The 288,358-nt window shown below is 37.5% G+C and overlaps 6 protein-coding genes and 1 long non-coding RNA gene across 10 annotated transcripts in view; 4 read left to right on the forward strand and 3 right to left on the reverse strand.

Moving 5' to 3' along the window:
* Window positions 1–12,013, reverse strand: part of LOC134797958 (uncharacterized) — a 20,182-nt gene extending 8,169 nt beyond the window's left edge. Inside the window, exons 1-2 of the long non-coding RNA XR_010145145.1 lie at window positions 11,922–12,013; window positions 11,197–11,252 (exon numbers count right to left, since the gene is read on the reverse strand). This is a non-coding gene — a long non-coding RNA (uncharacterized LOC134797958). The remainder of the gene's footprint in view (window positions 1–11,196; window positions 11,253–11,921) is intronic.
* Window positions 12,014–56,580: 44,567 nt separating this feature from the next.
* Window positions 56,581–59,965, forward strand: LOC134798027 (BOS complex subunit TMEM147). The gene is made up of 5 exons (XM_063770385.1): window positions 56,581–56,765; window positions 56,847–56,988; window positions 58,339–58,461; window positions 59,092–59,297; window positions 59,776–59,965. The coding sequence occupies exons 1-5, from the start codon at window positions 56,689–56,691 to the stop codon at window positions 59,915–59,917; spliced, it is 690 nt and encodes a 229-aa protein (XP_063626455.1). The 5' UTR covers window positions 56,581–56,688; the 3' UTR covers window positions 59,918–59,965.
* Window positions 59,966–66,833: 6,868 nt separating this feature from the next.
* Window positions 66,834–84,527, forward strand: LOC134791047 (uncharacterized). Of its 2 annotated transcripts, XM_063762081.1 has the most exons (10): window positions 66,835–67,354; window positions 70,007–70,215; window positions 74,072–74,177; window positions 74,528–74,693; window positions 76,114–76,282; window positions 76,710–76,848; window positions 77,485–77,625; window positions 78,355–78,373; window positions 79,056–79,191; window positions 84,194–84,525. In XM_063762081.1, exons 1-10 carry the CDS (start codon window positions 67,043–67,045, stop codon window positions 84,408–84,410), a joined length of 1,614 nt encoding a protein of 537 aa, XP_063618151.1. In that variant the 5' UTR covers window positions 66,835–67,042; the 3' UTR covers window positions 84,411–84,525. The 2 variants fall into 2 exon arrangements, with proteins under 2 accessions (XP_063618158.1, XP_063618151.1); XM_063762088.1 differs by lacking the exon at window positions 78,355–78,373 and having other exon boundaries at window positions 66,834–67,354; window positions 77,485–77,644; window positions 84,194–84,527.
* An 8,159-nt stretch (window positions 84,528–92,686) lies between these two features.
* LOC134791065 (uncharacterized) lies at window positions 92,687–177,248 on the forward strand. Of its 2 annotated transcripts, XM_063762099.1 has the most exons (8): window positions 92,691–93,501; window positions 93,784–93,841; window positions 125,402–125,452; window positions 132,615–132,718; window positions 146,584–146,742; window positions 148,089–148,271; window positions 159,598–159,700; window positions 174,816–177,248. In XM_063762099.1, exons 1-7 carry the CDS (start codon window positions 93,436–93,438, stop codon window positions 159,688–159,690), a joined length of 714 nt encoding a protein of 237 aa, XP_063618169.1. In that variant the 5' UTR covers window positions 92,691–93,435; the 3' UTR covers window positions 159,691–159,700; window positions 174,816–177,248. The 2 variants fall into 2 exon arrangements, with proteins under 2 accessions (XP_063618175.1, XP_063618169.1); XM_063762105.1 differs by lacking the exon at window positions 125,402–125,452 and having other exon boundaries at window positions 92,687–93,501.
* Window positions 177,249–180,099: 2,851 nt separating this feature from the next.
* On the reverse strand, window positions 180,100–189,817 carry LOC134791083 (protein lethal(2)denticleless). 2 transcript variants are annotated; one of them, XM_063762114.1, is made up of 4 exons: window positions 189,658–189,817; window positions 189,382–189,587; window positions 188,134–188,245; window positions 180,100–184,426 (listed from the first exon to the last, which is right to left on the reverse strand). In XM_063762114.1, the coding sequence occupies exons 1-4, from the start codon at window positions 189,698–189,700 to the stop codon at window positions 182,754–182,756; spliced, it is 2,034 nt and encodes a 677-aa protein (XP_063618184.1). In that variant the 5' UTR covers window positions 189,701–189,817; the 3' UTR covers window positions 180,100–182,753. The 2 variants fall into 2 exon arrangements, with proteins under 2 accessions (XP_063618184.1, XP_063618192.1); XM_063762122.1 differs by lacking the exons at window positions 189,382–189,587; window positions 189,658–189,817 and adding an exon at window positions 188,337–188,357 and having other exon boundaries at window positions 188,134–188,298.
* Window positions 189,818–191,994: 2,177 nt separating this feature from the next.
* On the forward strand, window positions 191,995–195,282 carry LOC134791100 (uncharacterized). Its single transcript, XM_063762134.1, has 2 exons — window positions 191,995–192,306; window positions 192,390–195,282. The coding sequence occupies exon 2, from the start codon at window positions 192,394–192,396 to the stop codon at window positions 194,164–194,166; it is 1,773 nt and encodes a 590-aa protein (XP_063618204.1). The 5' UTR covers window positions 191,995–192,306; window positions 192,390–192,393; the 3' UTR covers window positions 194,167–195,282.
* Window positions 194,770–199,186, reverse strand: LOC134791110 (3-oxoacyl-[acyl-carrier-protein] reductase FabG-like). Its single transcript, XM_063762140.1, has 4 exons — window positions 198,832–199,186; window positions 196,954–197,179; window positions 196,626–196,712; window positions 194,770–196,358 (listed from the first exon to the last, which is right to left on the reverse strand). The coding sequence occupies exons 1-4, from the start codon at window positions 199,089–199,091 to the stop codon at window positions 196,110–196,112; spliced, it is 822 nt and encodes a 273-aa protein (XP_063618210.1). The 5' UTR covers window positions 199,092–199,186; the 3' UTR covers window positions 194,770–196,109.
* Window positions 199,187–288,358: the final 89,172 nt, after the last annotated feature.

Genomic DNA, 288,358 nt, shown 5'->3' on the forward strand with positions numbered 1-288,358 from the left:
GTTATTGCTGCGTTCTGCGTTATCTGCCGAATGCTATGGAAAATAAATCGATCACTATTTAAGCCAGCAAAACTCTAATATTTGTGATTAGGGAACATCAACGAGCGCGCGATCAATTTTTTGATACGTCAGTCACCGACGGTGAGTCATTTCTTGCGACAACATTTGATGTGAGCCCACAAATTGAATTTGTGGCACAATGCGACCGAAATGGAAAGCAAACGGGAACCCAAATAAATATTCGCTCTGGCAACAATCGCGTCACACAATTACGATGGAAAACCTTGGATAAACAAAATCGGAAGTGCCGGGGTTTTTTTCGCTGGAACAGAAAAAAGTGGACGCAAACACGATGTAGCGAATTTGGAAAGTCCATTCGGTTTATTGACACAGGGGGGGTCAGCCCCGCCTGCCGCGATTTACAATAAATTTCAAGCCGAGAATATGTTAGCAATATGTAGGGCCGAGGTAGGGCTGTCACCCATTCATATGCCCCTAAACGTCTTTATTTTAATTCCTTTCCGACACAGTTTCGCTAGTCACCAATTCATAGCTAATATAGCTTTTAATTTTTTTTTAACTCCTCTCAAATTGACATTATTTCTCCTCAAAGATGAAAGACTCAATAACTTGTCATTGCCAGCCCTGCAGTCTAATCACTCAACCCCCTAAGTTCACTTTAAGAACTGCCAGAAGGTCACACTTTATATCCCGGGGTGCATGTACGCATGCATGAGAAACTCACTCGGCCCCAAATGCCGCGCAATCTTGTAAAATTATCAAATTTGTGCCTTTACATTTCTTTACATTTATAGCTTGGGGTGGACTTGTTTAGGTAGAAAAATAGACTATACACGTTGGAGAGTGAGTAAGATGATAAGCGAGAATTATATACAAGCAATGTATGAGTTCACATAAAACAGTCGTCAGTGGATGAGGTGTTCAGAATAATCTGCTCTCATAATAAAATGTAATAAAAGCGTGTTCAAATCATGTTTAATTTAACACCGTTGGCTTTATTTACATAATTTAACTTTATCAATACCTAGACTTAAGTTTAACAGTTTAATCGTAAAGAGGAAACAGACAACAGGTTCCGTTATTTTCATAAAACACAGAGCTATGCTTAGCACCAATCCCTTGTATTTACTACAAAATGCCTCTATATTTAGTTATAACTTACAAAGATTGCAAATTTTTAAAACATAAGATATGAACCATGTTCCAATTACCTAATACCTTATAATTTTGTCAAAACATTACGTTTTTACACATAGTCGTAAACGTAATGCGGGTACAAAACACGGTTGTGATTCAAGAAAATATATCAATCCTTGCATACACAAGCAAACCAGTGGAATATGAAGTGTAACAACATTATTACAGGGGTGGTATACAGCTTTAATAAAAAAAGAGCTTAAGTGTGTTTGAAAGTTCAGTGAATTAGGCTGTTCTGGATTGAAACCGCGACATTTATGGCGGCTGCAGTGAGCTAGATTCGCCCCGCGAGACCGCCTGCGGGGCCATCGCTTATGCGTGGCTACTTTGTGTATTGGCATCTGGGTGTGTTGGTCAGGAATAAGTGTATTTGACTACTTGTGTTTTATGCCGCGCATGTCTAGTCAACAAAAACTATTTTTAGACATTGTTCAAAATTATGAGATGTGTGCTTCCCCCTATTGACCAGTACCTACAAATTATTGAACGAGCGAAACGAAGATCTCCGTTTAAGCTTGAGCAAATGCTTCCGTATGTCCAGATGTTCTCCTCTACAGATCACATTTCTCAACCCATTCCTATGAAATTTTGTAAGTACGGTCGATAATTGTATGTTTTTTTTGTCCGTTTATATTTTAGAATTTTCTCAAAATGGTGCAGGCATGGGGGTTCACGAGGTCTACAGCTAATAGTAGTTTTAAATACTTCGGTTGCTTAGTTACTAACTCTGCTGTTGACTCTAACTATCTCTAATATCTACTACAAAGTCCTTACCTACAACATTTTTATTCGTTTAAAAAACGTAAATATTTAATCCTCTTTTCTTACTGTTCTTTTGAGAACAGCAAACTAAATGACTCAAATAATGGGGACCCCTCTTATCAAGGGCCAACTTAACAACTGCAGTTGCAAATAAATATACTTAATCATTATTTCCCCCTTTCAGCTACCTATTTACTAATAAATAGGCAGGTAAGAATATAAATAACAAAGGCAAATTGCACACTGGATTTTATATTAAAAAAACGAGTCTTTAACAAGTTGTTCGTAAAGAAAAAGCACGAATAAGAACAAGAAATACAGAACAAAAGTTGCGGAGCTTACGTAGCCCGCTCATTACGCGAGCAGCAAAATTCCACTCTTTATTTATGAAATAAAAATGAAAACATTTCTACGGAGAGACGAATGGCCGCCGGCCCCGGGCCTCCCCGGGCCGCCGCCCAGCCCGCCGGGGGGCCCCCCAGGGCGGGCGGCAAAGTGACAGTGTTATATCATTTGAAAGTGCTAGATTGTGTGGGTTTAAATAATGGGATGGTTTGAGATGAATACTTACGGATGGAAAGCGTTTTGATCGACTTTTATTATAATATTAATAGTTTATATAACTGTGTTGCGTAGAACATAAACATTACATGTTACGATACGTTAGGATCTAACTGCACTTTGGGCGTAATCAGAAATAGAAATATGATACTAATTCGAACGCACTCGCGCAGTATCGCACAGTCAAATGTGCCATTCTAATTCTTAAATGGATGCATGGATCATGATACCTGGAGGCGCTTCTTCAACCAGAAACGACACTTTAGACACTGACAGATGACAAATCATATCCATAATAAATCCAGATTAAATTCTTATGAATTTAATCCCACACTGGCGTATTCTGATTGTAATAATAGGTAGTAGGATTGATAGTAGGTTGTAGGATTTTTATATCGTTGTTTAAGAAAAGTTTACCCACTTTGTAAACGCGCTCTAGATTGGACACTTGCGTACTTTTCTGTATGTGAGGCCAATACAATCGGCACTCGTGTAGAGTCGTAATTATAGTGTAGTTTAATTTCGCTACAGCCAAGGGTGGGGGGACGGGAAAGATTTTTCAATTACCAACTTTGTGCCGCTCGCTCCAATCTCGAGCTACAGAGTACAAAGAAGATATAGATGGTTTTGTTTTTACCAAAACAGTTGTTATTACCTATACTCGTATTTTGTTTTTGTATGATACGATTTTGCACGACTTGCAGCATCAATTAAGTGCGAACGAGATGCCTAATGATGGGTACGACTCCTGGTGCATTTCACTTTCTATCGATCGTCAGGGTCGCATCATAACTATAAGATCAAAATCTTAACAAATCGTTAAATCAGGATCAGCCTACAACTCAACGAAAAATATTCATTTAGGTAATTTAAAATTTATATTGGCTGGCAACACTGGCCTTAACTTAGAAGAAGATATATCACATAGATCTTAGTAGCTATTCTCTATTTATTGTATATTCTGAGTATACTACTGGTTGGCTTTTGCCCATCATCGGTCCGATCTAAACGAGGCAATACCGCATTCCGTAGCTACTCTGTGCGTCGTGGAATTCTTAATATCTGTGCGCTAACTACGGACGGTATAATATCGCTACCCCCACTCCCACCCCCGCAACACCCTTAGCTTAAGCTAAAACTGAGATTACAGGGGACACGGTTTAAGTTAGATTGAATTTTAAAGCTAAGAATTATTACTTAACGGGACTCATGTCGACTCATTTGTATGAATAGGTGCGTGTGGTTTCGATACGTTAATATTTTTATGGGTATTTATGTACTTTTTCTACTCGTCGACTGTAATTCTTGAATTAATATTTCTTATACCAAACTGCAATAGGGTATTTTTAATGTATGGGCTCCCAACTCAATTATAATATTCATTTCGATACAGTTTAGTCAATTATAATGAAATTGACCAACCACAGCTCGCCGCGGTCAAGAGGACGAAACAAAACCATAGCTCAAATTAATTATTTATTTTAGGTTGTATAGTAGAAACTATTGCTTCATAAGTCAGAAACGCGCATGTGACACCCTTAATATAGCAACATCCATAGAATACGAAAACCACTTAGTGTTGCTTGTTAGCCTCCATAGGCTACGGTGGCCAAAATCGAGAAAACAACTGTCTAAAAATTTAATTTAGCGCGGAGCAAGTACCAGGGCCTCATGAGTTACGAGATGTCGTTGACCAGCCCGCCGAGCTGCGGCGGCCGGGGCGCGTACCAGTATGAAGGCATCGCGGCTGCTCGCGTATCTTAGCTGTATACTTTTGGTTTGGTTTGTTTGTATGATTCTACTAGTTTTAAGTATTATTTTTGTTCACTCATAGAAAAAGTATTGTATACAATAGTGATATAATCAAGCTTTTCAATCTCGTACACGGTACTCGACTGAAAAGCTCTCTATTATATCACGAATAATCACGATTGTATAAAATACTATTGTCTATTTGAAATTATGATGATGTTTACCAGACTTTTACTAAGATTTAATCACACGGTTAGTTAGCTAGCTGATAGCATAATTCTTTATCTTGTTTTAAACAAAAAAAGACATTTTATTTCGGTGTAGACGCTGTCATTAAGAATTAACATGTATAATGTATTGTTATGCCTTTATTCCATTCCAATTTTTATATAAAAAAAAAATATTTTAAACGTTGACACATAAAAACCAATATAAATATGTACAAATAAAAATCAAATCATAAACACGAATGACGCAATCGGACTTTGATTTCAAAAGCCACTAAATGAATTCCCGCAAAAAAATCAAGAGCAGTAACAAGCGTCGTAAACGTCCCGCCCGCGAGCCACATGTACAGTCAAGGGTAAAAATAGCAAGGCCTCATTAGATTTGACAAGCATTTATGAATAACACCGATGATTAGGTAAAGCATATTTGTATGTCGTTTCATTTTAATTGTCAAAATCCTCCTCTTGCTTTATTTTTCACAATTCGATATGAAAAAAAAAACAATTAGGTATGTTTTTAACTACCTTGCGGAAGAGCGAGACTATTTCCAGTTTGCAACGGTTTCCGTTCTTTTGCCTTTTATCATGTACTTTGTAAGCAAAGGTAGGTTTAAACTTTATGTTAAGGTACGCAGTTAAAACCTGAAGCAATGTCCGATTTAGTTTTTAAATTGGATTGCGCGGAGCCCTCGAGCGTAAGTACGTTCAAAGGCGTTTGAAGAGCTTTACAGCTTTTACAAAGCGAGCTTTATTGCCGCACGCAGCGACACGTAACGAGTAACGAGCGAGCTTTGATCAAAGTCGAAGCAAGAGTCGAAATATACGATTTAGACAATCGGCTTTGTTTGTGTAAAAATTAGGTCAAACGGCGCGATTCTGGAAATGAATTAGAGATTAACTAGATACGATATAGTTACGACGGATATGTGACGTCCCACGGGTAAAGGTACCTTATGGCGGTTAGCGCTTACGCTATTATTAACGCCGCTCCAATTATCCAATATTATTGCGGCGCTATGCGACGTAAGCGCTAGCCGCCATAAGGTACCTTTTGCCGTGGAACGTCACATATCCTTACTATTTCATATCTAGTGAATCTCTAATTCATTTCCCGAATCGCGGCGCCAGCCGTCATAAGCTACCTTTTGTCGTGGAACGTCACATATCTTTACTATATCGTATCTAGTTAATCTCTAATTCATTTCCCGAATCGAGCCGAAACTATGCTTATTTGGTAGGTACCTATGTTTTATTGGTATTGCCTTAAAAATCTTCATTGCTTTCACATGTTAGGATAGAAGTTGTTTTCTTGATTGCTTTAGGTAAGTGGGATTTAGGAAAAATTAAAATACACTCTATAATAAATCAGCAATCTTTTGAATTCTTCAAATGAATTATTTATTGTTGTATAGCTTCTTTATTTTTATACCTCGCAGATAATCACACGCCTATCACGATCGTTCTTATATGAACGTAATTCCATAAGAGTATACTTAAGCGAACCAACAAGTTTGTAGCGGAAACAGCAAAACTGTTCACAGGGAGAAGTGTAAGTAGGTTTTATAATTTCCTATCTTTTTATAGCAAGTGATAGGTAATAGTGTCACGTCTAATAAAGTGTAGGTGGTCCGAAGGTGGAGGAAGGACGGGCGGGCCGAGTGCATGCTGTAAAATGCACTTAATTGAGTTAGTTTTATGAAGCGCCGTTACGTGGCCTTTATGGCTCCGGTTGATATTGCTCGTCCATAATAACTTTGTAAAGGACACAACAATTTTAATTATAAAGGGTATTAAGTATTAGTTGATGTAACGTTTATGTTTCATAAGAGTTCGTTCCGTATAAAATTTACCATCTTTCATTAACTAACATTACCTACGTACTACATAATCGTACAGCCCTTATCCTATATTATGCTCACGATTTCCTAAAATTCAAATCTATGTACCTACCTGATACCTGATTCTTGGGATTCGTTCTATTTACAGTTCGTCGTAAATGAATACAGGTATTATTTATTAATTTAATATTATATCAACATAATTATAATTATAAATCCACATTCAGAGTCCATTGCGCAGCCACGAGATCGTATCAGGTATTGTACGGATATTTCGTAGAGCCTGATAAATATCTGTTCGAATTATGCAAGATATTCAATCTTTGGATATTCCTTGCTTTTAGTTTGTTTAATTTAACTTTACAATAAACCTATTGGTTTCAATATCTAGTTGTCTATATGTACCTATAATTAATGCAGCATCCATGCATCCCCTATGCAAATAGCGGCTTAGCGCTCGAGGGGTGCATTATCGACCTGCGGTACATTAACGCGTTTATCTGCAGACATTTAACTACTGACGAATCAAAACAGGTCCTTATGTATAGGTGGGTACGGGTAGTAGTGGTGTGATTTGAAAGTAAATAGGTTTGTGAACATGCCTCGGCGTTGCATGCATAATGAATGTTCTCCCTAGTGGGCAGTAAGATTGCAATTGCAAGTGCAGTTTTGTTTTGGCCTGCTTCAGTAGAATGCATATAATATTACGTCCATTTATTTAGTTAGATTAGGATTAGGATGAATAAGTGCGATAAGCTAAATTAAATTTATGTGGTATGATTATAATTTCAAAGTCAATGAATAATATCGCAGTAATAAAGACAAATATACCTGCACTTACTTAAATTTCTTAAGCCAGCCAAAAAGACTCATTTCAATTTAATAACTCAACACTGGACTAGCTGTACCTAAAAAAAATGTGTATTTCCACGACCACAAAAGTCCCAAAAACTAGATGTTAAATTGGTTTGAGTAAATTACCACGCACAGCTGAGACTTTACGATACTTACTTAGTAATGCAGTGAAGATTACTCATTATCTGCATAATAGTGCATATACTTCATGCGCGTAAGCTGTAGATTAATCGTCCACTAGCACAAGCCAGTAATTTATAAGCGAAGATCTCTACTGAAATTTTCGGTTTAAAACTCGTGATTACAAATCACAGTCAACCAACGTTTGTAAGAGAAAAACAAGGGGCACTAAAGTCGGTTGCCTGCAGCACTTTCAAAGAATTATACCCAATTGGCAATACCTGTCTCGTTCATTACCTAAACTGCCTGCGCCCGCGCCGTAATCAGTGCGATTGTCTCAAAAACGGAAGCCCTCCAGTTTCAACTTAATTTGCGCTAGCTAATCCTCACCCTAATTATATCCCCCCACACCTAACCAAATCTTAATGACCTGCAAGTACAAGACTGTTTTGTAAGGGCAGAGCTCTTGGCGGTTGGCTCTTCGAGCTCAGTTGGTAAATTGATTCCGCCAGCCTCCCCGCTTAATAAATGTGATTTTTAAAAGTTAAAGTTTCTATTTGGGTTATTTCATTCGATTACCTATACTATACTATAAGGATCGACTGGACTAAGGAAACTTGTAATTGTTTATTCATAATAATATTATTTTATTGGTAGAATTAAACTCTAGTACAGTTCTTACGCTGCCTTCTGAATTAACCTATAATAAAATAATTCCAAGAATTAATTCTACGAACAAACGTTATTTCATCCGTTTTATTTTCATGGTTCAGTTGGTTTATTTGATTATTTGTTTTAAATACATACTATACTACAACTACCTACACTATAAACCACTAACTATTTGTATGTATAATACAAATGAACATAATATACTTATGTATACTATACTCGTACTCTGTGTGTAGAACAATATTACGTGCATAATCAAAAGCATATTTATTTACCCACTGACAATATACAGGTATATCAACCTAAAGCACATTTTGCCCAATCTCATACATAGTAAATTAACTCTAACAGTAACATGCCACCATTCACTATGCATATAAATATATGTAGAAAGCACCCCCAAGACTGGACCTACCGTAACGAGGAGCGAAGTGTCGCCAACCTTAATTACGATAAGGGGGTGTGAGAGGGAGATATGGGAGTGTGGAGGCTGGACCAACGAAGACAGACGCGTACTGGATACGTATAAGTTTATGACTTATTAGTAGGTATGCTAAACAATAGGCGACTATAAATACAGGTAGGTACCTTATACCTACGTTACAAATGACCTGTCGGGCAAAGAATCTACATAGGCATACTTTAAATTAAAATTATTCAGAACGAACTGGTTGAATCGATAGATTTATAGACCGAGCGATGCGAAAGTCTCCGTTTCACAGTGGCCAAAAATTAATTCGTATGACCGGATGGTCTCCTCTACAAGTCGCATTTTTCAACCGATTGTCGGCCCGATTCGAACTTTAAGATACGTCAATTAATAGATCTAGAAACGATATGGATTAGATATGTTAGTGTCAAATGTGACGTTTCTTCAAACAAAACGTCACTTTTGACACCGACACATTTAATCGTTTCTTGATCTATTACTTGACGTATCTTAAAGTTACAAACTTGCAGTGTGAAATTATGTGAGCACGTTCTAGAATTGTATATGTAAAAAAATATGTCGATACAGCTATTGATTTCTTTTTAACTGCTACAATGGGAGGTCGTAAGGGTTACTCTACATCTCACAGAGCCAATACTTCTAACAACGTTTATAATGATTATTCCAACCTCAAGCTGAATTTATCTGTAAAAATCAAGTGAGTGAATTTAATGAAATGGCCAGCCTTCGCTAACAGTTGTGAGGCACTTAATCGAATGAATATAAGCTTAAATATTGTATCAACACGTCTCCCTCACCGCCCGCGGACTCGGGGCTTCGGGGGCAACACGATGCATATCCGAACTACAACTTTTCTAATGTCGATTAGTAAGGTAATATATATTTAGTCCGACATTAAAGTATTGCAAATTATGTGCCGAATCGTATACCTATTCACAAACAAAATCTCAGATTCACTTCGAAGCATTTAGTCGTAGACTATCTGGCGTGGGTATGCCTAGCCTAGAGTAGTAATACGAGTATGCATATATTATTTATGGCGAAAAATATAAATAATCTAGTTTTCGTTCGAGATTCGTTCCTCCAGGCTACCAGTCGTTGTTTGATGTGTAAAAAAACGCACTATAAAATTACTAGTAATGAGTAACTAATAAACAATGCAGTTGAAAGGAAAACAATGATATATTTATCTTATATTATACGTGATTATGTCCAATTAAGTTGTAATGATACTTAATCGACTTATCCGTCTTTATACCTACTGAAATAGTACCGGCTACGGAACCCTGTACTGAGAATAATATCCTAATATACTCTAAACAAGTCTACAATAGGGTAGTTAGACATACTCGTAGATAAATTTGTAATTTTACAGTATTGATGACATCGTTATTAAGAAAATACCTAAAAAAACAACGTCAGACATCTTTGCGCTTTTGATGATTTATAATCAGGAGGTTTAAATACTTATTTTAATAAAGGTTACGAGATTGATTTGGACTTAATATGGATATGGTTTGCAGGTCTATCAGTGTCAAAAGTAACGTTTCTGGTTGAAAAAAATGACACTTTTTACTCTCACAGATCATATCCAGATCAAATTCATAAATTGTTATTACAATTAGAATAAGCCAAGAATAAATATGGAAATAAGGGTTTGGATTTTGGATTCATCACAACATTTTGTAACATCACGGTCACACAAGACGAGTACGTCATTATTACTATGAATAATACCTAGTAAAAATCGTTTTGACTATTCATAAAAAGTGACTCGTTATTAAGTTAGTCTATTATACTAACATCGTCGTATAGAAACCCAAGATTTCACAAGAAAATGAGGTCCATAAACAACAACGCATCTTAACTCACTCGAACGTCGAAACGTGTCCATGTGTACACACACTCATGACTTATGAGGGGGTGAGGCCGCCGACGCGGGCGCAGGGGGAGGGCCGGTGCAGTCGCCATAGCAACCGCCCCCGTCTAATCAATTGCAGAAATATGTATGGAACCAAACCACCCTAACTTGGGCTGTGTACCCCCGCCATAATGCGAGATTTAAGGACAGAAATGGGGGATTAGAATGTAGGTTGCGAGGGCAAGATAGGACGGTTTACCGTTACACACACTTGGATGCGACAAGAAGACGTATAGAGTTGGAGTTATTATTGTAATCGGTTATAAAGGAAAGGCTATTGAAATTGTTTGCAGTTTGCTTAAATGGTATACGTGTATAGGGATGACCTATTTTAATATTTATGTAAAGTTTAATACTAGATATTTGTCATATGTACTTTTAAGGATACGTGCAATTGGTGGTGGTATAGCTATTTTTCATGCTTATAAAGTACCTACGATATAATAGTTCAAAGCCCATTCGAAAAAAAAACTACTTTCTAACTTTACTTATCTAAAAAAAAAAATATTATTAAAATTCTTGTCAGCTATTATTTTTATCGGCTTGCTATGCCAAGGTCTGCTTAATTAACAATGCAGATAATATTTCTAAATATAACCACGTGGTCTCAATAATCTTATTTAACTCTTAAACCACTGAAACCTATCTTTAGCTAAAAATATTTGATCGTATTATAATCATAATATAAGTAGAATTGGGCAAGAAGTAAGTGTTGGTAAAATAAATGCACACTAAACAAAACTAAAATATAATATATTACACACAGTAAAGCCACACAATAAAATCAAACGCAAGCTTCTGAAATGGAGCCAATCCCACCTGCCTCGTAGCCGCGTAGCGCGTAGCGACGCTACGATGTAGCTGCTACGAACGAGCTGAAAAAGATTTACAAGGTCGTGAAGGTTTTACTATTTTGTATAAAATTTTTAAGTATTGTTACAACAATTTGGTAAACAAACAAATCTCGTCTTACACTTGACTACACTATGCTTTGAGCACACACTTGGAGGCGAACTTGGCGTATCGAAATAAACAAAAATAAAAAATCAAGGCAACCTCATCAAAATTGTAATAACATGTTAACATTTTTATCTGAATTTGTTAAGGATCTGATCTGTCAGTGTCAAAAGTAACACTTCTTAAACCAGAAACGTCACTATTGACACTGGCAAATCATATCCACAATAAATCCAGAACAAATTCATAACCTGTTATTACAATTTTGATGAGGTTGCCTTGATTTATTACAGAGTTTCTATGGCAACCTCAGTCTCCATCATCAGGCCAGCTTGACATTACGATAGCGTTGTCGCCGTAGTCACAAAGATGCTTGATTTCAACTTAATAAAATAGCAGGAAATGGTTCAATTCTTAACTTCCTAGATTTTATTGCAAACAACAAATAGAACTGAAAAAAATAATAATAATGTATTTATAACAAGATACCCTTTTAATTATATATAACTCGCTTAAAACTTTGCCATTGATTCAAAAGAATTGTCAATTGACAATCAAAAGAATTTTCGCGGTATATCTATACTTACATAGAAAACCGCAATTTTGTTTTATTCATCTCGCCATTGTGTGATAGCGAATCTGCACTCTCCACTCTCTTTTACAGCTCTCGTACAGATCTGTATTCAACAAATATAATTAGTAGATTATTACTTGTTTATACCATTATTTGCTAATATATTTTATATATTTCGTTTTTTTTAGCATTAGAAGAAAGGTAAACAATCTTGACGTGTCTTTTAAATGAAAAACACTTTTGAAAAATAAGTCACGGCAAATATGTAACAATTATGAATCATATACCTACGATTATTTACATTCTTTTGCTTTCATAAGTAATAGTTACTGATTTTTAAAAAGCGTTTTTCAATTAAAATTCTTTCTTCTTCTAAAGCTATAAAACGACTATATTTATGAGTAATTACACAACCATTTATAAAGACCTACCTCGATGAAAATCCGTAGGTTTAGAATGAATGATGACCTTCATCAGACAAAATATCTGTAACAAAAAAGGTATTTTATTCACATTTATACACAAAACCCCTCACACATTAGAATATGTAGCTACTCTTAGAATCATTAAGGCTCGCATCCGTACGCCTCGCTAGAGCATTAATATCACACATCTACATAACGGGAGTGCACATGACAACCACGGGAGGGGCAATTATTCCCCCCCTTTCCCCCAAGTCCTGCTGCAGTCTAATGATATTTGGGGGTTATTAATTGATAGCACCTGCGGCCGAAGGCTCGCATTATCGATGTTTATCGTGCCAGTAATAGGTTTGCTGAAGCAATGGCTTGTGAAATGCCGTAATTATGTTTCAGTAACATTCATAAGTTGAGAGAGATGGAAAGTTGGATGTAGAACTGCGTCAATGTGGCAATATGTGTACGATAGTCTATTTGTATAGCTATATTTTTATATTAAAAATACAAAAAAAAACAATAATATACCTAAGTATAATTATAATTGTTTTTAGGGTTCCGTACCCAAAGGGTAAAACGGGACCCTATTACTAAGACTTCGCTGTCCGTCCGTCCGTCCGTCTGTCACCAGGCTGTATCTCACGAACCGTGATAGCTAGACAGTTGAAATTTTCACAGATGATGTATTTCTGTTGCCGCTATAACAACAAATACTAAAAACAGAATAAAATAAAGATTTAAATGGGGCTCCCATACAACAAACGTGATTTTTGACCAAAGTTAAGCAACGTCGGGAGTGGTCAGTATTTGGATGGTTGACCGTTTTTTTTTGCTTTTTTTTTGTTTTTTTTTTTTGCATTATGGTACGGAACCCTTCGTGCGCGAGTCCGACTCGCACTTGCCCGGTTTTTTATATATACATGTTATAAACAACTTTATATGATAGCTAAAACAAACCCGCATCCGGCGTTACTTTTCGTAGTGTCCGTATGAAGGTGCATAACCAGCAATTATGCGTCGTCAGACACGTATTTACAGAAATATGCGTGGTGACCAACAGACATCGGCCCGATTCGAACTTACTTTAAGATACGTCAATTATTAGATCTAGAAACGATATGGATTAGATATGTCAGTGTCAAATGTGACGTTTCTTCAAACAAAAACGTCACTTTTGTCACTGATACATCTAGCTAATCCATATCGTTTCTACATCTATTAATTGACATATCTTAAAGTTCGAATCGGGCAGTAAAACACTTGCAGTGTTAGGTCAAAAAAATATTCAGATCCAGCTTGAGACAAGTTTACCGTAATTAAGTCGAACCAAAATCTTTTCGAAATATGAACATCGTAAAAAAGGATCATAAATTGCTTCATAATAATAAAAATATATTCACAAGGTTATGCGTAAATCATTTTATTGCTGGGGTGCTCTTCACTCCAATCACTCCATTACTCCTATTATGCGATTTAAAACCGATATTCAAACTCCCTCCCCAAGTTTCTGTAAAGTAATAACAATAAAAAAACTCTCTAGTTGGTCGCGTGCGAGAGACGTGCGGTCACGGTCTCGACACCCTCTCCCTTCTAGAATATAGTATGCATTATGCGAAATCCGTAACTCTTATAGCGCCTTCGGAATACCTTAAACTTTACCCCTGCACAATCAACCGTACACTTTATTCTTAACCGCTTAAGGTTTATTTTGATATGCGTTTGTTAGAATCGTAAGACGCTGGTAGGAAGGGAAAAGGGGGGTAGTTCCGAGCCTGCACGGTGCAGATAACGCTGGGTATTAATCATAGTATTATCGGCCGGTGGCGCGCCTTTGTTACATGTTATTGCAGTTTTTTCTACTACCCTCTCAAGAGTGAATTTTCCGGGACAGATGTTTTAGTAATCCTCGAGATATCGGTAATAAAACATTCTATTATTATGGTCGTTGAGATGATGAGAGGAAACCTGCATCCCAAATATTTTAGGTGGAAAATCCGACTGCAGATAAAACAGTGGGAAATTATTTGTGACAGGTTATTGAGTTTTATAATGTATGGTAGAATTAGGAATACTTAATACAGGTACCAAATATTATAAAACTAACTATGTACTTACATAAGTAATATTCCTTCAACAGCAATGAAGCCTTAACATTATCTTTAACATAATTATTTCTATGGAAATTTCTCCATTTATTTAAAAATAAGGTAAATCACTAAAATATATATAAAATCATAAATAAAATAACTTGTAGTAGCTAAAGTATACCTGAAACTCGTTTAGAGCTTGATTTACAAAAAAAAATTCAAATATGACCTCCTTAAATCTCATGATTCAGTAACATATTTTTTATAAATTTTCATTATTGAAATTTCAGCTTATCTTTTACGTGGAATTACCCTTTACCAGTGACTTGAGAACTGAAGGCCCAGTAGATTCTTGTTTTTCCCTCAATCTCACTGAGCGTAAGGATGTCCGTGATCGGGACCGCGGATATCATGTTTTTAAATTTTAATATTTTGTGTGTTATAACCATAAAAAAAGTTATCACTGAGTTCCCTCAAGCTTAATACTGCTCATTTTTAGAAATAGTTTTCACATTTTAGTTTTTGTCCGAAGTTTATTATAATTTTTTCAAGTGCATTTTAGACATATGTTCGTGAGTTATTTTTATTAAGCGAAAGTCAAAAATTCAGGACTCGTATTGCTAAAGTCCCTAGAGTAAGGCCTCAAGATTGCTAATTAAATTTTTGGCAACCATATTGTGATTAAAAAAGCACTACGACCAGCTCAAGATTTGTAACAAATCTATTTCCTGTAAAGTATCGAGTGACAAAACATTTTATTCCCAAGTGAAATGTCCAGCGGTAAGCCATCGCTAGTGGAAACGTTAGACAAGTCACAGTTAAAGTTAAACCTCCCTCCAGGATCATCAATCATCTTACACAAATTGATGCAGTTGGAGTCGCGGCCTTTGGGCTTCAGTTAGCTGGTATGAAAACCATGATGGATGGGTTTATTAAAAGACATACGCCGTTACAAAGTGGGTTCACTACATTAACTTTCTTAATAAATATTCTTATGGAAATATAAAAACCACGCCAAAAACGGAGCATAGCCACAGCCGTCTGTTTATGAAAACGAAATAGGCCGCGTAGACCGGTAACATGTCAATCGTCGTAACAATCAAAATATCGAAAAAAGTCGAACGCCGGGGCATAGCTATAAACATCTAATTTTATTAAAATATTTTTCATAATGTCAAAATCCACAGAGGAAAATGGGGATTACATTTATATGGAGGAAACCGACGTCTCCTTTCCTCTTTACTGGACATTTGTGTAATACTTACTCGTATTTACTTAATTGAATATACATATTATACAAATAAAGTATAGTAAAAATATACAAAACAGCGATGTTACACATCACCAGAACGCCCTTTCCACCGCTATATTATGCTATGGTTATAGTACCTATAGTATAGCGCGGCATGATAGTGTGAGTGCCCGCTCTGGGATCATTTTTCACGTTTCATGAACTGGGTGGATTAAAATACATTTGCGCGGTGATGGATGGTCCGGAGTGGAAAGGGTTTCCCCCTGTCCGGCAAAATGTACGCTATTTTTATTGTACATTATTATGTGATTAGTTTTGTATGTTGTTACAACATACTGTACGTACTGTAGATTACAAAACATGTTTTTATGGATATTTTAGGTAATTAGACACTATCTGGGTCTGGACTAACCTGCGTTTGAAGAGCGTTTAAAGCTGCAAATAATGTATGTAACCCTTATACACCTCCTTCAAGTCCTTAATAAGTTTTTCAATTAACGCAGTCAGTAGTTCCTAATTTACTAATTATTCAAGTACTTAAGCTGCGCGACACTACATTTACTACCCAAATATTGACTAACAATAAGCTGTATAGAAAAGGGTCTTACTGTTTTTACTTACTTAAATTTTTCCATGAGACAGAATTACGTGAACCGGTTTTTTTTATATTATAAATTCTGGAAGAGTACATTGGTCCCAATACGAGAATGCTGTTGTGGGTTGTTTTTTTGTGGAGCTAATATTGGTCGAAAGTGTCAAAACATACATAAAGTATCACTTTCGTGGTGTGTCTGGTTTACCAACAAGCGTAGGGTAGAGAGGTTGCAGAATCAGACACCAGAAAAAAGTAATACATATTATTCAAAACGTCTACCGAAAATTTCCATTATCCTCTTTAAAATATATTAGCAAAACCGAAATGCTTAGTACCTATAATACGTTTTCTAGAAATAGGAGCTTACAGGAACTACATAAAACTAGACAAAATGTACGGTTGTCTCCAAACATCCGAAACCCGAACTGAAAAAACAGACCAGAGTGAAAGCAAATATGGCAAAAAACGTTTACTCGACATGTTTGGCGAGCGATCATGTTTGGACATGTGGGGACTGTTTACGTTAATGCTACATGGTAACACAGGAATATGCCAGCTTTTGCTACAGCTATATTTGTTTGAAAACGTTGTTTCTAACCCAAACAGTCGCGCTCGCGTTGGAGCTTAGTTTGCCGACTATGTTTCAGAGCAAATACGAACTAAAAGACATAATCCAAACGGGTAGGTTTTTACGTATCTATACATTTATAATTACGTCATAACAATTACAATTAGGCCCAACACCTAAAAAAACACTTGTCGTGGAGGAGTACCATTCTGGACTCTGTTCTTCATAAGCAGTTCCATTTCACCAAATATAATCGTTTAAATGTTTTTAGATGAAAATATAAAAACGCTGTAAGATTGTAAGAATGTTTGATAAGATTTACGGGGATCCCTAAATACCTCATGGGATCCATCATCATAACTCGACTTTGATAAAATAACTTGCAGAACAAACTATCGAAGAAGAAGGGGTCTTCATTAGGAGTTCCATTTCGTCAATATGTCACTTTTCTAAATGTAAGCAAGAAGAAGTCATTTTAATTGTTGAAAAGAGGTGACATACTGACGTTCAGTTGAGTTAAGAGATATAGTCTGTCAAGCCATTTCCGTCAGTAGAAAAAAGCGACAAATTTAAAAAATGTAGGAGCGAAGGGTTATCGTCCCAAAGAAAATTTGAATTTCGCGCCTTATGCTACTGACGAAGTTGTTTGACAGAGTATATTTACTAGTACGACCTGATTAAGATTAGGGAAGAATTTCTACCTACATCACCATAATTAAAATCAAACATAGACAGTAGACATTACAAAACAAACGCACCTTCCCCACTTTTCCCAGGTACGCGACATTAGCTGATTGCCTGTGACAAGCGACGCGGCTATGAGCAAACCTGTCGCGTGGCTGTTTGCCTGCCGCGCCCTGGGTATGGCAGCCCTACACCACACTGAACCCAATTCAGATTTAGCATTTTGTTAAGGTTTTGAGTTGGTTTTGATACGACCTTAAAGATCGCTCACGCTGGTGGTGGAGGGTGGATATGATCTGTCAGTGCCAAGTGACATTTCCTTCACTAGAAACGTCATTTTTGACACCGACAGGTCATATCATATCATATCATATCATATCTACTAATCCAGATCAAACTCATAACCTGAGGTCCTACCGCGGAAAACTAAATTCATTCTAAAAATCTTTATCCTCTTCTCTATCGCTATATACTTACAGAATGATCAATCCAAATGGGTCAGTATGGAGAAGTCAGAAACTATATATAAGAGATAGCGAAATCTGTTCTTAGGAACCATGGCTTCGATTTTAGATTTAATAATAATGGCATTAATTTTTTTTTTAATCTATCATACATAACCGGGATTCGAACCTGGTCAATATTCTTTATGTAATCGCGTGTAGTATTTGTTTGTATGGCAACTTTTAAACGATGCGTGATAGGTGGGGGGTGCTCGACTAAATATCATAGAGGACCCCGAGACAAAACAAACTACTTACATTTAAAAAAAAATTACTGAAAAAGTTGGTCCGAGCGCGCTGAGATTTGGCATGCGGCGAGCCTGGGGGCCCAAGATTACCATGTCCATTTTTTTTTGAAAAATCCAAATTGGCGGCGGACACGGGCAAAGTCAAATTTCCAAGTAGCTTAAGCGAGCCCGAAGGGCGAGCTTCAGGCCGGGAGGCCGAAGGCGTCCGGCTTTGACGAAATTGTACGATGCAAAGTGTAGCGGTTCATATAGCATACTACCATGAAAACCAAAAAGTTTTATCTCCGTACGGGTCTCGTAGCAACATGTAACGTTTTTAATTTGGGACGGCAGTAACATCGCAGTTCCGGCGATAGCAATTAATGCCATTATTATTAAATCTAAAATCGAAGCCATGGTTCCTAAGAACAGATTTCGCTATCTCTCATAGTTTCTGACTTCTCCATACTGACCCATTTGGATTGATCACTCTGTATATAAAAGAACGATAAAGAGGAAGACCTATTTCAATTTTTCGATGTTGACGGTGGGCCATCTATTATTACAATACAATCGGAAAAACCACGAGGAACACAGTTTTCGCTGTAAAGAACTTTGGTTAGACAATTTTCATAAATAATCATAAACAGAGACTTGTTGTTAAAATGTTGTCTCCCGTAACACACGTATTAAAAGTATAATAATAATCGTACCTAGTTACCACCTGTGCTCTTAAAATTATCAGCATCCCAGACGTTTCATTGCCATTTTGCAGCCTAAAACTAATCGAACACAAGCACCTTTCACATTCACTTACAAAACAACTATGCCTATTCAACCATATTATAACATGACAGCATTCACCGCTGTTTAAAGCAGATGTTCGCTTTAAATATTGTTACTTCTATTACAATCAAAGGGTACAAAAAACACGTTCTAACGCAACGCGTGCTTAAAGTGTGACTAAAAAACTGCAAAAAGGGTTGAGCAAGGGTTGCAACCCTTGCAGTTCCCCGGTAGGGGACACGTGCTCAATAAAAAACCCTTTATGCAAAGCACCAATAAAAAAGCCCGGCGCGTGCATGCGCGCTCTGATTTTAAACTGATTTGAATATATCACATTTACATAGAGCGTTGAGCCTCGTGATTGGTCATCATTTGCGTACGAGCGTGCGCAATGGGACCCGAATACGTTTTTTAAAGTGTCATTTTTATACGGCTTTTGATTCGCTGCCAGGAGTGCCAGGTTGCTGGCTGTTGGTCGTTATGATATGGAAATGTATGTAGATATGCGTATAGTTTGCATTGTACGTTTAGTCTCCCCAGTTTAATTTAAACCGACCCTTCAGTGTAAAACGTAGTGTTAGCAAGATTGTAAATTTAAGGGACGTTCCTTGGAGGGTTACTTTACTATAAGTGGGGGATGTTTGACTGTGATTATAAAGCGTTTTTTTACGACACCAATAGATAGTAAAGTTGTATTCTAGACTTCTATTTGTAAAAGGAATAACAAATAACAATATGGTACCTATTGTTCTACTATTATTATTGATTTGTTAAATAAAATACGAGTACCTACCTGTAAGTAGTTAGGTTATACCACTACTCACCACTATATATTTTTCACATAGCTTGGGTACGGTGACAGCTGTCATCTCCATACAATGTTTAAAACGCAAAAAATATTGAGATTATAGCTGTCCACCACCACCGTCATGCGATGTGAATAATACTGTATTGAAATGAATGTTGTATGATAACAGTTGCAATGTCCTAGCTAATTTCACATCCATTCAACATTATTACATTAACATGAATATCATAGAGACTTCGTTATTTTCTACGAACTCCAAGCAGAGATATCCTGTCAATTTCAATTTATTTTCCTTGTGTCCCTTGGGCTGACACCAGAACCTCATAATGTCACGATAAAGGAACTCCTGAATACAACTTAGTCGTGCATACTTCTCTTTTCGCAAGCTTGAGTTGGCATGTCAAATAAGGCTCCTAATTGGCAAAGGCGAGTGGTCAGCCAGTTCCCGCCGCTGTTTGTTCTTCAAGTTTGTTCTACCCGCCTTCTGGCTACTAGGGGGGTCAATTTAATTACCAAATGGATAGTTTTTTGCCCCCGCGCAAACAACGGAAGGTATTACCGTCAGCGTCGTGTAAAATATTAGATACCTCTAAACTACCTAGATATTTCTGCAACCAAAAACGTCACTTTTGACACTGACAGATCAATATGATATCGGAAACAGATCGAATAGTGACTATAAAACTCGAATTGGCCTATTACTTTTATTTACAAACAAGATATATACAGAGGTATTACTATTTTAAAAGAAATTAATAACTGGCTTAGCTTAAATCTAAAATAGGCCCTTGAGGCATTGTACCAAGGATGCTGGCGGCATTTCCTCGCTGTATCGCAATATCTACGTAATCTAAGTATAACAGGGGTCAAATATTTTATCCCCATTTGTTTCAAATCGTGTACAAAATCCGAAACAAACCTAACGAGCTGCTGCATGCGCCCTCGTTATTTTAAACAATTCGATAATGACCCCCGCCTATCCCGGCGACCCTCCCTAATGAGGTACAGTTGGAGGCATGTTTGCTTGAGGCGACTTTGCTGAGCACATACCTACTCTCTAATTACGTACAAGACTTTTAATGGAATCCTGAAATTCGTTAGTCATCAAAATAGTCTTTACTAAACACAAACATTTAAACTTTGCATAGGTACTTAGGTACCATGTTGACTTTGCATCAATCGCATGGCATCTAAATATGTAGCAGCAATATATTTAAAAATAAGACAAAGACACTTGCGAGACGATAAATTGTGATTGTTTATGAGACGTAGGTATACACATAGGTAACACGTAACAAAGTACGATTGATTAAATTTCGGTCGATGTGTCAGTTTTTTACTATTTTGTTTATGGTAATAGATACCATAAATATAAGAAGCAAATAAGAGTATGTTGAAGAAAACAGCAGTTTAATAAAAGTTTTATTCAAAGACGGCCCTGGTCAGGGACGACGCTTAAGGAAGGGAAGTAAGTTTTGCGTCGCATGCATAGCCCCAACATCCGACGTGCAACAATCGATCGAGGGTCCCCCTCGGCGTCCGGCTTTGACGAAATTGTACGATGCAACATGTAGCGGTTCATATAGCATACCTACTACCATGAAAAGCCAAAAAGTTTTATCTCCGTACGGGTCTCGTAGCAACATGTAACGTTTAAAATTTTTTGGGACGGCAGCAACATCGCAGTTTCGGCGATAGCATCCAGTAAAATTTAAATCTGATATATTATAAATGAGCTGACTTATGACTTGATTAGAACAACACGGCGTGAAACGAAATCGGCGTTAACAGCGAGTAAACGAAATTGCATAGGTAAATTGCGAGCTCAGAAACATATGCACACCTAGTGCTGCTAGCAAAATGGACTTAAGAGATTACTCTTTATTTTTTTGGGGCATTAGCCCCTTTCATATCTATTCAAGATCAGATTCTTAATGATCATGCATGTGATGAAATCTACTGCGAGCTCTCATATATGATTCCATCCGGACCATAGAAGGTAAGGTATCGCAGTATGTTTTGTTTTCAACGCGATTCCAAAAGTACCATAACATATAAATATTTCCGCCCTTGAACTTCGAAATAGAGTCCCGTTGGACACGCACAACGCTAATTGCGCCTGCGCACCGTTACCCTTTGTTCCAAAGTAAAGGTCACAGATCCATAATTAATCGTTATTTTTACCTAGTCTTCTTGCCTGGTGATAGAGTACAATATCCTTTATGAGTCTTTGGAGAAAGTAGGGCGTGCCGCAAAAAAATAGCTCGTCTACCTACTGGAATAAATAATAATATCCCACGGGCACTGCACGGAAAGGGCAAGCCCTGCGAATTGTAACACTCTTTCACCGTGAATTATTCATAAGAATTAAGTTAGGCGACTGTGCAATTTGATACAGAAGAATGTATGGTTTAAAAAAAGCTAACTTTAGGCATTCGGTCAATTAATTTGGCTCTTGCTGCATAGTTGAAGCCGTACTTTCTCCCCTCCGCATACTATTAGGATAACCTTAAGGAAAGGTGAAAGTATAACAACTTACAAAGGTCGCTTGAACGCCGAAATAATTAGCGTAATGACGGCTATTGAAGCGAGTAAAGCAAGAATGCATTATACGTTAAAATGTGGCAAGTAAGCAGGTGTTGATGGATTATGCAAAGAGCGCGGCATGGAGTTCAATTGCCTTAAATGTTTTATTACTTCTTTGTAAACAAAGTAGAGTTAGAGTAAAAATACTTCATAATTTATGACAAGTTTTAATTCGACAATAAATAGACGTACCTACCTACTTAATTGCAAGTATGAGCTGCAATGACGTCAATATTTTTTTTTAAATAAATCCTATGTAGGTATGTTTGTTCCTTAGTCACATAATAACGTCTGAACAGACACTTGAGCATATAATAATTTTATTCTTCCTAACTGGATTAAATAGGGAAAGGGAGTACTAAAATGGGGGGGACTATACCTACTGTAAAACAACTTGTCCGCAGACAAAGTCACAGGCACAGTATAATAATAACTAAAGCATACATTGTAATTTGTAATCGACATGTGAAGTTGCATGAGTAATATATATTCGTAGAGCACTTGTTCTCATGGAATTACTAGTCCGTAGAACGTTCTGTTGCGGTATTTTTCATAATTATTTTTACGTCTCATAATCTACTTGAAGGAAACTCCTATTTAATGGGCGTATTTCTAAGTAATCGATACCTACTCAAGAGTGTGGAAATTCCATAAATACCTGTTATTACTACAGCAAGAATTCGCAATTAGCCAGCATAAAAACACAATTATACAAAACTAGAACGTTGGGTGATCAATTAAAGGAGTTAATGCAAAGCAGCATGCAAAATCATGCTTAAACATGCAAAAGATCATTAAATTATCAGGAAATCTGTGCCATGGCCATACGCCTCGTAATCGCTGTAGAATCTCTAATACCGAGTTTTTCCAGAGTTAATCACAAGTGTCTTCATTAAAACTGATGTTTTCCTGAACGAGAATTGTTTAAAATCCATCCGTTCATCGTATTGACGGCTGACACGTGTATAAATTATTAACTTGTTTATATAGATAGACGCTAACTAGCTGCACATATGTTTTTAAAAGGCACTGGAGGAACGAGATCAATCAGAACTGTTTTCAAGTGACATCATTAAGCCAAGTTGTTAACGAGACTTACAATATCATCATCTAATGCTGATTCCTAGAAATCTTCAACACATCAGCACTGTCTCACGGTCAGTATAATGTGCTTGAAAAATTTGCCTTCGCGATCAATTTGCGTCCATTACAACGGGTCAGAGTTCGGCGGCTGACAGTCATAAAATCTACACTTTTGTAAGCCAACTACGTTTCATTTAACGCCCTTAAATACAGCAGAACAGAGTCCTAATTTCTTTGGCAACGTTTAACGCCATCTTTATAGTGTGAAAAGGCAATAATGAGCTTTAAAGTCGGTTGTTTAGGTTACGTTTGGGTTGTGGGCGGTGTTTCGTTTGATGTAGCAGTACAAGCGAATTCGGCGGCGCCTGCGCTAAGTATGCTAATTCGGCAATTGGGCTGCGGTGCGGCGGCGCATACTGATGTCGCGGGTAGAACAGAGAACACGCGGAACGTAAATTACTGATCGGGTACATGACATCCAAAATAATAGCAATAAGTAATTTACAAAATAATATAGGGCATTTCCCACATTAATTGTATATTTATTGGTATATTAAGTAAATATTTATTCTTCGATAGGTACTAAGCACTTTACCATATCAAGGAAATACGATCATCAAATTGTCCGCATTGGCGGCATTGAATAAACCTACAGAAGCTAAATTCGACACACAGGCCAATTCGAGTTTTAGTTATTCGATCTGTTTCCAATATGATCAGGTATGATCAGGATAAGGTAAATGTCAAAAGTCACATTTCTTTAACCAAAAACGTCACTTTTGACGCTCTGACAGATCAGTAACACATCGGAAACAGATAGAATAACTAAAACTCAAATTGGCCTAACAATGATCACTTGTTTCATGACTTGTACGAAGTACGAAATGGCGATATCTACGGTGAAATTTTACATACTTGGGTACCCATACGAAATTTATTAATTCAAATATTGTTGTTATGTAAAGCCTGACAACAGTTTATTTAACCCTGAGATAGTGTCGCTGCAAACAGCTTACGTATGGCAATAATGTGCGTACGTCATGTATAGTCGGGGTAGTGGGCATTGGCTTCATGTTGATACTCGTATAATGTCAAAACATATTGCTTACAGAAAATTCGGTTCTTTCAACTTACCTATTCGTCAAAATCTGATTCTAAATATTCAATATTTATATATTCTTGTTGTGTCGCTTTCAGGACCACCAACCTCGAATAAAACGTTCAGTCTCCAATTCGATTATAGGATTTTTATCGTCGATCTACATAAACCTTAAATGAAATATTAAACTTTAAACCAAACAACTAACCAGTTCAATAAAACCGCACTATAAAATGTCAATACCGGTCATGTCAACAACCAACTTTAAAACATTGCTTATTGGAATGCTATGTAATCCTTCGTCTTTTTAAGCTGTAAGTATTTGATTGCATTCACTACAATTTTTTTCGCATCTTTGGTCATTTTTTTGGCATTTTTGTAATAAAACCGTTTATATTTGAATATATTCGTAGATATTTTCCGTTTGTTTACATCGGTGACATTCGATGACATCCAACGTTCGTTGTCAAAGAGTACTTGTTGCCAGTAAAAGAAATTAGTACCATTGAAAATCCGCAAAATGGCGGGGGTCAAATAAACTGTTGTCAGGCTTTAAAAAAAAATTCACAGATTTCGTGCCTCACACGACTATCGAGCACATTGGAAATGAATCTACGGAATTCGAAAAAATATTGTCGCTGAGCGACGAGAAAGTCTGGATAAGGAAAAAGTTACAAAATAAAACTACAACGTTGAATGATAATTATTTTATTCTTAGACTAACACAAGTATCCTGGACATAACGCATGTGAACAAACAAATTGCAAAATTTCCACACGCGTATCCAAGTTTGAATAATTGTCGCCGTGGCGCATAAGTATAGGTACATATTTAATATTTCGATTAATAAGCAGGATATATTAATGTTCAAAGTACAAGAAAATTATTACACGGCAAATCCGTAGTCAACTCGAGAAGTGGTGATCGGCAGCGGCCCATTTTTCTTTTTTATGTTTCTCTGTATAAGATTTTATTTTCTCCCTCTCCCTCTCCCTCTCCCTCTCCCTCTCCCTCTCCCTCTCCCTCTCCCTCTCCCTCTCCCTCTCCCTCTCCCTCTCCCTCTCCCTCTCCCTCTCCCTCTCCCTCTCCCTCTCCCTCTCCCTCTCCCTCTCCCTCTCCCTCTCCCTCTCCCTCTCCCTCTCCCTCTCCCTCTCCCTCTCCCTCTCCCTCTCCCTCTCCCTCTCCCTCTCCCTCTCCCTCTCCCTCTCCCTCTCCCTCTCCCTCTCCCTCTCCTCCCTCTCCCTCTCCCTCTCCCTCTCCCTCTCCCTCTCCCTCTCCCTCTCCCTCTCCCTCTCCCTCTCCCTCTCCCTCTCCCTCTCCCTCTCCCTCTCCCTCTCCCTCTCCCTCTCCCTCTCCCTCTCCCTCTCCCTCTCCCTCTCCCTCTCCCTCTCCCTCTCCCTCTCCCTCTCCCTCTCCCTCTCCCTCTCCCTCTCCCTCTCCCTCTCCCTCTCCCTCTCCCTCTCCCTCTCCCTCTCCCTCTCCCTCTCCCTCTCCCTCTCCCTCTCCCTCTCCCTCTCCCTCTCCCTCTCCCTCTCCCTCTCCCTCTCCCTCTCCCTCTCCCTCTCCCTCTCCCTCTCCCTCTCCCTCTCCCTCTCCCTCTCCCTCTCCCTCTCCCTCTCCCTCTCCCTCTCCCTCTCCCTCTCCCTCTCCCTCTCCCTCTCCCTCTCCCTCTCCCTCTCCCTCTCCCTCTCCCTCTCCCTCTCCCTCTCCCTCTCCCTCTCCCTCTCCCTCTCCCTCTCCCTCTCCCTCTCCCTCTCCCTCTCCCTCTCCCTCTCCCTCTCCCTCTCCCTCTCCCTCTCCCTCTCCCTCTCCCTCTCCCTCTCCCTCTCCCTCTCCCTCTCCCTCTCCCTCTCCCTCTCCCTCTCCCTCTCCCTCTCCCTCTCCCTCTCCCTCTCCCTCTCCCTCTCCCTCTCCCTCTCCCTCTCCCTCTCCCTCTCCCTCTCCCTCTATCTCTATTTCTATCTCTATTTCTATTTCCACCACCACAAGAATGCATAGATTGTCGAATAGTGCGTTATCTACGCCCGTCTCAAACAGGATAGATAGAGTTAGACCAAGAAAAATCTGCAGCGATTTTAAAAGCCCCCGCAGTGCAAGTGTTATTCTGCCGTCATAATCCCGATAATTCACAACAAACACCGATAACGAACTCTGCGAAACATGAAGTCATAAATGTCCTGTGAAAAATGTCGTTCTGACTTTTTGACTATTTTAAGGTTAGGCTACAGGGCAAACCCTTAACCCGATCGTCTTTATTTTAGGCTCAAATTGTAGCTGACTAAATTGTCCAGAGCCGTTTTTCTCAAATTTTTGATATCATTCTTCGTTTCCAAATTATCGAGCACCAAAATCAAAAATTCGGAAAAAATTGAATTTTATTTTCACTATTTCGACCATAACTTTTTTGTTTTTGACTCTCTCGAATAATTGTTTTTGCACCTTACAGCTCTCGTGATTATGCGTCTTTTGAGCCTATTTTTTAATATCATATCTTCACAACTTTCCGAGATATAAGGGGATCGCACTTTTTCGTGAAATCGGACCGTATACTGGAGCGAACGAAAAGACATTTCCAATGTCAAAATATCGGAAATAAATATTGCTTACGAACTATGTAGGTATAGGTAACATAGTTGGCAAAACATATTTATCTCGTGTAAACATAATATCACTATATTCACATTAGCTAAAATAAGTAGGGACCGGAGCAGGGATTATCGGTTAGTAGCAATTGTAATTATCGGATCGAGGAGAATTTAACACAGAGCGGATTATTTTACATGACTTCTCTTTACAGATTATAATACTTTTTTTTACTTTACATGTATACCTACATAGTGCCCGCCTTGAAAATATATTTTTAATTTTTTAATTCTAAACTAAGTAGCTTCTCACAAAATACACCTTCAAAATTGTACTGGGGTGTGGCTGTGACATACGGTTACGGACAGACAGACAGACAGACAGAGAGACGGACGGATATGAAGAAACTATTCCGTTCCTTTTTTACCATTTTGGCTACGGAACCCTAAATACGGAATCATGTTCCGTGGTTTGATGAATGATTGAAATGTGACTGGCCGGTTCTAGACGCATTTAAATTAAATCCGAACGGGACGTTTACGACCATGCAAAATAGACTGCCTTTCTTCTCCACCGAGGAATTTTAGATATTAATTCCGTAGCCGCTATCTCGTATAAGTGGACCATTATCAATAGCATGTTATTGTATGTCCGGCCCTTTTTTGTCGCGGTCGTCAATGGTCTGGAACAACCCGACCCGCGGAATGTCAGCCACGTCTTGTTGCATTCCGCTAACATTGTACCGTTAAATTTGAATTTGCTTATAGAGCATGTGTGCGTGCCCTTGTGTGTGGTGAGCATGCGCGTCGCCCGCGACTGATGGATGACAGCTGACGTCGGCGCCGCAAAGAGCCAGGGCCGCGCCCGCGCACCGAATAAATATCAACTAGAAACTGAAGAATGTTGCATTGCGTTTAATTATCCGCTTCAAAGACCTGCGCCTGATAATGAATGATCTGATATACGCGGATTGTGGACTAGAAGAGTTATTGAGGTGCGTGACCGATTAGAAGGTTTAACGTATTGCTAGACGAGCGGCAGCAGGAAGGCTGCTTGGGAAAGAAATCGAATCAGACCTATTTAAGTAATGCTTAATTGTCGTACTTACTTATTGATTGATTGTGTACCTAGTCAGAGACAAGATTACACTGTTAATTATGGATCTTTTAGTAATACTTGGTAATACCTACTAGAGGTTATTGTTAAGTACTTACATTGAAGAATGTTCTCACGTTTCAAAATATTTACTCAGCAGCTTAGTTAACACAATCATTGAAACACTAGGTATAATTAAGGTTGTTAGTTTCTAAAGTCAAGTTTAGTACCTTTTTTTTATATTGGGGACATCTTACACATCAACCTATATAGCCCCAAACTAAGCAAAGCTTGTACTATGGGTGCTAGGCGACGCTATACATAGTTACTTATATATAAATACCTACTTATAATATTTCGTAGTTTAGTTTTATCATATAATGTGAACTAGATATAAGTATACAATTGTTAATAAAATTGAAGGAAGTACTCGTACAGAACCGCGAATCTACCTTAATACAAGCACATTTTAGTTTACCTATATACCTATTTCGTTTCGCAGCCTCGGTCTATTTTACTGTATATTTTTATAACCTATGAAAATCTTCAGATACATTTATTACGTGCATACTTAAATGAGATAATGATGTAGAAATTTTCGCAAAATAAACCTTAAGAAAATAAATATTATGATAAATATTGCTCTGCCCTAACATATGTATATAATTGCAAATTGAGCATATCCAACTATACCTCGTGCCTTAATATTATTATTATAATGTATTAAATACCTACCATTTAAATTTAATTATTTCCGATATGGTCAAGTTGTACAAGCCCTAGCTCTCATTAGGTATTCGCATCTCCGTCTCCGCCACGGAAGGGCAAGGGGGGTAGTACAGATCTTGCGGACCTTGCGGTAGAGTCAAAGACGCCGCAACCACTGCCTAATGGGCAGCATTAGGTAGGACCACACCGTACCGAGTTCTTACTGGTCACTAAGATTTACATTTATTTCAGATATTTCAATGAAGATGCATACCTGCGAAGAAAGACATTCACTTGGGGCAGGTACGAGTATGTTTACAAGGCTACAAGGCAGAACGAAGCTGATACGAAGCTAGATATAGTACTTAGAATTACATAAAGAACGTTAACATTTTCGGGAGCGTAGAATATTTTGAAATTATCATGTTATGGTAGGTATAAATCAAATATATTTTCTTAAAGGTGACATTCGGTCGGATGATGATGATGATGCATTACTGCTGCGCCTTGACGCGGGTGTAATCATGTCACTGGGAGTTTCCGTGATAAAATGAATGGCGTTCGAAGCCGCATTACTGCTGCGATTAGAACATTCAACTCGTCAGTCATTTTATCAAGGAAATTGATAGTAACAGCGTTCGCGACAAATCATGAAAAAGTCAAATATAACCTAACCTTATGATGAAGTGATCTAAAACGGCATTTCATGAAATGGTCAAATTCAATGATCTGGCCACGACATATATCATCATTAGGGAATGCAATCTCGATATCGCGATTTCGAGATCTCGCGAGATCTCGCACGAATTTTCGAGATTCAATCTCGTTGACAGGAAATCTCGATTTTAGCAATCTCGGTCGAGATCTTGATTAATATTTTCGAGATCTCGAACGAGATTGAAAGATTGATCCGTGTGAATTACTTTGTTTTGAGTAATCTTTTTGACCTTATGTTCATGTTGTTCAGGCAGTGCTATTGTATGCGGCCGGCTTTAGCTGACGATAAAAGCACTGTGGCGCGCTCTGTGCGGAAAAATCGGACGAACTTATGATTTTTGCTCGCTTACCCTACATTTTTTGTAAGTTGCTGACTGCTTTTCAAAAATATCAACTGAGCATGTAGTTGCCTCTGCTTACAATTTTGTAAAATTAAAAATAATTAATACCACTTTTTCATAATTACATGCAAATTAGAGCAACATACATATTAGTTGTTTTTTTTTTAATAAAAGTAGTTTTTTTTATTATATGTTGATCTTCTTCAAATCTTCGTCAAATCTCGATCTCGTCGAGATTAATCTCGATCTCGAAAGTGTGACGGTCGAGATCTCGAAACACCCTATCTCGATTCAGATTTTTCGTGCGAGATCTCGAATCGCCAATCTTGGTGCGAGATTGCATTCCCTAATCATCATAATAGCAGTAGGTATTTATATATTTTTCATATATATGTATTTACGGAAATGTCATTATAATGATCACAAAATTTTTTTAGAACTTCGGTCAGTTAACTCTATGTATATACATACTAATTTTGTATAACATTTTAACCACACATAAGTACTTACATAGGTACAGAAGCAGATTAATCGATCTTTTTCAAGTCACGTAATATATGTAGTATATTTGTCTAACATAAAATTGATACCATTAATAGCATTAATACCATTATATAATTGTATAATAACAATCTATAGGATTCTCAAATCAATATGCGTTCCGGATGGTATTGATTGGAGTTGTCCTTTAGGTAGATTTATTACCGTTATCAAGCCTTTGGCATAATGGCAATCTTATAATTCTATCCATAATCAATTGATAATCAAATAAAATTAGCCCAAGGAATTTTCGCATAATGGATTCCCTTATTCCGACTTGATTGACGATTCTATAATTACAGGATGTCAGCTAATTAATTCTTGTGCGCGAATCAATTAAAATGCAAAAGCAATCAATTCTACTGTTACTGCAAAGAAGTCCTAAATACGTTTACAAACGGACCTAACTAATATTTAGTTAATTATAATTAAATACTAAATTACTTCATAGGTTTAGGTAGGTATTTATCTGATTTTTATGTACCTAATTGAATTTTTAGTAATATTTTTAATTTAAAACTCTAAACACGAATAAATTACATCCCTTTCATAAATTTCCCACCTCTCTCTAAGTGGCAATCGATGGTTCGAGTAACTCAATCGAAAGACGTCCATTTGAATGTTCAATAACGCATTCCACTTGCCGTTTTACCCACGGCATGCGTTTCACAACCACCCTTATTGCAACGCAATAAGAGAGCTTTCTAGGTTATTACTGGAACATGAGCCTAAAGGGTCTCTTGTAAATAACATGAGTGAAAAACAGTAACTCAATAAGTCGGGTGCGCTTTCGAATTACCCACTCCTGCGAATATTGGATCATGTTTGGTCCGATGCCTAATGGATGGAGCGAGCTCATTCAAAATGAAAGTGAAAGAAGATAATTACTCATAATCTTAGTAAAAATGTTGTTCAATTCTGTTTTAAACTTGTTTCATCAAATTAAAAATTGCGATTATATAATTAGTTCGTTTTATTTCGTAATATCAAGCAGGAAGAAGAAATACATTCATTTAAATACAAATAAAATCAATGGTTAGTTTGGATCGAATCAATCTTGGCACGAGTTTTGATGGCAAACGAATGTGCTGGGGTAAAAGAGACTTAAACCCGCACCTGTTAACGTGTTACCATTTCAATCACACGGCGTATCTATGAACCTAGTTGTCTATTAACAATAATATTTTTATTGCTCTTATCATAATCTTTGCATTTGTACAACTTGCAATCAAGTTTATGATTAAGTAATTTAAGAAAATATGTTGAACCTTCTCCAAGTTACCTACTTATGCGGTTATGTCAATTAGGTATGTGTTAACGTATCGACTTGATTTTTAACAATTATTAATTTTAATTATATTGCTTTTGCTGATAAAATTCACAAAAATGCAGTGCTTACCTAAATGTGTTCATTGATTCGGGAAATGTATTAAGTCCGGAACGAACTGTTGCTTCTAACCAAATACATATTCGTAGGAGTATGAGGTTGTCATTTCGTCAAGATTTCAAGTAGGTACCTATGATTCCCGATTTCTCGGAGACAGAGATTTGATTTTTTTTTTAGAAAGGCTACTCAGCTGTTCCATCTGGTGATGGGAAAGATATAACATATACATATTATAAAAATAAATGCTTAGTGAAATAATGCGTAAAATAAGTTTAATACTTTGAACATTATCCTTCGCAGATCTCACTAAGGTACACGGGACGTTAGTTTCCCATCAAACTAACTAGCGTAACTGCGTTAACTCGCAACCGCGATATCGAGCGGGGCAAGAGGAGAGGTTTCTAAGAAACGCGTGCGCACCTCGGGATAATAAATCGCAGCCAGGAATCTGAGGACACGGCGTCGCAGAATCCTGCAGATGTAATGAACGAATGGTGGTATAATTATCCTATTAGAGCGGTAAAAAGTCGCTTAATGCGAGACTGATTAAAAGAGAGCAAAGTCGCACGGGAATAGCTGATGGTAATGATCTAATTCCTCGAGGATGGAACATTGCACGTAATTATAAGAACATCCTGTTTAATATCATACAAGAAGTTTTTTTGCAGATTTCATATGTAATTAATGCAAAAGAAGGCTCGCATGTTTCTCATGAGATTAAAGTAAGTCATAGTGAGCGTCAGGATGGCTGGTGGACCAGGAATTTCAACGAATTATTTATAATCATAAACATATTGTTACATATAGTACCTACATACCTGCAATGTAAGTACCTTTTATAGGAATCAGTGTACCTCTCCCTATAACGAGCTACCTATTTAAAAACAATCGTTACTCACAATAAACCTATTTTCCTTTTCCTGCTAAATATAACGTTTAAAATTTGATTGCAATTTGAATTGTTGTCAAATTATTCATCGAATTCCTCCGGCAATGATTTAAATATATACTTATATGTGGAATATTACACCTTTATTTACTGTTTCTGTCAGAAAATTTATAGAGCTGATAATACCTTTAGCATATTTAAATTTATATTATACGTTAATAATATTCTAGACTAAAAAGACGACTTCTCTCGTGCGTGTTGGACTCGAAACTAAACCAAAAAGTAATTGTAATTTTCTATGCTCACGTCACGTCACGCTACGTCAGATGCTACCCGAAAATCGAATATTCTTAGAACTCACGGACTGTAGGGATACGAGTGATCCTATAAGGGTTCCGTACCCAAAGGGTAAAACGGGACCCTATTACTAAGACTCCGCTGTCCGTCCGTCCGTCCGTCTGTCACCAGGCTGTATCTCACGAACCGTGCTAGCTAGACAGTTGAAATTTTCACAGATGATGTATTTCTGTTGCCGCTATAACAACAAATACTAAAAAGTACGGAACCCTCGGTGGGCGAGTCCGACTCGCACTTGTCCGGTTTTTTATTTCCTTATGAGCTAATCAACAGTAACAGACAACAGTCTAACAGTCCTCTCGAGGTGAGACAGAAATCTTGCTGACGACAAATAAACTGTATACCTACGAAATATTAAGCCAAGTTTTATTTAATATCTAGGCATCCCAAAGGAGACACTAAAACACAAGTAATAATTTAGAGCGATGGGAACTTCTAATCGCAATCGTTCACTTTATCAAACTAAGGAACTCTATAGCATCGCAAAAACTTTCCGTGAATTGCCACCATTTAGACTTGCACCATGGTTAGCGGTCCAAGCAAGTGCGTGCTGCGTGCGCGGATACACAAAATACAATGTAACTGTACTTAGAATGAGCTATGAACACTTATTGAGATTAATTGTACGAATTACCAATAACGGTGAAGACATTAACTGTCAGATAGGGTGTGCTATGATCAAATCTTTCAAAGCAGAGTGCTACAGTTTACACCAAAAAAAAACATACTTCCAGTAATAGTAAATCTTACTACTTACTTACTTGGTTGGCGCGATGACCCAAAATGAGTCTTGACCTCCAACACAAGAGCACGCCACTTTGATCGGTCCAATAAAATTAATAAAAGTTAAAGTAATTAGTAAATGTTAAGTTTTAAGGTGACAGTCCATTTCCAACGACAGCTGCACTACTATGGAAATTGACAATAAAGGTGACAGTCCATTTCCAACGACAGCAGCACTACTGTTCATTTTACTATGGAAATTGAGAAGAACACCGACGCGTTCAGTACCAGTAGTGCAGCTGCGGTCAGAAATGGAATGTTACCCTAACACCGACGCGTTCAGTACCAGTAGTGCAGCTGCGGTCAGAATGGAATGGAATGTTACCATTATTGACACCGTTTCACGTTACGAACGACAGTCGATCCATATTCTTGTGTAAAACATAAAGATGACATTGGGATGACAACTGCAGTTGCAATTCCTTGATAAATACATATAGTGACGGATAGAACGTACTGGCGACAGTGATGCGGCCACTAACGTTACTTATTTTATCAAGAACTGATAGTGACAGCGCCCGCGATTAGGCCGCAGCAGCAATGTCGCAACAGTAATGCAGCTGTAGTTGCCATCCGAACGTCTTAACTTTCTAGTTTATTTTATTACCTACTTACTCTTTGGTAGGTTAAAATAATTTTTAGGGTCGGACCAAGCTGGCATATTCTATGCAAATATGTATGAGGCTTATAATGACACTGTATTAAACATTACCTGCTAAATCTACCATAACTATTAATCATAGTTAACGCTATATCTATATGAGAATTAGCCCAAAATAAAATATCCCACTTAAGAAAATAATAATAAAGAAGGTATGACGCTACCTATACATAATATGTACCTACATTGAAAAATATTACTCAGTTAAATGATACCCACTTTATCCAAAGCACCCCCTAAAATAAACCCATAAAGACATACAATCATCGTGATACATAATCCGAGCAGTTTTTTCTCAAACATGTTTATCTACCGACGGGGGGCCGCACGGCTCCCGTGGCGACTGGTCGCAATATGCTAATAATTGCCTCATAAAAAACAAGCTATGTTTCCAACTACCGCCGCGTTTTCATCACAGAGTAGGCTTTTCGTGTGAAAATATCCAAGTGTTAACAAATTGTGGCAATTTGTTCATACAATGTCTGGCTGAATTAATTAGATAGGCACTTAAACATTATCTACTTGATTCTGATCAAAGAGAATTTCTGTAAAGTCAAAATTAATGTCTGTGCTGTCACATTTTTTACTTAATAATGTGCTTTTATAATAAAGTAGGTATAAATCTCCAGAAAGTGTTGATAATAAATATTTAATACCTACCACACAGTCAGATTGTTAAACAGCGCAAAACAGGGCATAAAACCATATTTTATATACAGTACCTGGCGATAAATATTGCCCATCGGTTTTTGGAAAGAGACAATTGGCAGTTTACTACAATTTCTGAACACTGGCGACCATCCATCATCAACCATCGTATTTATTAAGTGTCGTTTCATATCGCATAAATGCTGCACTTTATGGACTTTATTAGTTTACGTCAAATCGATGACATACATATTAAATTTAAATGGTAGGTATGTAGAGTCTGTTTGGAAAGATAAGAGTTGTGGAATGTATTGGGCACCATACACTCTACGACTCTTCTCTTTCCGCACAGACTCTACATACAAGGACTGACAAACGTTACATAGATACCGTGTGACAACGCTCTACGAAGGCGAAATTAGCCAGGTCTCTTTCCAATTACCGATGTGCTTTTATCGCCAGGTACTGTAGTTATAACTATACGTAAGTAGGTATATTATGTATCACTATGTGTGTAAAATAACTGATAAATTAAAAATTTAAATTAAAAAACCCTACCTATGTGACTAAAAAATCATTTCATGCCAGAAATGCCGTACATCATATTGAAAAAAAGCTGATACTCTTTAAACTACTGGATCGATTTCTATCAAACATAGGTAGCTAGAAACCACCGCAAGGAAACTCCCTTTCACTTAAAAAAATTCACAGATTTCGTGCCTCACACGACTATCGAGCACATTGGAAATGAATCTACGGAATTCGAAAAAATATTATCGCTGAGCGACGAGAAAGTCTGGATAAGGAAAAAGTTACAAAATAAAACTACAACGTTGAATGATAATTATTTTTTCACCTCAGCAGCTCGAACAAGGGTACTTTGCTTCTTAAAAACAGTGAGCAAAATACGATTTTGCTCACTGAGTCATTTTGTCTCACTCAGTGAGCAAAATCGCATTTTGCTCACTGAGTGTGTCTCACTGAGTGAGCAAAATACGATTTTGCTCACTGAGTGAGACAAAATGACATTCAAGTGACCTTTATAGTCAAATGTCATTTCAACATGCGGGGTCTAATACAAGTTCGATATACTTGGGTTCTATTATCTCTGTCCCTCTAGGTATGTTCTCACTGCTTAGGGTGAAAAATTTTGTGTACTACACGAGATCAAAGTTATTTACATCTCGTGCGCTTTTGAATCCCTTACTACGCTCAAGATTCTAAATTAGATTCACTCGCTACGCTCGTGAATCTATCATAGAATCTTTCGCTTGCACGGGACTCAAAATAAGCACTCGAAGAAATATCAAACTTTGATCTCTTGTTGTACAAATAACTATATTCTTAGACTAACACAAGTATCCTGGACATAACGCATGTGAACAAACAAATTGCAAAATTTCCACACGCGTATCCAAGTTTGAATAATTGTCGCCGTGGCGCATAAGTATAGGTACATATTTCATTTTTCGATTAACAAGCAGGATATATTTAATGTTCAAAGTACAAGAAAATTATTACACGGCAAATCCGTAGTCAACTCGAGAAGTGGTGATCGGCAGCGGCCCATTTGCTGCAAATTATGAAATTTTCTTGACAGCAGTTTGACGCGACGAGAGATGACCATAACAGCGTTTGTCTATGTTGCACCAAACCTGAGTTCCAATAGGTACTACCAGGGTTCAGCATCAGCTATCTTGGGTAATGCTCATCATGACGAATCGGGTGTCCAAAACAGCGTGTGCCTATGTTGCACCAAACCTGAGTTCCGCTAGGTACAACCAGGGTTCAGCATCAGCTCTATCTTGGGTACTACTCTCCTAAGTGCTCATCAAGACGAGTCGGATGACCAAAGGGAGAGGGAGAGGGAGAGGGAGAGGGAGAGGGTCCCTCTCCCTCTCCCTCTCCCTCTCCCTCTCCCTCTCCCTCTCCCTCTCCCTCTCCCTCTCCCTCTCCCTCTCCCTCTCCCTCTCCCTCTCCCTCTCCCTCTCCCTCTCCCTCTCCCTCTCCCTCTCCCTCTCCCTCTCCCTCTCCCTCTCCCTCTCCCTCTCCCTCTCCCTCTCCCTCTCCCTCTCCCTCTCCCTCTCCCTCTCCCTCTCCCTCTCCCTCTCCCTCTCCCTCTCCCTCTCCCTCTCCCTCTCCCTCTCCCTCTCCCTCTCCCTCTCCCTCTCCCTCTCCCTCTCCCTCTCCCTCTCCCTCTCCCTCTCCCTCTCCCTCTCCCTCTCCCTCTCCCTCTCCCTCTCCCTCTCCCTCTCCCTCTCCCTCTCCCTCTCCCTCTCCCTCTCCCTCTCCCTCTCCCTCTCCCTCTCCCTCTCCCTCTCCCTCTCCCTCTCCCTCTCCCTCTCCCTCTCCCTCTCCCTCTCCCTCTCCCTCTCCCTCTCCCTCTCCCTCTCCCTCTCCCTCTCCCTCTCCCTCTCCCTCTCCCTAGATAGAGTTAGACCAAGAAAAATCTGCAGCGATTTTGAAAGCCCACGCAGTGCAAGTGTTATTCTGCCGTCATAATCCCGATAATTCACAACAAACACCGATAACGAACTCTGCGAAACATGAAGTCATAAATGTCCTGTGAAAAATGTCGTTCTGACGTTTTGACTATTTTAAGGTTAGGCTACAGGGCAAACCCTTAATCCGATCGTCTTTGTTTTAGGCTCAAATTGTAGCTGACTAAATTGTCCAGAGCCGTTTTTCTCAAATTTTTGATATTATTCTTCGTTTCCAAATTATCGAGCACCAAAATCAAAAATTCGGAAAAAAATTAATTTTATTTTCACTATTTCGACCATAACTTTTTTTATTTTTGACTTTTTCGAATAATTATTTTTGCACCTTACAGCTCTCATGATTATGCGTCTTTTGAGCCTATTTTTTAATATCATATCTTCACAACTTTCCGAGATATAAGGGGATCGCACTTTTTCGTGAAATCGGACCGTATACTGGAGCGAACGAAAAGACATTTCCAATGTCAAAACGCATCGAAATCGGTCCATCCGTTGGAGAGTTACGATGCCACAGACAGACAGACATTCGCGTCTTTGAGAACATACTCGTTAGAAAGAAAAAGTTTTTTATTCACTACACGAATTACATAAATATAACACATCATCATATTGCAGCAGCTCATGACTTAATTTTAAAAAAAATTGCCTATATATGTAATGTACGTCCCACTGCTGAGCACAGGCCTCCTCTCATGCGCGAGAGGGCTTGGGCTATAGTCCCCACGCTAGCCCAATGCGGATTGGGTACTTCACATACACCTTTGAATTTCTTCGCCTGCATACATTTGCAGGTTTCCTCACGATGTTTTCCTTCACCGAAAAGCTAGTGGTAAATATCAAATGATATTTCGTACATAAGTTCCGAAAAACTCATTGGTACGAGCCAGGATTTGGACCCGCGACCTGCGGATTGAAAGTCGGACGTCATATCCACTGGGCCACCATCGCATTTGACCAAATAACTAGTAATAAATAAACAGATAACAATGTTGCACCGGCAATATCTTACATAGCGCTATAAAGCGTGGTGCAGCGCCTTACAGCACATAAACGCGCCATTCATTACGCCAAACGACCTGAACGCCGTAAAGCTTCTGATATCGCTTATTTCCATACATATTGCTCGGAATGCCGAACTAGATATGCGTACTCATATTACATACAAATGTATCTTACCAACATGTAACTAATGCCTCTAAATCGAAATCATGGCTAGAAATTCACGTTCTGTGAATTTGTATATTTATAAAGTGACGTGACACATTTATACTTGTGCGATCGCTAAATATATCTATTTTACATGTACCTACATGTGTTTTACATGTGTCTTTAATTCCGTCTTGTCCGAGGGCATAACGCCTGAAACATGGAATAGAGGCGAGGTGGTGCTGTTCTTCAAAAAAGGTGATAACAACCTATTGAAGAACTACAGACCCATCACGCTTCTGAGCCATGTCTATAAGCTGTTTTCAAGGGTCATCACGAACCGTCTCGAACACAGACTTGATGACTTCCAGCCTCCCGAACAAGCCGGTTTCCGAAAAGGCTATAGTACCATAGACCACATCCATACGCTGCGGCAAGTTATACAGAAGACCGAAGAGTATAACTTGCCATTATGCTTAGCGTTTGTGGACTATGAGAAAGCCTTCGATTCGGTGGAAACATGGGCGGTGCTTGAGTCTCTTCAGCGATGCCATATTGACTATCGGTACATCGAAGTGTTGAAGTGTTTGTATAGTAACGCCACCATGTCGGTCCGAGTACAGGAGCAGAGCACGAGGGCGATTCCATTGCGAAGAGGCGTAAGGCAGGGAGACGTTATCTCTCCGAAACTGTTTACTGCCGTAATGGAAGACGCCTTCAAGCTCCTGGAATGGGAAGGACTTGGCATCAACATCAACGGCGAATACATCACTCACCTTCGGTTTGCCGACGATATCGTAGTCATGGCAAAGTCGATGGAGGAACTCAGCATGATGCTCGATGACCTCAACCGAGTTTCACAACGGGTGGGCTTGAAAATGAACATGGACAAGACGAAACTTATGTCAAATGCCAATGTTGTGCCCATCCCAGTCTCTGTTGGGAACTCGGTACTCGAAGTTGTTGACTCGTACATCTACCTAGGACAAGTAGTCCAATTAGGTAGGTCCAACTTCGAGAAAGAGGTCAACCGCCGAATCCAACTCGGTTGGGCAGCGTTCGGGAAACTACGTAATGTCTTTTCGTCCGACATACCTCAGTGCCTCAAGACGAAAGTCTTTAATCAATGTGTGTTACCAGTGATGACTTACGGCTCCGAAACGTGGTCTTTCACTATCGGCCTCATCTCAAAACTTAAAGTCGCTCAACGAGCTATGGAGAGGGCTATGCTCGGAGTTTCTCTACGTGATCGAATCAGAAATGAGGAGATCCGTAGACGAACTAAAGTCACCGACATAGCCCACCGGATTAGCAAGCTGAAGTGGCAATGGGCAGGCCACATTGCACGCAGAGAAGATGGCCGATGGGGTCGAAAAGTGCTCGAGTGGAGACCACGGACTAGCAAGCGCAGCGTAGGACGTCCACCCACAAGATGGACAGACGATCTTGTTAAGGTCGCCGGAAGACGCTGGATGCGGGTCGCTTCCAACCGGCACGTATGGAGGTCCAAGGGGGAGGCCTATGTTCAGCAGTGGACGTCTCATGGCTGAGATGATGATGATGATGACATGTACCTACGATTCTATTAGAGCTAATTTGAAAAAGTAGCTAAAGAACATCCATAAATCTCAATAATACCAGAGCTCAAAGTTTACAAGACTGTGTTTATTTGAAAACAAAAGAAGCGAACGTTCCTTCCCCTAAACATTCGTATTCAAACGTCGAAATTCACAACAATGTTAGGATATGCGTGAACGTCCATCTGTCCACCCCGGAGTAAGCGGTGCAACCCCAACGGCTTAGGGTCAAGGGGGATGACAGAATGCATAATACATTTCCAGTTTCAGTGTAACATGCCGAAATATACTTGAATATTCGAAGCGCAATAACTGATAAGTAGTTTACCTACGGTTAAACTCTAATATGATATGGTTTAAAGTTCAGCGGGCCCTTATGTAAGAACTGTAAGAAGCACATTTTTTCATAGCAAATTAAAATTAGATCAACAACATATTGTTTTTGATATTGCGCTCAGTTATTCGTGTTGTTTCGTCAATGTATAATATTAAGGTATGTTCATACCTCTAAGTATGTATGTATGTAAACACTTTATTGTACATAACTCATACATAAGACAGGTTAAATTACGATGAAAAAAATATATATATAATGTACAAAGGCAAACTTATGGGATCTCTTCCAGTCAACCTTTGAGCAATTGAGAGTAAATTAAATAAAACAACCTAAGTTACCTATTTGATTACCTATACTCTTATTAGTTTACCTATTTGATTTAAATTATCTTAATCTGCATGCAGAGTGCTCACCTGCAACCTGATTGCTGTGTAATTTATAGGATTCTTCAAGTGAGAATTGATTGAGTAATCAATGACAGGAGTATGTTTAATTTCGGGCGCCCTTACATTAAGCAAAGCTAAGCGTTAATTCAAGACGTTATTTTTACTCTTTTTGTGGGAAATCTACCGAAAACGTAGAGTCCCGGGGGCAGCGTTCCATCCATAATACATGCCCAGCTTAGCGGGTAAAAACGCGAGATAAGTCACGTCAATTTTTCTGCCGCTGTCGACGACGTAAGATATTCGCGGGTTTATGCGTGGAATAACAAGGCCGGTGGGAAACGACAGGAACATAGAAATTATTTTAAGCAAGTAAGCTGTCTTGGTTCTAGTAGAAATCTAAAATATATGTCGAGACCGCGGTCAGGGCAGAAAAATTGTAAACTAATTAACATGTAATATACGACTCTGAAAAAAAATCACTTAATAGTCTAAGTTATAGGGACAAAAAGGGAACAAGAGTATACTTATACCTACCTAATTGTGTTGTGGAATGCTTTATCGTATTTATTACTTTATGATGATGGCCAACCGTGAAAGTCGAAAAATCTAAAATCTCTCTATTGCGTATGCAAGTGAGGAGTTATTTGCTGTTGTAATGAAATGATTCGATTGGTGTAGACCAGGTATAGGTATGCATCACGTGTCTTTTCCAAACAGCCTTAATAATTGAATTATAATATATTTGGGCACTGTTATTGGGTTTTTATCTATGAATGCCCGTTAATCTAATATAAGTAGGTAACTGGTGCTACATTACAACACCAGGTGCTATAAGCACATTAGGTACGTAACTACGTCGAAAATTTAAAGAACCATATGGAATGTACCTACAACGTTGTACTCGTTGCGAATTTCTTATTTTCGCATTTGTATCGTAAATAACTATTGTGTATGTGTAGTAAGAGTTAAAGGTATTTAAGTACAATGTGTTGTGTACATACCTATTTGTTGCGCTGTCTACTTTTTGCTCATAACGCCAACTGTCAACTATTATACTTATTTACTTATTTTGAATCCATCAAAGCCTTTTAAGCAACTTTTAGTTCAAAACGTAACACGTTAAATAGTCAATATAAAGGCCCAAGTATTATATTTCGCAAAAAGTTCCCAAGCTACTCGCCGTTTATCTGTTAGTATAAAACAGCACAGCAAAAAGCGTCGCGCAGCAAAAAGCGCCGAGATGTATATTGCATGAGCCTGAATTTCAACCACTTTTTCAGACTTAATGGATTGTGTTGGACTCCTAAGCCGTGTCGAAAAACGTACTTTCGTGAAATTATACTTGTTCTTATGTAGACACTGACTTTTGTTTTATTGTAATATATTTTTGCATGTTTGGGTAAGAAAGGAATATACATACACGTTTCTAAAGGGTCGGCAACGCGCATGTTACAATATAGGGACCGCTTTCCATCAGGCGGACCATATGCTGCTTTTTTGCAAAAACATAAACATGAAAAATGTAGGTACAGTTCAATATAAATAATATGTAGATAAATCCGAATATCTAGGTATTATACATATACCTACGCAAGGTCGTGTCATCAAAAACAAAAAACAACATTAAGTAAGTGCAACTAGTATAATATGGGCACCGGGCACCCTTCCGGAGGGCACAGACCTGGGGCCAATTTTTTATTTGTAGGGTTTTTACTTTTTAGGTAGTTTTAATTATAGTATTTTTAGTTATTAGTTTAATTTATTTTCGTTTGTCTTTATTATTTAGTTTATATTTACATTTAAGTTTAGTTTTTAATTAGTGTTATGTCTGTTTACTTTTTTGTTAAAAATATGAACTAGTATAAGGAACTTATAAAAGTACCTACATTATCACTTCTAGATTATATTAAATATTGTCAGACAAGGCAATTTCACTTTATCTTGTGTTGCATTAATATATTCGAGAGGTATCATGTCGGTAATGTTTAAGAATTTTTTGAGAACTAAGTTAAGCAATCACCAATGACGCTCAATTTAAAGTAACATACTTAATTAATAGAGAGCTAGGTGTACCTGTACAGTATTTTGTGTAGCCAATATGCCTATGTCTAGTCACTGTGTCCTCATACAGATGAAGTCATATTGACGTTTAACTTACCCATTAGAAATCACGAGATACTTAACGTCTACATAACCTTACCAATACGGTCGTTAACGCGTAAAAAACTAGTAAAGAATCTATTAAACCAGCAGCGACATATTTAGGCTTGTCAGTGGCACGGCTCGCTTTTTATCGACATAGTCCCTGGCACTTTCTCTATTTGAGCAAATGAATGGCGCCGAGGAAAGAACTAGGCTGATCAGTAATGGGAAGCCAGGCCTGCTTCGATCGAACCTGTTGTAAGCTAAATCCACTCTTGAGAATTTAATTTAAAGAGTTCCGCTACAAGTCGGTACAAACTTCTAAGCTAAGAAAATAATTAAAAAATGCCTATACATATATAAACTAAAAATTATGGTAGGTCTAAATGAAATATGTCAATACTAGAGCCACATAATAGATACTCATTATATACTTACTTACATTATACTTAAGTAGTAACATACTACATACTACATTCTCACTATACCTATAACAAAACCGAATTATCTAGAGCATGGCGCGATTTTTGCTTACTAGACTGTACCTTAACGACTGCTTGGAGCAGTCATAAGCCGAGTGCTCAATTAAGTGATATATGTAGGTATGTACCTACCACTGTTAGGGCATAACTTTATAACTAACAGTTGAAACATAAGTAATTTATATGAAATCACACAAACCATTGCTCAAGACTTCTATTCTGAAATAACTTAGGCACGTGACCTAAATTTCGTGATGAATCATCATCAGTTTTAATTGGATTTTCATGCAATGAATACCAAAGCATTTAACGATTACGCAAGAAAACTTTATATATCCTCATAAATAAGGGGAAATAAAAAACAATAAACTGTTATAGCGCCATAACTTGAAGTGATTTCATGTCGGCTTATGAACTTAAACGGAAAAAGCGTGTTAGTAAAAAGCGCGTCACGATGACGTGAGCCTAAATGATTTATTGAGCACCGATCGTGTAGCAAGTCAACCTCCCGAATCTGCCAGGAAACGTTAACTGTCCTACGTGGCTCCACGTCGATAACGATACAAAGCATTATTTATGGTGTAGCTATAAGGGGTAAAAGGCGATATCATCGGAGGAACCTGTACTTATATACAGATTATAATTGAAAATCATCTAAAATCCAAATATGCTTAAAAAACTGTTGTCATCGTATTCTCTTAAGCTTGATTTTGTGTACTTATTACCTATCGCCGTGTAATTGCCAATGCGGCATGTCTAATATTTAAAAAAAAAACCCAAGTTTTTATCAATAGCTCATCCAAAGCACCTAAAATACGTTGGACATATATTAAGCAGATATATGGCGCGATAAGCGGTAGATACGTTCAGCCGATTAGCCAGCCAGTCACGGCTGCAATATTAATCTTTCCGTTTCATAAGGAAACTTTATGTTAATGGAATTGATTGATTACGGTCATGCCGCATCATGACGACGTAGCATCTTGTGACCGGGCGTAAATAGTTCACACATGTAAACTTGTAAATGTAAAGTAGGTGAACACATCTAGTAGGTTTGTCTACGTATCGAAGTAAATGTATAAATAAACATACAGTATTAGGTACTTAATATTGCGTCGTTAAAAATTATATTGTAATTTATCGAAATCCCATGTTAATTTGACCACAAAATCAGTTAAATTTACAAGCCATACACACGTTACTTCACACACAAAAAAGTTCATTATGCCTCGTAAAACGCAAAAGATGAACAGTTACGATTTTATTTCTTTTTAGTAGACACACACATACCTACATAGTTACTTCGCAAATAAATGAAGTTTAAAATCAGTTCTGTTAAATAGTCGATAGATACCCAACAAGAAACAAATGACAACGTAGGTACGTATAAAGCTACTGTCACAACAAAAACTATATACTTACTTAACATTCAATAAACCCAGCTTTAAGTCTAAAGACAAGGAAAGGATAAAACTATACTGAAACCAACCCTTTTCTAATCCTTCCTCATAATACCGTGATACTTGCCTAATTTATCTTGCGTTATTTAGTCAATTAGCTCCGATAATGGCAATATCGAGTCGCGAGGCGTCATCCGTCATTTACGTGATAATGCACCCGGAGACAACCCTTTCGGTGGGTCATCAATCATAACAACTGAACACTGTACTAAGATAACTCTGAAGAGTTTGTGAACACAATATCCATGACTTGAGCGTCATGACATGATATCCTTTTAAAAATAAATAAAATAGATCAGGAGGGGACAGTGCTCTTTAACTTAAAAAATTTGATACATACCTATTTACAATGTTAACCATTTGACCGTTAGGGACGTCAACTGACGAGCACTGTTACAGTTAATATAAACTTTCATCCATTAAGGGTTAAACACTTACGCTTACCCCATGATGCCCATTTCCCAGAAAAAGGACAAATGCTTTTCTATAATTACCATCGTGTGTCCCTATTCTTACGTTTCTTTCAATGATATATTTAAAAAGACAACATACTCATATTAGACAAAAATCATTACATGGCCATGTAGAACCGTGAAAAGAACAATAAAACATTTAACTACGACACGCCTCGCGGCCGTCTTTAATGGGCGAGGACACGCCGTTTATAATGTAGGTATCTTTTATTACCATAGGGCGAACGAATGGCCAGAATGATGCTTTTTATAATCCTGGGTTATAAAATATTTAGGCTCGGGATGGTATCATGTTTCGCATTTTTTTACACAAGGCTTTTATCAGTTAGTTTTCAGCATTCATTTTATATGCAAACTATAAGTTTTTGGAACACGAAGAAAGTTCGAGATGTAAACTCAATGTTAGATCGAGAACTGTTCTAATTTTAAAAATCTCAACTAGGTAGATTTATTTGACATTACTTACAGATCAGATTTTTACAGTTTAAATGAGCTCTCTACCTAACGAAGAACATTCTACCTAGATTGTTTCAATTTGTTTATTTCCATATGGGTAGGAATTGTGAAAAATATAAGTAATTTAATAATTCATTTCAAACGTTAAATGCCGGATATAATGTCTATATTCTATAGTTCCATATTTTAAGTTAGGTATACATTTATTCCTAGCCTAGCCTAGTCGGTAGTGATCCTGCCTACGAAGCAGGAGGTCCCGGGTTTAAATCCTGGTAAGAGCTTTTATTTGCTCATCACAAATATTTGTCCCTGAGTAATGGATGTTTTCTCTGCTTTATTTTTCTGTATAATAGCTTTTTAATAGTATGTATGTATTGTTCTAACGCTTTGTGAGTAGGTGTGAAGTATTGCCATCCTAAAGACGTTGAGAACCCGAATAATCCTCGTCGTTCCTTATCTTCGCTCTCCATTCTTGTCAAAAGTCCCCCAGCCATCACTACCTCGGTTATATTTCAGAGCATTCCGTATAATGACCGCTGTCATATTACTCCCCTTTATGTGTCCCCAGGATGTAGGCAGTCGTAATAGTAAAATCATCTTAATAACAGATAAACCCCACTTTCGGACACTTCCGGCGAGGTATTGCACTCGCATAATGTCTTTTGATATGTGGCCACATTAGTCTACTTTACACCGTCCCATTTAGTTTTTCTTACTGACGTTAATCTTTAATGCTTTGTACCGTGACCGGTTATACTTAAATTGCAAGGCGTTATTGTTAACACATGTCACGTTTCATGTATTTATTTTTGCTGTGCTCATAAGCGGTATTATAAAACTGAATTTAAAACCAAAATAAACAGGTTTTAGTTAAATTAGGTAGTAGGTAGTACTGATTTGTCTGACTCTACTGCTTAAATACAAATTTAAATATCTCTAGTTATCAATTGTATTGAAGTTATCATTAAAATACGTTAAATTTCTAATCATGTCAAGCTTTTATAGTATGGTTATGTAGTTAGGTTACACTGAGGCAAGTCGGCAACGATTTTGATAGCACACGCAGTGCAAGTGTTATTTTAAACGTCAAATTTCTATAAAATTATTACGTATAAATATGCCCCATTTTGCAGTGTAAGTACTTATCTAATTTAATAAGTTTTTGGCAAAAAAATAATTTTTGGTACAAGCTTTTATCGCTGACTGTACTTTTCTTACGACAGACAACTAATACTCATCGAATACTCATTCTAAAAACCCCTAACACAATTAGATTGCGTTGTTTCATCACAGAGTTCCTATGGCCACCTCCTGTCTCCATCATCAGATCAGCTCGATGGTACCATAATATTGCATTATCATCCGATTTATACATGCATGCAAAATTTCAGCTCAATCGGAAACCGGGAAGTGGATCAAATTGAACTTGCAAGATTTGATTACAGACCGACAGACAGACAGACAACGGTCAGGTGAAACTAAATAAAAGCTTGTAAAAATGGCCACCTGTCACATTCTACGGCTCAATAATGCACACGCCTTATAGACCCCGAAAGAAACTCAATTATTGTGGGTGGTTACAATTTAAAGCCGAGTGGGAACCCAGTAGCAAGTAGAAAAATATTTTTTCAATAAGTACTTCGCACCCTAGTGAATGATTTTAGGGGCAAACCAAGAGCTTGGGCATATTAGAAGGAATAGGTTATAAGATCATGATCAGTAGGTAATTGAGTAGGTAGCAAGTGTCATCAAAAATGTCATATCAATAGCTCTAAAAGCAAAGATCTTTAGTCTGCAATTTATATAAATTTATAAAATATACATAATACTGAAAAAACCTCACCATCAATATAAAAGTTGTTAGAGTAGAAACCTTATACTATTGTCACTGTGATAAGGTACAAAAAGGGTCGGAAATTAAATTATTTGACTGTACAAATGGGCATAAATAACCAGGTAGGAAGATTTCGATCACTTTATGACACACATTATAATTATAACTAATACACACATATTATAACTAATGGAAAAATCAAGTTTCCAGTCACTAGTATTTCATATAATTTGGAACCTACAAAAATTGTAGCATAGCTCTTGTACTATAACAACAAAGCCGGTCAAATTGCGCAGACGGCCGCGAGGGTGGAGGCGAATTTAAAAAATAAAGCCCCTTTCCAGTGCAAGGGATAATCATGTGCATTCCCAAGCAACGGCCTACACTACAACCAACCCATAGTAGCCCTTGTGGCAACGGCACAAAGGGCTTTACAATTAGGGGAGTACAATTACAATTTCGACTATTCTTACTCAGCGTATTGGCTTCTGCTATACACATACACACTGAGATCACGTGCGACGGCTATTATAGGCATGTTCAAATATTGTAAACTGCTCAATAGTGTTTTTCAACATTTTTATTCACAGTGGATTACAGTAATGGTGCGAATTAGTCTCCGAGTCGAAATTTCGTACATGTTCATCGTGTGATCATACGAGTGGGAAGCAAGCAAAACAATAATCAATAAAAGGAGGAAAACAAGAAATAGAAAGCCGGAAACGTATTTTGAAATAAAACCCCACTTGAAAACTCCTTAAAGAATTCTAAGCATGTTAAACACAAAACATTATTACACGGCTATCCCTTATTCCCAATACCGTCCGTACACCTCCGCAAATTGTAATCCTCTTAGAAAACATTTCCAATTTAAAAAGAATTCCAGCTCTTATCCCTCGGAGGGCTCGCGTAAAAAATAAAAGGAAAAACTGCGACACACGGCGGAGGCGTGGAGTGCGCCTCACTTCACCGGCCCCTCGATTCCTTACAGGTCGCTACGTACGTCGAGAAAGCATCTATTGAAACTCCACTCAGGTCATGTTAGCTATCTATTTAGTATAAAAAGGGTCGAGCATTTCTTGAGATCCTTTTTTTATCCGGAGGTGACCCCACCTCCGCCCGCTGGGCGTCGCGGGGTGACGTAACGATTTTCAATTTTTGCAAAGTATGCTTAACTGTAAGTTTCGTTAACAATACGTTTCTGTTTGCGAACGCCTCGTTGTGCTGACGAAGTATGGTATAACGAAAAGGACGCGAAGAATAAAACGTAACCTTTACTAACAAGTCCTGCAGTATCATCAAGAATAAACGGTTTATGTATTAAATCGGAAGCAAAGAATGAGGTCTATGAATAAAACCGAAGCAATCGTAATATTACGTCCTGTTATGGGCGAGCATGAGCGCCCTTTTTTACCTGAAAATAATAGTACGACGCATCCCCACGGCCCCCGCCCGCCAATCTAACATCAGTTCAAATATTTAAAGGGCGGCTGAATTTGATTTCATCCGTTTGAAGCGGCTCTCTCCCGCAATTGGATCACACGAGCGGTTACGACTCGCCTCGGGCGCGCCATCTCAGAGTTATTTCACTAAAATCAACTTATCCAAGCAAATTTGATTCCAATAGCCCCTAAGTAAACTTAAAGTAGATATTTGAGTGCCTTGCCTTGTCATTTTACAAGCGATACTTAAGTTTTGCTATACGATTATTGATTATTCAAACGATAAACTAAATATGGAATGGGCATTAGTATTTATGAGGCGTACCTAACGGTCTATAGATTATGTACGTAGGTCTGTGAGTAGATTACACTTACACATTACTTAGTACTATTTTGTACATAGGTAGGTAGATACGTACTTTTCAAAATAATTATGTACGCTTGTCTACTGTCGACTGTCGACCTATTTCAAACTTTCTAGCTATTGGAAAGGACGTACAAGGCATGATCTAACTTCAAAATAACTGGGGGCGGCTAAGCGATACCTACGTACCTACCTCGTCGGGAATGTTGCGATAGTGTGAAAATTGGGCAGCGACGCGGCACGTCTATCTCAGAATAAGAAATACAAAATATCGTAATCCACATAAGACGGTCGCGGCGCCAGGGGATCGGTTAACCCACGTTATGCGACGCTCCCATCGGACGATTCCGACTTTCCACAAAGAAAATACCAATCAAAATTTGATTTACCGCCACCCGCGGCCATACATCAGGCCGCTCTAATCCGCGGAAAGAAAGCCTAAAATCTAAGGGGATCCGGCGAAACTGTCGAATTGAAAATCCTAGTGGCACGAGCCGCGTTTAATATTTATGAGCGAGTAAAAAATACGCGCCGACCTATGAATAAATACGCCAGGAAAACAGGGAGCGTGAATAACAAGTCGTGGTTGCCAAAACACAGCAGCGCCCTCGCACAGAATTCACTTCAGCTATCGCATGTGGTAATGTTCACGCGAACGCCAATTATGCACTTTACTAGCCATACTTTTAATTGCCTTAGTACAAATTTTGCTGCGTATTGATTTAATTTACCAACATTTTCCAACAGCTTGTGGCAATAATTATTGCAGGTTTTTGACTTGTTCGTGTTGAGCATGTACATTATTTTTATCTCTTTCAAGACCGATTAATATACGTAAGCACTTAACTTATTAATTTTCAGCAACACATTCGTAGTTATATATCATATATATCTATATATCTATTTTTATTTTTATAGATTAAGTTTTTAAATATGCATGCACCATCTGAAAAATATGTGTATGCCTAATGGCTAAACATAGTGATACTCTTTTTAAGTGTACAATTATATCTGTAAAAACCTATGTTTACAAATAAATATATGATTTATGATTTATCACATCGTTAAGAAAATATCGTTACGTTTATGTGATATTTGTATAACTGCTTTAGAAATGAGTCTTAAGACACAATCGAATTAAGTAATAGTATTTGTTTCAAAGCCACACGTAGGCCAAATAGGTACTAGGTAGGTACCATCGCGCACACTGTTTACTGACAGTTCCACCTTATTACAAAAGTCATAAGGTCCACAGATGGGCACCGAGTGTTGCTGTTTGTACACTCATACGCTCCCATCTCACGCCCTCCACCGTACATCTCATTGCGGATATTATACGACAGTCGCTCAATATTCAGTGGCATATAAAACCGAATAGGACTTTTTGATCAGCCATCACGTAATGGAACCTTGGATATTACCCAGTAACTTCAGCCGAGATGGAATTTATAGGTGGCATTAGCATTTGGAACTCCGACATATTAGGTACCTATCGAACTGCCTACACGTGTAAACGTGTTATACAGTTCTCGATATTCCTGTTCGGTAGAGAGTAGATTACAGCGTTTATGAATCAAGTTTTTACTTTAATAGTGATAACTGTGTTCATTTCCACGCATCTAAATGATACTTTCATACAAGTATTACGATTACGCAGTAGGTAACTCATAGCTGTCTACTAACTTTGCAATAACAGTGTTTCTTGCGAAATCACGTTATACCTAAGTAATACAGATAGACATCTCAGCTATAGGTAACTACGACGGTCGAAAACTTCGGAAAAGCAATAAGAAAATTACGAGCATGAAACAATAGTGGAGGGTCCCCTACCGTGGGTATTTGCATTGAGATCGATCGGAGGGTCGGAGGAATGTCGCAGGGGGCCCAGGCCTGAGCCGGGGGTCACCGTAAGCCGTTTCCGATAAGCCCCGCCGCTATCAGCCGCCGCACTCGCCTGCAGCCCGCGTGACTGGAATAATGCAGCCACCCCAAATTGAAATTATTTTTCTATAACGCATTATTGATGACGAATTCGGGACGGAAGAGCTCTTCCTTGAAGATACATGTGTTCGGAGTTTACATTCCTTTTTGTAGTCAGTAGAGCCCCAGTTTGTTTTATTTAGATTTAAAGGTAGGTATTAAAAACTTTAGTGAAATATACTTGGTAAGTTGGTATATGCCTTATTTAAGCAAACGTATAACGCATAGGTAATACTTGACACTTCATGTTAGGCCAATAGAAGTGTGTGGGTGGAAGTGAATTGTAAGGATCTGAAGCAGACGATTATAACAGAATACCTAAAGAGTAAAAATAACGGTGATTTTTTTATAAGATTGGATTGAATAAGTACTTATCTTGTGTAGACACTTAAAAAAACCGTAGGTTAATTCGGTACTCGGCGGGAAGAAGTTGTTAACTCGAGATATATTATTGAAGAAATTTGAACTCTTAATTAAATTACATATAACGTTCAAATTTCTTCAATTTTTTTCCCGCCAGTTATCAACAACTTCTTCCCGCCGTGTACGGAATTGATAACAATGGCGATAGCTGAGGTAAAATTCGGCATTTCGTGGGCATTTTTATAGGTGTCATATATTTAGTAGGTATATGTACTTACAATATACATATACATATAATGTTCATGCTCGTCGGTAAAAATATGTTTTAAGTTCTCTATAACTCTGTATCTTTAGGTATTTAAATAAAAGTAAACAAAATCTACCCTCAAATGGTTCGTTAAGCCAGTTGAGGGTAGATGTATAGGTTAAAATCAGGTCGGTCAGTGACTGATCCATGCGGTTTTGTAATTAGTCGGTTAATCAATAATGTTATAACTAGGTACCCGAAAATGTACAAATTGTTTGTTTACTTTTATTTAAATACCTAAAGATACAGACTATAAGTTAAACACTGATCAGTCTGAAGCCCTGAACCACATTTTCAATATCACGCATCTTTAGTGCTGAAATGCTACTTGTTTTAACAAGGAGAGTAGGGAGGTACCATAGCAAAGCTCGCCCGACACCTGCACTCCAATCGATTACAGCAAAAACCCTCAAGCGTCGAGATCTCAATCTCAAGCTCTCCGGCCATGATAAATGCGCGTCCTTTTTACCGCTACCCTCGGGTGTCACGCAAAAAATGAATAAGGAAATTTACCTAATGGCCGCGATTCTTTATCCCGGCCCATTGTCGCAGGACAATGCTGTAATGGAGGGATGACGTGAGTGGACTCCGGCTGCCTTTTATTTTATTCCTTTTTACTTTTTAGTAATTTTCTCTTGAGGGTAGTTTTATGGTTGTATTTTCAGAATTAGGAGTTAATTTGTGTCTGAGGGTGTTATTCCACCTGACCAATTTCTTTATCCAATGTAGGTATGTGTATTTACGTCTCACATTTTGCTTAGTGAGAGAGTGACTGATCTTACTGTTTGTTGCGTTTTCGCATACCTACATTTTCCGTTTCTCAATATTGTTTTCAGTAATAGGTATCTATTATAGAGGTGTTTAGAAATTTAAGTACTTTTGGAAAGAACGATTTTGTATGAGGTTCGATAAAATAGGTAACCCATAAAAATTGTTTACCCACACATGACGCAATGAAATGCGATGAAAGTTCTACGTATAGTCACTACACGGAATTGTTATGCCATTTAGGGTTCTTGCTAAATTGGAAATTCTATAGCGTAAGTATTGACCAACCAATTTAGCCAGGACTCTAAATGGCGCAACAATCGCGGAGAGTGATAGTACATCCCTACAAAAAGAAATCTGAATTCAAATCTGTTAAAAGCTTTACAATACATGTAATTCACATATCAACCACACTATTTAAACACACATACAAAAAAAAGGTAATTTAGCATTACCTACAATTCAAAAGCCAATAAACAAATTTAAATAAAATATATTTGCCAATACAGTAGAGTCCGGTTAGTACGACTCCGCATATAACAACCAACCGCTTATAGCGACGAAAGTATAGGCACTTGTTTGGTTTTAGTACAAGCTACTATGAAAGCACAACCGCTTATTACGACTCCGCTTATAACGACCGATCGCTATTAACGACGGAAATTTACTCAAAATCAGTCCGTCAAGTCCGGTTACAACGACGAGCGACGTAGTTTTTACAAATAAATTGTTGGTAAGAAGCTTACTCCGTCCCGCGCATCCAACTCAACTCCCCCTTTTGCCTATACGGGGCAAGATAAATAGTGACTTTTCGTAATTTTGCAAACTAAATAAAACCCAATTCCCATTATTCAATTGAGCTTAAACTTCACATACATAATTATGTAAGTTGGGTGACAATGCAATACATATTTTGGTAGGTAAGTACCTTCGAGCTGATCTGATGATGGACACAGGAGGTGGCCATAGGAACGGTGTGATAAAACAACGTCATCTTGATTAGATCCCCAAGCATTACGACTTTATATTTTACGGGATTCGAGTAATTTGCGGATGACGAGTGAGTACGCGTACCTTGAAAAGTGGCTTCTTCTAAACACACAAGTCTCTCCATTTAAGACAAGGTGTCGTAATACTAACGTAAATAAATATTTTAAAAGAAATATTTTTTTTTCTTTGAGTATCGCATAAGTATGAATAAATACAAAATGATGTAATTATTTTGATTAAAAAAATATATTAAAATTGGCAGTTCGTTTTGTACGACGTCCGGTTAGTACGACGTAATATCAGCGGTCCCTTGGGCGTCGTTATAACCGAACTCTACTGTATTTGGTATTAAATGCAACTATTGATGGTATTTTTTCCCAGGCGTAAGAAAATTAAAGTCTGAATTCAGATTTATGGCACTTTTCTAGCTATGTGTTATATGACTTATATGTAGTTATATTATGTTTCCAAAAGTAGAATTTTGCAAAATTTAAAAATATACACTAAAACCAGTGTCCATCTTTACCGTAAATGCCTAGACCACCTAGCTCTATTGTGGTAAATCAAATCATAATTGTATTATCATGTTAAGCACTTTACATAAACAGTTTAATTTTTTTTATTTGTATAATTATATAAGTATATATAGGTTACCTAGCCTATGTATGTCATCACTTCTTATTTATTAAATTAACTATAATTGTTAGTATAGATATTAATTTATAAAAAAAACACAATACTTAACTGATCATTTGTAAACCTTACTGCAATCAATCATGCAGGGTCTAAACATGGAAACTGGAAACTTAATAGTGCTTTCACACAATACACACATCATTCTACATTTCAACTTTTGCAGTAACACATAAACAATCAAGTAAAAAAATATCCACTGGGCCATATTCGAATTTCAGTATTATCTAACACTCTAGGTACAGGAAGATCATGTTGGCTAACAAAAACTATATGACTGTTAATAAAACATAGACTAACTAAACCAAATAAACTCACCTATTGTCACAAATCAATCCAATTAGAAACCATCTGCCAAAGATCACAAAAAAGATTCACCAACTACATGTTTAGTATTACCCAACTATCCACAAATTTTCAAATTTAAAATTTAAAATTACATCTCTCAAGTTTAAAGTTATGTGTATACATGTACACAAAAATGGGAGCACCCTTGTTTGCATAATACAGACAGGTTGCTGCTAGCAGGTTTGAAAGGGTACTGATGAGTCCGTCCGGAGCAGCCACTGAGTGGTGGCTAAGTTTTCCTCCGGACAAATAAATTTCAAATTCTTCAAACCCAGCCCTGCCATTGGTTAACATACCCTTTACTCTTTTGCGCGTGTGCTAAAAAACGGAAGGGTTGAACAACTTACCCCTTTTTTATCAACCCCTGCACAATCTATCCTTTCTATATTGTTGGCACCCCATAAATTCAGTATTATCCTTTAAAAAAAATTCAAGCAATTGATATGATGCCTGATAGCTATTTCTAAGTTTTATATAAAATGCTTAATTAATTCTAAATATTTAAAAGCAAAATAATGTGTATTATAATACTTACTTACCACAAAGAAAAAAAACACAAAAACAACCTAAGTTACAAACAACAACAAATTACAAAAAGAAACATCTTTAGTAAGTCTCCGTCATTGTATTCCATTGAAAACACCCCTTCATATTAAAAAAAAGGGGTAAACATAATAAAAGTTATAAATTACTCGATCAATTGAAGCGACAAAAAATCTCCTCTCCCGCGATGATATCATTTCCATTATACGTGCGTGAGTTTGACATGACTTGAGAATCTGATATTATAGTTTATATTAAAACTAGCGTTTTAAAATTTGATACAAATAATAATTCTATATATAATATAACATAAATTGTAACAAACTTTACTATTTTATTACTTTCATCTTTTACATATTAAAAGAAAAATAATAATTCATTCTGCATCTTTACAACGTAAAAAGGAATCACTTAACATTTCGTATTACGCAGTATCAGCGCATGTAAATATAATAACAATTTTGTATTACTTTGTATTTAATAAGTATAACTATGAATATTTTAATATTACTTGTTTAATAAGTCTAGTAGTAACATAGTCATTGTATAATATAAATAGAATAAAATTTTATTCATGTACACTTCACTTCAGTGCTTAAACGTAAAACGGAATTTAAAGTAACCATGGCTGTCACGTCCATGTCTTGTCTACGTAACGTCAATGTCACTTTGACAAATGAATTGGAATGAAATTTTGGCTGTGATTTGTAGCATTATTGATTCTTGTCTTTATTGAGTTAATATTACTAATATTATAGTCAAAATAAGTTAAATAATTAATAAAAATGACGCTTTATCACTTTGGGAACTGTCTTGCGTTAGTTTACGCGCCATATCACATGGCCTACAAGTTTTCCGGAGTGTAAGTAAGAACTAAGATGTGTTTTTAGGTTAAGTTAATAATCTAATTTGGCCTATTAAAATAAGAATAACTATGTTACAGATCTGAATATGCAACGTTTTCCAAATGTGTATACGCCGGAGGTCTGTACATCTTTACTCAGTTGTGCAAAATGCTACTGCTTGCTACATTCTTCCCTGATTATGATTCTAACCAAGCAACGGGTGAATATGATGTGTTTTTGGTAAGTTGTTACGGATTTACTACAATAATATTACTTTTCAACTTCACAACTAATGATATAATCCAAAGAAGGCTGAACAAAAACATTTTTTTTTTACATATTTAATTACACAAACGGGTCTACCGCGATATAATTTCATTGTTTTTACCTTCATTTGTTTTTCGTGCCGTGGACAATAAACATTAAACTTTAACGGGTAGCTGCAATTTCTTTGTCTACCCCGAACATTTTTATAAACTAATTTCGGGTAGTTTAGTGGTGTTTTATTAATATCTCCGTTGACATTTGTTGCGACGTCAGTCTTTCCGTGACCACAGCTGGTGCAACTCAGCTGAAACGTCGGAATTAAAGGTAAAAACAATGAAATTATGTTGCGGTAGACCCGTTTGTGTAATTAAATATGTGTACAAAACGCGAGAGTTTAAAGTGTTATATTTTTTTTTAGTAAAAGTTTAAATAATAATAAAAACATTTTAAAGTTTCTTTATGTAAAATTTTTAAATTGGTATGCTGTAACCATACCATGAAATGTGAAACTGGATAGATGGTATCGACTGGATAGAAGAGAATACATGAAATAACCCCTTAAAAGTGTATTTGCGATTTCTGAGACAACTGCTGTTTGGTGTTTTTATCTTGCATAGTTGCATACCTTAACTCATATCATATAACACGAATACTATATTAATTTTTAATTGGAATGTAATAGTCTATTGAAAAAGAGTGGTAAATCTAGTGAGGTCCTACAATAACACCATCAGTCTTAAAGATAAAACAGATATACCATTTACCTGGTACACAACACAACTTTTACAAATACAAGACTTCATATCATGAAAAGAGCATAGCTGAAATGTTTCATCAATGAATAAAAGCAACCATATTATGTCTATTTAGAAGGCATGCACAGAACCAAACACATAGAGGCCCTTTTGACACTTTAATGAGACAAGGGGTGCTGCCATTCCTGTTCAGGTCGTCTGGCCATCTAGATTTATTTATTTACAATTTGTTTTCTCTTGGACAACGCTCAATTATATTTTCTATCCATTTATCTGTTTTCTCAAGGTCTGGATATGTCTTTTATGCTGTCATCTCACTCAGGTGAATTTGCCCACTATTGTGTGCATATGCACATTTACATATTATGTGTAGGAATATCCCATTTGACTGTTTTGGGTCTTTCTCAAAAAATATGTCTATGGTAGAATTGCTGCGACCCATACAAAATGTATGTAGAGACGTGGCAATTAGATGCAACCACAGACATTTTCTCAGAGAATGACCCTTTTAGGCTCTATGATTTATTTATATTTAAACAACTAAATTAATTAAGTAAACTTTTTCCAGGAAATCCTAAAGGCGACTGTAGACCTGGCTGATCTTCTTGGGCTCTATTTTGCCATTAACTCTGTGCCTGGAAAGGGTCATGCGAAAATCCTCACAGCTGCTATAGGCTGGGCTAGTGCAGAGGTATCATCAATTTTACAAGCTTTCATTTAACTTGCAATGTTTGTAGGGTAATTCGCCAGTAACTGGCCACTTTTTGTAACTGGCCACCCCAAACAAAAAATGAATTCTATTCACCTATAGATATATATTAATAGACTTCATTTTAGTATAAGGTGGCCAGTTATTAAAAGCTGGCCAGTTATTGAAACCTTATACTAAAATGAATTCTGTATATAGGTGAATATAATTCATTTTTAGTTTAGGGCGGCCAGTTACAAAAAGTGGCCAGTTACTGGCGAATTTCCCTATGTAAATTTAAAATTTGCAAGGTAAATTAGAACCACTTAACATTATTTGATTGAGCTGAAACTTCACACACCTATCACACACATATCTAAGTTGGTTGGCAATGGAATATTATATAAAATCCCATATTAATATTTGCTAACACAAAATAACTTTTTGACTATGGTCACACATGGATATTAAAAGTACAGCAGCATCTGGCGGCGTCTAAGTGGTAAAATAACACCACGCTATTGAACTTTTATCACGCTGTCACAAAGACGAATACGACCATCATACCCATACCATACAGTAAAGTAACAGTTGTCGAAAAAACATTAATTCGGTATTTGCATTCGGCTTCAGGTTGTCGTGACTCGTAGCGTGATGCTATGGGTGGGCGCGCGCGGCTCCGAGTTCGACTGGCGCTACGTGCGCGCCGCGGCCGAGTCCAACGTGGCGCTCCTGCAGCACGCCGCCTCCGCCGCGCTCGTGTGGCTGTGGACCCGCTCCGATCTGCCCCGCAAGCACGCGCCCGTCGTGGTCGCGCTGCTGGCCCTGTCTCCCTACAGGTAAGAAGTAAAAACAATGTGGCGCTGCCAAAAGATAGTGCATTTTAGAATTATGTTCGTGAGTTTTTTCTATCGAGTGAAGCTTGTTTAATCAGGTTTCAGAAAGACCTCAAGATTGTAAGGTAGGTAAGTACCAATACATTGAGAGTAATTTTAGGTCAATGTTAGATAACGTTGATAGAGTTAGACCAAGCTAAGTTGTCAGCGATTTTGATAGCCCAGACTGTGCAAGTGTTATTTTAAACGTCAAACTTCTATGAAATAATGAAGTTTAAATAAGTGTAGGCGCGCACGAGCAACTTTGTCTCTCAAGCGTCGAGTCAAGTGCGACAGAGACAAAAAAAAAGTTGCGGAGACACAGTTGCTCGTGCGCGCCTACTCTAACACTTGCAATTGCTGCCGACTTGGCTTGCTCTAGCTCAGATGTAAAAAGTCAAAATAAAAACAGTATTTATGACACCCTTCTATTTTTTCACAGAGCACTGCTTGAAGACGCCGTTGGCTCCCTCCTGTCTTTGAGCGCGTGGTCTCTGCTAGCCTTTCGAGCACTCAACGCTTCGGTCATTGGACTGACCGCTTTAGGCATGTACGCTGTATTGGCCCAACAGATTGGGATGTGATTACGTTTTGTATTTATTAATGTAGTTTAATTTATTATTTCATAAGTATGTGGTGTATTGAGAAAAGGTACCGTTGTTTTATTTACAACCCTTAATGACAAGCACAAGTAGGTAATATAAGTATAAGGTCATTAGGTCATGTTAAATATGAAGGTACTACCGAACCACTACCTTCAGCATGTTCAAGTGTGTGAGAGGCTATTTGCTGTACGTGTACGTCCCATAAGGACGCGGCTATGGGTTATAGCGAGATGGAGATATGATATGAATGTGATCAGCTAACCACCTTCCACACGATAGAACATGTCTCGAATTGAACCGTACCAAAGCCGTAGTTTGGACCAAAGAGTAGTATAATATGTTTGGACCTACGTACGAGGAGACTATTTTTTTTTTAATCGGGGCATAATGCAGTGCAGTATAGTCTGACAAAAAAAGAGTAGAAATTAAAAAGTGGCAATACTGTAGTGTCACCTTCACAATTTGATTTAATTGTGGTACAACCGCAAAAATTATATTCAAGGATATTGGCTCGCCGATGGACGATCCCACCTTTAAATTGTGTACATGTATACTGGGTCAAGCAAATCTTGTCAGTAGCAAACGGCGGCAAATTGGAAAAATCGCGGGTTAGCAACACTGTGTTCGAATAATTCGAAAATCGCGTGTCATCTGTGTTTTATCTGTGGAATGTGGATCGAGAATGACAGCCATCATCTTGTTTGTTTACATTCTGAATCATTTCTATTTCAAGAGATATTTCTGCTGTGTCACCATTAAATACCAATAGGTATATTAAATAAGATTGTGCATGACCTTAAGCAAAGCTAAGGTGCCTACAGCGCCAACTGAGAAATCTATTAAATAATTAAAATCCAGTAGGACATCTACATGCGGAAGCAATTATTTTATTCATACATTCTTGTTTAACGGCATAGTCCGCTTCTAATTTTATTTTAGGATCTTCAAATTTGTTGATTATTTTTAACAATTATCAATTTCGAACATTATAATACACAAATATTAATAACAATTTCAAACATTTTCAATAAACCGCGAGTGACAATTCGATTTGACGTAAGTAGGGCGCGCTCAGCGGAAAAAAAAAGTTTTGTTCGATGTACATTGCTGCTTTTCTTAGCGCAATACTACTCTTTGAGTGTTGCCCTACTTTAGTTTTAGTAGGAGATCCCCCATATAGCCGACCTTCACCAATCTGTCTGACGGATTAAAATATGAAAGAAAATATGTTCCAGAACATAAATAAATAGGGTTGCCTAAAGAAATATGGTCAAGGCTACTTTTAATAAATTTTTGAAAAAAATTTTTTTTCGGCAAATTTCACCGATTTGTCTGACGATCGAAATGAGTTTCAATGGAAAGTATACAACTTGTACAACATAAATCATCTAGGTTGCCTATCTTTTTCCGGTCACTGTTATGTGGTTGCCGTGTTTAAATAGGTGATTTTATATCGATAATTGCACTCATCTGTCTGACGCTTGAATTATACATCAAAATGATGGTAATTTTATTACAAATACAATGGTATAGGGTTGCCTGCGAAAATCCGGTCACAAAGGAGGGTTGCCAGGCTTTTAATTAAAATAAGAAGGGAAGACTTTTAGCAATAACTCATAAACGGCTGAACTGATCAAGTTTGTTTTAATTTTATTTGATTGAGTTTTTAAGCACTATTTTCATGATTTTTTTCATATATTTTGGACAGATATTTCAAAAGTTAGAAGGAAAAACTTGCTTTTTTTTTCTTTCTAAACGATTATTTCCGAAATGAATCACTTTATCAAGAAATGTTGTTTAAAGACCCCTATTCATTTTGAAAGCCCTATCCAACGACACCCCATAATATGAGGTTAAAATGATAAAAAAATAGTCACACACATTTTGTTTCTTTCTAAGCGATTATTTCCGAAAATATTCACTTTATCAAAAAATGTTCTTCTAAAACCCCTATTCATTTTGAAAGACCTTTCCAACAATATCCCACACCATAGGGTTGCCACGAAAAAAAAAATCCTTACGTACATTTTGTTTCTTTCGAGGCGATTATTTCCTAAAATATTCACTTCATCAAAAAATGTTTTCTAAAAAACCGTATTTATTTCAAAAGATCTATCCAACGACATATCACATTATAGGGCTGAAGCGAAAAAAATGGTCACATACATTTTTTATTTTTTTTTTCGTTTGATACCTATGTTGTAATATGTCATTTGATATGAATTTTAAAATAAATAGGGTTTTTCAAAAAAACATTTTTTGATAAAGTGAATATTTTAGGAAAAAGTCGCCTCGAAATAAATAAAATGTACGTGAGAATTTTTTTTTTCGTGTCAACCCTATGGTGTGGGATGTTGTTGGAAAGGTCTTTCAAAATGAATAGGGGTTTTAGGAGAACATTTTTTGATAAAGTAAATATTTTCGGAAATAATCGCTTTGAAAGAAACAAAATGTGTGTGACAATTTTTTTATCTTTTCAACTTCATAGTGTGTGGTGTCGTTGGATAGGCCTTTCAAAATGAATAGGGGTCTTTAAACAACATTTCTTGATAAAGTGAATCATTTCGGAAATAATCGTTTAGAAAGAAAAAAAAAAGTTTTTCCTTCCAACTTTTGAAACATCTGTCCAAAAAATATGAAAAAAATCACGAAAATAGTGCTTAAAAAACTCAATCAAATAAAATTAAAACAAACTTGATCAGTTCAGCCGTTTATGAGTTATCGCTAAAAGTCTTCCCTTCTTAGGGGCTGTCCATAAATTACGTCATCGATTTTTGACGATTTTGGACCCCCCCCCCCCCCCCTATAATCATCCAAAAATCATGCTTCAAATGACCCCATTTCCTCCTACTTCATGCTACCGTCATCCGATGTCCAGACCCCCCCCCCCTAATTTGAAATGACGTAATTTATGAATAGCCCCTTATTTTAATCAAAAGCCTGGCAACCCTCATTTGTGACCCGATTTTCGTAGGCAACCCTATGCCATTGTATTTGCAATAAAATTACCATCATTTTGATGTATAATTCAAGCGTCAGACATATGAGTACAATTATCGATATAAAATCACCTCTTTAAACACGGCAACCACATAATAGTGACCGGAAAAAGATAGGCAACCTAGATGATTTATGTTGTACAAGTTGTATACTTTCCATTGAAACTTATTTCGATCGTCAGACAAATCGGTGAAATTTGCCGAAAAAAATTTTTTTCCAAAAATTTATTAAAAGTAGCCTTGACCATATTTCTTTAGGCAACCCTATTAATTGATGTCCTGGAACATATTATCTTTCATATTTTCATAGTTTCAGCCGTCAGACAGATTGGTGAAGGTCGACCATATATGTGGGATCTTAGACCATTTGCTTTACATTGCTACTGACAAGATTTGCTTGACCCACTATAGTTGACATGTAGACGCAAATTACATTATTGATCAAATTGGCAATTTGATTGTCCGGTCTGGATTGGACATAACTTATATATAGTCTTACGGACGGCCGCACTAGACCGCGTCCTTGGTGGCGCACGTTCGATCGTGTGTAAGATGGTTCGCTGTACGTCCGCTAAGGACGCAGGTAGGTAGAGTCTGTGCGGAAAGAGAAGAGTCGTGGCAGAAACGGGAACTAACATTTTAAATTTTATATGGCAATCAAACCTTTGACACCTGTCTTGTAAAAAGTAAACAAACTTCTGTCATTGTATATTTTTATTAACAAAAACCCATAGACCTATATAATAGGGACAAGACATATTGTTCTATACGTACAATTGCTTATAGAAATAGCACCCATTTTGACGGCACACACATAAATATATATCTATCTCGTTTTTACTCAGCACTGTAACCCTTAGCAAAACAAGATGACAGTATTTCAGTACGTACATAAAGTGTTCCATGAAAATACGTAAATACCTAATGCGGCCGAAAATCCGCCATGTTTAGTCACCCAAATGTCATTGTCTGTCAGTTCAGCCGGTACTTGTCCTGTCAAAAAGTCGTGGTGAAAATTAAAATTATTAATTATCTTTCAATATTTTGCTTGTGATTGAAAATAATTGAAGCCAAATGTGAATAATTACGTCGCGAATATGCCAGTGTGTAGTGTATTAGGGTGCGGCATAAGAAAACCACCAAATCAGCCATCTTTAACCATACACAGGTACGCTATAATTTACATGAAAAATATTGGTTATTGTTAATGTTCCTGGGAAATTTAAGGATGTTTCACATTATAAATAGCAAGGTTCTTCTGTGCAGTTATAGATCATGAAGTGATTGGATTTATTTAACTATATTTTTACGCTTAAATAATGTAAACATTTCAGCTAGGGTTGTACTTTATTTATCGACTTTGATATCGATATATTATGATTGCCTATTTATATTTTCTTATTTTATTATGCTACCCCGCTTCAAACCAACTAAATTATCTTAATTTAATAATTAAATCATTTTTTATAGGTTACCAAGAAATGAACATAAAAAGAAAGACTGGCTGGAGATGGAGACCCTGACCGACTCTCGGGAGCACTCGGGTAACTCGGGTCCGTGGGGTCGTTACTCCACAAGCTGCCCTGCGGGCTTTTTTATATCATTATTATAGTTTTATAGTTATTCGACATTAAGAGACCATATACATATAGTTGTAATTTATAAAATGGTTAATGTATTGTTATTATTTTTGCTTGTATGTAAATTCAATGTTGACGTATAAAAATGCCCTTGTGGCCTATTTGCTGAATAAATGTTGAAGAAGTTGAAGAGCGGAAGTCATTCCTTATTTTTGTAATAAAAAAAATGTTCTGAAGGTGTTTTGTTTTTTTTCACCCGTCGCTTAATAAGCTTGAATTTTGTATCGCTCTCACTTATAGATATGGCGCACCAAGGTCGAGGTGCAGTGCGGTAGTGTGTTACAGACTTTAGGGTTAACAACACAACGAAATTGATTGTAATAGAGAGGTAAAGTCCAAGAAAAACACGTACACTTATTCTGACATCCAAAACAGATGGCGCTGTACTGCGCCATGTGTTTTGCGGTCACTAAGTTGTCAAACGTCAACTTTTGAAAATCAGAGTTACCGCAAAAATCGCAATATGTATTGAGTAGTACAGCGTCATCTGGTTTACCTGTCAAATTTGAAGCACGAAATTGTCCTAGACTCCACACATCTTACTCAATCAAAGTATCTTTTCACATAACAATATACTAATAAAGAATTTTTATTTATTTACTTACTTGCTATTAAAACATAAACTCCACAAATAATACATACTTAGTATTTTAAATAAAATGAGCCGAACACGTTAAAAAGTTATCGATGTATCGATAAAACCTAGTAGCAGTAAAAATCTTCTGGGCAGCACTAAAACCGCCATGTTTTGTTCCCGGATGACGTCACACTGGCACGCATTTTTCGTTGACGTTTCACTTCCATAGGTTTCATATTTCAGTGCAAAAACCGCAAGTTTTATGTATAAAATATTTTCAAGACACGATGAAACCGTACATAAAACCACAAGAAAAATTATATTTAACATTGTTCGGTTTTGTCAGCGGGAAGAAAACGGCTAAAAGCCGACTACCGACTTACAAAAAATCGCGGAACGTGTTTCCGCTATTCACGGGTATTGATGTTGTATTTAATATTAAATAATTACCTATTTAATAAGCCCCCTAAGTAACTTGTCTCCGGTACATAATCGGTAAGTATATTCATTCAAAATATATTAATTTTCATAAATGTGCAGGTCATTCATGATCTTTAAAATAACTGACAAATAGTCTTGATACTTCCCATTTTACGCATATTTATATGTAATTTTTTTTTCAGGATTGTGTAAAAGTACCTACGGTATCTCGAATAAAAGACCGCTAAGTAGGTGATATGCAAGAAATCGTAATCTACGTGCCGGATTCAAGCACATCCAGTTCCTCACATCAGTCCCTGGTTAATCTGAAGCTAGCTCAAACATAAGTGACATTGAATATTTTAATTCAGACTTCGATTACAAAGCATAAATCTTTTCTAATAAAATATTTCTTTATTTGTAAGTTCGTTTACTAGGTTCTGTTAGTTACGAAATTATATTTCATATTTAGCAGACTTTTCGGCGAAGTAAAATATCGTGAGATGAGAGAACCGGACATATCCCAATAAGGCCTACCTACTTATGCACTATTTTTATTCATATTTATTATTAATAATGTACACATACATTACAAGTCAAGTTTACAATGGGTGAAATATATCCCAGATAGTAAAATTACAGTTCTATTGCCCAATTTCTACCCGATCTACCCGGTTTTGTATTAAAATACCTGATGAACTGCACAGATTAGGCAGTACATAAATGAGACTCTATCTTGTTGGGTACTAAAATTACAGTTGTATTGGGCAGATTCTTAACTAGTTTTAGCAGTTTTGTCAATCGCACTGTCACTTTTTAGTATCTGAGACATAAAAACAAGAGTGTGTTTTAAAAAGAAAACTAGTGCCTGCGCTAAATCAGAGGATTAATTTGACGAACCGACACCACCACCAGGCTCCGTTTAGTAAGCCGTGGTAAAAAACCGGAACAAAAGGGATTCAAGTACCATGACCTTTAGTGTCGTACTATAATCACGTGACCAGTGTTGTCAGCATAGCAATAACCATAAAATAGCACTGGCGCGCCCTCAAATCCCACGACTCTTCTCTTTCCGCACAGACTCTAGTGAGAACGAAAAAGAAATATTTTGACCGCACCAAGGTCGCGGTACGGTCTAGTGAGCCCGTCTGTAAGGGCTTTTACGGGCTTCACGCACGCCTACGTTATCTGTGGTGTATGACGTCTAGCAGCTGTCAAAAATGAGAGAATAATTATGCTGTCAAGTCAAATGTAAATTAAGGCTAGCTGGTACATAATAGTTGTTTTCGCAACATTTTCCTTACCTTAATTTCCTTTTGCCATAGTTATTTTCTATACTTTAGTGTTTAAAACTTAATGACATTGACAGTACTGGTTTTCTTGTGGTTTTATCGAAACGTGAGGAATATAAACATGTTTATTGTTTGTTAGATCATATACGATCGCGGGGTTTTCGAGTATAAAAACGATGCTGAAGGCAGCGTCCTTTCTTTTTATGGTATCGACAGCAGTTGCAGAAATCACGACACGATGTGGATCCAAAATCGGTACCGCTTTAAACAAGACTGAAGACGGCGTAGAAGGACGCTACATCGTGGAATGGTGTACCCAAATACCCGAGAATGCAAAACTTTGGGAAGTTCAATTGGAACACACAACTGACAATAAATTTAATATTTGTAGAAATAATATCACTCTCAGGCAGAAGCATGGAATGAAAATGGCATTTCATTCTCGACCATTGATATTGGACATTACCAATAGACCTAAGTGTAACATTGTAAGTATCTGTTTTTTTATAATTATAACAAATTAGGTAAGTCCAGTTCACAAACATTCTCAAGCTAACATTCCATATATGTGGTATTCCACCTATCCAATTTCTTTGTCCAATGTGTATTCCATCTCACATTTTGCTTTAATGATTGAGTGAGTTGTACTGACATTGGACAGATGGAATACCACCTTAAGACGCGATGCTGATAGTAAGGTTGTTTAGTATATTTTTGGAATGTTGGCTTGTAAAGACTGTTTTGTGAACTCAGCCATACAACATTTTTGTCATAAGAGTAGTATGAAACTTATTTCTATTTTATACTATGCAATGAGCTGCAAAGGTTGTATTCAGCAGTCTAAGAACTCTATATGGTCATTTAGTAGGTGAATTTATAAGCCACACTATGCATTTGTATGTCTAAAGAGCATAACCAAAGGCACAGATGTGAAGAACTGGTGGTGTTTAGCAAAAATGAGTCAACCCACATCCATTTTGCAATAAAATGTCAACTTTAAGTGTCAATTTTTTGAGTTGACATCTTATTGCAAAATTTATGTGGGTTGACACATTATTGCTAAACACCATCCAACTTATAGTTTGTCAAAGGACTGTCTCATTTCAATCATAGACAGATAGAATCATATTATCTTCGTCTTACACTAGTACTAGCACCCAAAAGAAAAGGATTAGTATAGTTTTCCTGGTTCTTACGGACTGACAAATTGGTTTGACTAACTATATTTGTATCAATTGGTTTTTTTAATTCAGTCCAATCCAAACTAAATCTACTAACTTTAGTTGTTTGACAGATACTTATTAGGGTTTATATTGTTAAGAAGTAATTTTTGTATATGTTAGCAAAAGACGGGGGGAAGTCTATTTCGGTGCAAGATGCTGTTGCGCCAATCATTTGCTAGGACTACTGATGTTACTTTGAAGTGAAAGGGGAGCAAATATTTGTCTTCATTCTTCATATTTTTTATGCAACCAAAGGTTTCATCATTTATAGTATATCTAAATGTAATATATTATAACAACATAAATTAGAGTGATGAATCTACATCATACTAAAATTTCGTGAGATTTGACTGAAACCACTTTTTCCCTATGTTTGCTGCGGGGTCCTTGTCATCTGCTTGGTTTAAATAAATAAATAAGTAAACTATCGTCAAACATAAGGGTTGTTGTAACATAGTGTACCAAAATAGAAGCAATAGAAGATATGTGCTGTTATTGTCACACTGTCACTCTGCGGGCTGTGATGTGCATTCATTCATGTTGTTTGTAATATGCTATGTATTGTGTTAACACTCAACAGTGGAAATTGTTTACAGCCTCAGCTGTCAGCTATTAATGCTATTATTGAAACCATATAGGGTAATTCGCCAGTAACTGGCCACTGTTAGTAATTGGCCACCCTAAACAAAATGAATTTTATTCACCTATAAACAGAATTCATTTTAGTATAAGGCGACTAGTTATTGAAGGCTGGCCAGTTATTGAAACTAAAATGAATTCTGTTTATAGGTGAATAGAATTCATTTTTAATTTAGGCTGGCCAATTACTGGCGAATTACCCTACCATGCATATTTATCAGTATCCTACCAAAATGTTTCAGTTTTGGTTAAAAAACTGCTGAACCTTTTTGCTGCGCCGAAACTTTATTTTCGGTAGTGACTGGCCAAAGTTTTGGTTTTGGTATCTGCAGGTTTCAACACAAAAGTCATGTTTCGGCCGAAGGCGTGCATTCAAACTCAAAATAGAGCAAAACCGAACCTTCAGTTTCAGCAAAAATCCACTAAATAGTTACACAATCCACCAAACTTCTGTGCATGTATGTTCATAACAATTTTCTGCTATCTACTTAGGTGCCCTGTGAACTTGAGACGTCACTATCTCGTGCGATCGTTTGTTTACGTACGCGATTAATCAATTGCTTAGATATGAAATGTGTATGTTTTTAAGTGCAAATATGTTCGCTAGTCTCAGTTGTTTGATGGATTATCAGTTCTAAACAGGCATATTTTTAAACCAAAATATGAAAAGGAGGTCATCGATTTTACCCCTATGTAGTGTAGGTATGTAATGTAAATTTTGTGGAATTGCAGATTTTTTGTTTAACTTTTATGTCACTGAAACTGGTGAGCTATGTGTCATTAGTTCAGAAATTAGTAGAAGTTAGACCAAGATAACTCTGCAGCGCGTTTGATAGGATAGAGTATAGACTGTGGAAGTGTTAAACGTCATAACACTTCCACGCTCTGTGCTATCAAATTCACTGCAGAGTTATCTGGGTCTAACTTTTGGAATATATTTATATAAATATTCAACAATTTACACCTTGGCCACGAAACGCATGCTCCGAGCGTGCACGCTCGGCGCCCACGCCGATAGCCATACACTAGTTAAAATAAAATTGTGCACTGCCCTGCGGCCTGCCCCTACGCTTGACCCTAGGGCCTAGGGGGCCGCCTGACGCCTGACCCTAGGGCCTAGGGTATGAGATGAGAACAGTGCAATTATTATAAACGGGTTCAAATATGGACCATCACGAATCACGTCACGTCTCATTCACCAGCAAAGATACATTATCATAAATATTAAAATTAAATTATATGTATACGTCTTTTATACATCACATCCTGTTGTTCCAGACCTGTCTATCAAAACAGTTTGATGCAGTTTTCTCAAGCTGCTACAAGGTATCCAACAAGATAATTGAGAAGAAAGCAACCACTGAGCATGGGGTCACTAACACGCTAGTGCACTTAATGATGGATACGTATCATCGCATCGACAACATGTTTACCAGCCATCAAGCCCTCAATACATTGAAACCCGTCGTGCAACTTGAAAAGAATAAGTAAGTTTAATTCGTATAGTCCAGCCAGCCAACCATGTTAGTAGCAACAGTGTCAGGCGTGGCTCACTCCTCGATTTCGGCGCTTTGCTACAGGTAGCTAAAAGTACATCCGTTCCACACCAATTTTGGTGGCTAGCCCTAAGCAGCGCGTGGCACTGTCGCCACCTAGCGGCCATATCTGTCCTGATTGTAACAGACTCGCTTTGTTAGAGAGTGAGTCTTCTGTACCTACCTAGTACTATTATTTATTCTGTGAATGTGTTGACTCTATATGTAGTAGATACGAACCTATGTTAACTCAAAACGGTCACCACCCACCAAACGCACACACTGTCTATAGTACGATTAGTAAGTACACGTAAGTATCATCACATCGACAACAAAATCACGAGCCTCGTTTGTAGTTCCCCTCTATCTATGTTTGTTTAATTGTTTCGACCAGTCACGCGTTTCAAGCACATGCCTATTTTTAAAGAAGCTGATGTACCTAGCTACGTTAGAACTCATCACATTCAGATTGCCGCTCTTCGCTATATGGTTTCTACTAATAGGCATTGCAAGTTAGGATTTATGTGTTGTTCGAGGTTTGTTCATAACTTAATCAAACAAAAACGGCTTGACAGATTTGGACGATTTGTTAGGTAAGAATTCGACCCACAGATACCTACTGCGAGGCGAAACATAAATTGTATTGATGTAAATAAACTCTTGTAGGCTTCGACCGGTTCTGCTTTTCATTAGGCGCGCTGACCGGTTTGTGTTTGCTAATTCGTTTTACTCACCTACTTGCGACTTTTTACACAACACAAACATTTGGATTTGCTAAGGCGGTTCAATGCACCAAACCGCGATAAACACTTGTTTTTAATGTCGTCCTATGTACTACATATATCTAAGCAGACTTTTAAAAGTTGTAGCATTTCTAGAGCACCTAAAATTTGGGGATATATAGTATCATTGAATTGATTGTATATAAACTATAGGTATGTGTATGTGTAATTGTTTATACGTAAAAACCGATAATCACTCGAAATTTTGCTTATGACGGGTTTTTAACGTGTTTGTGCACGTAGTCGACTCATAGGTCATTGAAAGTGATAAACGAACGTTATTTATGTAGCAAAAACTTATGAAGCGAAGATTATTATTTATTGTGTGACAATGATATAACATTTTTTCCTCCTACATTTTTGGTAACTTGTAACGGCTCTGGATATTTTATTATTATTAAGTATTATTATAACCTACCTACTTTATTGTTACAGAAGGGAATAATTAATAAGTTAAACAATTAGCATGCACAAAAATGTTATCTAGATCTAGACGTTACTACGCAGGTAATTTTTAAGTAGTATCTACTTTGCGTCCGTAGAGTTTCAGGTTCGAACATAAAAGTCGGCTGCAACTGCATTTTTTAATGCTACTGGTTTAAGGCAGGCAACCAATCTAGCCGCGTAAGCTGGAGATGCCGGTTCGATTCCGGCCTAGGCCACCGAAGGGCTTGGTCACTTATTCTTTAGTAAATATGACATCTATTTCAGTTTATAGGCAACCATTTTTGGTTCTGTTTAGTCCTTTGCCCTTATAGTTTCGCCATGTCCTCCAAGGCTTTGCTTCGTGATCGTTAGTGCTAGAAAATGCAAATTGGCATGGATATATAAATCAAACATTCCCACAAAGTGGTAGAATAAAAAGTAGAAAAAAAAAAACAATTCTAAGCGTCGCTTCTTTACCTCAACTACACGTAAGTAAAGTGGGGATGAATTTTTTTCCCGCTTCAATCCTACTAAGGGTGTCGTTGGATAAGCCTTTCAAAACTTTTTTGTTTTATATATTTTAGAATCATTTTAATAAACGTTTTAAAATAATGATGTGTATACAGGGTGATTCAGGAGACGTGAGCAGGACTAATACTGCGCATTTCGTAGATTATAAGCAACACTTTCGTATCAGTATTAGTGAGGTTAACGTTAATTTTCTAGTCACGTTGAAAAAAAAAGTTATTAATTTATTTACGACATGCGTGGTCACCCTAAAATTAGAATACTAAACTACCGATATTCTGTGTCAAATTGAATATCACCACTGTCATCGCGGTCTGGTTACTTTTGAAAACTCGTATCTCACTCAAGTTTGACAGTTTATTTTCTTCGTAATCAAAAATTAAAGAGGTTTTATGCTTATTAATTAGGTCTTGTAGGGTGACCATGATTTTAGAGGATTATATTTGCCCTCACCAAAAAGTTAAAAAATAGGAAAAAGTGTGGTTGTTTCCCCTAAATACGACGGTGATCGATCAATTATCAGTTACTGAGTGTGCAGGATTAGTCCTGCTCACGTCTCATGAATCACCCTGTATAAAAATCGCGAAAGTTTAAATCAGAAATTTAATAGGTGCCTTGAAATTTGGCTGTATTATATCATCAAAGTGCTTTGGGCGATTATAGAGCAAATCGATATAAAAGCAAATTCTGTGGTTTGGGCGAGCCAATCTTATAGATAGGTACCTATGTTTATATTGGTTTGTCTTGATAAGGATTATCGAATGTATACTTACCACTACCACGCACGCAGCAAAGGAGTTCTCAATAATCAAGTTAAATAATCTGAAATTTGCATGCTCAAAAATGCTATACAAAGTACGAATATGATGTTTCTAAAGTAGGTAAATAAGATACAAAAGATTAATACTAAACTACGTGATAAATTGATGTCAGCGTGTTTTCAATTTTGTGATATCGTATCATAATGTCTAAGGTTCTGACCTTTGATTGATTTTATTAAGATCTAGATGTTTGCAATAGGCAATTTTCCTTAAATTATGCTGTATATTCGCTAGAGTTTCCTTGTTATGACAAATTAATTACATATGTATTAAATTTATTATTAACTATACTCGTACGTGAATACTCTGAATACCAGCTGAATACACATCATCAATACAGACATAACGACAACAGTACTAACACATACTTTTACTACAATACATATCATAACAGCAATACTAATACTGTTATCTGACCATAGGTGGACCTTTTGCCTTTGCAATAAAGTTTACAAATTGTCAGGTAACACTGTAGACGATCGTACATTACTGTAAGGCAAAGACATATGTAACTTCTGTAAGGTAAGGTGGGATACATAGTTTATTTTGCTCGGGGCAAGACAAACAGATGTCTGTCCCTATGAACCCTAATACAAGTTGAAATAAATAGACAGTAGAAATGTTACGTGTATGTAGGTATTGCTTAACATGTCAAGGGTCTATATGTATATATTACGGTTCATCACTATTGCCGCTATAGGCAATCACGTATATAAAAAAACTAAAAATACATAATTGAACACCGCCATATACGAAACGTAATATTTCGACTTTATTGTCTGTCAGTCATCTATTCTGACGAAGAAGTTCGGAAGTTGAAATCTAAAACAGTATTTGACAACAAATAGTACAAACATCAACACTCCTAAGGGGCTATTCATAAATTACGTCATTTCAAATTAGGGGGGGGTCTGGCCATCGGATGATGGTAGCATGACGTAAGAGGAAACGGGGTCATTGGTGATTTTTGGATGATTTTAGGGGGGGGGGGGGGTCAAAAATCGTCCAAAACGATGACGTAATTTATGGACAGCCCCTAACTGTACATCGGTGGACCTTATTACAAAAGGAATAAGATCCACCGATGTACAGTTAACAATGTGGACGATGGTACTATTTAAATTATATAAATAATGGGAGACCCGTACAATAATTGTGATTTATTTTGGATCGATTTATCCTTCGGTGTCCCAGAGGCGTCTGATGCATGTACAACAATTTACTCAAAAGCAAATTTTCCTTTTTTTGCAGCCATGAGCTCGTGGCCACGTACAACCTGCACTACATAGACGTGAGCGAATCGTTTGGCATGCTTACAAAAGAGTATAAGAATAGTTCCAGTACTAAAGAAATTGATGTAAGTATTTAAAAGCATAATGTAAAGCAAGGGGAAAAGTATGTACGTGTAAATTCCGGATTTGTCCTGAGAGTCGTAAAGTTCGGAATAGTTCAAATCTCGCCGGTGTGATTTTTAATTATTTTGTGGTGACCACCCACTGAACGTCTAGTGACATTCACCAAGGAGGAATTTAGCTGAAAGGTGTCAAGATCTTATATGATCAATTGATCACTCGTGTCACTTCGTCCGTCTATTATAACGAATTTGCTCCGAAACTACTGGTACGATTAAACCGATAAGTTGACATTGCTTAGTTAGGCGAAACTCAGTTTTGTAATGATGAAAATTATCTATTTCTAATATTTTAGGCTGTAGATTGGATAAACATCAGAGGCAACTGCACCGCGCTGCCCGAGTCTGCGACAGTTGTTTGCCACGTGCGGTGTCCCGAGGCGGGTAATTGTGTACTACTGTCTTTGCAATACACCGCGTCGTATCGAAACACCATCGACGACCCCAGCCCCTTTGAATACTGTGAGTACATCAAAAGCCGCTTTTAATCACACAATTATTATTAGGGTTCCGTACCCAAAGCATAAAAACGGGACCCTATTACTAAGACTCCGCTGTCCGTCTGTATGTCACCAGGCATCTCATGAACCGTAATAGCTAGAAGTTGAAAGTTTCACAGATGACGTATTTCTGTTGCCGCTATTACAACAAATACTAAAAACAGAATAAGATAAATATTTAAGTGGGGTTCCCATACAACAAACGTGATTTTATGCGTAATGGTACGGAACCCTTCGTGCGCGAGTCCGACTCGCACTTGGCCGGTTTTTATTAACGTCAGCTTTATTGTAACGGGCTTTACTTAATAGTCAACGATGGAATAACAGAAAGACGTATACAGGTCATACTCATTCATAGATGATTTGGCATTAGTGGCTTGCAATCGCTGCATTTAAATTTTATGTAACGTATTATTTAATGAAAATAAACGAATGATAAATATTTAAACGGAATACCCATCACAAATGAAAGTACAATTTAACCTTTATTCATGTAAAATATAGTTGTTCAAAAACATTGTGTCACATCCCCATGACAAAAATAAATAACTGTTTTTTCCCAATGACTCGTTGTGGTTAGGGTGAATGGAAATGCGTAGTATTTGCACGTGAAAATGGTCACTTTACCTTAACAGTTATACGACATTGTATTTATTCACCTACAACAACACAGGCTGTAAACTCCTGTTTGAAAAAATGTGCTTACAATTAGTTATACAGGCTGGCCAAAAAATAAGTGCATTCCCGTTGCACCGGGAATGCATTTCTTTTTTGGCCACCCTGTATGTACTATTTTCTACTTCCACCATCCGTCTACCAACTGTTGCCTTTATTTATTTCAGTACTGTCTCTAAAAATCGAGACATTACTGAAATAAATAGGTAGCGCATTATGGAATAGTGTATGGAAATCGGGAAGGCTTATATGTTTACATTCAATTTACAATAAGTACAGAAAGATTTTGTAAACAATGACAATATTTCCTTGTAGGTACATATATTGATATATTTACTTTATGACACTCTCGCGAAAGGATTGAATTCTAACTGACCTTCCCTGATCTATAATTTATATAAATAATCTAACTTTTCTAGAGTATGCAATCTCGAAGGCGATGTGCTTGCACCTCAAAATAATATTTACAGAATCAGTAACGAATAATCTATATAAATAATGATGATAAACATTTTTCCACCAAAAATAAATTATATCGCACAAAAAAATAAATTTTGGAATTAAATAAAAAATCTGGTATAACGGTTAAAATCTGTCCTCGAGCCCTGGAGGCCTTGGTCGTTTTTTTTCTCGTTATGACATCTACCTACTTTTAGTTTATTAAATCATTACGAACACTACTTATAAAGTTCAAATCGGAATTACAGGTGCCCCGCCGAGCGAGGACAGGGAGATGGACCTGGGCATGAACCCGCGCGTGTGGTGGGCGATAGGCGCGCTGGCGCTGACGCTGACGCTGCTGGCGGCGTGCTGGGCCGCGCACTCGCGCGTGCTGGCCAACCTGCGCAAGAAGGTGCTGCACGACTGGGTGCACAGGTACATCATTGAGTACCATTATTTTTCTCACACCCCGGTTCCCGGTTGCACACCAGAGCCAGGATGATTATGGCAACCTAATCTCAATAATAAGACAGATATCTGGTCTTCCAACAGTTCCAACCCAGAGAGGCTACTAGGTTTTTTGAGATTATTCCGGTTTCTTCTCAATATGTTTTTTTTTTATCTGAAGTGCCGGATTTTGCACGATTTTTTATTTTCACTATTTAAAGAATAATGATATTTCGTATATACACTCCAATAACCCTATTGTACTAGCTGGGAAAAGAACCAACGACCTCCGGCTTAGCGGCTAAACGTTATGCTACTAGATGACAGTGTTTTATTAAACCGTTTTTCAGTTTAGTACCCGGCGCGGAGTTCAAACTTGTAAATACGTATACATTATACATGTATTTGTCTACAGATACGCTTCGTACACGGCTGAGAACACGCCAGTGGTGGACCCGGGCCACATCCTCCTGCTGTACGCGCGGGACTGCGAGCCGGCCATGGAGGCCGTCAGCGTGCTAAAGGAGATGCTCGAGGAAGGCGCTCCGGCCCGGGTAAGAGATGAGATATCAAACACTTATCAATTGTAGAAAGGTGAAAGTATCAGAAAAAATCGTGATCGCGTTTGACAGAAAAACTGGATGGCGCTCTATGGCGCCAAGTGTTTTGTGGTAACGAAAGGAAACTTCGAATTTTGACAACCAGAGTTACCACATAATGTACATACTGGACCGTATACAGACATCTGTTTCGGGTGTCAATTCGAGACACAAATACTTAGTAGACTGTACACTTGTTTCTGTTTACCTTATCAAAAACAGCAGTTTTCCTCCTTATATTTCGGTCGCGTGCTCACGCCTTCCTGAAGTTGGCCACAAGCGATTGCAATAAATATTTCAAACGCTTAAAATGCATGAAAGTGTGCTAAAGAGATGGCTTTCATGAAGAAGACGCTCGGGCTGAATAATATTAAGGCAGCTTGAAATATGTAAAAGGACAAGTCCGAACACACTGCGATGCTTTTGCGACTGAAAGCGTCAAAGTTGGGTATATTTTATCTTTTATTTCGCGCATAACGCGTTCAGCTGTCGTCGCGCTGCCTGTGTAGCCAAGCATTTACTCTCAAAATGTACAATTAAAGTTTGAATTGAAACAAGCATTTGTCTTCAGCAATGTTTAATATATTCCAGGTATACGATTTATTCAGCGCCGACTGCATGGCGCTTTACGCCCAGGCACCGGAAGAGTGGCTCTGTGGCGTACTCGCGCGGCCCGACGTGCGCGTCGTGCTAGTGCAGACCCCGGCCGCCGCGGCGCTGTACGCGGCGCAGGTCTCCAAGGACATGCAGAGTGAGTCTATTTTTAATAAGTAATGTACAATGATTTTTATATCTCAAGATATGTTATAGGCGTTCCAAAATTGAAGCGCTTAACAAATTGTACAAGGTGCCTTCAGTCGCACCTGGGCAAGCGAGAAATGTGCACGTGCTAACGAGCTCCCACTCACCGAAAGAGAAAGAGACAAGCTCATGTCTAACAACGAGTATGACAAAGATGAATGGAATGTAAAAATTAGTCAAAAATAACAGACTTATTCGTAGGCATAGAAACAAATATGGAAGTATTTTTTATGCTCCTTATGTATGAGTGTAACCTATCTATAGTCATCTCGGAGTAATTAACAATGGAGCCGCCATTAACAGGCGTTCCCCTCTGTCGAAAATAGGCGGCCAATGGTCAACCATATGTATGGACTGACGTTTATCTGACATGACGTACCTATACATTTGATGTGCCCCTCCCCACAAAAAACGGCAGACTATTTTGTACCGAAAATTTTAGACATGGCGTCTCCGTTGGTTATATCCTCTAAGATAGTCATATAATATCATCATTGGTAAATGTATACTTATGCCAGTTCCTTCAAGTCTCTTTTAGTTGGGCTGTATATAATAAAAATATATGTTTTTACTGTAATTTTATTACGTAAAAAAAAATCTACATACATTTTACGTGATAGCTGTGATAAAAATTCAGACCCTGGCCTGTATGCGGTGCAGGTCTCCCAGGACATGCAGAGTGGGTCTTTGTAATTGTAGTGTAGTCAGGCGTGGCTCACTCCGCGATTTCGTCGCTTTGCTACAGGTAGCTAAAAGTACATCCGTTCCGCCCTAATTTTGGAAAAAGCCATAACCGCGCGTGGCGCTGTCGCCACCTAGCGGCCATATCTGTGCTGATCGTAACAGACGCGTTTTGTTAGAGAGTAACCCCCTTATTCATAAAACTTTACGGGCATGATTTAGTTAAATTATGTTTTATCCCTTACAAATACATAAGTCAAAATGATAGATAAGGACAAACGATTATTACCTAATTGAGGTTTGTAGCTCGTTTATGAATAAAGGGGTGAGTCTTCTGTACCTAGTACTATTATTGATTCTGTGGTGTAGTGTACTGTAGGATGGAGCGGCTACTAAAGTATCTTTGTTTAAACTATAGTTCGTTTTTTAGCATTAGACAAAGACTACGCGATCTTGACGTGCCTTTTAATTGAAAAACGCTTTTTAAAAATCAGTAACTATTACTTATGAAAGCAAAAGAATGTTAATAATCGTATATGATTCATAATTGTTACATATTTGCCGTGACTTATTTTTCAAAAAGTGTTTTTCAATAAAAAGACACGTCTGGATTGTTTACCTTTTTACTAATGCAAAAAAAACGAACTATAACACTTTCTTTATTCTTATATTATTTTCAGTGCAACAACCGCTGTTGGGAGCTCGTGTGCAATACAAGAAGCCTCACTACGGAGATGTGCTACTGCAGTTCGCATTGCGACTGGTGCGGGACATGGCCCCGATGCAGCAAGAGTATGCCCGGTATTACATCGCTACGTGAGTATCAACTTGTAATGTTTTATGTTTAACACTTGCAAAGTCATGCTATTGGTATGTGGAGCTCGGCTGACAATATGAAACAAAAAACCGGCCAAGTGCGAGTCGAACTCGCGCACGAAGGGTTCCATACCAATACGCAAAAAACGTCAAAAAAATCACGTTTGTTGTATGGGAGCTAGGGTGGTTCACGTTTGTATGGGAAAAATTCAAACTCTAGTTAGAAGAAGCGGCACCCCCTCATTTTGTTACACTTGTTATGTTGACAAAATACGCCAAGTTTTGTAATCTTATCTCAACTACAAGGGGGTGCTCAAACACTTTTAAATTTTTCAAAGTTGTATGAAATCCAAAAAAATCAAGTTATTATTTTTTAGATTTTTATGTAAGTAGTGGTTTTCACATTATTTGATAGTGTGATTTAAAAGTTATTAAGTAAAAAAATATTTTTATTTCTTTTTTTTATGATTTTTTTAGGTGAAATTCAAAAAATCTTACTTTTGAAAAATTATAAAAAATATAAATAAAAATGTTTTTCTACTTAAATACTTATAAATCACATGTGCAAATAGTGTGAAACCAGATACTTAAATAAAATTCTGAATAATAAATACTTTTTTTTTGGTATTCATACAACTTTGACAATTTTCAAAGTGGTTGAGCACCCCCTTGTAGTTGAGATAAAATTACGAAACTTGGTGTATTTTATCAGCATAATAAGTGTAACAAAATAAGGGGGTGCCCCGTAGGAAAATAAAAAAAAATGTTTTTTGGGCCACCCTAATGGGAGCCCTACTTAAATATTTAATTTACTTTGTTTTTAGTATTTGTTGTTATAGCGGCAACAGTAATACATCATCTGTGAAAATTTTAACTAGCTATCACGGTTCATGAGATACAGCCTGGTGGCAGACAGACCGACAGTGGAGTCTGAGTAATAGGGTCCCGTTTTTAACTTTTTACCCTTTGGGTACGGAACCCTAAAGACCTCACTAGAGTTGGACTAAGCTAACTCTGCGTGCAATTTGTAATGACAAAGTGTGGCAACGACGTCATCATTAATGTCAATACTTCTATGAAAATATACCTTAATAAAAAAAAAATATCCCACTGCTGGGCACAGGCCTCCTCTCAAGCTCGAGAAGGTTTGGCGTCTCCACGCTGGCCCAGTGCGGGTTGGGGAGTTCACATACACCTTTGAATTTTCTTTGACTCAGGCAGGTCATGGCCCCGATGCAGCAAGAGTGTGCTCGGTATTATATCGCTACGTAAATCGACTTGTAATAATTTGAGTTAAACTGTATTAATCTGCTGAAGGCAGACTTAGGCTTGTGGATCTCGATCTGCCGTCCTAGTCTAAAAGGCAGTTTTTCGACAAAAGCTAGTTTCGAGATAATCGCAAAAAACCAACCCAAACATCTTTCTTGAATTTCTACGAAACGGAAACACTTTTTCCATTTTTTCTTTTTGTATGTGGTAGGTATATATATGTACTTATTTTAGGTATTTATAGTATGTTTCTAAACAGCTCAGTTTTTTTTAATTTTATAAAAAACACTTTAGATTAGTATTAAGCTTAAAAATGTGTAGGTCGTACTAGTCAAGAAGGCGGAAAACATGCGTTATGCGGCGTTCTAACTTAGTTACGAAGTAGAAACTAGGTAAAAACGCCGTATATGTCACATGCTGCCTTTTTGCTTAGTAACAATGAATAATTCCCACTTGAAATCCTAAGTTAAAAGACCTTATAGCAGCTATTCGGCATTTTTGGTTAGTATACTAGGAAAAATTAAGATTTTGTCCAGATTTTCGACTAGCGTGCTAGTGTAAAAAAACGTATACCACCAAAAACACCGAATATACGGTTTTATAGATTAGTATTTATGGAAGAAATGGGAATAAAAAATAGACACGTAGTTTAAATGTTTATTTATATACGAACAAAAAACGCCATACTACTAGGCTATTATTAAAAAAACGTGATCCAGCGATTACTTTTTGGATTATAATCTTAATTACCATACAAAATTAACACATAAATTGGGTTATTCCCACTAGTTACCATCAAGTTGTTACCAGTGGTAACTAATGGGATTTGTTTCCCAGTAGTTACCACTGGTAAAAGGTGGGATTTTTTCCCCAGTAGTTACTACAATTTTGTTAGGGTTCAATAAAGCCTCTATTTTTATAGTATTCTACTTATACTGTTTTTATTACTATTTAACTATAACAACTTGATGGTAACTAGTGGGAATAACCCGATTTATATGTTAATTTTGTATGGTAATTAAGATTATAATCCAAAAAGTAATCGCTGGACCCCGTTTTTTTAATAAAAGCTTAGTAGTATAGTGTTTTTTGTTCATATAATAAAAGACATTTAAATTGTACTGTAAAAAAATGTTGGTGGTAACTACTAGGGAAAAAATCCCACCATTTACCAGTGGTAACTTCTGGAAATTTTTTTTCCAGTAATTACCACAAAACTGAGTTGGTGGTAGCTACTGGGAAGAAAGGTGGGAAATAAATTCCCAGTAGTTACCACTGGTAACAACTTGGTGGTAGATACCTAACTGGTGGGAATAACCCCATAATATGTACAAATTTTTAATGTGTACAGTCTTTCTGATTTTATTTGTATCATAGGCTAGATTTACTCGACTCTACTAATGACATTACATGTACTTCTAATGAGCATGAGCAAAGAAACTTAAAAAAGTCCGCAATAAGCTCAGCCGAATTATTACTTCCCATAAAAACGGAGATTCGTACTCATTTTAAAACAACGTGTTGGATTGTAATAAATTGCACATACAATAACATAAGGTATATCTATACCAGTTCCTAATTAGTTTATATTCCAACAAAACTAATGAAATAGAGGAAAAATAAGTTTTGTATGAAAAACTTATATTCGCTGTATTTTTTTTATTATGGTATCTGAAGCTACACATTAATTACAGGCATAGATATACCTTATCCTTTAGTGAGTACAAAGTTTTAGAGCAATCTACCTAATCGTTTTAAAATGAGAGCGTAACTACGTTTGTATGGAGATCCCAGCTTGCTGCTGACTTAAATCTTAGCAACCATCTATCTTTGTAGGTGACCAGTTTTCGCATACACGTAACTCACAATAATACATAATGTTTTACCGAATTCGTGGCATCTCTAATAGTTATTTTAGTTTGTTATCAATAGGCATCGAATCATCGAGAGTTTCATCGCACGGTAAGACGTTAGCGAGTTGTGTAGTCTACATTAGCAATAAAATTAAACTCGTATTATTTCCTGCACATACTCTGTCATTTATTTAATTCTAAAACGCATTTTAGCGGTTGTACCTAATTAAAAATCAGATTCAAATTTTAATAAAATTATTTTTCTATTAGATTACAAACTCATAGCTTTTACTATTTTAACATACAACTATTACCTAATACACAAACATACCAACTTATTTTAAGATACATATTGTTTTTTTATAAAACCCACTTAGGTATTTAATGGCCTAATATATATATAACTCTCAGTTGGTTTTTGGATGGACCCAGGTTCCATACAAAGATGCCCATGGTCCTTTGTCCTGGTTATCTAAATACTTAGGCGGAAAATGTTATTCTGTCCATAAGAATTCTCATTAAATTTCCCTTTAAAACATTTTTCAATAAGATTTAAACTCTTCGTAATGTCAAATACCTACTTGGCTTATAGGGAATTAAACCCGATACAATTAGCTCTAATATAAATTTGATTTTATTTAAATAAAAGCAGTCAAACCGTCGAATGAAAACATAAAACTTAAACAACGTTTGCTGTAGAAAAGTACGTATGAACAATTTCATCATCACAAACTACGCTAGAAAGACGTATTTGCGAGGCAATTTTAAAGTATATATCTTGATAAAAATGATAATACTCGAAGGTACTGATTGTAAACACTACATATTATTGATAACATATGATGGTAATGCAATAATAAAGTATTATTCTTACTTTGGCGTTCGGTCAATATTTCGCGCGCAAAATGCCACCTCCGCTCGCATACCGACAGCCACAAGCCTGCGCTTGCGGCTGACGGCTTTTACTTAGCATAAGGGTGTCTTTCGGCGCGCGGGGAGCATGACGAAGGTTGGAGCATATACTGCGTTATAGACTAGTTAGACGCACTTTCAACCATTATAAAAGTTTGTTTGCGTTTAATACGACGTCCATACAAAATAAGAAGAACGTATAACATTTATACGTTTCTAAAGACTATTATGGTGACGTAAAAAAGTTAAGTGATACTAGGCTTAAATGACGTATGAGACATTGAAACAAAAATAAATACTATACGATTTTTTAGACTAGTATCAGATCTAAAATTTTGCTAAAGATCCTAATCTTAAAGCGCGTATAGCGTCTTTTACGTATTTTTAGCCTAGTTTTTGGCGTATACGTTATTTTAGGCTAGACATGGTGGATAAGATTTTACGCAAACCAGAGCGTAAAAAAACGTATAGCTGCATATACGTTGTTTTAGCCTGGCTTTGTCAAATAGTCGCTTTTTAGACTAGGAACGCTTAGAAAATTAGTGCAAATACGGTCTTTTTACGATATTTTTCTCGAAAACTAAGCCACTTATCGGAAAACGGGCCAAAGTGGTTGATGCATCTCGATCTCTACATTACGAATATCACAAAAAGTCAATTTTGGCAAAATGTCGAAAAACTGCCTTTTAGCTTAGGAGGGCAGCGATGGTGTGGTGGACTATTTTAGGCAGGAAGGAAATGATTTAATATGTCATTGAGATAAGCTAAATTCAAACCCACTTGGCAAATATAGTAAAAAAAAATATTCAGGCTTTGACACTATGTATATCCGGTCGAAACGGTCGGACGCACCGTCCGTTTTACCTACTAAAATACGAGTACGTTTAACCCCCACCGGGTACCATTTCATGTTTCAAATTGATTCACAAATGGAACACACGTCATCATCCCCACCATTCTCATTCCAGCGTGTCGGAGCTGGGCGACGAGCTGATGCCGCAGGTGGCGCCCTACCGGCGCTACGAGCTGCCCGCGCACGCCGCGCGCCTTGTGGCCGACCTGCGCCTGCGCGCCGCCGCCGACCAGCCCCAGCGCCTGCGCGGCCTCGCCGCCGCCGTGCACCGCCTGCTCGACTACGTCAGGGCCAATGAGAACTACTTGCGGGACGAACTCATGTTCATATAGGTACGCTGCAGACTATTCATAGAACACGCGAAGAATAATGTTATCGTGTCGTTAGAAAAGCGCAGCGCCATCTAGTGGAGCGTTAGCTGATTGCGGGGACATATGCACACGGGAAAACAAAATGTGTGAGTTCTGTTACCAAAAGTAAGAAAATTTCCAGTTAACAATTTAGTCTAATATGTTGCTGTGGCTGTCAATCATATCCGCGTGCAGCTTATTCGAATAAAGGATAAGGATTATAGGTCAGGCAACGAATGCTCAAAAAAAGGGAAATGTTTGAACATAATTTTTGACTTCGTAGCTTTGTTTGGACTAGTTATTAAGAGGTGAACATATCAAAAGTCCCCGGCCGTAGCCCTTGAGCCGGGGTGGAGAGGGGGTTTGAAGGTCCCATTTTTCGGTTTTTCGATTATATCTCGGACACTATGCGTCTTAGCGACATGACCACTTATACAAAATGAAAGTTGATTAAATTTGTTACAAGTTTTATTCATGGAATGTTGATATATTCGGCAGTGGCGGATTTGCACTAAGGCCAAGTAGGCCCGGGCCTAGGGCGGCAAGATATTAAGAGCCAACGGGAGTGGTAATTTCTCCATACAAACGTACTCCTCGTTTTCCTCCGTGGTTTTTGAAGCTAGAGCAATGATTTTTTCAACACAGATTAATATTGTCAATATCTGTGTCGGACCGTTTTGCTTTTTTTGATATTTTTGTTTTTTAAGGCGCTAGAGCCCTTCAAAAATGGCCAAAATGGCCTAATTGACTATGCCGCAATGAGAGGCGTGGCATTCAAAACTGATATCAATTAGCCGAAAAAGCAAAACGGTCCGACACAGATAATTTCATAATCATTTAGATTTCCAAATTTGGTTACGATTGGTTAAGTTTTGGAGGAGGAAGCAGAGGAGTACGAAACCTCGATTTTTGAGATTTTTACGCAGGATTTTTCGCCTTGTCCTTATCGCACTACTTTTAGGTGCCGCTTCCGTTAGCGAGACGCGTATATTTACCTAAAATATTTAAAACTCAGCTCCTGTTTCGTCTTAAGGGCTATGTGACAAAAAATTCGCTGCATAATTCGCTACAACAAGAAATAACTCAAAATGTACCCAATATGATGGGTGCTGAGAAAGGGGCGGCTACAGGGTCTGGGCCTAGGGCGGCAAAGACTGCAAATCCGCCACTGATTTTCGGTATACGTAATAAACGCTCTACAAAAAATTTCCATATCTAGTATACTTAATTTCGATCGTGGCATAACGTGTAGCTTAACGTAGTGGGTGCGAATTTGTCAAATCGTTTTAAGAGGAGAACGTAAATGCCTTTCTTCTTATATTAAATTAGTATGTAATTAGATAAATAGTTGTATTTTGAAATATTTATAGTTTGGGTGAATCAACTTTTTGTTGTCACTCATCGCCATGGCTACGGCCGCCTGGCTCACTCATAAAACCCTGGTTTCATGGCTTTTATAATAACAATCCTATATTTTTATGGCAGTTATAAGCCCGTTTCATAGGTCATCTACCTACTTAGCATATTAAAAGAAAGTACACACTAAACAAATGCTACAATAGGCCTGTTGCAAGTAACAAAGAATCATGGAATTAATGGTTTCAACGAAACATATATGTTAATATGATTCTAAAAAATGGCCCAATCTCAGTATAAACTGAAGGATTATTAATATATTCAATAAAATAAAAGTGCAAAATTCTCCAATCGGCCATTTTTACTGAAACGCCAATCAGAAACGTTCCAAACAGTGACGTCATCAATCCATAACATATTTCTTAGAGCAACATAGACAACCTCATTCACCGAAATCTATACGTGGGCACCAAAGAGTTCGAAAGGTGCAAAAAAAATGTTATTTCGCCACTAAACATTTATTACGTCCAAAAAATATTATTACACGATATAAAGTAGATATAGATGGTCAACCAAATCTTGTCAGTAGAAAAAGGCGCGAAATTCATATTTTCTATGAGATGATATCCCTTTGCGCCTACATTTTTCAAATTTGCCGCCTTTTTTTACTGACAAGATCTGCTTGACCAAGTATATCTATTTGTTATTATTTAAATAAAATGCTAAATAATACGATGTTTCAACAAAAAAACTTTTTTAATTATTTGGCTGAATGGAACTATCATTGCCATGTTGGCTGTCATAACTAGAAAAAATGAAAAATTAAAAAGTAAAAGCGGCGTTCGGTGATTTTCACTCAAAATTTACATGTATCTAAATAATTCATCTTAAACTGCAACCGTGTGAGAGTTTTTGTGTAAAATGAGTTATTGTGATAAATTTTTGTAATGTATTTATCATCCCTAATCGTAATATATGGTGCTGAATTAACAATATCATTCGGATTCAAGGGAAATTCGTAACTGTAAGTATGTAAACAATATCTACCACCCTACCACCAACTAAATGATGACGTCACAAATGGCATGGGAGGCGTTTTCGCGCGAAGTTTAAACTAGCTATAATAAAATGCAATTATCTATGTTAAATCTTATGAGTATAACTGAAATATAGTGTTTTTCGGAACTAATACAAGTGTACCGACGATATTAAAAGGGTTTTCAAAATTTGTCATCAGGCCTATTGCCACAAGCCTTATTGAACCTACTGTGGGACAGTCAATTTGTGTAATAATGTCCTATAATATTTATTTATTGTTGCTTGGCTGACGGGACAGAATAACAAGAATAAAAAGTGACCCACCCGTATAGATATTTCATTACCTACCTACCTACTAGATTTCGTTAAAATACATACGGTAAAATTAAATGGGTTTTCGTTTCGGCTTTATTACTGTAACGTTATTATTGTACTCGTATGTAAAAATAATTGTTATTAAAATGAATCTTAATCAATTCCGATTTTGAAATCTCTCCCAGTGACTATTTTTGTAGTGTACAATTGAGACTATTTTTAAGTAAAATTTATTATTTAGGTATATTTTAATGTAAGAAGTGTTTGTGTTCAGTTAATAATATTTAGGACTAAGGGTGGTATTCCACCTGTCCAATGTCAGGGCGTCTCACTCTCTCATTAAAGCAAAATGTGAGACGCAATACACATTGGACAAAGGACTTGGATAGGTGGAATACCACCCTAACATAAGTTAGTCTAATTAAAATTAAATGTTTACATACAATAGGTACATACATTTACTAACTAAGTTATAATAATTATTCGCGTTCTTTCCTTATAATATATATTTAACCAGTCTCTATTATGTCGCAAATGTGAAATGTATGTTTTGTCCACCGATTTACCTGAGATTATACTTAGGCCATACTGAAAGTTTCTGGATTCTAATATATGAGACGACTCAGACGACTTATTTTTTCTAAGTGGCCAGTCCAGGAATTTACAGTATGGCCCACGTACAAACTTGAAACAAATAAAATATGTAACATTGTTTTTTTCTTAGTTTGATGTATAATTTAATAAAAGGATGTTGAGTTTGCTAAGTCGCGCATCTTACAACTTAGTACAGTCTGCAGCAGAAGTTGCTAAGCGGGCGAGGTGTTCAAAATTATCTTGACGCGACTTTATTGTTAAGAGAATAAGAGCGTGCCAAGGTAATTTTGAACATCTCGCCCGCTTAGCAACTTCTGCTGCTGACTGTTACCTACTGTAAATAGTAAACGCATTTGTAAATGACTGAAATTGTACCTTATGCTGTTTGTAAATTACATATTTTTGTAATTTGTTTATATTTCATATAGATATATACGTGTTGTTTGTACTTAGAAGTAAGTTAGTGATTTTGTCAATATGTTACACGCCGACTAAAAAATAATAATAATAATGTACAGTCGAGTTCATAATCATCTTTACAAACCAACGTTCCCGAAATTATTTACACGCCTCTACAGTCGGACCAAGCTAACTCTGCATTGCATTTGCAATGACAAAGTCTGGCGATGTCAAATTTCTATGAAAATATGACATAAAATGACACTCCCTCACTTTGTTCTGTTCAATTCGATGCAAAGTTAGCTTAGATGGACTATAAGACACTAACAAAAAGGTCCTGTGAAGTGTGAACAGTGGGGAGACGCTCCTGACTTCGGGTAAACTCGGCTCCGTTCGGCTCAGCATTGCTCCGAGCAATTATTAGGGTTTGGCACCACTTGACGTCCTTTTGCGTTCACGACCACAGATATAAGATATGACTTGAATTTTGACAACCTTAAATAGCCGAAAGGGATAGTGCCATACATTGGAAAGGGACAGCATGATTCGTCCCTGAATCGCTGTCAAACTTCGGTTTTGTAGGAAGTGTCCTTTCTGTACGGTAGTACTATTATTTATTGTGGTGTGAATATATTTTTGAAACGTTGGCTTGTAAAAATGTGTGTGAACTCGACCGTGCAATAAACCTACCTAATTCAAGGTTATAATTCTGTGATTTTCCATCCCAGTTTATTTTCTGTTGTATTTTATATCTAGGTAAATGGTTACGTTTTCCTGGACAAATTTTGACACCCTGATTTAATGGTATTTAAATGTACCAGACATGGTTTATGTAATGGGCCACCTACTGAGTATGTTAGAACGTGAAACAACATTTCATCTAACATGGCTGGACCATCAGTCAACAGGACAGAATTAGAACAAAAATTAGTTTATCCACCCATCTAGAAGAAGCCATTTAGGCATTTAGAACAGTCGGTGTTTAATAATTGTTATTAGTTCATAGTTACGTATGGCACACTTTAAATAATTGTAAATGTAGTTTTGTTTTTTCACTTGATCCTCTTGCTCAATTTTATTTAACTAATGAATGACGATGAATACACAAAACCCTTTTAATGTTATCGCATAAAGCGTTCCGATTTATACAATAGTTATTGTTATATGTAAGTACAAGTATGACTAACGTCAAATATATTGAAACACATCCTTATTTCCATGGTAACAAAAGTGTGTTCTAATGTATTTTGGCCACTCACAGGTGTGTCGAAAGCAAAATTAGAAGGAATTCCACTCAGGCCCTCACACCCTATCTATACACTAGGTATAGTTTGTAGGTTTCTTTGACAATAGGATTAGCCGTCGGGCTCTATTAGAAAGCTACACACTATATCACATTTTTATTTGAGCTAGGTTGTGCAGTAACTTTTCATGTAACAGTCGAAAGAGAATATACCTACAGCAGTCAACTTTTTACTAGATATAAGATATAGAATTTATCCTCGTAAGGCCCACCGTACAAAATTTGCCTATTTTTAATTTGAACCTTGTATAGTAAATTAAGGTGACTTTCGTTTGTTTTAGAAAACAATGAATCAAAAGAAATCCTACCTTATGTAGTTTTTGAAAGGTTCTAATTAGATGGAAACAGAGTGTACATTGTAATGCACATTGGGCCTTACGAGGGTATCTCACGTTGTGCCTTCATTTACTATTATTACAATGAGGATTGTTTGTACTACTTCTAGTTCTAATATTAAAATAAGGGTCTCAGTTAATGTTATTTTTCTTGTAAATACACGTTTGACATTGCATTTGAATTTATTTTCGTTGAATTTATACAGGTACAGTCAGCATTAATAGCAGCGAATGAAACAACGCGTTAAAAGTATCTGCAACCCTCGATTTTTCCAAAGATAAGATAAGATAAAATTTATTTCATTGAAAAATATCCAAAAATTAAGACAATCATAATAGGTAGGTACGCTTAAATAGTAGTATTGTAGTAAAGAGATATATCACTATAGTCCGCGTTCCAAAGTAAAAGCAACGTCGGCGTGAAGTTCACATACAAGTTGCGGTCCGTCTGTACCGGCCCTAAATTGCTCAATCCATTTCAGTGATAAAGAAAATATTCCTCGAGGGCACAAACACCGTAACAGTTTAAGTCTTCGCAAAATGGTGATGGTGAACGAAATAAATGTCTAATTATACCCAATTAACAGTATAATAGTAGATAAAATATATATGAGAGTGTAAGCTAATTTTTAGGGTTCCGTACCCAAAGGGTAAAACGGGACCCTATTACTAAAACTTCGCTGTCCGTCCGTCCGTCCGTCCGTCTGTCCGTCACCAGGCTGTATCTCACGAACCGTGATAGCTAGACAGTTGAAATTTTCACAGATGATGTATTTCTGTTGCCGCTATAAAAAAAAATAAAGATTTAAATGGGGCTCCCATACAACAAACGTGATTTTTGACCAAAGTTAAGCAACGTCGGGAGTGGTCAGTACTTGGATGGGTGACCGTTTTTTTTTTGCTTTTTTTTTCGTTTTTTTTTGCATTATGGTACGGAACCCTTCGTGCGCGAGTCCGACTCGCACTTGCCCGGTTTTTTTTTAGATGCGGTGCCGGTGGGAGTAAAACCACCAGACTATGTACTTCTCGTGTAGCCGGGCGCGGGGCGGTTACCTAGGTATAGGATACGGAGTTATATATATCTCTGGTATAGGTTACTATTTTAGTAAACCGTTTAGGCTTTTACTTTAACTAGTAAAAAATGCGAACTTTTCGTACATAATAATCAAATCAGGTAAAAAAAAACAAAGCTCCGATGTGATGCGACAGACACAAAGAAAAATACAAAACAAGACAGGTTCTGACCAATCTTTTCTGCCTGTATATTTGATAATATTCTGGTACCTAAGTAGTAGAATCACCTGAATTTTTATAACAATATCATTCAAAGATGGCGCGCAAATATGGCGGACGTAGCGAGTTGAAATGCGCGGCGCAGCGAAAGACAAGTATGGATACGATTTATTATTTCCTAAAACGGGACTTAATCGCATAAAATTAATTTTAAATTTACCTCCGACGTATCGAGGACGGTGTTGTCCCCTTGTTCTCGGTAGAAGACTCAATTTTACCCTATTAAGTCGCATTTTAGTAGGTTTAAATGGTGAAAGTTTAAATCATGGTAACGACTAATATTTACTAGATAGGTACAACTGTCTTGGTTTTAAGGCCGTAACACACTATCGCACCGCACCAAGGTCGATAGTGTGTTATGGCCATTATATCATCAGATCAGCTCGTTGTCTTTATAATATTGCATTGTCACCGGATTTTTATAAGTAGGTAAGTACGTCATAATGTAGCTGAAACTGAGATCAACCATTGGTTGAAAAAAAAAAAATTTAACATGTATGATTACATACGAACATTGCAGGTAAAATAAAAGCTTGTTTGGCACTTTAAGAGCCGTAACACACTACCGCACCGCGACCTTGATCCGTGAAAATACGAAGGAAAATAATTATGCACTATATCTGTAAAGGCCCCTGTACATATTGGGCCAACGCAGGCATAAACCTGTAAACGCAGGCCAGTCCAAGGGACGCAGCCATGCGGTAGAATGAGATAGCAATATCACTTGCTCCCTCTAACGCATAAATGCGTCCCCTAGACTGGCCCAATATGTACAGGGGCCTTACTAGGTCTCACTTATAGGTGCGGCGCATCAAGGTCGCGATGCGGTGGTGTGTTACGCTATAATAGCGAAATTTTTTCATTGTTATTGATTTATATACATTTTAAATAAAATAAGCTCTATCTATCACTATTCCGTATTAGTGCGACAGAGAGACATTACCATTCACATAGTTCGTTTTTTTAGCATAAAAGCGTATCCAGATTAGTCGATTTTTCGCCAATCTGATTCAATTGCCCGATCGAATCAGGAGGTGCGGACGCAAATACCAATTTGGCTCGCCGAATTCAACCGCCGATAATGACCGATATTACCGATAAAATGAGGTGCGGACGCAAGAATACCAATTTGTGAGGCCAGTATTTTCGTTCTGGAGCATTTTTTCAATTTAGAGGGCTCTAATATCACCATAAACCTAAAATTGGAGATTGACGCCAATTTCATTTCTGATCGAATCGACCGATTTGATCAGTCCCGTCTGGATACCACTTTAGAAAAAAAAGTAACAAACAATCTTGACGTGTCTTTTTATTGAAAAACACTTTTGAAAAATAAGTCACTGCAAATATGTAAAGGCCCCAGTATGGCCCCAGTACACAATGGGCCTTCGCCGGCCACTCCAAGGGACGCATTTATGCGTTAGAGGGAGCAAGTTATATTGCTATCTCATTCTACCGCAAGGCTGCGTCCCTTGGAGTGGCCGGCGATGGCCCATTGTGTACTGGGGCCTTAACAATTATGAATCATATACGTTTACATTCTTTTGCTTTCATAAGTACCTACATAATTAATAGTGATCACAAAATTCAGAATCATAATTATTGCAATCATAATAATAAGGCCAACCTTTATTTTTAACAGGTTTGGTTTGTTGACAAAAGGGCACAAAAGTCTCTAGGTGTTTGGCATATCCATATCAGTTAAACATGCGCAATTTTTTATCAGCGATTTATTATCAGACGCGGTTATATAACCGACCGGTACTCCTTCTCCCTCACTCACGTGTATTGCGAGCGAGATGCGTTCGAGCTCGAGTGAGACGCAGCATGTTGCATTAAATTTCGATCCTATTCTGTAATATGTTTTGTCCAATCGCGTCGGATCTTCGCGTGTTCCGGTTCTTTGTCATCAATGGGTCGCCGGGCGAGTCCATTTCGAGTGCCTCTTATAGTTCTTTTACGAGATATCCTAGTCGAATGTGGAAAGAGGAAAAGCTGCGGCGGCCTCCGCATGTAATAAACCGACCGCTCGATAACGCATTCGCGTCGGAAGCGAAGTATTTAGCGCGATAGTCTTTAGGCCCTTTCGGCATTAATGAGTCGTGCCCACTTCAGCTGACTGCGTCGTACGCGAAGCTACTCTACCTACTCCAGTAGTAGTTCGGCGTTCGAGCCAGGCGGTTGGGTTGCGCGCGTACCCGTGCAAAGCGGATATGTCGTTGATGGTTAAAATGTTTGTAGAACGTTTCCCATAGGCGTGACGGTATTTCGTTGGCTTCGAAGAAGTGAAGTCGTGAAGTGCTCTGCAGAGGCAGTGACGCGTCGAGCCGGCGAGCGACTGTAGCGAGTGCGGGACAAGGCCCGAGGCTCAATAATGCTCAAATTTCTGACCCACAAGTTGCGAACGCATTCGTTGAATGAGGAGAACGTTTCCGAGAAGGTGGGTGTCGCCGCGATGGCTCTGCCGGCTCGCGTGAAGGTCACGCCGCCACCAGAAAATGGCCGCCCGACCGAGAACAAAGAAGCGGAACGTTCGCCGGCTCCCGGCCCGCTTTACTCGCACACAATTCTCCTAAAATCGTCGTGTAGACGTTGTCTGATTATCCTTCAGCTGTTTTAGATGCTGTATAGCGTTAGAAAGCGGGCAGGAAGTGCGGTTTATGGGCTTCGAAGGCGGCGCTCGGATTGATCGTGATGTTGAGCGGTCGTGTTGTTGTTACAGGTCGAGGAGCGGGACTCCGGCACCGAATCGGACGACGAGGCCGACCGCGGCGACACCGGTAAGTTTCGCCGGCCGGCTACCGGTCTGATCTGTACTTACTTACTCGTACCTACCTAGGTACCTCAGATCACACAGTTCAAATCTAAGTCAAACCAGAAGAATTCCTCAATCCTATTAGAATCTTATAAGAACTTAAATTTTATTTTCTCAATCGTACCTATCAACTCCCATGCTAATCGGTTTTCTTATCAGTATGGTGACCTTGGGGTGCGACCTTGAGATTGATATCGGAGGTGTGTCGTGACGTGGCAGAGATGCGGGAACACACCTCGCGGAAGTGAGATCTGAACTAACCTAGGCCATGCCATGGTCTAGTAACTAGTTAAAAGGCAATAAATCCGCACTTTGAAAAAAACAAATGCGTGGCGCCGTTAAAGATATTAACTAGATTTGAGGATCTTGATTAAGTAAATTAAATCTTTGTAGCTACCTACTCCCTGGTACCTAACCTGGTTTGCAGCTCAGTAATTACCGAATTCATTCTATTAGGTATTAAACCTCGATCACAATTAAAGACTGAATTGCATCTGTCTAATTCAGGAATCGGGAATTACTTTACCTTGACAATCATAAATCAGGAAGATACCTGATGCGAAGACTGAAAGCCAGTGTTGTACCTACTCGGAATAGAGAAACGATGCCAATTCATTCATCTTTAGTTTTAAATCTGGCATTCATTTGTTCTGTTAAACAGATCTATAGACAGTATAATAGACAGTCGCTGCCCCAATATTACAGAGTTTCACTTTTATCGAACTGAAATTTGAACATTGTCATAGTGACATTAAAGCCGAATTTCAACTATCTTGAAATTGTAACATAGAACCCTGTAATATTGGGCCAGCGAGATGTCTACTTAATTTTATTAGATAAGTCTTCTTCTGCTGAATGGAATTGAATAAGTACCTAGTAGTAGGTAAAGTAAATACCTACATAAACATTTCTGGCACTCTTTCGCTTATACAGGATTAGGATTTCATTTTATCGAGGATTACCGCATTCGTCTCTTTCTAGTTGGATTTCACATTGAGGTCGTAAGGGACCAATGGCGGCGATAAACGGGAAGAGATAAAGACTTGATAGGTACTAAATAGGTACGTACGTACTGAGTAGGTATGTAAAAACGTACCTAAGTACATGAGAGTACAGCAGTTTAAAGATTTAAACAGGTACTTGCCGCCTGTAGATTTTTCTGTCTTTTTCGTTAATATCACGGTTAGTTGGTCTACCTCCAGTCAAGTCCACGTTATGCAGACGTACTTAGGTAAGTCAAGACTGGTCTTATGCTGGTTCGGTATATTATAAAGAGTTACCACCTTATTCATAGAACTTATGGTGGTAGGTATTCCACCTGTCTAATTTCTTCACTCTCTCATTAAGCAAAATGTGAGACGCATTGGACAAAGAAATTGGATAGGTGGAATACCATCCTTTACAAACCTCCGTTAAGTTTTGTCTCTTTCTAACAAACAGAATTTCAAAGTGACTGATAGGGACAAAGGATTCATCAACTAAAAGGTTAACTGAAATAGATCCCTTAAAAGGATAAGTCTCCTTTGTACTGCCTATCCTGTGCCATGTTTGTGTTCTGTACAATAAAGAGTACATAATTATAGGCATACATACGATTATCAACGGTTTGTTAGATTAGACAGACGTTTATGAATAACGCCATGTTAATCTTGCATTCAGGTGCATTTAGATATTTTAGATAGTTCATATTCAAGCACGTGCAGTTTGTGGCTAAAGTGTCATCCCAGTAGATCTAATTTCTATTTATTGAGAATATTTATTGAAACCTAAAGTACGAGGGGCAAACTGAAAGTTTTTAGAATAGAGAAAACTAGTAATTTAATTAGGCTTCCTCTCTATTTTAGTACCAACCGAGATTAGTTTTTTCCCATAAATATTCATACGGTATTTTTACTGGTGTCTGTCATAGAAATACTGTTCAAAATCTGCGGATACCTATGCGACTTTTTTGTTAGTCTTTTATTAACCGCACAAGTGTAGTAAACTTTTGACGTCGCTGTTGAATGCCATGCTTCTAGAGATTAAATAAGAAATTCTAAGTGTAAACAGCCGTACGATAACTAGGGTTCATTGTAAAATATAATTATAATAGCATATTGCAACATTAATTTGTAACGCATTTGTTGGATGAGCTTGCAACGAAAATCTTATAAAAAAAGCACGAAAAATTTCACTGGTCAAAATTGGAATAACGCCTCCAGCAATTTAGAAATACAATGACAAGGACCTCAAACATATTATAAAGTTATATTTTAATAAAATAAAATGAAATGAAAAACAGAGTTACAAGTCAATACATTTTATCATACATTAATATCACAATATTAAATTATATTCATACAATATATTTTATAAATTAATTGCATTTACATATTTCATAAACAAGTAGGTACATATTCTTGCGGTATGTTTTTGATTTAAAGAATTATTGGTAGATCAAAAAAATCTTGATAGGTATAAAATATTTTTTCCGACAGCCACTTTTTTCATGTAGAAATGTGATGTGATAAGATGTCTCTTTTCGTTATATGGTTTCTAAGTGGCCTTAGAATATCTAAGAACTTTCAGTGTTACCTATGTACTTACCAACCAAGCCCTATTAGGCAGTTCTTTCCTCATTACTACATAGTTTAGAGTTTAAGAGTTTAGTAGTTAGGTAGTTTAATTAGTAGTATACCTAGTTAGTTTAATTTTTAGTTTTCTCTGTCATATCTTTATTTTTTGATACTTGTTTACGAGTTCTAAGTATACTATTTTTATTTAATTCCCACGGGGTATAAATTATCTTCTATCTCTATACTCGTATACCTACTTAATTTTAATTAAATAATTATGTTATAAAAAAAATTCAACATGTCATCATAAAGATTAGGTACTCTGCTGAACTTTTCCGTTACTATAATGACTTCGATTTATCAAAATATTCTTAATTAAAAAAAAAAAATAGTACTTAGGTAAATGATGTTGTGATTTCTTAAACCTCTCCTTGCTCAGTGAATAAGTCTCAAATTTCTTATCAGAATTTTATCGATTCGTTACGTACTGACAACCCTGATAACAGCTGTTCCATTATTTATTTAAAACAACCGATAAGTACAAAAAATATGCACGTGACACTGTAAACAACGTTATCAAAACGAGCTTATACAAGAATAGGTTTAGGTATACTTAACCATATCACATACATAATTTAAAATCACGTCACCACAACAACCAATAGAAAATTAGATAGGTGCAACCACATGGAATTAGCAGTGGTAGGGTATCTTTAAAATATAAATAACATGGTCTGGACTAGTCTGGAGCAGTAGATCATATGAAGCCAAATGTAAGTCTGGCGTGCCTGAACACAGTAAAATTGACTGACTTTCCGATTTTGCTTTTATTTCTCAGTTTATTAATTATAATATGTCGTTTACGTAACGAGTTAATACAACCAGAAAAGCGAGGTACCTAAATCCTCTCCGATCCAATCCATTCGTCGCTTTTATATGCCTACTTTTATGAAATACCTTCATACCTAAATCACATCAAAAACCATGACTTTTTGTATCTGAAAATTGTTATGTAATTTAAAGAAGCATTCATCTGATACTAATATTAATAAGGCAGGTATTATCTACAATTTGAGAATTACTCGCACCTTTCATTTCTCTCGAGTGTGTCTTGTCTTACTTATTTCAAACCAAATGTTTTCACTAAACCAAACCAATAAAATATCTACCAATAGATGTGTGCTACAGTCCAACCCATTTTTTATCTAATCATCCATCGCCATGTTATTATTAGACCGATAAGCTTCGAAATAAGTTGAATGAACGTCGATAAAAGACAGGCCGAGATACCTGTCCATGAGTACCGATATGCGTAACTGTTACAAAACAAATGACCCCAACAGTTCCAATTTTTTAACAATATATTTTTGAAGTGAAAACTTCTTTAGCGGCGCTGAGCACTTTTTGAGGTGGGGAAAAATTATAAACTCGAGACAGCGTAACGCGCTGACGTCATGTGTGACGGACAATTGACGTCCCACGGTCAAAGGTACCTTATGGCGGGTATGGAGTTATGCATACCCCAGTAATCTACAATAAATAAGCTATCGATAACACAAAAGATCAACCTTCTAGGTTGCGTAGTTACAGAGATATGATTTTTTGAAAATAATGTTGTGAAATTAGCAACTTTACGATAGAGAAGTTTTAAGTTTAGCCGCCTAAAAAACTATGTTCCTGAAGTAAGTTACATAGTTGACTACAAATAATAATACCTTATATATGTGAGATTAAAAAAATATTGCGACTTGTTCTGTAATGCAAATAGAAACTTTTGATATCGACTGATTTATGTGTATACTAGCCAATCTCTTGAAAATAAAGTTTTATTTCATTTTCACGATTGATTGCAATGAGCTCTCAAGATTTAAATTCTATCTATTAGAAAACGACACTGACAGACAGTTTAAGCAAAAAACAATACCGATTTAGAGGTGAAAATGTATTTTCTGACTTTTTCATATAAAATCACAAAATTGAATATTTTTACTTTTAATGTGACACACAATCAATTTTAGCTGAGCACATATGAAAGAAATTCTGTCATTCAAATGAAATAAATCCTAAAACCCCAACTAAATACTATATTTAACCCCTTATGCCACTTTAAACTTACATAACAATAACAGTAATTGCTCCATACATTTACGAAAAGGTACCTTATGGAAATAAATCTAATAATACATCACTACAAAATATCAATCATATTACAGTTTATCTTTTATGAATAGAAAATATTAATTTACATTAAACTGCCCCAAATTTAATTAGTTCTTCGTCATAATAATCTTAAAAAAGACCAATAATTTGTATGTAATGAAAAGGTACCTTGTGATTAAGTTACATGATGAGGCATGATGATGATGGAACAGTTAGGATAAACTAATAATATTTTGGGGTTAAGATGGTATAAATCGTCTATTTCTTATCAATAATATATTTCGGTTGCTATTGAAGATAAGCGGCATTGAGGTTCAATGACCTCAGATATTCCATAAGGTAATGCGTCGGGTATTGGCATTTTTCAGCAAACCAATGGCTGATTTACTGCATGCGACCAAACCAAATGAAGATTATTCTAGTTAAGAAAGACTTGACGAGAGTAACTTTGGTATAATAGCAGGCTACTTGGATTTGTGATGTCGGTCTATGTACGGTTATAATATTTGCGAGGCGCCCCAACCAGAACTGAAATTATCAAATTAGTTTTGCAGAATGCTAATACAGTTCTCTACCAAACTTCTTTTCCCGTATTGACTAGTTTTTTTGGGAATTTTCAATCTTTTTTCCATAAGGTACCTTTTCTACTAAACTCTGAGACGACATTACTAGGCTTATAACTAACTTATAACAAAAATAAAAACAGGTAAACAAACGTTACGCATTAAGGTTTCAGATCACACAATAAAAAAAATTGAGCATTTTTTCACCTCTTTACAAAACATTTCATATCTCCGAAACTAGAAACCCTCATAAGGTACCTTTTCCCGTGGAACGTCACATGTTATTCACCAAAGAACTTTAGTCATAACGTATCATAATCAGGTCAATTATTTAAAACTGGTCTTTTATATTAAGCAATAAAGCTCAATGTTCTAATCTTGTACGGGCTGAAATACGAGGATCTCACAGTTACATTACTTTATATCACTCCAATATAATTCAATAAAGCTACATCTTGATGAAATCGCTAATAAAAGTGAACTCTAGTACTGGTGAATAAAACTCAAAATATCATCACCAAATATATTTTCACTTCTCATGCTCAAAAAGTGCACCTTTATGTCGTGCGTAGACGACATAAAATCGCATTTTATGCTCTAGAGCATAAAAGTAAAATTTTCTTCTAAGACTAAGGTAATCGGTCTTAACAGCCAAACAGTTAAAACATATTGCACAATTTTACTGAGCAATAAAATTGTGTAGATGACAAAACTTGTTATATTATTTTATTTTTGCTACAATTTATTAGAAATCCGTATTTTCTGTCATTAAATTTAGTAAATCACATAAATATAGGAGTCGATTATCGTTCAAAAATGCTCCGAAATGTTTGACTTGGCAGAAAACCAAGCGTCTGAAACTCTGATCACATGTTGAAAATTAAAAAATAATAATTAAAAAGTTAGTTGGCGGGAATTGGTTATGTATTATGTTCTTTCGCTTTACGACAATTTCGTGGTGTAAATTGACGTGAAAAATATAATTTTATTTTCCTCGCAATCGAAGTGAAAAGCAGAGTGTACAACAAGGGCATAAATGTCCATTTTTACCCTCGTCTACTATTTTGGTCTTCGCTTCGCTCAGACCAAAAACTTGCCTCGGGTAAAAATGGGTCACTTTATGCCCTTGTTGTACAATCTACTATTAGATGCGAGGTCTGCAAGGTAACTTTACAATTTCTATTCAAAATTTTAAACAATGAACGCTACAAATTTAAGCTCACTGGCCAGCAATTTCGGAACTAAAGTTTTTCAATAGAAAGGAGGATGGGTCAATTATACATAGTGCTGCAGACATTTTGGACTAGTCATTGAGTTTTCACTTCTGTCGGCAATTTTAGACCCAGTAGTTTCGGAGATAAAGGGGGGGGGGGGGGGTCGGACAGACAGACAGAGGCACGAGTGATCCTAGTGTTCCATTTTTTCCTATTGAGGTACGGAACCCTAAAAATTAAGGATATCCGTCGATTTTTCTGAAAATAAATATCGGTCTATCAATCACAGGAGAAGTAGAAGTAAATATAGGTAAACAATAATGCCTTTAAATCGTAATGATAATAAAATCGATTCGTCGTCTAATTTCCTGTATTCATTTCCTTTATCAATGTAATGGCTGTGTGTTGCACAAGAGATAAGGAAAGTTAAATGCCTGATTTATATATCCTTAAATATTAGCGTATTACAAAATAATACATTGAAAAACTAACTGAATTGTTATCATTATCACCTTGAATCGGAAATATGAGATTCAGGTTTAACCATCGGTAGAATTACATTATGATTTATTGTTAAAGCTACTTCATTGTGCTGTAAAATAATATCTAATACGAGGTAGGCGGGTACTTAGACCATGGATAGTATAGAGGTAGATTACTAGTGGAAAATAGCAAGTCCCCGATGAAAAGAAACTTAGGCGCTTTCGCATTGATATATGTATAATAAGACGGTACACAATGTTGTATTAACCTCACTGTGTATAAGAGAAACCTTTAACACATCACTGGGTGTCCGCTAGCCGCTATAGCACAGGGTAGGCGAAAATTGACCCGACATACAAAACACCGGACTTCGTACTTTTTAGTATTTGTTGTTATAGCGGCAACAGAAATACATCATCTGTGAAAATTTCAACTGTCTATAGCTATCACGGTTCATGAGACAGCTGGTGCCAGACAGGCGGACAGTGGAGTTTTAGTAATAGGGTCCCGTTTTTACCCTTTGGGTACGGTACTCTCAAAAGACGAAAACAAGTCTACTTAATTTTAATTTTCTATTGCATATTGTTACCGTATGCACAGCAGTATAATTTTTGTAAAAAATTTAAACTGAGGTGGTCAATATTCCGTCGCATGTTTCGGCGCGCCATATCATGCCTATTTGTTTTCTTCTAATTTCCTGGCTTCACGCCCCCTCTTAAAGAAGGCAAAATGTAGAATTGAAGGAATAATTTGGTCACGTATATTCCGGCTTTGATATAATAATATGTAGAATACTGATGCCCCGGCACGCCACCACTGGAGCACTGGCACTAGTAGACCAACACGCGAGTACAGTCCACGTACTCCACATATTTATCATCGTCGTCACGCAGTCTGCCACGATTCATATCACCACGCCACGCCATTATCATGCCTATTTACAATCACGAAAGCGTCAGTTTCGAGTGGTTTCCACTTATCTACAAAGAATCGTAACGAAATTTTTCCACGGCTGAAGAGACGACGGTGCGATTGGGCAGGATTGATAGTCTCTAACATTAATTGCTTTGACATTGTGTATTCGCTGATTAAAGAGCTCATTTATATAGTATTTATTTGCCATATGGACATTATAAGTATCAAGTAGGTTGGTAAATAAAATAGACTTGCTGTTCTTTAAATTACTTATATGTTATTTAAACGGTTTAGTTGGGGGGGTAAGTAAGAGGTAATCACTTATCCAATCATCAGCATCATCCATATTCGCACACGTAAATTTATAGTTGGTATTTATAATTAGCTAATATTAATAAATTTTGTAATATGATAGACTTCATAGAGACCTGAAAATTTACTAGGAAAGAGTTTTGTGGTGCCATAAGTAAAAGAAAGCTAGATGATTTCCTTCCCTTTTGAGGCAAGGACTTATATTGTAATTAGAAGCTAATCTTAATTAACATAACTAGAGTCTGTGCGGAAAGAGAAGAGTCGTGGAATGTATGGGATCGGGCCCAATGCATTCCACGACTCTTCTCTTTGCGAACGGGCTCTACTATATAACCACGCAAATCTTTATTTGTACACACAGTATAAACAAACAATTAGGTATTGGTATAATGGTGACTTACGAGGTCAGCGCTTAATCATGCGCGAAATAAACATAAAATATATGTTAAGGTGCCGTAGGTTCAGAAAGCGAAGTTTTTTAAAAATGTACCTACCGCCTTTTTAGATCACAATACGATGACCAAAAATTTTATTAGCAATCTTGAGAATTTATTTTCTCTAGTGACTTCATCAATTTTATTCGAATACTGATAAAAATCTCGAACATAGGTCTAAAACGCACTTTAAAAAGGCCATAGTCGGTTTTCCATAGTAAGTTGGCCCTTAAGTCAATTTGATTCGGGTTTTTTTTTGTGAGTACCTCTTATGGTGAAGGATATTTTTGCTGAGTATCAACATCCTACTAGCTAGTGACAGTTTTTGAGTTATGATTTTATTATTATTTTTCTTTAATGTGTTGGTTTTCGGGATGTATTCAAGCGATTTGCTTAAATTTTTTAAACAGTGTTCTTTATTTAGGTATACATCGGTACTCAAAAAAACCGGGCAAGTGCGAGTCGGACTCGCGCACGAAGGGTTCCGTACCATAATGCAAAAAAAAAGCAAAAAAAAAAAAAGGTCACCCATCCAAATACTGACCACTCCCGACGTTGCTTAACTTTGGTCAAAAATCACGTTTGTTGTATGGGAGCCCCATTTAAATCTTTATTTTATTCTGTTTTTAGTATTTGTTGTTATAGCGGCAACAGAAATACATCATCTGTGAAAATTTCAACTGTGGCAGACGGACGGACGGACGGACGGACGGACAGCGAAGTCTTAGTAATAGGGTCCCGTTTTACCCTTTGGGTACGGAACCCTAAAAACGGATACCAGTTGTCATATAAAAAACTGGAAAAAAAAGTAAAACAAAAATAATACATTTTTTTTATGTCGTGGTGAAGTAGTGACACCTCTAATTTTTTTTCTAGTTGTAGGCCAAACATTGGCCTACTATTTGCCTAAATATCAAAATTTTCCAAACGGTACTTCCTGTCAAAAATTAGCGATGTGTGTGGTCAATTTCTGTTCTCGATCGGTGTTTTTCAATGTAGTATACAAACTCTTCGATTATGATTGCGATTTCTTATCAGGTTGTCGTATTTAAGAGTAAAATGCCAATTCGCAATTCAACGCGGTAACGCAGCGAGTGTGATGGGCACCTTTGCGCCGGGGGTAGCGCGGGGAGGCCTCTTTCAGTAGTTTTTATATTCCTTGTTTTATTTTAGATATATTTAGGGTTGTTAGTTTTAATTTAGTTTTATTCATAGATGTATTTAGTTCATACGTTATTTATTTGTCCTTTTACTGTCTTTTACAATGAAATGCCAATGACAACTTAATGTTTGTATACTACATTGAAAACATCGATTGAGTACAGAACTTAACCACACACATTGCTAATTTTTGACAGGAAGTACCGTTTGGAAAATTTTGATATTTAAGCAAGTAGTAGGCCAAACTGGCCTACAACTAGAAAAAAAATTAGAGGTGTCACTACTTCACCACGACATAAAAAAAATATTTTATTTTTGTTTTACCTTTTTTTTCTATTTTTTCATATGACAACTGGTATGCGTTTTTTGAGTATCGATGCATACCTAAATAAAGAACACTATTAAAAAAATATAAGCAAATCGCTTGAATACATCCCGAAAAACAATACATTAAAGAAAAAAAAATAATAAAATCATAAGTCAAAAACTGTCACTAGTACGATGTTGATACTCAGCAAAAATATCCTTCACCATAAGAGGTACTCACAAAAAAAAACCCGAATCAAATTGACTTAAAGGCCAACTTACTATGGAAAACCGACTATAGCCTTTGTAACAATTTATGCACAAAAACTAAAAATATGAAATTTTAAGTATTTTTGATTCCTTGTTTTTAGGGTTCCGTACCCAAAGGGTAAAACGGGACCCTATTACTAAGACTTCGCTGTCCGTCCGTCCGTCCGTCTGTCACCAGGCTGTATCTCACGAACCGTGATAGCTAGACAGTTGAAATTTTCACAGATGATGTATTTCTGTTGCCGCTATAACAACAAATACTAAAAACAGAATAAAATAAAGATTTAAATGGGGCTCCCATACAACAAACGTGATTTTTGACCAAAGTTAAGCAACGTCGGGAGTGGTCAGTACTTGGATGGGTGACCGTTTTTTTTTGCTTTTTTTTCGTTTTTTTTTTTTGCATTATGGTACGGAACCCTTCGTGCGCGAGTCCGACTCGCACTTGCCCGGTTTTTGTTAAAACTTACAACAAATTAAAATTCAAAAACATGATACATTGCTTGTCTCATGTTGAACAGTTTAAAATGTTTAAATAAGTAATTAATTCTGTCTTCTGTACAAATTTTAGAGAAAAGGCAGTGTACTACTATGAAGTTGGTAAATCAGCCAAGAAAACTAATACATAGGTTACATAGGTATAACTATAAATCGTCAGGTGACAAGCAAAACTCACTAATTACCGCCACAAGTTCATAGCCATAGTGAACCATATTAGTCCTGAAAGAAGGTCGATTTTTGTTTATTTTTTTTTTAGTAATTAGTGACTTTTGCTTGTCACCTGACGAAATATGTTACGTAAATGTTCATGCAATGTTTCCTGTAATTTAAGATTTAAGCATGTTGTTTTAAAATGAGGGGTGCTTGGATTGTATGGGAGCATCTTTTTTTTGGCGGCGGGCGTTATTAATAAATTTTTGCTATAAGCCAAATGGATGTTTTGGAGCAATCATTACTTAATTTAATAGCTACGTAGCTCTATTATTCTCTTATCGTTGTTGACAGTCACATTGCCACTATCTTTGCGACCCGTCGTTTATATTTACTAATCATGTTATTTTCAAAGTTATGAATTTGTCAACATCAAATACACTCAGCGTCACGGGCGCAAGCGATTTTTTCAAAGGCCGACAATCTCAACAATAAATAAAACACTTAAACAAAAGAGACATCGGATTAAAGGTTATTAAATTAGCTTTTAAATGATGTCAAATTTATTAAAACAAAACCATTTCACTAAGAGATAGAATCGCTCGCACCATATGAAGGTGTGCGATTTCCGTCAATTTAATTGATAGATCATGAAAATCTGGTCGTTCCATAAAAATTACAACAAAAAATTGGTTTGTAGTTATGTACAGTCACCTGCAATCAAATGTTACTCTCAAAGGCCGCAAAAATATGTGACACGCTCTTATCGCTCTACAAATAAGCTCGTGTCAGATATTATTGCGGCCTTTTTTGTGTAACATATTATTACTGGTGACTGTGTGGATACACGATACGCAAATTGGAACATTTTTTTAGTAGGTATACCGTTGGCATAGAAAGCTTATGCTTATATTTAAGAAATCTAAGAAAAATAAACTAAATTAGTTCCGGCCTGCCTAGTTATGTTTGACGCTCCGCCACTGGTAAATACAAGAAAATACACTTTTAAACATTATCAAATACAATAATTTTAATTTATTCCATGTACTAGGTTAAATACTTGAGGTACGGCCTTGGGAGGTGTTTTGGTTTAAACAGAGTATTTGCTCAGGTGACGGCAGAAGCGGTAGGCGATACTTGACCGGCTGCGTACACTACATGAACACTTGTATGAGTTGTATGTAAACTATTCGATCCTAGTATTTGAAGAGTTTAAGGTATACTTACTTAGTACTTTACGGTTGCCATTTATTTAAAAAATAATACTTTTTTGAAGCATGAAGTTGACGAAGAAGTTAGTCGAAAATGATTTAATATTATCATGCATAATCAAATATGCAGGCGTAGATAAGCAATACAGGATGGACTTATAGAAGCTCGGCTCGACTTCTTAGTCTTCTCCTCATTTAGCATCTATAGTAGCCCCTATTAAACGAGCTAGTTGGGCAAAACTATACAGAAAATGCACTATAAAACTCAAATTATATATTCTACTAGATGTAGAGTGTAGTTATGTCAGCTTGATCGAAGCAGTATCGAGTCCAGTTTATCGAGATCTAGATTTGCTTAGCATTCAGTTCGTGCCGTGTGCTTGCGACGGTCCGATTGCGTTGAATTAAACATCTTTCCAAAACTGGATGTATTAATTGGTTGCCATTTCTCCGAAGCTTAGGTACTCCAAAGGGAAAGAGCTAGGGTTCATGACAACACTGAATACTTAGTATTAAACATGTTTAACTTTACGTCTCTAGAAGCATACTTTAATGTCTACATGTTCATGTCATGTAAAGATTGTAAAGTATAATCAACTTTGTACTAAGTGCATGCCCGTTTTTGCGCTACCAGTATGTAGCTAGTTCTTTTTTCTTATAGGATTTGGTCCCTCTTTTGTGCATTTCATTTTTAAAGACTATTTGGCATTACTGTCCACACCTCAGATACATGATGACTTGCTCACGCGTTCCTATCATCATAAGTCTATTTATCAAAATAGGTAAAACTAGATACGATAGCTCGAGATATGATAATACGAGGATTATTTTATTGGACTAACAATATTTAACAACATCCTATCAGCAGCGCTTTCTTGGTGTGACAGCCCTACGTATGGTAGACATTTTGCGCCATCAATTGGCATTTGCGCGGTGAATGGGCCCCTGCCTGCACAAAAACCACTCCCGCGCCGACGAGCGGGAACGCCATTGTGGCGAGTGGGAGTGAGACCAGTTGCGCACTTGCGTGGCTCTTTCTTCGACTTTTTTATATCCTTTATGGGTTTGGGAAATCTTGAAAGTTTAGTTTATGGTCAACTTACTTTTTGAAGTAGAAGGGTTTTCTGTTCAGAGAAATGCAGGCAAATAAATATATTTTATAAACTTTTAACTCATCCAAGCCTTCCTTTGTTCTATTGACTTGTATTTACGGTATTTTGACTATTTTGTTAACTAGATATACAATTGGTTTCTGGCTGACAGCAATATTTAGTTCCCAAATAAAATATAGGTAACTTATGCTTATATAAAAGGAGCGTTATGCCTTATTTAATCGAGAAAGACCTTTGCAGTGAAATTAAAGTCGGTGGTCGGTGCACCCGCACCGCGGTATCGATTTTCTCTGCGCCAGCGCTGCCTACGCTACAGTGTTTAGTTTCAAATTGGTTATACATGCCATAAGATTACCAGTTTACGATCGCAGCATTGACTCACTGAATTTTAATCTCACCACCCGTCTATTTACGGGTGTGTTCCTTTTGAAAGACGTGTTTATTCTATTAGGTAGGTACTTTACGCTTAATACTCGTCATAATTTAGTTCGGACGTGGCGCGTGGGGTGCCACTTATTGTTTCTTAATAGTATCTACTTGATAAGCGACACCACTTTTTACCGGTAGCTAAATTGATAAGATGATAAATTTCCGATTGAAGTCTAAATAAAGGAAATAGCTCATCCATTTTCAAGCAAACAAACTCGTGCGAGTGAAATTAAAACATTAAAAGAATAAGCAATGCGCCTCGAATTTCAAAGTGCACGTTACCAAGTTGCCATGACTTATCCTATTATGTAGTTTGAAACCTATGGTCAGCTCTTGTCAGCTTAAGACGATTAACTCCAGCAAGAGATTACGTGACACTGTCGCGTGTCATGTGCGTGCGGCGTCCAGTTATCACGTGTGTGTTGTGTTATAAAGGCACCCCATTCATTAGAAGTGGTTTACACATACATAATAATAGTGGTTTACACATACATAAAGCATGTTAACCCCTATATGTCACTGAAAATTCAGGGTTCTAGCTTTAGCCAGCACAAAATTACAGGACGTCGAAAATGGCCTGAATTGCTTCGAGAAAAGGATGGTACGGCCGTGCCTCTTTGTATTGCTCGACTTGGCGGGGGCACCGCCGTGCCCCCAGATGATTATGAAATTATCTGTGTCGGACCGTTTTGATTTTTTGGCTAATTGATATCAGTTTTGAATACCACACCTCTCATTGCGGCATAGTCAATTAGGCCATTTTGGCCATTTTTGACGGGCTCTAGCGCCTTAAAAAACAAAAATATCAAAAAAAGCAAAACGGCCCGACACAGATATTGACAATATTAATCTGTGTTGAAAAAATCATTGCTCTAGCTTCAAAAACCACGGAGGAAAACGTGGAGTACGTTTGTATGGATGAATGACCACTCCTGTTGGCTCTTAATTACTGTTTCGACATGTACAAGTACACTTCGGCACTTCTTTCCAACAAGGCTGCTTTGCGTATCGGGTACCACATACAAGCATCCAAACAGTATAAATATTTTGTAACATTTGAGAGTTACAATGGCAACGCTTACTGTGTTGGGTCACCGTTATTGTATGTTGGTCGATCTAGAATTGCAGGAGGATGAAGCAACCATCAACAATATTTACTTTTTTAAACTGTCGTGATAGGCCAACTAGATCCAAAAAAGCGTTTTGAGGAATTGATTCCCAGTAAGCTGAAAATCGTTTTAATACATTAATTTGGTCCTAAATGCGTGTAATCCGAGTTTGCTCAATCCCAGGAGTTGTGCTGGGTATGCATAAATTTTGAAAGCCTTGGGAGATACATTTTTCCTTGGATTGGCGAAACCACTAAATGTAAAAGGAACCCACCATCATACAATGTCACTGCAATTACCACCAGCTGTTAGTTCCACTTCCACTATACCAAATGTCAAAAGCAAATACACGAGTTACTATAATGATGCCCAAATCACTAAGTATGCCCATTTTTGAAGCTTCTATTTCTCCAGGAACCCATTATCAGATCCTAACCTGAAGGCAATAATATATTAGGACACAGTAGGAGGATACAGTCGTCTTCGAGATATCGATATAAACATACACACTGTACACAGTGCATATAGTCTAGCAAGCCAAGTTTGTCAATAGAAAAATGTGGGTGCAAATCGAACCAGCGTACTAATTTTGAATTTCGCGACTTTTTCTACTGAGAAAGTTGGCTTGGCAGAGTATGGATATAAAAATATCCTCATCAGTTGAGAACTCCATTGAAGACATATGAAGACATCACCTCCAATGTTACAAATCTCAAGGTCCTATATACCGAACAGTTTAAGCTGTGCGTTGTATGCCAGTTTACTCCGTATGTAAGTAATAGAACTATTATTGAAACCTATTTCCAATTATATACAATTGAATCCACATCTTCAACGGGCAAAAAAAAAATTGGGAAGGCGTCTGAAAACAACTTTTTGTACGACTCGTTCAAATTGAAAATGTAATCCAATCTTACAGCACAAAACTTGTATAGAAACCGCTTCGTTCCAAGCGCATTCATTCGCGAGAGTTGTCCATCAACCGGCGATTAACATCGCTTGATGGTAATCAGCTGGCCGTGTATCGCTTATCAATCGCAAGCGAACGCCAGTCTAATGCTTAAGCAAACCAGTGTAACTGTAACCTGGGGATCTGTGATATTACAGTGCCTACTGGGAACGGCAACCACTTAGTGCGTCCTTTTTTTCCTCTATCACTCGAACACAAGAGCTATAAAGAGGCAGATAATGAAATTTCGATGTTCGCGGTAGGTCCACAGAGCGCATGTATATATTGGTTCGTTCCACTGATAGCTCAATCTATTCATCCGAATGGAATTGCATCCATCGCAAAGAGCGACTCGAATGACTCGATAAACGGGCTCAGGAAAGGGCATAATGTGCACGACTTTGTTGCGTATGTGCAGAAGGCTGGTGTTTGATCAGAATATCAGATTTCTTCAGAACGATGGTTATAAACGTTTATTGTGCTTGGCTTATGCGGGTTTTATTGTGTATTTGAACGGTTTTTCTCAGCAGTAATCCGGTTTGGCTGCGTGTTTAGTCCTTGTTGCGAAGGGAAAGGCAATTAATAAAATCGCTGCACAGGCAACATTGAAAGAAAAATAAAATAGATAATTGAAAGTACGAGTCAAACTATAGTTACTAAATAATTTGGCGGCACACCAGCCATGCAAACAATATACTAAACGTTTATAAACATGTTTTAATTAAATGTGAACACTATTTGCCAGGACGTGGCATCATGGTAAGGTATTTGTTAAATAATCAGGACCGTGAATTTCATGCAGCCAAACAACCTACAAGGAACTAATTACTTGTATTATACGCGTGTTAACTATGAATTATTTATAGATAAATTCCATAAAATATATCTTGTTTCTAACCCATCTCATGTGTGTCGGTATGGCAAAATGATTAGAGTTCTTAGTACTGAGCGCTCTTTGCCAATACAATTCATACCGGGATCTTAAAATTATTATCATTATATGCTTCTCAGAATACTTACTCAGGACTCTAAGGACTTGTTCCCTGATAAGTTTAGGTCCTCAAATTGTATAAATGAATCAAAGTGAATCAAGCTATAAATAAGATGAGATTTTTTTTTTATAAAAAAGATTTACCTTGAATGATTTGATAAGTGTTAAAATTAAAAATTACCTGTAGGTATTTCTTTATAGGCATATATTCCATTTTCAATCCTGACTATATACAGATGGGTTAGGTTAGTTTAGCTAGGTTATGGCAACTATACACGAAATGGCGAATGAAAACTGTAATTTCTTAAACTTAATTATTTTCTTCGCAAGTGTGTTCAAAAACATTGCGTGTATGTATAGTATAACACGGACGGTATAAAAATTGTAAACTCAAGTCATAAAAACCCTCTGCCTCCCGGGAATCGGATTTCTATTGACGTGACTCTGGCTAACAATTTCGTCTTATTTCGGCAATCTCCCTAAAGGTACCTATTGCACAATGTGCTATTGAGTTTTTATGGCGAAACTGTCATAGAAGTCTTCGGTCTGTAAGTTGTGCAAATTGTAAAGGTTTTTCTCTCCCCTTATACCGTTTAAATGCAAATCTCGCTTACCTAATGCATCAAGATGATAAATATACCTATTGCACAACTTGTGGTTTTGCATCGTTATGATTTAGCACTTTCTCTTCTCTATCTAACATTTTTGTGGTAGGCATACAGTTTTAAATCATCTCCGTGCTTATCTTCAGTTGGTTTCAGTATCTTAATGATCTCTAAAATTTAGGGTCTTATCGGCAAGATTAGTATAGGAGGAGCAGTCGGTTTTCTTAAAAACTATTGTCTACATGCGGCCTGCGCGTGGTTGAGAGAACTAAATCAAAATTCCGAAAACTTAAGTGAATAATGTAATCAGTTAGGTTGGTATTATTAACAAATTACAATTGGAAACGACATATAAGATCAATATTTTTTTTTTTTCTTTATTCTTCATCATCGCAAGTATAGTGGTAAGTTTTCTCGATTTATTGACGAACATCAATAAGATCATTGACAATAAACGTTTTTGCGAATGCCCGTAAGGCGTACGTGATTTCCTCGAACGCTTCTTGTAGTAGTAAGTCGTGTAAGGTTAGGGTTGTCGCAAATTTTCCCGGATTTGTCCCAAAATCAAATAGACTGACCTGTCTTCATTCTTATATGGTTTTTTAACAATATGAGTGAAATTCAGTAAGCCAGTTTTGAATTTTGTAAGGGTCATAATGGCAGCTCAACAAAATATCTTGCAGAAACACGTTTTGGTAAAATTAAGGATTCAGTGATGTTTTGATAAATACATATATAGAAAGTTAGAAACTTTGTTGCAATGGAATACGCTATTTTATTGATTGTATAAATTGTATTCCATTTTTCTGATTAATATTTCATATGCAAGCGCGATGAAACGATTGTATGTATTTGCGACAGCGTTAGACTACTTATTTAATTTTTTATCTATTACTTTTTTATATTACTTACCCGATCGGGGCATATCTCTTATAGCACATGTGGTGGTAAAGCAAAGTCTTATCTACTATCTACGAGGGGCGTTCAATAAAAAGTAAGAATGAGTATGTTATATACAACTTTTATTAAATGTTATTTTATTTTTCGACATAGTCACCTTTTAGCATAATACACTTAGTATATCTTTTTTCTAAACTTAAAATTCCATTTCTAAAAATGGTTTCATCTTGAGTACTAAAAAAATCGTGTACTGCAGCGACTACCGCGTCGTCGACTTCAAATTTCTTGCCTCTTAGGGGTCATCCATTAATTACGTCACACGAATTTCTAGGTTTTTTGACCCCCCCCCCCCCTTGTCACATTTGGTCACATTTTGGCAAACCCCTCCCTCCCCCTAAGCGTGTGACGTAATTAATGGATGACCCCTTAGGTATTCCTTCAATCTCGGAAATAGGTAGAAATCACTAGGGGCGAGGTCTGGTGAATACGGAGGATGCTTAAGGATATCGAACCCAGCATCACGTATTGCAGCCATTGCAACGGCGGACTTGTGTGCCGGTGCATTGCCCTGATGGAACAACACAATTTTCGAGAGTTTACCTCGCCGTTTTTCACAGATCTCATTGCGCAATGTTGCTATTTGTTTGGCATATAAAGTGCCCGTAATAGTGGCTCCATGCTCGAGATACTCAATCATTACGACCCCTTTACCATCCCAAAAAACTGAGCCCATGACCTTACCGGCAGATGGGCCCACCTTGAATTTCTTCGGAGTTGGAGATGATGGCCTTTGCCATGTCATAGACTGCAGTTTCGTTTCAGGGTCGTAATGATGGAGCCATGTTTCGTCCATTGTTATAAATCGCGCCAAAAAAAGTTTCCGGTCTTGCTGTATCAGGTCCAAAGCTTCTCGACAAATCTCGACTCTAGTTTGTTTTTGCGTGTCAGTAAGCATTCTGGGTACCCAACGCGCTGGTACCTTTTTCATACCCAAGCGTTCATTAAAATATTATCCACGCTCCCCGTTGAAATCTTTACATTTTCAGCAATAAAACGAACCGTGACACGAGGATCCGTCAAAACTAAGTTTTCGACTTTTTTCACAATTTCTTCAGTTACTGCTGTAGTAGGGCGTCCGGAGCGGGGGTCATCCATGGTTGATGTTCTTCCACGTCTAAATTCGGCGCACCAACGTGCGACTGTCCAATACGGAGGAGCATTAGACCTTAAAGTGTCCCGTAAATCTAAATTGACTTGCGGGCTCAGCACGGTTCCATTTTTATCGACTATCACTATACTATTTGATAACGGCGCGCAGTTCAATTTTCTCCATTTTCGCTAACGTACTCAATAGCATCGCAAAGAAATCGCCGTATTTTTTTTAAACAAAAAACAGTTAAGTTTTTTTTTTCATGGCAATCAGCTAGGTAGATTAGCTTTACCGGCCAGTATTTACTTTCCTAATATTTAAAGAGTTTGCATCTCATTCTCATTATATATTGAACGCCCCTCGTATCTATATACTCGTAGGGGGCGTCTTGCTTACTTCCCTATATTACCCACGATGGACACTAATATGCGTCCAACTGGTAGTTTTTGCGATTTGTGTTCAAAGTTGTTGGTTATGACTGTACATCTCAATACCATATATAATTGACATTAACGAATTGAACGTACCAGAAAATGCTATAAACAGTACCGCTCTCTCTCCACTATTCTACTCTAGCGTCTATACCTACACCATTGCGCATCCCTAGCTCGGCGACACCGGTTCAGCCCAACTGGTCCCAGGTAGGGTTTTTACAAGCGAGTACTACCATGCAACATAGTAATGAGCCGCATCGTGGACGCTCGAGCACAGATAACTAACCAGCACTACTCTCCTAAGCAATATCGTCACGAACATGTCCCCTCTTTTACGCACTCTGCTGTTTTACTAGTTTTACAACTTGCTCTCGGCAAATTTATGCGTAAATTAAATGGTTCATGAATCTACATACGTATATTATATTGTTTTTGAACACTAAGGAAAGAGAGAAAAGAGACTTTTTTAACACGAATATTTGAGAAAACACTGCCAAGTTAAAGGTTTAAGCCATTTTTCCTTAATTTGGTTCAACCAAGGTACTTAACATTTCTTAAACATCTTTAGTATTGATTTAACTCCGATTTCTCTTTTATAAAAATAGGTTGCTGTTTGTACTAATAAAGTAATGGCTGTTTGCTGAAAAAATTACAACTTTTAATTTTTAAAGTGTTTTTCCAACCTTTAGCAAAGAAAGTTTATTCTTCTAATCATTGTACCCATTCGACCTTTATAATACAGACATCAAGTGCAACTAGGTAAACCACAACCGGAGACTAGTTTAATTGAAAGTAAGTAGCACAATTAATTATGAATCATCTATGTATTGAGGTTATTTTAAAGTTACTGACTTTTAAGAGGATAATGGACGACCGGTCCGCTTCTCCATACAAGTCCCCATTTTCCTCTATGGATATTGACATTTTGGAAAATATTTTTTACAATGATGAATATTAACCATAGCAATGCTCTTTCGTTTGATTTTCTTTCGATGTTTTTATTATTATAAGAGTTAGCTTTTTTAAAATTTGTATGAAATCTTTTTTTTCGCTCCTAGCTCGTATACTTAATAAAACAAATCAAACCAAGGGGCATCAGGCTGTGTAAAAATATTTTCCAAAATGTCAATATCCAGAGAGGAAAATGGAGAAGAGGTCGTCCCTTTCGTCTTGAATTTGAAACAAAGTTGTCTTTTGTCATTTGCAATGTGTTGTGACGTAGTTTATTTACAACAAGTAGGTACCTACGTAACAGCTGTTCTTTGGCGGAGGTCACCAACCCGCGCACTATCGTGCGATAACGCCCCAATTGCCGGGATTGTGTAACGTTAACGTTACTGATAACGTTTAGGCCTGATAAATAAACTACACGTGTAATAAGAGTTGCTGACTAATGAAAAGAGTGGGTGATTATATAACACTCGTTGTTTTGCCTCTGTATCTGTGTCGTGTCGTATCACAGGCATCAGGCATGCGATAAACAACGATTGCTTGTTAAATAACAATAATTGTTATACATTTTGTTTTATTTTTCCCGTCAACAAAATTATAGCTATTTTTATAGAATGTCTTATGTAAAAAAAATGGTTCAAGTACAGGTTCGCCCAAAGAAAACTATTATAAAATGGTAGTCATTCTGTCATTCAAACTTAAAAGGCAAAAGGTAGATATGTAGTTAATTTTAATTAAATGTTTCAAATGAAAAAACCCTCGCTTCCATTCTAAAGGCATCAAGCAACGAGCCTTGCTTAATCCATAGGCTTCGCTTCTCGCTGCTAAATCTACACTAGGCGATAGTATCGCATCGTAGGTGAGTGCAGCGGGCGTTGACCCCTGAACTGAATCCAGGTCGCGGAGGTTACGCAGCTCCGCCAACTGCTAGGAAAAACACGAGGCGTTGAGAAAGGGATCTCAATGCTGCCAACTGGTTGTGGCGAATAATCCAAATTTGAAATGTAGAATGCGTCTGACATCGTTGTCACCTCGGCAGTCATTGCACTGGCGTTTCATATGGGCCCGTTATCAACATATGTACCTAAATCGCCTCGAAACTTGTGAATATTTCAGGGTTTCTTGTCGGCATTGATTTAAGCGAGTGCTTTTTTTCATTGAGTACTGCGATGAGGTTTAAATAGGTACCTATGTTTCGAGGTAAGGAGAATAAAAAATCCAGTTTTTTTTTTTATTTAGACATATTTTTCACCTTTATTTCACTGATTTATGAAACCTAAAGGCAATAAAATCAAGTTATGAATTGTTGTCAGGTGGTTGGTTAAGCATTTGTCTAGTTTTTCTGTATTATATATATGTAGGTATTGTAGGTACCTGTTTCTAGATGTAGGTATTACGCGGTGGTGATCCTTAAATAAATAAAATAGTCGTAAAATAAATAACGATTAAATGAAAGGCCGAGAAAAGTTATTTAGACCAAGGAAAGGTAGAATAGGAGTCGTAGTCGTACCAAAGAGGTGAAAGAACTTGCATTAAGAACTGACTGAGGGAACTGCACCGACAAAAAATCTCTTAAATTAAATAACGGTGGTTGCAATAAGTTGAAAAATATAGAAGAAACTATTACATAATAAGATTAGGGTACGTATACGTAGGTATTTATAAATTCTTATTGTAGAGTCGTGCTTTCCGAACTGACTATAAAACTATCATAACAAGAAGCATTTATTTACCCCCCTTATTCATAAACGTTTACTAAAGTTAAGAAGCCGATAATCGTTTGTCCCTTTCCGACGTATTGGTATGATAGAAAGGGACAAACGATTATTATCGGCTTGTTAACTTTAGTAAACGTTTATGAATAAGGGGGTATATCTTCAAGTTAACCTTTGAATTATTTTGTTTTGAGTTGCACAATGCGTACCTATCCAACAAAACGAACCTTCACTTTACTAAATGGTGTCAGAAGTGCATATAATAAAATAATAGTATTTTATACAATTGTGATATAATAGAGAGTTTTTCAGTCGAGTACCGTGTTTAGGCAACGAAGCTTGCTGAGTTGCCTAAGTAAGGTACGAGATTGAAAAGCTTGATTATATCACTATTGTATACAATACTTTTTCTACTAGTCACCAAAAATAAAACTTTAAAGTAGTAAAATCATACAAACAAACCAAACCAAAAGTATACTGAGCTAAGATTAGCGAGCAGCCGCGATACCTTCATACTGGTACGCGACCTGGCCGCCGCGCCCCGCGCCCTACGGCGGGCTGGTCAACGACACCTTCTCGTAACTCATGAGGCTCTGGTACTTGCTCCGCGCTAAATTAAATTTTTAGACAGTTGTTTTCTCGATTTTGGCCACCGTAGCCTATGGAGACTAACAGGCAACACTAAGTGGTTTTCGTAGTCTATGGATGTTGCTATATTAAGGGTGTCACATGCGCGTTTCTGACTCATGAACCAATTGTTTCTACTATACAACCTAAAATAATTAATTTGAGCTATGGTTTTGTTTCGTCCTCTTGATCGCGGCGAGCTGTGATTGGTCAATTTCATTATAGTTGACTAAACTGTATCGAAATGAATATTATAGTTGAGTAGGGAGCCCATACATTAAAAATACCCAATTGCAGTTTGGTATAAGAAATCTTAATTCAAGAATTACAGTCGACTAGTAGAAAAAACAGATATAAATTGTAAAGGCAGTTATAAAATAAGTCAAAAACATGGAAAAAAAAACGTAACGCAATGGCACCCAAGTTGCCAATTTAATCGAGTTTAATGAAGCCTTAAATCGTAATCACGCCGAAAAGCATGAACCAATTTTAACGGCGAGACTAGTTTTAAAAGCCTGGGAAAGTAAATGTCCGCCTCAATTTAGCGTTTCATATCGCAATTGCATTTTAATTACCTAATAATTATAAATATCAAGTTTCTTAACCCTTCGTAGTATACGACTTTATTATACTGTGGAGAGTTGGAGAATTGATATAACCTTTAAATTAATTGTATATTTGGCTTTTAAAAAATACCTACATAGACGGATAATAATATTAATAGGTGACGTTGACATTTAACTTAAGTATATAGATTTTTTCTCCTATTAGGTTTTCATGATGCTGAGTAAGAATTACATAGAATTCTCATAATCTAATAAAAAACCGGGCAAGTGCGAGTCGGACTCGCGCACGAAGGGTTCCGTCCGTACCATAATGAAAAAAACGGAAAAAAATGCAAAAAAAAAATGGTCACCTATCCAAGTACTGACCACGCCCGACGCCTTGCTTAACTTTGGTCAAAAATCACGTTTGTTGTATGGGAGCCCCATTTAAATCTTTATTTTATTCTGTTTTTATTGTATTTGTCGTTATAGCGGCAACAGAAATACATCATCTGTGAAAATTTCAACTGTCTAGCTATCACGGTTCGTGAGATACAGCCTGGTGACAGACAGACGGACGGACGGACGGACGGACGGACGGACAGCGAAGTCTTAGTAATAGGGTCCCGTTTTACCTTTTAGGTACGGAACCCTAAACACAAAACTGGTGTAAGTATGGGTTTTTTTTTAAAGAAAACTACTGGTTGAGGTTTTTATTTTTATGAAAATTCACATATGAAATTACATAATGGAAGCAATCGATGGTTTCATCTCATGAACACCGAATATTTTACTGGAATCCATAGATTGCATTTTTATTGCTAACTCCACAAGACAGTACAAATCGTTTTGATGATTTAAAAAAAAATATACGCGTCGACTTGAGAACCTCCTCCGTTTTTTTCGTCGGTTGAAAATTAATAGTTGAAGTTGCCTTTACCATTTACCTACAGTTCATTTCTTATAAACATTCTTGGTTGAGATGAGACTTTTTAATAGCAAAGAGTCAATAAAACTACGTCCACTTGATATTTACGATTCAATAAGCGCGTAGCATTATCTGATTCGGTTTGTTTAGGCTGCGGTTAGGTGTTCTCGCAGAACCGGTCTGCCAACTCCTTTTAGAGCAACTTGCTCAAGTGATTTGGTTGGAACTTGTTACTTTTTATTAAGCTGTTTGTTAGCTTTCATAAGTTACCTCTGCATTTCTGAGAGTTTTAGATTGTTAATATGTACTTGCTAATTATTATGGGCTTATTAATTCCAGTTCAGAAGGCACTAGATGTCCTTACCTGACTATAATTTTGTCTGTAGGTAGGGGTACCTATTTCGATTAATGGACTAAAAACTAAAAACGTTCATAGTGGGTTTATATTTTAACATCGAAGATAATATTTATATAAAACAGGTCAGAATGAAAAACTTTAATTTCGAAAATAATATCGTTTCTTTTATGCACTTCACCATTTTTGTTATGCAAGATAATTAACTATAACCGGCATAGTCTGGTTCTCTAAAAACTATTTCTCTCTCTCATTTTTTTTTCCAACCATATGTAAGGCTGCCAGAAATCCCCAAAATCTTACCGTTATATTTTATATTTGAGTAGGTAAGGCAAGATGTCTCACCGAGCGAGTGTTTGGTCTTAGAAAATGTTCGCCGGCACCTGCAGTCAGCAGTCTTTTATTTACACAGGATATACATCTACAAGCACGTTTTTTGTGCGACAAACTATTCAATCGTTACCCGTGTTATGCTGGTATCGGTGGGTTTTAGGTATAAAGGAGCTCCAGGAGTTGATATTCCTCCGGCAATACTAAAGATATGTACTTACATAGATTTTTTATTAATGTAATACTTAATTTATTATTCTAAGCAATACTGAACTTCACGCTTGGATGAGTCCAGGTGTTTATTATGGATGTTTCTGCGATGCTCAAGGCTCAAGCTCAAGGTCATTCTGACGAATGCTGTGCGGGAGTCTACGCTTGATTGTTTTTGATATTTCTGTTGCCTGTATACACAGAAAAAAAAATGTTCTCCAGCCAAGTAAATACGCTTGAGTCAAGATATTTTGTGTTTCCTATATAAGGAAACAATAAAATTCTTGCTTCAAGATATAAAATGTTTCAACGTTTTTTATTTAAGCCAAAAATATCAATTCTTTATCCGAGCTACAAAAAGTTTTTTTTTTTTAAGATTAATATTCTCACCAAGAGCGTTTGCGTTTTGTTTTATGTATTGTAGTTTTTGAATTGAACCTAAGTGTCTTAGTGCAATACTTAAAGAACTTGTGCCAAGAAACTTTGTTTAAGATACTCATAATTGAATTGAGAATTGTATTTCTCCATAAAAACAAGAAAAAGCATTGGTTCAAGAATACGTTACTCAATGTAAAATATTATATTATTTATATCTAAAGCTGAACTTTCTTAGCGCAAAATTTAGTATATCTTGTAAAAAGAATTAATTTTCTTAAACCAACATGATTCTCGTGATTAGTTGAAGATGTAATGTTTGTTGTTCGAAACTTGTTCGAAACTAAACTAAAAGCCCTCTTATTGACTATACAATAATGTAATAAATTCAATAGAGGTACAACTGTTCTAAAAGCTTAACAATATTTAGTACCGGCCAGACGTCATGTTTCTCGGAAAAATCTTAACACCGGGAACTAGGATTTTCAACACACGGTACAGCGACATCTAGCAGGCAATTTGACAACTAAAATTAACTTCTTGCAAATAAACCAAACTCTCAAAGCAAAATTTTGGTGCTTCTTCTTTAAAATAGCTTTGGTTCTTGACCGTATATTGAAAATATCAAACCAAAAATTTATCGCTCTTGTCTAAAAACTTAAAAGGCTCAAAGGAAAATTTTGGTGCTTCTTCTTTGAAATAGCTTTGGTTCTTGACTGTAGGTTGAAAACATCAAACCAAGAATTTATCGCTCTTGTCTAAAAACTTAAAAGTCTCAAAGCAAAATTTTGGTGCTTCTTCTTTGAAATAGCTTTGGCTCTTGACTGTAGGTTGAAAACATCAAACCAAGAATTAATCGCTCTTGCCTAAAAACTTAAAAGTCTCAAAGGAAAATTTTGGTGCTTCTTCTTTGAAATAGCTTTAGCCCTTGACTGTAGGTTGAAAACATCAAACCAAGAATTAATCGCTCTTGCCTAAAAACTTAAAAGTCTCAAAGGAAAATTTTGGTGCTTCTTCTTTGGAATTGGGTAATATTTTTGGTTTGATGAAGAGTTACTCAAGCTAAAACCGTTTTTTAAGAGCGTGCAATATCTCTTGCCGAGACTTTTTTTTATTGCGGTGAATAATTAATATCTTAACTCAGATGTCAGAGGAAGGGGTATTCTAGATATATGATATAATATAGGTCATAATGACTACTACAAGAGATAATTTCGACCGTTTTTTAGTATTCCGAACAAAACTTTGTTCACGGAACACTTATGGGGTCACTTCGGTCTTGCAAATCAGTTATTTTTTGTGTTACGTGAGAACTCCATCATTTCTGAACCGTAACCCATAGTTTCAGAAAGAAAATCCTGTTTTTTTTTTATGTTTTGTTACAGATTAGGTATTGAAAAACAAAATGCACGTGAACCACTATCTTCCGTCGTATGCCCTAAAAATTATCTCTATCAAATCGAGAGTAAACTGAAATAAATGTCATATACTAAGAAAAGTGACCAAGGCCTCCAGTACCCCAGGCTGGAATCGAACCAGCGTCCTCTGCTATCGCGGCAGGTACCTGAACTCGGCCACCGGGCCACAGCGGCATAGGTCGAATTTTTCCAAGTATATGCACTTCTTACTGAAGCCTTGTGGCGCCCCCTGGCCATCCCTAAGGTAGAACAGTATGGTTCGAACCTTCGAACCTTCTAACTGGATCATCTCATGATGATACCGAGTTAGCGAGAGAGATGGCACTGCCAATCAATACTATTAGAAGTATTTCAACTTTTGAGTTTATAATTAATATAGTTTTTTTTTCTACTGAGTCAGTCAAATATCCCACCCCGCGTCATCCCCGGCGCAAAGGTGCCCAAAACGCTCGCCGCATTACCGCGCTGAATCGCGATGGACAACCTCTGCACCAGGAATGACCCGGAGCGGGGATCCAGGCCTCTATCTCGCAAACGGTTCCCAACCTCCTTAAAAAACTCTCTAGCCTCTGAGCACCAACAACCAGCCGTTTCGACCGCCAGAGGCACAAACAAATAGCCGTCCAATTCCGCGTACTTCTCCCGTTTCCTCAGCGCCGCCACCTCAGCAGCTGCCCCTGCTGCCCTCACGGTGCGGCCAATGTGCGATGCAGCAAAAGTGCTGACGCATGTAGCGTCCCAAAGCAAGCACTTTCCTCTCCGCCAAGGCACCAGCGTCAAACCGTCAGGCCTCTTACCATCCGACCGGCTAAGGCCTGGGGGCTCAAGCATGCATGGAACATTCGCGGAAACAAGCGCCCTCCGGACCAGATCGTTAAGAGCGTGATGGCGTGGGAATCTCCCTGCACATCGACCACAATTCAAAGCGTGGTGGCCGTTGCTCTCCACCATAGTACCGCAGATGCATAGGTGAGGAACACACACATCGCAGCCCAGGCGAAGAGCCACCGCCACCCGCATCGAATCGTTGTCAAGGAGGGTGCCCAAATGCGGAGATGGAAGCGCTTGCAACCACGCCCCCGATTCTGGTGCGGACCCCGCCAGCAGCCTCGCCCTATCCGCCCCCACTGCGTTCTCTATCAGACCCTCGACAATCCTCTTGACTCCAACATCGTCCCATAGCCGTTGTACGTCCGGCTTCTCGGGTCGGGGCGCGTTCGGATTGAGAGCCATCCAAGCCGCCAAAGCATCAGCAGCGTAAGGTATGGATACCCTGTTACCATTAGGAGATAAAATTCGAGTAACAAGATCCACGACCCCACTCGCCGATGCCAAGAATGCCGGTAGACTCACATCCCGCACGCGCCGCACCCCCAGACCACCACTCCGAATGGGCAAGGATGCCAGGTCCCATTGTTCTGGATTTAGAGCCACATTAAGCAAGGACTCAACAGACTCCCTCAAATCACAGTCAAAGGAGTCCATTTGCATAGGGTGAAGCCAAGTCGGTACTGTGCGCAAAAAGTACATGAGTTTGGGAACAGCAAAGCAGACCCGCAACAGCACGAGAGCAACATGCGCTGACAGTTTCTCTAATCTCTCCCTTGCCATCAAGAGAAGCTGTCTTCTAACCTCGAAGGCCTCCGGGACCGCTTCTGCGAAAATAGGGGAGCCCAAAAGGTTAAAATTTTGACCGGACACCTCCTTAAGACCAGGAAGGATATCATAAAAGGAGGGAAAGGAAGAACGGGCCCCGGCGCTACAGGGGAAGAACTCGCACTTGGCAGAGTTAACCTCTAGCCCCAATTCTCGAAGGCGAGGAAGAAGCGGGAGCAGATCCCGTTCCACCTCTTCTGGTTTACCTCCTATGGTGCCATCATCCAGAATTTATATAGTAGTGTTTCTACTTGATAAAAAAGTAAAAACAAATTATTTTGCTGAAAAATAATTTAATTTGTTCAAATACTTCTAATAGTAAATCGAGAGTAGTTAAAGGCCGAAGAATAAACGGTCTAGTTTTGCTCTGTAGTTCGTCACATAGCGGTGTCATGGCATCATGGCATGCATATTTTAGATCTCTGTTAAAATTTCAATTCCCAGTGACTACCTCGGGTTTTAATTTAATTTAAACTGAATTAGCAAATGAGGGTTAAGCCGGGTCGGCGACCGACGATCTGAGAGATTCAGGAAATGTAGGCCGGCTTAGCGCTGCTGTTTGCTCTCCTCTCCTAGATCTCTTATAAAATTACTTTATTAGAGCTTAAGAGCCAACGGGAGTGGTCAATTCTCCATACAAACGTACTCCTCGTTTTCCTCCGTGGTTTTTGAAGCTAGAGCAATGATTTTTTCATCACAGATTAATATTGTCAATATCTGTGTCGGACCGTTTCGCTTTTTTTGATATTTTTGTTTTTTAAGGCGTTAGAGCCCTTCAAAAATGGCCAAAATGGCCTAATTGACTATGCCGCAATGAGAGGCGTGGCATTCAAAACTGATATCAATTAGCCAAAAAAGCAAAACGGTCCGACACAGATAATTTCATAATCATTTAGATTTCCAAATTTGGTTACGATTGGTTAAGTTTTGGAGGAGGAAACAGGGGAGTACGAAACCTCGATTTTTGAGATTTTTACGCAGGATTTTTCGCCTTGTCCTTATCGCACTACTTTTAGGTGCCGCTTCCGTTAGCGAGACGGGTATATTTACCTAAAATATTTAAAACTCAGCTCCTGTTTCGTCTTAAAAGATTAAATTTCGCTAGGGTTCAATGACATTTAGATTGTATCGTCTCCCTTAATTTTGGTGAATGTAGACCATGTAAAATGACCATGAATGTAGTAATTAATTCAGAATATTCGCGTTTATTTATATATCGTTAGCTTGCTGAAGTATTTTGTGACGGTATTTTTCTAGGCCCGATACTGTGCATATTGCAATCGCAACCGATCCTCATTTTTAAGTCTAGGGAGTCTGTTAGCAATACTGGGACCGCGGATCGTTTATAATGTGCATATCAAATCGTTTATTGAGCGTCGAGGAGCTTGCGTGCGTCACGTGCGTGCCAATAGTTAGTTTGACTAAACACCGACCGCTGCACATTGTATGCAACATACTTTTTTCAGCGGATTCTCTGGCGTTCCATTGTAATTAGAGCTCCTATTGTGAAGTTCGTTCTCACGCTGAACGAAATTTCATTCTATGCTAATATCGTCGTAGTAAATATATATACGCAGAAGTTTAACCACACCATTTGAATCATTGCAATATCTAAACTCTTATCGCTCTAGCTATGCGCAAAGTACGTGGTCCTTCCTCTATAACGGCGATGACAAGCGAGACGTAATATAAAAAAGTTCTAAAACCATTATTTTATTTAAAATCATAGAAATCAACATTTTTGTCTATGAATTGAAATTACAAGTGAAATAGTTTTATGCACTACCTGAAACGGACCCTTGGAAATACATAGATAATAAATTATAATCTTTACGAATTGTCTCGCTTAATTGCAATCAGATAATTGAAACACGTTGTTTCTCTAATAAGTTTGATTTTTTAACTATTGCATAAAGTCAGACTACTGTACCTACATGTCCTACATACTTTAATATTTTCTCCGTAGTGCCGTGTAATAAATTTATCTTAAACAGATTTCAGAGTCATGCTTGGGTTATTAATATGTATGCGATATTATCGCATTGTCTACGTGCATATTTCATATCGTGCTATTCTTTTATACATAAATATATTCCCAAGACACTAATAGGCAAGCAAACTAAATACAATACGATGGCTTTAGTTAGCTATCGTCTCATCTCAGTACACCATATTACAGTTACTACTAACTATGACTATTTATTTTTAAGTTGATTGTAGTATACCGAGCTGTTATCTCAGTGCTATTTACAAATGATGTACGATATATTTTTTATAATTTTAATATTTGCCGAAAACACCAAACACCATTTATAGACTCGAACAAAAACTCTATAAGTCGCTATAAAATATTAGAATTACGCTACTTCTACTTACCACATTATTTTATCTTTAAAATTAAAATGCAATCCTAATACTTAGTATGAGTAGGTGAATGTTTATATATTATCAATCATTAAGTTGGTCCATAATATAAGTAAATATCTTTTCCTTTGTTTCAGGTGATTTTTGTACCGACGTCATCATGAAGTGGAACGATGTAACAGATATCAGTGAGTATTATTTATTTAAACTAAGACAGGTTTTCCTAATATTCTACCTACCTGATCCAGTCCAGAAATCTGTATAAGTAAATAAGTTTTATTTCGTTTAGAGTGTGTAGATGTAGACTATGTAGAGTGATAAAATCCCGTATACGGTATACGAGAAAATGAGAAAACTTAACGCCGCCTAGCCTATACTTTCGTGTTATCTTGTCAACGTAATCCAGTTGAGAGGAAATACCTTGAGGAATCAATTGACATAGCATTAGATCAAGATAAGTCTGCAGCGATTTTGACAGCATAGACTGTGCAAGTGTTATACGTAATATTTATACGTCATAATTTCACACTTGTTCAGGCTGCGCCATCAAAACCGCTACAGACTTGCCTTGATCTAACTCTAGCTTTCACACAAATCGAGTGAAACGAACATAAACAGTATAACACTGACTCTAACTACTTCCTTTACAATTAATCCCATTTTGGCGTCGGTACAGTATTTATAAATAGATAAAATGACGAGATAATATACGAATATCTGTTGGTTTTGGCAGCTCGCTCGCATACTACATACTACAGTAGTAACTCTAGTAACAGAACGCGACGTGGGTGCTGGGTGCCTGGTGGGCGGATGTGATTGATAGGTCATTACCAACAACTCTTTGTAACTTCGTATTTTCAAAGTGATTCCTCTAACCGGTTGCTTTGACTGCGTAAAGGTCACTTCCCGGTTGATTGATGCCCAATAAATCGGGATTTTGTCGACCAATGGTCCATCGTGGGTCCATCAACCAATTTATTCCTTTATATATGTGGTAGGTAACTAAATTATCTGCACAATAAGAAAGCTGTGGAAACACTGTAGGTTTTCTTGAATGCAGTGATATGACATTAGTATAAAAATATAATATGGAGTGGTATGGCTTTATATATGTTAGGGGCAACTATTCAAGCAGACACAGATTTTGACCTTATTAGGATGTTTAATATGTCTAACTGTCGACATGACCTAGAGTTTTAGTGATATACAGGAGAGTACCAATTAGTGATACATAAACAATTTTATTTGCCCGTATTAAATTGGCGTGTCGCTTTAAATTCACTCTTAAATCAAACAACCTCTCAAACGGCAAACCTCTGATTTATTTCCGCGCAGATCTCCACAGCATCCAATTATACGACAGATAGTTTGGCAAAGTGTCCGGGAAGGCGCGTACGATGAAGGTATATGCAAAGTATCAGCACTAAAGACAGTAACCTATCATCAAAATCTAATGACCAAACATTTATCAATGGGGTTGGCCGGTCGAAGTATTTAGCAGATGGCGCCAGCATAGCTTGCCCTGTCAATCCCTAGATTGTGTCAAATTTTTGTTTTTTAATGCCCTGGATGCCAGCTTTTTTAAGACAAATCTCATAGAAAAAGGGGCAAGCTATGATGGCGCCATCTATGCAAACCTTTGACAGTTGCCAACCCCATTTGCGTTTGATATTCAAATACAGGGCTCATGAGTTTTAGTAGCATGTATCGTCACTTGTTCTTTTGCGCGCGCGAAGTGTTCTTGTTTGAAGATAGATTACCCTATATAAATTGACTCTGGTATATGCACGATACGCACAGTAGTGGCCATTCATCCGGAAATAGTACAGAGGCGACGCCGGCCACAAGGTCCGATGCCTCTCTGACAAATTACTCCTCCATACAGGCTGACATCTGATTGTTGCATCCACAAATTTGATTTTAAATTGATATGAAGCTAGTCTGTATCTATCATATATATATATATATATATAATCTATCCTAGTAGTCTGATGCTGACTGTGATTAAAAATATAAATATATACGAGAAGCATGAGACGATGTTCCCGATAATTTTCTATTGGATTGTATGGAGCAGGCCAGACCGTGAATAACTTCAACTACCATTTTGTTTTCATAACTTTCTACGACGTCTTATTATTTTGATTATTTCACTCTTTGCTGGGATACCAAGTTCGAATTAGCTTATTTCTATTTATTTGGATTATACACTTTTTTTGGAGTAGTCAAATTTCTATTGTAGTTAAGTATATAATTACTACCATCCATCATTTTCATACAACCTTGAAGAGATCGCTGTGTTTGTAATTCTAATCTGTCTTTTGTTTATTAATCGGATAATACTAATCGGATTTACTATAAACAAAGTTATTAATAGGTACCTACTAGTATAGGTGTGTATATATATCCTAAGTAAAATTCGTATCTCGAATTCGATAAATGAAATGAACTGTCTCGGTTACGAGTGTTACGACTCCGTAAATTGTACGGTAGCTTTGGTTGTCAGAAGTTGACGTTTGACAATTCAGTTAAGTACTACAAAACGCCATCTAGTTCGACTGTCAAACTCGATAAATTTAGAATTCGTCACTAAAATGAAGAATAGGTACCTATATGAATACCACTGGAATATCATTCTCTATTGTATTAAAAGACAACAATACATTTTGGTTCTCCACACATTTCAACAGCTTATCTTGCCGGCGGAGAAGGGAGTCGACGGAGAGATTTCTTGATAGGTGTTGCATGACTAATGGGGTGGGCGCATGCGCGTGTGTAATTGCACGTGCAATGCGCCTGCGGTCCCGATGCGGTCGCACGTTGCGTCCGTTGGCTGCGGAAACTAAGAGTATATCAGAAACAAGTTTCCCTCACGCAAGCCACGGCTTACATTCAAGCTAGCATAGTACTACCATAGAGACGTGTTGTCCATAGAATGAGGGTACATATATGTACCATGAAAGCGAGAAAGAGGAAGACTAAGAATTATATAACTTGGTAGATTTGATACATTGAGAAAAGATTGCATGGGATTGATGATTATAGAGAAGACTTATTAAATACTCTGAGCTACGCCGACAGGAACGCATCAGCTCTTCAATAATAGATCGAAAGATAGCATAGTAGAAGTACAGGGGGCCGATTTTTGAATTTCGATCGCTCGATTTCGTCACTCGAAAATCGGTGGAAAACGGCGAAATGCTAATTATTTAAATACGAGCGATCGAAATTTGGAATCTAGTGGTATTGACCGCTCGATTTCAATTCTATTAGTAGAAATTAAATGCCTAGTATTGGAGATATTAATGAACGAAATACACGAAACCGAGCGGTCGAAATTCAAAAATCGGCCCCCAGGGAGCTAAGATAAGATGACAATCGTTTGCGCTACGACGACAACAAAACGCTATCTGTCTCTCTATCTCACTAATATATGGAAGAGTGATGCTGAGAAGAATCTTTCTCCCATCTCATAGTAGGTACATGTGAAACATGAATTGCACTGCAATATAAAGTTATCATGGTCCCCTATGTATAACCAATATTACCATGGACGGTAACTAATAGCGATCATCTATCACCATCATTCTAATAGTAATAGATGATCTGTGGCAATGGAAACCCCACCTGTTACTGCCAGACTGCCATCCTTAAAACATTATGGCTGCTAATTCTTATATTGTGACTAAATAAACCAACAGCCGCGAAAAAGACTACCTAAGCAACAGTCAGTAGATAAAATCGTTAGGACCCGATCTTTGTCCATTGTGAAAACTGACGGTCAGCGGCCATCTTTTTGTCAACCACCCTTAACTACTAAGGTCTTCACGAGGTCTGATCTTGTAACATGTGACGACAATCATAAATTTACTTATCTAAAACGAAGGATTACGTTGCGATGCTATAAGATCTCATAACCAAGGCTCTTTACAGAAAGAAAATAAAATTGCTTATCCGAGCGCGTCGGGCGGCCATGTTGCGCTCGCGCCGAATTGCGGATTACATCACTGCGCAAAAACCGCGCGGGGAGGGGGGCGAGTGGCCTTGGCCTTGCCACTGCCAAGGCGAGGGCAATTATACATGCGCCCACTAGTCTACCGATGTTATTATATGTTACTTGTATGCTTACAACCAAAACGGATTAACTCCATAACAATATAAAAGTAGCTCTACTACAGCAACAAAATGATAGTAGCCCATGATTTTTTTTTGTCGATTGTAGAAGTATTTCAGCTATTGGGTACACTGATCTCCTTTGCTAAAATAATATTTACATACCTGTAAATAAAATTAATAATATACACATACAACATGTCAATAAACAATTAAACATGTTTAAACTTAAATATTGAAGTAAGTATGCCAATGCCAGTGGACTTATCGTGAATCGTGATACGTCCCAGCTAATTCAAGGAGGATCTTGTAATGAAACGGATTATGGATTATGATTTGTCCAGACTGTCCATAACAGATTATAAAGTTCTAATCGCCCTCGTGCAGACAAAGTAACTAAAAGGAAAATTTTGTTTTTCACGAGTATCATGACAGCTAGATCACTCCAAAGGAAACATTGTAGGATTTCTGTAGCTGTTTATGTATAACGCAGTATAGGTATATGTTGTAATCATTGGAATATTATTTGGATAATTCATTCTGTCATTTGTTGCATTGCATTTGGTTATTTTATATCGACGGCAGTTACCGGGTTTTTTAACCTCGAACCAATCAACCAATGCGTTCATCTATTTGCCTCTATCGCTCAAATATGCAAGATGAATTTTCAATTTTCTGTGTTCGCGGTAGGCCCCCAGAACGGGCTAGAAACTGTGTAGCTGTATGCGTTCGAGTGGCCGGGCCGGGCCCACGCATGCACGTCACGCCGCCACGCCATGTTTGCATTGCGGTGACCAACTAGCATTAAGACAATTCATATATAGGTACTTAACGCCTTGAAATAATTGCTAGATTTTATAGGTAAGTCTGGAAGAGACGCAAAAAGAGTCGTTCTTCAGAAAATTACATTTACGAAAGCAAACACCACTTTAAGTGTGTAATGTATTGGGCATCACTTAAGTCAACTAGAGTTTTTTTACAGTTTAGGTAAAAGAAAGTGAGAAAGATATGTTAAAAGTGCGAAAAACTAGCCTCATTCATTTAAACATCATCAGAAAACCCAGCAGTGGATAGCGAAAGCCCACGAGAGGAAAGAAAGAAGCAAAAAAAATATATGTAGGTACACATTAGTTATATTCGCGGACAATAATACACGTTTATTAACGTAGATATGCTAGGGGGAGTAGAGGGGAGTGTGTTGGGACATTGAACGCCTTTAACGGATTGCTTCAGCTCGCGGTAGCAGGATTAGCAGGAATGCGCTAGGTTAAAAAACTGGAACATTCCTAGAACAACAATTAATAATGAAGACATCGTGTCCAATCAAATATAGCTGACATGGAGCTGACCTGCCCCAAAGATTCTTTATCAATATTATTGGCTGTACCTAATCTCCGCAAATGCGACGTCACTGAGTCCACCTAGTTAAGTAAGTAACTGTAGGTACACTTTAGATAGATAGCGTTGAGAATTCTAGGAAAATTCCATAGGAACTTAGGAAGGTACAAATATGTTATTTGCGGAACAAAGGTTACATAGGTAGTTAGGTACCTATCTCAGATTAACATATTAAGGCATAAAAGAGGGATTGCAATAAATTCACCAGAGTTCTGCATGATAGAAATCAACGCCTACGAGAGTACAAAAAAATACAATTTAGCATTCCTGCCAATTACATACTTGAATGTGGCCACCATATCGATTGACGGGTCGTGACCAGTCCGTCAGCACTGAATCTTGATCAGTGATCACACAAACATGTTCACCCTAGTAATACTTGCCACGCCATCTTCCACCATAGTGTCTATTAGTTATGGCTCCGGAGGCATGTTGAGAAGGCAAGATTAATTTTGTCATGTAACCACCGTGCAAACTTGGACTTTACGCCATGGACTTTAAAAGTAATGTTGGGAGAATTCAAGATAAGATCGTTGTATCGGCAAGTTTTCATTTCACTAGATGCTTGGCCCTGCGGTGGATAATTTGATGTTTATTTAGGAGGGAAACTTAGTACAGGAACGCCATTATAAGACAGTCAACGTACTATGGGATCTCTTGCACAGGACAGCGGCCATAGTATAGTGATCGGGGCGGGTCGGATCGGAGCGGAATTGTTAAGGTTTTCGAAAATATAGCACCAAAGATATTTTTGTCTGGGTTAGGGTGCGCACATGATAAAGTCTCTTCTCAATTTTTGATATGTGGTTTTCTCGACGACTGTACGTTTATCACGTAGGTCCTATGGCCATCTTATTTATCTTCATCATGATGTTGTCATAATACTTAAAATTTCAGCTTAATCGGATAGGACCTACCCAAAAAAGGTGGAAAAATATTTTGCAGATTTGGAAGACAACTTACCTAAACAGGTAGTTATTTACTTACAACATACCTAAATACGAACATACTGTGAGACCTACCTAGAACCTACTTGTTAGACTGGTCTTAAGCTGAAAGCGCCGTAACATAGTTAGCAGTGGCAATGGCAATTAACACTCTATAACATTAATAACATTATGCACTGACCAATCGTTGCAATTGTAAGTCTCCTTCCGTCCATCATGTTCTCGTGGTCCATATGTTGGGGATATTTTCGTACTTGTACATAGTTTTCGCGGTAAACTAAAGATATGAAGAAGAAGAAGCCAAGTATTGTTTTTTTCCTAAATAAAAACGCAACACCGTATCCTAGAGTCTCGAGAACAAAAATAGATAGGTGGCGGTATTCAAAATAAATTATTAGCATCTGTATTCCAAGTTTCGGCTGAAATATTTAAGTATAAAATGTTTGTGCATACGGTTAATTTAAATGCATGAATTAGTTCGGACTAGGGGCTGGAACGGTGCAGTGGTGAGCGTTTATAAATAAGATAAAAATCGTTAGCCACAGATTATTTCTAACACTGGCTTGCTACATTTGAATTAGATGATACCATTACCAATGTCTAGATTAGCTATTGGTCACTTACGTACATGTTAACTTTAAAGTACTTTAAAGCACACATAGAAATATTAAATAATTATTCTGATGTTATTAGTGTACATGTACCTACACTAATACAAGGTTAAATATATTGTATGAAAAAGAAATTAAGGTACATCGAGATCTGCAATGGAACTGTTATATGTCTAGGATTATTTTTATCTGGAATGGCTGAACTCCTACTGCTATGTATTACTACTGTCTTGTTTGTTGTCATGGTTATAATTACCTTGGTTATAATCTCTTTGCTCCAGGTATGGGCGGAGAGGCATGTGCGTGCGCGCCGACGCCTCGCGCGCTGCCAGAACCCGAGCCAGATCAGCTCTACGATCACCACTCTTCAGAAGAAGAGCTAGAGGTTGGTAGCACTTACAACAGTTACAACGATAGTGTTTAACTATGACCGCCACGTGGCTTTAAAAAGCGTTACTTTCGTTTAATGGGAAATTCGTTAGACTCATCGATTGCCAATGCCAAGGATACGCTATCAGATACCAGGCCAGGCGAATCCGAACGTACATTAAATATTGGTATCAGGGTGATTCACCCATCAAAATAATGGCATTTTCTTATCATTTGCGCGTGTTTTTCGCTCGTACGTACTTGTTCCCACATTCGAGGGAAGTGCACGGGCGGATGATAAAAAATGACATCATATTTAGATCAAAATTAAGGTTCGGATTAGCTTCTCTGTCTCGCCGCCGTACAGCGACTTAGCAAGCTTGTACTTGTACCTAGTGTAGGTACCTACTGTTCCTTGATGTGCAACTCGATGGCAAACCTTTTCGCAACGGCCATGAAATGTGTCGATGCATATCAATATCGTTTTAGTTAGTCTACGCTCATCGCAAAGTGGTAAATGTTGATTTTTGATATTCATGGACTAAATGTTAAATCAATAGGTACACAGCACACTTCGAACGACTTTGATATTGGTCGACGCAAACAATTTTTCATGAAAATATTATCTTTACATTTAAGAGCCGTTACTACCTAATAGTTATAGTTAGAACTTAACAAAATCCATGAGCTCGGAGGTTGGTGAAAGTAAAATCTTACAGCCATGTGTATAGTTCGTTTTTTTTTAGCATTAGAAAGAACTTGCAAGAAGGTAAGCGATCTTGACATGTCTTTTGATTGAAAAACGCTTTTTAAAATTCAAAAACTATTACTTATGAAAGCAGAAGAATATAAATTATCGTATTAGATTCATAATTGTTACATATTTGCCGTAATTTATTTTAAAAATGTGTTTTTCAATTAAAAGACACATCAAGATTGTTTACCTAATTTCTAATGCTAAAAAAAACGAACTATAGGTACTGCATTTTATAATTTACATTAAATAATACCCTAGTTCAGACTCGTAGGTACTATTACGCGGAAAACATCGTTGCAATTATTATTAAACTTTTTGATTTGTGCATTATAATACTTTCAGAACAAATTTTTTCCCATAATTAGTTCGAGAGTGCATTACGGTATCGATTTAAATAACAAGTATTAATCCAGATTTTTTCCCACAACCCAGTGGATTTTGTGGAAATAGGATCCAGTGGAAATATAGGATGTAAGCGAATGATTACGATTAAATTAAACAGTAACATACATCTGGGTAAATTAGAATTTCGATTGTGAAAGTATTCGTGTCTGCGAGTCATTTGTTAGTAAAGAGGTAAACATCGCAATTTATATCTCACTCTAAGAGATGGCAGGGGTCCCAATGGAGTAAACAACTTAGCCAAATTGTCCACTCAATCTGGGCAAATTAAGTTAATTGACGTTTTTATCCATGCTCATCGCTAGGTACCTATTTAATTTAACTGATTTACGAATTACGAATCAAATAAAGTTACTTAAATAAATTCCTTTTAAAAAATATGTCATCGAAACTACTGAAGCCAAAGTTAGTGTATATTTGATACTTTAGTCACCTATTTAATATTTATTCTCTGCTGGAGGTTGATTTATCAAATAAAAGTCTGCATAAAACTTTACCGGATTTCCTAGAAACCTGCGTGCTCTCGTCAGCCTGCAGCCAATAATGAGGTTTCCTTTCTCAAATATATCTTAGTTATTTGTACATTTTTAGGTATTCATATCAACATTTGGTCTGATTGTTCGCCTATTCCTATTCAGTATTTGTGCAATACTACTATAGGTAACAAGCCATCTTGAGCCCTGAGGGGTTTCCAAATATTTTCTAGAGTTAGACCAAGAAAAGTCTGCAGCGATTTTGATAGCATTCGCAGTGCATGTGTTATTTATTTATACGTCATAATTTCATAGAAGTTTGACGTTTAAAATAACACTTGCACTGCGTGTGCTATCAAAATCGCTGCAGACTTTTCTCGGCCTAACTCTTGAGTCATTAATTTCTACCATTATCCGGAAACATTTCACCAGCCAAACGTTTTAATGACGTAACATGACATAACGCTTGCAGCTGCATCTTGATTCGGGGTGAATGACCGCAGCGGGAAAATGGCGACCTCGTGGCTGCAGCAGCGAACTAAGAACTCAAGGTCGCCGAGATAAATCCCGATTTGAGATTGCAAGTTAGAAAACATTAAACGAGAAAAACCTGATGTTTCTTTTGAATCAAAAAAACTGTATAGTAAGGGGTCATCCATTAATTACGTCACACGAATTTCTAGGTTTTTTGACCCCTCCCCCCCTCCTTGTCACACTTGGTCACTTTTGGCAAACCCCTCCCCCCTGGTGTGACGTCACATTTCTTCAACGAAATCGGCAATTATTTATTTAATATTTTATCAAAATATTTTTGACAAAAGAAATATTAGTAATTTTATAACCCAACACTGATTAAGAAATAAAATTAAAGTAATAAAAACGATTATCGTTTCAAAAACTTGTTATTTAACTGTATAGCGAATAAAATAATTTAAAGTAATTTTCGGTTACTGATGAAGTTAAAAGTGACGTCACAAAGTTTGTGACTCCCCCCTCCCCTTGTCACAGTATGTCACATTTTCTTGACCCCCCCCCCCCTAAACGTGTGATGTAATTAATGGATGACCCCTAACTAGGACTTAGGTACCTTACCTACATAATATATTCTTTAGTTAGTTTAGTTGGAACTGGATTGTATAAGATGTGTAAAGTTTTAAACGAATTCGTGGTTCGAATTTACCAGCTAATGTAGATGGCGCTACCGTACATCATGCGGTAACTTTGTTTGTCTAAAGTTGGAGTTGGACAATTCAGTTGACCACAATACATGTAGCGCTGTACAGCGCCATCTTCAGCTGTCAAGTTGGGGGCACAATTTAAAATCAATTAATTTACATAGTTTGAACCCATTCAATTTAATATATAAGTCTCGGTCTACATATTAAATAAAGGGCGGCTAAAATATATGTACGAGTATAAAGTCTATCTAGCTAGACTGCTAGAGGTTCTATTCATTTCGAATTTCAATAAAACCAGGCGCCCTGAATTTAAAGAATCTAATTCTTTAAAAGACTTGAGGCCGAAATGCTATGTACTACAAGATTATATTCATTATACAAACTTAGTGCAGCCATTTACTAACGTGTTGGAGTCTGTCTTATATTTAATTTACTTGATGGTGTTGCCGACGGCCGAAAATACTTAGCAGACCGGACGTGACGGTAGCTCCATCTAGCGAATTTCAACTGTCTGGAACTCTCGCAGATACGTATGTCAGATAATAGCGTAGTACTTGTCGCCCCATTGTTCAAGTCAAGAACCGTTGTATGCGCACCTATAACTCGCAGACAAGGCAATCAAATCCTTCTCATCGTGGTTAATGTAGCTGTATAATTTATTCGAAATGCAGATAAAGGACCCCGTACCATAAGTATGGAAAATGTGGTTTCAGTTAAATATTCTGAGATTTTGATATAATGTAGATTTTATCGTCCTGAACAAAAGTCTCTATGGGGGCTACCACTGTTGCCGAGTCCCTTTCAGAGTTACGACTTATTTTGTACCCTCAAGGAAATAGACTAGTACTAACTACTAATTCGCACCTTGTCACAGTGACAGTAATATCAGTAATGTAATATGACACTTCCAGCGTCTTTTTCTAGTGAAAAATAAATCGTTTGATAAATGTTTTGAGAAGTTCTTATTACAACGACATACAAATCATTGGAACATTTTTTTGTGCATTTTAATGCACCCATATTTTTACAGTAGATTGTACCAGACAAAACAAACTACCTAACGGATAAAATGAAAGAAAATAGTGTTACTCGTTCAATCTTATCTACATATATTTACATACTTTGATAGATACACATGTACACTTTAAAACTCGGTTTATCAAGGATTTCTGTTCGCACAATCAAGTATGTGGTTTAATAATGCAGTACTTGGGTATTTCACGTTTTCTTGATGACGTGCATAACCAAGGTACCATACCACACTGGCAACATGAGCACAACAACCAATAGTCCTGGCACCGGTTTTACATTTACAGTAATAGGCCAAGATAGGCTCTTCCTCCGGAATTTCGTTTTGGAACGCTATCCATAATTGATGTTTAACTGCATTTCGAAAACGCGAGCGTATTCTCATACGTATCAGGCCGTGTTCATTTAGTTCATCAAACTCAAATACATCGTTATTATCCATATCCATTTTATCCTGTATGTAAGCAGGGCTTAAATTAATTTGGTAAATACCAATAGTCAGTCGCTTCAAATACGCCATGTCAAGCCTAGGAAACTGCGGAAAATGATTTTCATTAAGAAGGTTCCAATTAGCATTACGTCTAGTAAGATTAACGTCAGCTTCCACCCGTGCTTGCATTACATTAATATCATGAATCCTATTCAGTAACTCTCTGGCTAATCGAACAGTTGCATCCTCCATATAGATATTGACATGATATCTGTTAATTATAGCACCAGCTATTTTCAGAAAGTCGTTTAGATGATTAAGGTGTGCCATTGGGATCAAACCATCAAAAAACTTAAAAATTGACTTCAAATGGCCATTGCGGGCTTCAACTATCCATCTTGTCTTCGTAATTATTCGCGATTTGTTTGCTGCTTCTGTTGAAAGTTGTTGCTGTCCACGTGCAAGGACTTCGGGCATTTTACAGTGCATGCCTTTATTTTGGAGATATGGCACAACATCTCGATATCCTCGATCCATTAAAAACACATCGCCATCTCGAAACCATTGGCTCATATCATCGTTCGATTCAAACTCGACTTCAAGTATGCTCGCGTCATTATTTCTGGAGTCTGAAAAATAGGGTCCGTGTATATCTAAAATGTATCCATCAGGGGCTACTATTAGGCAGGGTTTTACTAAATGTCGTTTTTTATGAAAAGAAAAAGATTTTCTGAGAGATTTGAAGTTGCTAGGTTTTCCTGTATAAGTATAGGATGCATCAACAATAACTATTGCTTGTCGATTGTCAGTATTAGGATTGTATAGTTCATTAGCGAATGGTGTCACGTGGGCATTAATGAAGTCATCTCGAGTAATGGCATTATACCCAATAGACTGGGGCACAAATCTTATCAATAATGATTGCCTGACTATTTTAATGTCGCGACTCACGTTGGCTCTGGAATTGTATTTGAAAAGAACTTTTAGGAAATCATCAGAGAGTCCTTGACACATTTTCACCAAGAACATCAATAATTTTTTTTCTGTGACATTGCGGTTAGGCCCGTCGTCGTTAATCGGCACACAATACTGCAACATGTCTTGAAATTGCTGTTTTGTTACGGGAGATATTATACTGAAATCTTCTTCTGAGATGTTGTCTACGTCAAAATCATCACTTTTTTTTTGCTTACGTAACGTGTGTAGGAATGAACTCAATTCATGGCCCGCAAGTCGATAACGTCGTTTAACAAATAGTAACGTGGGCTTCAATTCTAAAAGTAGTAGCCCGGAAATGTCCAAGTGTCCAACACAACATCGAGCTGATGCGGGTACATAAATGTTTAATTCAATGAAGACGTTTGTTCTTGCATTGAGGTTCAACCGGGGATGGTTTTCTCGTGAGTTGCAAATCATGCAAGTATTGCTCGACCTTTGCCTCAGTACGTTTAAAGCAATACAATCATCGCGACGCAGCTCCTACAACTCTGTATTTAGCAATCGGTCACAGTTAATACATACACGGGACTCATTGATAAATTCAGCCGGGATATTGTTCATACTTTCTCTGTATGAAATCGCCATCTGAATTTTTTCTTCGTTATTTTCCGGTATCCGCCGCAAAGCACGAGGAACATAGGCATTATTGCAGACAAAGCAATGTCCTCTAACTAATAGTAACGCCATTCTACTTTACTCTTACCTATTTGTAAATCTTACATCTAAACCTTACATAAATAATCTTATTCGGTATATATTCACATTATTATCAATAAATATTATGTTATTTATTAATAATCTACGAAGTGCACATGAGGCACGTTTGAAGTTGACATTGCAGTCACTTTATCTTTCGTCAAATGGCCAGTTTATCGCGAAATCGCAATATAGGTTCAATCTAATGTCAATTGTTTAAATATATAGTTGGTAATTGCATCTAATTAATGATTTACTATCTGATACAAAATCAGTCGTAACTCTGAAAGGGACTCGGCAACAGTGGTAGCCCCCATAGAGACTTTTGTTCAGGACGATAAAATCTACATTATATCAAAATCTCAGAATATTTAAGAGCGCTCTTACAAGAAAAGTCGAAATAATGCAAAATTGATGATACTAGTCGACGAAATTCAGGACTTTGCGCTCATTATTAGAAACAATGAGTACTTGTTCCAGTAAAAGCGTCTTCTTATCTTTATAAATATCGTTGTAAATATTAGAAAAAGGACTTATTAAATTAGTAATGATTTTTTTTCTGATGGTCGTTTCCGAAAAACCCCGTGAAGCACTGAATGGCGAGCTCTTATTTGGAAATGTTGAGAATTTTACTCTGCTAAACCTGGCTATTTTGTATTACTAATACCCTGTACTTTAGGCATATCAAACTATATTTTTCCTACATACCTTTGAGAAAGAGAAAATCAAAGTAAAACGAACTCGATTTTCTCTCCGAAACAAGTGTCAATTCCTACGAAAATCTACTTAATATCGAAGTCATTTTCATACTCAAGCAATCTGCAACGTTTGCTTATACTGTTGGTATACATTAGTGTTTATGAAATTCTACTATAATTTTTTGGCAATTTTTTGAAAACTACTCTATATTACCGATGACGCGCGCTGCGCCAGCTCAGTGCCGCGGCAGAGCTTGTAGAGGCAGGACGTGTGTCGGTCGGCTCCGCACATTTTCAACGGCGACGACGAGGTTTTTTATCATTGTGTGCGGCGGGCGCCGTGTAAAACGCTATACTGTGTGCGTGTAAACCGCAACGAGAGACTTTGATCCTAGCACTGTTTTTATAGTATTATAATTTATAATGGTACAGTTTAATAAACTACCGGACAGGATTAAAAATATTTGAAACGACCTGACATTCTATATGTATTTATTTGACTCAAGATAGTACTCAGGGTCTGATGATGGAGCCGGAAGGTGGTCACCGGTACCAATCAACCATGCAACTAAACCACTTCGTGTTTAGGCTCGTTTTATTCATCTCAACAAGATCTTTGACACAAGATAGTACTCAGGGTCTGATGATGGAGCCGGAAGGTGGTCACCGGTACCAATCAACCATGCAACTAAACCACTTCGTGTTTGGGCTCGTTTGATTCGGCTCAACAAGATCTTTGACTTAAGATAGTACTCAGGGTCTGATGATGGAGCCGGAAGGTGGTCACCAGTACCAATCAACAATGCAACTAAACCACTTCGTGTTTAGGCTCGTTTTATTCGTCTCAACAAGATCTTTGACTTAAGATAGTACTCAGGGTCTGATGATGGAGCCGGAAGGTGGTCACCGGTACCAATCAACCATGCAACTAAACCACTTCGTGTTTGGGCTCGTTTGATTCGTCTCAACAAGATCTTTGGCACAAGATAATACTCAGGGTCTGATGATGGAGCCGGAAGGTGGTCACCGGTACCAATCAACCATGCAACTAAACCACTTCGTGTTTAGGCTCGTTTGATTCGTCTCAACAAGATCTTTGACACAAGATAGTACTCAGGGTCTGATGATGGAGCCGGCAGGTGGTCACCGGTACCAATCAACCATGCCACTAAACCACTTCGTGTTTAGGCTCGTTTTATTCGTTTCTATAAGATCTTTGACACAAGATAGTACTCAGGGTCTGATGTTGGAGCCGGAAGGTGGTCACCGGTACCAATCAACCATGCAACTAAACCACTTCGTGTTTAGGCTCGTTTGATTCGTCTCAACAAGACCTTGGACACAAGATAGTACTCAGGATCTGATGATGGAGCTGGAAGGTGGCCACGGGTACCAGTCTACCATGTAACTGAACCACTTCGTGTTTGGGCTCGTTTGATTTGTCGCAACAAGATCTTTGACACAAGGTAGTACTGAGGGTCTGATGATGGATCCGGAAGGTGGTGACCGGTACCAATCAACCATGCAACTAAACCACTTCGTGTTTGGCTTCGTTCGATTCGTCGCAACAAGATCTTTGACACAAGTTAGTACTCAGGGTCTGATGATGGAGCTGGACTGTGGCCACGGGTACCAGTCTACCATGTAACTGAACCACTTCGTGTTTGGGCTCGTTTGATTTGTCGCAACAAGATGTTTGACACAAGGTAGTACTGAGGGTCTGATGATGAATCCGGAAGGTGGTCACCGGTACCAATCAACCATGCAACTAAACCACTTCGTGTTTGGCTTCGTTCGATTCGTCGCAACAAGATCTTTGACACAAGTTAGTACTCAGGGTCTGATGATGGAGCTGGACTGTGGCCACGGGTACCAGTCTACCATGTAACTGAACTACTTCGTGTTTGGGCTCGTTTGATTCGTCGCAATAAGATGTTTGACACAAGATACTACTCAGGGTCTGATGATGGAGCTGATGATGATAGACAGGTACCCGTCGCCACCTTCGCGCTCCATCATCAGACCCTGAGTACTACCTTGTGTCAAAGATCTTGTTGAGATGAATAAAACGTGCCTAAACACGAAGTGGTTTAGTTGCATGGTTGATTGGTACCGGTGACCACCTTCCGGCTCCAACATCAGACCCTGAGTACTATCTTGTGTCAAAGATCTTGTTGAAACGAATAAAACGAGCCTAAACACGAAGTGGTTTAGTTGCATGGTTGATTGGTACCGGTGACCACCTGCCAGCTCCATCATCAGACTCTGAGTATCACCTAGTGTCAAAGATCTTGTTGAGACGAATCAAACGAGCCCAAACACGAAGTTGTTTAGTTACATGATAGACTGGTACCCGTGGCCACCTTCCAGCTCCATCATCAGACCCTGTGTATCTTCAGTGTCAAAGATCTTGTTGAGACGAATCAAACGAGCCTAATCATGTTACTACATGGTTGATTGGTATCCGTGACCACCTTAATCATCATCAGATCCTCAGTACCAGTTCGTTTTTAAACCCTCGTTGATACAAACTTTACAACCTATAGGTACCAAATGCAATGACGAAACATGTAAATAAGCGAGTAGGTACCTATAATTTCTTTCGAGTAATATACCTTCATAAGTACGAGTATGGGGCTATTCATAAATTACGTCGTTTCAAATGGGAGGAGTGGGGGGGGGGGGGTCTGGACATCGGATGATGGTAACATGACGTAGGAGGAAACAGATTCATCCGAAGCTTGATTTTTGGATGATTTGAGGGGTGGGGAAGGTCAAAAATCGTCAAAAATAGATGACGTAATTTATGAACAGCCCCTATGTACATTTGCACTGCATTTAGTATTTTCGTACTTACCAAATAACAGTTTTAGAACTTTAAAAGTTAAGTACAGTTAGTGTTGTTATGGTTGATTTCAATATGCTTCGCGAAGGATCAAGAATGTTTAATCCATCATTGTAGTGCGAGTGTGGCAGAAGGGATCGGCATACTGAGCTCGCACGGACTGCCGCAGCGCGTAAAATACCTAAACTCGCTCAACGCCGAAATGTAATAGCGCTCTTAACTGAAACCACATTTTCCATACTTATGGTACGGGGTCCTTTAAGTGTGCCTCTTGAAATTTGTGTAAAATATTCGTTTATGAAGAAATTTTTCAGAGGGTTTAGCTAATTTCATGGTATAATGACTTGAAATAATGCTTAAAATTCGAGCTTGGTATGGTCAGTATTAAATAGATACCTACCTTATTTGAATATTATCACCGGAAAAAGTTGCCATAAAGATGGCGAGTTTGGATTACTTATCGTTTATTGTTGTTCCTAAAATAGAAACAGTTACGGCTTGCACCTTTTTCATAGTATATGCATGCATGGGGTAACATTTCTATACAGCTGACTGTAGGAAGTAAACATATACACCGTTTTATTTTAACAAAGTACGCTCATTTATCCAGACAGAGCTTAGCTTCTGTAAATCGCAGTTCCATTACACGATATTTCACGCCCAGCCCAGTGTTAGATACCGAGGAACCGCATTTATCTTGTTTTATAGCCAAGTACGTAGCCATTTACAGATATTATTTGGATATGTTTTCCAGAATGGCTTGTGGTTTCTGAATTGTACATCGTAAATATGTACAAGTGTATGGAAATCTGACTCTATACCTAACGCCATAAATAAGCGATTGCATTGGATCCTAGTAATCTGATTAAAGTAATTATATTATTATAATAGTATATACCTACGTATACTACTTAAATGCCGTGGACTGTTGTTTAAAACTTGCATTGTTGTCAAAAATGTCTGTTGACAACGACAAAGTTGCGTTTCTCAGAGAACGTCATTATCAGAAATAAACCGAATTGTATCTTAACTCCAATTCCATTGAGACGCAGGCAACCCTGCCGGAGCCGAAACATTTGCTCCATGCTTATTTGTTCGCTGCAGTTTGGCATCTGTCTGCGCTTGTCGTGCTTACTCCGAATTAGAAATTCTTTTGTCTACTCCTCTCTTAATTGCAAGGCAAAGAAATGTAAAGGCACCTCTGACTTGCTATACATTTGTCTCCTTGTGCTGAGGCTATGGAATATGAGTATTCCGAGATACCTACAAATAGTACCTACAAATTAGGATCGTTTAAATTTGTTAGTCAGCGTAAAGGTACCGTTAATAATAATAAGTAATGGTTCCATGCGTCTCATGCATTTTGTAATAGAAAAAAAATTAAAGGTTATGACATGGGAATAAAATAAATAAAACTGACAATAATACAATGATTAAATAAGTTTTTGGGAAAAAAATCATTTTTGGTACAAGCTTTTATCGCTGACTGTGCTTTTCTTACGACAGACAACTAATACTCATCGAGACAATTCTAAAAACCCCTAACACAATTAGGTTGCGTTGGGACTCCCTCTGGTCGCATAACAACTTTTGTCATATTGTTAATTGTCATAACACTTTGTTCATAAAATTGTAAGTCATAAAAATTTTTCATCAGAATTATTCCTGAGCATAACTGGGTTTTGGTCATAAATGAGTTATGACATATTTTTTATAGTCATTAATTTAATTCGCATAACATTTTAAGTCATCTGCTTGATATCCATAATTGTTTTTCGTTCGAAGTATTGCAGTGCATAGTATTAATATAGACATAAAAAAATAAGTCATATTTGTATCAAATATCAACATTTATTCAGCAAATAGGCCACAAGGGCACTTTTACACGTCAACATTGAATTTACATACAAGCAAAAATAATAACAAGACATTAACAATTTTATAAAATACAACTAACAATTCAAACTAACGTATTACAATTACTTAGAGATGTATATGGTCTCTTAATGTCGAATTACATAAAAAATACAGATATAAAACACAATAAAAAAAAACTATAATATTTAGAGGTGTAAATGTCTCTACGTGTTTGTAGTGGTCATAATGTTTTTTTCATAAATGTTACAAAGCATGAATAATAAATATGTACCTATGGTTGTGACCCACCTATGAAGCAAATATTACTTTAGTCATAATCATAACCACAGAACGACCGTATAAAAGAGGAGATCCAAGGAGAGGAGCCCCCTCCGCCTCCCTAGAAGAAACGGTTTTATAAAATAAATTAATCATAGATATGAGATTTATTCAAATAGTAGGTAGGTTAGGTTCGTTAGGTTTCTTTAGATGCCCGAAGGGCAAACAAACTACGCAGAAATAGGAGCCCCGCGTGAGCGAGGCTCTGTCGAATTGTTTTTGGACGGAGATTAGGGCTATCAATAACTAAGTATGCCTTAAACCATTATGGTTGAAAATTATTATGCGCACAAAACGTTATACGTAAAAACATTATAAGTATCGATAAATATGCTTTTAGCTGGTATGACATCTGATCCATTATAATTAAAACCTATATGCACAAATAATATATGACAACTGCTGAGTATGTCATCAAATATTATGGCTAAAAATGTTTGACACAATATAATATGACTTTTCATTTGTATGCGCAATGATGATTATGACACAAGTTGTTATGCGCAACAAAGATATGACTTAAAATTGTATGCAACCCAATATGGACCCGGTTGCGTTGTTTCATCACAGAGTTCCTATGGCCACCTCCTGTCTCCATCATCAGATCAGTTCGACAGTACCATATTATTGTATTGTCATCAGAACTACATACAGCTGCCAATTTTCATGACGCTACGATCCTTGGAAGATGGTTAAATTAGTTACCTTAGATTCCATTACATAGTTACATACAGGTCGAGAGTTCCTATGGCCACCTCCTGTCTCCATCATCAGATCAGTTCGACAGTACCATATTATTGTATTGTCATCAGAAGTACATACCGCTGCCAATTGTCATGACGCTACGATCCTTGGAAGATGGTTAAATTAGTTACCTTAGATTCCATTACATAGTTAGTTACATACAGGTCGACCTAATAAAAGCTTGTTAATAAGTTTTTGGCAAAAAGTTCATTTTTGGTACAAGCTTTTATCGCCGACTGTACTTTTTTTTCCACAGGCAACTAATACTCATCGAGACAATTCTAAAAACCCCAAACACAAGTAGGTTTCGTTGTTTTATCACAGAGTTCCTATGGCCACCTCCGGTCTCCATCATCAGATCAGCTCGATGACACCATAATATTGCATTGTCACCCGACTTACGTATGTATGCAAAATTTCAGCTCAATCGAAACCGGGAAGTGGATCAAATTTAACTTGCAAGATTTGATTACACACAGACAGACAGACAGACAGACAGACAGACAGACAGACAACGGTCACGTGAAACTAAATAAAAGCTTGTAAAAACTAGTGGTTTTTATCGAAAATTACAGTTAAGTATCAACAAAAGTAAAAAAAAAAACGCTGTATAGTCTTTATTTAGATATATCTAATGCTTTGATACATGGAGTTTTTAGACTCTAGGTACATCAGGTATACAAAATCAGGAAAATAGGTAGGTGTCTACTACTTGTCTAGTGCAACCTCAGATAATCATAATAAAAACGTATAAAAAAAGAAGAATATTTATAATTGGGGTGCAATCACAATTGCAACTAACTACTGCAAGGTCTTGTATAATTGGTGCAATTATGTGCGCAGGAGCTACTGTGTTAGGGCAGGTTAGTTCGCTAGCTAAGCAAACTAATGCAATTCGCATAAAACAGTGCAATATGTCGTGTGATTTAGATTTACATATGAACATTTTACAAGCTTAGTCCTTTAGTAAAAACTATTGTTCGATGGAGTTTTTATTACTTTGAAAAACCTCCGAGCACATGGTTATTCTATATTCATTGACATTGTTTTTAATAATGCATGATATGGCAGGAGGTTTTTGAATGAGATGGCAGCGATGAGGGAGGATCTACCAGCTGTGTATAATTTATTTGCTAAAACAGGTGGCCCCTACTATACCTATGATTATGATAACGATGATGTCCTAAGGATTTTAAAGTTTTGGAGCATTTTTCAGCAGGTGCATTGCGATAGGACCCTACCACAACGCCAAAAACTGCTTTCGTTCAGCGCTCTAGACCGCTCTAAGCTGTCTATTTTACGATGTCTTTAAAGAACGTGGAAGCTATATTGAAATCAAAGATCTGACTTTTTTGAACCCTTATCGCTGTCACATCCATAGATCTCCTGCCTCGCTAACACCACCCCACGCCCATACTAGCATCGCATGCGCAGGTCATAAACGGGGCGCCGTGTGGAGCGACGACGGAGTCGCGGCGGCGCGGCGCTTCCTCGCCGCCGCCCGCGGCGCCCGAGAAGCGCAAGTGGCCCGCGCAGCCCTACGACGCAGACGAGCCAGCGCGCGCGCCCAGCTCCGACGACGACGACACTAAGGTTTGACGTTTAACAATCACCGCACTGTGTGGCTAACCTGTCAGGGTAATTACACTTGGCTATATTTCCAATATTCATATCCGATCGAGAAACAGACAGTACACAAATACCTGCTCAAATACGTCTAAGTGTATTACCATTACCGATGTCAGAATTTGTTCCCTTATACTTAATGTAAATGACACATAGGATCGGGAGTTCCACGGTCTTGTTTTAATCCTTGCTTATTAAGATTATTTATACTCTTTATTTATTTTAATTCTTAGGCTAGGTGATTTATAATATGAATATAAAAGTAAATTAAAAAAAACACTTACAAAACAATAAAAAATACATATAAACACATTATAAAAAACCTAACCTAGGGTGCCGCTGGCAGCGGGGCTTGGCTTATTATTATTATACTTATTAGTACTTACTTAATTTCTCGAGAACCTCTTACTCTATTAGTTTATGTTTCTACCTATTTCAAAAAGGTCAGTAATGGTTATGTACAACATGTTTATTGAATTTTCTTACTAATCGAATGATCGTATAATAAAATAAAATACGTGATATGTGATGTGACTTCAAGGATTAATAGAATTGTGTAGGTATGATATGAATGACTACATTAAAAGGACACAACAAATAATTTTCATTCAATCTAGATCATTATCTTACCTTTATTGTAATTGTGCCCAAGAATAATGTTTTTGTTTTGTTAATAACTTTCGTGGTCATGAAAGGTCGCTTGAAACAGTTGAAAACTATGTATACTACTGGAGTCGGTCCTTTTGAAACGATTCTCTATTGGCTGTAGGCCAGGTGAATCCAGAACATTTACATCAGAACCCTTCGGTTTTCGAACTGGGTTGCGACAGAAAATAGTATTTTATACAATCGTGATATAATAGAGAACTTTCAGCAGAGTACCGTGTTTAGGCCATGAAACTTGCTGAGTGGCCTAAGTATGGTACGAGATTAAAAGCTTGATTTAGTATACATATATGATATCATTATTGTATACAATACTTTTTCTACTAAAAAACCCTAAATAATTAAACAAAATTAGGTAAGTATGTCAGTAGATAAAAAGGTAGTACAACTTACTTCTTATTCATTAAAAGGAGTGCGTTGATGTTTTTTCTATCCTTTGATTTATTCCCCTTGACCGCGGCGACATGTGATTGGTCGCATTCATTACAGTTGACTAAACCGTTTCGTTAAAAGTCATTATATTTGAGCCCATAATAAAAACTATGCGAGTGCAGTTTGATATACTTATACGAAGTTTTAATTCAACCATTAAAGTCGATGAGTGGTATTGGAACATTGTTCAAAGATATTGTAACCTGGTGTTCCAGGTAGAGACGCCAGTCAGGTTCCGCACGTCGCCGCCGCTGGAGGCGCTGAAGCCGCGGCGCTCAGGCGCGGGCGCGGGTTGCGCGTGTGCGGCGCGTGCGCCCGGCTCGCCGCGGCGGCGCCGGCCCGCGCTGCCGCCGCCCCGCAGGCACCGCCCCGCGCTAGACTTTGATAAGATGCAGCAGGTATATAGATTTCTTACTATTTTATGGAATGAACACCTGAGCAGCCAGAGCTTGCGGGGCGTTCGCCTTTTTGCTTCACCCAAGTAACACACAAGCAAGATAATAGAGTAAAATTATCATCTTATTCAAATTAAGATTGCATAAATTTTGTGTATAAGCGGTGGAAATTACTAAATTCGGAATAAGAAAATATGTGGGCCTAGTGGGGCCTATATACCAATAAATGCTGAATAAATTTTGCATAGTATCGGTTTTCATATTAAAGCTGAATAATACTTATTTCTTACACAGTTAGTCAGACATTATTCAACTTAAAGCATTTGTGGTTACTAAAAGCTGCATAATAGCAGCATTAGCAGCAATCAGCGAACTGCATCGCTGCCATAATTGTGTTTTTAGTTTTAAGATATATTTTGTAATAATATGTATGCTAGTTTTAAGGTATTTATATATGGGCCAATAGTTGCCTGAAAATAAATATTTTCATTTCATTAGCAGCAATTAGCTGTATATATTCTGTGTTGTGAGATATTAAGCAGACAATATTAAGAAAAATGTGATAGTGGCTACTAAATGCTGAAAAGAAGCGTGGGTGGAGACTTTCAACTGTATAAAAGCAGTTGCAGTTTCTGTTTTAATGCTAGTTTTTGAATAAAGGTGGACGCTATTACTGGAAGCTGTAATGAAATCCACATCTTATTTGTTATTCAGTAGCTGCATATATGGGTTAATTATGGCTTTTATAGACATAACGTCGGAATAATAAATACTAAAACAACACTTATACTTAAGTTATAGCGATTTTAGTACACATGTACTATCTTTTCTTGCTAAAAGCTGCAAAATGAACGCAATGAGAAGCGCTATTCAAACTACTGCTTAGTATCAACAAGTGCGCGGTGTAGCTTTATACACGGACAACGGTGCTACTTGAGCCTGATTGCCTTGAGCTTGAGCTTGTTTTTATTTTATTTTAAACGCATCTTGCGTATTTATTCTTTAATCCAATCATTATTAAAAAAATCTAGGTTTCGTTTTCTTAACAATTCTCTTCGATTGGTTATTTTACGCAAGATGCATTGTCGTTTTAATTACGTAAAACAATTGCTAGCTACCATCGTAAACACTGTTAACTGACCATTTGCATACCTTACTGCAACGAGATAAGGTTTACCAATGGCCATTTAACGTTGTTGCTAGTTGGCAAACAAGGTATCAAATGCTAGTTATTGATATTGTTGCATTAAAAACTTGTAGACTGGACTGGGTATATGAAAAATAAAATAATCACCTCCATTATAGTGTAAATAACATTATTTGCGGTATTTGACGTCTGTCACTCACAACAGCAATACTACGTAAAATGTTTTGCACATCGAAATCACAAAGGAAAACAACTGCACTGCGAACGTTTACGTTCTACGTCTTTTTTTTTTAATTTTAGGGTTGGCCGGACACCACCGTTATGAATCGGTAGTCGTCTAAGTAAATCGATATGAATTTTTAATTTTTCTTTTAATAAAAATAAGGAAAAGGTGGATAATTAACTGTAAATATGGATATATTTATCGTCACTTAACAGACAACAAATTTGAAACAGAAATAACATAAATAAACTTTAAAATAGATCCCCAGTTAGTTTCAATTTTGACAATGGGTTCGACCAACTCGGTCAGTGTATTAAATACACCGACCGACCGGTAGCTTGCGGGAAAACCATATAATTCTAGCTTTATTTAAATCTCAAATAAAAATTCATTATACGTCACAATTCGATACCTCAGTCTACGTGCCATCCAATCGTAATCGCTTGCTGTGACAATCGATTTGCGTTAGTTACATCTCTATATACGTCAGTCATAATGTGTCAAATACCGCAAATAATGTTATTTACACTATAAAATATAGCGAAATCGATTCTCCTGTCGATTTTGGACAGACTGTTTTTAGGTTTCAAGTGGGTCTACTCATACCCATCCCACACTATACTCGTACTCATACCTAAACAATACTGCCCATACCAAACTATATTTGTACTCATACCCGTGATATACCCGCTACTAATATATCCGCACCTTCGCACCTATACCATACTCATATTCATACCATACTCGTAACCATACCATACTCATACTATACACATCTTCGTACTCACGTCGTACATCTTTGCGTGTACCTTTACCTACTACATATTTGTCGGAACTGATAACGGAAAAAATTACTGTGTAATCTGCCGTGCCCCCAGATTTATCATATAACTTAAATATTATATCGCGTTTATAATATTAGTAGGCAGTAGGATTGAATATTGCCCGTGTTACATATAATGTTTCTCATCAAACTAGTGAGGATCTATGTGTTTTATTCTATTTGTGTATAGAACCCTAATAGGCTTTAAGATTGAGAAAAAAATTACTATTATACTGATGTTATTGTTCTAAAACCAATATTATCTAACATGTAGCTTAGTAACGCGAATAATGTGGATGCTTATTCAGATATTTAGCACAAAAATAGCTGTGGCAGCAGCTTATATTCAGCACAGTCGGACGCCATTACGGTTGCTCATATTCTAACCTCTACAATTAAATAGGAATTTAAAATGAACTGAAAAACCCATTTTTATTCATTTATAAAACTAGTTTTATCGTAGCATAACTTGTTAAAGTACATTTTCTATCATTAAAACATCTATACACCGCAAAAAAATTACAAATTTAAAAGTGGAGTAGTAAATTTTCTATATTTACTTTTTAAACAGTGCATTATTTACGCGGCGCTTTAAAATTTTAAATAAAATGTATATATATATATATATATATATATATATATATATATATATATATATATATATATATTACAGTAAAGTCGCATGCGCAATGAAATTGAAGTTATGTAAACATCAAATCAATATATGGGTGATGTCCTTTTTATTTTGTATTCACTTCAGAAACTACACTTTGACACGAGTTCACAAATTAAAATGGAAGACAAATCATTGATTTAACACACAAATATCTGAATATATTTTCTGTAAAAATGCACTTTTGAACCAAAAGCTTCATAACGTGTGAATAACTGATTCATTGTCTACAAAGCTGGATAACTTTGGTTTAAAAGCGGTATAGAAGCTTTTGACAGCCTCTATACAAGTGTTATTCAGGGATTCAATGTGTGGACACACACTTATACAGCTATTACATTACTGTTATTCAGTTGTAAGCTGCCCACGACTGCCCACTTTGTGCCCAAACCTTCTGTATAACGTATGTAACAGCGCTGTTACCGACGATATACAGCTTATTCGGCTTACAGTAAGGCATGCTCTATTATTCAAACAATATTCAGCTACTTTTGTGTTACTTGGGCAGTGGCTTGGACCATCTGGCTTACCTTAGTGATCATTTTGCCTAAATAATTAGTATCTCAAAACTCCGGGTGTCTGGCAAGTTCGGCCGCAATCCGAACAAAAACCTCAAAAATCCGGACATAGAGTAGTATTCACACGTCACCACGTGAATTGTCTGCTGAAATTTAATGAATTACCTGCGTAAGTAATTTTTACCCTTTTGACGAAATTTGGCAAAGATAACAAAGATCGCTCACAAAGCCAATGTAAAGACGTTGCTTGAATGTGAAACATACGCTACCTGCCTTTCTAATAACGTCACTGTCACTAACCGAGCGCCTCGTACAAACCACAACCAGGACTAGTGCGATAACTTCTTACGAATAATCTTTACGGATCTTAAGGCCAAGTTACGCTTCGAGGCGACATGTTTTGTGAATATAGCTTGCTCGCACAGTATGCCGGTCACGTCTACAGCCCACGTGCACGTACGAGACACGACACAACATATGTGTGTACGCGATACAAATAAACAGGCATGGACGTCTTGGCATTCATCATAAACTGAAGCTATGGAGAAAATATCGTAAGAACATATTTGTAAGATGATTTCTTCTATCTAGATACAAGTATTTGTGACAGGTATATAATATCAATAACAACATCGTAGAATATAAAATAAAATTTTGCACATAAAATAAATTCTACTAAATAATTCAACACGTTTTCATGCAGTGTAAATGTTACATTCGGATGTTGAAAGCAGCAGCGTTGTTTTTGCAGTGTCTTGATTGCTGTGTCGATTGGAACGTTAAATTTTTTACTTAAAAAACAAAAAAACCGTCAACCGGGACATGCTATAAGGGGGTATTGCGTCAGGGGGAGGGGATGGGACACTAGTGTGTGTAAAGCACCATACCCAGAGGTATCATACTACATAAATTCATTGAATGCTGGCTATAATTTGTCTTCCCCATACATTAGAACATCATCAGGCTATAGTAGTCCACTCCTGGACATAGCCCTCCCCTAAAGAGCGCCATAGCGCCCTGTCTTCAGCTTGCCGCATCCAGCATCTGATGATGATGATGATACATTAGAACATAACTTGACCGAATCACAAGAAAACTTTGTTATTTTGGGCTTTAGGTAATGGTTTCTAAACGCATTTTGTAAATAAAATATCTGATTAGATTGGCGAGGAATCCTCACCTGCCAGTCTCCCTGAAATATATTAGATATCCGTCGTAATTCAGTTTAACGCCTGTTTGGTAACTCGATCAAATTCATCACGCGCGTTACGTTAATCGCGCCGGTAACTTCGTTTGAATAACTCGCAATATTACCACGAGGAAAACACCTTTATTATTATATACGTAAAACTGGGTCAAAAGCGACGTAATTCCATTTTATGGGGTGGTAATTCACTTTGTCGACTTACCTATAATAAACTTAACCTAATATCGGTTTGTCTAATTTAGGACACATTACACATGAGTACGGAAGAATAGTAATTTAATTCAGGTAAATAGAACCAGCTAAGTGCAAATCGGACTTGTGCTCCAAAGGTTCCGTACGCAGATATATCACAATTTTATAATTTTTTTTTAAACAGGTTTATTTTTGTCTCGATACAAATGTCTAAATATTTTTTTATCATGTGCTACTCGTACAATCAGCTGCAGGGAAAAGGTACCCCCCCTGCATAGAAGTTTGTATGCAAAGGTGCTAAGCCAGTAGTTTTGCTGACTGTACACCAATTTATGTCTTTAGACGCCATAGGAATTATTAGGAACTTGTGTGTGCTTGTCCGATATGTGTAAATTTTCCGCAAGTTTTTTTTGAAAAATTAATTTATGCCTGGACATTCAATTCATACTATCACAGTGCACAATGGCGGTGGAAGGTGTCGGTATGCATTGAACTATTATATTGTCCAAGGCTTCAGTACTAATATTTTTGACGGCGACTGTACTTGAACGCTATTACCCTTGAACTCCAATTACAATCGGCCGCACGTAGATCTGGTCGTGGATCTCGGGCAATTTGTCGTGTCGTGTCTGATTGCCATCAGCGCCGCTATCTGGTATTTAATTGAGTTTTATTTGCGGCTGAATTTGGTTTGCTGCGGCAGGGCTGACTCGTCTGTTCCGAGTTATAGCGATTAGCCCTTTGCGAAGTAGTCACGGTACTCACGGTAGTACCCAGATTTGATACACTAGTTAGGAATAGGAACTCTTTAACTTAGTAGGACTACATCAATAATATAGTGATGGAATAGGGTCTCTATTGGTTCCCATAAATTTTTTGTTCCGATTTTTTCAGTCCATAACGTTTTCCATCATAATTTTTATTAGTCATATTGTCAATAGTCATAAATTTTAACAATATAAATTGCAGTTCCGATTTTTGCAGGTCATTATTATTGTTAGTCATAAAAGTTGTTACTCATAATATTCAAAGTCCAGAAGGTATACCATTACATAATGTTGAAGGCAATAAACTTGCTTATAATAATCGTTGTAAGGTCTTTTATCGCAGGTTATAATGATAAGTAGGGGCTCTATTGCATTCCCTAAATTTTAAGTTCCGATTTGTTTACACCATAACATTTTCCATCATAATTTTTATTAGTGATATTGTCAATAGTTATAAAATTAAGCAATACAAATTGCATGCTTGCCTACCTACCTGGGGATTATTTTTTATTTGGCTTACTGATTTCCCCTCCATTTCTTACTTTTTATGTAGTTTATTAAGCCATTTCGTCCCGCCAACGAGTCGACGGAGCCCCGCTTCGCGGGGCTCCTATTTCCGCTCTGAGGGACACAAGATAACTAACGAACCTACCTGAGGAAACAGATTTTTTATTGTTTGGCTTACTGATTTCCCCGCCATTTCTTATTTTTCATGTAGCTTATTAAGCCATTTCGTCCCGCCAACGAGTCGACGGAGCCCCGCTTCGCGGGGCTCCTATTTCCGCTCTGAGGGACACAAGGTAACTAACGAACCTACCTGAGGAAACAGATTTCTTATGTTTGGCTTACTGATTTCCCCGTCATTTCTTATTTTTCATGTACCTTATTAAGCCATTTTGTCCCGCCAACGAGTCGACGGAGCCCCACTTCGCGGGGCTCCTATTTCCGCTCTGAGGGACACAAGGTAACTAACGAACCTACCTGAGGAAACAGATTTTTTATTGTTTGGCTTACTGATTTCCCCGCCATTTCTTATTTTTCATGTAGCTTATTAAGCCATTTCGTCCCGCCAACGAGTCGACGGAGCCCCGCTTCGCGGGGCTCCTATTTCCGTTCTGAGGGACACGGTAACTAACAAACCTACCTGAGGAAACAGATTTCTTTTTTCTTTATATGAAGGATGTTATTGATTTGGTTTCTTAGACGTAATTCACTTTAGTCATTAAAAATGGGGATCCCTTTGTTTGACATAATTATTGAAAGTCATAATGTTTAATATTATAGCTCGTAAATATTAGAATATTAGAGGATATCATTTTCTGACTGTCGATAATTTGAAACAGTAAGTTTATGGGAAACAAAGGGATGACATTAAAACGATATGATTAACGACCATTAGTCCGATAAAATATATGCCTTAAAATATTTCTGAATAATTATTGATATACCTTTGAATGTTATACTCATCAATTTTATAACTTTTGTGATTATAGCTTTTAATATTATAGATGTTTAACATTAGAACTATGAAACGTTATACTTAACAAAAATTATGACTTTTGATGATTATGTCCATAAATTATATGGATATCAATTTCTGACTATCGAAATTCGAAACAATAAGTTTATGGGAAACAAAGGGATCCCGATGGAATAGTAGCACAAAACTTAATTACTCGTAGTGTAAGTAAGGGAATAGACGTCCGAGTGCTAGACACTTTCCTAGTACATGTCATCTTGAAAGTAAATTTAAAGCTTACGTCATTAGCAACGTGTTAGCAACTGACCGTCATTGATATTTTATAATCATCAATAATTCAATATCCTAAATTCGGGCAACTGCAGATGAAGGTTGGAAAATATGCATACAAATAGTACAGAAATTAGAAATCTGCAATACAAGGCGCCTAGTTACCACGAACGTTGCAAATACCTACAATTTCTTAGATTTATATCCAAAGCTACATACTATTTTATTACTCATGTCAGATGCTCAGATGAATTAGGTAGTACTATGCGGGAGACACGACGTTACGTATTTTTGTAAAGCGGTAATCGCCTCGTCAGCGTTGCAATAGCCGGCATGATGTTTATTTTGGTTTTACGCGAGTCGTGCCGTGTGCGATGCACATGCGCCAGCGCTTCCCACGACTGCACGTCGTGGTCTCGGCCGCTGATGTTGCTATACTAGCAGGCCATAAACCAACTGAGGACCGGGTTCATATTTGTCACTATTTTTCTTGATAATATATTGCTATAGTACGCATAATTAGCCGCTGGCCAAACTGAGGAACACATTCATATCACGATCTCGCGATTGAAACGAGTTTCGAGTGTGACTGAGAAGTCTTACGACCCCGTTCGTTAGTTTGCTTTGAGGATAGTAACATTAGTTAACATAGTTTTATTCTCTTCTTTCCATAATGCTTAGTGTGTTACTAACCACACTAAGCATACGATACAAAGTTCGGGAACCTCTGAACTAGGCAGAGGAAGATTACAAAGCGACAAAAATAAAATAGTGTTGCAAGTAGCAATATGTGCAACGCATCTTATGGCTGTTGGGGCATTAAAGTTCATGACTAGCGACAACAGACAAGAAAACGATAACCAAGACGGCGCACCCCTCATTAGGCGGGGATCTCATAAGCGTTTATGTGAAATCGCTGGATGTGGTTGCTAGGATGGTTCTTTGAGGCAATCGATGGGGCAGACCTGAGGGCCTACTACCGCCAAAGTTGATAATCGAATATGCAAAGTGACCAGCCTATAACGAATATTCGTTTTTCGCGGTAGGTTCTCTGGCTTGTTCACTGTTCATGACTCATGAGTGTACGCCTGTGATTGCTAGAGATATCTATGTATTTGAATATGACTGTTTTACAAGCAAGGTTTTATCCGTTGTATTCGATCAACATGCTAAGCTTGCAGTTACCATTACGTCTTAATATAAATTCAGTATTCTATGTACGGTAAGTAGGATGCGTGGGCGGATGGTTTATGCACTAGTGTTAGCTTATCAAATGAAACCAAGGCAAACAAGTGCGCATGCCGTGCGTTAAGACTTGCGCTTCAGATAAGGATTCGAAGTAATCCCCTTCCGCGTGATAAGTTTTATCGCTGAGGTCCCTGGCCTCTCCTGTATTTTTTGCAGCTAGAATTAAACTAGTAGTTCGCCCGAACTGAGAACTCGTGGTTCGCCAAAAAGATGGATCAATTAAATGCACCTACTTAGTCGGCAAAGGATCGAAAACCACGTGCGATTTCTTGCAAGGTCTGTGGAGCCCTTAACTGATAGATTTAAGTTATAGTGCGACATAAAATAGTAGAAATGAAATAAAATGAAACTAATAAAAACATTTCATACTAAATTGTTTTGATGTTTAAACATTTTACGTCAAAAATGTGTTACGTAGAAACTGGCGCCCTCAATTATTTTCTACTATTTTATGTCGCACTGATGTACCATAGAGATTAAAATAAACTGTCTCTGTGGTAAGCCGTGATCTTTCTTATCAAATGTCAAATACATACGTATTGGCATTTGTTATTTTATTTCGTTTACATCTTGCTATTTATTTTAAAATCGCAAATAAAAAACAATATATAAATGTCTAAACCGAGCGCTTTCATTTTATACCAAACCCGACTATACTCTCTTCCAAATAAGATGACCAGAATAGCAAGACCCCTCACTAATAGCTTTTTGGCCTTCTAGCTCCATAAGGTCCATAACCACTTGATCAAGTCTTCTCATAATTTAATGACTAAAATATAATGCCATCATCTACACGTTTACCCGATTTCATTTAAATTAGAACAATTTTACTTAAATTACTGTCCATCGAACTATGCTCTGAAAGTTCAGCTTAAAAACATCGAAATGCCGGCCGTGTGTCCCAAGTTGAATATAAAAACTTCACTTCGCTTCGCTCGCTCGTTCGATAAAACGTAACATAAGGTCACTACACTTATAGGTTATACATATAAGTACATACCTATGTCTTCAAACTGTATATGTAGTAAGTACAGTCACCTGCAATAATATGATACGACCTTATTTGTAGAGCCATAAGAGCGGGTCACATAATTTTGCGGCCTTGGAGAATAACATATACATATATGATTGCAGGTGACTGTACATAAAAAAGACGACCCTTAATATGATCACTCCAGGAGATAGATATAAATTCCGTGGCGCCTACAAATACAGTGAACATTTTCATATAAATTTGAGGTTTATAGTGTTGTTGCCAAATATGTCTGCAGACTTTAATTGTTACCTTTTCGGAACTTTTTGATGAAGCAGGGTATTGTGGTAGTTTGTATCATGTGGACTATCTATTACGCCCTTGCGAAAATCACTCGTCTAAACTTCCCACTCTAAGCACGTACCATAAAAATCCGCGCGTCTCAATGACTCTTCCGGCCCATTGAGCAGTCCTCAATGGACCGCATTCCTTGCGCGCGCAGACTGAGTCGGCCCACTCCTGCCCCTATATGGCTAGCAGTGGACTGAGAACTTGATGCATTACGCTTTTTGCGCTAGCCTCTTGGCTTGTTTTTGCAGGATTTGATCTGTAGAAATTGTTTAGGAGTGGTTAATATGCCGGGTTTTTCTTATTTAAGGCACCACTAATGTGATACATGGATACCCGTTGAGTTGTTTGGTGTAAGAATGGTCATTTTATTAATGGCGTATCAGTTTGCTTTTATAAATACTTGATAGCAAATGGACACAGCAAATGGAATTGTGTCTTTCACGGCTGAACATTCTAAATTTGTGTTCAATGACCGGTCTGGCCTAGTGGGTAGTGACCCTGCCTGCGAAGCCGATGGTCCTGGGTTCGAATCCCAGTAAGGGCATTTATTTGTGTGATGAGCACTAATATTTGTTCCTGAGTCATGGGTGTTTTCTATGTATATAAGTATGTAGGTATTTATCTATATAAGTATGTATATCGTCGCCTAGCACCCATAGTACAAGCTTTGCTTAGTTTGGGGCTAGGTTGATCTGTGTAAGATGTCCCCAATATTTATTTATTTAATATGTAGTATTATGTAGGTAGGTACATTTATAGACCGACCGCTTAAATGAGTCCTCGCCTGCGCAGTACGGGGGCGACGGGGTAGGACGACTAAAGGCCTGTGCACACCGGCTTGCGTGTGCGTGACGTGCACGTGCGCGTGCGCTACAATGTTGGAGCCGCACACATCACGCAAGCGGTGTGTCGTCTCTCACAAGGATCTGTATACTACAACGCCGCACGCGCACGTGCACGTCACGCACACGCAGCCGGTGTGCACAGGCCTCAAGGGCGGCGGCGAAGGTGAGGACGCCGTACGCCTGCCGCCCGCACCTTTCCCGCCACCCTTAGTCGTCCTACCCCGTCGCCCCCGTACCGCGCAGGCGAGGACTCATTTAAGCGGTCGGTCTATAGTCAGTTCGTGTCTTGTCTAACAGCAGATTTCAATCAAATAGCTTTCGTCGAACGCGGCTGTTATTTTATTATGGATACTTATATTATATTACTTACTGACTACAATAACGATAGGATTAGGGTGACTGCTATAGCCTTCTAAGGCCCAGCCATACAAATAAAAAAATCCATAATTTGCCACTGAAATTTGAACCTTTAGTGCAGGAAATAGAGTTGATTTTGGTTTGGTGGGTTTGGTTTGGTTTGGTGAGAGTAGCCGATAACTATAGCAGTCACCCTATATAAGTAATTATAAATGAATAAAGGTATGATTGATAGTATTTATTTGTTTGTTACAGCTTAAGGTGGGCGGCGTGCGCTCTTGGCGCGGCGTGGGCTCCCACGCGCATGCTCACGCGCATGGCGGCGAGCTTTCCGTCTTCTGCTGGTGATAGCGCGCAGGTAACTATTATATCGAAACTATTTATCACTAACATTCTTATATCTATTTAGTTCATAATATTTTGCCAATTTATACTCAAGAATACTGATTAAAGTTTTTTTATACCGAATTTGTGCTTCTTGAACCCCCGAGGCACATTTAGATGCACACGTTAGCTATAACTATAATGGTTCCTTTGTTAGTCACTTTTGTTTAGAAGTGATACATTTATGTTCAAATATTAAATTGCCAGTCTCGGATCAACGTCAGCGCTTATTTAAAAATAAAACGATACATCGCTCCTTGAGAAACACAGTGTCATTAAGGCGCTCTTATACTCGAGTTTTACGTTTTCAAGGGGGTGAAGCAGACGCGTGGTAGAACGGGTAGGCGGGCGCCCCGCGCGGCGCACCGCACCATTCCCGCGCAACACGTCTACGTCCTTATTCTGACGACATCGGTATTCTGAATTGTCAGTTCCGGGATTTTAAGTTCGGCAATTAATATTGAATAAGATTTATTAGTAAATTCGAATTTTGATGAGTACTTAATGAAATTAAAAACCGGACAAGCGCGAGTCTTACTAATAGGGTTCCGTTTTACCCTTTGGGTAGGGAACCCTAAAAATGGTAGGTAAGACGGTGAGGTCGGTGAGTGTACCTAAATGATTATTAATTATATACAATATGAGTGTATACTTGACTGGTCATGTTGTTGTAAAAATCGATTTCGACTGGCAAAACATATTATTTTTTGGCAACCGGATTTTTTAACCCAATTAGACCCCGCTGAATCCGAAATTGCCGGTTGCTTGATCGAATTCTTGACTGGAAGTGAGATAGTTGATATTAAAGGTCCCTTTTTTTAGTTTTTCGTAAATAACTCTTAAACGGTGGCGCATAGCAAAAATTTTCTCAAACATAAGTAATCTGCATAAAATTGCCTACAAGAAAGATTCCGTACAATTTTTCGCTAGGATCAATATTCAAAGAGATATTAAGGCGGGAAAGTTAATTATAATCACTTTTCGAAGGTCTCTTTTTATTGTTTTTCGTAAATAACTCGTAAACGGTGGCCAATATAAAAAAAATTGTTAAACGTTAATAATCGACACAACATTTTCAATAAAAAAAGATTTAGTACATTTTTAGCAGGGATCAATATTTAAAAAGACAATAAAGAGGGAAAATTAATTATAATAAATTCTAAGGTTCCTTGTTTTTATTTTTTCGTTAATAATTTGAAAAGTATGACTCATAGCAAAAACAAATTTCACACAAATAATAAACATAAAATTTCCTACAAGAAACATGTAGAACACTTTTCGCTAGGATCAATATTTAAAAAGACAAAGCATCCGGTAAGTCAATTATAATCAATTTTAAAGTCCCTTTTTAGTTTTTTGTAAATAACTCGTAAACGGTGTCTCATAGCAAAATAGGTTTTTATGAATAAATAATCTCCATAAAACATCTGAACACTTTTCTCTAGGATCAATATTTAAAACGATATTAAAGGAAGAAAGTTAATCACAATCAGTTCACAGGTCGCTTTTTTTTCGTAAATAACTCGAAAACGGTGCCCCCGTTGCAAAAAAATATTATATATAAATATTGAACATAAAATTGTCCACAAAAAAGGTTTTGTACACTTTTTCGCTACGATCAATATTTAATGAGGTATTAAAGGGGGTAAGTTAATTATAATCAATTTCCAGGTCCCTATTTTAAGTTTTTCGTAAATGACTCGTAAACGGTGGCCCATAGCAAAATAGGTTCTTAATGTTAATTAACCCCCCTTGGCTAAAAAGTGGCCTCCATGTTTAAAATTCATTTGTTTACGTAAGATGTCCGTCTTTGGGTCACGAATTTACATGTGTGTACCAAATTTCAACTTAATTGGTCCAGTACTTTTGAAGAAAATGGGCTGTGACAGACGGACAGACAGACAGACAGTCGCACGAGTGATCCTATAAGGGTTCCGTTTTTTCCTTTTGAGGTACGGGACCCTAAAAAGTAAAAAAAGTGACATGTGAATTGATTGTAATGAACTTTCTTCCTTTAATATCGTTTTAAATATTGATCCTAGAGAAAAGTGTTCAGATATTTTTTGCAGGAAATTTTATGTAGATTATTTATTCATAAAAACATATTTTGCTATGGGACACCGTTTACGAGTTATTTACAAAAAACTAAAAAGGGACTTTAAAATTGATTGTAATTAACTTACCGGCTGCTTTGTCTTTTTAAATATTGATCCTAGCGAAAAGTGTTCTACATGTTTCTTGTAGGAAATTTTATGTTTATTATTTATGTGTACGATTTGTTTTTGCTATATGTCATACTTTTAAAATTATTAACGAAAAAATAAAACCAAGGAACCTTAGAATTTATTATAATTAACTTTCCCTCTTTATTATCGTTTTAAATATTGATCCCTGCTAAAAATGTACTGAATCTTTTTTATTGAAAATTTTGTGTAGATTATTAGTTCATTTTTGTTATATTGGCCACCGTTAACGAGTTATTTACGAAAAACTAAAAAAAGGGACCTTTAATATCACATATCTCACTTCCAGTCAAGAATTCGATCAAGCAACCGGCAAATTCGGATTCAGCGGGGTCTAATTAGGTTAAAAAACCCGGTTGCCAAAAAGTAATATGTTTTGCCAGTAGAAATCGATTTTTACAAAAATGTGACCAGTCTAAATTATTCAATTTGATTAATTTTATAGCCTTTTAAAATATGTTTACACAATTTATCAATCGTGACTGAATTCCGGATTGGTTAGATGGGTGTGTGCCTTTGCTGCCCAACTTGTTATAAAATGACAATATGACGGACGAATGTCTGAAATGTCACCGTATTTAAGAATTATTTTGCTTTTCTTCGTAAGTATGTTGAAAAACATTGTGTGTATAACATATTTGCATATTTATACGGTGATTACCCATTTTATGTAACGTCCGCTAAACTAGCACAGGTCCGACGCTGACAGTGGTCACGGGCGTACTGGCGTGAGGAATAGGCGCAAGGTATTGCCGTGTAGGATGTAATTTAGTAGGCAAAATGTTGAATTCATCAAATGATGAATGAAAAAATTAACGTATCGATAAAAGGACAAGCAATAATGAAGATTTACTTAAAAGCTATCGACTGAAGTAAGTTTCATATACATTTTCGTCCTAGTACTTCTAACATAAGGAAATAAAGACAGTGTTAGGCATGTTTTCAACTTAAGATTCTATCGAGAAAATAATGAGCCGTCGTGTTTCTGACAAGCAATAACGTAGTTCAAGGACTGAAGTTATACATACTAGAAAAGAATGCGTGAAATCCTTGTAAAAGTCTGTAAATATGGTGACAAAAAAGTGCATTTTACTACACACCGCGCCTTAAGCGAAAAACGTGTTTTTTGGGTACAGAGCTTTAAAATTTTCGAAATCTTCAAACGTCTAAAACTACCGTACTAGAGATAAAAGAAAGAGTTTTTTGCTATATTTTGTTAGATTTTAAACTAATCTTGTGAGTCATTTGAGTAAACTGTGTTTTTTTTGTTTAATTTCTAAGATAATTCAATTAAAAGAAAATTGTAATGTCACTATTCCGTTTAGTTTTGCTTAATGTCACATGACGACTTCGCAATATTGATTCAATTTATGGAACAGTGACACTATATCCAGTTATTTGATATAACTTAACGTTTATTTCAAAGAAAAAGCGCAAATAGAATCATTTTACATGGATGTTAATTAATATTTACTAAAGTAAGCGACTTTCAGTCTTAAAAAATTAGCAAATAAGACTAGTTTATCTTTAAAACTAGAGTATTCTTAGCTTGTTTTGTTTGGCTATATTTTTACGATCAAAAATTACCAAAGTAAATAAACAAAGGGGAGGATAATAATTGGGGGATGCGATGTAAGGGGCCCGAATGTCATGTAACGGACCCCAGACCAGCCTCTCCTGCACGTGGTCACTCTGTGGAATACCAAACAAGCCTCTGGCGATCCACCAACCCGCACTGAACCAGCATGGTGGGCTTATGGCCCAATCTCATTTGACATGTACGACTCCTCGTTACGGCGCTAAGTACCCTGTAAAAGTGGTGCTAAGAATCCCCGGGCGGAAGATACCCACGTCATCATCATCCTGCTAGGCCTTGTTCTCATTTACTTGGGGTCGGCTTTCCCTGTTCTTTTCCTCCATTCTGCACGATTGAGTGCAACGTCGGCGTCTATATTGAGGTCTTTCAGGTTTCGCTGAACCGTCGTCAGCCAGGTGGCAGGAGGTCTTCGACGTCCTCGCTTCGTCGTTGAAATAATGAGCGCTACCTTAACCATGTAGTCTACAGGACGCCTCTGTACATGACCGTACCACCTCAGACGTTTTTCCGTTAGCTTTTCTGTTATTGGCGCTACTTTGAAACTACCCGGCGGAAGATACCCACACGCTTTGTCGTCAAAAAGAAGTGGCAGGACAACATTGTCGGATTATCAAATTACTCCGACAAGGTGGCTGTGTTGACGTTAAGCATATCCCAAATCCCAAAGCTATATACCTACCTTAACCGCAATCAAAGCCTACGCATCAACATCTACACATTGCGATGATAAGATTGAAGAGTATTACGAGATTATGACCCTCTAAATAAATCTACTGATGAAAAGCAGGAAACATGGACCATTGTCCTTGGTGAAGTCAGATCAAGCACACATACATAGTTGGACCACATATGGCCTTGGCAGCAGAAACGACCGTAGTTCTAGGTCTATTCCATTTACCTTTGGTCGAAACATGAACGTAGATAAATAATTCCTTCTTTCTCAAAAAAAACTTCAAAGTCGCTGGACCTGGACTTCACCTGGCGCAATATCACACACGAAATTGACTACTTATATAATAATATTTTCATCTGACAAAAGTTTAATTAGATATTTATTTATGTAGGTATTAGGTACATCAATAGGTTTAAATTTAGTTCCGATCACAGACCCGTGAGAGCAAAAATAAAGTTTAAGACTTAAATCCACCTTAAGCAATTAATTCATAAATAGGCAAAACACCTAAACAGAAACACACTCTTATTTGTAACCACGATCAGTTTAACTTAGAATTACGAAGTAATTTTGACACCTTACAAGGAGAGATACCACAAATACACATTCAGAAGTTCAAATTCAAAATAACAACATTATAAATACTTTAGAAACAGCCAGTAGCAAAATTAAACCAACCCGGAAAAACAACAAAAAACTCACAAGCGACACATTACGTTATACTCCAGTAAAGATACGCTTACGTTAAACATTAATTAGTAATAGGCAATTTTTTTTTTATTCCTGTTCTTTAGATCATTTTAAGATACTTTATTTTCGAATCCAAAAAACTTTCTGTCCGGAAGTAGGTAAAAAAAAATAGTTAAAAAAAAGAGCCGTTCTTGTTTGTTAAAAATAGTAATAGTATTTTTAGTTCGTAAACGTGACGAAAATAATATTTATAATGAGTCGACAATGGAATCAGTCAAAATATTAACACGGAAAATAACTAATTCAATAAATGGCGGGGCCTCACGGATATACGTCGTAACTTGATATAAAAAAAAAGTAATAATTAGGTCTTTGATTGAATTACCATAAAACTACCTCATTAAGCTATTTATCCGAGAATCCGACATCAATATGATTTGTAACACTTGTATATATATTTACGCCTTAAACATGCTAGAAAAAATGGTTATAGATATAATTTCTTGCAGACTTTGTTCTGATAACGTTCAAATTGATATTCAATACATAATCACACAAAAATATGGTCAATGTAATAAATATGTGCATTTTATCAAATTCGCTAAATGAAACTACCAAATTTGAACTCTTTGCGCTAATGCTAAGGATTACATTTCCTTGCGGCGCGCGGGGACAGTTTCAATGCGGGCGGTGGCGGGAGTTCGTGCCAAGGACGCGTGGATAGTATGTAGGTAAGTATGTACTTACCTACAAGTTGCTACAAGTGACAGGCCAATTCGAACGTGCGCGGGCGTCTCGCTCGCACCAAATATTTGTGCGGCCAAGTCTGAGCAAAATGAACGCGCGCGTGAATGATAGCTGATTAAAAATAACTGATATCATATCCAATATTATTGGTTGATGTTCAAATTATATTCGTAATTATATACGTCAATTATGACCCACTACAAAAATAAAAATTGCGCATGACTATCTATCGTTCTTATTTAATTTCAGAATGGCATAGTGTGGAGTGGCATTATAAAAGGAATACTTATTATCGTAGTCATTTGACAGTTTTGGTGACACTTTCACATTCTGTCACAGCGAAGTGTGTAGGCCCACTCTTTAATTTGATATTAACGTCTATCCAACAACTTTGTCAGTAGAAACAGGCGCGAAATTCAAATTTTCTATGAGACAATAACCCTTCGCGCCTAAGCGTCTGTAGACTTTTTTTTTCAACAAACGTATTATATTGACTATTTCGTGCTCTTTCAATTCATAGTTTACGTTCCATAATAAGTATAACATAGTAAGTTCCATAATAAGTATAACATAGTATAATAAGAGTCGACGTGAAATATATGTTTACACTTTTGCACCTTACTCCTTTGCAATAAGGCGAAAAGTACGGCTTTAAAATGACAGCGTTTTACACAAAAATAAAACGCTAATTAAATAACTTACCATATTCGGAACCTAAGAATAAATAATATTGAGAGTGGCAACACTGTCGTAGGGGGCTATTCATAAATTTAAGTCATTTCAAATTTGGGGGGTGGGGGGGGGGGGGGTCTGGACATCGGATGATGGTAGCATGACGCAGGTGGAAACGGTGTCATTCGAAGCATGATTTTTTGATGATTTTATGGGGGGGGGGGCGACAAAAATCGTCAAAAATAGATGACGTCATGTATGGACAGCCCCTAGGTCGTATTGTCTTTTTCTAGCATATACCTCCCTCTCTACCCCACACTCCTACCACACAGGCAGGTTGCTTTGTCAGTTATACACGACAAATTTTCAAGTCATTGTCTCAATATTATACATATTTGCACCATGCAGGATTAAAAATTTAGGTTCCGAATAGAGATGCACCGGATATTCGGTTACTATCCGGTATCCTATCTCGCCCTTATTTTAATATCCGGACGGATACCGGATACTAAAATAAGGGTACTAAATAACTATGCTTGATATCGGAATATAATCGTACTCGATTATTATTTTAAAACAATTTAAACGTTCCATTCACTAGCTCGCGCACTAATTTCGTACCTAGTGATAGACCTATATACCGCGCGAAAGTTCATTACGAAACAGGCCAAAACTTCCACAATGCGCACCTGAAAAACCTGAATATTTCCGCCGGCCGAATATTCGGCGGCTGAATACTGAATATTCGGCCTATGGTCAGGCCGTACCTCCCGTATCCTGTATGCGGCCAAACAACTATCCGTTGCATCTGTAGTTCCGAATATGATAAGTTATTTAATTAGCGTTTTATTTTTGTGTAAATGCTGTCATTAAACAGCTGTACCGATATTCGGAACCTAAGAATAATATTGAAACATGTTTGTTATCGCCTGGTGGTGGGAAGACGCCAAACCAATGTGATTATACATGTCCTATGATATACTTATTATGTGTATGTAATATAATTATATTATGAGTGTTTAATTAATAATGTAGTACGTACACCCTTTATTGTAACACCTGTGAGGAGAATTTGATAGGTACATTTTGTAAAATTAACATTTATTGTATTTATTTATTAATTCAAATAACAAATTGCACCTTACAGCTAATGCCAAAGCAGCACAATTTGGAACACATTAACAACATAAAGCATTTTTAACATTATTTATAACAATACAATATACAGCTAAGACACATGTATTCATTATGGTATGCTACTCTTAGGCATCTCTCTTTCTAATATCCTCTTGCACTTTCACATCATTATTCCGGATCGTTTTTATTTGCTAGATAATTTAACGGACAACTATAGTACATTGTAGGAGAGGACGGAAAACCGCTAAAAGATGGACGAGTGAGTTTGAGGGCCGACACGTTGGTGGAGGCCCTCGAATAATACGACTCCATCTTTAGCGTTTCCGGCCGAGGCATTACATAGTGCTTTTCACGACTACTGCGAGGAAATAAGGAAACATTTGGATAACTATAAGTACTAGCCCGCGATTTCTCTGGTAGCAAATTACTAGCCACTGCCTGTGCTGTCTCTTGAATTTCGGTAGGCGTCAGCGTAAGAATATCATTTTCTTCACTAGAAGAACTCATTTTTATAGCGAGCGTAGATACGTGTTTCTTATATTTTATAGTACTATCCAATTCAGTGAGAATTTTCCGATCCCGCCTTTTTTCTTTTTTATCACATTTAAGAGGCGTTTTTATGTTGTTTGCTTCAAACGGACTCTAAACTTAGAAGCGTTTTTGCTAAAAAAACCACAAACAGCTACAAAAGTAAAAAACGCCTTAAACGTGAATCGAATGAACTGACTGAATGAATGAATAGTTTAACATTTCGTTTTTTTTAAACAAGAAATTGGTCCTATAAATAACCTAAATTTATTTTTGAAGGAAAAAGTTGCGCCAAAAAAGACCTTTTATTGATTTTTATGTTTTAAATTATACTCATTGCTGTAGCGAACTGTCACCAATGACAGATGATGATAATAATGAAACATTGTACACTCGCGTGCAAAAGTATTGCATCACTTTGCATTTTTTCGTCCGCATCCAATATATTTGTAAACTGGTTAATTTCTCTAAATTATTTTAATGTAATCATGTTCCTTGAAGTTTTAGCTTTACGAAAAGTAAAAAAACATGGAAATCGGCCCAGTATTTTTCAAATTATCGGCATTTTCCCGATTTGTGAGCGGTTTCACGTTATCACGCGCACGAGTTGCGTTACCCTTGACCCTTATAAAACGGGGGTAGAGAAGGGGTTGTTATCAGTCACTTATCAGAAGTCGATCGTTACATATCTCCGCGTATTTTCCCGTGAAAGAGACCTGGAAAAATGGAAACCACTGAAGCTGAAGTCCGCCAAATCATCCAGCCCCTGCAAGCGGGGCGTAGCCAACGTTCAGTAGCTGCCGAGCTGAATTTAAGCCAATCTGCAGTTTGCAGAGTTTACCAGAGGTTCCAGGGGACTGGATCCTTTACTTCAAGACCAAGAAGCGGCCGCAGTGTACATCAGAGAGGGACGACCGCTTCTTTGTCACAACATCTCTCCGAGATCGACACCAGACCAGCATTGCCATCCAGCAGCGTCTGCGTGAGGTACGAGGAGTGGCTGCCAGTGAGTAGACAATAAGAAGAAGACTTAAGAAAGCGAACTTGACACCCAGGAGGCCCGCAGCGGTGCCCAGATTGCTGGCGCGACACCGTACAGCCTAAAGAGAGTTTACTGAAAATCACAAGGACTGGACCATTGAGCAATGAACCCCAGTTCTCTTCTTGAAAGAGTGCAGAATGTGTTTGAATGGATGTGACCGAAAAGGAAGAGTCTACAGAAGGCCAGAAGAACAGTTCGCTCAATGTTTCTTCTCCGAAAGGGTCGCCTATGGCGGTGGATCCGTAATGTTCTGGGGCGGCATTTCCTACGACGGGCGGACAGAACTGGTTTTCGTGCCTGGCGGGGGCCGTGACAGTGGATTGACCGCTGCCAAGTACATCACTGATATCCTGGAGGAACATGTTGTTCCTTATGCCGGTATTTTTGATGAGGTGTTCATCCTAATGCAGGATAATGTCCCGTGTCATACCGCTAGGGCCACCGCAGCCTACCTTCTCGAAGTGGGCATCGACACAATGGACTGGCCAGCGATGAGCCCGGACCTTAACCCCATTGAACACGTGTGGGACTACCTAAAAAGGAGGGTTCGAAAGCGGAATCCTGCCCTGGTCAATGTTGAGGAGTTGAAGGGAGCCTTGCTGGAGGAGTGGGACGCTATTCCTCATGATCACATTAGAAAATTAATTACGTCTATGAAAAACCACTTGGTTTGTGAAAGGAAGGCCTCCTCCTCCGTAGGTGGCAATACCAAGTATTAATTTAATAATAATAAACGACATTGTATTAAAAAAATGACTTTTATTCTCAAGTTTCCGGATTTATTTTTGGAGCATTATGCGACTACTTTCAGTTTTATGATTTTTTATAGTCTTCAGAATCTTCAGATTCGAAATTTCATTGAATTTACCATTTTTCTAATGCGTTACATTATAAGCTTTCAGTTGATACCAACATTTTCAGAATCGGGTATAGAATTACAAAGATATTGGGTGCGGACGAAAAAATGCAAAGTGATGCAATACTTTTGCACGCGAACACTCGCACTACACAGTAGTGGTGGTTCAAGTGCTACAGCTATTGCCTACTTTCCAGCTTGGTTTTAGACCATCTATTGCCACATTTCCGAACAGTGGCGTGAAAAATTTAATTATTTATTTCACACCAGCTCGGAAAGGCTTACTTTGCACTTCAAAGACTGAGAGCAAAGTTTCATTTTATTCACAAGTGAGGCAAAGGAATCAAATGCAAATTTTGAGTTGTTTTCTTATGTTTGCTGGTAGAATTGACTTTTAAATCATAAATATTTAATAAAATTCATTTGTATTTGATTTTGTATGATATTTTTACATTTAATATTTGCTTCGGGTTGGTGTGGTGAAACATTTTGTGTTTCACTTGGGGCAAATTTTGTTTAACCCTCGTGCTTTGAAACCCTCGCAACGCTCAAGATTCCATGTTTCGAATGTTTTACTTGCTCAAGTATCAATATTAGCACGAGCGGTTAAACAACAACTTTGCCCCCTTGTAAAATAAATAACTATTTCAATATAGTCAGCTAAACTGAGGTACAAATTCAAAAACTCACCAGCAGTTTAGCTTCACGACCTTCCAGATGGAAAAACAGCATGCCAATGACTTGAAAATTTGCCTTGTATAACTGACAAAGCAACCTGCCTGTGTGGTGGGAGTGTAGGAGCGAGGGACGTATATGCTAGAAAAGGGCAATACGACCTACGATAGTGTTGCCACTCTCAATTAGAAATGCAATGGATAGTTGTTTGGTCGGATACCGGATATTCGGCCCGACCGTCGGCCAAATATCCGACCGCCGAATCTTCGGCCGGCGGAACAATAAAAAAAATAAAAAATCATTTATTTCAGACCTTGGTTCATACACTTACAACAAAAAACTAATTAACTACAAACTAAATTTAACAATACCTACATTTCGGTTTTTAGGTGCGCATTGTGCAGGTTTTAACCTGTTTCGTGGTGAACATTGGCGCGGACTCATTTCTATGTTCGAAATGAGTAGGTACCTACGCGTGCAAGTGAGTGGATGTTTAAATTGTTTTGAAATAATAAACGAGTAATGTACAATATGACCGTGACTGTTTCTTAAATCCAATTTGTTTACTCTGAAATCAAGCAAAGTTACTATCCGGTATCCGGCCGGGTATATTATTCTGAGGTTCCAAATATCGGTACAGTTGTTTAATTGTTGCTTAATTTGGAGATTGACCCCAATTTCATTTCTGATCAAATCGGTCGATTTGATCATCCCGTCTGGACTTCACTTAACAGCCGTAACACATTACCGCGCCGTTCAGGGTCACGGTGCGCCAAACCATAGCCTGATGTCATGTAGGTATGTATAATGTACTTAGTCCAAAATTATGTTATTTACTAATTATGTTATTTATATGCATTAAACGTTAAATCTGAACCAATTCGATTACTATTCTATAGTGAAACACATTCAGCTTGACTAGAAAAAGCGCGGCAAATTTAAAACATGTATAGCGTTAGGTTTCAATAGCGCTCAGAGACCTGACTTTTATCTCGATATCGTAATTTTCTAGCGACAAATCCATTATCTATACAAAACTGTCGCAAAAATGTTATCGCTTGTATATCGTGGTACAGGATAGGATGGAGCCATATACTTTACTACTTGCTTGCAAGTATCGTAATTAAACAGTGCTAAGTAGTTAAATACGCGCAATGTATTTTTATGTCATAAATAATGTATTTATTTAATGTTAATTTAGTATTAATTATAGTATGTATATTGTTTTATCCACAAATATGAATAATTGTAGTTAACTTACCAATAAAACATAATTTATACGGCCACAAATAAAATATTAAATGCTTCTAAAGTCTGTTTGGTTATTTCTACATGGAAACGAAGTCATTTCAAATTATAAAAACATTAACTGAACACCTTATTGCCGCCTGCAGTCACCGCTCGCCGCTCAGCTATCCGCTGTCGTTAATACCACGGCCTTACGTTTTATGACACTGAGTCGCGTCAGGGGAGCGACACGGTTCGGTGCGCTTGCGTTCAGTCGAGTTTTGGAATATTACTGCAAATTTTTGTTGTTTGTTAATTTGTTGGTTATTGTTGTTTGTTAATTTGTTGGTTGTGGTGTCGACTTTTATTGCCCTAGTCGCCAAATGATGTTACTAGTGAAATTTTAACCTACACCACACGGTAAAAATAAGTTTAACAATAATTACTTAATTAAAAATCGAATAAAAACGGTATTTCTAATGCATAACTTATATTTTTTGCTATTCAATTAAAGAGTACTAACAAAATCCTAACTCAATTAATTAGTGCAAATATTTTAAGGTTTGCGATTCCTGCTCGGCCTTGCGTCGCAAGGTGCCCGGTACCACTGTATTGCAGCATTAACTAAAAATGCTTACTTTGGGGAACATTAGCAACTGTCGTTTTTGATAATTACATTTTAGTGGTGAGGGGTGGTACTTAAATGACCGCTATTAAAACCTAAAGTTTAAACTTATAGGCGCGAAGATTTGATTTCCCTAAGAAAATTTTAATTTCGCGTCTTTTTCTGCTATCAAATTGGGTGTGTGTCAGTATAATAGGCCTAGCCTAGGCCTATATAATTGGCCTATTATTGTATTAAATTTAACGCGCACGCAAAGACGGAAAGCCTGCAATTACGTAAAATTTACTTTCTTATTTACAGCACTCTTGCCCAGATTAAAGCTGATAATTAGTTCGAATCTAGTCTCCCATATTTTTTACGTTCACTGGTACATATGTTTTGACCGAGTAAATAGTAAATATACTAAATACTTTTTTAAATATTCGCGCTCGGGGCGATGGAAGTTTCATCGTTCCGTCGCCCCGCTCCATGCAACGACCAATCGCGTTAGCTCGCTGGCTCGTGCGCGGCAACTTTAAAGCAACGATAACGTTTTTGATGGTTTTTTGTGTTACGAATCATATTTCAAGCCGATTTTTACAGTATTCGATGAAGGAGAACTCATAATAAAAATCCCATATGATATTGATCTATTACCATTTTTAACCAGGCAATTAATGCACAACCCCATAAAACCTCCCATACGGTATTATTTAGTGTACGATTAAATTGCAACGCTTGTACTTATTGTAATTTGGAAATAATGAGAGAAAAAATAGCCTATTACCATTTTTGAGGACGGAAATATACTGAATTTAATAATAACCGTAGGTTACTTACTTTAAATGTAGGATACAGAATTATTTTTTGTGTGATTCATGCTTAATGTCATAAAGCAAATATTTCTCTATGAGTATAAATTTAAAAAATGTTATTAATATTTTTTACAAACTTTCTGTGATTTTTTATATTTTTACATTTTTTTTAAAATACCTAAATGTAATATATTTATTTGGATTATGTGTCGACGTAATCACTAGATTTATTATCTGTCCCATACACCGAAAATTTCAGCTATTACTAATTATTTCCATTCCGCCATACTAGCCGAGCGTACCTTTCTTGGCCTATTATTAGAACTAGCTCTTCTGAAGGAGGTACGAATTCTTCATCATCATAAGTATTAACTTTATTAAAATAGCTTTAACTTTTTTGTCATTCAAGACACATTGAGACATTTTCTACTGTAAGAGAACAATAGTTTTATGGGTAATTAATAGGTAAGTACCTACCTAGTGATAATAATAATTAATGTGTGTTTTGTGTCACCTTGTCAGAAATAAAATTGGAACATAACAGACATCACAAAAATAACTTGCTAATTTTGATGAATGAAAAAGTATCACACAGCACAGAAATAATATTATATTATAATTAATAAATATGGGAATCTTACACATACCAACCTAGTTCCACAGTTAGATCAATAGGGCTCGTAATGTGGCTATATCTATCTAATTATAAATAGTCGTCTAGTAGGTACCCATAATACAACTCTATTATGAACCTTATAGAAAAAATACAACACAGTGACATTAAACAACGAGTGACATTCATTAACCACACCGTTATAAGCGTTCTGTACCAGTTGTAGTGGCTTTAAGCTTAAAACGACATTTTTCACTTAAGCATGCCAACTGTCGCTATAGTAAACTAAGCTAGCATATTGACACTACACAGATAATAACGATCGACCTGCTAAAACTTCTGTCAGCTTCTTAAAATCACAATGTCACTTAAAGTAAAAGAACAGTACGTTTTTATTTTTAGTCAGCATTATGGCTTTAAGTTTTAAGCAAAACCGTCATTATAGGTATAATGTCACTTTACTTATTTCAAAACGTTATTCTATTCTATTAAATTCAAAAGTACAAGTGTCCTTAAAGGGAAAAGTACGATATTGCTTTAAATTGAGTTTTGATTTTGATACCATATTATAAGTTTAAAGGGACATAGTACGTATAGATACACTATTTCTTATGTAAATTGACGTACTTACCATTAAATCTCATAGGAAACCGTCACTAAGCAATAAAATACAATTTATTTCCCTTGAATGACATTGTTCCTATGAGACAGGCACCTATTCCCTCTATTCGCCATAACGACATTAGCGCCCTCTGGCGGTTCTAATAGAGCTAGGGCGATAGGTGTCTTCGTATTGCGTGCGTTACGATCATACGAGCTAGATGGCGTTATTAACTCAAAAACCCCATTTTTTGGATAATGACGTTATGTTTCTCAAGGAGCGACATGCTAAAATATAAAGTGGTAAACGTACTGTACATAGTTTAAGAATATCTATACTATATGTACTGTGTATTTTGTCCTGTTGCAGTGAGTCGTGCTTCCTGTGCGTCGCGTCCCCGGGCCGGCGGCGGCGGCGGCTCGGAGCCGCCCCCCCGCGAGCGGGCCCTAGATATCCCAGCACCGTTCCATATCATTGATAACTGTACACGACATTTTGATCTTTTTATTGCTGACGTTCCTTTTGCACTCAATAATGATACAGTACAAAATAACGAAAGACTTTAATATTGTAACGCTTGTACTAGACGGGCGGGGCGGATCCGACGCGACCGGGGGTGGAGCTGGCGCTCGCCGTTTGGGTGCGGGCGAAGTTCTTTTCTATTTCTTTACGGATATCACTCGAGTTTCACTTCGAATTGCACGTTTCGACTAATAATTCGTTTACACTACTGTTTTGGGTGTAGAGGTGTTTAAACACGTGTCATAACTTACAAGTTGTGCCGTTGTTAAGTCCCAAATAATCTTATTTCTCATAGAGAAATCATACAATGCTTCCTGTGGCATGCTTTGGTCGGTGTAGATACATACATGATGTTAGACTATATGTGTTAGGGCATTGAAGTTTTAGTTGATGATAGTGAGAGTAATATCATCTTAACTTGGTGTATTTGTGTAGGGTCGAGGGTCGTGCGCGTCGCGTCGGATCCGGTGGCGCCTCTTACAGATATATCGTACGACCGTCACATTAAGTAGTATTTTTGAGATATTTACTGTTTTTGAACGTTGTGTTGACACTGTTACAATGATTTGAACGTTTGTATTAGACGCGGTGACATTATAAAATAATATGTAGGTCATATTTCTGATCAGTGTGTTACATTACATACCTACACGACTCGTATTATTTGTACCCGTAGTTACATTACGATTAAGATGTTAACCTTTATTTCTTTACTCACGGCGCTTCTGTGCCTACAGACCCTACAGTTGTTATGACGCTAGACCTGGTTTAGACAGTACCTATCAGTATCTCTCTACCAGACACACGACATTTATGTGAAGGAAACTTCGAACTCTAGTACATACTCGTATCCATCCTGTACTCAAACAATGTACCTAATACTTGTTTTTCTACTCGTCGACTGTAATTCTTGAATTAAGATTTCTTATACCAAACTGCAATTGGGTATTTTTAATGTATGGGCTCCCAACTCAACTATAATATTCATATCGATACAGTTTAGTCAACTATAATGAAATTGACCAATCACAGCTCGCCGCGATCAAGAGGACGAAACAAAACCATAGCTCAAAATAATTACCTATTCATTTTAGGTTGTATAGTAGAATCAATTGCTTCATAAGTCAGAAACGCGCATGTAACACCCTTAATATAGCAACATCCATAGACTACGAAAACCACTTAGCGTTGCTTGTTAGTCTCCATAGGCTACGGTGGCCGAAATCGAGAAAACAACTGTCTAAAAATTGAATTTAGCGCGGAGCAAGTACCAGGGCCTCATGAGTTACGAGAAGGTGTCGTTGACCAGCCCGCCGGGCCGAGCCGGCCGGGGCGCGTACCAGTATGAAGGTATCGCGGCTGTTCGCGTATCTTAGCTTTTGGTTTGGTTTGTTTGTATGATTCTACTAGTTTAAAGTATTATTTTTGTTGACGCGTAGAAAAAGTATTGTATACAATAGTGATATAATCAAGCTTTTCAATCTCGTACCTTACTTAGACAACTCAGCAAGCTTCGTTGTCTAAACACGGTACTCGACTGAAAAGCTCTCTATTATATCACGATTGTATAAAATACTATTATGTGCATTGCACAATTAATGAATTTGTCCTTTTGAGTCGGGCGGCATGTAGCTTGTGTGTGCTTACATATGATCTTATAATATCACCGAATAGACTGGATCTTCCGCGCGAGACTATTACAAAGATTTATTTAATTTTTAATTTAGCGATGCCATTGCTAGCTACATCCAAAAAATATTTTTGTTACGAGTTGTGATAGAATGGTATCTCGGGACTGAAGAGTCTGTCAATTAAACTACGGCTGTTCCTCTGATTTACAAGACAGATCATACCTGAAGTTATCTCAGTAATAAAGTACATTTTATTCTTGAAGTTAGATGGACAGCCGTTTTTTTATTAAGGACCCTTAAATTTTTAATGATTTGATCTCGAGCCACGGCTCAATCTTTGCTCGCAGCGGATATCTTTTTCTGCTTGACGTGGATTGACGCGCGTGGTTCCTACATAGATTTTATAATATTTTATCAAAATAAAATGTCAATTGTATGGGAGGACGAGTTTTCGCCAAATAATTTAGGGCTATTTTCAGAACCTGAATAAATATATGAGTATGGGCTGTTTTAAAATGTTCATCAAATGGGTACCTACTTATTTATCACGTTAAACGGAACTTAATCACGTAGGTACAAGTACAAATCAATTTATTTTCTTTTTCGACAAATCAAGACCCGTACAACCCGATAGGTACGAACAACCCGCGCAGCTCTCTAGCTTATATTATTAGCATGCTCTCATGCTGATTAGTATCGACATCTAGCTGAAACTTCTTCCTCGCAAGTGTGCCTGCGACAAAGGCGCAATTTCAAGCTCTAGAGTCGAAACGTCAAAAAAAAGCTAGTACCTACGCGATGATTTCCCGTTAAAATAATGTGTGAAAATCGTGATAGGTGATACCTAATAGTTGGGGTCAAGTAAAAAATTGGAGTACCTTCCTACCTATAGCAACGGGGCAGTATGAGCTAGGCGCAAGCTCGTCGTACAAGTTTTGTCGGTTGTATTGTACCCTAGTTGTATGTTATAGTAGTTTTATTTAGCAGGGCTAAACTTTTCGTTACTCGTTGTGTTTAACGGGATTAAAGTGGTGCAAGTGGATTCAGTGAACTTAACGATAAAGACAATTTAACAAATTAATACCTACGATTAAAATAAAGTACTAAGACTTTTTTTAAATCGCTTGGAAGAAGATTGTATGTATAGATGTAAGGTAGAATAAGCATACATAGATGTAGTAGGTATAACAAATTTTAAGGCAGAAGCCAGCTCTTGAATTTAACTTTTTGTGTTGTTTAATCGCGCATTATTGACGATATTTGTTACGATGCCCTTAACCTTCCGTTCGGCATGGTGCTTCAACGGAGGCGTTAGCCAGGGCCGCATGCGACATTATGTAACTAAGTTTTGGTTGTGTTAAGCTAAAAGCCACTAAGTATTTTCAGTCTATCGCAATACATACATATTATGTACTACATGTATCACTTATAGGGAGACTTCGACTCGATAAAATGACACGTGTAACGTGCCTATCACTATTACCTACTTTAAAATATCACGTCACTATGATTAGTCGAAATCTCATCTAGTTACTGTTGCGGCAATGATTCATTTTGATTGTCGAGACTTGTAATTATTTTTGTTATGAAAATACAAACAAAAAAAATTACAAATCTCGAAACTATGCTTACGAATTATCTCGATGCCCCATTGATGCTCGACGGCCGATTTTAGCTTTACCTTCTATCCTGTCATTATATTACAATATGAATAGACATAATAACGCATGCGGTATTGCCACCGTTGTAGCACCATGTTGTTGTGCGCACATGGGCTAAAGCGCCGAAGCCTTACCGTGGCCCCTTTTAGTTATGCTTTTTAAATTGAAGAATTTAAAAGCGGCTGGTCGTGAACTTATTGTAACGTACACAAACTTATCCGTGATGACAATTTTGTTGCAAGTAGTTTTAATATCAACCTTCATATATATATCTTTAAAATAATTGGGAAATAAATGAAAAAGGTCGAGAATACTTTGTCAACTTTTTTTTTTAAATTAGCTGTACACCCTTAACGCCTTCAATATGCAATTATATAAATGCATTAGATACGGTACGTGGGACGAGAAAAAAAAATTGGATCCCCTAAAATTATGCCATTTTTAGGGAAATGGGGGAACATTTAGCTATATAGGTCTGTGGTGGTGATGTTACATCCGGATAGCTTTGTGTCGAGTTCAGTTTCCAACATTAATCAGTCATGAAGAACTGACAAGTATACTGGTACTGGGGGCCAATTCTGATTTAATTAATTTAGTTAAATAAAAAAAAAATGTTAAGGTTTTCATTATTGTTTGTTTGTTTTGATACGAACACGAGGCGGCCTCCTGTTCTTTTATGATACGGTGTACGAAGTGTTAATTAACATTTATCGTACACATTCCGAGACTGCTATTAATGTCGGAAACTTTGTAGCAATCATGTGATGATTTGATGAAAGTAGATTTTGTATGGATATTGGTTGACTGTGTATATTTTTATTCATGGCGTAATCCAATCACTATTTGATTTAAATTTATAGTAATTATAATGCTCGTTGCCTGATAACTCTAAAAATACCCCAGAGTAACCACCTGTTCTAGTTTTTCAGATATTATACTGGAAAATAACCATGTATAATTATTCAGTACTTATTTACTTAACCCTAATTATTAATCTGCAGATAAAATACCTAATTAACTCTATTACTACGTAATTGTGCTACGCCGTAGACCGGAGCCCTATTTTCTGTTATGTAATGAAGAGTATTTGGCAGAGTTTCTCAATTTACGGGTGGACATTCTGGGCTTCACTCATATTTGAACAGAAAATCTGTAATAAAAATACTATCACTTATCAGGTACCGGTACAAATCTACTATTGTTTTCTTAATTTTGAACCTTAAATTTATAACAATAAGGTTTATCATAGAGGAAAGGTTCATGTGTATTTCAAGCTTGGCCTACCGGGCAGTCCGTGGGGCCCGCGGAGCAATCAGTGATATTTTACAATAAATTATTTTGTTTTTATATATTGAATTAACAAGCGTAATAAAGAGTGAGCAATGGCACATCTTAATTGCTGTTTTATTCTACCCGTCATATTCGACACCAGTTTCAATTTAACTAAAGTAAGCAATACGGCGCGATTCGGGAAATGAATTAGAGATTAACTAGATACGATATAGTAAAGATATGTGACGTCCCATGGGTAAAGGTACCTTATGGCGGTTGGCGCTTACGCTATTATTAATGCCGCACCAATATTATTGCGGCGCTATGCGACGTAAGCGCTAGCCGCCATAAGGTACCTTTTTCCGAGGAACGTCACATATCTTTACTATTTCATATCTAGTGAATCTCTACTTCATTTCCCGAATCGCGGCGCCAGCCGCCATAAGGTACCTTTTGCCGAGGAACGTCAATTTCATATCTAGTGAATCTCTAATTCATTTCCCGCATCGAGCCGATAGTTATGATTGAATGAAATATTGACGTTTAATTAAATTAAAACAACTCTAATAAGGACATTCAGTTTAATGTATATAACATCGTAAAAAATGCACAAAGATGTCAATATGTAGAACTGATTTTCGAAAATATAATTCATTACAAATAACACAAGATCATTTATAGACTCCATGTTACACTATCTAAACTCTTGGTATTTTAAACTTTTCTAGTGCATAGAAATTATTTTTCAATAACAGTGCATTATACAACACTATCACTACACCTTATGAAACAAAGTCTACCGCCGCGTCTGTCTGTATGTGTGTATGTTTGTTCGCGAAAAACTCAAAAACTACTGAACGGATTTTCACCTATCAATAGTGATTTTTGAGGTGTATAATTCGTTAAGGTTTTGTGTAACCCGTGCGAAGCCCGGGGGGGGGGGTGGCTTGTATTTAAAAAAAATGAAATATTTTTTCCGCTGAGGAACAAATATTTTTTCACGTACATTCATACCTAGTATACCTACCTACTGAGAGTCCATTCTATGCACTACAATAGTTTACTACAATTCTTAAATATTTACTTACGTTCCTCAATAAAATGTTTGCTTATAACTAAAAAGCTGTCTCACTCATCAAATTAGCATTAATTAAGCTTAAATCAGAATATCAGTTCATTTCGTATAAAAGGGGAGTTAGAACTTCCTATTTGAGTTTAATATTATAAAACACGTAAGTCTTCAAATCGGGCCAGCATGTGTTTGCTAAATCGTAAGGTGACAACCAAGTCACTAATTACCACCACAAGTTCACAGCCACGGGAACTATATTAGTACTAGAATAAGGTAGATTTTTGTTTTTAATTATTTTTTAGAAATTAGTGAGTTTTGGTTGTCACCTGACGAAATACACATCTAGTTATTAACACTTTCAGTGCCAAGCACTCCATTTCCAATACAAAATGAACCACTTCACTGCCAAGAACCCGCTAGGTGGTTCTTGGCAGTGAAGTGAATGTGTTAAATTTAAAATTGACTTGGCCAGAAATGTCACTGTTGACAGCTGAAAGATAATATCCATAACAAGAAATTATGGTCGAACTAAAGCGAAGTTTAATAGAAATTGTAGATAATGTAAACAAACCAATTTACGCCTATTCGTTTTCTCGCACTTTTAAAGGATGGCCATGATCTTATGAACAGTTTATATACTTAAATCTTTTAGGGCTTGTGCACAAAATCACGGTTCGATTTTGGTATAAGGAAACCTCACATGTATTTTTCTACAGTGAACGAAACGAAGAAAAAAAACCTACCACATGAGTAGATACTTTTTCTCGGTTTCGTTAAACATAAATCTTCACTCTGCACTTCAAAATAGCGAGTCTATTTAACGAAAATAGAAAAATAAACAAGATTTTCTATATACTATTTATCTTAAAATTAGGTCGAATGAAAAAAAAATACACGTGAGGTTGTATGGGGGGAGGGGGGTAGCCAAAAACCTCGCCAAATATCACCAAGGGGGAGGGGGGGTCAAAAAGTATCCGCGAAACACCTCGCGTGATTTGTGCACAACCCCTTATTTACATCATTTTTAGGATCCATAGTCTATTACTAGAAACCCTTATAGTTTCGGCATGTCCGCCTGTCTGTCCGTCCGCGGCTTTGTTCCGTGATCTTAGTGCTAGAAAGCTGTAACTTGTTATATAGATACATAATTCAACCATGGCGACAAAATAGTAAAATAGAAACACCAAAATAAAAAAATTGTGGGTACCTCCCCTACAACTTTTTTTGCTTTAACCTTGGTGTGGGGAGTCATTGAGTCTTTAAAAACGAAAAAGGGTCTCCAACAACAATACAATTTTTTGGTAAGTTAATGTTTTCGGAAACAATTGCTCCGAAAGAAACAATATATGCGTCCCTCAAGCTTTTTAACAAAATTTGTCATATTCATTTATATTATTTTCAATTTGTATTGAACTAGACTTTAAATAGGGCTTTTATATATTTCATTAATATAATGCGGTGAAAAAATAGTACTTAGTCTAAAGTTTCAAAACCAAAATATTTAAATTCGCTCATATGATAAGCCTCAGTAACTCGCCCTTTATTTCTAAGTGACTTAGGGTCGGTTGCACCAAACTGTTCGTATCGTTAAAGAGTTCGCTAAATTTTTATGTATGGAAAGTTTCATAATAAAGCGCCGGTGCGCGCCGGCTGACGTTGATCAGTCTGTCAAATGTGGTTGGTGCAACTGGCCCTTAGAGTCGGTTGCACCAAACCGTCTGTCACCGTTAGAGCGTCCGCTAAATTTTATTGTATGGGAAGTTTCATAGATCTCTACTGCGTGACGTTGATCAGTCTGTTAATTGCGGTTGGTGCAACTGGCCCTTAATTATACTCAGCTGCTTGCATTATGCTCAAGTGTAACAACTACTTTACTAGGAACACGCTCATGCGACTTCGAGACCAATACATGATGTCTGAATTGGGGCAAATATCGGCGGCCAGTATATTCGTGGTAATAATTTTTATACAGCTTGGTACCTAATAACTATGTCTTAGATGTGGGGCCTGACTATGGAACAACCTTTTCTAATTGTCTAGATCAACATATAGGAATATTGTTACATATAAGGTAATTCACAGATATTCAAATTAACATCTCTGCGATGAAATAGGTACATCACAGAATCTGTGTATGATATGTTAAGACTTATTTGTCTTTATTGGCAACTGAGAAGTACGTCAGCAGCGTTCTAGATTTTTTGCCAAATTTGGGTGTTTTTTCTGTTACAGAATTCCTTCTAACAGGTATATTCTCTTTAGGACTAAGCGGCGCAACCACGTCTTTTTCGAATGCTTCCGGATTTTTTCCTTTTTTTTCTCGCACTATGCGTGTGAGCCAGTTAGTGGTGTCCTGTTTCTTCTTGACGGGCGACATCAGTCTTAAATGTGGAGCCTCACCATCAAGCACAAAATTTGGTAAATTTTTAGTGGGAGTGTTGAAACTTATTATTCTAAGTTTAGTAGGAGAAACGCTTACTGGTGAACAACTAGCCATTGAAGGTGGCGTGATAGTCTTCGGTGATTTTGGAGACAGTTTCCTGCATACCCTCTTTTCATAGTTTTTTGTGGGTGTCATAAATGAAGTGCCAGCTTTCGGTGCTATATAGTTCCAATCACTCGACATTTGACCTGAATCAAAGGATAAGTGTACAGGACTGGTGTTGTCTAACACATCACTGTGCCTCTTAATGCCGGCAGGAAGCAACTTCGGTTCACCATCCTCCGGGACCATATCCAGCTTTAAACGCTTAACTAGGATTTCGGCATCATCTGCCTCTCTGGAAGCGTTCATCAGATCTGTTAAACATCTCTTAGTTTTTCTTACTGAAGTGCTGTCAGAACGCATGCGTTTACAGCTATATGAGCCTGGAGTTGTCACCAATTTCCTCTTTAATGAGCTGGGTGTACGGTCCAGAGTGCCCCACTTTGGTAGAGTGGTTCTGTCAGTTCTTGGGACGACCTCGGCGTGCCCCTTCAGCTCCATGTTCCGTTCATGATCCGATACAAACTCCTTCCCTATTCTCCAGATTTTGTGTCGCGCGTCGTCGCTGCAAGTGACGATCTTCATGTCACCCTTCTGACACCACGCAGGGCACGTGACCTCGGCCCAGTGCCCAGCCAACTTTACAACCGGCTCAGAGTACTTTACGTTCCAAATGTAAGCATTCTTATCGCTACTGCCAGAAACTAAGTACATACTGTCAGGGCTAAGACTAGTTTTGATGTAAAATGTGCTATTTTCATGGCCGACGTATCTTTGCTCTGGCAGCGAATTATACGTTGAAATATTAAAGCAGTAAATTACATTATCCATGCAGCTGGCGTAGAGTCTCATCCTAGCATCGTCAATGATGAGATTTGTATAACCATTCTTTGTCGAACTTCCACAATATGGTATAGAATGTTTTGGTAGTGGTTCTCTTTTATAAATAGTATAATTCTTTCTTAAATCCCACACTTTGATGTTACCGTCGCATTCGCCGCATGATATTAGGGTTGTGTCGTCTTGAAAAACTAGACCAGTGATGCTGATGGACCTATGGTTATCAAGTCGGGGTCTTTTGGTATGTGAACCTGGTGTTTTTGGTGTGAATGAGGAGTGGCAGTTCATGAGGCAGTTATCAGGTTTAACAACAACAGTGGGTTGCCCGCACCTCACGTCCCAAACAAGGATGTGTCCATCTCGGGCCCCAGTAGCAAAAACCGAGGGCTCGTTAGGGCGGAAAACAGCTGTCTTGACTGAGCGTGTGTGGTTGGAGAATACGAGGACACGCTTTGGAGTGCTCTCGGCCACATCCCATAAACTGGCTGTATGATCTCCTGGAAAACAAGAATTAATTTTGTTAGATACATGATATGCAGTCTCACTTCATTATTGTACTGCAGAACTCTTTCCACTCATAATATACTAGATATAAAGCTATATAGCCCTCGAAAAAGGTGCCCCTCGCCTCTGTTTTGGTGTACTATCCATATTACAATACAATTAACCTTTATTCACTGACTCATTTATAGTTTTGTTACTTTTTAGGGTTCCGTACCCAAAGGGTAAAACGGGACCCTATTACTAAGACTTCGCTGTCCGTCCGTCCGTCCGTCCGTCCGTCCGTCCGTCTGTCACCAGGCTGTATCTCACGAACCGTGATAGCTAGACAGTTGAAATTTTCACAGATGATGTATTTCTGTTGCCGCTATAACAACAAATACTAAAAACAGAATAAAATAAAGATTTAAATGGGGCTCCCATACAACAAACGTGATTTTTGACTAAAGTTAAGCAACGTCGGGAGTGGTCAGTACTTGGATGGGTGACCGTTTTTTTTTTGCTTTTTTTTTTGTTTTTTTTTTTTGCATTATGGTACGGAACCCTTCGTGCGCGAGTCCGACTCGCACTTGCCCGGTTTTTTACTGTTTTTACTGTGTCACTAGTCAGGTTGTCCGGGTTTCTGAAAAAAAGCCTCCTTTAAAGCTTTCCAATCTTCTCAGTTTCGAGCGGTTCTTATTCACTTTGGAATATGGATTGGGGTTTGGGTAAGGTGTATTGGGTATGGGGTGGGAAGAGGTTAGCGACAGAAATTAATAATGTTTGTCAAAATCAACCTGTACACCTACACTAATTTTGTTTTCTTAGTGGTAGCTAATACCATGGTCTAATAAAACATGGTCTTCTATTCCCAGAGTGACACGGGCCTACGTCACAATAACATTGCCACTTTATTTCAACATAACATGTTACATGGGTACATTATACCTATGGTTAATAAGTTAAAATATTTCTTTATAATTTTATAATTTTCATTTATATGTATTTTATCTTAAATTTTCGGAACACGTCATTTTTAATTATTCGTTAGCAATATCTTCCGATTCACGAAAGAAATTTCAGACGTTCGGGTAATTCTGTTTACATTACTGGCAACACAGGATAGCGCTGTCACATTTGACAATTCGGATCTAGATAACTTCATGCCCTGACCGTCATCCTTGTCGAACGCGTGTTAATTGTTATTTCCTTCTCGCTCAGTGTCAGCAGTCGCAGTGTTTTCCAAACTTTTCACGTCGTAAGCTTGGTAATTAATGTGTAACTGTGAATTAGTTTTTCAAACGTTTGTCTTGTATAGATAAATAAAGTTTAATTTAATACATTTTTTTATTTAGCCTTTTTACTCGGACAATACATTTCTGGTTCATATATTTCCCTAATTCCTTTTTTTTTTGTGTGTCCGTTTGCCAGGTGGCAAAGGCCTCCTCCAATCTTTATGTTGTTGTTGTTGTTTTATATGTTGTTGTTGTTTATTTCTTTTTCTTAAATGGAGGGTGTTGGTCGTTTTCCCCCACGGGGACCAGCCGGCTTGGGGGAGGTTGTTTTTGTTGTTTTTCTTTGTGATCAGTTGGTTGTTTTGATTTTGATTTCCGGTTTTTGTTGTTACTTGTTAGTTTTTTGAAGATGGTCCAGGTGTGGGTTCAGCCATTGGTCTTACTAGGTAGTCTTTCATGCTATTCCTGTTCATCCTCTTGGGCTCCTCCCTTACTTCTGGCTGCCCAGGTTTGTCCTGATTCTGGGGTGAAACAGTACTAACACGCTTCCTTTTTTCGCGAGTATTTCCAGGCGTGTCTGTTATAATCAACTTGTCAAAGCGAATGTATGCCTGCTTTCCCTTTTTTATCTCTTCCTGTTGTTGTGCTATAAGTTCTTTCCTTTTGTTCAAAATGTCTTTAGGATAATCTTCGCTGACATAAACATTTTTTGGTAGAAGTTTCTTGTTTTTAAACAGTTCAAATTTTCTCCATGCAAGGGTTACAGAAATAAGGATAGGCCTATGTTTATCTTTGACAGGCTTCCCTAGTCTACGAACATTGCTTATTTCCCATTTGTCCCATTTCTCTATGTCTGCTTTCTCATTTGCAGTATTAAGGGTTTCTAAAACTTTCTCCAGAAGTTGCGTGTGGTTACTCTCCGATTCTTCTAACCCATATATTATTATATTATTTTTCTTTTGCTCTAATTCCATATACTTTATCTTCGTTTTCAGGGTAACAACCTCTTTTTTCAGTTCTTGATTTTCCGCCAAAAGTGGTTTTAATTTAGCGTCTATAGTGGCAGAAATATTGTCAGTGATGGATTTTGTAATGCTTTCTGTTTGTTTTTTAAACTGCTCTTCAAGTTTCGCCATGATAGTGTCCATAATTTGGTTTTCCATTTTGTTTACACTTGTGAAGTCTTATAACTGAAACTGTGGGTAGGTAGGTAATGTTTTGACAGCTGTCGGAAGTCTATGTTATTTTCGTGTGGCAGCCCCAGCTGTCAAACGTCAATCTTCGACAATCTATACGTAGTGACTGTTATACTTATATATACGGTTCTTGTTCGTATTTCACTGTTTTCTTGCACTAATCACTTGTATTTGTCACTGAAAACACTTTAATTCAGCTTTAGGTAGATGGATTTGTATTTTTACATAATATTTTCGCCAGATTCTTAGAGGTTGCTGCACTTTAGATTAAAATTCCAGGAGACTTGCAATCACACGTCGTACTTTTGACAGGTCGGAACCGGAAGTACATTCAGTATTCATGATTTAAATATTAGCGCCTTCGTTAAGATGTTCGTTCTTTGACTCACTCTCTTCCGTCAGATCTGTTTAGCTAGTAACATGTAGTAGCGATAGTTTAATTGAAATAAAATATATTCCAGTGTTTGGAAGTGTAGTGATGTGTATTAATTAATTACCGTCCACCTCCGGCACCTAAATATATAACAAATTGGCGACGAGGATGGGATCAGAACAAAATAATATAGGTTCTGAATTTGATGAAAAGTTTCGGGTTTGTGTAAATTACATTGACAGTTCTGAGGTTAATTGGGAAGTAATTCAAAGGGAGACTATAAAGGATAGTTTATTAACCAAAATCATTCGATATAGTTATGATGGCTGGCCTGATGTTAAATTGATAGAACAAGACCTAAAGCCATTCTTCATGAAACGAAATGAGATTAGTATTGATAGGAATTGTCTCTTTTGGGGACATAGGATTATAATACCACAGTCTATCCGAAATTATGTATTAAATGAACTGCATAAGAGCCATTTTAGTAATTTAATACATTACATTTGTTTTATTTTACTATGTTTCTACATGAATAACTTAAAATTAATGCCGTTAAAATAATTTTCACCGTTGGTTAAAATTCTCCCACATTTTAAAGTTTGAGAACCTGTAAACAGCATGATGACGTAGGCCCGTGTCAGTTAGGTCATACGCGAATCTCGGAATAGAGTACCAGGCGGAGTATATTATTATACCATGGCTAATACTGCAAGAACTCAAGGCTTGTAACATATTAAATCGTAAGCACCCATAGGTTATGGGGTACCACTGTTAAAAAAAAAGGTTAGTTCCTGATTCGCCAGATTCCTGTTTCACCAGATTTACTTTAGGTACGTCATATATAGTATAAATCAGAGTATAAGAGAATCTGACGAAACAAGAATCCAGCGAATTGGGAACTAACCAAAAAAACTTACCTGAGACAGTAACAAAGCTAAGGGAGCGAGGCGCCCAGGCCAAGTCAAACACGGCATTGTTGTGGCACTGGAAGCTATCTAGGGCTCCTGTGAAACTTATCTTTGATGTATCCTGCAACATGAGTAGATAGAAATTATAATCTGAAATAATAGGCAAGTTGTGGACTTTATTGTCACAATATAGCATTTGTACTAAACATAACACAATCCTAAATTAACCTTGTAAACATAGTTTACATTCAAAGAGGTATCTAGAAATCTTATAAAAATAGAAATCATTATTATCATGTCAGTCAAATTATGTACACTAATGGATGTAGGTCTCTCCCAATGATTTCCATAGTACCTATGTGCTTAGGATTCCATAATCCATATGGTCCTTTGCCAGCCCAAACAGAAATCTTAACACATACACAAGCGAAAATATCAACTATCAAAGATGCACAATTCAGGGCCTATTGACATATAACTTTTAGGGTGGTGGTTTGTAATAGATAGGTTTTCAGTCTCCTGAGGCCTCATGCTACCAGGAATCTGCAAACTGGCTCAATTTTAGTTAGGCAGACATGGGCAAAAACAATTGGATTAATTTTACCTGCACTGTCAGAAACTTATCAATTTCCAGAAAGGAAAGATAAAACAAGAATAAATTTCCTAATTTTTTAGGATTGCATGAAAATTCAAAGACACCAGTCAAAGTTAACAGTTAACAATCTGAGTGATCATCAACTGAAGCTAGAAAGCCATAGATTTCATGGTAAGACACTTCCGGAGCAACTAAGTAGTGATGGTTTAGAGCAAATTTCCAGAGGATTTGGTTTGTTTCATCAATTTGTAACATAATTTACAACACACATATTATTATATTCCTGGTTACTGTATAATATCAGATTATCATATGATGAATCATTGTGCAATTTCAGTTTTTTGCTGCTATTGTAATAACTTGTAAACACCAATTAATTTAAGTGAAAATGGCACAGGTGGTGTAGTTATCCAGAATGTTCTAGATTCTAGACAATGTTCTAGAAAAACAAGATGTATTGACTAATTTTACATTTCTGAAATTCCTTTTAGATCAAATGATAAGTGAATATAAAATAAAATCATGGCAATCTCATTAACTATTTAAAAAAGCAAATGGAACAGTTGTGTTTACATAAAACAATGTAATACACAATTGTACACGTAACATTATTAAATTTATATTATGCTGTAGTAATATTCTGGTATTGATTTAAAAAATACCTGAATAGCCACTTTCCCGTCTTCATTAGCTAAGGCTAAGATGTTTTCATAGCCGGCAGCCTCAGAGAATCGGCATGCAAAGATTGGAGGGTCCTGCTGATCGAGTGAGGCTGCAGGAACCGCACTCGAAGGCTGCAGCCCGTAAAAACACTCCGCACCGTTCACCACCAGTCGTTTGAGCACGTTGTCGTAGTTGTAGCGGCTGCCTACAAAGTTAGCGTGAATAAGAAAAGGTTGCCAAGTGCCTGTTATTGTAACGATTTAAATACAACGTACTTATGCCAAATTGTCTATCGATGAGATACTGGAGGTCGTTCATTGTATTAATCAGTTGAAAAACTACATTTAACACGACAGATAATTATCATCTGTAAACAGAAAATATAATACAGCGTCTTTTTTCACCTCACACTAATCCTGAATGATAAAAATCAACACACAGACATTGCATGGCGCGAAAATGGCGTACTACTGAGTAATGTCATGTGAAATGTCAGTGTCACTGCCATGCTTTTAATTTCATACTTCAGTGCTGCTATGCCATTTGAATATATTTTTTTAATTTGTGTTTTGTATCCAGTTTTTCTAAGGCCGTAACACACTATCGCACCGCACCAAGGTCATTGTGCGACGAACCGATAAGTAAGAGCGAGAAAGAGATATCGCTTTCTCGCTCTTACTTATGGGTGCGTAGCACAATGACCTTAGTGCGGTGCGATAGTCTGTTACCACTATTAGAATGACAATATACAATATAAGGCCAATCCAGAGGGGATGATCAAATCGACCGATTTAATCAGAAAAGAAATTGGCGTCCATCTCATCTCCAATTATCTCCAATTTAATCACCAATGGCGATATTTGAGCGCTCTAAATAAAAAAAATACCCCCAAACTTATTATATTCTTTGGGTATAGTATAAGTAGCCTAAAAAGTAGCCGCGTAAACCCCCATTCCCACGGGCGATTTTACAACGCGCGTTAAAAAAGCGTTTGAATGACACAAATGGATATAATTATAGTGCGTCAAGCAAATCTTGTCAGTAGCAATGTAAAGCAAACTAAAGTAGGGCAACACTCAAAGAGTAGTATTGCGCTAAGAGTGGTAACAGACTATCGCACCGCACCAAGGTCATTGTGCGACGCACCCATAAGTAAGAGCGAGATAGCAATATCTCTTTCTCGCTCTTACTTATCGGTGCGTCGCACAATTACCTTGGTGCGGTACGATGGTGTGTAAGCTGCTTAAGAAAACAGCAATGTCATAGAAGGTAGGATCGTATAGAAGTGGTATACGCGTGCCTCCGTGAGGGACAAAACATACGCAAATGCGACACTGTGATTGGTCGAATTCATTCGTTGACCACCATTCTCCATACTAGTAAAAAGGTGGGGAACAAAAAAAAGTGAGACTGTGACAAGGACAAGCAATAATACCGCTTTCTCTGCTACTCCTACTGAAAGATACATAAGACTATCCCGTTCTGGCAGTTACCCCCACCACTCATGCCAGATCCAGGTATATCCTAGATTCATGAGCAATGTACAATGTACATCGAACCAAAACTTTTTTTCCGTTGAGCGCGCCCTACGTACGTCAATTCAAATTATCACTCGCGGTTCATTGAAAATGTTTGAAATTGTTATTAATATGGACGGACAATTTAAAAGCGGTGTAAAAACGATGATAATAAAAATGATTAACAAATTTGAAGATCTCAAAATAAAATTAGAAGCAGACTATGCCGTTAAACAAGAACGAATGAATAAAATCATTGCTTCCGCAGGTAAATGTCCTACTGGATTTTAATATTTTATTCGATTTCACAGTTGGCACTGTGCGCATTGTAGGCACCTTAGCTTTGCTTAAGATCATGCACAATCTTATTTAATATATTGGTATATTTAATGGTGACACAGCAGAAATATCTCTTGAAATAGAAACGATTCAGAATGTAAACAAACAAGATGATGGCTGTCATTCACGATCCACATTCCACAGATAAAACACAGATGACACGCGATTTTCGAATTATTCGAACACAGTGTTGCTAACCCGCGATTTTTCAAATTTGCCGCCGTTTGCTACTGACAAGATTTGCTTGACCCAGTATAATTATGTGTTATTCACACGACAGCAGTGGCGCTTTTTATCAAGCGTTGTTGGATTTTCGACTTTAAGCCTTGGTCGTTAAATCGAATTTAAAGTGCGGACAGATTCAAGCGCTTTTTTAACACGCGTTGAAAAAGCTCTCGTGCTTATGGGGGCTAAGAGTAGTCTGTCTGCAAAAACTAGGAATTAATTTTTAGGATGCTAGTTATAATGCTTTATCCTAGTTAGGATGCTCGAGTAGTAGTAATAATGTGCGTGAAGCGCTTTAAACGACAAATATTGAGATTGTTCATTGTTAATATCGTAGCCAATTTAATTGACTGATCAGATTGGCAATTCGATTGGTTGAGTATTTAAAAAAAAACTCTTCTTTAGCCCTATTTTTTTAATTTATGGGAGTTGATGCAAAGTTGATGTCAGGGATTACTTTCTTATTACATGCCCTTATAAACATAACTTGTTAAAAAAAAGTCAAGACTCGACGCTAGGCTGTTATTATTTACTTCTAGCCACACATCACATCACCATCGGGGCGCCATCTTCCTTCTCATTGTTGTTGCGTCAAATCGTAGTGAAAAAGCATCTAAAAGTCGTAGGAATTTTAAATTTCGTAAAATTACGTAGGTTTGTGACATTTATTTCGACATTCTAATGATTTAGTTGTCGCACAGTCATAACATAGTCGTATATTGTGACCGTCGTAGTGTAGCCTGGTGCTCCGCCGCCGCCCGGTGATGACATTTGTCTCCATTGGAACATTCCGTTTCACCTGGAGCTGGATCTCTCCTCTCCGAAACGGACGCGTATAATAAAGTGAGTATTGCATATTTGCCCTTGGGACACTTGGCGGCCACGTACTGCCTGGACTCTCTTCACCCGTATGTTTATGCTTGCAGGTTTATGGAATGTGATCGATATATTGAGAATGGACAAGACGTTGTTTCGACACCGCAGGCATGGGCCTGCGGGGTCAAGCGTAAGTTCGGAAACGGAGGGATGCGGGTTGGCGGGCCTGGCGGACGTAGTGCGGGCCCTGGGCGAGTGCTGGCTCCCGGCGCTCTTCTGGAAGGCGGCGCCATGCTCGCTGGCGGCGTCAGCGCCTCTCCTCGCCGCCGCCCTGAGCCGCGGCCCTCTCCCCGAGCGCCATTGCCACGAGTTGTGTCAGACTCTCCCTTTATGAACAACATGGACGAAATCACTTATTGGATCGTGACAAAACGCGCGCCATGCTTAGCAGGTTACAACAACCCCCTGCGTGTGCAGCCACAGTGTTCTCGTGCGCCTCTTCACTCGGCTAGCCCTGAAGAACAAGGAGAGCCCGAGAAGAAAAAAAAGAAACTTGTTGTCTTGCACGATGATTCTGATACATTGGACCAAACAAATGTTCAAGTTGAGGCACCACCTCAACTCGAGTGTGAAGTGATCAGTGATGAATCAGAGACACTTGTGTCAGATGTGGACTTTAATATAAAAAATTCATCAGTGCAGGTCAAGAACAAAAAAACAAAGGCACAAAAGAAGAGCAGTTGTGCAGCTCTGCATAAAAAAAATAAGGTGGTCACATCTACACCCAAGGTGACATCAAATCTTAGGAGGAGCTTGAGAAAAGTTCAGTCTTCTGTCAATAACAATAGCCATTTAAACAGTACCCTTGATATCTTTGACACATCCAATGGCAATGATCATCCCACTGTTTCCAAGTGTCAGACAGGGAAATTTGTGGAGAATACAAAATTAATAAATATGTCAAACAAGGAACTAAATGCTAATACATGTGCTGTATCAGTTCCAAAACCAAACAATGGGGTTATTAATGGTCAATTTGATGATCTCAGTGATGTTTCTGGGTTCACAGCAAACTATATAAAGTCCACGAAAATAAATTCAAAAACTCCCAGAAAAGTAAGAAGTAAGCAAAGTAGAAACTTGGCTAAAGAATCAAGACAAAAATCAGGGCACAAGGAAGAGAGATCTTTGATTGTGAGTATCAACAAAGCTACAGGGGATCCAAAAACAAACATTATGAACTGCAGCACTGACTCTTCCCAGAATATTATCAACCTTGTAACTGTTGATAAAAAATCAAACACCAAGAAACTTGATAAAAGTACCTCCTTACTCAAGTTTATGGAAAGCAAAAAAGGGCAAAAACTTGTAAATACTAAGAGTGAGAGTAGAAATGGTGTAATGAATACATCTTTTCAGTCAACAAGTACAACTGGGTCCAGGTATCCAAAGAGGCACAAAAATAATTCCTCGGATGTACTAATTGTACAAATCTCTGAGAAGACCGAACCCTCCAAGCTAAGTTCAGATAAGAGAACTGCAACTAATCAATCCAGCAGACAGGAGAGTAAAGAACTGGTTTCCAGAACAAGGAGTGGGAGAAATAGGCACTCTAAAGTTACGCAGCCTACAGTGTATGTTCATAGCGACTTTCCTGAACAAGAAAGTACTGTGGCGACTGTTAATGTGGCCAATGCACTGCCAGATGAAGCAAAAGATAGTTCAAAGAAGAAAAGACCATCATCAAAGTGTGCAGTTGCAAAAAAATCTCCTAACAAAACTGGACAATCTAATAAAGACTCTTTTAGAGAAAAAAGTGGTTTTGCTGCTTGCTTCTCTGACAGTGATGATGATAAACCTTTAAAACCACAGAAATACTTGTCATAGCTTAATTGTTATTTTAATGAGTATGGGATTTGTAGACATATATGTGGATATGTTATTATGAAGAGTTACAACTGTAAGCACCAAAATCATAGGTGTATGAATTGGTTGTGTAAACTTATTGCTACACAAGAAATATCATCACATTTGATATAGCAGTGAAACTGCTTTCCAGATCTCTAATGATGATTTCTAGAATTGTAACTTGATGAGCACATGACTGGTTTTGGTATATTAACTCATTGTCAAGTATATTAATTGATTTTGTTGTTCTTTGCAACATAATGTGCATTGTGGCAGCAGAAATCCTGTCTTTTCATAATGAGGCAAATATAAATGAGTAATTTGTAAAGTATATTTAATTTTGTATAAAAGTAAATGTGTTGTCATATTATGATGTACCTAAATGTAAAATGTATGTAACAGAAAGCATTCTAAGATTTTTTATCATTTGGGAACTAAAAATATGTTTTGCCATGATGGTTATAAATAACAATGATTTGTGCAGCCAAATATTGCACATACAGACAACAGTGTCATACTCAGTATGGTACTTATACATAGCTTGTATCACCCACCTAGATGTAGTTCGTGTTATATTTATTATATCTTATAGATCATGTCATATTGGACTATACACAATTGAATTTATAAATTATATAAAGTGCCATTGTACCAACAACATTATGGAATAAACTATCGGTCTCATAATTATAATTTATATTATATTAATTTATTTCAATTCTGACTTTTTGTGTCTGTGTAGGTATATGACACTGCCGAGCATAGGAATTGTATACTGTATAGTAAGTTATCCAATTACTGGAAAATTTAGGACAAACCTTTACATTGGACACTATACTTTGCCATTAGGTATTGTATTCAATCAACTCTTGGAAGAACATAATATATATGAATGGTGTACAATGATGTAATGTAATATGAGACCGCCTTCTCAAGATAGCCTATTGGAGTCAGTACCTTGTTTCCATGACTAAATATGTTACTTTTATTTAAGTTTATTTTTAAATAACAGTACTGTTTCTGTTTTTTTAAAGTCTTGTGTAATATATTTGTAGCATTTATGCATTTAAATTAATAGTAAAACCCTATTAATGATTATGGTTTTCTTTATGCGTGTGCAACTGATTACTTATTTTACTTACATCTATTGTATGTGCTTTTATTGAATAAGCGGAATGTGGTCTGGCTTGACAGTTGGACCATATTAGTTGTTTAATAGTAATTGTGAAAATTTGAGCCACGCAAGTTCCCATTTTCAAACTTGGCTCATGGGCATATGGCTCAAAATAATAGACAATTATTTTGCTATAACAGTATTGGGGATCAATGCTTTATTTAACTATTCAGGTTTTGAGGTATAAGCAGAAAGTTTTATATTGGATACAATTTTAATGACACTTCCATTCACAACCAACTAGATACTCGTACATTAATATCAATATTATATTTTATATCTATGTTTGTAGATCTCTTTCAAAAAGTCGCGTATAAGCTATAGGGGTATAGGGCAACGGCACCAGTGTTGAACAGTCATTGCATTTTTTGAGAACGATTTTTTCTGCTCTACGCAGCACAACCGAGGTTTTAACCCACTATTTTTGTCCACCACACACATATGAAAGAAATCTCCATCCATGTGATGTCGGGTTGTAACATTTTCAGTTTATATTCAAAAAAATGTTTAGGTATGTAAAAATAATCTAACAATACAATTTATTCAATACTGAGCCTTCACATATTAAGATAATAGACCGCTTTTCCATAAAAACGTAGGTAGTCCCCATTGACCTGTTTGGATATTGACATTATGGAGTTAGTTAGTTATTTGTTTTAAGAGGGGGCAAAGTTGTTTAACCGCTCGTGCTAAAATTGGTAGGTACCCGATAAACTAACATAGATAGCAAAAAAAAATATCGTCAAGTTCACTTTCTCATCTGCTCGTTCTGGTCCTTAAGCATCTCTCCGAGGCCGACGAGCTGCAGACCGCCGTCGACCTTGACGGTGGCGCCGGTGACCATCCGGCTGTCCCCGCCTGCCAGGAACGCGATCACACGCGCCACGTCGGCCGGCTCGCATGTTTGTCGCATCGGGATTCTCGCCTCGCTGTTCTTGAGGAAGGCCGCGTGCTCCTCGTCAGTGTGGCCGGTCAAACGTTGAAGGAGAGGTGTGTTCTAGAAAAATACAAAAACGTTTACAATGTTCACAATGAACTTTAGGTAGGTACCTACGTGATGAGAAGGGAAAATTAGCTCAACGCATTGATATAGAATAGGCTCAACGACTTTTTGCTTGCATTTTTTTTAGCAGACTTAGCCCAATTATCAAGATTAATATGATAGATACACGGCACGGTTACCAGTATGATGTCGAAAGTGAGGAGGATTAAACGACAGTTTGTAATTTCTGTAGAAACTGAAATGCATATTAGGTTGACTTACTGTGATTCCTGGACTAACGGTGTTCACTCTCACACCTTTGGGGGCTAACTCGAGGGCGATCAAACGCGTGAAGTGGTCGAGAGCCGCCTGTTGAAAGAAAACAATCAGTACCGAATGAAGAAAGCAGTGCTGACCTGGCGGCTTAGCACGGTCGCGTTTTTATCCCTTGTCACCATGCCTGTCACGTTCTAACAAGTATGTAAGTGCGAAAGGGACGCGCATAATGATAGTCGATAAAAATGGAACCGTGCTGAGCCCGCTGGAATAGTTATTAAACAATACATGGATTAACCTAGAATGCATAATGCTGTGTCGTCATAAAACAAACCTTCGCCATCCCATAGGGCAGACTGCCAACGTGCACCATGGTGGCGGCGATGCTCGACACGTTGACGATGGAACCGCGCGCCGCTACAAGCGCGGGCGCGAGCAGCCGCGTCAGGTTGAAGGCGCCCCGGACCACCGTCCCGAACACGCGGTCGAACGACGCCATATCCGCCGTCTCCAACGATGTGATGGCTGCCACGCCGGCGCAGTTAACCAACACGTCCAGTCTGCAAGCAGTTAGATACCGGGGTTAATAGGGATGGCGATAATGGTGTTCGAATAGGTACGCGACTTGTTTGGAAATCGTTTTATCGCTACGGTGTCGCTATCAACACTTAAGGTTTTCGTCTTAGCCGAAGCCAGTCGCGCAATGTCGTGGCCAGGCCGTAAGAATCTTACTACCGTAACGTAACAGTCAATATTTTTCCTGTATCTAATAATGAAAACTGATTTTAATGTCGTCTTATTAAGGCCTAGCTAAACAGCCGGCGCGACGCAGCGCCGCGGTCGCGCCGCGCGACCGCGGCACATGCTAACAGGTTACCGACGTCAAACAGACTGCGTCCCGCCGGTATCACGCCCCGCTTCTGTCGCGCCCCGCGCCGCGCGGCCCCTTGCGTCCACGCGGCGCGTGCGCAGCGCTGCGCCGCGCGGACGCGGCGGTCCGCCGCGTCGCGCAAGGTCACATCAGTCGGATCGGACGGGCAGCGAGCGGTGCGCCGCGTTCGCGCGCGCGATGAGGGCGTGTTGAGAGTAGGGCATGCAGTACGGGTCCCGGTACCAAGAATTTCATTTCCCGGTTCTGGGCATGGCCGGAACCGGGATTCCCGGTTCTTCCCGGTTCTCAAGGCATCTTATGATAATTTGTAAGAAATTGTTTGTGTTAGCGTACAATCTTTATAAATGACTTATTTTCATATAAATAATTGCGGAAGTATTAATTAATAAATGACTAATTTTATTAAAAAAATAAACCGGTCAAGTGCGAGTCGGACTCGCGTTCCAAGGGTTCCGTACATAAGTCCGACTCACGCTTGACTGCACATTTCTAATAGGTTTTCCTGTCATCTATAGGTAAAGTACTATTTTGTGTATTTTTTTCAAAAAAAATTCAAAGTAGTTTCAGAGATAAAGGGGAATGGTCGGACAGACAGACAGACGCACGAGTGATCCTATAAGGGTTCCGTTTTTTCTTTTTGAGGTACGGAACCCTAAAAGACACTTTAATTGGCGTTCCAATCTATTTTACGAAATTTATGTAACCGGCATAAAAGTAAGGTAAACGTACTTAGTGCTCGACATGCTAATGCCAAATAGATGACACCTTGCTGTCATCTCTATTGACAATGACTTAAGTTTCAAGATGACATGTACTGGGACCGCGTCGACTACCAGTATGTTTACCTTACTGAGCGATGTTTCAGATAAAAACAAAATTGAAATAGAAAACTGGGTGTATTTTTACAATTTACCATTATCCGTAATATCAATTGAAAATATTGGAATGCTTACTTTACTACGATAGTTTGTTGGGTTATTTGGGTCCCCCGTTTCATATCACCATTATTTAATGTCCCGAGGTAAAGTAATAAAACATTACTAGTTACTACTATTGAAATGGGAATAAATAGTCATATGATGAGAACCGGGAAGTACCGGTACCGGGTCTTCAGTACCGGTTCTTTTGACACTATAAAATTCCCGGGAATTCCCGGGAAATTGAGAACCGGGAATTCCCGGGAGCATGCCCTAGTTGAGAGCGTGAGGCCGGCGCGCTCCGCGCGCGCCCTGTTTGAACAGGCATCGCGTCGCCATCACGCGGCGCGGACGCGGCGCTGCGTCGCGCCGGCTGTTTGGCCAGGCCTTTAGACCTTCTTACCGTCCAAAATGCTCTAAAGTTTGCTTAGCGACCCTCTCGCATCCCTCGTCCGTGGATATGTCCGCTGTGATGTGCAGGTGTTGCAGCTGGTGTTTCGCACACTCTTCTGCGACCGAGCGCAGTTTCGCCTCGTCCCGACCCACGAGCGCGAGCCGAGCGCCTCGCTCGGCAAACAGTAGTGCTGTCGCTTTGCCGATGCCGGAACTCGCGCCAGTCACCAATATCACTTTATTTTCGAATTCCATTTTGTTTAGTTGCATGCTTCTTACAGACTGCGGCTGGGATATAACTTATGCTATATTTATAAGAATTATAGCATCCCAGTATTCCTCAATGGAAGTTACATCATGTCAAGGGGGAAATACCTATCTGCGTGAGTTTCCCATCCGCTTGACGCATCTTGTGGTTTTAGGGTAGGTAATTTACGGTTTGTTTGCTTCTTAGCAGGAAAATATATTACTTTATAGCTAATAATAGTAATAATGGTGTATTTACAATTAAAATCTACCTATGTAGGTAAGTATAATTAAATAGTAAAGTTAAAAATTTGCTTTCCGGTAGGTAGGTATTTACCATTGTAAATAAATATAAATAGGTAAATAAATATAAATACACTCAGCGTCAAAAAAATCGCACATCTTAACTTTTTTCTTTCATGCGGTTTTAAACCTTATATTATACTAGCTGTGCCCGCGGCTCCGCCCGCGTGGAATTCGGTCTGTGTCAGTAAGCGGCTAATTACTAATCCTAATTTCTCTCCCTCTCCCCTGGAGGCGGAACTTGAAGTAAAGTTGACAGATGGATATGCTAGAGGACTGCAGTCCAGATAAAATATTTTACAATTAGGTACCACTAAATAAAACTACACTCCAAAATCAATAGTTTTTTTCGCCCTTATTCAAATTTTACACGTGATATAAACGCACAGTTAAACGACAGAGTAGTAGATGTATATCGGACGATACAGTAAGGTATACGCGCGCGAGCGAAAGCGAAGCGGCCTGCCTGGCTAAAGCGCCACTCACCGTGGTCTTCTTCAGACTCCTGAGGCAGACCACGGCCCCTTGTAACCTCAATGCGTTGCGAGACTTTCGCGAAAATTTGGTTTTTTTTCTGGAAAGCATGGTAATGCGTATTAAATGCGAGTCCCAAATCGTTTGACTCCGCAAACGACCAGTGCCGTTTTGATGCCCTAAGCATTTCTAGACCATGGTGCCCCCTCTCCCTAGGCTCATCGAGATTACATTGATTTTTTTTGGTTAGTTGAGTGACGTTCATTGCCGCATTACAGCTGAGAATGAAAATTAGTCACATCATTTTATCACGAAAATTGACAGTGCTGCAGCAGTAACGTTGCAACAGAGTAATGCTGCTGCAGTCGCCATACCTTAGAAAGTGTTTGAAAACGCGAGCGAAGCGAGCGCGAAAATTTTTCGATTTAAAAACGCAATTTGATAGACAGTTGTACATTTTTACTTTTAGTATGGAAATCAGTCACATCATTGTATCACGAAAATTGACAGTGTTGCAGCAGTAACGTTGCAACAGAGTAATGCTGCTGCAGTCGCCATACTTTAGAAAGTAATTGAAAACGCGAGCGAAGCGAGCGCGAAAATTTTTCGATATTAAAACGCAATTTGATAGACAGTTGTACATTTTTACTTTTAGTATGGAAATCAGTCATATCATTTTATCACGAAAATTGACAGTGCTGCAGCAGTTACTGAAAACGCGAGCGAAGCAAGAGCGAACATTTTTCGATATAAAAAACGCAATTTGACTTAGAAAGTTATTGAAAACGCGAGCGAAGCGAGCGCGAAAATTTTTCGATGTATAAACGCAATTTGTTAGACAGTTGTACATTTTTATTTTTAGTATGGAAATCAGTCACATCATTTTATCACGAAAATTAACAGTGCTGCAGCAGTAACGTTACAACAGAGTAGGTAATTCTGCTGCAGTCGCCACCCGAATGTCACTTTTATCATATCTTATAGTGTTTAGTAAACGCGAGCGAAGCGAGCGCGAAAATTTTTCGATATAAAAAACGCAGTTTTTACCTTTAGTCCCAACCAGGCGCGAATCCAGGATTTCATGCAGAGAAGGGATGGGACGTTATTAGACGGGTATACTTGTACACGTATAAAAGTTTCATGTAGGTACCAGGTACCTACTCCACGACAATGCTGATGCTGATGCAGCCTGCGCTTTTTTTTGCCTACGGTTTTGGGGCCCCCTAGACGTGGTGCCCTAAGCAAGTGCTTATTTTGCCTAAAAGAGTTAATCCGGCACTGCAAATGACAGAGGTCAATGTTTTTTTTTCAAAGTACCTTGTATGAATATGGATTTGATATGGGTGCGATATAATTACGATTAGGTATAATTCATGATGGAGAAAATTAATAATTTTAAATAATTATGCAATTATACGCGTGTTGATAATTATGTGTGTTTATTTTACCACTATGTAACTATGTAAACTCATTTTTACTTTATTAATTAATGTTTACTCAGTTCCCCAATAGACTGTGCAATGAGGGGCAATTATTTTACTGTCGTTTAATTTTGTTGTATTATTAATTTATTAAATCAACATAATTATTTAATTATTTTTGTTGATATCCGTACCCCCTGTTCTAAACTTAGAGTTAATTTGGCAAAATCTTTCCTCGGTAGCTTATTCATGTCACAACGTACTAAATTCAGCGCCATCTGTTAGTTTACCAGGGTACTCAATAAAGGTAGCACATATTTGAAAAAAGTTTGCCCCTCCTTCCTAAGTAGCGCCATAAGATTCAGGGGCAAACTTAAGTCAATCGAGTGTTGTGGCTACCCCCCCCCCCCTTTTAAATGTTGAATTTTTATAGCCTATAACCTGGCCGGGGATTTTCTCGATAGATTAGTAAAGTTTTCATCAAAATCCGTTCAGCCGTTTTCACGTGATGCGCGTTCAAATAAACAGACAAACAGATAAACAGATAAACAGACAAACAGACAAAAAATCTAAAAACTTTTGGAACGTGTTCTGTTATCGATTCCCAGTAAGTATCCCCAGTCAACTTTTTTTCAAATATCTTCCATGTACAGACTTTCGACCGTCTTCAGCTTTATTATATGTATAGATAAGGCAAGATAAGACTATGGGGCCTCATTTGAAAGGTTATGAAACCCTCTAATGGAAAAAGTCGTAAAATGGACGATCTACCCGATACAAAAAGTAAAATTTTAGGAAAAACGAATCAACGAAATTTTAACCTAAATAAGGTTAAAATTGCAAAGAATAAAAAACACTACAAAATCAACAGATACAGAAAAAAATTCACAGATTTCGTGCCTCACACGACTATCGAGCACATTGGAAATGAATCTACGGAATTCGAAAAAATATTGTCGCTGAGCGACGAGAAAGTCTGGATAAGGAAAAAGTTACAAAATAAAACTACAACGTTGAATGATAATTATTTTATTCTTAGACTAACACAAGTATCCTGGACATAACGCATGTGAACAAACAAATTACAAAATTTCCACACGCGGATCGAAGTTTGAATAATTGTCGCCGTGGCGCATAAGTATAGGTACATATTTCATTTTTCGATTAATAAGCAGGATATATTAATGTTCAAAGTACAAGAAAATTATTACACGGCAAATCCGTAGTCAACTCGAGAAGTGGTAGCCACATCGCCGTTATCGTCACTCGAGTCTTGATCGGCAGCGGCCCATTTGCTGCAAGATATGTATTTTTCTTGACAGCAGTTTGACGCGACGAGAGATGACCATAACAGCGTTTGTCTATGTTGCACCAAACCTGAGTTCCAATAGGTACTACCAGGGTTCAGCATCAGCTATCTTGGGTACTACTCTCCTAAGTGCTCATCAAGACGAGTCGGATGACCAAAACAGCGTGTACTTATGTTGTATTAAACCCCCTCTCCCTCTCCCTCTCCCTCTCCCTCTCCCTCTCCCTCTCCCTCTCCCTCTCCCTCTCCCTCTCCCTCTCCCTCTCCCTCTCCCTCTCCCTCTCCCTCTCCCTCTCCCTCTCCCTCTCCCTCTCCCTCTCCCATTTCACAACAAACACCGATAACGAACTCTGCGAAACATGAAGTCATAAATGTCATGTGAAAAATGTCGTTCTGACTTTTTGACTATTTAAAGGTTAGGGTACAGGGCAAACCCTTAACCCGATCGTCTTTGTTTTAGGCTCAAATTGTAGCTGACTAAATTGTCCAGAGCCGTTTTTCTCAAATTTTTGATATCATTCTTCGTTTCCAAATTATCGACCACCAAAATCAAAAATTCGGAAAAAATTTAATTTTATTTTCACTATTTCGACCATAACTTTTTTTGTTTTTGACTTTCTCGAATAATTATTTTTGCACCTTACAGCTCTCGTGATTATGCGTCTTTTGAGCCTATTTTTTAATATCATATCTTCACAATTTTCCGAGATATAACGGGATCGCACTTTTTCTTGAAATCGGAGCCTATACTGGAGCGAACGAAAAGACATTTCCAATGTCAAAATAAACTTTAAACTAAACTTAAAACCTCTAGTGCTGCCTCCTCTTGCCCTCCGAGTAGCTTCCATGCGACGAATCATGACTGTCATGAGTGCCACGATGCGTTTTTGAGGAAAGTTGTTCCACTCCTCAATAATGGTGTCTTGAAGCCAGTCGAGAGTGGCAGGAGCAGGATCATGCGATCGCACCCGCCGTTTTAGCTGATCCTAGAGATGTTCGATAGGGTTCAGGTCAGGGCTCCTTGCTGGCCACTCCATTACGGTGATCCCAGCCTCACACAGTTAGTCTCACAAAAACAACGCAGTGTGGCAGCGGGCGTTGTCTTGCATAAACTGGAAGTTGGGTCCAACAAAACCATCATATGGGACCACTTGCTCCTCCAAGATCTCCGTTATGTAACGCCGAGCAGTCAGCAATCCCTGGCTGTGACCACCTTCAGTGCGGGAAATGCACAGGAGATCAGTTTACTCGTCGATCGAAATGCCGCCCCAGAACATGCGAGATCCGTCCCCTTAGCAGACGGTTTCTTCAGTGCAGGCTTGCGTGAATTGCTCTCCCTACCTCTTATACACCCCCCTGCATATGTCGTTGGTGTAAAGGTACACCCTCGTCTCGTCGGAAAAGAGGACATTCCTCTATTGTTTAAACGTCCAATCTTCGTGCAGTCGGCAAAATTGCCACCTGGCTATTCGATGCTCTGGCTTTAATTGGGGGCCTGTAGCAGTTCTACGGGGCAACATCCTCTTCTCTTCCAGCTTTCTTCCGATCGTAGAGATATGCTTACTGCTGGTCTTCCAGCTGCTTGAAGCTGCAAGAGTTCGATACAATTTACCGGTTGTCTCTAGCGGAAAAGCAGTGTTGTCTTCCAGATCCAGGCCTCCTGATGTAACCACATGTAACCACCAGTCACCTGGAACCCCAGCAAGACTCGACGCACTCGGAAACCGCTTATGTTAAATTTTTCAGCAACTTCATACTGCCATAGTCTTGTTTGCAGCAGTGCCACCTCTTGAGCTCCTTCTTCTGGCCTGGTATCCATGTCCCAGGGTTTATTCTTGCCGTAACGGTTCATTAGTGACCTCAGTGACTTCTGGAGAGCGCATGACCAATAAATAACCTTTACCCTCCATTTTATACCCGTCCAGGATTGCACAACAACGGACCGATTAAAATTGGATCACGGTCCTTTTTTAAACAAAACGGTGATGTTCGGCGATGGTTGTTTTTACGGACAATGACGATTTATTTTATCTTTTTAAAGTGCATTAATTGCGCTTTCAAATGATACCAATATTGACAGGGTACAATGCACTGGATAAGAGCTATATTTGCTTGAAACAATTTTTTGGCGAGGTGCGATTTTTTTGACGCCGAGTGTATATTCAGTAAAGCTCGTGTTGTGGGAACTAGACCGCGATACACACACACATATATATATTTATATGTATGTATATAGGTAATATAAATATGTATGCGGGTCGTTCTCTCATTTCGTGCAAATCGGTGATGTTGTGACACGGCACTTTGTATGGTTAGCTCAGTTTAACGTTTTTAGGATTGTCTCGAATATAGTGTAGTTTTGTTCTATGGCAAGGAAGTCTTTGATATAGCAACAATATACATGACGGGCATTCAGCCAATAGGAAACAAATTGAAGCTGATGGTGTTGCTACTTCAAATTAAATCCTAAATTTATGGAATAATATTAATAAATATTTAAATCAAAAACTTAATTTATAAATACAAAATAGGTTGAAATATATTCAAATAATTGAATATGATTTATTTCTTTGGGTTATACTTGCATATAAAATTATTCCATGAATTTCATTAGTTACTGTTATTTTGATTGTGTCATCCCAGGGACAGAATGGTTTGAGATCATTTCCTGGCTGGTTTTCGCCCTGGATGGGCATCTTTTATACATAGAACAGTGAAGCGAAGTACATCATGCTCTGGTAGCATCGATCAGAGGCTTGGTTATGCAGTAGCCGCTGCATCCATGAGCTAGGGAGCTCATGCTGTTGTTATTTTGCCACAAACAGTGGGTAGAATATGATAATATATAGATGTCCTCGGGTGCAACTCCTTGTTGAACCTTTGTTTGACCATTTCGCTTTGTTTCCGGTCTGCTGGTGGAACAATGTTGGTGGGAGGGAATATCAGAGCTGTGAGATGAGTCCACTCTAGGAATTTCCAGCTGGTGAGAAACTCAGATCATATAATGTCTCTTAGGTTAGCAGAGCACATGCTTCTAGTTATTAATCTTGAATTGTTTCTTTCAGCTGATTGGGGTTTTTCGTTTTTATGTTACTACGTATGTGAAATCAGTTCGCATATCAGAGTATGGAAGTCTGTCCATATTCCTAAAACTTCAAGTGTGTCTGGTGAGCAGTTCGCCATAAGAATTTCGCTCTTCTGCTGGATGGAGATGACGTCACTTTCAAACTGAGACCTTAGTCCTTCGGTGTTGCTCTGCGGTGTCGGGTCAGATTCCCGCTGCTGCAAATCGGCTCCGGCACAGCGGAGGATGACACGTCGGGCTTGAACTGGTGGAACAGTGTTATGAGGTTGGTGTACGCTTTCTTTCCGTCCTAGAAGCATTTCCAAATTTAAAGTTAAAGAATTTAGTAGAATCATATGTGATGGCAAATGATAATTTAGGGACTAACAAATTTAGATAGGTCTGCTTGTAAATCATTTTAGAACCATTTCTGGCACGACCCAGCTCTGTCGTCTGACATTATTAAAATAAGGTGCTTATGCTAGCTTAATGATTTACATGTAGAGTAACTGCCCGTGTTCGAATTAGTAATAAATGATGTGTCACAAAAACTAACTTTCATTCATGTCCCTTATTGCCCTGAATAGTTGATGGAAATAGGTTTAGCACCTGCTTGAGCTTTTGGTAAGATTTAGTTTTTATTTAATTTAGTAACTTTAATTGTCCGTGAGTTTCCTCAGGGAAAGCCCACAGCCGGGCTAGGAATATTTACGTGACAATTTGGCGCCCACAGATTCCGTCTTAAAGCCCTATTTGCATCATAAATCAGTTTGTATCACTGCCATCACATATAGATAAAAAAAAGTTTTAGTAGTACTTACGTTTAGGTGAAATTTTGAGCTTGTGCTTTGCTTGTGTACGCTCTGACAACGTTAAGTATAGGCTTTAGCTGTTTCACTTTGAGTTTTGCCTAAATTATTGCACGATATTCAGTATATTTTGTAAAAACTTAGAAGTAAGTGCTCGAATTTTCAGTTAGTTACATTGTGCTGACGTTTTGTCAGGAAGTAAAGTGTCAAACTTTAAGTACCATTTGGCTACTTTTAATGCATGAGATTTAGACTTAAGAGGCTGTAACTTAAGTTATTTTACATATTTTCTGAGTATTAAAAAAAAATAATGTGTAATTCTAGTGCATAATTTAGTACTCATGCACTATTTTATTGTAGCTGAGCTTTTATGAGTATTGCAATTGAATTGAGTTGACACTTTGTTAAGGCGAAGTTCGGAAAGCTTTTAAGCTCGTGCAGAAATTGCTTTAAAAATTGAGAAGCTTTGTATAAATAAGTTCAGACATTTTGACTCGAAAGTTTTTTAATAACAGTAAACATATATAGGACAGGTTATTTTTACACACAAATAAACTAATTCAAAAAAAATTGTTATATTTTATTAGAAAGTATAAAAAAAAAAAGAATTTTGAAATTTTGACATTTATGAACAGACACTTTTACTTGATTTTTGAACGATTTTTTTAAATTGTGAACAATTTTGGTTTTGCATTCACTGTTATATTTTGGGTCAGAAAATTTAGTTCAATAAAGACAAGGAAATATACATACACAGATAAAAGGTAAAACATAGTAAAACACATTGATATAACATTGTTTAATATAATTGTCAGACTACAATAGTGTGAGTTGGATTTGTAAATCTTTTGCCATCATATTTGTTTATTTTTTGAGTTAAACTTATTATACAATGGCCACTTCTGTGCAATTTCACTCTTTGCTGCGCGATGAATTGATTTATGAAGTAAAGATCAGGTCAGAGACACCACACTCAACAGTTGAGGGTCTTAGGAAACAGTTGAGGAATTTGGTAGGTGAGTGTCGGCCAGATGAGATTTTGGATACAGAGTTGAACCCAGAGTCAGAATTGAAAGTTATTTCTGATAAATTAAATGATTTGTCATCCTTAGTAGCTAAGTTTGTTCAGTCGAAGGATAGATACTCCGGGAACAGGTCGAAGGCTCTGGGTAGTCATTTGTACTTCAGGCTTCTGCGGGTTCAGGTGGATGAAGATCCGGGGAAGTTGGCTCAGAAGATTCAATTCACAAATAGGCTTGACGCTTTGTTAGCACAGTTGGACAGTATAGGGCAGGCAGGCAGCAGCTCTAGCGACAGTGTGGCAGCAGTGACTCAGGTTTCACAGGCAGTCCCTACTAGGGAGCTGCAAGTTCACTGCTCCGGAGACAAAAATGTGGCTAAATGGGGGGTCAAGTTTAATGGTAACACAGATCCGAGGTCTTTCCTAGAGCGTGTCGATGAACTCAAGTTGGCTTATGGTGTGTCAGATGTGGTTTTGTTTAACTCGGCAGCTCAATTGTTTGTTGATCAGGGTTTGCTTTGGTACAGAGGTATAAAGGAACAAGTTTCTTCTTGGAATGACTTAAAAACCATTTTATTAGATGAGTTTGAGCCTGCAAACTTTGATTTTCGCCTAAGGTGTGAGATTCTTGCAAGAACACAGGGTTTAGAAGAGCCAGTGCACATTTATTTTGCAATTATGTCTTGTCTTTTTGGTCGCTTGAAGAATCCATTGCCGGAGGAGGAAAAGTTGCAGATTTTGATGAATAACATTAGGCCTAGCTTCTCACAACAACTGGCATTAGTAAAGGTTGATTCTATAGCCGAGCTGAAGGATTGTTGTAGGAAATTAGAGCAGGCATCACAGCGTACGCAGTATTTTGTTGAGCCCAACAAGTCTGGTTCGGCTCACACACTTAGTAGCGATTTCGCATATAAAGCCAAGTCCAAGCAGGTGAACGCAGTAGATGTTAGTAGTAGCAAGCGTTCACAAACATTTAGTAGGTCGCCAGCGCAAGCGAAATCGAGTGGGCAACAAAGTAACGCTGTTAGGAACGTCCAACGCTCGTCCGCGCAATCCACACATGCACAGAACTCTGCCACGGTTCCTACTTGTTATAAATGCGGTGGCACTGCGCATGATTTTAAGAGATGCAGGGCTAAACCATCTAAAGGCGAGATTATTTGTTATTCATGTGGTACAAAAGATCATATAGCGAGGAATTGTCCGAACCGGCAGTCACAGACAACACAGACAGATCGTAAACGTCAAAGTCAAAGCGCAGAAATACGTTCCGTTTCACAGACAAAAAACGAATAGGGCCGAATTGTAGCAATATTTTTCCGGATAAATTGAGTGCTTCAATGAAAAAATTCTTAAGTTATAATTCGATTGCTACGATTCTCTTCGCACCTAGGGAAGGTGACATTCGGCCATATTTGAAACTTAAGGTGTGTAATTTTGACATTTACGGTTTGGCAGACTCAGGAGCTGCAGTTTCAATTTTAGGACGGCAGTCTTATAAAGATTTTATTAAGTTTGGATTTGAGCTCCAACGAATGGAGTCTAATACATGTAGCGTTGCAAATGGCGTCGTAGTCCAGTCACTGGGGTACATTTTTGTTCCGGTAACATTCAAAAATGTTACAAAGGTTATTCAGTTTTATGTTGTGCCCAGTATTGTCTCGGACGTTATTTTAGGCGTGGATTTCTGGCGCGCATTTAATTTAGCGCCAGAATTATTTGACAGCATCGACTACATAGAAAGACCAAACAATTATTTAAGTTTGTCCAGTATTTCAGTAAATCCGGTGAATACCATTCAGGCATACGACAATTTAACTTCAGCACAACAAGAACTAGCCGACTCAGTGGTAGGGAAGTTCAAGGATATCTCGTTCGAGGAAAAAGGATTAGGTAGGACGTCGTTAGTCGAACACGTAATTGACACTGGCGATGCCCAGCCTATTAGAACGCGACAGTATCCGCTCTCTCCTGAGAAGCGTGCAGCTTTAAGTTCCGAATTAGACCGGATGTTGAAGTTAGATGTTGTTACTCCGTGCGAAAGTCCCTGGAACAACCCGGCACTTTTAGTGAAGAAGCCAAATGGGGACTGGCGGTTTTGCTTAGACTGTAGGAAACTAAATGCAGTATCAAAGGGCGACTCGTATTCCATGCCATACATTCCGCAAATTTTAGATAGCTTAAAGGAAGCACGGTACCTGTCGACCATTGATTTGAGCTCGTCGTTTTGGCAAATACCGCTAAATGAAAGTTCGCAGGAGAAAACTAGTTTCTGTGTCCCTGGTCGTGGGTTATTTAAATTTAAAGTCATGCCTTTTGGGTTGTGTGGCGCGAGTGCGCGACAACAACGGCTCATGGATAAACTCATTGACCACAACATAACCAGTGACATAGAGAATGGTATGGTGTTCTGTTACGTGGACGATATTGTCATATGTTCGTCAGATTTTCAGACACATCTGCTTCTTTTGAACCGTGTGTTGGAAAAGTTGAAAATGGCTAATTTAACGATAAATTTCGGCAAGTCAAAGTTCTTTAGACAGTCCATTAAGTACTTGGGTCATGTCGTTGATGAATTAGGTTTAAGAACTGACCCAGAGAAGGTTTCAGCCGTTTTGAACTTTCCCATACCCACGACTTCTCGTGAAGTAAAGACGTTTTTGGGCATGTGCTCTTGGCACCGTCGGTTTATAAGGAACTTCGCAAGTATAGCAGCGCCTTTAAATAAATTAACTTCAAAGGGGAAGAACGCCCCGGCTTTTCAATGGTCTGTTGAGGCCGATAACGCTTTCAACACCTTGAAGAATGCATTAGTGACAGCTCCGATTCTGGCGGTTCCAGACTTTAGCAAAGTTTTCTCGGTACACGCTGATGCATCTTCATATGGCGTAGGTGGCATGCTCTCACAGACTATTGATGGCCAGGAGCATCCTATTGCGTACGTTAGTCGTTCTCTGAACAAGTGTGAACGTAATTACAGCGCGACGGAAAGAGAGGCTCTTGCGGTTTTGTTTTCGGTTGAGAAGTTCCAAGCGTATTTAGGCTCGCGTCGGTTTAAGGTGATTACGGATCACGCGTCACTAAAGTGGTTCATGAACCTGGAAAATCCATCGGGAAGGTTGGCACGTTGGGGTTGCAGACTGTCTCAATTTGATTTTGATATTGAGCACAGGAAGGGCTCCGACAATGTCGTACCTGATGCGCTGTCCAGGCTCATGAAGGTTGACGCCGTGGACCAAGTGAATCCTAACGACGTGACTGACGAATGGTATGACAGGACGTTTAAAGGTTGTGAAACTTTGCCGGCCAATTTCCCAAACTATAGTATTAGGGGAGGGAAATTGTACCGGTTGAGTAAAAACAAGTATAATCTTTTGCGAGAGTTTGACTGGAAAGAGGTAGTGCGCAAGGGTGATAGGAACGCTGTTTTACACGCGAATCATTGCGAACCAACCGCGGCACATTTTGGAGTATTTAAAACTCATAGGCGGTTGTCGTTGACATACTATTGGCCAGGGATGTATAAGGACGTTGTCGATTTCGTGAAGGCTTGCGATACCTGTGCAGCCTATAAGCATTCACAGAAAGCGACTCCAGGTCTAATGGGACAGCCAAAAGTATGTGATCGACCGATGTTAGCGTTAAGTATTGATTTGGTAGGTCCCCTTCCGCGCTCTCGTGCAGGATTTACGTTTTTGTTTGTGGTTACGTGTTGCTTTTCAAAGTATACGCTTCTTTTTCCGCTTCGCCGCGCAACCAGCGCGTTGGTGGCGAAGACTTTTGAGCACCATGTCATTTTGAAGCACGGTGTACCTGAAACCGTAATTACTGATAACGGAGTTCAGTTTACGGGATCGGAATTTAGACAGTTGATGAAGCGTTATAACGTACCTAAAGTTTTTTACGGACCTCGATATACTCCACAGGTAAACCTGGTTGAGCGATACAATAAAACGGTCATGACAGCTGTAGCTTCGTACGTAAAGGAGAACCATAGGACTTGGGACGAAAAATTGCACCAAATTCAGTTTGCAATAAACAGTGCAGTGAATGAAACCACAAATGAGTCTCCTTTCTTTTTAGTTCATGCTAGAGAGCCAGTTATAAATGGGTCGTTTTATAAGGACACAGATAGGGATTACGAGCCGGGTGTACCTAGGGAGGAATATGCGGGTAATTTCGGGATTTTAAAGGATATTTTTTCATCAGGTTAGGTTACGTTTATTGAGAGCACACGAAACAAATGCTAGGAATTATAATTTGAGAAGACGTCCAGAACAATTTGCAGTAGGCGATTTAGTATGGAAACGTAATTATGTACAGAGTGACGCACAAAATTTCAGGATGGCGAAACTCGCCCCGAAATATGTTAAGTGTAGAGTAAAGGCAGTGTTGTCGCCTTTAGTCTACGAGTTAGAGACGGAAGATGGTCACTGTATAGGATCATGGCACATTAAAGACCTGAAAGGGAAGGTAGCAGCTTCTGGTTTGGTGAACGGTGGACGTGCGGCTCGCGTACAGGGTACTGCTCGCCGCGCCACCATCGTTGACTGAACAGGGTGAACGGTGGACGTGCGGCCCGCGTACAGGGTACTGCTCGCCGCGCCGCCACCGTTGACTGAACAATAGAGCTCATACAGGTTTTTATGGTTGTAGTTTAGCAACAGTGTTAAATATTGCAAAGTCATATTTAATCACCAATTGTCAGAGACGTGGCGAACAGGTATAACTGTTTCACCACACAGTATGAACGTGGAAGGATGCTACGAACAGAAAGCGATGAATGTATGGAGCGGCGCAACCATAGCTCAATTAACGTCAAGAGCGTTGTCTTTAATGTGGGATTATTTTTTGCTGTCGTGCGAGGTCACGCAGAAATTTGGGTGTTATGGTGCTGATGGTTTTAGCCAATACGTGGCGGATTCCGTGCATGTGTGGATTGGCGTTGTTTTTTTGGTGTGAGAAGGAGAGGCTTTATTTTGTGAGGTATCGCAGGGCGCGCACTGCATACCGCGGACGTTGTTTTCGGTTTGGTTATGTAGTCCGTTTATTTTTATCTCTCAGCACACGTTCTCAGGCACATAACACATAATTATAATTTAGCTAACTAGCGGTTAGTAATTTTGGATATTTTGAATTTAGTTTGAAATGCAAATTTCGTTATTTAGCTACTCTAGTTTATATTAGTAAACTTAGTAGTAGGAATTGTTTGATTTTAATTTTGCCCGGTCTAGCGGAGAAATATTTTGAGTATGCTGAACATCGGTCCTGGCAGTTGGTTTGGTTTTGCCAGCGCAACTGGGTAAAGTTGTGCTGGTAGAACCAAGGGATGGTTAACTGGTTAGTTGGATATTGCGGTGTGGATTTTTCCGGCTGGCGGATACCACATTTTTTTTGTATTTAGGTTGTGTGGGTTCGAGATAGAAAATTCAAAATTTATTAGTTTATTGGTTTTGGTATGTGGAGTTGTGTGGTTCACTTTGGCTTTTCTGTTGGATAGGGATCTCGTTCCTGCGACAATCACTTCGGTGGTGGTTTTGTTTAGGGTTCTCCCATACTAAGTATGGTTGAGGTTGTTTTGTTTGTTTTTTTTTCGTTTCTTGTGACACATGATTTAGATTTAGATAGTCGCTGAGGACAGCGAGCGTTTTACCCTTGGTAAAACGCAACAGCGGGGAGAGGGGTATTGTGACACGGCACTTTGTATGGTTAGCTCAGTTTAACGTTTTTAGGATTGTCTCGAATATAGTGTAGTTTTGTTCTATGGCAAGGAAGTCTTTGATATAGCAACAATATACATGACGGGCATTCAGCCAATAGGAAACAAATTGAAGCTGATGGTGTTGCTACTTCAAATTAAATCCTAAATTTATGGAATAATATTAATAAATATTTAAATCAAAAACTTAATTTATAAATACAAAATAGGTTGAAATATATTCAAATAATTGAATATGATTTATTTCTTTGGGTTATACTTGCATATAAAATTATTCCATGAATTTCATTAGTTACTGTTATTTTGATTGTGTCATCCCAGGGACAGAATGGTTTGAGATCATTTCCTGGCTGGTTTTCGCCCTGGATGGGCATCTTTTATACATAGAACAGTGAAGCGAAGTACATCATGCTCTGGTAGCATCGATCAGAGGCTTGGTTATGCAGTAGCCGCTGCATCCATGAGCTAGGGAGCTCATGCTGTTGTTATTTTGCCACAAACAGTGGGTAGAATATGATAATATATAGATGTCCTCGGGTGCAACTCCTTGTTGAACCTTTGTTTGACCATTTCGCTTTGTTTCCGGTCTGCTGGTGGAACAATGTTGGTGGGAGGGAATATCAGAGCTGTGAGATGAGTCCACTCTAGGAATTTCCAGCTGGTGAGAAACTCAGATCATATAATGTCTCTTAGGTTAGCAGAGCACATGCTTCTAGTTATTAATCTTGAATTGTTTCTTTCAGCTGATTGGGGTTTTTCGTTTTTATGTTACTACGTATGTGAAATCAGTTCGCATATCAGAGTATGGAAGTCTGTCCATATTCCTAAAACTTCAAGTGTGTCTGGTGAGCAGTTCGCCATAAGAATTTCGCTCTTCTGCTGGATGGAGATGACGTCACTTTCAAACTGAGACCTTAGTCCTTCGGTGTTGCTCTGCGGTGTCGGGTCAGATTCCCGCTGCTGCAAATCGGCTCCGGCACAGCGGAGGATGACACGTCGGGCTTGAACTGGTGGAACAGTGTTATGAGGTTGGTGTACGCTTTCTTTCCGTCCTAGAAGCATTTCCAAATTTAAAGTTAAAGAATTTAGTAGAATCATATGTGATGGCAAATGATAATTTAGGGACTAACAAATTTAGATAGGTCTGCTTGTAAATCATTTTAGAACCATTTCTGGCACGACCCAGCTCTGTCGTCTGACATTATTAAAATAAGGTGCTTATGCTAGCTTAATGATTTACATGTAGAGTAACTGCCCGTGTTCGAATTAGTAATAAATGATGTGTCACAAAAACTAACTTTCATTCATGTCCCTTATTGCCCTGAATAGTTGATGGAAATAGGTTTAGCACCTGCTTGAGCTTTTGGTAAGATTTAGTTTTTATTTAATTTAGTAACTTTAATTGTCCGTGAGTTTCCTCAGGGAAAGCCCACAGCCGGGCTAGGAATATTTACGTGACAATGTTCTCTCGATTTGTAAATTTTCTTTTAAATGGTGAATTTTTGGGTTTTCATGCATTGTGGATTCATTTATTGACACTTTTATGCTAAAGGCACCTTCGTAACCTTATTCCTTTTCATTTAATAAGACTGGTGGTAATGAACTACGCGCTGGTAATGAAATGGGCATGGATGGTAATTTTATCAGTGGAGGGTAATGAAACAAACTTATGAAATCGCAATAAAAAAACTTTAGTTAATGAAAATTAACACCATTAATATAATGAACAACATTAAAATCACGTGTCTTAAGCGCTGTGCAGACGATCAAGCCGACTTAACAAATACTCCGGCTTGACAATCGCGACTTATGATTTACCACCTAGCTTGTAGCGATTGTCAAGCACAATTTACGTGATTGAAGACGTATTTCGTATTGTTTATTTATTTAATGATTACACAGCACTACATCAGTCTTGTCACCAACACACTGAGAAACTACATACTTTAATTTAAAATGAACATCCAAATACACTCGACTGCCAATCCATCCACCGTAGCTCCATAAACTCGCAAAATCTCAAGCACTCATGAGTTAACAGGAGATGCACCAGGAGAAGCCTAAGGGTTATATTTCTAATGTCCGGTACAAAAAGTCTTACAAGCCTCTCTACTAGTTCAAGGCAGCCAGAGTCTCCACGAAAAGCACAACAAGCTAAAAGTAGTAGGCTTAAGTTGTGCCTCACCTCCAAAGAAATGAAGCCCAGGGTTCCTAAAATAAATATTTTTAGGTAATACATCCTAAGGAAATTCTTTTGGACCTTTTCCAATAGTAGAATGTACGTTGACTCGTAAGGGATCCAGGCTAATGCTGACGCCTCCAACTTGCTTCTGACCAGAACATTGTAAAAAACTTTTATGGGGCAAGGGTCATGGAATTCTCTGACAATGCGAGTGACAAAGCCTAATCTACTGAAGCTACAGTACCAAGTGCTTTGATATGGTCGTGAAATGTTAGCCGCGTATCGAATATGACCGCAAGATCCTTTACTGAGACGACTCTTGAGCATGTGTAGGAAATAGGGCTTGATTAAAACTACACACTTGACACTTAGCCGCATTGAAAGTCAGTTTGTTACCCCGACTCCATTGGAACAGAGATGATGAAACATCCTCCTGCAGCAACTTACAATCCTCCTCCTTCTCAACTCAATATACCAATTTGAGATCGTCGGCGTAGAGTAGACAACGAGCGTTATGGATAACCGAGGGCAGGTCATTGACCATTATTCCAAATAGGAAAGGCCCCAAGATTGAATCTTGGCTGTCACCAGAACGAGTATGGTACGGATCTGGTACGAAGTGGCCATGCTGGTCGTTGCGTGCTGCGGTTTATCACGCAGATAACTGGCAAAAATGTTAAGCAAATGTGGATTGAACCCAATAGCGTCTAGTTTGTGTAGGAATACATCGTTACCCACACGATTGAAGGCTTTTCGGAAATCATAATACAGGACGTCTATCAGGATACCCATATCCAGATGCTCTGAGATGATGTCACTGTCAACCAAGGTCAGGTTAGTTTTCACAGACCGTTTCACTCTGAAACCATGCTGAGTGTTGCACAGGAATAATGGTTTCACTTGTTTCGACAACGTGCCATGGAGTATGGACTCAAACAGCTTTGCTAAAGCTGAAAGAAAAGAATACCTTGACTTTGGGTCGGTCTTACCCGTGAAATCTTCCAATGGTGATGATATGTACTTGTGGAGAGTAGGTACCAGATTAAGCATGGAGTGTATTGGACCATTCAAATGCTCTAAACACCCCTTTAAGATATATGCAGGTACCTAAGTAGTCTGGACCAACAGTATAGAAGCCCGAAAAACTTACTTTGGTGTTAAGACCCCTTATGCAGGTACCTAAGTAGTCTGGACCAACAGCATAGAAGCCCGAAAAACTTACTTTGGTGTTAAGACCCCTTACATTTTGGTAAATTAGATCCAGTGAAGGTTTCAAATCAGGATTCCCAACTAAGTATTACTGGTTGGTTTTTGTCTGACTCCCATTGACGTTGGATTTACGAAATGACCACGATTATCGGGCTACATAGTTGGAAATAAACAGGATTCATATATTGTCGAGGGTACTCCTATTTTGAAAGTCTTGGAGTCCCCTTTGAGCTTAAGTTCATCGACAGTGCACCATGAATAACAGCAGATATGCCCGTATGTCCTCCGATCCTCAAGCTATATTCCACAGATGGATGAACTTGCGATGGTCCACCGCCCTGAGAGGGATTTTACACCGCTTTTTACTGCTGGTATCAGTTTTCTGAGATTTATCACGCACGGATTGGGAATTGTCGCTTTTGACGGCGGAGGCACTATTATTGCTTATCGGCCTGTGTTTATGTTTCTGTAGTTTCTGCCCTTTATTCCAAACATTTGCCCCGTTCTCTACCTTATCGTCGACAGGTATCAGATGATTCCAACTCACTTAGTCTCTTAGTAACGTGTCAAATTTCTCAGCACAGTCCTTGAGTGCGGTCTGGTATTATATATAGAGCGGCCATAGAGCGGCAGATTATGTTAATCTACTGCGCTCTAGTTAAATCCAAAAAATCACCAGTTGGGCTCCCCTATATATTATTACATAGTTTTAAATGCTTATACCAACATTCTATTTATAATAACTTAACCCTCTTTCCATTAAATGCACTGCCTGATATACATTATCATTACCTTCTAAATTCGTTCATTACCTTCCCTGGCAAAATTGGAAGGAAAAGAAATGAATGAAACAGATATGAATGAAGTTTTGGAAGTTTTCGTCGCCTAGGTCGGTTGATATCAGACCTTGATTTCGCAGAATAAGCCACACGAAAGGCAACCCTAAAACACATCAATTAGGTATAATTTTAATAATGTACAATTGGTACTTACTGTATAAATCACTAGATGGCGATGAAGATTTATCTGAACCACACTCCTTCCCGACACGAGAGAACGTAGGTATTTTCGTCAAAAGCAACATACGGACGACCGCTGTGGTAGCACGCGGCCAACTGATTGACGAACAATGTGTTGTATCCGCGGGAAGTGCTATATACCCTTGCTATATAGCAAAATATAGCTAATCCATTTCTCGCGTCGGTAATGAAGAAATTGCTTGGACCATCACTTATAAGGCTGTATAGTTTTATTGTTAATTTCTTAGCGTATAATATTATAGGATATAAAACATAACTAAATTACTTGTTTACTGAACCAACAACAAGTTTTCTATTTTTAGTATCTTAAGGTTCAAATGGAGGTCAAAGTTTAACTTCACGCGTTACATGCAGAGAGGAATGAAAATAGTGGGGATTAATTGTAAATATAAAGAAAATAACCACCTTTTTAGAATTGTTCATGGCGGGCCAATATACTTTAGGTCCTATGTTACAACCTTGCATTAACAGATATTCGAAAACACCATCACATTTTTGGTAAATTGCAAATAATACCGATTTGCACGAATTGCGAGAATGACCCATGCACGGAACAAAAATAATAGACAGAAAAAAACAATGAACCATTGGTACAATTTGACTTTTTTGAAACTAATTTCTTTTATGTATCATTTTTATTCAGTTTATGCAACGTACATTTTAAGATTTTAAGAAGAAAAGAGAGAACAGTGTACCAAAGTGTACCAATACAATAAATACATGCATGTATACGTATAGGGGAGGGAGGGGTAACTGTTTTACTGCTGATATTATAGTTGTTCATGGGACACTTTTATTTAGAATCTACGCTATTTAGAACGTTGTGTTTTGAGACCTATCGTATTAAATTAACATAAAAGTAGGTACCTACACGATTTACCATCTAAAAGAATTTTGATTTTATTGCCATCTATTATCCACATTATGCACTAGTTTAGTCACTCTACTCAACAATAGATGACGCTACTTGCAATTGGCTAGCGCCACCTATTAGGGATTATAGTAATTTTAATAGTGTTTGCTATTGTATAATAGATGGCAGCACAAATCTTTTAATACTGCTATAAATATAAAATATCAAACAATTTGTATTAATATTACTAAATATTATAGTAATCTTGCTAAGGAGACTCATACCGGTTAGTTTTTAATATGTTTTATTACATATGATAACCATTATCGATTTTTTATTAAAGGAGACCCTCGATTTTGTTAAGCATTTGAGTCCATAATAAACTGGAGCGTATGTGTATTGAATTTGGAGCTCAATTTAATGATCATAATTTGTAGATTACGAAGGTGAAATCCGAATCACGAAATATTACCGGAATATTGAGCAATATCCTCTAATAAAGTACCTAAACCTAACAAGAAAAACTTTTAAAAACTTATGTGATTCATAACTATTCCGTAAAATCAAAAGATGAATAAAGTCTAAGGAAAAAACGTGCCTCAGAAATCAAGAAAAAGTCATTCTCGGATAGATGGTGCACACACCTTTGGCCTATGCTCGGCTAGATGGCGTGACGACACCGTTTCATATTTAACAATTTTAACACATAGATATCAGTGAATTAACATGGGTCAAAATGATATAAGTAAAAATAATAAAATCATTTATCCATGATATACATTTTTTTGATAATTTTATACGTTTTCATTTTGAGTTTTAGTCGTGTGTCGATAGATGGCAGTAAATTTACTGTGACTACAAAATTTACTATGACAGGACCCCTCTATACTATCTATTCTCTTTGGTAAAATCAAATGTGTATTGAATTTGGAGCTCAATTTAATGGTCATAATAGGGAATATTAGGCAAAGCTCTGCGTAGGTGGCACAACTAGCACATACAGTAAACAAACATCAATGACACATCATGCGTCACTACGTCAATCACATGGCCTACCGTGAAACACGACAATCGAAAGTTCGGTTTCTGCCTTTCTATTGTTCTTGCATATTCGAGCGATAAAGAGGCAGATAACTAAATTTCGATTTTCGCTTTTACTGGTAGGCCCTTGTTAACAGACCGCCTTGATGCATCAATGTCATATTTTATTGTTTGTGAAAACTTGTCAAAAAACAGTTTAAGGCACAGTATGTATAAGTTAGTCTATGAATTTACTAGAGTCGGTACGTCGGTAGTGCTGCACTCTGTCGGCAGAACATTGCAGTAATATCCCCTATTTGTAGATTATGATGGTGAAATCCGAATCACGAAATATTAACGGAATATTGAGAAATCCTCTAATAAAGTACCTAAATCTAACAAGAAAAGCTTTTAAAAGCTTATGTGCATATTACTATTCATACCTATTGTGTGCTGATCATACTATTCCGTAAAATCAGTTGTATTTTTTTAAATAAGGGTGGTAATAGACAAACTCTGGCATGTAAATGAAACTGGTACTTATCTTATACGGAGTTCTGTATAAGATAAGTAAAGTCCACGGGAAAAACTTATAAAATATTTAATATTATGATAGTTTAAATACAATAGTATATTTGAATAGTACCTATTATGCTCAATTCAGCAATGATGGACATTGGCAGTTAGTGTCAAACCAGAACACACATACAATCTGCAAGTGAACCAGGTACATCTCATCACATTTTCAAACACCGGGTGACAGCTCAACACAAGAGGATTAGCGATATTGACTACAAAATCCTATCACATTTGCTTTCTTTTGCACATTGACAGGTCTTTCCCAAAACTGTCAAATAGTTAAAGAGTCAAATCATTACGCTTCATTGCAATCGACTGGTGTGGGAACCGTCAAGTGTTCGAGGTGTTCACACTCGTTTGAGTGGGTACCTACTGTGCGATTAGTCTGGGAAACAAGGTGAATATTTATTTCATATTTGATATTTCTATTTCAATGTGCACTTGATATATTTTATTTACGAATGATTGAGTCTATTATGATTACAGGGTCATTTCAAAATTATACTTCGGTTACAAGTCCGTACTTATACTTAATACTTACCGAATAAGCATTCTTGACTATTTTAAATTTAAACCGACTTCCATGAAGAAGCACTTTCAAAATTAGACTAAATTAAGGGCGAAGCGAAGCCTCTCCTTTTCAGTTTAGGCAGAAATACTTTCGAATAGCTTTTGACCACCATAGGTGGCAATGGTGGCATAGCGGCAAAATAGGTAGTTTTATTCGTGTGTGTGTGTGTGTGTGTGTGTGTGTGTGTGTGTGTGTGTGTGTGTGTGTGTGTGTGTGTGTGTGTGTGTGTGTGTGTGTGTGTGTGCGCGCGCGCGCGTGCGTGCGTGCGTGCGTGCGTGCGTGCGTGCGTGCGTGCGTGCGTGCGTGCGTGCGTGCGTGCGTGCGTGCGTGCGTGCGTGCGTGCGTGTGTGTGTGTGTGTCGTGTATGTTCACCTGAAAACTTGAAAAATATACTACTACTTAGACATTTTCTGATGTATTTTGCGAATATTTTTAAAGCAAGCGTGATTATTAGGATAGGTAGGTATATTCTCTTTGATTTTAGTTCTTCTTGTTGAAATCTCGATTAAAGCCAGTTGCTATCGTTATTAAGAAGTTTTGTATGGAACAAACTATCTTAAGTACTTACCTACATATGCCTAGTTTAAATAGGAACTTGAATTATGTTTTACGAATTTTGGTTGGAAAAAACAAAAGAATAAGTATTTACAGCAACGACTAGCTTCGTCGACAGGCTCTTTCTGTCAGATGCCAGCTGTGTGTAACCCGAGTCGCGTTTGTCTTGTTGTTTCAATACGTCTGTGGCGCGACAGAGATACCCGTGTTACGCTAATAAGTATCAGTTTCTAAAACGTGGAACTGTTTTTAAGATGATGTTTTAGTAAAGTTATATTTAGGAAATGTTTTAATCTAAAATAACTTTTGTTTTAGACGGGTCAATACCTACTTATTTACTACTACACCTACACGCCTACGACTTCGTCTGTGTGGAACGATGATGATGATTGATAAAACTACCCTATATCCTTCACCGAGCCTCAAACTATCTCCATGCCTTTCACCTAAATCGGTTCAGCGGCTTAAGCGTGAAGACGTGACAGACCGACAGACAGAGTTACCTACATTTGCATCTATCACTACACCTTATTAACTAATAAGTATATAAGTCCCTCGCCGCGTCTGTCTGTTAGTGTGTAAGTATGTTCGCGATTAAAAACGATTTTCGGAAATTTGCTATATGGGGATTTCTGTGGGCGAAACATCGTCTTATCTCTGGGAAAACAAGCATGAGTTTTTATATGTTTTCCGAGCAAAGCTCGGTCGCTCACATTTTTATTATACCTATTAAGGATGACTCATGTTAGACCGGGCCGATCGGGCCGGAGCTTCCGGCGCTTACTTTTCTAAGACAAATGACAGGTGATCAAGTGATGCTTTCCATAGAAAACGAAGCTCCGGAAGCTCCAGCCCGGACACGGCCCGGTCTAACGTGAGTCATCCTTTATAAAAGTTAGGAGTGAAATAAATGACAGTATGACGGTTAGGTACGAGTACATACAGTCAAGTACAATGTTCATAAGTGAGAAATGAAATCATTCTAATCATTGCCGTGACCCACACTGACACGTTGACAGGAAATCTTTAGTTAAGCTTTCACATGTAATCTGATACCGATACACATTTATTTTTCCAACTGTAAGTACCAGTCTCCGAGTTTTGACTTTTAAAAGCTACCCCGTAAAAACTTGTTAAAAATTAAACATTTTATTATTTTAACACCCAGAAACGTGTGCCAGACACCACTGTTTATAGAGTTTTTCTAAACTGTAAATCCGGCTTCTGCGGGATAAGCGGGATAGGTATGTCAATGTTTTAAACAAAAGCTGATGATATGTAGACCACTGACTTGGTGAGTACTTCAGAAGTTATGAGTACTAAACGCTAAACACAGGGTAAGCACAATGCAAGCCGACGGCGCCACACGGGAGACACTACTGTGACTGTCCTATACGTATATTTACGGTAATTAATGGATAACCTTCTAACCACTGACAGTAAGTACCTTAGGCTGGTCCAGAAAATGGACTTACAGGGGGCCGATTTTTGAAATTCGTGCGCTCGATTTCGTCACTCGAAAATCGGCGGAAAACAGTGAAATGCTAATTTTTGAAATACGAGCGATAGAAATTGGGAATCGAGTGGTATTGACCACTCGTTTTCAATTCTATTAGTAGAATTTAAATGCCGGGTACTGGAGATATTATTGAACGAAATACACGAAATCGAGCGGTCGAAATTCTAAAATCGGCCCCCTGGTCTGTAAAAGTTTAGTGGTTTTCGAGATAATGGAACTTTTCTTTCTTTTTTAATAGCCAGCGCCTTACTTCAATTTAATGACCATCGAGGCCATAACCGGTACCTATCTTTATTTGTAAAAATGAAAATAGCATGTGTTTACCTACTTATATACCATTTTAGAATCAGTATTAAATGAACTAATTTTTAGAAAGTTGGACACACTTGGTCTCCATACATTTACTACCTCATAAGATTTCTGTAAAGACTATAGATCAAACAAGTGGCAAAGAAGTACCGACTGTTTACAATCAGCAGTCGCAGGCGACATATTAAAAAAAGCCTCATTGAAACTCAATTCATTAAATCGTCCGAATTGAATTAAGTGCTTATTTATCCACAATACGCACTGCGGGCTTTCAAAGCTTCCTCAATCAAAGGCTTCAACACTTTTGTACAGGTGTTGCGCGGTCGCACAAAGGCTCTCGGGTAACCCTTGGAAGGTAACCTAACACCCTGCGCGGACGTTTTTTCAAAAAGCTCGGCCGCCATTGCTGCTCTAATCGAATTTGAGAGGAAACATTTTGACAGGCAAATTCTTGGGAAATGATAAATAATGTTGGATAGAAACGGGACGATAGATAGAACGGGATCAAAGACGATATCATGTTTAGAAAACAGCCCCGTGGTACCTTCAATAGTTCCGGCTGTCCCGGGATTGAGTAACATTTTATAATTTGACGTATTTTTAATTTGACGTAGTTTTAAGTTTTGCTCAGCACTGGTATATATTTTCTCTACCTGCAATAATATGTTACACTATGAAGGCCGCAAAAATATCTGACACGACCTTATTTGTAGAGCCATAAGAGCGTGTCACATATTTTTGCGGCGTTCGAACAGTAACAAATTAATGCAGGTGACTGTACTTAATACGTATTTCTTACGATTTTTCCAATAAGTTAATACCGTTTAATACCTTCGTTTTTTAACGATTTCTAAATTTCGAAGGACTAGGTTCTAATTCGTCGAGGTCTTTGTTTTTTTTAAGCCAGTACCTATATAAATATTCTAACAGTTACCTATGTTAAAAAAAATTGGTAGCTCTAATCGAATATGTACAACGAAAACAAAAAGTATGAGTGCAATGGCGGCCCTGTTGGCTTGTGAGTACATAAAACGCAGTCTATAGGCACGCATGAGGCGGGGCCTGGCGGAAACAGGATCCACTTCCTTAGACACGGCTGACACGGCTCGGAGCCCTTTGGTGTCGCTTTAAAGGGTTAATCACGAACGTAATAATAAGAGGGTATGCTTACTCAGCTAGTTTGATTCCTTCTGAGTGCACTTGTCAAATATTACAGAGGTAGCAAATACGCAAGTACCTACTTGGAGTGCTTAATTAAAATTACTAATACTTCAACTATATAAAATATATACATACCTATTTAAAACTTAATACATTTTAGAACTGGAATATGGACGTTTTTCGTGTTAATTACATGTCTAATTGAGTTTAACAGATATACTAGAGCGTACAATTATAAACCGATATAAGTAGCATGAAACGTAATAATGGAATAAGATATTGAGGGTGAAAGGGTGAAGTAAGGTGAAGTTAACGTTTGGGAGTTAACTGAGAATTCAGACCGACACTGGCTGGTTTAGATAGAGTAATATCTAGCATCATTCGCTCTACTCATAGGTATAGTATTTTCGATAAGATGGTAATTTTACATATTTAATATTACAAACAAACGAATGCCGTAGTTAGATGTTTCCTTTCTGATAATTATTTTGGGCCGTTCATATTTTAAAGGATTGATTTTAATAATGTTTGAAATATTCGATCGCGAAAACATAAACTTATCGAACAGCTCAGACGAGAGACTTAATTGCGAGCTTCATATAAATCGCTTACTTTACAATATAAACAAGAATAAATATGCCTTCCGTCACGCTGCGAAATCGCTTTAAAAACCGAGGAGTCGCAGATGACAAGTAAATTAGCCGCACACCTCTTTACGGCGCTCATTTATCCGAGGTAAAGCCTTCCATGTTCAAGGACCCAGGCGAAATACCCTAAAAAGAATTCTAGTCAATCGTCTTACGTTTCACACTTCTTTACCGCAACCTCCTAAGGTTAAGTTCAGTGCTGACAGAGAAAAAATAATTGTAAGGTGTAGCTTTTAAGGTGGTTTTTGGAGTAAAAATGAGAGGGAGGAGGGAGCGGGTTCTTCCATAAATAAATCGGCCCGGTTGAGTCCTGAGCGTATTTTACAAGCGTTTACACCTAAGTAGGATCGACGGACAGTGCACGTTAGAAACGCTGGGAATAAGATTAACGTTGGGTTTCTCTTTTAGGTAGGTATACTAGGTAGCTAGGTAGGGAGGTGTACCTACCTAATAGTACTATACCCGACTTGTGAAGTAATGTTTGGAGTGGGTGCGTTTCATTGTATATAACAACTATGGATATATTATTGGTCGATATAACGATAAAGGGATATAATTTATAAGACATATATGACGGAGGCACGGGCGACGGCAGTGGGCATAGTACCTCAATGTATTACTTCACAGCTAAATTAGTATGCTACCAGTGCATGAAATAAGCATTCGAACTCGTTAACCATACTAGTGCCTACTAAAATATCTAGTCGTTATTGGGATGTATTTGGATTGCACTCAAATAAAAGGATCGCATTAAATCGTTCAAGTCTTTATTCAAGTCGGCTCCAACCGTACACCTCTGACCCGAGAAGATTTAGCCCTATTTGGGACCGGCAACAAACTCGGCGGGACACATCTTTTCAAAACAACACTTCTTCTCTTTATTTTACAAAGGTAAGGTTCTAATCACACGTAAGAAATCAAAATAACACTTGGAATAAAACACTTAGCTAAATGGTTAAAGAACGTTGGATTCTATAAGCTTTCAGAATAATCCTTCAGGTATAAGCCTTCAGGAACGTGGCGAGTTAGGCACGAGGTTGGCTAACGAGTACGTCCGATCTCTAGCGCGGTCCGATCAAGACTGCCCACCAGCGGCGGAGCCTCGCTGCCCCAGTCCTCCCGCCTCAACGTCAAGTTGGTCAACCTGCTTGACCAGTCTACCAACATAACGACAAAAATGCCAACCTTCGTGCCTACCTTCACCCAAGAGAACCCTCTTGACGTTCCAAAGCCTTCTACCTGTCATCTTAGTTCAACAACACGCCAATAGATGGCGTTACTCTCTACGTTATCGATTTCGTTACAACTTCCAAACAGCAAACATTGCTAGTAGCCAAACATTGCTAATCAATTGTATACAGGCGTCTAAATATATGAACTGTCACGCTGCAATACGTCCTTCTGGAGTCACGCCCCGACATATACATACGAATGACATATTTTTATCAGATATATCTCTCATACAGTATAACAGGTATTTGATATAATAACTTTCAAACTAATGCCAAGGTAGTATAACGCACATATGTACTTTATAATAAAAGGTTTGGTATAACATTCATTGGCTATTATGTATTATAGACATATTTTTTGGTATTGGAGTGTCGTATCAAGTATGGCATAGGTTGAAAAAAATAGACACTGGTATCCCATGTCTAAAGAAGAAGGCGGCTCGGGGGGCTGGCATAACAATGAAGAGCATCTACAACCGCAATTTTAGGTTGGGTTAGGTTAGGTTCGTTAGTTACCTTTTGTCTCTCAGAGTAGAAAATAGAAGCCCCGCAAAGCGGGGCTTCGTCGATATGTCACCAAGTCATACTTGCTATGTTAAAACCTAAAATTTTCAGGCATTTACAAATATTGGGTGATTCAATTTTAGGGACGAAATATTTAATGTAATTAATATGATATAATATACAGCTAGAAATTATGTCATTTATAACTTATATTTGGTACTCGTTATATTAAATTTATTTTATATCTACCCTTAACTATACCATATAAAATTATTCCTCTTGTTGGTATACACATTGTTGATTATATTACCTTAGTGATATATCTTTCAAAATTATACCATATGTTGTTATATCGAATGAATATAGATCATTTATTGTTATAGCGATCATTACACACCCGTTTGGAGTAGGTAGGTAGGTCGCTTGATGGGATTTAAAGTATAAGGCAAAGCTGTCGTTTAATTCGTCCGAGCGCAGTAAAAGGGGAATATATATTCCGTACTTACTTACCTTTTTACATGACATTTCATACAAGATAGCACGGTTATGCTGTAGTTCCTTTTTTATGTAGGAGTATTCGGATAGCATTCCATACTTTGTAATTTATAGTAAGTATTGCAGACTTTACTTTGCTAAGTTTGATAGATCCTGTAAGTATTTTACTCTCCATGAAAAGTATACGGGAACAGTTGAACATTTTAATGCATTTTTTAAGCTATACTTACACAACTACATGTAATGGAGGCTTTAGCTAAGTTTTCCAGACCTATATTATGTAAAGAAAAAAATGAGTACGACTTTTTTTTTTCCAACATTAGGTACCTGAAGTGTAATGTCCGAAAACAGCAATACCCATAACTATGTACAACGTACAAAAGTAATCGTCAGCGTTTTATGAACGACGATACCCACGACGGTAGCGAGTACTAGCCCTGTATGCGTGTGCCCTTGTCTTAAGCGGCGTATCAAAAAGGATTATTCGAACGCAATAAATATGGCCGCCGCATAATCCGAATAATAACATTAAAATAATATCGTCACCAATGGAGACGTCGTCGCCTAATAGATTTATCAGGTCGATATATCAACGTTATTGGACGGTATGTTCTACACGCGGCATCGGCTTTGATATTTTTTAACGTCTGTTCAATTTGACGAGCCTTCGGTGTTGTACTCGTTGTACTAGTTAGAAGCATCCGTTTAATAAGACTTTGGTCCTTGATTCGGATTTGGATCATAGACGGCCAAAATGTATTTGATTTAGTACACTGTCCTTTGATATATTTGATTAGACTTATTGCGTTATGGCGAAAGCATTAGGATTCTTTTACTGTGACACAGGTAAGGCAAAAGGACGAGAAAATGTTTATCCACTTACTTATAACGTAAATTAAAACGATAAACGAAAAAACCTTTGTAGATACGGGGCAAGCTTTCTATATGGAAATGCTATCAAATATTTATACGTGGCTGCGTGTCAGACGGGACAATCAAATAACTAGTATGCTCAGAAATAAAATTGTACTTGATGTACTTGATGCATGCGTAAATTTATTTACCCCACCATAATATAGGTATGGTCTAAAATTAGAGTGACTGTTGTTTAGAGCTTTTGCTTTTTTTTGTACTGTATGCTTTATTAACAGTACATATTCGAAAACAAAACGTTAGCCATGCTATTAAACGAACATTAACATACCATTGTAAAGAGAATAAATCTATAAGTACCTGCCTATAGACTACCTACCAGATTTATTCTTGTGTAGGTACCTACATGTGTGCGTCCACTTGTCAGTAAAATAGCTTCATTAGTCCTATTTCCATCCCATAATTGATGGACCATATCGGTCTTTAATTTGATTTACTTACTTTCAAACAAAAAATGTCTTCATTAAGTGTAATAGCAATTGATTTATGACGCGCTTTAGTATTAACGCAAGCAGTATACGGGGCGTGTATGTCATACATCCAGACGTGTTTATTTGGAATGAACATTGATTAAAAGCGAAGCCGACTCCCATCTGAAGGGTTCATTAGAATTCTTAGAAGAAATTTGCACTAATTAGACAAAAAAAAACTAGATTAGCGTGGCCAAATAGACACCGTGGCCTTTAGTCGAGTTATTATGAGTATTGGCCGCCTCTCCGCGCACCGCTTTACTATAAGAGGATTTTATAACATGGAGTATTAGCTTTAGTGCCTGTTATTTGGTGCCTGTCAACACGAACCCGCCGCCAAAAAGTCGCTTCCATACGATGATCGTCCACGCTCTCATTTTAAAACGACATGCTTGAATTAAGTAGGTCATACAATACATAGGTATACATATGTACATCGAATTTGACATGAATTTACGTAACATGTACTTACCTGCCTATAACAATTTTTCGCAACGAATACTAGTAACAGACATAGATATACCTATATTACCTATGTTATGTAAATGTGCAAAAGTTAAATTTAATATTATCAGTTTTGAATGATTCACGTTTAGTTTCGCTAGGACTTATATCGACCGGGATATGGACCGTGATTACATTTTGTATTGTTTTCGAGCTCCCGATATATTTCGACACAGACAAAACAATACAAAAGGTAATCACGGTCCATATCCCGGTCGATATAAGTCTAGTGAAATTTAATGTTATATCAGAATGTCGTTCTAAATGGGAGCGTAACTTAAATTGTATGGTGGCGGCTAGATTCGTGTGACTCTTAACATCCTCAGGAAGTTAACGTCAGTAACAATCAAGGAATCTATCGAAGACAGTTTTATGAAGTATGTCAAGGCACATAAATAAAGAAAGGTTTAGTAAGAGGGTCTCATTCTGACTCACACCTCGTCGGGGTGGTTTATTGTTTTACGCCTACAGACAAAAGGACAAATCTCTCGTCCGGTGACCGGTCTGTGGTCGTCACTCACCATCACTGGCCACTAACAATAGCTATCATAAACAACCATTCAGATTTGTAACTATAAATGTGTTAACCGACCAAATACAGTTTTATTTCATGTGGCCCATAATAAATATTGAAGTGTTAAGTGTCACCCAAAATTTTATTGTTTTTATAGTTTTGAAATATGTAGATATTATCGTTAATATTGCTTGTGGCTTACGAGATTATAGTTACCTAATTCACTGAAACATATTATTATAAGTACTACAAACATTCACATTGCAATAATATTCCAAAGAGTCCTCATCAAATATGTAAATAGATTTCAGGCCAGTTTACATAGTTTGAGTTGTTGATTTATTTACTTATACTTATTACCAACTGCTAGATAATGAATTTGAAAGGTACTAAAATGCGAGTGTGGGTTTATTAAACGCGCCAAAGGCGATAATAACACATAATAAAAGCTTTGCAATTGTTTTTTTTTCAATAGAACGTAATCCCTACTGATATTAAAATTGAGGTCGAATCAAAATTGTTTGTTTTTCAGTGATGTTCAAAATTTGAACGCAATGAAATCGAATTTGACTTGTCTTGTTAAGATTAATGCCATCGCCACTACCTACATTTAAAAGGTTAACATTAAGTTCTTGGCATCACTAGAGCCGCGCCCAATCAGGAGCTATAAATCTGCCAAACCCGTGATTGTTATGATTATCAACACTTTATAGGAGCTCGATCAAGTAATTATGCTAATCGTTGATCAATGGACGCATTATAACAGATTATTTTTAATTAAAACATCCAGTTCCCAATCGGGTCGATTGAGACATTTATTTAAATGTCATGCTGACATTGTTTTGGATATTAATAGTGTTTTTGTTGCAAACATTAGGAAGCTGCACCCACGCAATACTTATTTTAGTAATTGTAGATAATATAAAGACAGGTAGGTATAGGTATTAGGTATAACAGTAATCAGGCTCACAGAGAGAGAATACGGTTACCGTGGACCTTTAGGTAATTATGTTACTGATCTAACAATTATAAGTTTTTTTATTAAGTACATACCTATATGTATATTACTTATATGTGTGACAGCTTAGCAAAATGGCAATAAAATGTAATGTATGTATTACTAAGTTACATTTACGATATTTTTATAAATACATGTACAATCCTTTATCCTATTAAACTTAGAAGAAGGTAGGTAATAGAATAACGAATCGATCAAATTCTAATGTTCAACTTTCATTCTAAGAACGCCACACGGAGGCACTGTCTGGCCGCATGCAGTCGTGCTTTGTTCTAGAAAAGACAATATACACCTTCAGGATGTAAAAGATAGATAGTTCAACAAAAAAATCACACAAACTTCATCCTTAGCACTATACATTAAAATCCAAAATTGAATGAGTTTAACCGATTGTTGAGCAACTTGAGCATATTTTAGTCATACAATTGCAAATCGTAAACAGAGTTAGGCTGGCCATTCACGGCCACTGTATGACAATGTGGATGGGACAATGGGTAATGACGCGCCAAGTCTACAGGATGATGATTTTTCAGTCTAACTTAATCAGAGAAGAGAATGAGGATGTATAACAGCTTTGGTTAATGATAACAGCAGGGTTAATGCTAGTAGACATCAAATAATCATATAAAATTGAAACATTTGTTCCTTAATGATAAATAAAAAACAAATCCATAGCAAAAAACAACACTAAATATGTAATGTACCTAACTAATATGTAAATAGTACCTAATTAAGCTGATAATTTGCGTCAAAAAATTGAGGCGCAATAAAAAATATTTGATGACAATAGAAATCCCGTTTCCTTTTCACATTTTATGTGAAATAAAAACATCCTGTTGTGAACAGGACTCGTTACCCAAAAGTACATAACGGCACGCAACTAAACCGCGCAGTAGCGGTGATGGATCGCCTCAGCCGCTCCCGCGGGCTAAGACAACGCAAGAACGCAACTATTATTTAATCATGGACAAAACTGACAATGCGCGGAACGGGGCGCAGCGGGCGACCGTCTTGGCCGTCTTGGCGACAATGACGTTCACGGAAGGAACTCCTTGTTCTGCCTAAGTTACTTTTCAATGTTTAATTTATGTTTACGTCCAAATGTTTGTATAAAAAGTTAAGATTGATATTGTTGCAATGGTTTGACATGTTAATAGGGAGTTAGTTGCCAAACTAATTAATATATTAAGTAGTATTATAGTATTTTACCTATATTAAGTAGCCTCCGCCCGCGACTTCGTCTTGTTCACCATTGAATATACGAAGAACAACATTGTGAACATTCGGTGTCTTCAGATTTGTTTTGCCTGCCAGTCGGTATCTAAGTTATATTTGTATATAAATACCGTATAAACACAGATAGAAAAATCTATGCATTTAACTATAGTACCACACTTCATATAGTTTCATGTTAGATTAAGTAAAAACTGTAAAAAATGTCTAGTCTTCTGTCCTATTTGATTGTGATTATAAACAATTATGTAACCTAATACATAAATGAACTAAATGAATGCTACAAAAGAATTCACGAAAACTACTATTTCGTCTATAAAACGATCAAAGAATTCGTGTCTCAGTATATCAAAATACACATTAACGTGGCGACCACTATTAAATTTTTAATGTCATATATAAAAGAAGTTGCAGTAAAAGTTTTTGTCTAAGACCTTTATACTTTGGTTTTACGAACTATAAACGTTGATTTAGATTTGGTAACGCGTTGATTGATTTTAAAAAGGTGATGTTGTGGGAAGTCTATAATAAAATGTGACGTCCCACGGTCAAAGGTACCTTATGGCGGGTATGGAGTTATGCATACCCCAGTAATCTACAATAAATAAGCTATCGATAACACAAAAGATCAACCTTCTAGGTTACGTAGTTACAGAGATATGATTTTTTGAAAATAATGTTGTGAAATTAGCAACTTTACGATAGAGAAGTTTTAAGTTTAGCCGCCTAAAAAACTATGTTCCTGAAGTAAGTTACATAGTTGACTACAAATAATAATACCTTATATATCTGAGATTAAAAAAATATTGCGACTTGTTCTGTAATGCAAATAGAAACTTTTGATATCAACTGATTTATGTGTATACTAACCAATCTCTTGAAAATAAAGTTTTATTTCATTTTCACGATTGATTGCAATGAGCTCTCAAGATTTAAATTTTATCTATTAGAAAACGACACTGACAGACAGTTTAAGCAAAAAACAATACCGATTTAGAGGTGAAAATGTATTTTCTGACTTTTTCATATAAAATCACAAAATTGAATATTTTTACTTTTAATGTGACACACAATCAATTTTTCTGAGCACATATGAAAGAAATTCTGTCATTCAAATGAAATAAATCCTAAAACCCCAACTAAATACTATATTTAACCCCTTATGCCACTTTAAACTTACATAACAATAACAGTATTTGCTCCATACATTTACGAAAAGGTACCTTATGGAAATAAATCTAATAATACATCACTACAAAATATCAATCATATTACAGTTTATCTTTTATGAATAGAAAATATTAATTTACATTAAACTGCCCCAATTTTAATTAGTTCTTCGTCATAATAATCTTAAAAAAGACCAATAATTTGTATGTAATGAAAAGGTACCTTGTGGTCAAGTTACATGATGAGGCATGATGATGATGGAACAGTTAGGATAAACTAATAATATTTTGGGGTTAAGAGGGTATAAATAGTCTATTTCTTATCAATAATATATTTCGGTTGCTATTGAAGATAAGCGGCATTGAGGTTCAATGACCTCAGATATTCCATAAGGTAATGCGTCGGGTATTGGCATTTTTCAGCAAACCAATGGCTGATTTACTGCATGCGACCAAACCAAATGAAGATTATTCTAGTTAAGAAAGACTTGACGAGAGTAACTTTGGTATAATAGCAGTCTACTTGGATTTGTGATGTCGGTCTATGTAAGGTTATAATATTTGCGAGGCGCCCCAACCAGAACTGAAATTATCAAATTAGTTTTGCAGAATGCTAATACAGTTCTCTACCAAACTTCTTTTCCCGTATTGACTAGTTTTTTTGGGAATTTACAATCTTTTTTCCATAAGGTACCTTTTCTACTAAACTCTGAGACGACATTACTAGGCTTATAACTAACTTATAACAAAAATAAAAACAGGTAAACAAACGTTACGCATTAAGGTTTCAGATCACACAATAAAAAAAAATTGAGTATTTTTTCACCTCTTTACAAAACATTTCATATCTCCGAAACTAGAAACCCTCATAAGGTACCTTTTCCCGTGGAACGTCACAAATGAAATGTGTTGATAAAATGCAGCGCGAACATATTTTTTTAATTATTTTAGCGTCTTATATTGTTGATGGTTAGACTATGACATAAGTAAAAACTAAGTTTATGTTGATCTATACCTATTTTGCAAATTTATATTTGGTGCAATTAATGTTTCTGTCCTACGGCAGCGTTCTACGTATTTGAAAGACATTTTATATCGTGTAAGTGGATATTACTTTGAGCAAAGGTTTGTTACCTAATAATGCAAATTAAATTATGTATGTAAGTACTTATAAAAAAATATCATCACTTTTTTCTTCTTATTTTAACAGTCAGGAATTCATCCTACTTGCCTTTTAGCTAAATTCAACATAAAACAATTTTTTCGAACCCCCTGGAGCCTCTTAAACAAATAGGCTAAATCAAAACAATATAACGAACTCATGCATAAACAAAGAAGCATTGCTCTCAAACCAAAACAAATTAAACGCTACATTGACGTACTTTCTTTTGTCAAATTAGCTATTCTTGTCGAATTGACCGTTCTTTTGTCAAATTGACCATTCAGGGGCACACTGTAGCCACGGGCGTAATATATGGCAGTTGTAAATTTTGGAGACAAACTGAAATATTATTGAGACAATAAGGTTGGAGTAGATAGAAAAAATGTTATTGGAACTTTGGGATGTTGATTATTGGAAGTGACGCGTGCGTTGCAAGCGTTTGGACTGTCCATAGAACAGATGAACCTGTTTTTTTTAATATTTTGACGTAAAGTTTATTTGCAAAAATGCAAAAAATAGGTACGATGAATTGACTTTGAATGATAATGATATAGATCTTGGAGCTCCTGTTCCTTCTGCCTCGCACAACAACTTCAGCTCGAACAAGAGTGCACAGTGCACTTACTAACTCTACAGGTCTCATGTGAAAGGTGTCACGTCAAAAACGGCTTTGGTTGGCTTTCCGACCAAAAATTCGTTGCTTTTGCGTTTAACATCAGTTTAACGGTAGATATATAATATAACTTATATATGGGTCAATGCATAACTGTCAAACATGTGATTTTAGGTTGCGCCGACCATAGCTACCACATTATTAGAGCCCTTCTATGCTAACTTTGAACACAACAAAGCGAGGAAGTACAACGTTATACATAATTATTTTCATAGAAATTAAAATTTGACATACATACTTAAATGATGACATTTTATACACTATGTCATTGGTCATTGCAAATGCTATGTTTAGAGTTAGCTTGTTCCGACTCTAGGTATTCCTCGGAATTTTCAACTTCGAATAGTTTCGTTTTTTCGGCGGGTTCCGTTTCACAAAACATTACGGTTTTATTACAAAACACCAAAATTGAATGGTCATTTCACCAAATAGGTTTATTGCTCTACGACAAAGTTGCCTTTGCACCTAACCAAATCAGTAAGTTATAGTTTTACAAGCATAATCGGATAAAACATAGCTGCAAAGTTATGTTTGTATTCCTATAGTTATAAAACCCTCGTTGGTTGTTTATAGCTCCTAACAGACTGCCTTTGTTTACTGAAAGTTGAACGTAAACAATATTATTTACCTACCTACTCATAATTTATGGTTGTGACACTATTTATGACATCTCTTGAAGGGTTGAATGACCGTTTGTTTATATTTTGACACAGATTTACAGTTTAATCGAAGGTAAATTAAGTAGGTAATATCAAAATACAAATTTTAAAAAGAACGGACAAGTGTTAAGAAAGTATAAAGTAAAGATACCTACCTAAAGGATATACTTAGGTTGTCCTGCACCTTTAAGAGTTTGCTTCTCAAAGGTAAGCTGCAAGAGATCTCTTTTAGGGATTAGTTTGCCTTTTTACATAGTCTGTCAAACAACCTTGTCAGTCGAAAAAGGTGTGAAATGGGTCGATAACTCTTCGCGCCTACATTTTTATAAATTTGCCGCTTTTTTCCACTGACGGAAATGGCTTGATTGCTTTCTGTGAATATGTCAGAAAATAAACGATTTTTATATGTGTGTGTGGTTATTACATGTAGTCAAATAAAGTTTTCATGGGTCATAAATTTATCAACAAAATTTAATTAATGGGCAATAAATTAATACTTAAATCCTTATAAAAAAGCAATGTTCACTGCTTGCTTACGGCATTATGCCACCAGTTTAAATGATTATATGCATCCTAAAAAAAACTATATGCTGGCGTCGCCGAAGTTTTGCTTTTACATAATAATTTAACACTGTCCCAATAGTTGCCACCTTCAATCTCAATTCTAAGAAATAAATGACAAACAGTCTCTGGTGCGACTAGTTCGATTTGTGTAAGATTGTCCAATATTAAAAACATTGCGAGTTGGCTACTATTGGAATCAGGCTGTAAAACACTAGGTCGTTTATCTGTACCATACTTTTCGAACGTTGTTTCAATCAATCAATCAATCAATCAATCAATCAAAGCATTTATTTTCAGGCTACTAAGGCCCATAGATACATACCTTACAAACTAACATATATATACAATAATAAAAAACTTAAATACTAAAAAATCATTTTCGTGACGCAGTTTTCTGTTGCGGCGTCACTTGCTCTGGTGTAGGATTCGGCAGATTCCCACGGAACCGCCGAAATATCACACCCTTCGGCCAGAAGTCCGTGCTCGCGATGGCTTCCAGCAGCGGCCGCGGCACGCGCACCACAAACGAGCTGAAGTACACGTAATGTCGCGATCGCAGCTGGAACACTTTCAACTCGTAACGGGTCTTCTTGCGAAGATATTCCACCACATCGTCTGCCGTGGCGGAAACATGCAGGCGCGATACGTATAGCGCCGTATTCGGCGTGGCAGCCCTCAGTCCAGATGCAATATCTGGCTCCGCTGTGCCACACTGGCTCTTGCGAGGCGCCTTGCGCGGCCGCCTCTCCTTCGACGCCTGCGGGAAACCTTTTTCGGCGCGGGGTAGCTTCTCATCTCGAGAAGCAGATTCGGGCACCTTCGGTAGTGCCTTTCTTTGTTTTGCAGCAGCAGCGTAATCGAGACCAGGAGTCACTGATACACCAACTGGAGCAGATGACGGTACGACGAGACGCGGCGTGCGGGGTGCGGGGGGCGGGCCGGCGGCGGGGACTGGCGTCATATCGCTCGTTGCTGACCCAGCATTGCACACAATTGCACGCGCATCACTACACGAGCCCAAGTCAGTGGCCTCGTGTGACCTACATACCGAAACAGTGTCACGGAGTGTCACTACCTCAGTACGAAGTTCACAAATGGTGTTATTGGCCACCTCTAACTTAGACTGCACCTCTGCCAAACTTGTCTTCAGGAATGTTATGTCCTTCAGCAGCCTGGTGACGTCGACGTGGTCGAAGGTAACCGGCGGTAACCGGTCCAGCCGCTTCGCAACGAAGGCAGGCACGTCGTCTGGATCGGTCTCCTTGAACAGTTTAATGATGTCCTGGAGACTCTTCACACCCCCATCCCTCCGACGGGATGGCATCTGGTCGGTTTTCCCGAGCGACTGGAAAAGCAGCGCCTTGCCACTGCAAATATCGTCTTCACTAAAACTTGATTTGCAGATCTGCCTGATGCTGACTTCGTCCATGGTGTCTACGGCATTCTGTACGAACGCCAGTAACTCGTTCGCTATGAGTTGTTGCGAACCCATTACGAAAAAATACGGGGCAGCGACCTAAGTCGCGCCGATCGCGAATAAAAATATTATTCAGTATTGTGCAGTAATGCGCGGCTGATTCCAAGCGCGCACAATTCTGCAATGATGTTTCATTCGCTACTTTTGATGCTGACTGTTCTTACTTTCTTCAATAGTGAATATACGTAACTATAATGATCATTTGATATAAATACAGCTTTCAGCCCCTTTAAGGCCTCGGCACTAAATAATTACAAACAGTCTCAATTACCGGATCGCTGCTCTGACCCGCTGCGCGCGCGCGGGTCTCGTGCGTCCTCGCGGCCCGGCACATAAATCACAAGCCAACGCGAATCTAATGACGGAAAAAACTTTGATAAATCACCATTTATGAACTCGATGTTATTAAGATGTTTTTTTAATTGTGAGAGTGTAATTAATTTGATCTGAATTGTATCTCTAGATGTTAGATTTATTGATGTGTAACGCCGAGGCTGGGACTGGTGAGAACTTCCGATCAATATCGATTCTCGCACATACTATATATGTACTTAGATCTAAAACTTCTAAAACAAATGCGTTAAATCTTGATAAGAGATACCTCAGCTTAGTCAGATTGATTAGAAGCTGAATGCAGTTAACCAAAAAAATGTATGCTTGACATATTTGCTACATATAGGCTAGGTACATTGATCCCTTGTTTTTTTAAGACCATTGTAACCATATTACTGCGAATAAACCATTTGTATTTAACTATTTACTTGGCACTGAGTATTATGAAATACCTACCTACAAGGCGCAAGTTTGATCAATTCCATATTTTAGGTAAGGTAAGGTGGAATAGGACTATCACCGGGATAAGAATCACTTGTATGGAATCCTCATACTGTTTGTCTTGCCCCGAGCAAAATAAACTAGGTATGTTAGTCTTACCCCACCTTACCTTGCCTACTTGTTTTTATTCCAGACTAAAGGATAAGTGGTTAGTTGTTTTAAAATATTTAGGCAAACCAAAGGGAATCGAGTTAGGAATGAACACATCAACACAAGTGTTCCTAAATTATTCAAAGATGGATTGTGTAAACATGACTTTTGCCTTTCACGCTCTATCGTAGTGAACAGCAGATCGCATTAGAAGCCTGGCATTGTCATGTTCCCGTCACCCACCTGTTGACGGGGGTAATGGATGACGGCCTTTAGCTCGGGGCCGAATGGACCCCCGCTGGCTCTGTGGGGTCACGCGCGTACACTGACGCAAGGGTACAGATGTAGCGGGATCTATTTAAGAGGAAACGTGGTTGATCGGGGAGGTATTTACCAATTTTGTATGAGTTAAATTACAAAAAAACTTAAAAACGCGTGCATCATTCAATTCAGGACTTAATGTAGAAAATTAGAAATAAATATTATTTTCTTGTTTAATTTTATTCTTATCGCAGACATGCCAATGTGTATGGACGTCACTTTTCCTCGTGCCAGCATTTTTATTCAATATTTCTTCGAATCCTTTTCATACAAAAACCTTTAAAAAGGTCCAATAATTAGGGAAACAAGAACGTCAATTTATCTAACTGAATTTAATTTAAAGACTGCAAAAGTTTTTATATACCGGTATTTTACTGTAGGTAGTGTATTTTTTGGTATGTAGATAAGCTTTTAACTTGTACCATGGCGTACTCGCATACCGCTCGTGTCTTCGCTTGCCAAAATAAAACATTAATATTGTAACATCCTAATATAAGCTTACACCTGCCTGTGACTAAAAAAACCTTTGTTTGTAACCGCTGTTTTTGTTTAGAAATTTTAGAATACTGTTTCTGTTAATAGAGATCTCGGATGCATATTTATATTATTTATTATGATTATTGGTATAATGCCGTCAATGCTATAAATATACATACATTTATTCGTTGACGGGGGTGTTTCGTCTACTTTTACTGGTGAATTGTTGTATTATCTTACTTTGATTTTATTTAATATACGTGTAACCTATAATAGAGCAAAGATTTAAATTACTTTTAATATTTTTCTCTAAACTAAAGGGTCCATAAACTCAAAATGTCAATTAAGTTGATTTATTAGGTCAGTTGATCTGCATCAGCCTTCACCTAACATAAATTTTCTTAATTAGTAAAAATATTACAATTATCAATTAATTTTATTGTAGTAAGATATAAAAACATGAATTTATATTAAGTGGAAGTAGTTAAACACGTGTCGTTGGTCGTATTTACGATTATTGTTATTGGCGTAACAGCCATCTCGTCACGGGCGGCGGGCGGGATGTCGCCGCTTCCTCTCTTAAATGTTTACCGCTACACGGTTACAGCTTCCTGCTGGAAATCCTTTACATAATATTTCAAAAAATCATTGTATGTGTCTAAATTTCCTTACAATAATCATCATTTCATCATCTTCCTCGTGTTATCCCGGCATTTTGCCACGGCTCATGGGAGCCTGCATGGGTCCGCTTGACAACAAATCCCAAGAATTGACGTAGGCACTAGTTTTTACGAAAGCGACTGCCATCTGACATTTTCTGACAATAATACAGTGTGCATTTAAGGTGGTATTATGGACTCCGACACGATGTGTTTTTACGACTCTCATTATTTTTTAAGTAAGTACTTAAAAATTTTATTTTTAACAAACGTTTGACTTATTTTTTTAAAAAGGTGTGTCACTAAGTCATATGAACTTAGCAACACACACACCTAATTAAAAAATCCTCCTATTACTTTTTAGGGTTCCGTACCCAAAGGGTAAAACGGGACCCTATTACTAAGACTTCGCTGTCCGTCCGTCCGTCCGTCGCTACCGTGATAGCTAGACAGTTGAAATTTTCACAGATGATGTATTTCTGTTGCCGCTATAACAACAAATACTAAAAACAGAATAAAATAAAGATTTAAATGGGGCTCCCATACAACAAACGTGATTTTTGACCAAAGTTAAGCAACGTCGGGAGTGGTCAGTACTTGGATGGGTGACCGTTTTTTATTGCTTTTTTTTTTGTTTTTGTTTTTTTGCATTATGGTACGGAACCCTTCGTGCGCGAGTCCGACTCGCACTTGCCCGGTTTTTTCTATTTCTCCCGCTAAACCTACGTTAAATAGGTACCCTTTATGAGCATTGAACAAGTGTGATGGAAATAAAATAGCTGTCTAGTCTACTAGCAACTCCCCTTGAGTACCAGTGTTCCAGAGCCTGTAAAGTAATTTGAAGTTTTTGATAGTGTAATAATCTGTATTAAGCTATTGCCTCAGGCGGTGAACAGACTAAGAGGTCGGCAAAATAATAGCATACACAAGATCAAATTTATATCTTGAATTAACGGAGATAAGGGTGATATCAATTTCAACATAAATTGTATTTATGGCAAATTTACTCTGTGCATTCCGATTGCAGTGTTGCATAAAATAGGCCCCACGGCGCGGCGGGGCGCCACTTAAATACCCACAAGGCAATATAGGCCCTAAGATTATGAAATTAAGCTTACCAATCAAACAACTACGCACTAGAAAAGATGTCGTAGGAAAATATTTATTCTTGTATTGTCTATTACAATATTAATGATAACTGATTTCATCCTTAATGTAAAGACCCCAAGGGTGTTGCATAATTTTAGTAGGTTTTTATGGAGTCTTGCAATTAGATACTCATCGGGTCGCTCTCTTCCCGTCAAATGAGGGTTGTTTGTTTGTAGCTAAATCATAAAACATCTGGAACAAGATCAGTACATATTATTAACTAACTTTGTAATGAAAAAAAAAATGTACTTACTGATAATAAATAAATAAACTGTTTCAGTTATATGCACTTTGTTCTTTTCAGTTATTTTAGAAATCACACATTTTAACTCACATTTATAGACGGGTCTAACGCGAATTTTATTCAATTACCTTGATTTACCGACGTTTCGACACAGGTTTCACTGGTCGTGGTCGCGGCTGGGTGGTTAATATGTGTTCAAAACGCGAAAGTTTAAAATATTATATCACACATTTTGTTCAGTGATAAACTTAACTGAAATACAATTAGATAAGTATTTAATAAAACATTCATACTTAGATTGCAAATTGTGCGTCCGACATATTAAACGCCAAACGCCATAGAAAGCGTACATACTTAGAACAAAACTACCTACATAATTTTTCGCCTGTCATTCTTGGTAGGTGACTAGACTAAGTTCCTATTAAATTAATATTTATTTATTTGATAAATCTTACGTTGTGTTAACCAAACCAAACGGTAACGGTAATCTTAATTTGTATTAAATATTTTATTGTTCTATAGGAAATTAAATATATATTTACTTATTTTACACTACAACGTCCTAAAAAAACTACATTCCAAACAATTTTTAGTTCGGCAGGTGAGTTGAATAGCTGGTGTAAATAATTGGGAGACATAAAACTTTTACGGTTTGCTCTCCACCTGTGGATGATATCATCACTGTACGCAGTAGGAGAGAATTGATAATTAGTAGATTGTGCAGTAAAATTCCTTAATTATGCGTACCTAATGTATTAGTGTAAACCACCCACCACCCTACTAAGATTACATTTTTGAAGTACCTAGACGAGTGACATCACTAAATTACGTGTTGTGTACGTTACGAGCACTTAAGTATGTATATCCAAATGATTTCAGAATAGGGGCCTACATAAATTCGACAGCAAAAATTCAACTTTAATTTATTGTAGGTACTTAAAATTAAATCAGTGAGTCTTTCGTGACTCACTGATTTAATTTTTAGTTTTACGTTAGTGCGATCCATCGCAAACGCACTCCAGTGCGTACTAACCAATTGCTATTTCATCTTCTAATCATATTTATAAGCAGTGTTGTCACATCTACCAATTTTTAGGTAGATCTACCTACTTTACCTGCGTCCTAGAGTCTGTGCGGAAAGAGAAGAGTCGTGGCAGAAACGGGAACTAATATTTTAAATTTTATATGGCATTCAAACCTTTGACACCTGTCTTGTAAAAAGTAAACAAACTTCTGTCATTGTATATTTTTATTAACAAAATCGCAAGTTTTAGGTATATAATATTTTCAAAACACGATAAAACCGTACATAAAACCATAAGGAAAATTATATTTAACATTGTTCGGTTTTGTCAGCGGGAAGAAAACGGCTAAAAGCCGACTATCAACTTACAAAAAGTCGCGGAACGTGTTTCCGCTATTCACGGGTATTGATGTTGTATTTAATATTCAATAATTACCTATTTAATAAGCCCGCTAAGTAACTTGTCTCCAGTACATAATCGGCAAGTATATTCATTCAAAATATATTAATTTTCATAAATATGCAGGTCATTCATGATCTTTAAAATAACTGACAAATAGTCTTGATACCTACTTGCCATTTTATGCATATTTATATGTAAATTTATTTTCAGGATTGTGTAAAAGTACCTACGGTATCTCGAATAAAAGACCGCTAGAAGTAGGTGATATGCAAGAATTCGTAATCTACGTGCCGGATTCAAGCACATCCAGTTCAGATGAGGGTCAAACAGATCACTGTGTTATGTCTTTCCTGTAGACATACACAAGAGTTAAGGGCTATAAAGGTTAATTTTCTTATTTATCCCTTATCCACGTGAAAAGGTCCTCCTTTTATTTAGAGAACTATGATAAAATCATTACTTACATGCCCACAAGCTGTTAACTATTGCCCACAGTAGAGAAAAATGTGCTGTTCGCGATAACACGCTAGTTTTCTCTCCTGTGGGCAATAGTTAACAGCTTGTGGGCATGTAAGTAATGATTTTATCATAGTTCTTTAAATAAAAGGAGGACCTTTTCACGTGGATAAGGGTTAAATAAGAAAATTAACCTTTATAGCCCTTAACTCTTGTGTATGTCTACAGGAAAGACATAACACAGTGATCTGTTTGACCCATGAAGATAGTTCTATGAGTGTCCCTGGTTGTTCTGATTCTGAAGCTAGCTCAAACATAAGTGACATTGATTATTTTAATTCAGACTTCGATTACAAAGAATAAAACATTTTCTAATAAAATATTTCTTTATTTGTAAGTTCGTTTACTAGGTTCTGTTAGTTACGAAATTATATTTCATATTTAGCAGTGACTTTTCGGTGAAGAAAAATATCGTGAAATTAGAGAACCCGACATATCCCAATAAGGCGTCTTATGCACTATTTTTATTCATATTCATATTTATTATTAATAATGTACACATACATTACAAGTCAAGTTTACAATGGGTGAAATATATCCCAGATATTAAAATTACAGTTCTATTGCCCAATTTCTACCCGATCTACCCGGTTTTGTATTAAAATAACTGTTGGACTGCACAGATTAGGCAGTGGGCGTTTTCAGAAATAAATATCGAAAACCCGATTCTCACAGATCCCGGTGTTTTTGGGTTCTTTCAACTTAGAATCACTAGCATATTCAATTCTGATGATAAAATAAAATGTCCCAAAAATTTGTATGAAAATTGTACATTTCACTACGTCACGCACATACAAGTAGGGAATGCAAATCGGTTATATTCGGTTATTTTTTGTATAGAAATTATCGGTTATTAACCGAAACCGCGGTTATTTCCATACAAAAAATAACCGATTTGCATTCCCTACATACAAGTGAAAAAAATTTTCATACTAAATCGTGACGTAATGGAATGGACATTTTGGGACATCTTTTTTTAAATGTGGGATGGAGAATGCTGTCGATTCTGCGTAGAATGAGCCCAAGAACGTCCAGATCTGAAAGAATCAGGTTTTCAATATTTATTTCTGAAAACGCCACAGTACATAAATGAGACTCTATCTTGTTTGGTACTAAAATTACTGTTGTATTGGGCAGATTCTTAACTAGTTTTAGCAGTTTTGTCAATCGCACTGTCAATTTTTTGTATCTGAGACATAAAAACAAGAGTGTGTTTTAAAAAGAAAACTAGTGCCTGCGCTAAATCAGAGGATTGAGTTGACGAGCCGACACCACCACCAGGCTCCGTTTAGTAAGCCGTGGTAAAAAACCGGAACAAAAGGGATTCAAGTATCATGACCTTTAGTGTCGTACTATAATCACGTGACCAGTGTTGTCAGCATAGCAAAAACCATAAAATAGCACTGGCGCGCCCTCAAATCCCACGACTCTTCTCTTTCCGCACAGACTCTACCTATCTACCACCTTCGACGTCAAATCTACCTATTTTTTTCAAAATATTACGGTATAAGCAATTTTCCTCCATGCGTGTAACAAAACGTTACTTACGCGGCAAATTTGAAAAATGTAGGCGCGAAGGGATATCGTCTCATAGAAAATTTGAATTTCGCGCCTTTTTCTACTGACAAGATTTGTTTGTTCATAAATATTTTTTATGCATTTTTAATAATTGTACTCTGACAAGCTAGGGTTGTCAGTAGAAAAATGGGGCAAATTTAAAAATATAAGCAAGAAGGATTGATATTTAGTACAAATTTTGAATTTCGCGCCTTTTTTTTCTGACTAAGCTGAGTAGGTAGATCTACCTATTTTTCATTTTAAATTCTACCTATTTATACCAATTTTTGCTTTGTGTTCTACCACTTAGACAAAATTGTATGTGACAACACTGTTTATAAGTGCACCTTGCACTGGTCTAATTTGTCGTCGGCAAGTATCATTGTCGCTACGAGTCTGTATGTCGTAGAGGATGCTACGAATGTTGTAGACGTCTTATTGACACCGAACTTAAAAACATCGACCATTATTGATAGGCGTTGATGCTAGACAAGCCCTCCTCGTTCATTCTTGTGGATATTAAACACTTGACTACATTTATCTCCAAGTTATGCAACTGAGTATCCACTATGACCACTATAAATGTCAAAAACTAAAGCTGTTCTCAAAAGCCACGACGATGTTTTAAATTGATAGCCTCGTAACATTTTTAATGTTTTAAAACAAGAATTAAAACCTTTCCAATGGGTTTTATTTACAAAATCGTTTTGTTTGGATATTTTATTGTATTCGAATGTTATAAAATCGTGTTATCGTAGGTGACAATCACTACGTGTGCGTAGAATTATTACTCGTATTATTTATTGTTATATTACGCATTGTTTATTTACTATAGTTATTGCATTTACTAAACTTTAAATTACTTTACTACATATGTTAAAGAAAAAAATGGAAAAATGTACGCTTCCGGCAGGACTCGAACCTCTGTAATCCGCGGTCGCGGGTTCAGGTCCTGCTAGAAGCGTAATTTTTCCCATTTTTTCCTTTAACATAAAATTTGTTGTATCGCTTGCAGACGTATCTGCGTGATAAAAACTGGTTTAGTATTTACTATATGTATTGTAAAAAATCAGTTACAGTGATTTAATATGCGTTAAATTTTGTAAACCTGAGTCTAAAATTTCTTGCTGGGTTGGGTTTTTCTCTATTCTGTACTTTGTTGTGTCACTTAACGGTAATGGGGTTGGTTTTTTTTCTATTCTGTATTTTGTTTTGCCGGGAACAATCTTCTAAATCTTAAATTATTCTTATGTTCCAGATTTTCGTATGATAATAACCGATGTAGTGGTAGGGAAAAAAAAGTACATGAATTATCATTACTAGTACCAGTACCATGAGTCACTGACAGCAGCTGACAGTGTCAAAACTGACATATACGTCCACGTAATTTACTTTCTATATATCTCGCTCGCACTAATGTCAGTACGAGCGAGATGCATAGAAAGTAAATTACGTTCACGCTAGCTTTTATGTCAGTGCCAAACTTATGGTGGCCGTAAAGGTAAAGGAAAGATAAAAAAATGTGGTAATGTGCAAATTGTGCAAATTTCAGCTCCCTATAAGATACACGTCCGAAAGCTCGTCACTGTTCCAGCACATGTCATCTTTAAACTTAAGTCACTGTTAAAAAACGTGACAGCAGGGTGTCATCTATTGGGACGTTTATAGCTTATATTTACAAGCCAAGACTAAAAATATGTGCAGTGTGCAGCGGCGCGTAACTAGAGTTCGTCGAGACCTTCATGTTCATTGAGACAAAGTTGTGAGAACCTTTGATACAAAGGAACCCTAAGTTTCAGCGACATTTATTTATGACTAGCATCCGTAATTGATAAGGACCTATCTAGAATAGATACATTCCCTTTTTATGGTCCATAAACTTTTTATTAACCGATATGTTGATCGTCAAATAATTTTAATGACCGGCCACCAAGCGCCATCGGTCGCCTCGGACATGGTCAGTCTGAAAATCACATTGTCTCTAAGCTTATGGATATAAGAGCGATTATCAAACGATTTAGTATATCTATAGGACCTGTTTGGTGTTACAGTAGTGTTACGTTTCTTGAGACTAAATAATTTCTTTAACGACGGTATGATCCGAGTGCTGCTGTTAATATTGTCAAGCCAATTAACTTAGTCTGTGTTTTACCAGTTTACGACTTGATAGAGTCGTGTTATTAAAAAGTGAAGTTTTGGACAACATTCTGTAGCCATAGCCGTTTACTTAGTTCGTTAACTTTTTAACTTAAGAATAAGAATAAGAAATGTTTATTAGCACAAATAATAATTAATAACACAAGATGAAATAACACAAAACTAAGATTCAATTACATAAATATTTGTGCCAAAAGGTCCCCACTCAGCTTTTTGTCACGTTGTGTATCCTAGGACACACAACGTGACGCTGATTTTCAGTGAGGCCTGGTAAAAGACTAAAGCTAAAACTAAAACTAGGTATATGGTGGCAGAACCAAAACAAAGGAATTCAACAATGAATAAATAATAATTATAAGGCTATTGATTTTATACATATCTATGTATCTTCTTTTGTCGGGCGCGTATGTGTATGTATGTGTGTGTGTGTGTATGGTAAGGATTCAGGTTGTGTGAAACTGTGAACCCACAGCTATGTAAATAATTTAAAATATTAATCTCTCATATTTAGTGATATGAACGGGTCTACCCCAATATAACTACTTTATCGCGGTACGCCCGTTCATATAACTAAAAAACGCGAGAGTTTAAAGTGTTATTTAATCTATCTATCATTACCACTATAATTTGAGTATGTATAGGTAATATACGTTAGCGGGCGTCACACTAAGATCATCTTTATCATCAACATAATATCATATCCGTCTCACTCTGGACACATGTTTCCTCTCATAGAAGAACAGGATTATGAACCTTATACCTCTGAAAGTTGAAAACTCGACACTGAAAAGTTAGACAATAGACATACTTACACGCACGTACACGTATGTAAATTTGTATGGAACCCTCGGTGGGCGAGTCCGACTCGCGCTTGTCCGGCTTTTTATGTATTCTGCACCCAAAAATTTCCAGGTTCTTCATATAAAAATTAACATAATTATAAGACCACAGTTTGAATCAAGGTCGTTGTAGTGGTGTTCCTAGGCTTGAAGAAAACCGATGTTGTTTGGCTGAAAAGTGGTGTTGTCACCCGCTTCAATTTCCTCTATACATTACATTCTCGTACATTCGCCAAAGAACAAATCACTTATTACTTATTTCTAAACAAGGACTATTAAATTTTTCGATGGCGTATGTATGGGAGTTGCATTGGGCTGGTAGGGTAACGGCGTCACTTTTCAGCCTGGCAGCATCGGGTTCTTTGAAGCTTAGGGAATGGACACACCATACATGTAACCAGTGTTGGGCATTCAAGAATAAAATCATTATTTGAATAAGAATTCGTAGGAATAATATCATCACGATTTTATTCCCGTCAAAAATATTCAAATAATTTTGGTCGGGAATAATTCGTATGAGAAAAAATTTAATGAGTATAACTTATTCTTAATCAAATAAATATAATCATGATTTTTAATCGAAATAATATTCGACGAATGAAAATGAAGTCTGGGTACCTTATAGGTACTAATTACATATGGTTAGGTAGATTTAATAGTAGTTAGTCTCTTGTGTAATTTATACCTATTTTATGGAATAAAATCCTACAAATTGACCGTCGCATAGTTTCAGTAACCGTATTATTTTTAATTTAATAACTAAATCATTAGATTCAATTTAGCTGGTCTAGGGGTCTAGCCAACATGCCAATCGCTTGCGCTCCAACAACGAAGAGCTTTCTGTCTCTATCACTCTTACATATTCGTGCGATAGAGAGACAGAAATAGCGTTTCGTTGTCATAACGCAAACGTTTGGCATGTTGGCTACGCTCCCAAGCTGTCTAGCTAAGATGACAATTTTTGTTTTTAATTTAATAACTAAATCATTAGGTACAATGTAGCTGTTCTGGGAGCCTAGCCAACATGGCAATCGTTTGCGCTACTACAATGAAACGGTGTCTGTCTCTCTATCGCACTAATGTGTAAGAGTGATAGAGACAGAATGCGCTTCGTTGTCGGAGCGCAAACGATTGGCATATTGGCTAAGCCCCCAGAACAGCTAAATTGTAGCCGAAGATTTGGTTATTAAATTAAAAATAAAAATTGTCATCTTGGCTAGGCACCTTGGGAGCGTAGCCGACATGCCAAACGTTTGCGCTACGACAACGAAACGCTGTCTCTGTCTCTCTATCGCACTAATATGTAAGAGTGATAGAGACAGAAAGCGCTCCGTTGTTGAAGTGCAAGCGTTTGGCATGTTGGCTAGGCCCCCAGAACAGCTAAATTTACCTAATGATTTGGTTATTAAAATAAAAACAAAAATTGGCATTTTAGCTAGGCACCTTGGGGGCGTAGCCGACATGCCAAACGTTTGCGCTACGACAACGAAAGGCTATCTCTGTCTCTCTATCGCACTAATATGTAAGAGTGATAGAGACAGAAAGCGCTTCGTTGTTGGAGCGCAAGCTATTGGCATGTTGGCTAGGACCCCAGAACAGCTAAATTTACCGCATGATTTGGTTATTAAATTAAAAACAAAAATTGTCATCTTGGCTAGGCACCTTGGGTGCGTAGCCAATATGCCAATCGTTTGCGCTACGATAACGAAACGCTATCTCTCTATCGCACTAATATGTAAGAATGATAGAGAGAGACTATACGCAACTCTACGGAGCGTTAACGTTTGGCATGTTGGCTAAGCACTCTGATCTGATGATAGAATTAGATAGACAGTGTATAGCGGAACTTTTCAATGGGTACTGACTAGAGATGTGCGCCGATGGCAAAATCATCGGCGGCGGCGTCCGATGATTTTTGACCGGCGGCGGCGGCGTGATCGGCGTGAAATCGGCGTGGCATAATTTTTGATACTGCATGAGAACGTGGCCGTAGAAACTCTACATTAAAGCTTTCTGAGTATTTACTAGGCTATCTAAAATATATTATGAGTGTTTTCTAAATTATTGTCGAAAATTATATCCCATCACGTCACTTGGCATTTAGCAACCATTTCTTACTAACCTGACGGTTACCAACGGTATGTTTAAATATTAACATAAAAATAATATACATATATAGGTACTTTAAAACGCTACATTCTATGCAATACCTATAATGACTTTGTAAGCGGAATACAAATAAAACACATAAATCATTATAAAATATTTTTTACGAAATAATGATGAACTACTTTAGTGTTTTTTTAGTGTTGAGTGTTGCAAAGACCCAATTCATGTCCCTGAACGAGCCAGATCCAAGCGACAATAGCCCAATTTCCATCGATGGGCAACTAGTCACCATGTGCGATCAGTACAAGTATCTGGGTAGTATGATGCACCATTCTGGGAATGTGGAATGCAACATTCAACACCGAATAGCCGCTGCTTGGCTAAAATGGCGACAAGTGACTGGTGTTACGTGTGACAGGAGAATGCCGGTCAAACTCAAGGGTCTGGTATACAAAAGTATAATAAGGCCGGTTCTTATGTATGGCAGCGAGACGTGGGCAACGACTCAAAGACACGTGCATACCATCCAAGTTGCCGAGATGAAGATGCTGAGGTGGATGTGCGGCGTTACCAGGCTCGACAGAATCCGTAACGATACGTACGAGGAATCCTGGGCGTGCGCGACATTGCCGATAAAAAGCAGGAGAGCAGGCTGCGATGGTATGATCACAAGGCCTTCTGACTACGTAGGAAATTTGGCGCTACAACTTTCCATCCCAGGTCGAAGATCTAGGGCCAGACCCAGAACAAGATGGAAGGATGTAGTGCTAAAGGACATGAGTGAGTGCAAGTTATCCGAGGACGATGTCGTGGACAGGGCGAAGTGGAGAAGGTTAAGCGGGAAAGCTGACCCCGCCACCATGTGGGATGGATAGCTAGGGAGAGAGAGAGAGAGAGAGAATGATGAACTACTTTACATTTGTCTGAACTGAATTATCAGAAATGTATGTTAGAATAAAGATGTCATCGTTTTCGAAAGTAAACGCCAGGTTGATTCGCTCAACAGAATGTCTTTGAAGTGTCCCGTTTCGCATGGCACTGGCAGGGGAAAACCCGCGTGTCTTCAGACCTGCATACCGCGAGCGACTACTCAAAGATTTCAAAGACGAGCCCTCTAACGTAAAATCGCTTGAAAAACTTTTTATGAGATAATACATTGTATTTCATAAAAGAGTTTTATGGAATATTAAGGTCTACTTTGTTTTCTTTACTGGTAGCTTATGATGACCCTTTGTGATTTAAGTTCCTATAAGTGTAATTGCTTAACCTGACTTTTATAACTTTGATTGAAATATATATTGTTAAGTAAAGAAGCCGATAATCACGATAAAATGACTACCTATATTATATGATAAATAAATCAAACCATATCTATCATATGATGACCCTTATGCGCGTCACCAGCATCACACGAGATCTCATAAAATACGCAATTATAATCGTAGTGAATGCTGGCTGGAGATTCTAAGAAGAAAATAGCATTTTTATGTCCTAGGATATGCATACTTGCAATTTTCTTGACTTTAGTTCACTGATTAAATTGACAATCAAGAGACTAAAACAAAATGCGCTTTACAAAAAAGCTTAAATATTAAATAATAACCTGTGATCCAGAAACTAGATCTTCTTTAAATTAACGCTAAATCGTTATCACAGCTAACACCGCAACAACAAAAATGATGCTAATTTGGTTCACTGGCAAATAATAAGCGAAAAAGCATAAGGATCTTCAAATTATATGTCTGATACTATCTACTCACTACGCAAAATGCAATAAGATACGTTAGGTATCAAAATTTCCCACGCCGATTATACGCCGGTCAAATTTATCGGCGGCGGCGGCGTGGAAAAATCGTCGGCGGCGGCGGCGCGGCGGCGCGGCGCACATGTCTAGTACTGACTACTGACTGTACCTAAACTGAAGTAACAAATATCAAATCAATCCGACTTTTAAATAGAAGGGTGCAAATCAACTTACACAATATAACCGATTGTACTACAAAAATTAACTTAATTCTAAATAACATTTTAATTGAATAAAACCTTATTTAGAATAGTCCCACTTCTAGAATAATTATTCTGTTTTTTATTCCGCATTTAAAATAAAAGTCACATGATTTATTCACCTTAATTTTATTCTAAAATAACTAGTGCAAGAATTATTCTAATTCAAATCGAATTGAATAAGAATAAAATTTCTGTTTTTATTCCTATTCTTATTCAAGTTAATTTTTGCCCAACTCTGCATGTAACTAACAGGAAAAAAAATAGTATGTATACTCAACGTGTGGCAAATCATTAGATTGATCTTTAAAAGTAACATTATGGTTGCTAAGAGCGTTTTTTATTTAGTGTGTGCTTTTAGAAATAATCGCTCCTCCCTCTGACCTACTTTTAAACCGGGCTTGCAAAAAAAAAATAGAAATTAAAGCTTAATTAAATACTTCCCACAATAATAATTTTAAGGATGATTGGTTGAGCCATTGACGAGCATTTTCCAAAAAACTTACCCTCTTATAAAAACGACGTATGGCTCGCTAAGATACGCTCGTTTGGCTAGTTTGCTTTTTGTATTGTATGAAGGTACGGAACCCTGCTGCGAGCGTGGTCCAACACGCACTTGGCCAGTTTTATCGATAAAGTAAATATTTTCTTATTACTGAGTTTTCGCAAAGAGATTTTCCTTCTTACTAAAAAGACGTATAGGTACAATACAACTCGTACAAGTGCTGCGAAGATACTCCCTTTTAGCTGTTATGCACCTATATATGTAATATTATCTAGAGTTGGACTAAGATATGTCTGCAACGATTTTGATAGATCGCACGCAGTGCAAGTCTTATTTTAAACGTCAAGCTTCTATGAAATTATGACGTATAAATAACACTTGCACTGCGTACGCTATCTATTGTCCATTTAAGGCAGCCTATTGTAACGGACGGGTAACTATGGAACCCTATACGGAGCATGGCCCGACATGCTCTTGGTCCCTTTTTACTTCTTGACCCAGTCAAAAATATGTGTTGTAAAAAAGGTGATATAATAACATTGACAATTCTCTGCTTCTAATTGGTCATCAACAATGCAATTTGTTTCTTCATGGCAACAGCTTGAATCAAATGCGTCGCGATGACGATGACGGCTCGCGCACGCGCGCCCCAGCTGCCTCCACTTCCTCTGATCTTTGACTCGGCCAATTGTCCACATCTGCCGTCTCAAGACACGCGCTGCTCTCGCCAATTGAATCTATAAGTCCCCTCTAGATCCCAATCAAACCAACTACCAGAGCAGTGAGGAAGGCCAGGGTACACTGGATTGGCGACATTATTTACAATGTATGTGTGCGGTAGATTTACAACCTGCTTTATATGAGAAACTGCGAGTTACGACTTTGGTGACCGCAACGTAAAGTTTGTAAGGAAATTTGTTACTCAATTCCTTGTTGTCACGAGGTTATGATTTGAAGTGGTTCGCGATCAACTGGGTGCTTCCGCTGCGTCAGCTGTTTGAATCAAAAAGGTGAGTTCATTTCTTAATGTGATGTATCATAGAGAAAAATACAAGTAATCGGAATGTCAGTAATGTCACAACAAAAAATGACATAAATACAAAAATAGCTTCAATAGTTTTTAGATTCACATCATGAAATCATGAATAAATATAAATCTGGTGAAACTCCTGAAGCGAAACCAAACCTTTTGGAAAAGTTCTCTCTTTCGCAGGACAAAACAGCGGTACAAAAATATATCAAAAAGAAGAAAATATGTAAAATAAGTAGTGGTGCTGAAAAATGCAGTAACCCGGTCCTGCAAAAGTCTAGGAAAATTAGTTCTCACTACCTGGGCCTTACATTCAATACTGAACCGCTCAACTTAGTGACTTCTGACGTAGATTCTATGACACATCACCAAAATTTTACTACTACTTCCAATGGTTTTTTAAAACCATTGGCAATAGAGAATTTTCAGGAAACTCCCGTCCTAGACCTAGAAGACAATGTATCAGAAGTCAAAAGTTGTGAATGTAGACCTGAATTAAACCCCAGAAGGAAGAACCGTGGTATTAGCAATATTATGACATTCTGTGATCAAGGTACAACGACGCGGATAACAGTTGATGCAAGCTGTGGTGCGCAGTTACCTCCGGATACCGCCTGCACTACATGTTCTACATGTTCTAGATGTTCACTCATGCCTTCCGACACCACACCTGGTTGTTTTCCAATCAGGGGACGCTCATTTCTTGTTAAAAGTAAGCCAATACTTGATCGCAGCATGATGCAGATTAACCAACGTTGCCAATCGTCTAGATGCCACTATTCAGATTTAAAAAACGTCCGCTACTGCCCCTGTCGCTTTCACCATAAAGATATAAATAAGACCGAACGGCCTGATTACATAATTCCCAAAAAAATGTCACGGAGAAACCTCTACAATGAAGGCATTAGCGACGTGATTTTAGACTGTATTCCTTCACATATTAATATAAAGTATCCTAGTTTTAGTAGCTCAAACTGTCACAAAAGAAAATGTGATAAGCTTAATGTAGATGACTCTAAAAACTACATTCCTTATTCCTATAAATTTGCATCGCGATACCATGAAGCTTGCCTACGGGGGAGTGCCGATACCATGGAGCGTTCGTCTTTATATGGTAATTCTGTACATGAATGTGAAAATCCAAGCAATAGAAAAATTAGAGAGTGTCCGGACAAATGCAAAAAAAGAATAATGGAGTGTAAAATTCCTCGCTCAGGGCTTCCAAAAAGAATCTTATCATCAATCCCCAACTTTGATATTTGTGTGAAAAATAAGTTTTACTAGGGTTACGACCACGGAATAAGCACCATTTTGTCATGGCTTTCATTCAAGATAATACATAAGGATGTATTAATATTAAGTTATTACACTTATTACATTAAAGAGCTCGCATAATGCGAAACTGCAATAGATTTTGATCAGACTCCTGATTAATCCTTTTGAAAGATAAGGTTATGACCGCGCTATGAAACGTTATCAGCTGTGCAAGAGGCTAACAGGGTCGCAGCTGCGGAGAAAGTCCTGATTGGATAATCTGGTAGCAATTGGCGCTCGGGCGCAACAGGGGCGCACCACATTCTGCCACTAGCGGTGAGTTGTTCATCAACTTTTACACTAGAAAAATATGAGCAAGAGACTGCGCGTATTATATAGAAGTAACTAAGTCTAAAATAAATCTCTTTTTTGTTTTTTTACTGCGTTGTGCACCAAGCATCTGATGTGCGACAAGTTAAGGAGCGGCCAGTTGTGCTAGCCCTTTGGTATTTCTCTGTGACACGTAAGCGTGCTCCTCCTTCCAGTTTGTTATCAGTAAAGGCAAGTTTAATAATAACTTTGACTTATCAATATCATAATGTCTTACTTGAACTATGAACTTAAAAATTCATTCGAATGAAATAGAGTCAGACCGAGAAAAGTCTGCAGCGATTTTGATAGCCCACGCAGTGCAAGTTCTATGAAATTATGATGTGTAAATAACACTTGCACTGCGTGGGCTATCAAAATCGCTGCAGACTTTTCTTGGTTTAACTCTAAACAATATCTAATACTTACTTTTTATCTAATAATCTTAGGCATACTGGAAGTTTATACCTGGATTTTTTGGCAGAGGAGCTCAGCAGCGCTGGTGTAGATTGTTCAGTAGACAGCTGTTTTGTTAATAATATTAGCTATGCCGACTATATGGTGCTGCTGAGCCCCTCAATAAACGCATTAAAAATCTTGCTGGCTATACATATATATGACTGAGACATTTGTTGTGACCCACGGGCTCAAATGAATCGCTTAACTTCAAACTTGGGTAAATCCAACTGTCAAATTTTGCGATTTTGGTATTATGTATAGGTAATACCAGGGTAGATATTTCCTAAGAGGGTCGAATGGATTTATCCGAGTTTTGAGCTAAGCGACACAAATAGAATGTCAAGAAGAGTGAGATTTTAGTATTTAAGGCTGGTACTAAAACGTATTCCATACCACCTATTAGTCTAGACGGTTCTCCTCTTTAGACTGTTACAAAATTTAAATATTTGAGCCATTGGGTCACAGACACTCTCAAAGATGACGAAGTCGTAGAAAGGGAACGCAGAGCACTATTGGTTAGGTGTAACATGTTGTCACGCAGGTTTGCATGGTGTTCCCGTGAGGGCAAAATTACATTATTTAAAACTTACCTACTGCCAAAACCTGTACACGTGCAACCTTTAGTGCTCTGCGTGTTCAGTACAACGCCTTCAAAGGTTTGTTTGGGCTGCCCTGGCGATGCAGCGCGTCGGGAATGTTCGTCGAGTGGAACACAGACTGCTTCCACGCAGTGCTGCTTGAGAGGGTGGCGTCCCTGTGGCAACGGGTGCGGGGCAGCACCAACACTCTCCTGAAGGCGATTGCGGAAAGGGTTGATAGGCCTCTTATCAGTCACTGATGACAATGCATGTTCGATTCAATGAACATTATATGTTCTAATACTAACGTTAACGTTTATTTTTATAGTTTTATTTTTTCTTTTTTTATATGTACACAGTACCTGGTCTCTGAAATAAATATTTTCATTTTCATTATTAATTGTGCAACTATTTTTTTTTTCTGACACACAAAATAAGCGCTCGTGGCCTAGCGGTAAGAGCGTGCGACTTTCAATCCGGAGATCGCGGGTACAAACCCCGGTTCGTACCAATGAGTTTTTCAGAACTTAGTACGAAATATCATTTGATTTTTTGGTGAAGGAAAAAATCGTGAGGAAACCGGACGGTCAGATGGCAGTCGCTTTCGTAAAAACTAGTGCTTACGTTGTAGTGTGTGCGTACGTATTGGGATTAGTTGTCAAGTGGACCCCAGGCTCCCGTGAACCGTGGCAAAATGCCGGGATAACGCGAGGAAGAAGACACAAAACAAATCTATAAAAATAAACCCTAACTGAAAAAAAAAACACATGGCCCATTTTTCCTCAGTCGCTTTTTTTGTTGGTATTTATTTAGATATACATATTATACAAATTTAATATTGTCTTTAATATTGCAGTTGTGGGATATCCATCAAACAGTAATCTAGGATTTTTTAAGTATAATTTACGCAAGAGAGTGTAACCTAAGAGTTTAAATTACTACTTTTGTGCCAAGACTTAGAGGGAAAGTAATTTATACGATGTTACAAATCATCCTTAAAGTCCCTATTTAGGTATACCCTATAGGACATAAATGATATAATCCAATTTGTTGTTGCTGCGATGGCCTACAATGTTGGCGACCACTGGCGTGAGGGTCGCTCGGCACGCGTCGCTTGCGCACGGTGATCAGACCGCACTTGTTCCACTTGTTTGTTTGTCTGACGACCCACGGCTTCATAACTTATAAGAGTTATTGATCAACTTATATGAATCATATTTTCACTTTAGACACGAAATGAACGCAATTAGCGACCCGCACGTCATCTACTGGCCATAAACTGGTTATAAATACCTAATGATTTTAACTTACAGATGGTAGAGTCTGTGCGGAAAGAGAAGAGTCGGTATGTATGAGGCCCAATACATTTCCTGACTCTTCTACTATTTCCGCACAGACTCTATCTTTCATAGTAATGGTGATAAATTGACAATCTATGTACATAGTTAACCATCTTGTATCTTACGTATTCGTGAATAGTTTTTGCTGTGCCATGTCCTTAACATGTTCATGCTCAATGAGAACCAACTGGCACTGAGAATTGACACAAACAAACTATTTCTACAACTGTCTTACATGTTATTTAGGGTATAACTCAATTAAGTTTCCCGCATGGGCGAGCTTAAATTAAGTTATGTAATTATGTGTTAACTCCGGGGGGCGCTATCTCTCCATCGCTCGCCGACAATGGAACAGTGTCCTTATCTGCTATGGTGACCATGTTTTTCTTGTAATGGCCCAGTGTTCGTTTCCTTTTCCTATCAACCACGTAGCATCATTATCACTGCAGTGTGAGTCTTAACTTTATAACAATTGTGGTAGGATAACTACTTCCGATGCGATTATTTATCATTTATAAATTGACCCCTGACTGACTGATTTATAAAGTGACCGGTAGACTTGGTCACTTTTTCTTTAGTATAAATATGTTATCTATTTCAGTTTATAATTTATATATAGTGTGACTACTTAAAAAAAAAACATCAAAAAATATTTCATAAAATAATTTGATTTGTTCCCTAGTTGGGTATTTATCATTTGTAAACGAATAAATAGTAATTACGCAATAAATATAATATTTGGTATTTTTTTCCGTCTAATGTTTGTTACTGTTTTTAAAACAGTTGTTTTGAACGCCAAACGGCGCATCCATTTGCCGTGCCACTGACGCCACGGAGGTAAAATTTAGTTTTGTGAATAAATAATGCCAACCTAAAAGTAGGGTGTTTTTCAGTAGATTTTCATCAAAAAACGATCGACACCAAATGCCGTCTCTGGCGTCATTGTCACGATTTTGCGTTGACGTCAATTGTCGTCTGTGGCGTTCAAAAGGTTAACAATTTACGGAACTTTCAGCATTTTGTATGACTCCATGTCTCTGAATTGATTTCGCTCATTGTCTAATGACAAAGCCAAACTATACAAAGTTACAAACCATCTCCACAAGTAAAAATGCATACGCACCCGAAAACGGCACGGGCTCGGCGCGGGCGCAGGCCGCTGCCGCCCACTCATCGATCATACCGGACAGACGGACACAATGGTATAACTGCAACGTCTTCCATTACCGGTAGCACCTGCCGTGGCTGACATACACTTCAAACTAGCTAACATCACTTTGACGTAAAAACATGCATTAGGGAAAAATAGATATGTGTGGCTACCACCAGTTTGGCATTGACATAAACGCTATCGCTCGTACTCGCATATTAGTGCGAGCGAGATGTATAGAAAGTAAATTACGTAGACGTTAGCGTATATGTCAGTTTTGACACTGTCAGTGACTCATGGTACAGGTACTGGTTCATTCCATGTTTACGCTGGAAGCTGGGACCGTAATAGGTACTTAATTTCTGCATCATTGTGACCAATGATGCAGAAATCCACTAAAAACAGAAAAAAATCTTATGACAAGGGGAATTTTAATATTTTTTTCATTACAAAATGTCCTGTAATTTTTCTGGTTAAGTTGGATTGCAGTTAGCGTTGAAGCGTGTTAATCTTAGAGCATTTAGTAACTGGAGACGTCATGGTCGTCATGGCTGTCATTTTCTGTACAAACAGTCTGCCAATTTTTGCGGGGGAGGGGACGTCAAATGTATTGCTATTTCTACATGATTTGTACGTAACGTACAAATAGCCATGTCAGCCCATACAAAAGTTTGCACAATTGTGCAAGTTTTTCGGCAGAGGGGTAAGCTCTTAAAGGTGACTCCAGTTATTAAATGCTCTAAGGTGTTAATATAATTATATACCTAGTTTGAGAAAAAACTAAACTTAAAATTTTGTACCTAAGTACGTTTTATTTTATCCCTTTCGGGCATGGTATAATAATATATATATATATTTTTTCTGTAGATATAACAACATTTAATATAATTTCAGAAAATATAGTAACTCATATTGCATAATATACATTTGGTATATTATTAAAATGTTTAATATCATTTTATATAATTATATTTTTTTATATAACACTCATTTATTATAACGATCATGTGATATAATGCTCATTTATTATACAAGTATATATATATATATATATAAGCATTATTCGGTATAATATAGGTATTTTTATGACGACATATGTAAATGTTTAACGCCTGATACTTTTTTTTACAGCAAACACGTACATACTAACAAGTATCGTGAGGCTTCCAATTTGAATCTAAAAAACATCCAATGTTTAATTTAAATAAAAAAAAATTATATATATATATATATATATATTTTTATTTTTTTTTTCTTTGCAAATTGGGTTATCTTTACCTAATCTAAACTTTTTTCCTTTCATTTTATATAGGGGTCACAATTTCAACCTAACCTAACCTAGTATTCTGGTAGTGGTTTGTTTCGTGTAATGGACGCAATTCTAACCTAACCTAACCTACTTTTCTGGTAGTGGTTCGTTTTGTGTAGGAGTCGCAGTTCTTAACCTAACCTAACCATTCTGGTAGCGGTTGGTTTTGTGTAGGGGTCGCAGTTCTTAACCTTGCCTACCTAGTTATAAATAGCAGTTCGTTATACGTAGAAAGAGTATCGTTTTTTGTAGTGTGTAATAGTAAATGTGGAATTATATATCTAATACATTATACATATCAACAAAGGTTATAACAATTCTACTTTAGATGAAATAACTTTATATCATAAATTCGGTATAGGAAATATGCATTATACTTCAAGAATGTTATGCTAAATGTTATTAGATCAATTAATCAATATATAAAATGATAATATATATCATATGAAAATATATTAAGTGGTGTTATATCATTTAATAATTATACTAAATAAGCGTTATTACCATACCTAGGATAACTCGGGGCCTCTATACGAAAGTGACGTAGCTAAATATTTTATCGACAAAAAATATATCGATTTTACTGTCAACATCTAAATGTTATTCGACATAAATAAATATTACTTATTGTCTCCTCATTTTTAAATAAAAAATAAACAAATTAAAACGTGTAGGTATTTATATGTATATTTTAAAATAGTTTTATAATATATAATCAATAATTTTTCCATATTCGTCGGTATTAATGATTGCCGTCTAGATGAAAATATCCACTTTAAACTGCTAAACGTTCTTACTCTAAGATATGAATGGTACTGACAGTAAATTGTCATTTTGATTGAAATGACATCTGCATACTTTTATTGTCTTAAGAGGCTCGATATTAGATATGACATAGAACCTTTTTATTGTAATCGAGAATGTTCAATCAGCACATGTATTAATTTAATTATATCGACATCTTTTTTATCGATATCAAATCCCTAGAACTTGCCCCGAGTTATCCCAGGTATGGTTATTACAACTGATATTATAATAAAAATGTTTATAGCCATCGATACGCATCCGTATAATAATATACTCCGCCTGGTACTCTCTTCCCGTCTTTTCTAGGTCACCTGACTGACACAAGCCTACGTCATCATGCGACAGCGCTACATGATAATATGCGATAGCGCTATACAAAGTGGCAATGTTATTGTGACGTTGGCTTGTGTCACTCTGGGAAGAGAAGACCATGTTTTATTAGAAGACTATGCTTTCGGGTATTTTTGTGGGTTGTAGGCTTTTCGACGTAATTTTAATTTAGAGGGCAATTGAACGTGAACAACGTAACACAGCGTAACACTAATGTGTACAAAACAAACCAAGTTTTGGATAATAAATAATATACTTCATATTATTGTAGTACATTGGACAACCGTAGAGAATTGAGGTGCGCGCGTGGGTGATGCTTATCAAGCTATCGCTAGCACTACCTACTCAATATGTCGGGTTGATTATTACATTCAGCCCTATCTACCTAATACCAAGGAACGATTATGATTTCGATTATTTATAAAGAAATTATTAAAGATGAATTCATATTTAGGTGTTTTGTCTTTCACTTTGTACAAATACGTATGTCTAGTTTTTAAGGGAATAAAAACGAATAGTTTTAGAAACATAGACAGCTATTGAAACAAGGACTTCACGAGGGGCAAACTGAAAGGTTTCAGAATTGGTAAAATTGTAGTACCTAAACCTTTGAACGCTTCTCTATGATCATCCGTTAAAGAACTAAAAAAGCAGTTGAATTTGGAATTCTATGTAGATCGTACGAGAACTAGGCTTCATTATAAAAATCGATCTGAAGCCTAATTGTTACTGTGTTGTTAGCTGAGCCCACAATGAAAACCGTATATCACTACACCTTATAAAACAAAGTCCCCCGCAGCGTCTGTCTGTGTAACACACACACTGTTTGTTTGTTTGTTCGCAATAAACTCAAAAACTACTGAACGGATTTTCATGCGGTTTTCTCCTATCAATAGAGTGATTCTTGAGGAAGGTTTAGGTGTATTTGTTAACCCGTGCGAAGCCGGGGCGGATCGCTAGTTTAAAATAAACACGAAAAAAATTCTTGGGTCGAAATTGGAATAACGCTCGACATACCTACAATAGGCTACATTCCTACTAGTCAAATCAGCTTCTTTTTTAGAACTGTCAAAACGATTTTTTTGTATGGAATTTATATGAAAACGAATATAGTGACGTCACGGCAAACTCACCTACTTTTTATATTTCAATCCGATTTATTAAATACAAATTGTGTTTAAAAATAGCTGCTATCTATGTTTCAAAATCAAAATCAAAAAATATTTATTGTATGGTTATGGGTGAGGTTTACAAAGGTGGTACAAAATATTTATGTTCTCCATACAAAAGCGTACAATATTGGTAAGTTGTCTTAGAACTAAATACAGTTTTTAAACTTCAATAACACTTTTAACAATAAACTATGCTAGATAGACTCAATTATAATGAATAACGTGTACTAGCTCTGTAAAAAGTCATTTATGCTATAAAAGCACTGTTTGATTAGCCAATCAAACAGGCTTTTGTTGAAAGGTAATGATGCCAATTTTTTAAGGTCTGTCTAATAATTATCTGGTGCTTTATTTCGTGCTTGGTTTGAAATAATTTATTTTAAGTACAGGAAACATCCCTATTTCAGCAATCCTGAAATACTTCCAACCAGACTTTCCATATAATGTACGGAGCCATACAGCCATCAGAACCGAAATTTGGAGCTCGAATTTTTCTTAAACTTTACAAACCCTTCTACAGTCGCCATCAGATATATAGTATAGGATCGGCCAAGGCGCTCACAAATATCTGAACACTTTATTGTCAAGGCGTTAGAGTGCGTGTTCAGATATTGTGAGCACCTTGGCCGCCCCGATATATCTGATGGCGACTGTGCAATCAGTAACTCTTTGGCTTAAAAACAACACGCTTTTACTTCGGGTATAATTACTAAGCAATGTTTTGCATAAATACTTACGTATACATCATTCCATCATCATTCTTATGATTTACCTATCTACGGTTCAATAAATACAATCGAACATATTTCGAATAATGATCCGGCAAATTCATACAATACTTCTATTAAATTGACATATTATTTCCTTTAACCAAACAGGAATCCGTGGTATGGGGCAGTGAATTGATTACTACCAAAGATATACCAAATTGACTCTTAAGACACGAGTAATAGTGTTTAACACAAGTGTAAATATAAAGTAGCTTTGTCATACCTGGAATTAGGATTATTTACATTCAGAAATATTAAATGTGATCCTTATAGTATGAATCATAAAGGTTGATGTGAGGGAGGTTGTAACGTGGTAATTGTGTAATTGTCGGTGGATATGAAAAGATGTCAAAACGTTGACAGATGAAAGACGCCGATCAAGAGGGAGTGGGGTGAGGGGAAGGGGGAGGAGGGAATTCTCATTTACATAGAAATAGGTTTTATTCTACTGTTATAGCTTGGACACTTTAATAAGGATAAATCGTGAATTAGGTTAGGGTTTTTTATTATATTAATGAGTAATAGTAATCGTATGAGGGCGTCGGTCGTGTACAGTTTGTGTAGATACGTGAAAAGTGTGGGTAATTAATTACACTTATCAATTTAAATTCAGCTGTAAATTGTATTTAAAATAACAAAAATATTTATTCAAAAAAACAGCCTCTTCCGTATTTAGTAAACCATGCTTACTTTCACCTTACTTTTGATAAAAAATCAACGATTCTGTAATACCTAAATAAAATATACTAACCTAACTAAAGATATATTGCCGAAAAAAATTTAATAAACTATGTAATAAAATAACCATACCGAATTAATTAAAAATGTTCTATTTTTAGCATTTTGGATAGCGAACCCTAAAACACTACCAAATAATGACCGGCTCTCTCATTCCGTCGCTATTATGATTATGACTCAATATTTTATGATAATATTTAAATGTTGTCCTTTTCGAGTTATTGTGGCAATTAAGACGTATCAACGTCAATCCGGTTGCAAATATTTATAATCATTACTATAACTTTATTGGATATATCTGCGTAATATTGTTAACTCTGTTTCGTTTGGGTAAGGTAATATTTTGTATGACAGTCGAGTGGAACTAATTTACATAAAAATAACTAGTGTTAAACCCGTGGCTTTGCTTTCGTTACCAAAGATGTTCGCGACTTACTATATCTAATTAAAACCAAAATTATTACTTTGCTAATCCGCGAAAAGAACTAATGCTTTGCTAATGCGCGTTTGCTTTTCGCGGATTAGCAAAGTAATAATTTTGGTTTTAATAAGAATGGATTTCCGCAAAGTAACGCCTGATTCTATTCACTATTTACTATATCTAATTTATGATACAAAATTGTTTAAATCTTTTCGCTACAAGATAATCTAAGCGTCAAACCCTGAAGGAATAATAGTTATTTGTACAACAAGAGATCAAAGTTTGATATTTCTTCGAGTGCTTATTTTGAGTCCCGTGCAAGCGAAAGATTCTATAATAGATTCACGAGCGTAGCGAGTGAATCTAATTTAGAATCTTGAGCGTAGTAAGGGATTCAAAAGCGCACGAGATGTAAATAACTTTGATCTCGTGTAGTACACAAAATTTTTCACCCTAAGCAGTGAGAACATACCTAGAGGGACAGAGATAATAGAACCCAAGTATATCGAACTTGTATTAGACCCCGCATGTTGAAATGACATTTGACTATAAAGGTCACTTGAATGTCATTTTGTCTCACTCAGTGAGCAAAATCGCATTTTGCTCACTGTTTTTAAGAAGCAAAGTACCCTTGTTCGAGCTGCTGAGGTGAAAAGACATTTGCTTCGCTGAGTATTTATTTTATTAAAATTTTAATTATTGTGCTTGATCTAACTCACGTGTATAAGTCAGTCGACGATGATGATCCATGTTCTTGATGATTCTGAATCATATCACACTTATAGGAACACTTACCTAAGATAAACCTTTATGTATCCTTACTAGTTAATATTATAAATGCGAAATTAACTCTGTCTTTCTGATGTTAACTCTTCACATTTTAAAACTTTTGGTTGAGGTCTTTCCAGTCGTAGTTCTTTGCCAATATCCGATGACTATTATTTTAGTACCCATTGAAATTACAAATATTAGCCTATGGATTTTTCCATGTCTTGAAATGTTACTATAAATGGAATCACACTTAATGCACAATTCCATTGCAGTGTTGGTTGATATTACACAGTTCTCGGTGACATTCAAAGCAGAACACAACTCACATACATACAGTATTAAGTAAATTCATTAAAAATACCAGCAGACAAACAGACCTAATTTATTATTAAACAGTTTGACATACAAAAAGGTTTGGACACAACCCGTCACATGTCAATACCGGATTATAAAACCAATTACAGAGTTCGATGACGGAATGACGGAATGGGGGATGACGGATGACGGACGGCATGACGTCGTCGGGGCCTACGACAAATAGTAATTGGAGGCATATGTTATAATGCAATTATATGTTGACAGATTTGGATCGGTAGGCTCAAGCAACTGTGGTCTGATGAAGACATTGAGAAATAATTATATTATTTGTAAATAATGACATCAGATCAGCCTAGCAAAAGTAGTGGAGGTCGATCTCGATGCCGGGTAGGTCTGACTCAGTAGCAGTAGGTATGAGCTGTGATACCTATTTTTTCTCATACTCTCTATTTGTTTCATTAATACGATTACTTAACAGGTAATGCCCGTTAGTTCCAGGACTCATCAGACTCTAAGCAGGTATTAAACATCTTCGAAATGTAGAGTGTGGGTGGTGCGAGAAATTACATTATAATTTTGCACTGAAAATTAACCCCCTGCTCAATAACAGATCATTTTGCATATACTTAAAATTATCTCCACAAAATGACTGTGCTCAGGTTTTTTCTCTATTTGTCTCCAGACTGCGCGCGCGCCGCTGTAGCTGTCACATGATTGGTTTTGCCCTTAATGCACAACGGATACCGCCGTCTTTGATCTCACCGCCCACCTGACTCTTTAATGTACCAATAAAGACTTTAAACTTTCGTAAAATGGTTCAATTTTGTTTACTGCTGAAAAGCTAAAGGCATTTAATATCTTTATTAATGTATCCAAGCTCCGATGATCGATGATAACTAATTATTAGAAACATTTCGTTGACCGTCCGACCCTGTGCTAGATTAAATTACACAAATTTTAAACTTTAATGTTACTTGATAACGTTCAAATTTGCTTGCAGATGATTAGCGAGAGATAATCGTCAGTTATTGTGTTTGGTTATCGTTGATATGACTAAGAGTTAGGGAAGATTAGAAGGTTTTTAATTCTGTTTGAAAAATGTCTTAAGATGGTGTAAGATAAACTAAACCTCTTTAGGATAAACAACCTCTTTGCAGATTAAATTTGTGGTTACAAAGCTGTCTGTCCCAAGAATTAAGAATATTACTAGGTAAACAGATTCGATTTCAGCCATTGTTATGCACAAACACAAATCTCTGTTCTCTGATTACAGTGACAATGACGTAAAGTTTAGGATCAGGTAGGTAGTAGGTAATCTATTTAGAATGTAAATCAAATGGGCAAGCAAGACTGCTTTAAGATAAGAATAAAGATTTGCTGTTACTGCGAAATTAAATTAAAACCCTTAAAGCCACTATCATTAATTATGACGTTGATACATATTTTAAATTATTTGGACAGCTTTGCAAAAACTCGTATATTATAAACCTTAAGTATGTATATGGGTACTAAGTGGGTCTTAGCGTACTGAGAATACATTTATGTGTAAAATGCAAAGTTCTTGTGTTAAGTGCTTCTTAGTTCTGTGGTAGCGAGATACACATCTCACTTCAGATATCGTCTGCATCGTTTTATTGTTAAACAACCCGCCTTTGTCACTCTAATAGAATTAACTCTTTGCCTCATCTGATCGGGAAAAATCTCTTTGATATAATTGCAAACACTTACCTTACTACTAACTTAATTTTGTTTATTTTGTGTGTATGGATCTGAAGTACAGTAAGTAGGTAAGCAATATTTCTCCTAGATCCGCGAGAACAAATGCTACAGGGACCTTTGGTACTGCACATTAAGAGCCAACAGGAGTGGTCATTTCTCCATACAAACGTAGGCTACTCGACTGTTTCCTCCGTGGTTTTTGAAGCTAGACTAGTTGGACCGTTTTTCTTTTTTTTGATATTTTTGTTTTTTAAGGCGCTAGAGCCCTTCAAAAATGGCCAAAATGGTCTAATTGACTATGCCGCAATGAGAGGCGTGGTATTCAAAACTGATATCAATTAGCCAAAAAAGCAAAACGGTCCGACACAGATAATTATATAATCATTTAGATTTCCAAATTTGGTTACGATTGGTTAAGTTTTGGAGGAGGAAACAGTCGAGTACGAAACCTCGATTTATGAGATTTTTACACAGGATTTTTCGCCTAAGCTGCAGTTGTAATAAATAGGACATGAGCTGCTTTCGCATTTATAATATTATACATATATTATGAGTGATTTGAACGTGACGTCATATGTGTGAGGTTATGTGTGTTTCATATTAACTCCATAAGTAGCTAAACGTTTTTTTAGTCAAAAAAGGAACTAATTTGACTTGCCAGTCAAACACTAAATACATAGGTACAGTCACGCTCCGTAATTGTTGAGCCATATAGGGTTCTAGCTAGATTGGACATTCTATAGCGCAAGTATTGAACAACCATTTCAGCTAGGACCTAGTGACTGACGTAATAAGTCGTACATGTTATTACTAACATAGAATTCATAGGTAGTTATCGCTCTACTAAAAATCATAGGTATGTATGAAAAATGTATTGATTATTTAAATTTAATATAAGTTATGTCAGTAAAATATTTTTTATACAATACTAAAAAAGTTTATAGAGCTACAGCATTTAATGGAAGTATTGTAGGTATACTCGGAGAATAGTCCATACGATGTGTTAATGAGGCCGGTCTTAAGACTGTCAAGTAACGTTAATATCTGTACTTTTGGGTGTCATATTAAATCGGAATCGATTTTGTTTCCATCAAGAACCATACTTCCTAAATCCCGCGGCCGGGAAGGATCGTCGGCGCGATCATCCGCGCCGCTGCGCAGGAGTTCTTATTGATATGTCAACGTGACTCGACACTACAGGATATTCGGTGCAGATAGGTGCACATAAGTATGAGCTGTTGCTTAGTGACTATAGGTATATATTTAACATAATCTCTCTTTTCCATTACAGGGAAAACGTGATCGTTAGAGGAACGTAATATATAAGCTGATGATAATGATGATGGAGGTGCACAAAGCAGGTACCTAAAATGATGTTATAGAGTCTGTGTGGATAGAAAAGAGTCGTGCAATGTATGGGGCCCAATACATTCCACGACTCTTCTCTTACCGAACAGACTCAAAGAGGTTTGTATACGAGTTGTCAACCTGGCCAATAAAAACGCTCCGTTATTGACCGAGCGGAGTGAAAGGTCTCCGTTTCAGTTTGAAAATAAAATGTTTTCGTATGTTATGAAGTTCTCATCTACCTGACACATTCAACTTTAACCGATTCTCGAGAAATTTTGTTAGCAGGTTCGATATTAAAAAAGGTAAGGTAAAGTGTGCCCTTCAATTAGCCGAATGTGGTATCCGCCTGCGCGAGTGGAACATGGAAACAGTTTCAGCGGCGGCGCCGACAAACGGCTAATCCCGCCGACCATGCTCCAGCGACTTCGCATCACAATCTACCTATGTACATTAAAATACACATATATCTCTAATTAGTTTTTGGGAAGTATCAATATATCTTGTAGTAAAATAAATTAAAATAAATGTAAGTCGGTACCTACCTAAGTTATTTTTCGTCCTTGTAGAGTCCGTCCGTTACAAAACGCATGTAACATTGTATTATGTGTAGTCAGACCAAAAAAAAGATCTCAATAAAGATTCCTACCATTCTCAGAAATATTAAAAAAGTATCGTTTTGTAATCGACACTAGTAGAGTGCTCATACAACTCTTACCACATTGATAATTAATGGTGCTGTTATTTTTACCAAATCGTTTTCCTTTCTCAACATTGGTACCTACTTTTTGCTTCAGCTATCTCTGATCAACGAGACATAATCAGGATATGAGCGAATAACGTAAGTAGTCTATTTGTTGAAATTGCAGACTCTGTGAATCACTTCAATCAACTTAAGAATCATTTCCTTCCACGAATAACTAATCATCCTTTAAAAAAACGGGGCAAGATCATTTCGGGTCATGCTTAGTGTAGTGTTCCGTACTTCCGTAGTTACTTCAATATAGTATTACGGAAGTACGGAACACTACACTGAGCATGACCCGAAATGATCTTGCCCGGTTTTTTTAAAGGATGATTAGTTATTCGTGGAAGGAAATGATTTTTAAGTTGATTGAAGTGATTCACAGAGTCTGCTATTTCAAGAAATAAACAGACTAATACTTACGTTATTCGCTCATGTTCTGATTATGTCTCGCTGATCAGAGATAGCTGAAGCAAAAAAAAAAACTGGCCAAGTGCGAGTCCGACTCGCGTTCCAAGGGTTCCGTACATAAGTCCGACTCCCGCTTGACTGCACATTTCTAATAGGTTTTCCTGTCATCTATAGGTAAAGTACTATTTTGTGTATTTTTTTCAAATTTTAGGCCCAATAGTTTCAAAGATAAAGGTGGGGGGAATGGTCGGACAGACAGACAGACGCACGAGTGATCCTATAAGGGTTCCGTTTTTTCCTTTTGAGGTACGGAACCCTAAAAGTACCAATTATCTTGATTTAGGGTCTGGAGCCCTAAATACTAGACGGATTGCAACATTTGCAACGTGTTGTTAGATTTATAAGCATTGAAGTCTATTCCTCGTATAAATTATTTCATTCGATTCTTTATGATCTAAGTTTTCGAATTCACTGTTAATAGGTCTGTTCTTTGTCAGTCACGCAGCAACGTCTGTCAGGTCAGGGGTCTGGGGCGGCTCCGAGCGCCGCGTCTTTGTTTATTCCAACGTGTTGCATGTGCAAAGGCCTTTGATCTCCCAGTCGGATGACCGTCCATGCAAATAACCTCGTATTTGGTTACAACTAACACCTCCCGCATTAACGAACTGCGCCCGCGCAGAAACCCGACCGCGCAACCCGACGCCTCCAATCAGCTTAACTTATAAACCCGAGTATTGGCTTACGCCGCGCAATGTCTTTTAAAAAGTGCGCATTGTGTTGTGCCTTACAATATTGATGAAACTCGCGGATGGTAAAAAGTGTTTTGTGATGAACCTGGGTTGAATGTCAAAAGTGCCGATGTTTTGTTAAAGCGACCTTCCCACAGGTGGGAAAGGAGTAAAGTGCAAAAAACTGCTGAAAATCTGCTAATATTACAAGATACAATAAAGAGATGCGGGCGATAGTGTTACTATTATAAATTTGCACAATGTAACAACATAATCGGGGTTGAGCTCCATTAATCAAAATCGTTGTTCCCAGGCATGGAGGAGATTTATTTTTTAATAATTTGACAGGTAAATGCTCGGCATTTAGCGTTCTTCGTTTTCTTTTTCTGTTTCTAGAGTTCGATCCATAGAGTTCTAATTCGCTCAGTATTCAGATCGGAAATCAAAGTCCAAAAAGCTCGAAGCCAGTGTTATGTTAGACGAACGCCAACGTCAATTGCAAGGACATAAGGTTGATATTTGAAAAATATATTTTGGCCGTTATTGGTTTCAATGGCATAGTTTTCACTGATCATTTTTTTGAGATGGCGGCTCAATTAGAGAGGCGGTGTATCGACGGTCGATCTCGGCCGATGCTATCTTGGTTTATTAATTAATCGATACACAAACATTGCCGTCGGCGCGATGAGATGGATTACTTTCTATTGACTTGAGTAATATCGGTTAAAAGCTATTAGATTTAATGACTCTTTTTGTTTACATAATTACTTATCGATTACTAAATCTGATTCCAGTTAAAGGTCCATGATTTTTATAAACATGGTTTTTCTATTATAAAATTTACTTTTCTAAGAGATACTAGTTAATACATTTTAATTTACATATATCAAATCAGCTCTAAAGCCAATGCAGATATGTATTTAAAAAACTGTACTCGTAGTACTAGGAAGAAATACTTACCTTAAAAAGTACCTACAGATGTGTAGATTGTGGAAAGTTTAGTGATGTGGTCACGGTGGTGCGGTATACTAAGGATACAAAAAATACATGAATAGTAAAGTCAGTACATGAATGGTAATAATTTCCCGCAATCACATGATAATCACTGATCGGTAATCGATCATAAAAACCAGCCGTTAAAAACCACTTAAAGGTCTTAGAGTAAGCTCTTTTGTAAACCAGTAACCCCCTTCTTCGTACTAGGTTAAAAAAGGTAAAAATCCGCTTACAAAACACTTATGTTAACCCTTTCTAAGTCAATGTAGCGGACACTGATGTTTAATTTTTTTAATCTAAAATATTTTTGGCGTATGAATAGGTCTTTTTAGGAATCTTGGAGTGGTGTTGTTCGGTCCGTCGGATGTTGTGAGATGAAGCGGGAAGATTGAAGTGGCGGATGTACAGTCAGATCATATAATGCTTAATATCTACATGCAATAATGTTATCCCGAACATAATACTGACTGCAACTTGCGAGTTTGATCGGGTTAAGGTTTGAAACTACTGTATTTGTATGAGAAGAATACCAGTATTTTGGTGTCCGCTGAAAATACTTTTATAGTTTTTTGGTTTGAAACATTGCTCTCTCTTCTTATGTACTCTCCTTGGTAGAGAGTTTTTACGGCTATATACATACAGGTTAAATTAGCCCATTTTCACATAATTTTATAATTTTTTCGTTTCATTCGTTTCGTAGGTACTATGACTGAAATGTTATTATTATTCGTCTGAAAAATTGTGGGCATAATCTGGTTACCAGATGCTTTTACACTTGTCACTGGATGCAGACTTTATTTGGGGCTGACTGTACAAGGGTTCGTATAAACCGATCTTGAAGCTAACCTTACACGCGTTGTGGGTAGTGAGCTTTTCAAAAGCTTTTGCAACGGTGACTGTAATTTTTAACAATTTTTTGAGACAAAAGCAATTTTTAGTTTTGTGATGACCAGTTTTCCTTTTCTACTGTATTTACTTGCTGTTACTGTATTTACTCGAGAACGGATCAGTATCACATTTTCGCGTTTATAGAAATATTGTAGATTTAGATTAGAGCTACGTTGTGTGTTATACATATGTGCTGGAAACATACAAAAATTGGATTCTTTATCAATGGTTAAATGATTATTGTGAATTAGTAAAACACCCCTACGTGTGAAGAATAATAATAAATAAAGGTTAACAAGGCCAGGATTTTGCGCCAGCACCTTCACCCATAAGGAAAACTGGTCACCCTGTTCAAATCCATCCGCGCCGTTGCTTCCACATTAACCATATCTGATATCAATAACAAATCTTCTTATCTCATCTTACCTGCACCCTTATTACTAGGGTATAACACTCAAATTTGCGCACTTAAATACGGCGAGGATAGGGTTAGGTCTAGATTGAACTTTATGATTTGCGAATTAAGTATGTTTTCCAATAATGGCTTGATAAGGATTTCTTAAATATGGCTCGATGCGTCTGTGCAGATGTGTTACATCTTTGTTGTATAATTTGCGTTTTCCGGTGTAATGATTCCGTCTAGAGGGATCACTGTAAGGATACTCGCGGGTATGATGGTTTAATTGTTATTAGATTATATTACAGTGAAAAGCAGTTAAAATAAGCTGATTATCTTTTTGGTAAAGGATAATGCTATGGTAGTATTTATATTTACTTTCAAGTGGTATTTTATTCTTCAAGAAGGTTTTATAATTTTGGTAGGTATTGCTTACTAACGGTACTGAAGAAGTTTTACAGGAAGTGAAATAAAATAACTTGGCAGTTGATATTATTTTAGAGGATTAGCTGATCTTTCAAACTTTCCGATGGCAAACAATCGAAGAAGTCCTAGAGCGATTTATATATGTATTTTAGAGTATGTATCTGTAAATAAATAAATGTCATTAATTTTATAGGTACCAAGGTACTCAATTCTCATTTAGGTTGAATGTACAGCCACAAAACTGCCATCGGCTATAAAACTACTCTACTTTAAAATCTTTGCAGTGCCTATAATTTCCTTTGGAAGGGAGAAGTCACATTACTTTGGGTGAACTATGGTGGTGTATCTTATGGCTCCTCTACGCGATGGGCCAGCGCCGGCCACTCCAAGGGACGCAGCCATGCGGTAGAATGAGATAGCAATATCACTTGCTCCCTCTAACGCATAAATGCGTCCCTTGGAGTGGCCGGCGTTGGCCCATCGTGTAGAGGAGCCATTAGTACAAATACTCGTGTTAGTGGTTGTTACCACATCGCTACGAATGGGCATTTAAATCCTTGAGGCTTATGCTGATTATGATAAGAAAGAGGTTGTGAATTTGATCTTTAAGTAGATTTGTTATGGATATGATCGGTCAGTGTCAAAAGTGCCGTTTCTGGTTGAAGAAATGATTGGTTATTACAATCAATAGTCGGATAAAATAAGCCTTCTTGTGAGGAAGGAAATTGAACCTACGTGAAACCCAAGCCTTAATTTCCAATTTATAACGCTATAAAATAAAACATTTCTAATAAAAAAACAAAAGGACATCCGCATCACGATGACAATAAGTTTAATGCACACTTTTGTTATAAAATATTTTCTAACATGACTTTATGAATATTTAAATTCGAACTTTGTGCCATTAAAATAGAGTCTAATTTCTACTGTCAATTTTTTATGCGGTATAACACAATTAGTGTCGTCACAGCGTTTAACCCTTTCATCGCATCCTTGATTTATTGCCGCGATTTATCTACGATTCTGTTGGGCCGCGGCGCGCGGCGTTACTTGTATACAAACATGGTTTAGTTACACTCGCGTGTTTGGATTGACCTTCACATGACATGACAGAAATTCATTCTGTTTTAGAACCGTCCTCGATTTTACAAAGTATTTATTTAGTGTTATGTTATCAAGAGTTCTAGACCCATCATATTCATGCTAGTGCTCACTCATACAGGTTGAACAAAATTATCTGAAAGGTTTAAAACAGGGTTTATGAGAGATAATGTCAGCATTCAAACATTAAATTTAAAACAAAAGAAATATTTCTTCATTTCTCTAAAATGTTTACAGCAAGCTGTTATAATTATATCATCAAAGAGAGTCGTCTTAGCCGTCGTCGATAAGTATTAAAAATTATCAAAGATTAAAATTATCATATAAAATCCGTTCAGAAACGCCCCGCGTGTGGGACGGCGCGGGCGCAGCCTCCGATACGATTGAGACATCCGACACGGCATCAAACGCACCGCGTTCTATAGCCCTTTACGTATCCACTATTCGCGTGTTGCACCCCAGAAAAACCAGTCTACAAAATGAACACCTTATCACACTGTAATAGTAGTGTTTTTAGATTAACATTGACTGCAGTCTTGTGATTTTATTGATAATCGTATTCCGAGGGATTACGGACTGATTTAGCGTGACTGTAGAGGATATTCGTTGGGAAAGGCAAACACAAGTTGGTAAGACGTTATCCGTTTAACCCTTAATCATTCTGTGCAGTATTGTTGTCTGAAATTTGTCAGATGTGAGTGTATGGAGCCTTTTTTCTCGAGGATATCTGATAGAGTGCTAATGTGTGGACGCAGGATAAAGCCGAATGTCGGAGAGCCATTGTTGTGTTGGCTTTTTGATGCCGCAGCCTTTTTTGACATTTTTTTGACATTCGTCAATGTATCCTCTGACTATAGAACCCTAATTTAGATGTCGAATGGCTTATTTTGATAAAAGATGGTAAATATGTTCGTGACACAATGACGTGTGTGAAGTGTGGAGCGACAGGAACAGGATAGTGGAATGTGAGATGAGTATGTATGAGAATCAGATTTTTAAATGTCATTTTTAATACACAGTAAGTAGGTATTCTAAGAACTAATTAAATTACTTTCTATGAAAATATGTTAATTTGTGTTATTTCAAGTAGATACATTCATTAATTCGTTGGTCATTTTTTCTTTGTATATGACATTTATTTCGGTACATACTAGGTATTTGCATGTTTGCATATCATTGTCATTAACTAGAATCTGAGAAATTTGCAATGTAGCTAGCAAACTGCAAGTAGCTTTTTAGCTTTAGTTTTAGCTACGATAGAAGATATCTTCTCTTCAATTTGTAAAGCGCTAAGAGTATTAATCACATTGTATTTATTTCCAACGGACTCAAACGGCCCTGTAATCAAGCAAGGCTTGTCGACATTGGCATCTGTTTACTGCGGCCGATCACTGCCCGTTACACCCCCTATTGGACGACTTGAATCAATTATTTGTGATACAGTTGAACAAGGAAACGGAGTTTTTTTTAATCCTAAAAATTTCAGTGACGAAATGTTGTATGTCATCGTCTCGCCTAGTAATTAATCATTAGGTACATAAGAATAAATCCAGGCTTTTTTTGGTCAGTTAGCCTTATATCTCATCGAGTAGATCAGCATTACAACACATTTTTGAAAAAAGAAGTGGTAAGTACTTTCTTTGATTATTTTTCACATTTTTATCCATCAATAACAAAAAATATGGTCACTGTACTCGTTTGTTTCGATTTGTGCAACTGCTCAAAAATAACCCTTTATAAGAGTTTTCTTTCTGTGTATTCATCTCGCGTTTGTATGTTATCTAGTGCGTTGTGTATTTGGTTTAATTTTTCAATATTTTGACATCTGGTTGAGTGTACTGGTATAATCAGGCTATCAAAATGGAAAAGTAAACTAATACCGATCGAGTCCTTAGTTCTAAAGAAAGGGCGCCCGCCACGCCCTCTGTTTGAGCAAACCTGCGCTCTCCCACGCTTTCATAAATAAAACAAATGTTCTGCAAAACAAAGGGAAATATGCACTTCCGGCGAAACCAATTCTTTTAAACTTTACTGATACACTTTTAAGCCTCAGATTTACTTGTGGTCATCATCATCATCATCATCATTTCAGCCTATATACGTCCCACTGCTGGGCACAGGCCTCCTCTCATGCGCGAGAGGGCTTGGGTTATAAGTCCCCACGCTAGCCCAATGCGGATTGGGGACTTCACATACACCTTTGAATTTCTTCGCAGATGTATGCAGGTTTCCTCACGATGTTTTCCTTCACCGAAAAGCTAGTGGTAAATATCAAATGATATTTCGTACATAAGTTCCGAAAAACTCATTGGTACGAGCCAGGATTTGAACCCGCGACCTCCGGATTGAAAGTCGGACGTCATATCCACTCGGCCACCACCGCTATTACTTGTGGTAATGAGTAATAATCGTACATATTCAACTCCCTTAATTATTTGCCTGCATGTCAGTAATTGTACGAATTGAAAATTCAAACGTCATATAATGGTCAATGTGTTTAGAATTATGTATATTCTATATAATAATATATTAATAATACCTTTAAACGAGCAATTCTTGTTTATTTATATGTATATATATTTCGGGGATCTCAGAAACGGCTCTAACGATTTCGATGAAATTTGCTATATGGGTGTTTCTGGGGGCGATAAATCGATCAAGCTAGGTCTTATCTCTGGGAAAACGCGCATTTTTTAGTTTTTATATGTTTTCCGAGCCAAGCTCGGTCTCCCAGATATTGAGATGAATGAGATTATAAAGTACCTACGTATGTATTTAAATATGATATGTGTTCTGTTTCCCTTACCCGTGCAATGTTTTCCAACAATTTACTAGTGCTATCTTTTGGCTTTGGATATTAAACAAACGTATATATTTTTAGGGTTCCGTATCCAAAGGTTAAAAACGGTACCTACCCTATTACTAAGACTCCACTGTTTGTCTGTTCGTCTGTCTGTCATCAGGCTGTATCTCATGAACCATATATATTTCTGTTGCCGCTATAACAACAAATAATAAAAAGTACGGAACCCTCGGGCCTCGGTGGGCGAGTCCAACTCGCACGCGTCCGGTTTTTATAGGTAAGGTAGAGGAAATGGCATTCACATTCGTATCAACTAGTGTCTACACCAATTCTTATTATAAGGTTACCAAAACTGAACCCGAGCGTCTTTAGGATGCAACCGGGAAAAAGGAGAAATATTTTTAGCACTATGGATAAATGGAAACTTAAAATTTGAAGGTATTATAGGTATTATATTTTATGGAGCTGTACAACCTCCAGGTACTATAATTACCATCACCAATTTCTATAGCGCTTCCACTACGTTTGACTTACTTACCATGCTTAATTATAAATAATTTAAAATAAGTGTAATTTGCACGTTTTGCTTAGTAACTAAACTACAGCGTTTTTTCAAAATGTACAGGCAGCTGCAGGGATAGTTGAGCCCCTCTGCATAAAAGTTTAACTGTATATTTTAAATTTAGTGTAACCTAAGCGATAAAAGACTAGTCCAGCTTTTGTAATAGGAGAGGATATTTGGCTTGTTAACAAGGAAGCCCCGTGGCGTGAAGCTCAACCGTGTAGTGACGCACGTACCCTTATCGACAATAAATAGTTTTGGAACCATTTTTCATAATATAAGAACAACATGTATTACAGGCACCTAGCGAACTAATCATAAAAGTTATTTTTACTGATTTTTACCACCCTAGGTCCCTAGGGCGGGATTAAGGGCAATACGTGCCTATGTCCAAAATATAAAGGGCCATATGTACTGTAAAACGTTGTACAATACACGTGCGAAAAGGTTATTCGCAACTCGTGTCGATTTAAAACACTCCCTTCGGTCGTGGTTCAATTTATTGCCACTCGTTGCGAATTTCCTACTTTTCGCACTTGTATCGTAATGCACTATTGTTTTATTAAGGATCAGGTACAGTTTTGGTTTACCTATCGCGCTTTTATTGAGAAACAAGCGTTCAGCGTAAGAGAGTCGAACATAAACTTTGCTGCCGAGTTTAACACAAAATTTTTCATCCGGGGATAGGACTAGGTGCACAGCTGACAGCCGGTTGATTTTTTTCGAATCTTTAATTATTATAAGAAGACTTAGGAGCATTTAAAAATTTGTATGGAATCCGTTCTTCGCTCCAAATTTTTACACAAATAAAAAAAAACGAAAAAAGTCAAACATAGGGACATAGATACACACACATAGCTATGGCTAATACATATACATCAAAACATGTAAAAACATTTTCCATAATGTCAATATCAAAAGAGGAAAATGGGAACTAAGTTTGCATGGACAAGCGGCCGAAGTGTATCCTCTTAAAAGGTACCTAATGGTAACATTCCATTTCTAACCGCAGCTGCACTACCGGTACTGAACGCGTCGCTGTCATTGTCAATTTCCATAGTAAAATTGACAGTAATGCAGCTGCGGTTAGAAATGGAATGTTACCATAATACTAAACCAAATTAAAATTCATGTGTTCTAACTTCGAATAAAAGTAGGTATTCTGGTTACAATAATCGTGTCAACGTGTCGATATCTTAACGTTTTGTGGACATCCCTACGAGTACGCTCAGTGTCGTTAATCAACGCTGTGCAGACGCCTCGGTAATTAGATTGGGCGGCGCGTGCGCCGGTCGCGCGAGTCGCGACCCGGAGGCCAACGCGAACTTACATTTTGATGTCCAAATGATGTCATTTTGTTATCATTCGTCCGTGCACCTCGGTTGAGGTAATACATGTACGGGCAATCACGAGCGTAATGCACCCGCGAACAACAAAATTACATTTAAATATAATTTTGATATCAAAATGTACCTACGTTCGAATTGGCCTCCCATTCTCTACATAGGTACCTACTATACACGAGGTCGTCGGTTTTATTCTAAGACGAATAAGTACTCGTACAGTGAACTGTGAACGGTGACTTAACCAGTGAACGCTTCCTTAATATAGTTATTAACACGGTGTTAATTATTCCTTATTAATTATCTAATATTAAAAATGCGAACGTTACTCTTTTCGTTACCCGTTTACGGTATTACCTATTTAGTGTAAGTTTATTAAAACCGAGGAATGGACATAGTCTACTTAATTCTTTGGAATCAGGCTGTGTTATGCAGGACAGTGAGAAATATGTTATAGAATAAAAAAGAAATCACCTAGATAATAAATAACTCTCATTCTTACAAACTATACAGAGGTATAAAAAACGGGAAAACCTCCAAAACCCTAATTTAGGCGACGGACAGATAGACACATACTAGGGCAAATAAGCATATAGCCTGCCGTATATGTATTTACCGTAGCCTATGGTACGAATTTTGGTCAGTGGCTACCACTGGCTACTATTCAAATAACACTTAACAATTAAAAACACGGGTCTCTATTGTTTCCCAAATAGTATTAAGTCATAATTAATGTATTGTTTGTCCGAATTTTCGGTAGTCATAATTGGTTTTTCTCAGAAACGCGTAACTTTTCAGGATTGCCATAAAACAAACCTTACTTAACCTAACCTATCTACAGAATAACCTTACGAGAATCCTGAAAAGTTAACGGTTTCAGTTTTATGACTAACGATAATATGACAAACAATACATTATGATTTAAAACTTTATGGGAAACAAAGGGAGCCCTTAAAAACATGCATAATATTAAATCCCCAAATTACTTTTAATCTTCACAAGATCTCTAATCTCCTCTTAATCTGTTTCAATTCCTTATATTTAGCAAATTACTAGCGGCTTCGCACGGGTTAACAAATTGTACACTAAACCTTCCTCAAGAATCACTTTATTGATAGGTGAAAACCGCATGAAAATCCGTTCAGTAGTTTTTAAGTCGCGAACATACAAACAAACACACAAACAGACAGACGCGGCGGCGGACTTTGTTTTATAAGGTGTAGTGATGAACTTGAATTCAAGCACATGAGCGTTAAGAAGATCGCGTCAAATCGTCGGACTAAACTGTACCAGCCTAGAGAAGACGTAGAGGGTTAATATACGGATTACGGGTACCTACTCGAATACTTCGGTGATTCATTGTTTATGTCGTATTTAAATAGAGGGTTATTTTAATAAAGTTTGTTCAGCAATTGAGAGAAGGTCACAAGAGGTTAAATGTCAGAGCTACTGTTTAGGGTTCTGTAGTCAAGTAGGAACGATACCTAATATTTTTGCCATATTCGTCTGTCCGATCCTGGCTCAGTTTAAGTTACTTATATTTAAGACTCAATTTTTCCGGATTGAGATAAGGAAAAGAAAGAATGAGTTTTGTCAAAGAAATCTTACGATGCGAATATTTTTTTGCGAGACTGGGGTTCGCTCAATAGCCTAGTCTCAAGAATTGGCGTAGCCACTATTAATAGTTATTACGAAAACAACTGTTCAATATCGAATGATATTTCGTACCGCTGGATCCACACGCCTTTATAACGCTTTAAATATTTTATTTACCTGTATTTGAAATGATATCAATAAAAATCATGCATATTTTCATACTATACATGTATGTGTGAATAGGATGACCCGTTTACGAACGCCCCCGAGCCGTAACTCCTGGTGACGGGCAGTTTGGAGCAATTGCCAACGCACGTCGCGTTGTGTATAACACAAGTCCGACGTGGAACTCAATTGTTGTCACATTCCTTAATCCTGCCAGAGATTCTAAAACTGTCGCTCGTCAGCGCTTACAGTATCCTTATCATCAGATTACCGCGGTTTACGCTAGCGACTGCGTAAACACACTTTCAGTGCATCTCGCTCGTGTAGACATATAAGAAGCACTCCAACGTCTATGAGTAAGTTTAATAGCGATTTAGTAGCGAATATAGCGGCGTAGAACTCATGGGAAAATTTAGTTTTGTTTTATTTTGCATACTTAAATTCATATAATTTTCACATCAACACATTCAATCGGTAGCTGGTGCTGGTACTGCCGGTAGGGATGGAACTAATAGTGATACCTATTCATTATTCACCTTCTTAAGAGAAAGGGCGGTGTTGACGTTTTTCTACATTTTATTTTACCTATTTGTCGGCATTATTAATAAATTGAAGTTTTCTAACACTCATGATAGTGACCATGAGCTAAGCGTGAATTGATAAACACATACTTAAATGCATGGAATGGCGAAACTATTAAGGATTATGTTGACTATGGATGCATAAACGGTATGTTACATTGGTACTTAGTGCAACCTACGCAAAATTTGAGCTCCGCTGTCCAGCTAGAGCGAAGGATATCGTCGTGCCAGCCAACAATTGTTCAAGTGAACACATCCTTATAAGCATAATGCTTGCTTGAGAACGGGCTAGGGACGCAGACGACAACAAATATACACTAACGAATTAAACAGCACATAAAACAAACACACGGCTAGATCAATGTAAGTACAGTTATACAGGGTACAGGATGCTGTTTCATACAAATAGGGCAGTAAAGGACTTAGGAACAACTGTTCCTAACAATATTTTTTGCCATGTCTATATACTTAGTCTTGTTAGTTTATAATTACAAAATGTTTAATTATCGTTTCGTTTCTATATGTACCTAACATAGGTTACATAGGTAATATAATTGTGTCAAAACTAATTTACTTTTACCTACCTGCAAATAATGGCCATGAAATCTGTTTTACAATTTGGAACATTATTATGAACAACCAGTACAGTTCCCAAACGAAGTCTGAAATCGAATCAATATTTTCCAATACCAATCGAATGTTTTCGACAATAATAACGAACAATTTACGTCTAGACGAGTCAATATTAGTCGAATATCTACGTCATTGTCTGCCAAAACATTTGTGTGATCCGAATTAAAGGTGTTTGTAGCCGTGTGCATGCATACCTACGATACATGTTTACGTGTTTTTGTATTTTCATGGTAGGTGTTTTATATGTATATTATGTATAATAATAAGTTATAGGTAGTTGTAGTTTTATATATAAAATATAATCAAATAGCATCCTTGCTAAAAAGTCTAGAGAGGTTAGGTAAGAGCATTATACATATTTTTTTCTGCAGGCAGTGCGTATTACGGTTATGTTAACCTAAGCTAACCTAACCTAACATTTACAACACTTTTAAACATGTAACGTGAACGTGATAAAATATCAATAGGTACCTAATACATAACAATCCACTTTACACCAAAGTCATTTTATTCGGCAATATGAAGTCTTTCACAGCTTTCGGTTAAGTACATATACAAATACCTACAATCATGACGTAATGTAGAGCTTTTTAATCGAGTACGGCTTTTAGGTCAAAACGCCTAATTAAGATATACATCTGGTCTGGAGCATCGCTTTGTACTTATTATGGGTGTGAGACGTGGAAAATGAGACAGAAAGATAGGAAACGATGAGAGGCTTTTAAGATGTGGCTGTGGAGAAGAATGGAGAGAACAAGTTGAGAATAAGTTGGACGAAAAAAAAACGAATGCGGAAGTGCTGCAAATAATTGAAGAGAAGAGGACCCATTGAGGACCTTAAATAATAGACGAGGCAAAATGATAGGTCCCAAACACTACACTTTCTTTAAACTATATTAGAAATCAAGATCGAAGCTAGAAGAGGGAGAGGAAACCACGAGGAAGCTATACACCGCAACTAAAAGCAAAGCATTTGTTTCTGTTGTGTCTTACATGGACCTAAAAAATCTGGCCGAGGACCGCGAAAATTGGCGTATACTCCACCGACAAGAGCCATGCTCTTAAATTATTATATTGTCATTTCATTTTTTGCGCAATTGGTGAATTGGATATTGGATATACTGAGCAACTTTTATTATGGGACCAACCCCGAATACGTGGAAAAAAAATTGGATGTTTCATACATTTTGCTGGTCTGATGTAGAAATTTCCTATGGGAGAGTCAAATTTTTTTTCGCGATTTCGGGGTTGGTCCCATAGTAAATGTTGCTTAGTATGACCTAAACATTAACGGGTTTGAGTAATTGCTTTTTGTTCAGTTACATACTGTATTTCGTTTAAATATAACCCACCATCGGCAGGTATTTCGTTCGTTCGTTATGTGTTATACCTTTAAGTATATTACTATAACGTCTATAGAAGAAATTGTTTGTTGGCATCACAAGCAGAAACACTTGTCCACGTGTAAGTAGTGACATAATATTGACAGTCTCAGTTGAAACAGGTGGCGGTAGTTCCAAAGGTGAATAATATCTATCTGTTTATACGGTATTGTAGTTAGCCAAGTTTGTGTAACTCTTGTAATACATAAAGATCTGGGAGACCGATCTTTGCTCTAAAAACATATAAAAACTCATAAATGCGCGTTTTTATCCAGAGTTAAGACCTAGCTAGATCGATTTTTCGCCCCCGAAAACCCCCATATAGCAAATTTCATCGAAATCGTTAGGGCCGTTTCCGAGATCCCCGAAATATATAAATAAGTAAATCTTATACCTTTAAACGAGCAATTCTTGTATCATAAGATTCATAAGTATATATATATATATATATATTTATTAATACGTGTATGTGTATATTTCGGGGATCTCGGAAATTTAATACATAGAATGTAGTACATATTTGTAATTAGCATTGCACTAAATATAAATAACCCAAACAAACATTTCCGGTAAGGATTATCCGAACCCGATTGAAAGTTCAATTAAGCAATATAGACGCCGATTGACTCACCGCATTAGGCACAATTAACTTCGATTAATTAGGTAAAACATTAGAGAATCACCGAATCGGCGTATAAAACGACTCCACAGCTTGGCCCAAAATCAACCAAAAGTGAACTTACAGAAAAGCAATTAAGGTCTTCCAGTAACTTTAAGGTTTATGACGCGGGTCCTAGGTATACGTGACTGCGAACACGGTTGCCCACCAAACTAATCAAAACAAACGATTTACTTCATAGAAATAACTATTAATTAACGATTAGGTGTCACGCGTCACCTGGCCGAAGTTTAGGACAAGATTCCGATTCAATCGCTTTACTGGCCCTCATACCTATATCCGTTAAGGACTAATTCATAGACATACCTAACACACGGACTTAGGTAGGATACGTATTATACGTAAGTCGTCACAAAAACTACTTTATAATCTACTTATATATTATCACTTCAAAATTTTTATTTTCAATCAAATAAGATTAAAAAAAAAACCTTTTTAATTAAGACGAAAGTAGAGGACCGGCGTGAAATCGCCTTTTCATACAAACGTAGTTCTCATTTTCCTCTCTGGATATTAATATTCTCTCTGAATATACCCTACGATTTATTTTATCAGAATTGTTTATAAAGTATGAACATTAAAAATTTATATGAAATCTGTTTTTCGCTCCTAATTTTTACAATAATCAAAAAACTGAGAAAGGTCAAACGTAGGGGCTATGGTTAATATACATCAAATTATGTAAAAATATTTTCCATAATGTCATTATCCAGAGAGGAAAATGGGGACTACGTTTGTATGGAGAAGCGGCCGTCCCCTTTCCTCTACATTCCCAGGAAGGAAGCCACCATGAATTACAATGGCACTACCAGTAAGGTTTGGTGGTTCAGACACTGGTGAAAAGGCGTTTTCGGATTTTTACATGACAATACCAAAAATAAAGAAATTCAAAATGGCGGATATTTTTTACAACTTTGACTAAGAATTCATATCGTTATATGAAAGCGGCGGCCGACTGTCTGTACGGTATCTTTATACCTTTGGGATTCTCAGATATCAATTTTCATCATGATTATAACAAATTTTCCGATCTACAAGCTAAAAATTGAAAAAGCGCAAAAATATATGCACACTCCCTGGGATTGCGCAAACTCGGATTAGGTACACGCATTTAAGACCAAATTAAGGTATTAAAACCGCACCTCACACCTAATATGATAACATCACAACAACAAACTTTCATCCAACCTTCAAATCGAAATATAAGTAATTTCGAGTAAAACCACCAAATGATACCAGTACTTAACGTCTATTATTGTCGCGACGTGCTGGCGCCTCGTCCAAATATTAGTAAACAAAATGACATTTTTGCACGTACTCCTTCAAATGTTGTATAACAATTAATTAACGCTTAACGATTGGCCTGTCATTAACGCAGCGTTAGAATTAGGCCATCGCTACGCACGTAGGCGTCAACATACCAAACGATCGAAGCCTTATTACCTTGATAGAGCAACAAATGTAACTTTGCAGTTGAAGACATCGCTTTCATTTTATTAATACGAATAACATTAGTAGATAGATGTCGCATTGACCACATCATGAGTGAGTTTTATAGTTTTGTTAATATTGTAGGAGGAAAACCGCAGAACGTAGGTATAAATAATCTACTATTGTCTGGGAAACTAATTCGAGTCGTTTTGAACTGGTCAATAACATAATTAACTCCATTTAGAACCTAGTGATATCGAGAGATACCTACAGTATTTCTGCTTATTTGTCTTTTGCTTATGTTAGGTATAAGTAGGTACATATATATGATCGTTAGGTATAAAGGGTAATTAATATGGTGTTCTATGACAGAAGTTCTCGTCGCAAGATATGTTAACTCTTCACTGGGCGACGCGACAGTTGTCCCCAGAGACCGATTGGTATTTTCAGTCCACGACATCATCCGGGGTGGCCTGATCTCAATGGATTGGCAGAACAATTCCATTTCCCGCGGTTGTCTATTTTTCGCACCTTCAGTGACAAATGTTTTATTGATTATTGTCAAGGGAATCGCACCAGATTTTAACCACCTCTAAAACAGATTGATATGTGCGTATACATATTTCCATTAAGAGGAAATATTAGTGGTAATTTTTCCATACTAACGTTCTCGACATTTTTCTCTGTGGATTTTGACCCTAGATAGATTTTTATATATGAGTTGAATATATGTTTTGCTTTATAGGGTGTTTTTCTGTCTGTGTTGTGTCTGTATGTTTTGCTTTTTTTTTGATATTCTTGTTTTTACAAGAACTAGGTAATAGTTCTAGTTATTCACATAAGTATGTACTTATAAAATATTTGTTAAACTTCCCTGTAGATATCAATCATCAAATTTAGTGTCACTCAATAATATGGTCACCCGCAGTGTGCGCAGATTCTTATATTTTAACCACCAAACAAGAACTATTGTGCTAACTTCTATCATACAATCTACTAGATGTACCGTAATACAAGTGTCATCTCCCGGCTTCGAGTGATGGATGATTAATGATGGGCTGCCGTCTGTCTGTGCGACAATGACAGACGCAGGTATAAGCGGGGCCAAGGCACAGGCGAAAGAAACTTTACCATGCGAATCGGTTTTTGAGATTAACGAACGGGAACTTTTGAAACCTACGATGATTTCGCTTATATTTTATATAATTTATCTTCTTTCTTCTTTCCTAATGACTGGTCGCGAACACATGAGGCTATTGTTTTGTTCTCCATAGGTAATAAAATAATTGTATAACTATACATATACATAATTTATAATACACGTAACTATATATTTTTTATGACACACTATTATTACTAGTGGCTCGAACCTACAATAGTCTTAGGCGCCATAGACGCTGTGCTTAAGTCCTTTATGCCAATATCCGCATTTTGAAAAATTACCAAAACCTGGATCGACAAAAAAATCTTTGAATATTTTTTTTCAATCAATTAATCAATGAATTTATTTATTACAGACATTAGGTCCACATATTGTAAATTATTATAAATTTTATTAACATCAATAAAATTAAAAACAAAATTAAAAACTAAACTAATCTAAATTGAATCATAAAATCTGGTTACAAATTTTACGAGAATTGTACTAATATTCGGAGTGAAGCCAATTAAAATAATAAGCACTGTCCTATTTATATGCTAAAAGTCTGTTAGTATAAGTCTAGGTCTAATTATAGAAACATTTTTGTTCTTTGAGACTTTAATATTAAAATTATTAGGTGAGTCTAATTAGGATTGTTAATTTTTTTTAGACCCCCATTTTTATTTTATTTTCTAGGTAGGTTAACTAATAAGCAATTTATGCAAACATCAGCTTTACAAGCATCAGCCGTCTATAACTTACACCACACCCCTGTAGTGATAGATATCCTCAGAAGTCAGAATGAATTTTAGCACGTTGCAGATTGCCATTGTTGCACATGCCGAGTTTAAGGCAACCGTAAAATCAGTAATGGATTATTTAGTATTGACGAGCATGTCGATATCATCGCCTTAGTAATTAATTGACGGAATCTGATTGAATTACCTGCAAACACATTTAGTTAAAATCTGTCTGTTTTTTATTACCTACTCTAATATTTTTTGTATCTACCGGCTGTATACCGGCAGTAGTTCAATTAAAGGACTAAACGGTACCACCATAGCGTAGGTACCTACTTGTGTAAAATTTAATAATTGTATTTTCTTTTATAGGATTTACAAGAGTGGGTAGTGTAAAGTGAGTAAAAAATTCAAGACATAAAAATGAAGAAATAGTAAAAATGTATACGAGGATAAAGTATTCAAATATTATTAATAACTTTTTAATGAATGCTCCTATTACTTGACGATCAAATATCTGCTCAGAGGCTAAGTAAGACTTGAGTAGATACTACATATCAATGTAGTTTTTAAGGTGTCAGACAATTTCGTATCAATTATGTCTTTATCTTTTAATTAACTATGTAATTAATTGTCTTTTCATAATAACGGATTTTGTAACAAGTCTCATATTCCTAAATTATTTACCCCTTTATATCAAGGGGTGACCCTTGCCACCCTACGTGGTTCATTATAGGACTTACTTTATGAACTACGATGTGTGGTGCTCGAATAAAATATTCTATGAATACGAAAAGGAACATTCGACGAACGTACAAAATTATTGCTTGTATAATAACAAATGTCTGTAAATAATGAGTGCAAATAACTATTGTTAAGCCTATAAAATGATGTTTGCTGAATGTTTATTGTATTGCATTGTGGCAGTGCACAGTGTGTTAAAAACCCCTTTTTTGTCTCACTCGCTTTTTTTTCTAGTTTCCTATAGTTTATATGAATCTAAACATCAGACTAAAACTCCCACGTCGATACGGCTTGTAGTTTTTTTGTAAAAAAATATCAAAGTTGGCTTATATCCGGGTCATGAAATTCACTAAAACTAAAAATTCTAATCAACTAAATTACTTAATTCAATTTTGATTTTACCAATTAAGCAGGCATTTAATACTTCATCTTTTATGAAGCATTCCAATAATTTTCTGCCAGTATATAACAAAAAAAAAGCATTTTTCGCTCTTTCGGTTTTTATTTTTTTATTCTGGAGTTCCGCCGTAGTAGCAAACGAAACTGATATTAAACGATAGATTACGCTTAGATTTATCAGCAGAAAAAAAATGAGCTGCTAATTCGGTGGAACTCAACAGTTATCAACAATTTTGATTTGTGTTCAGGGTTGTC

This window comes from Cydia splendana, chromosome 1 (genome assembly GCF_910591565.1).
Source record: "Cydia splendana chromosome 1, ilCydSple1.2, whole genome shotgun sequence".
NCBI lineage: Eukaryota > Metazoa > Arthropoda > Insecta > Lepidoptera > Tortricidae > Cydia > Cydia splendana.

Excerpts from the sequence above, each read along its gene's own strand:
- LOC134791100 (XM_063762134.1), top strand. The coding sequence starts at position 192,394 with ATGGAATGTGATCGATATATTGAGAATGGACAAGACGTTGTTTCGACA.
- LOC134791083 (XM_063762114.1), bottom strand. The coding sequence starts at position 189,700 with ATGAACGACCTCCAGTATCTCATCGATAGACAATTTGGCATAA. Across the intron at positions 189,588-189,657 it reads CGATAGACAATTTGGCATAA|GCAGCCGCTACAACTACGAC; the intron begins GTACGTTGTATT and ends CTAACTTTGTAG. Across the intron at positions 188,246-189,381 it reads ACGGGAAAGTGGCTATTCAG|GATACATCAAAGATAAGTTT; the intron begins GTATTTTTTAAA and ends CTCATGTTGCAG.
- LOC134791110 (XM_063762140.1), bottom strand. The coding sequence starts at position 199,091 with ATGCAACTAAACAAAATGGAATTCGAAAATAAAGTGATATTGGTGACT. Across the intron at positions 197,180-198,831 it reads ACTTTAGAGCATTTTGGACG|ACTGGACGTGTTGGTTAACT; the intron begins GTAAGAAGGTCT and ends AACTGCTTGCAG. Across the intron at positions 196,713-196,953 it reads TGCCCTATGGGATGGCGAAG|GCGGCTCTCGACCACTTCAC; the intron begins GTTTGTTTTATG and ends TTCTTTCAACAG.
- LOC134798027 (XM_063770385.1), top strand. The coding sequence starts at position 56,689 with ATGACGCTTTATCACTTTGGGAACTGTCTTGCGTTAGTTTACGCGCCA. Across the intron at positions 56,766-56,846 it reads GCCTACAAGTTTTCCGGAGT|ATCTGAATATGCAACGTTTT; the intron begins GTAAGTAAGAAC and ends ACTATGTTACAG. Across the intron at positions 58,462-59,091 it reads TAGGCTGGGCTAGTGCAGAG|GTTGTCGTGACTCGTAGCGT; the intron begins GTATCATCAATT and ends ATTCGGCTTCAG.
- LOC134791047 (XM_063762088.1), top strand. The coding sequence starts at position 67,043 with ATGCTGAAGGCAGCGTCCTTTCTTTTTATGGTATCGACAGCAGTTGCA. Across the intron at positions 74,694-76,113 it reads CCCCAGCCCCTTTGAATACT|GTGCCCCGCCGAGCGAGGAC; the intron begins GTGAGTACATCA and ends TCGGAATTACAG. Across the intron at positions 79,192-84,193 it reads GCCCGGTATTACATCGCTAC|CGTGTCGGAGCTGGGCGACG; the intron begins GTGAGTATCAAC and ends TTCTCATTCCAG.
- LOC134791065 (XM_063762099.1), top strand. The coding sequence starts at position 93,436 with ATGCTCAAATTTCTGACCCACAAGTTGCGAACGCATTCGTTGAATGAG. Across the intron at positions 93,502-93,783 it reads AGGAGAACGTTTCCGAGAAG|GTCGAGGAGCGGGACTCCGG; the intron begins GTGGGTGTCGCC and ends TTGTTGTTACAG. Across the intron at positions 148,272-159,597 it reads ACTTTGATAAGATGCAGCAG|CTTAAGGTGGGCGGCGTGCG; the intron begins GTATATAGATTT and ends TGTTTGTTACAG.